Source organism: Culex pipiens, chromosome 3 (genome assembly GCF_016801865.2).
Source record: "Culex pipiens pallens isolate TS chromosome 3, TS_CPP_V2, whole genome shotgun sequence".
Taxonomy (NCBI): Eukaryota; Metazoa; Arthropoda; class Insecta; order Diptera; family Culicidae; genus Culex; species Culex pipiens.
Genome location: NC_068939.1, coordinates 2,506,126 through 2,778,185, shown reverse-complemented (window position 1 = coordinate 2,778,185; position 272,060 = coordinate 2,506,126). Strand labels below are relative to the sequence as shown.

General features: G+C 37.3%; 6 protein-coding genes across 11 annotated transcripts in view; 5 read left to right on the top strand and 1 right to left on the bottom strand.

Moving 5' to 3' along the window:
• Positions 1–7,222: 7,222 nt before the first annotated feature.
• Positions 7,223–8,729, bottom strand: LOC120422997 (60S ribosomal protein L8). Its single transcript, XM_039586616.2, has 3 exons — positions 8,580–8,729; positions 8,133–8,279; positions 7,223–8,006 (listed from the first exon to the last, which is right to left on the bottom strand). The coding sequence occupies exons 2-3, from the start codon at positions 8,268–8,270 to the stop codon at positions 7,359–7,361; spliced, it is 786 nt and encodes a 261-aa protein (XP_039442550.1). The 5' UTR covers positions 8,271–8,279; positions 8,580–8,729; the 3' UTR covers positions 7,223–7,358.
• A 4,374-nt stretch (positions 8,730–13,103) lies between these two features.
• LOC120422999 (NEDD4 family-interacting protein 1) lies at positions 13,104–15,349 on the top strand. 3 transcript variants are annotated; one of them, XM_039586617.2, is made up of 2 exons: positions 13,104–13,347; positions 14,290–15,349. In XM_039586617.2, the coding sequence occupies exon 2, from the start codon at positions 14,334–14,336 to the stop codon at positions 15,021–15,023; it is 690 nt and encodes a 229-aa protein (XP_039442551.1). In that variant the 5' UTR covers positions 13,104–13,347; positions 14,290–14,333; the 3' UTR covers positions 15,024–15,349. The 3 variants fall into 3 exon arrangements, with proteins under 3 accessions (XP_039442551.1, XP_039442552.1, XP_039442553.1); XM_039586618.2 differs by lacking the exon at positions 13,104–13,347 and adding an exon at positions 13,531–13,696; XM_039586619.2 differs by lacking the exon at positions 13,104–13,347 and adding an exon at positions 13,730–14,234.
• Positions 15,350–21,612: 6,263 nt separating this feature from the next.
• Positions 21,613–24,294, top strand: LOC120423003 (DNA replication licensing factor Mcm7). The gene is made up of 3 exons (XM_039586625.2): positions 21,613–21,792; positions 21,862–23,785; positions 23,850–24,294. The coding sequence occupies exons 1-3, from the start codon at positions 21,765–21,767 to the stop codon at positions 24,049–24,051; spliced, it is 2,154 nt and encodes a 717-aa protein (XP_039442559.1). The 5' UTR covers positions 21,613–21,764; the 3' UTR covers positions 24,052–24,294.
• A 31,966-nt stretch (positions 24,295–56,260) lies between these two features.
• On the top strand, positions 56,261–199,717 carry LOC120423004 (division abnormally delayed protein). 2 transcript variants are annotated; one of them, XM_039586627.2, is made up of 8 exons: positions 56,261–57,513; positions 160,090–160,233; positions 169,373–169,910; positions 169,971–170,157; positions 191,025–191,206; positions 195,669–195,888; positions 195,951–196,089; positions 196,154–199,717. In XM_039586627.2, the coding sequence occupies exons 1-8, from the start codon at positions 57,306–57,308 to the stop codon at positions 196,309–196,311; spliced, it is 1,776 nt and encodes a 591-aa protein (XP_039442561.1). In that variant the 5' UTR covers positions 56,261–57,305; the 3' UTR covers positions 196,312–199,717. The 2 variants fall into 2 exon arrangements, with proteins under 2 accessions (XP_039442561.1, XP_039442560.1); XM_039586626.2 differs by having other exon boundaries at positions 196,151–199,717.
• Positions 199,718–203,191: 3,474 nt separating this feature from the next.
• On the top strand, positions 203,192–204,597 carry LOC120423002 (transmembrane protein 43 homolog). The gene is made up of 3 exons (XM_039586624.2): positions 203,192–203,399; positions 203,460–204,059; positions 204,117–204,597. The coding sequence occupies exons 1-3, from the start codon at positions 203,304–203,306 to the stop codon at positions 204,549–204,551; spliced, it is 1,131 nt and encodes a 376-aa protein (XP_039442558.1). The 5' UTR covers positions 203,192–203,303; the 3' UTR covers positions 204,552–204,597.
• Positions 204,598–214,831: 10,234 nt separating this feature from the next.
• The window catches only part of LOC120423000 (protein ECT2), a 109,125-nt gene continuing 51,896 nt past the window's right edge, over positions 214,832–272,060 (top strand). The window contains exon 1 of one of the 3 annotated variants that reach the window (XM_039586621.2): positions 214,832–215,663. In XM_039586621.2, the coding sequence (XP_039442555.1) occupies positions 215,627–215,663 (37 nt within the window). In that variant the 5' untranslated portion in view covers positions 214,832–215,626. The remainder of the gene's footprint in view (positions 215,664–272,060) is intronic. The other 2 variants (XM_039586620.2, XM_039586622.2) reach the window with 2 other exon arrangements.

Below are 272,060 nucleotides of genomic sequence, written 5' to 3'. Positions count from 1 at the left end.
CTCTCCTTTGTTTGTAAAACCATTTCTTGGCTACTTTTCTTGTGAGGTGCGTATTGGCCCGTCACTAAGATTTGTTTTCTTTATTGATAATAAGGAAGTTTCAAAGAATTAATACTCAAAAACAATAACAAGATGTCGTATTTTTCCAAAATTCTCAAATATTCATAATTTGCAATATGGATATCAAGCGAAGCAAAACTTTGTATGCGTTTTCACTTATTTATTTTTTTATTTTTTTTTTTTTTTTTGTAAGGTATTGAAATTTCCAAAAAATATCGCAATTTGTACTAAATACCGTATTTTCTCAAAAATAGTCGAATCTAGAAAAAAAATTGTATAAATTTTTCACAAAATTCCGTGTTTAACCGAAAAATACTCACAATTTTATAAATCACAACAATGTGGGTTGCAAACGAATCGAAGGTGTGTACGCATCACGTTTTTAAAGTGTTTTATTAGTAAAATACTCAAAATTTCACAAAATACCATATTTTTTTTGAAAATGCTCAAATTTCGATGAATATGAACAAATGAACATTTTTAAGCATTTGCACTTCATCATTTTCTTATTTATTTTTTTTTAAATGCTAAAATTTTCATAAAATATCGTATTTATCGAAAGAACTCAACTTTTCATAACTTGCAAATTGGGTATCAAACGAATACCAAAATTTTAGCTAAATACCGTATTTTGGGGAACCGTGGGGAATTTTTGTATAAATGTTTACTTAATTAGAGGTTTGTTTGCAAAATACTAAAATATCCACTAAATTCTATATTTTTCGAAAATATTCAAATTATGATAATTTGCAATAGTGGTATCAAACATAGCAACATTTTTTAAGCATTTCTCGAGTTTTTTTTTTTTTTTTTGAAAAGGTCCAATAAACCAAATTTCCAGTTTTGCGTTTTGGGTGTTTTTGAAACCGCCTTGAGTCAGGGGTATTAAAAAACACCCAAAAAGCAAAAACTGAAAATTTGGTTTATTGGACCTTTTAAAAAAAAACTCCAGGTTCGCACTTTACCTTTTTTTGTAAAATACTATGTTTTTCTAAATTATCGTATTTTTGGAATGTAATCAGATTTTCATAATTTACTTAATACTTAATATTTTTACAAGATACCATATTTTCTTGAAAATACTCGAATCTAAAAAAAAATTATATGACTTTCATATCACTTTTATAGAGGTTTGTTGCTATAACTATAATTATGAATATTTAAGTTTTTCACAAAAATCTGTATTTATGAAAATTTTAGTATTTTATGAAAAAAAAAATCGCCTTTGATACCATATTGCAAAATTATTTTTTCAGTATTTTCGACAAATCACGCAATTTTGAGAAAATTTAAGTATTTAAAGCAGGCCTGCCCAATCTTTTGGCTCAATTTTCACATTTTTGACCGTCAAAATTACAATTGCCCATTTTTTCATGGTTTATTCAATGGGATTGGTTCTCAGATGACAGACAAGTGAACATAAAATTGACAAAAGTTTTTAAAAATATTTTTGCTAGTTTATTTCTGTAAGGTTTCAGTAAGAAATGGTAAGACCCGCGGGCCGGATTGAATTTTGACGTGAAATGCAGATAAAAACGATTTGTAAAAACATTTGTTTAACTTTTGGAAAAGTGATGTTCACTGGACCGATTCCATCAAATAAACCGTGAAAAAAATAACAATTGTAATTTTGACGATCAAAATTGTGAAAATTGAGCCAAAAAGGTTTGGCAGGCCTGATTTCAAGTTTGATGTCAATATTCGTAATAAAAAGTTAAAATGCATATTAAATTCCGCTTCGTTTATTTGTTTGGAGTTTTTTTTTTTTTTTTTTTGAAAATTGCAAATTCTATAAATTGGAGTATTTTTGAAAAAATACAACATTTTGTGAAAATAATCAGTATTTTAAAAAAAAATTATAAAGCGAAAATTCATAAGAAATTTCGTTTCGTTTGAAACCTGTGTTGCAAATTGTGAAAATTTGAATATTTTTGAAAAACGTTATTTGTGAAATTTTCAGTAATTCACAAAAACAATGCTCTAATAAAGTAAAAATACATACGAAATTCCGTAAGTTTGATACACATTTTTTTAATTACGAAATTGTTAATACTTTCCAAATACGGTTTTTTGTGATTTTTTTTTTGAGTGAATATTCATACTTTGAAACTTATTACATTATCAAAAAAAAAATCGTGAAAACGGTGATTTAACATGATATGGTTGGAGAGTCAATTTAAGAAGGATTTAAAAAAAAATGAGTTATTGTCCGTTATCATCGATAAAATTATCGCCGACGATAGTTTTATCGCTTAACAACCCTGCAAACAGTCCATTTTACCCCTGCCCCCAAAGGAAGTTTACGCGCAGCTGAGCACACTTTTTGCGACGCGCCAAAAATCGAATTTAATTTGTTACATTAAAATGCGGTGCTGAAAGACAGGATAGCAACTATCGCGTGCAATTGTATTAAAGTACTTATTTCGACTTATTTTACGCAATCACTCGCTTTAAAGAATTTTATCATTTTCCCTTACCCTTTTTTTATTGTTGCGAAATATCGTTACAGGCACTCGCAAGAAGCCGCCAATTATGAATAGCGAACTTACTCAAGTGAAATGAGTTTATAAATATTTCCTTAACGAAACAAAATACCTTTGAAAATCACCTAAATTCCTTTCAATTTATTATAGGAAACAGTAAACACACTCGGATCCGGATACATTTTCCCTGAAAGTATTTAAAATCATGTAATGGAAATCTAATAACTTAAAATTCAAAGCAAGCAAACCAAAAATTTAACAAAACATACATATTGTAACATCTGGATAAGGTACTTAACGACAGTTTGATACATTTTGAAGACAGACACACACCTACAAAAATGCAGATATAGAAGGATCGCATAACATTGTTTAAACTTTTGGGCAGCATTCAAGTCGAGAGAGGCACGCAATTTGGCGATTTGGAAAAAAAAAAACAAATATATTTCAAGTACCTACACTCTAAAGAATCGAATTTCAATCGAATATCACCTCCAGAGTTCTTATCATCTCTAAAGCGGACTTCAAATTTAAACTCTCAAACCTGAGTTCCAATGGGGGGTGTCGCTCCGAGCAGCGGCCACAGACGGGTTCTTTGCCAGAGGCCAGGTCCGGACAGCGGACGTCCTGGTGGCCAAAACGCCAGCAGCGTCGGCACTGAAGCGGTCGCATCCGGTAGGGTCTCGCTTACCGTCAATACCATCAGCCCGCTGTAACGGAACGGCTCACCGTCCTCGTTCCGGTCGCGTCTATTTCCTCCTACTACTCCGGCTGGCTTGGCCGCTGCAGGGTGGCGGTAGATCTCGCTCACACCCTGAGCGGCCAACTCGTGCAGGAGCACCTCGTCGCTGAGGTGGTCAACGTCCTGACAGCGTCATTCATTAAAAAAAAAATTACCGTGTATTCGTTTTTCAGTGTAGTCCTTATTCATACCTACAACTTTGCCGAAGACACCAATTCGATCAAAAAATTCCTTCCAAAGATACAGATTTTCGAATTTTCATTTATCATTTTTTTATGGACAGCTGCCAAATTTGTATGGAAGCTTATGGATCATTCCACCTGAAGTGTGCAAGAAAAAATGCAAATTTGAAAATTATCATCTCCGATTCTGCTCAAATTTGGCAGAGCTGTTCTGCCGCTCTAATCGTGTCCGTCCCATATGTAGAAAAACGCGTGTCAAAGTTGTCCCGCCCATAAGGCTACGTGTTAGAATTTTACGAAAAAGTGGATTTTCTCCGGCTTTCTAGAACAAAGTACTACATTTTATTGGTTTTTCTGATAGTTTACATGATTTTGAATCAAACTACATCGCTAACTAAAAATTGACGATATATGGGACGGACTAGCTTCGAGCGGCAGTGTTGAGACTATCATGGAAAACATTTATCATGAAAAACATGGAAAAATCCCGAATTTCATCCAAATCGGACCACCCCCTCCATTTTTGTACCCTCCCAAAAAATCGACTTTTTGGCGATTTTTGAGCGAAACCCCTATCTTCAAACGACGATAACTCAGGAACCACAAATCTTAGAAGGTCGGTCTTAGACTCAATTTTAAAGTAAATTAGACGTAGAATCGATATTGAATCGATAGACGTAGAATAAAATATTTTTTCTACCTGTATTGCGCAGTTGAAAACTTTAAATGACCGTATCTCAAAACAGCCCTATTTATTTTTTAAATTTGACCTCACCATCGTATTCCTCGACCAATTTTACATAAGAATCACTTATCGACAGAAAGGAATATGTTTCGTTCTAGAGATATCGAATTTTAAAATTTTAGGTATTTGAGATTACCTACATTAGCTACACTCGCCGCATCAGCTAGAAGCACTCTGTCGTGCTGAGGAATAAATGCTACCTGGTAATTTATTGAAATAAGTTTCCATCCCAAATAATCACTAACAAATTAGTCAAAAATTGAATGTACTGCTGTATAATCTTAAATTTAAAAAAGTTGTATTACAGTGAATTTGTGTGCTATCCCACAGGACAGAGCAAGAACGACACGCATTACAGGGCAGAATTAAATTCCCGCAGAGCTAGCAGGAAATTGCAATTGATCTTGTAACACGTAAGAAAAAGTTTACAATACATTATCGTGTTCAGAATTATGAATTAACACGAATAAAACATGTTGATAGATTGCATTCTCGTAAAGCATGATTAAGGAGGAGGATTTCTGGAAAGTATAAACTGAAAAATGTTAGAAAGTCACAAAGATTAATCTGCTTTATTATCTGTTTAAGATCAAATTCAGTTGTTTTGATTTCGACACCGTCCGAACAATAATTTTTTTTGTTTGTCAATCATTTCGAATTCTTGGAAGACGATACAGCTGCTGGCCACATGTATCTTTTGTTTTTGAAATTAAATGTACCAGAATTGAAAAAGAACATAAATTATTCAGATGAAACTGGTAAGGCAGTAAGGCAGATTTTGGGTTTTTTTCTGAAAGGCCCTATTTCGCTACCGCACATGGCAAAAGATCTAGAACCCATGAGAATTATTTAATCTACAACAGCCAGCTCTACATATGTTCTCGCTTCAATTAAAAGAAGGAATAAAAGAAATAACTTGATAAAGTGGGAAGAAATGAGGAATTTGAAAAATATAAAAACAATAGATGAATAATGATAAATTTTTTAAAATTGTATTGTAAAAACTCTATAGCATTTGTAAATAATTAGAAGTTCAAATTTTACTTAACATGGTTCAATGACACTGAGATCAGGAAAAATAATGCACTGGAAATTACCCAATAAATATTCCTTAAACAAAAAATAGATTGTTCAAGGTATTGTTTATCCCAAAATCGTATTAAATTATAAAAATAATTCATCTTACAGAACACCAGGTAGTAAATATTTATCAGCACGCCTGTGTGCTTCTAGCAGATGCGGCGAGTGTAGCTAATTTAGGTAATCTCAAATACTCAAAACTTTAAAAGTCGATATCTCTGGAACGAAACATATTCCTTTCTGTCGATAAGTGATTCTTATGTAAAATTGGCCGGGGAATACGATGGTGAGGTCAAATTTAAAAAAATAAATAGGGCTGTTTTGAGATACGGTCATTTAAAGTTTTCAATTGCGCAATATTGGTAGAAAAAATATTTTAAGCTAACTGTTGATCATGGAAATGGATTCTAGTCCAATTTACTTTAAAATTGAGTCTAAGACCGACCCTCTAAGATTTGTGGTTCCTGAGTTATCGTCGTTTGAAAATAGGGGTTTCGCTCAAAAATCGCCAAAAAGTCGATTTTTTGGGAGGGTACAAAAATGGAGGGGGTGGTCCGATTTGGATGAAATTCGGGATTTTTCCATGTTTTGATAATCTCAACAGCTCTGCCAAATTTGAGCAGAATCGGAGATGGTAATTTTCAAATGCTGTTCCGCTTCAGATGGAATGACCCTTATATGGACAAACTAAAGGTGCAAAATGGCTTCTTTGGGCATACCGAAGGCACCAAAAAAGTTTCAGTCGGATTAAAAATGCAAAAATAATCAAATGACCGATATCTCAGAGTTGCTCTGTCTATCTTGTGTCCAGACTCGATTATTTCACTCCGGATAATCGGTGATGAAAATTTAATACTGAGAAACTGCATTTGGTAATTTTAAAGACCATTTGACCAAAATTGACTAAAATGGGGTCGCATAATTTGATCTTGGTGTCTAAAGTAAGCAAATAAAAAAAAATGTTAAAACAACGAAAATCTAGGTTTTATAATTTTTGAATTTCAAAAGTTATTACTTGATTCCTGAATTGAAAATTTAAGAATTCATGAAAATATTGGGAAAAAATATGCATTTTTGAATTTATAAATTATCAAAATATTAAAATTTTGATTTCCTATTTTTTTTACATTTTCATATTCTGAAATGTTTAACTATTGGAATTTGTGACAGTTATTTTATAGTTTTTTTAATTCTGCATTTTAAGATTCTTAAATTTTATAATTTCCGAACTTAAAAATTTATAATTTTAAATATTTTTTCAGAAACTCTCGAAATCAATTTTTGTAGATTTCTTAATTTCTGATTTCCTGAATAAAAAAATATGAATTTAACAATTTTTTTTTGAATTTTTAAATTTTCTAGTTTCTAAATTTTAAAATCCTTATATTTTTAAAATGGTTATTTTTTTGGATCTTTTGTAATTTTACTTTTGAATTTTGATGCATGTTTCTTCAATCGAATAGAGAGGGATAGAGGCAATTCCAGAGTTTTTTTTTGAAAAGGTCCAATAAACTATTGTCTTTCATATGTTTATAGGACCTATTAAAAATAAACTCTAGAATTCATTATTTTTGTCTTCCGCACCTCACTGAGGAAAGGCTATAAAACACGCTATAAAATCACTCGAAAAATGAAATCCTTAGGTTGATATCCTAGACCAACCTTCACGTATACATATCGTCTTATCAGTTATCGAGCGCCAAGTTAAACAACACCCAGTTACCGAACAAGTAGGTACTTTAATTAATAAGTCAGTTAAAAGTGAGCAAGCAAGTTTTTGTAAGAAGTTTTGGAAAATATAACACACCAATCATTCGAGAATTTCCCCTAGCATCCACAAACACTGTATTTCAGGTCAAGAAATCAAAAACTCATTTTTGCAACTGTAAAGGAAACTTTCAAATTCTAAAAAAAAAAAGAACACAATCACTGTCTGTTGCTGTTTTTTTGGAATTTTCTTATTTATTTCCAACCATTCCGAAGGACACAGGAGTCCTTCCCGCGCAATCCGCAGAACGAACCGAATCTTCAAGCTTATCAGTACATAAAACGATACATCAGCAGGATTACTTCTTCTCCTTCTCCTTGAACTTCTCGTCTCCCTTTCCACCTCGGATACGACCGGTACGACGGGCAGCGATGAGACCGACCTTGCGACCTGGCGGCGTTCCTCGCTTGACGGTCGAGGCCTTACCGATGTGCTGATGGTTACCACCACCGTGGGGATGCTCGACGGGGTTCATGGCCACACCACGCACCTTCGGCCAGCAGTTACGCTTCACCTTGTACTTGTGGTACGCACGACCGGCCTTCAGGATGGGCTTGTCGATACGGCCACCACCGGCAACGATTCCGACCATGGCGCGGTTCGCCGACGGCAGAACCTTCTTGGCACCGGACGGCAGCTTGACACGGGTACGCTTGGTGTCCGGGTTGTGGGCGATGACGGACGCGTAGTTTCCGGAGGTACGGGCCAGCTTGCCACGGTCACCGGTCTTTTCCTCCAGATTGCACACAATCGTACCTTCCGGCATCAGACCAATCGGCAGAACGTTTCCGATCTGGAGCTGGGCGCGCTTTCCGCAGTACACGAACTGGCCGGTGTACATGCCCTCGGCGGCGATGAACAGCTGCTTGCGGAGCTTGAACTTGTACGGGTCACGGAAGTGCACGACCGCCAGCGGGGCACCACGGCCCGGATCGTGGATAATGTGCTACAAAAGGCGCAAAGAGAAATATGACACTTGTAAACAAAACAGTGACGTCACAGGCGCACATCTTCCGGAACAAAACAAACTCGATTCCCACAATTGCCCCGATTGTCCGCGGTCAACACTTACCTTCACGACTCCCTTCAGGTATCCGTGACGCTCGGCGTAGTCCATAGCGCGCAGCTTGGGCTCTCCCTTGCGCTTCTTGGTGTGGGCCGTAAACACGGACCCGGCACCTTTACGCTGTGCACGGATGACGCGCCCCATTGTTCAATCCTGCAAAAAGGGCAACAAACAAAACAGGTTCCATATTAGCACACCGCATCATCATTCCTCCGGACGGAACAGAACCGCGGAAACACTCGCACGGGGAACAAGGCAAATCCTCCACCGCGAATCGTCGTCCTTCACACGTAGTAAACACACGTCGACGGCCGATATGCGAAAGTCACACATTTCGGAACCGATTTTCGGCGAGTTCCCCGGGGAAACCCGTGTCCACAAACACCAACTCACGGAGGATTTGCCTTGGCGCACCGGTTTAAATCCGCCAGAACCACTTTGGAGCTCACTTACAGGGCTTAAAATGTATTTTTTATGATACACAAAAAGTGTGTTCACAACTGGACTCTGGTGCGAGCCGAAAAAGAAAGAGCGTTCAGCAGTTTGGCGGAAGTTGAAGTGTCACCGAGATTTGCAAGAAAATTTCAAGAAAGGCGCCATTCGTTAATAACGTCACGCCAAAGCTCATAAAAAAAACGCCGAAATGTAGACAACCTGCAGTGCGGGGTTGAAGCGAATATTCAACCCGGTCGGAAATAAATAAATATTTATTAAATATTTTAAAAAAATAGCGGTCGTCTCGATATGAGCCGTATATGCTTCTTATATTTTAAAACTAGAAATACCTAGAGAAATACTAAAATTTTAAAATTATTAAATTTGAAAAATTCGAAATTATGATGTAATGAAATTATGAAGTTATATTCTAATGAAATTATGCAGTAATGCTCGTTGTAATGAAATTATTAAATTATAAATTTAAAATATTATGAAATTAGAATATTAGACAATTATAAAATCAGGCTGGTAAAAATGTACTGAATTCTTAAATTCTTAAATTTTTAAATTCTTAAATTCTTAAATTCTTAAATTCTTAAATTCTTAAATTCTTAAATTCTTAAATTCTTAAATTCTTAAATTCTTAAATTCTTAAATTCTTAAATTCTTAAATTCTTAAATTCTTAAATTCTTAAATTCTTAAATTCTTAAATTCTTAAATTCTTAAATTCTTAAATTCTTAAATTCTTAAATTCTTAAATTCTTAAATTCTTAAATTCTTAAATTCTTAAATTCTTAAATTCTTAAATTCTTAAATTCTTAAATTCTAAAATTCTAAAATTCTACAATTCTTAAATTCTTAAATTCTTAAATTCTTAAATTCTTAAATTCTTAAATTCTTAAATTCTTAAATTCTTAAATTCTTAAATTCTTAAATTCTTAAATTCTTAAATTCTTAAATTCTTAAATTCTTAAATTCTTAAATTCTTAAATTCTTAAATTCTTAAATTCTTAAATTCTTAAAATCTTAAATTCTTAAATACTTAAATTCTTAAATTCTTAAATTCTTAAATTCTTAAATTCTTAAATTCTTAAATTCTTAAATTCTTAAATTCTTAAATTCTTAAATTCTTAAATTCTTAAATTCTTAAATTCTTAAATTCTTAAATTCTTAAATTCTTAAATTCTTTAATTCTTAAATTCTTAAATTCTTAAATTCTTAAATTCTTAAATTCTTAAATTCTTAAATTCTTAAATTCTTAAATTCTTAAATTCTTAAATTCTTAAATTCTTAAATTCTTAAATTCTTAAATTCTTAAATTCTTAAATTCTTAAATTCTTAAATTCTTAAATTCTGAAATTCTTAAATTCTTAAATTCTTAAATTCTTAAATTCTTAAATTCTTAAATTCTTAAATTCTTAAATTCTTAAATTCTTAAATTCTTAAATTCTTAAATTCTTAAATTCTTAAATTCTTAAATTCTTAAATTCTTAAATTCATAAATTCTTAAATTCTTAAATTCTTAAATTCTTAAATTCTTAAATTCTTAAATTCTTAAATTCTTAAATTCTTAAATTCATAAATTCTTAAATTCTTAAATTCTTAAATTCTTAATTTCTTAAATTCTTAAATTCTTAAATTCTTAAATTCTTAAATTCTTAAATTCTTAAATTCTTAAATTCTTAAATTCTTAAATTCTTAAATTCTTAAATTCTTTAATTCATAAATTCTTAAATGCTTAAATTCTTAAATTCTTAAATTCTTAAATTCTTAAATTCTTCAATTCTTAAATTCTTAAATTCTTAAATTCTTAAATTCTTAAATTCTTAAATTCTTAAATTCTTAAATTCTTAAATTCTTAAATTCTTAAATTCATAAATTCTTAAATTCTTAAATTCTTCAATTCTTAAATTCTTAAATTCTTAAATTCTTAAATTCTTAAATTCTTAAATTCTTAAATTCTTAAATTCTTAAATTCTTAAATTCTTAAATTCTTAAATTCTTAAATTCTTAAATTCTTAAATTCTTAAATTCTTAAATTCTTAAATTCTTAAATTCTTAAATTCTTAAATTCTTAAATTCTTAAATTCTTAAATTCTTAAATTCTTAAATTCTTAAATTCTTAAATTCTTAAATTCTTAAATTCTTAAATTCTTAAATTCTTAAATTCTTAAATTCTTAAATTCTTAAATTCTTAAATTCTTAAATTCTTAAATTCTTAAATTCTTAAATTCTTAAATTCTTAAATTCTTAAATTCTTAAATTCTTAAATTCTTAAATTCTTAAATTCTTAAATTCTTAAATTCTTAAATTCTTAAATTCTTAAATTCTTAAATTCTTAAATTCTTAAATTCTTAAATTCTTAAATTCTTAAATTCTTAAATTCTTAAATTCTTAAATTCTTAAATTCTTAAATTCTTAAATTCTTAAATTCTTAAATTCTTAAATTCTTAAATTCTTAAATTCTTAAATTCTTAAATTCTTAAATTCTTAAATTCTTAAATTCTTAAATTCTTAAATTCTTAAATTCTTAAATTCTTAAATTCTTAAATTCTTAAATTCTTAAATTCTTAAATTCTTAAATTCTTAAATTCTTAAATTCTTAAATTCTTAAATTCTTAAATTCTTAAATTCTTAAATTCTTAAATTCTTAAATTCTTAAATTCTTAAATTCTTAAATTCTTAAATTCTTAAATTCTTAAATTCTTAAATTCTTAAATTCTTAAATTCTTAAATTCTTAAATTCTTAAATTCTTAAATTCTTAAATTCTTAAATTCTTAAATTCTTAAATTCTTAAATTCTTAAATTCTTAAATTCTTAAATTCTTAAATTCTTAAATTCTTAAATTCTTAAATTCTTAAATTCTTAAATTCTTAAATTCTTAAATTCTTAAATTCTTAAATTCTTAAATTCTTAAATTCTTAAATTCTTAAATTCTTAAATTCTTAAATTCTTAAATTCTTAAATTCTTAAATTCTTAAATTCTTAAATTCTTAAATTCTTAAATTCTTAAATTCTTAAATTCTTAAATTCTTAAATTCTTAAATTCTTAAATTCTTAAATTCTTAAATTCTTAAATTCTTAAATTCTTAAATTCTTAAATTCTTAAATTCTTAAATTCTTAAATTCTTAAATTCTTAAATTCTTAAATTCTTAAATTCTTAAATTCTTAAATTCTTAAATTCTTAAATTCTTAAATTCTTAAATTCTTAAATTCTTAAATTCTTAAATTCTTAAATTCTTAAATTCTTAAATTCTTAAATTCTTAAATTCTTAAATTCTTAAATTCTTAAATTCTTAAATTCTTAAATTCTTAAATTCTTAAATTCTTAAATTCTTAAATTCTTAAATTCTTAAATTCTTAAATTCTTAAATTCTTAAATTCTTAAATTCTTAAATTCTTAAATTCTTAAATTCTTAAATTCTTAAATTCTTAAATTCTTAAATTCTTAAATTCTTAAATTCTTAAATTCTTAAATTCTTAAATTCTTAAATTCTTAAATTCTTAAATTCTTAAATTCTTAAATTCTTAAATTCTTAAATTCCTAAATTCTTAAATTCTTAAATTCTTAAATTCTTAAATTCTTAAATTCTTAAATTCTTAAATTTTATTTTTTTAATTTTCAATTTTTAAGTTTTTCAAATTATTAATGATTTACCTTGTTCATTTGATAATTCATAATTCTTAAATTAATAAATTCTTATTTTTTTAATTCTTAAATTCTTAATTTTTCATTCTAGATTTTTTTTTTGAATTTTGAAAAATAGAGTTTCTGAATTTTAGAATTTCGAAGTATTTCAGATTTTTGAAACTTTTGAAATATATACTTGTAATTTCTGAAATTTTCCAGATTTCGAAAATATTTGTTTTTAGCTATTGAATTCATAAATACTTTAATATTAAAATTATTATTCAATTATGAATATTTTTTATTTTGAATTTCTAAATTTCAGATAATAAAAATTGTTGATTTTTATTATAATTATTTTTTATTTTTTTTTGTTCTTTGAAATTTTCTTAAATATTCGGTTTTTCACATTTTCAAATTTTTATTTTCGAATTATTTGTATTGTTGAATATTAATAATAAATAATAATCTGATTATTATTGAATTTTCAGTAAAAAAATAGATATTTGTAGGATTATTGTCAAGTTTATTTTCACACTGGTTTACTCTAGGGTTTACTTCATTGCGGTCTCGCCAGCTCTTGGGCGTTTTTTATATGGAGTTTTGCGTTTTTTCCGACCTGCATATCAGCCTATAAACTTCAACGATACAAATCGATCCGATTAACCGGATTAACGGGATTAACCGATTTGGCTCCAGCCAGGGGGTATCTCTTGAGATTTTTCAAAATTTTCAATTTTTCTTGTCACCCTAGTTCCCAGTCACCACAGACTCTTGCTGTAATACAGAGTAAGTAACAGCAATATACAGATATTTCGTTGATCGACCTAACACGAAAAGTCAACCGACGTTTCTGCTTATTCCACCGTTCACAGGCGAATGTCGTATTAAAACAAACTTGATACCAATGAAAAACGCAGCAGCTCATCATCATCAGTTTGAGGCCCTCAGCTCAAAGTAAAGTCGAATCAGAGTGGAAAAAATCGATAAAAATACAATTTTAGTGGTTGTCCTTGCTTGTTTGGTGTATTTTCCCGTTAAAATTGTTGCTCTGTGCGTTTCTGGCGCACGTATTTTGGACCCTGGAGGTCAAGATTGGTGGAATTTTGTTCCAATATTTCTCTCCTGCGAAAAACGAGCCCGAAGTAAAAGGTGAGAGCCATTTCCTCAGCGCTTGCTACGTCGGTTCTCCTTTCTTCTTCGGCACGGCATCAAGTGTTTGGGGCCGCCTCAGCATCTTACATCACAACAAAACTCCGTTTCGTCATCGCAGAAAGACCCCCATCGCGCAGTAGGCACGACGGATTAGGATTAGATTAGGATAGGTGGAAATCTGCGTGGCGAATTTGTTTTGATCGATTCCCAGAAGCCAGCGAAGAAAATCGATACTTTTTTCCGGGAAAGAGGGGCGCGGTGTGCAACAGAGCGAGAGTGTGTGGGGGGGTTAGTGGCCACGGGGTCACAACACACTGCTCTGGCGGCGACACAGCTGAATTGCCAAGTAAGGGGGAACCGTTTGTGTTGTGAAATATGCAAATTGGATAAGCCAAAGTGCGAAGAAAGACGGGCGACAAAAACAACAACAACAACAAGGAAGGAATATTGAATTATTTTTTTCCTGATAAACCAATTCTCTGTGGTATAGTTTTAAATGAATCTAGCATAGTTGTGAATTTAGTGTATTTTCAAAATTGCGAATCAAACATTTTTAACATCAAGGTCACGTGCATTTTCAAGCTTTTGTCTGACAAAAAAATCGAAGGTCATTTGCTGATAACCGTACATGACTTGTTGCCCTTTGTTTGTTTTCATAAACAGAAAAGAACACTGAAACGAAAGACAAGAACTTTACCCCTCTGCGGAAAAGGAAAACAGAAGAAATTGGAGTACATATTTGAAACACCAAAAATCAACGGATACAGCAAAACTAATGCAAGGCGTCTGGCGACATAACATACTTTGCATAGACGCCCTTGTTCGCCATCAATACACAATATTATTGCAAGGATCGGCTGTGTGAAGTCCCCCTGCGGATAATAGTATTTACTGATGCGTCATTTTCCCCGAAATGATTCATTTCCTATTTTCTGGCAGGTTCTCCTACTCCACGTTGAACGTAAAGCTAAAACCAACCCACGATGCCACCGGCAAACAACAACAGCAACAACAACGATGATTTGCCCCCGCCCAAGGCGGACTTTAGCGCCCCTCCGCCGTACGAGGCGACGGACAACCTCAATCATCAGTACGCTCAACCCCAGGAGATGGCCGCCACGGTAAAGCTGCCGACGTACGAAGAAGTTCAGATGGAAAAAATGATCAACCACGAGTTGCCGATTCCGCCGGGTTCCACGGGACACATGCTGCCACCGCCACCACCCAGCATCACGGGCCTTCCCCTCGGCGGACGGGGCGGAGTTGGACCGAACGGAACCGGACCGGCCGTCACATTCATCGCCATCGACGCAGACGGAGAAAACATCAACGCCGACAACAGTCTGCTGGGAACGGACATTGTCTTCGTGACGGCTTTCCTGGTAGCGTTCCTGTTCAACTGGATCGGATTCCTGATGCTGACCTGCTTCTGTCACACCATCGCGGCCCGTTACGGTGCGCTCAGCGGATTCGGCCTCTCGCTGGCCAAGTGGACCCTGATCGTGAAGCACTCGACCGATTTCGCCTCGCACGAAAACTCGTGGCTTTGGTGGCTCATCATGGCCTTTGGATTCCTCATCTGCGTCCGGGCCCTCGTCCAATACATCAGCATCAAGCGAACCTGGCGACTGCTGTCGACTTCGGCCCAGGAACGGTTGCTGTTCTTTTACTGAGTCTCGTGTGTCGCTTAAGCAAAAGCGATCGGATTTTAGGACCATCTTTACCAAGCAGCTTACACAATCAACACACACACACACTCACGCAACAAGCAGCGTTTGGATTGAGTTTTGTGATACAACAACAAATAACCCCGCTCATCTCTGATTTCCTTGCAGTTTTAGTTAGTTTAGAAAAGGAGGCAGATGGAGAAAAAAAGGCAGTTGAATAACTCACGTTTTACACACACACACTCTCAAACATTCCCTTTGGTCCCGTATTTGCCACAAAAAACACACATATTGTTCACATCCGCGTGGAATAGTTTTGTGGTGAAAGCATGCAAACAAAACAAAAAACTAAAACAATAGAGACAATAGGTCTATTCCCGTACTGCAGAATTCTGCAATTCTGCACAAAAACGGCAGCAGAGCGTTCCCGTACTTTTCTGCAATAAAAGTAACTTTTCTCTCAGGCAGAACTTCTGCAGTGAGAGAGGTAGAAGTTGCAGCAAAACCGTTCCCGTACTTTTCTGCAAGCTCTCTCTTCTCTTTCTTGTTGAAAAGTTACTGCAATTTGGTGTGATGGATGATGACTACACGCTTACATAAAATCTGCAAGTTGGGTGAAATTAAGCATTTTATTATAAGTTGTAATAATAAATGATTTTGGGGTAGTTTTTTTATGTCTGGTTTTATTGAGAACGATTTTTTATTTTAAAGATTCCAGGCTTAGTTCATTTATGTAAATGATATAGCGATTTTTTTAGTGTTAATATTTCTACCTGTTAAAAAATGATAACTTAAGCCATAGTATTACAGCACGGCTAGTACCCCAACAAAAAAAATGTACTGGAAAAACATATTGTTTTTAAAAATTATTAAAAGACACATTTCTTTTGAGTTTAACAATTTCAAATAAATATTTGTTTAGGAATAATTTTTGATCTTCAATTGTTTTTGCATATACCTCGGAATATATTAAATATGTGTGTTAAATAACAGGTAAATTTAATTGGCAAATAATAAATTATACCTTTAACGGCACTACCAATTTGTATTCTTATATGAACCAAAAAAAAAATACTATTTTGTCGAAATTAAAATTCTTAAATTCTTAAATTCTTAAATTCTTAAATTCTTAAATTCTTAAATTCTTAAATTCCGTAGTAACAGTTCAATAGGGCGAATCTGCGTTTGTAAACAAGCAGCATATCCCTTTTGCTCAGGTGACAGTTCACGTAAAGTAAGAGGGGGATAGACTGCTTGTTTACAAACGCAGATTCGCCCTATTGAACTGTTACTACGGAATTCTTAAATTCTTAAATTCTTAAATTCTTAAATTCTTAAATTCTTAAATTTTTAAATTCTTAAATTCTTAAATTCTTAAATTCTTAAATTCTTAAATTCTTAAATTCTTAAATTCTTAAATTCTTAAATTCTTAAATTCTTAAATTCTTAAATTCTTAAATTCTTAAATTCTTAAATTCTTAAATTCTTAAATTCTTAAATTCTTAAATTCTTAAATTCTTAAATTCTTAAATTCTTAAATTCTTAAATTCTTAAATTCTTAAATTCTTAAATTCTTAAATTCTTAAATTCTTAAATTCTTAAATTCTTAAATTCTTAAATTCTTAAATTCTTAAATTCTTAAATTCTTAAATTCTTAAATTCTTAAATTCTTAAATTCTTAAATTCTTAAATTCTTAAATTCTTAAATTCTTAAATTCTTAAATTCTTAAATTCTTAAATTCTTAAATTCTTAAATTCTTAAATTCTTAAATTCTTAAATTCTTAAATTCTTAAATTCTTAAATTCTTAAATTCTTAAATTCTTAAATTCTTAAATTCTTAAATTCTTAAATTCTTAAATTCTTAAATTCTTAAATTCTTAAATTCTTATATTCTTATATTCTTATATTCTTATATTCTTATATTCTTAAATTCTCGAACTTTTAATTTCTACGCCATCTTGAATCATAATAAATACACATTTCTTGAAGTCATATTTTAGGTTAGAAACACACATTAAGAGGATTAAGAGATTGGAAATTTGGACTGTTCCTATTTTATTTATAATTGAGTTAAAAATTTTTTGATTTACAGAATTTTTAAATGTTACCTGTATTTGGAATTATAATTTCTGTAAGTATCTAGGGTAAATATACCCATTTTAATCACACTAAGCCGTTCGACCAATTCTCATCACTTTTGCCGTTTCTGCTATTAAATCAACATTTTCAGATGTTTCAACAATGGAGAGTTGCTTGCTCACTTTTATTTGAGCTATTTATTACTTTGGAACAGTCAAAAACACTTTATATAAGCTGTAATTCATGATCAAAATGCTGATAGGCCGATAATAGAAATAGGCTGAGAAAGGGTATAGTTCCCCTATCTTATTATTTTTATCTGTAGCTTTTGAATTTGTTGTGTTCTGAACTCATAAATATTAAAAAACTTTTGTCATTTTATTTCGATTTTTTTTTTCAACCTGTTTTTTATTTTGATTTTTTTAAATTAGATTTTTTTTAACTTTTATCATTTTGAAATATTTAGTTTTTAATCATTTGATTTTTTAAGCTTTGAATTTGTTATTTTTTTTCTGATATAATTATTTGCATTTTTAAATTTCTCAAATATCTGGTTTAATGTTTTTTTTTAAGTTTCTTGATGTTGAAATATTAGTTTTTTTTTATTTTTAATTATGGATTTCTTAATTTCCAGATTGCTTAATTTATGTGTATCAAAATTTTTGAGTTTGTGATCATTTTTTTTATTTGTCAATTTTACTGCGTCACCGTTGTTCTTTCATGTGACATCCAGTCATAATTTATTTATGTTATCCTGAATAATCTTTCAAACATTCTGCTATTAAACATGGATTTATGGTCCCTTCTATATAAAACCTTTGTTTGTATCATATTTATTAAGCGTACCTGCCACTCTCAAAATTTTTAAAGTTGTTTCTTATATATGATTTCTACCTAAGCATAATTAATTTATAGTTACTTAATAAACGATAATCCTTGATTTTTTGAATAAAATGTTGTGCTGCATAAAACAATAATGTCCCAGTTCTATAGGTAATCTTCTTTCAATTACTTTTTTTGTGAACCATTTTTTTTTTAAATATTTTGGAATAATTAAAAAAAATAATACCCAATTTGAGTAAATCCACTCAACTGTGTACAATGTTGCAGAAAAAGTACTGGAACGCGCTACCCAGGCAAATTTTTTTCCGCTTCTCTCCTTGCAGAACTTCTGCAAAAGAGAGAGATGAAGAGAGCGAGCTGAAAAGTACGGGAACGTGCTGCAAAAAAGTGACTTATGCTGGCTGCAGAATTCTGCAGAAGTTGCAGAAATTCTGCAATTCTGCAAGTACGGGAATAAACCAAAAGCAAAAACTTAACGGACGCTCACACCGGCAAAAATATGTGCAATCGTTGTGTTAGGATTCGCGCAATGTATTTATTCTCTTATTGTTTCGTTCACTGTTCTATTGCGTTTGGTGTCTTTAAAAAAAATGTTTCGTTTAATGCAGATCTAAGCCCAGCGTGGCAGGGATATTTTATTTTCTCTTTTGAGTAAAGTAGAACTACGCAAGATGCGAGAACGTGCGAGGAAGAAATACAACAACAAAAAATACAAGAATGAAACTAATCAGAGAAAGGAACATAAAATTCATTGCAGACATAGAGCATATTTTTGTACTTGTAAATAGGCTTTAGTGTGGAATAAAATACTAAAGAACAATATCTGCTAAATATCGTGAAAAACGTAAAATTTATCTGAATAAACTGTAAAAAACACATGCAATTGTTTTTTTTTATCATAGTACAGAAAAGAAAAGTCAAGTTGAAGAATTATAACACTTCTACCGTTTATTTTAATAGGTCCAATAAACATATGAAACACAATAGCTTATAGGACCTTTAAAAAACACTAGAAATAAATTAAATATTTTTTATACACAAAATATCAGATCAAAGTCTTTAAAAATTAAAAAGTTTCTGTCTATCGGCTTTAATCAAGGTTAAGGGGTGAGCAAAAAAAAAATACGAATTTTCAAGCATGATCTTCAGAAAAAAAAGAAATAGATGAAATGTATACCAAAATTCTAAAAAACATATTACAACTTTGCTAATATCAAAAATTTGCGAAAATATTTTTTTTTTGCTAAAACTTTTCGGTCAGTGGTGCCAAAATTCAAAATTTGATAAAATATTTAAATGATTTAAATTACTTTAGTAAGCATTATGCAAAATATTCTGAATACACTAAAACCCCGATAGTTTGATACCCTCTTAACACGGAGCTAACACACACTACAAAAGGATTAGTTTGATAGTAAGTGTGTGTATCAATTTTTAGTTTGACTTTGACCAACCAACGGGGTACAAACTAAAAAACTGTCAAACGAAAAAGTGACCAGCCACCGGGTGTTGAGTGTAGTTTTTTCAAAGAATATGTTAATTTCATAGTTTTTTTTTTTTCTCTCCTAACTTCTAGGGAAATTTGTAAGGGGGGACAACAAATTTTGCAACGTCCTTGAAGAATTAAAAAAAAAATCAAAAATTCAATTAAATGGGGTTTTTTTATAAATACATTTTGGTTTTAATTTTTTTCCAAATATGCATTTTTGTAGTTATCAGTTATTAAAATTTTAAAATTTTAATATTTTACTTTTACTGCTAAAACATGCATTTTTACATTCTTTTTTTTTAATTCATTGTATTTCTACAGACATGCTCTGTGGTATTTCAAAATATTTAAAGTATGAATTTTGAATTTAAATAAAACGTAAAAAACATTTTTGAACAGAAATGTATGATTTTTTGATTTTTGTTTTTAAATATTGTATGACATTTTTTGAACTTGGTACACTCTAAATTCTTTAAACATCAACTTTGCAACTCTCAAAAATTTGCTAAATTTTTTTTTCCAAAGCTTTTTCGTATGTGGTGCTTTGGCTAAATCTGCAAAAATATTAAAAAGTATTGCATTATGCAATATATTAATGCTCTCTTATGCTAACTAGATAGGAGGAATCTCAGCAAGCTTAGATTTTAATATTTTTTTCATTTTCTTGAAATGTAAATGTCAGTCAATACCTTTTTGCATTGCTTTTTAAGTAAAAAAAATGAAGAAGGGGACAAAAACTTGAAATATTTTTGATTTGCAATGGCCTCTAAGAATAAAAAAATCAAAAATTAAATAAAATGTTTTTTTTTTGTAGTTTTTAATTGGGTAGTAAAGCCTTTTGTCAATTTATATGTACAACGACAAAAAATACAATTAAAAACCATTTCTGATACTCTTTTTCATTTGACGCAAAAAAAAAATTGACAAGACAATATTTTTTCAATGGATCAACTATGGTCCCCTTGGAAGTGGCTGTCAAGTAGGACCTTTTCTGTCAAGAAGGGCTGCGATGTAATTTTTTCAAAATTGATTTAAAATTCCATTTAATTGTACTCGTCATTGTACTCAGAAAAATAAGCTTTATCGTTGTGAAAAATAATATCACAAATTCAAGCTTAACTTTAGGACCCGATTGTTGTAAACTTGCAGTTTTGTAATTATCAGTTTTTATATTTTCAAATTTTGGGATATCTTTTTAACTTGATTTTTTTTTCTTGTTTTGTTTTTTTTTTTAATTTATATATTTAAAAAATTTAAAGCATACATTTTTAAGTCGTGGCGTGCGGGCGTGTTTTTTTTTCGATCCGTCACGTTTTTTTTTCAAAAAAAATCTCTTTTTTTATTTATTTTTTATTCTGCTAAAATGCTTCAGAAGATTTATTTTTATTTTTTTTTTGTAATGCTATGGAACAAAAATGGCTTTAGCAGTGAAAGTTGTGTAAGTAATGTGTCATTCGGCAAATTCCTGACGCATTTATTTTCCTTATCGGCGCCAACCTAGCTATTGCGAGCTTTATGCTCGGCTAGAGTACGGTCAACCAAGCTAAGCTAAAAAATGTAATGCATACATTTTGAATTGTCAAATTAAAAGAAATTATCTTTGTTACAATCATCCGAAAAATTTCGAAAAACGTATGTAAATTTTGCAACTTTGTTTTGCTTGAAGATACTAAAATTACGTTACAAAAATCTTGTTTATGTGTACCTTTAAATGCAAAAAGATAAAAATCTATTGAAAATACAAACAACAATTTTCTGAGTACCTACGATGACGACAGTGAACTGTTTTAAAAATTAACTTCGCGACCCTTCTTGGCAAAAAGCATCCTACTTGACAGCTTGTTCCAACGAGACCATAGTTGATCTATCTGATGCATGTTGTCTTGTATTGTTTTTGCATTTGAATGAAAAAAAAAATAATCAGGAATTGTTTTAATTCGTTTTTAATCGTGTTTTACTGCTGAACAAAAAATGACAAAGGGCTTTAGAACCCTATTGAACTCACTTCGTGCTCCTGCTATCAAATTGCCTACATTTTGGCGCATTCTTTAACAAAATGCCACCTTTGCATACCCCTCGTTTAAGATTGACAAAACCAAAACGCTTTTTCCCCAGTGTAGTGACATCTGTCGCGCGCGTTTCTTCTTTCCCTCCTTTGTCGTGTTCGTTATGTTTTTTGGCGCGCGAACTGCCGAACGCCATCGCCATTCGTTGTCCACTGCTTCACCACCCAAGAAGCATAAATTTAACGCTTTGTTGGAATTAAACTGCTTGTTTCTGGTTGATTTTAAGTTTTGGTTTAAAATTTGTTTCTGCTACAATAAGTTTGACGAAAATGCAGCGAGATTACACCGCCGACAAGGGTGAGTTTTGAGTTGGTTGAAATCCGGATTTTGTTCCGATTGACCATGGTTTTGTGTTTCGCCTCGTAGAGACCATCAAGTCGTTCCTGTCCGAGTTCCACAAGGAGGACGATGGCGGCAAGAAGGTGTTTGTTTACGCCCGGCAGATGACCAACATTGCCCACCGGGAGCAGGTCGGATTGACGGTGGATCTGGATGATGTGGCCTCGTACAACGATCAGCTGGCGGAGGCGATCCAGAAGAACGCCCGGCGATACATCAAGCTATTTTCGGACACGGTGTTTGAGCTGTTGCCGTCGTACAAGGAACGGGAAGCGATCAACAAGGATCCGTTGGATATTTACATTGAGCATCGGCTGTTGATGCAGTCCCGGACGCGGAACCCGAACGAGCCGCACGATGCGCGGAACACGATTCCGGCCGAGCTGGTCAAGCGTTACGAGGTGTACTTCAAGGCCCCGAGCATGTCGAAGGCGGTTTCGATTCGGGAGGTTAAGGCGGAGAGCATCGGCAAGTTGGTCACGGTTCGAGGAATCGTCACCCGGTGCACCGAGGTGAAACCCATGATGACGGTGGCCACTTATACGTGTGACCGTTGTGGTGCTGAGACATACCAACCGGTGAGCTCGATGAGCTTCATGCCGACGATCGATTGTCCGTCGGAGGATTGCCGGGTCAACAAATCTGGCGGCCGTTTGTACCTGCAGACGCGTGGTTCCAAGTTCATGAAGTTCCAGGAGATTAAGATACAGGAGCACAGCGATCAGGTTCCGGTGGGACATATTCCGCGCTCGTTGACCGTGATGTGCCGCGGAGAAACGACTCGTATGGCTCAACCCGGAGATCACGTCGTTATCAGCGGAATCTTTTTGCCCATTCAGCGAAGTGGCTTCAAGGCCATGGTTTCGGGACTGCTGAGCGAGACATTCCTGGAAGCGCACCGGATCGTGTGTCTGAACAAGTCCGACGATGGTGAGACGAGCAACGAGCTGACTCCGGACGAGCTGTCGGAACTGGCCAAGGATGACTTTTATACGCGGATTGCGAGCAGTTTGGCGCCGGAGATTTACGGTCATTTGGACGTGAAGAAGGCGCTGCTGTTGCTGCTGGTTGGCGGAGTTGATCGCAGCCCGGACGGCATGAAGATTCGTGGCAACATCAACATCTGCCTGATGGGAGATCCCGGTGTGGCCAAGTCGCAGATGTTGGGCTACATCGATCGGTTGGCGGTTCGTAGTCAGTACACAACGGGTCGTGGTTCTTCAGGAGTTGGTTTGACTGCCGCCGTCATGAAGGATCCGCTGACCGGGGAGATGATGCTCGAAGGAGGTGCGCTGGTTCTGGCCGATCAGGGCGTTTGCTGCATCGACGAGTTTGACAAGATGGCCGATACCGACCGAGTTGCCATCCACGAGGTCATGGAACAGCAGACGATTTCCATCGCCAAAGCAGGCATCATGACCTGCCTGAATGCTCGCGTGTCGATTCTTGCCGCGGCCAATCCGGCGTACGGCCGTTACAACCCACGCCGCACCATCGAGCAGAACATCCAACTGCCGGCCGCTCTCCTCTCCCGTTTTGACCTTCTCTGGCTCATCCAAGACAAGCCGGACCGCGACAACGATCTTCGTCTGGCCAAGCACATCACCTTCGTCCACAGCCACGGAAAGCAGCCGCCATCGCGCATCAAGACTCTGGACATGTCGCTGATCCGCCGGTACATCGCACTGTGCAAGCGCAAAGTGCCGGTCATCACGCCGGAACTGTCCGAGTACATCGTCAACGCGTACGTCGAACTGCGCCGCGAGGCACGCAACAACCGCGACATGACCTTCACTTCGGCCCGAAACCTGCTGGGAATTTTGCGCCTCTCGACCGCCCTTGCCCGGCTCCGTCTGGCCGACGAGGTCGACAAAGACGACGTGCAGGAAGCGCTCCGCCTGCTGGAAATGTCCAAGGACTCGCTGAACCAAACCGAGCAGAAGACCACTCAGTAAGTTACCTTAAAATTGACTCAATTTACAACATGACTAACAAATAACTTTCTTTATTCACAGCGTCCAAAACACGTCGGACAAGATCTTCGCGCTGGTGCGGGAGTTGGCCGGGGCGAGCAAGACGGTCAAGATCTCGGACGTGATGGAGCGCTGCACGACCAAGGGCTACAAGCCGGACCAGGTGGACGCCTGCATCGAGGAGTACGAGGAGCTGAACGTGTGGCAGGTCAACCAGACGCGGACGAAAATTACCTTTATCTAAGCGAAGTTGTGTGCGCGTGTGTTTTTATACCTACTCTCATTTTTTCATCCTTTCTGTTAGCGATTAAATGCAGTTTTTTTTTGTATTCGCATATTTTGTCACCTGGATTGAATAATGAATCATTGAATGTCTTAATTCTTCTCTAGCTTTCTCATCCAGGTAGTTTACATGTTTGCCCTTAGTACAATGTTGTAAGAGACTAGAATTAAGTTTTATAAGCAATAAAACTTGACTTTGAATAAATTTTATTGTGTTTATGTGATTTTTTTTAATTGACATTGCATTAAACCGGAATTGGGATATATCTGTATAAAATTATTTTAAAATATGAAAAGCATTGAATTTTATTGTGCTTGCCTAAAAGTTAATTTAAATTGGTAAAATAAACAAAAATTTTTAAAAGTAAAAAAATCCTTTTCCGTAATATCAGTTTTTAAAGCGTTTACTACATATACTAACAGTCATGCCTCGGTTTAGCACCCCATATGGGGGATGCAAAACCCAGGCGTGCATAACTGAAGCACAGAGCTTATGGGATTTTGGCTATATGGGAGACATTGGCTATAATCGTATGAAAAATCATGCAAAAATAAAAAAATTGTATTTTGGAATCGGGATGATGGCAGCTATCCATAGCAATAATAATGACATGAAAATTTTCACAAAAATTCAAAAATACATCATTTCAGTTTTTTACAATATGGGTATCAAACGATTGGGATTTTTTCATACATTTCGAAAGTTATAACAATTTTTTTGAATATTAACAAAAAAAATCACAACCACGTATTTTCGAAAAAAATCACAGAAATCAGATGATCGAGATTTTTCATGCATTTCGAATGTTATATTTTTTTTAAATACTCAAAAATTTCACAAAACTACGTATTTTTGAAAAAAATACTCAAATTTAAGGTTTGTTACAATGTGAATAACAAACGTTCGGGATTTTTTCATACTTTATAATAAATTAAACAGTACTTACAGTTATAATATTTTTTTTGAAAATACTATTTTTTTTACAAAGCTACGTATTTTCCATAAAAATTTCAAAATTTACGTTTTTCACAATATCGGTATCAAATGATCGGATTTTTTTCAAACATTTAGAATGTAAGTTTGTTTTCTTCTGAATGATATCCCACAACTTTGCCGAAGACACTCAATCGATCAGAAAATCGCATTAAATTAGTTTTTAATGGAGTTCTATCTTTTCCCGACTATTTATCTTTTTATATAGGGGAAATACACCTATTTTAAGCCTAATATGTGGTTGTGTTTGAATGATGCAGGATAATCTGGAGTGTTCCTTGAAATTTACTGAAACCAAGTACACCAACGAGTAGAGCAACTTTTTGTGAACATTTCTGTTTATTTTCACTTTTACTAAAGTTTATTCTTTTCCTTTTACAAGCATTCAAAAAAATATTTCCCAAATGTTCCCAAATGAGACGAGAATGCATTGGGCCACGCCCATTTTTCTATTTTCAGCTTAGTTCTTTTTTCTTGCAGCGATCTTTTGGGTCTGCTTAGTGCTGTCAACTGCAATGAAAGTTTAAGCGAACACTCACGAAAAGTAGCATTTATAGAGAAAATTTCCTGACATCAATCACTGGCTCACTCCAACAGGAGCTGGATGGTGGTGTTGGTGGCCACCCTTTTTTCTTTAATTGCCTTCACTTGGTTTTCTTCCGCCTTCGATTGGAATGGGTCGTCACGTTAAAAGACTTGGCGTGTTTGTTTTTTTTTTTGATGGCGCTTGCTAATTATTTACATATTTTGGGATTATTTTACAAGTGAGTGAGTAACTAATGTGCATGTTGGAACCGGTTTTGGTTGAGGGTACCTGGTTGGTTGGGATGTGGGATGCTCCGGGCTCCGGGACTTCCGCGCGGTCACTCCTGTGGCAGGCGGTCCTTGGGGTTGATGGCCGGATCTGGGTTGGGATGGAGTGCTCCGGCGTTCGCTCCTTGGCACGTCTTCAGCGGCTAGTCGGACCACTGGGTAGGTCGCCGACTTCGGGTAACCGGATTTCTCAGGCGGTTCTATGGCCTATCGCCGAAAATCACTCGCACACACGGTTTAGGTTTAAGAACAACGACTTTATTTAACCACGAATATTTATTTAAACGAACTAATTTTACTTAATTTTATATATTTCTAAAGTAGAACACAACTTGTTATTTGTCGTCGAGAAAGGGTTTCGTGCGGGTCTTCGCGGAGTGAAGCGCTGAAGCGTACTGAACGCGTAACAACTCGATCGCAGGTCTAGCTCAAGCTCAGCAATCAGGATCGCGCTCAAATTCTCCTCTCTCGCGGGGTCGCGGCGAAATGGCGATCAGAGGGATCTGCCGTTCGCGGTTTAGAACTCTCGGTCCACACGGTCCTAGGGGTTAATAGAAACCAAACAGTGCAAAAGAACATGTTCCCGGTAGTTGGAAGAAATTTTATATCTTAAGCGCTTTGAAATCGTTAGCGCAAGTAAAAAAATACTGATGGCGACTTTCATTAAGCAGTTTACTGCTCATCTTGCGTGTGAATGTGTGTGCCACCAAAATGATGAGAAATGGTCTCGCATAATAGAAATTATGATCAAAAGTCCAGTTTTGGCCAGTAAATGGCATACATTTGCGTGCTTACTTGAGGCGGTGCTGTTGCTGGTAAGTTTATAGCCTAAATAGTATTTTTGGAGCTTTAATCGAGCATCAAACTCTCCATATGACGAAGATAGGTGTTTGATTAGAAAGGGTATATTTCCCCTATTTTCAAACCATGCAACCCTATTCCATTGAGCATTGAATTTATAGAATTTATTAGTTGAATTTGAAAAAAAATTACGTCATCCCCGATTGAACTGCAAAAGTCATAATCCTGGGACAGTTTACGATCCTGTATTAGACTAAACTTCTCAAACTTTAACCATCAATCAGCGGGTAACTCACCTTCGGTTCGGTATCGGATATCGGGTTCGCAACGATACGCCATAAAAGTATAATTTATGGCGCCGATTGGGGGGGATGCTCAAATTTCTGCGCGGCTACCTTCTTCTGAGTTGACCATTTGGGGTGTTTGATTGCTTTTAGATGAGTCTCGAGAGAAAGGATTCCGCCGCGCGACACGCGACCGCGGCGTACGACCAGTGAGCGGACATTAAATCATCAATGAATTTGTATTTTTAAGTTTTTTGGGGGTGACGATGCGATGCGTCATGTTTATTTTGGTTATTTTTGAATGATGTTCTAAGCTAAAGAACTTGAATTTAATTTTATGAGTTTTGAATTGAATCTTAGACTCAAATTTGTTTTCCAATGTTTCTTCAGAATAAACACGTGTCAAGGTTTTAAGCCTTCATTTGGTGTTCATACGGCTGACAATTTTTGCCCCAATGTTTGTCGTAGGCATGAGGAAATCGTTTAACCCATATCTCGCTCACAAATCAAACACCTCGACAACTCGATGTCATTCATCCCCGACTCGGAACGGGACTCGGCGTGATTCCTAATCCGCTTTTTGCTCCTTTCACAAAGCTCACCACCCCAAAACAGTGTGTTCATGTCGCACCACCTCGAGATGTGAACCTCGTGTGTGTCCTTTTTCAATCAATCACGGATCCTTGGAAGGGTGTGGGTGTCATGTCGTGTGTTTTTATTGCCGTATGTAGATTAAAAGAGTTTTCTTTGCCGGGGTTTTGATACCACCGAGCGCTAGGAGCATGGAGCATAAAGCACTGATATCGCGCTCGCATGGTAATCAGTCAGTCAGCCATGGCAGTGTGGTGTGTCCTTTCAGTGTTTGCCCACTCCTGGCGGCAAAAAAGGGATCAAATATTTGCATGGTTATTGATTTTGGCTCCGAGCTTTGGGGCATGAATTTGTCCTCCAGTGCAAGTAAAAATAAATATATCAGTTTTAGTGAGAGCTATATGGTACTTGACTCAAATAGAACGTTTGATTTTGTTTTCCAAACCACTATTTTTATAACTGGTGTTGGATGAACGGAGATTTTATTCAAATCAAATGTTCCAATGTACAAATTTAACAATGGTAGGTGTCCCTACTAGATAAAGACAGTACAGTCCAGACCAAGGTCCAGACTCGATTATCCGAAGCCTCGATTATCCGGAGTTCGATTATCCGAAAGTTTACATAGACCTTTACGTATTTTTAAATTTTCTTATTTTTAACATAAAAGTCGAGTTCTGCGACCCCATTTTAGTCAAATTTGAGTTGTTGATTGTCTATTAAAAACGTTACTTAATCCACCTTTAGGTGGTTGGCGCCTTCCTCATATTTAAAGGGTGCTATCCAAAGTGCGTAAATAACACTTAAGTGCTTATAACTTTTGATAGGGTTTTCAGATCTTCAATGTTTTGGACGCGTTGGAAAGATCTTTTGAATACCTATCCAATGATAGGTCGCATAAGAGATCTGGACAGCATTTTCATCAAAATATCTGAGATCCGGCCTCGAAAAAGTGCGTAAATAACACTTAAGTGCTTATAACTTTTGATAGGGTTGTCAGATCTTCAATGTTTTAGACGCATTGGAAAGCTCTTTTGAATACCTATCCAACAATAGGTCGCATGAGAGTTCCGGACAACGTTTTCATCAACATATCTGAGATCCGGCCTCCAAAAAGCGTATAAATAACACTTAAGTGCTTATAACTTTTGATAGGGTTGTCAGATTTTCAATGTCTTGGACGCGTTTAAAAGGTCTTTTAAATACCTTTTTAAAAATGTATAGCATGACGGGTTTTCTTACAAAAACCACCCTTTTTACAATCTTCCGGACTTTTGTTAAACTCGTTTTTTTAGCATAACTTTTGAAGTACTTAACTCAACTTTATCATTTTTAATAGCGACTTATGGGACCTCAAGACGGATCGAATGACGCCAAAACGGACAAAATCGGTTGAGCCAATGCAATGTCGAGATAATCGAGTGACAATTTTTTGATCAACATCCCACCACACACACAGACATTTGCTCAGAATTCGATTCTGAGTCGATAGGTATACATGAAGGTGGGTCTAGGAGGTCTAATTGAGAAATTCATTTTTCGAGTGATTTTATAGCCTTTCCTCAGTAACGTGAGGAAGGCAAAAATAAAATGCATTTTTGCCTTTCTTACTAAAGAAAGGTATAGGCACAGACAAACAGACGGGACACTCGAGTTCGGAACCATCGTCCTTCAATAACCGAGCCATAACGGTTATTTCAAATGCAATTTAGCTTCGGCATCCACTCACCCGGCGCTGATGGCGCTGCTGTCGTGACAGCTCGCCCGTCTTTCCTCAGTGTGCGAGGTGTAATGTGTTTTTGTTGTTGTAAAGTTGAGCGTGAGCACGTGGCAGCAAATGAAAACAAAAAAAAAATATGATAGAATTCAGGAATTCTAACGGTGATCCACAATCCAGGCTTTGCGGGACAAGATTGGGGCAGTTTCGACCAGGGTCAGATGAGCGGCTGACTAGCGAAGACATACCCTTTGCCCCACTATTAACCCGATAGGCCTGCCGCTGCCGAGGCTGCTGATGAGGCGTCCGCTACTGCGGAGGAAGCCAGATTGTGTGGTGAAGTCATCTCCTTCGAAGCAACCTTGGAGCAATTGCTGCTTAGATTGCTGCTGCTGGTCGTCCTTTTGGCGATGTTGCGTCGATCGTGAGCGCCACTCAATCTTCATCCACAGTTGTTCTGTTTCGATGTAAGAGTTTGCGGCAGCGTTTTTTGGAATCTGCGACTTTTTCATCTCATTCGTCACTTTTTGCTGTTTAACGCAACTTAACTACTCCGTGGACACGTTTCTCGCGGATGTTTCGAAACGCCCATCGTTGGGATAAATTCCTGTAGATTTGAATTGATTTTTTTTTCTATTTCGGCGGCCACTACTGGTGTTTTCGTGACTTATATCTTGTATCTTGTTGATCAGGTGTAATGGTTCGAGGTTTCGGGAGAGAAGTAATGTTGGACAGTTTTTGGGAGCAACGGGGAGGACCAGTGGTTGGTCTCTGTCGTTGCGGTTGTGATGCGTCGTTGCTGATGCTGCCGCATGGTTTGGCCGTCATCTTCGGCCGTCGGTGTTAATGTTTATTTTTATTTCATCGAGTACTGACGATAAGCAACAACAACATTATTTAAATCAGCTGTTGATGTTTACAATCGTTAAGGCTTGATTGTCTCACGCTTACACTGACAAGACACATGACATTAATGGGTTTGTATTGGTATGTTTGGGCTGCGCTTCGGCATAAGCTCACCAGGCAGCGCTGGCGTCGCCGTGATTTGGTGGTTTGATGAAGGACGATGATTTTCAAAAATTATTTGTATGGAGAGTCACGTCTGTTTGTCTGTGGTATAGGTTTTACTTTATGGCTGGACATACCATAAGAACAGAAATCCCTAAAAAAAATTAAAAGCCCACCTTCGCCTACAATTTTCTTTTCTAACCATGAGTGAGTGAGCATCTGAAACAATTTGACATCTACCGGCAATCCCGATCAAGTTTTAGAACGATTTACTGTTTGCCTTTCTAACTAAAGAAAGGTACAGGTTTTACTTTATGGCTGGACATCATTTTCATCTTCGTAAATAAGACGATTCAGCATGAATTCTAATCGGAATATTCTTTTGGTGAAAATTGCGTTTTCAATTTCATTTGAAAAACACATCATTTATAATACCTTGCTTTCATGATAAGATTTTTTGTATTATATCATTTTCTTTTGTGCTGACGTTATAAATAAACAAAGTCGATGTTATGAATTGAAAGAAGTCCTACCATTGTAATATTCTTTAGTAAGAAAAGCTCTATCTCACCCCAGGTGGGATTAAATCGGGTGTGTGTGTGTGTATGTGGTCCAATCCAATACCCGCTAACCGGTAGCGAAATTATGGGAAAGTATAGTTTGTATCAGACTTTGTATATGCCGAATGCTGATACAACGTATCTCAGTCCCGGGTATTAGGTGGTGATAGCCCTCGCGCTGCTTCCAACGACCCGTTTCAGAATGACAGAGCTCCTTGCGGTCCAATTCCGAGGTCGCTGGGCATTGTTCGGCCCCGCCTAAGCATAGAAGCAAGCATCTGAAGGAAACTCGATCTATATTTAGACTTCCAATCCCCTCAGGCAAATCAGGGGATCAGCGCGTATTTAATATGAGAAGATAGCATGTTCAACACTACGGATCAATTCACTACTAGAGTGTAAACCTTCTGATGGCCGACTGCTTAGCGTCCCAGACCACCAATCCAAAGGTGTGAGTTCGAATCCCACCTGATTCATTATTCGTTTTTGTTCATATTCAAAGTTCAAATTCATGATTCCAAATTTCATAGGTACCGACCGGGATTTGATCCCTGAACCTTCTGCCTGTGAGACAGAAGCCGTAACCATTAAGCCATGGAGCCGGTTCCCCAGGTGGGATTAAATCGGGTTATTCAATATTACATCACCGCCATTTTGGCCGCCATCTTTAAAAATTCAAAATCATTTTAGCTAAGTTTAGGGGTCATACCATACCATACCTGTTTAGTGTTTATATAGCGAGAATCAGCAAATTTGATGGAAAAAAACCTCTCTTATTCAACTTCAATTTTAAATTTTTAATCAAGCTTAAAAACTAATTAAAGAAACAAATCTAGCAAAACATAATGACTTATCAAGCTAATTTGAATCTTTTAAACTGCGCAAATAATAAGCCGTAGGCGTTAACCAGATAAATCGTTAGCGATTTAAATATTAATCAAACACACCATTTTTGCGCCACATTTCTTGCGCCCTCGCAAAGAGTTTGCACCTCGCGAGTGAGGCGCGACTTCTTCACGGCTTCACATCCCACTTAATCTCTTATATGCCAAACCTGCGCCTATGTCGAAGACTCAGCATGATGGTGTTTGCTCGACCGACGCTGATATGCTAATTGGGTTACTAATTATCACCGATTTGCCAGATTTGGTTTTGCCCGTGGCGCCTGAACTAGTTTTGGGAGATCAATTTCGAGACAACAGGTTTGCGTTTTTTTTCACCGTCGAAAATGTCATCGTTTCATGCAGTGCAGGACTTAAAATAGCATTTTATGATTATGAATACGTTAATTATCAAATTAAAAAGCAGGACCATCAAAAATTGAAATAAACTTAACCCACGTAACCCACAGAGAATAACGCACGAATTGGTTGAGAGTATTATTATTAAAGGTTCTCTCTCAAAAAATGTCACCCATAGATAAAGCATCTTTATCGAGAAATGCAAAGATGGATGAACTGTTTCAATGACCAAATGAACACATAATTTTCCAAATGTATAAAATTCAGTACTGAAAAGAACAAAACGATCCAAATAATCGGTTAAAATTACATAAACAAATTCAAAAAAATACCATCAAAATGATAGAAAATGAAAATTCAGTCCATCACAAGTTGACACGTGGGAGTCAAAAGACAATTTTCCCCCTTTCATGATGACAACCAATTTGTAGTTTGTCCATTGAATGGGGCAATCACTGCTGGTATGAAACTAGCGCTGGCGGTGCACTTACTCCGCCTTGCACACTTTTTGTTTGCTGTGATGTTGACAACCCGGAAAAAAGGACAAACTTTATTGAATCCCTCCTCTTTTCTTGGGATTTGCAAAAGGTCCGGCAAGAAGAGTAAAGGGCGAGTAGGATGTCGTACAAACCAATTTTCATTCAACGGGGTTTCAATTCTTTTTCTTCAAAGGACTGCGATGGACTCTTGGCGATTGCAATCACGATGAAAGGATAAGAATCGCAAGGACATTCAGCAACTTTGGGAAAAGTTGATGGATTGGTGAAAAATGGTAAAAGTGCCTTCCTTAAAAATAAAAAAAAATATTATTAAATAGTTTTTTGAAGTTTTATTATTATTTATTAAAAAACTAATATTTCCGGATAAGTGTCCCACAAATTTATTGAAAATGTTAATTGGCAAAGATCACCCAATGCCAAGACGGAGTTTTTTTTAATGAATTTTAATTTGGTTGAAAACTCATGAGTATTTCATCCATACAAATTTCCACACAATTATGGCAGTTGTTCTTACCAAACTGCTATCATAATTTTCCAAAAATTATCTTTGCCAAAAAAAAACATATTTGAGCTATAACATAATATATATATTTAAAACTCATACCATAATTTTAACATTAAATAAAAATACAATTATCTTTTAAACGGATTAAAGAAAATTTACTAAATGGAAAAAGGGTTAGACCGATGCAAATATTTAAAAAAGTTTTTGTCCCTCGGCCCTAGCCGAGGTCAAGGGGGGGGGGGGGCAAAAAAATAAAAAAAATATAAAAATTTAAATAACAAGCCATAGTCTTCACATTTAAATGAAAAAAGTGTTTTAGTTCACTTGTTTTGCAATCATTAGTTTTCAAAAAATCTAAGATCTGACAAAAACAGAAATTGTATCGAAAAAAAAGATTTTGCATCGAATATTTTCAAAAAATCTTAAGATTTTTTAATAAACCCAAACATGCTAAAAATGATTTTAAACGCAGGAGAATGTATTTTAATTTGATTTCAGCTGGTTGCACTTGAATTTTCATTGAAATTTTGAAGTTTATAGTAAAAATTTTTTTTTTTGCCCCCTGATTTTTCGGGCCAATTTTGAAGGGGGGGGGGGGGTGACAAAAACTTTTAAAAATATTTGTACCAGCCTTATTCAAATGTTTTGTAACAAACTTCTGGAAGGGAAGGGGTTGACGACTCTGTAATGGTCGTTGAATATTATCTGAAAATAGAGTTATCTAAGCCCAAGCTCACGCACACTAGCACCCCATTTGTTTTGCTGGCGGGTACAAAATTTAACCTCAATCTTTTTCGTGTACGTACACGCAATACATGCGCACGTAGATAACTCTATACTGTATTTTGTTTAAGCTAAATTTTAAACTGTCAGACCCGCTCCTTTCTTTTAAGACATTTTTTCGAGATTTTTTAATTTTCATTTTTAGATTTGGATGAAACTTTGTCCATGGATTCCCTATGACTATAGAAGCAATTTTGCATCAGAGAGCGTTCTTTAATTACGTTACGCTAAAAAAAGATTTTTTGATACCCTGTCCCTCCTTATCAATTTTGTATGGGAATTGAGGTGTCTAAAAAAGTTCCTACGTGACTAGGGAGCGTTCTTTTATAACGCAATGCAAAAAATGGATTTTTGGATTCCCTCCCTCTCCTCGTAACAAAATTTCCATATTTTTTTATTGTGTATGGAGCGTAACATAGCCTCCGAACCCCATCCCCCCCCCCCCCAACTGCGTTACGTAATAAAAGAACGCTCCCTAGCCTCGTAGACACTTTTTTAGGCATCTCAATTCCCATACATACATTTTTGAATTTTTGTACGACCCAATCTCACCCCAGTCACGCCTAATGACGGTATGTAAATGTATGAAATATTATATCTTGAGAAGGGATTTTCTCATAGATTTGGCGTCTTCGGCAAGTTCTTTTTTTTTCGTGAGAAAATAGCAACACAAAAAAAACTTTTTTTTCATTCAACAAAAAAACATCTTGTGCGTTACAGTGGTCGTATTTTTTTTAATTAAAAACCTCGACAATAAACTGCACCCCAGAAAAAATATTTTTGAAAAGCTGATTTCCTACAATTTTCTCTCTGGAAATTTGAAATTCGGGCAATTAGTTGCTGAGATGCAGCCTCGCAAATAATTCAAATCGATGAAAATGATTTTTTTCTTTTTTTTTCTAGCCTGTAATTTTCAACAAACGATATCTCGGAAACTATTGGTCCGATTTGAAAAATGTTAAAAATTAAAATTTTGCGAAATTTCTGTTCTTATTAAAAACAATATTTCAAATTTTTCATAATTTAGTGTGAACTATGAAATTTAGAAAATTATCTGTTCAAAGACTTTTGCCTTCCTCACTGAGGTAAGGCTATAATCCTGCTCTAAAAATGAACTTCGTATAAAAACGTCGTAGACCCACCTTCATGTATACATATCGACTCAGAATCGAAAACTGAACAAATGTCCGTGTGTATGTGTGTGTGTATGTGTGTGTGTATGTGTGTGTGTGTATGTATGTATGTGACCAACAAACTAGCTCATGTTTCTCGGCACTGGCTGAACCGATTTGACCCGAACTTGTTGCATTCGACTTGGTTTAGGGTCCCATAGATCGAGTTTTATACAGATTGAAGTTTCGATAAGTAGTTCAAAAGTTATGTATAAAAATGTGTTTTCACATATATTTGGATCTCACTTAACTGTATGTAAACTATGTCCGGGTCTATCATCCGACCCATCGTTGGTTAGGTTATCAAAAGACCTTTCCAACGAGTCCAAAACATTGAAGATCTGGCAACCCTGTCTCGAGATATGGCCCCTTAAGTGATATTGATGTACTTTTTTGAAGCCGGATCTCACTTAAATGTATGTAAACTATGTCCGGGTCCATCATCCGACCCATCGTTGGTTAGATTATCAAAAGACCTTTCCAACGAGTCTAAAACATTGAAGATCTGGCAACCCTGTCTCGAGATATGGCCCCTTAAGTGATATTGATGTACTTTTTTGAAGCCGGATCTCACTTAATTGTATGTAAACTATGTCCGGCTCCACTATCCGATCCAACGTTGGTTACGTTATCAAAATACCTTTCCAACGAGTCTAAAACATTGAAGATCTGGCAACCCTGTCTCGAGATATGGCCTCTTAAGTGATATTGATGTACTTTTTTGAAGCCGGATCTCACTTAAATGTATGTAAACTATGTCCGGGTCCATCATCCGACCCATCGTTGGTTAGATTATCAAAAGACCTTTCCAACGAGTCTAAAACATTGAAGATCTGGCAACCCTGTCTCGAGATATGGCCCCTTAAGTGATATTGATGTACTTTTTTGAAGCCGGATCTAAAAAATAGATGAAACTTGTGTACAGCCATTGTTGTGAGGAAGGCTCCAACCACATAGGTGGATTAAGTTAGTTTTTTAATGTGATTTTAAAATTTTTAAAATACATTGAAGAAATCAGAAAATTTCGCAAAGTATGGAGACTTTTACGGAAAAACTAAAGAACTCAAAGAATTGATCTTGATATTTATTTGCTCTTTTTCAATGCTTTTATTTTTTAGTAAACAAAAATGTTCATATCATTTAACAATTTTCAAAACTTCAGAAAATGCGGACACTATAATTTTTAATATTTTAAATGGTCAAGAAGATTGAAATAAATTTAAATAAAGTTATACTTTAATAAAATGCTCAGTTTTTTAAATTGTGCTACCAACAGTCCCTCTTCCTTTAGTTTGCCATCTACTGGACTAGAAAATGCACAAAAGAGTTGTGACCAAGGAGGACAAGTTTTCCTTCGTAGGAATCTCTCGGATTGAGGCAAAAGGGACGCATAGTTGCCGGAAGAAGATTACTTCCAGAGTGATGCAAACATACCGATCCATTGTCGGATATTGGTCGACAGTCTCCGGGTTGGAAAAAGGCGAAAGTTTTGCGGGGTCGGTCGTCTCTGTTGGAAATTTGCATGCTTCATCTTTGACCGCAATTTGCCGAAGATCTTCACATCGATGCAGTTGCAGTAAATAACCTTTCAAATCCGAGACAAGCCGGGGCTGCTGCTGGTACTCATCGACTCGTGCAAAAAGAATGAATCCATTATCGCTTAAACTGCCCCGTCAATCAGCTCGGGTGCAACATGAAACATACTGCTGCAAATTGATCGGCTTTTACCAGTTTTTTTGTATGCTTCATTAACACCGTGGCAAGCGGTTTTTAAGTACTTTTTATTTTGGTCCGACATCCCCATGACTTGTTTAAATCAACCGCACCACCGATATGCTGTCCCATATCGAACTCAATCATTTTGTTCACATTTTGCGGTTTTATTGGTTCGGTTGGTTTTGATTGAACGCAAGAGGGCATGCTGTCGGTTGCATTTTCTTCACTTGGCAATGCGGCCACACCCCGAGTCAGCAGTTAAGGTGAGGTGCAGGAATGTCGTACACTTAAGTCGAATTTGCAACATTGTCGGTACAAAAACTGGATTGGGTGTATGACATTAAAACAATATATTTTTGAAAATTTGATTCAGTCAGCTACCCCCCCATACCCACGTTGCTCAGTGGCTTAGTTACCCTGATGCGACTAACGATGACTAATCGGCGCTCTTCGCCGAACAAACGGCTAAGCAGACTAATATAAATATTTTGTCTTTTATTGTTATTACCTTGCCGGGCAGATCCACTTTATGCAGCGTGGTCAACCCGTTCTTCCCTGATGCAGCGCCCCCTTTCGCTCCACCCGCCCCAAAATCTCTGCTCCAAAGCCACGGACCATTCGAGAATCATATGAGCACGAATAAATTACCGCCATAAAATTCATTATGGAGATTAAAATTGCCACACACAACCACAAACCTCACGGAGGAGACAGGTAGATCGTGTTCCGCCAGACCGGGAGAATCCAGAATGAAGGTGGGCTGGCGTGCCGCAGCAGAAGCTGATATCAATCTCCTGCGAGGGTGACGAGATTTTCCGCCTTCTGAAGGGGGACTCCGTTCGCAGATCTGAAGGGGATATAATACAAGAGCAGCCGTTGTGCTTTGCCAAAAATCTTAATGGCACGATGACACCATTCCGCGTCATGTGAACCCGAGGGAGAGAGAGAGGTAATGTTGGCGAAAATGCCATAATAGGGCAATTTCAGGACTCACTGAGTTCGACATAATTTTAAAAAAAGTATATTTTTAGAAAAAAGAATAATGAATAATTTGATATTATATTAGCTTGTAAACAACAAGTTCTTGAAGAATAACCTTCAACTACCATTTATCTTAATCGTTCCTTTTTTGGATGCTAAGGATTTTTTTCGAACTGAATATCAAATTTGCCTTAATAAGCACGTTTTGCTCAAAAGAACATTTTGAATGCTAAATCAATTAAACATCTCGTATTTTTAATTTATTCAAATCTATTATGAAAACTTTCCAAAAAATCACAATTAAAAAAAACATTACAGTCATCCCTCATAATCGGAACAGTTTACAGATCTGCCAATCTTCAACAAATCATAGAAAATCGATAATTGGATGATTTGCTTTTTCCTTCATGTGAAAGCTTTTCTTGCGATCTTTCGATTTATGTATAGACTTGCTGTACATTTTTACGTTTTATATAATGTTTTTAAAGAAAAAACATTGACCCTTGAAATCCACAAATTCGGAACACTTTTTTCTTACGATGTAAACCAACTTTTTTTTCTCACCAGGAGTACATATTTTTTACAAAAAAATTACTTCACACTCTAAAACCAATAAAACTCAAGCTAAGTGATGTTTTAAACATAGTCTGATAACTTTTTTCGTGAAAATATCAATTAAATTCAGGTGTTCCACAATTGTGGGAGGCACAATAACATCCCGCAATTATGAAACAGGCAATTTGGAGGCAGTGTTTTGCTGCCCTGGATAAAATAGTCTTGAAATGAGGTTTTTTTTATTCAAAAAGTACTATGTTTACTAGTGCTAGAGAATGTCCAAATAACGGTACTAAATATAGCAGGGACGACAGAAAAGTTGCATTTTGCATCCTATTGACAAATTACCATAAAAGTGTTCCGAATTGGTGGGTGTTCCGAAAATGAGGGATGACTGTACTGAAACAGTCAAATACACATATCGATTAGAAAATTTATTTTGGACATACAGATTTTTGATAACTTTCTTTTTATGGCCAGCCCCCTAATTTTTTACGAAGACCTCTATGGAGCATCCAATGTTGCAAAATGGGTTATCTGGGGGCTTTCTTGATTATTAAGAAAGGCATTTTGTGTTCGCCCATACAATATGGAATGAATGATAAATTTTGTGTCTTCGGCAAAGTTGTAGGTATTGAAATAGATATCAGAATGAATAGGTATACACGGAAAAATACTGATTTTTAATTAACGTTTTTGACAAAAAATAATTTCCCAAAATCGCTAAATTTTGAATTTTTGAATTTTATTGATGTGTTTCAAGGGACACGAAGTACGGACAAAAATTTTGAAGCCGTTTAGCCGATTGCAAATTGTTTTTCAAGTGTTTGTCTCCCCCAATCCCTTCAAAATTTGCTCTAAAAATTAGGGGGCAAACAAAATTATTCACAAAAATTGAAAATTATGTGGAAAAAGCAGTAAAATTTAGAATAGAGTTTATGCTCGAGCAGGGGTAAATAATACGGGAATACCAAATTTTTGTATTACTTGGGCAAATAACAGGGACCAAAATGTGCTCTTGGTTGCCCAGTAATAGATGGTAAAATACCATGAAATCATACCAAAGTCTTGTATGTGGAAGGGCACAACAATACCAAACCATGTTATTCCAAAGGTAAAATAATACCACAAAATAAAACCATTTTAATATCAAGTTGAGGTCTTCTGGATTTTTGAACATTACTTGAATACCAAAACTTGGTATTGCCAAAGTTTTATTTTTAGGTATTCCCGCGCCCTTGGAAAATCAGATTTTGGTATTCCTGTGGCCTTCCACACACATGATTTTGGTATGATTTCATGGTATTTTACCATCTATTACTGGGCAACCAAGAGCACATTTTGGTCGCTGGTATTTGCACAAGAATTACCAAAATTTGGTATTTTCATACCATTGAAAAATAAGTGTTATTAAAATGAAACTGGATTGAAATTTACTAAAATTCAATAATCTGTCGATTAACTCGTTTTTCAGAGTATTTGGTTATCCCGACTTAGTAGTTCAAACATGCTAGATATGATTATAAACGCAGGAAAATGCATTTTAACTTGTTTTCGGTTGATGGAACTTTAGTTTTCATTAAAATTTTGAAGTTTTTTAAAAATAAAAAGGGGGGGGGGGATACATGTTTGGACACCAAAATTTTCGTAATTGAAAGACGCAACTTTTGGTACCCAGACATGTGTAGGTCATCGCTGAAATTTTCAAGTTATCGCAATTTTAGTGAAAAAAGTTTATTTTTACTCGTTTTCGTCATTTTCCCGTTTTTGCGCGCGGCGCGTCGAATAACCCAGTTTTTATGTTAAAAAAATCATATCTCGGAAACGTGTATGGATATGGATATTCGCATTTTTTTATATGTGATGTAAAATATTACAAGGAATCAGGAAAAAATATTTTCAGACATGAGCTCTTTGGTTCCAAGTCCTTGAAATCGGCAAATTAAATTTTCATAGGACCTTTTCAAATATTATGCATTTCCCTTGTTATTTACCCATGCTCGGGTAAAGATTGTTTTTTGCATTTTAAATCAAATAAAGATTTTTCAAAATATAAGCAAATTTTCAATTTTAGGATCACATATCGGCAAAAGACGAAACAGCATTTTTTGATGGTAGCATAACTTTAATGATTTATTAAGCATTTTGTGATACATTTTGTTTCAAAATATCGAAAATGTAGCCTGAAATTAGAAATTTAGTTTTTTGCCACCCCCTCGATCTTGAAAGAGTTAAAAGAAAAAAAAAAAATGGAAAACATTTCTGAAAATATGTTTTTTCACAGGTTCAGGCAATTTTCTTTAAACTTGGGTAAGAAACTTTGAATATAAGACCTCTGGGTGCTGAATCAGGAAACCCTCCTTCATTGACTAATGCCAATATGTCAAAAAATTAAAAATTATGTGAAATTATCTGATCTTTTCGAATAAAAATATTTCGAATATTCCCAGTCAATTCGAAAATTTCAATAAAATATGGAATATTTGGCCCTTTTCATATGCTACTCTTAAATTTGAAATTATCGAATTATATTTTTTCTACTTAATAGTTGTGAGTTTTCGTCCCTTAAAACATATTAAAATATAAACATTAAAGCAAAAGGGGAATTATTATTATCTCCGTGAATAGGAGTTTCTATTTGCAGCTGCTTTAATCTTATATAGTGTTTCTTTCTGAAAGTATTTGAACTCTACTTTGACATTTAGTCACTATTGTTTGGCCTGTTTATTATTTACATTTTTCAATTCACTTTATATTTTTTTGTGAATGTTTTAACTTGTTTTGCATTATTTTGAATAATTTAAACCCAAAATACTATTTGAATTAAATGTTTTTTCCAAAGTCATTTTTCCACGAACTATTTAAGGCTCAACATTAATTAAACTTGCCGCAGCAGTGACGTCTTTGAGTGAGTTTCCCTCTCCCCAAAAACATTTCGTTTCCCAACCCAAAGCTACTCGCCAAAAAAACTCCCAATACAAACTCAACCATTGAATCTTGGTTACCAAGCAATTGTCAGATAGAAAAAGTTCTAGCCCTAGCCACCACCACAAGAGAACGACCACGCGGTCGGAATCTGCTAAGCACTATACTACAGCACAAACGTTGTCGAAACTTTTGCGCTGGCTAGCTGCTGCTGCTGCTCTATCGGGGACAGCATGGCGCCAGTAAAAATCGATTTGACGAGAACTTGCGCCTCAAGATGAGTGGCTTCGTATCTCCTCCGTGCTGAAGGTCTGGAAAGGGGCGGGAAAAAATGTGTCACGTGGTCTTCCGCTCGACGACGGTGACTGTATCCGATGACAATCGGAGACGCGTTGACGACGACCAAAAGTTCACGGTTTTGTCGGGGAGGAAGAAACTGCACAAGCCCCAATAACGACTTCGTCTGCAGCGACCTGCCCGTGGCACCGTTTGCCATTCATCTCACGCGGGGGGATGCGAATGACACAGATATTGCACGTCGGGCCTGCAGGAAGAGTTCCTCCCACGTGGTTCTGTTGGGGGTGGAACGGAACGAAAACAATAGCTTGTCGATCGAGAGACTTGCAAACGAGCCAAAATAACAAAATTTATAATTATTATCGGAGTGTTCAGCATAAGTCGTGATTTATTTTTATGCTCCATAAATAAAATTAATGAAACGAAACAAAAGAGATCGAGCCAACGGCGGCTACGAGGAGGAAAATAGTGTCGAATGTTTAAAGCACTAGTAGTTTGATCGAGCGCGAGCGTTTCATAGTAAAATTATGCAAATTCTGTGCGCCACTTTTTTGCTGCCTCGAACTAATGGCGCGAGTTCTGTTAATATATTTTCAAACACTAACATGATCTGGTACACTTGAAAACAAAAAAAGCTTTGCAACAAATGAAAAATTGATTTTTAATTTGTAGAAAACCAAGCGTTTCCATTTAGAATAAAAATGATTGAATCATGTTTTATCATTTTTCTCAGTGCACCAACAAACGACGATGCCTGATTTTTGATTCAGCGTTGGCGTCGTCGACGTCGTAGAGCTTTACGGGTTTAATCCTAAACCAAGGCAGCCATCAACCGTCGTCATCCGTGATTGAAATCTATCACGATTTGGTGCCATGGCTGCCGCCACCTCCTCGTTTTTATTCAGCAACGTTTGCTCTATTAGGTGCTTTGTTTACGCTTTAAGGATACGTTATTAATTAATTCAACCAAGCAGCGAGAGCGAGAGATCTCGATCGAGCGACTGCCCACGCGATGATTGTTATGGAAAGCTGGATTTTAGCATATTATGGCGAAGTATTCGGTGGTAGTCGGACGGTGAAAAGCAATCGAAACTAAGCATGAAAGAATCTAATCTCGAACATGGAAACATTAAAACAATATCAATTTGAATAATAACCTTTTGTGGAATACATTGCCTTTTGATTTTGGTGGTTTTGCCTACCTCCGTTTTTGGCAACACCTATTTTTTGAATGAGTGACTTTGGGTTTGGAGGTGAGATTAGGTCATTCAAAAATGCAAAAATTTGTATGATCCAATCTCATCCCTCAGACCCAAAGTCACCTCTAATGAAGGTACATTTAGTTTGAAATTAGTTTTGAAAAAACGATTTATTTTAAAAGAACTAGGGATGTTACAAAAATGCGAACAATTGATTTTCTAAACCTGCAAATGTTTAAAAGAATATACAACTTATAGAATTTTGTTTCAAGGTAATTTAAAAGCCGAAAGATTTTTTTTAACGAGTTATTTTCTAGAAACTGATTATTTTGAAAACAATGTAAAAACTTTCACAAATGAATAAAATCACCATTTAATTTGTTCAAATAACTATTTGTGTTTTGAAAAATGCAAAAAACTACCGATTTTTTTTTGTTGAGAATCCAATTTATTTTCATGTTGAAAATACTGAGCAGTTCTCTACGAAATCAATCCTCTTTTTTGAATTTTAATTTTTGTATTTTTTAATCCGGTTAAAACTTTTTTGGTGCCTTCGGTATGCCCAAAGAAGCCATTTTGCATCATTAGTTTTTCCATATAATTTTCCACACAAATTTGGCAGCTGTCCATACAAAAATGATGTATGAAAATTCAAAAATATGTTTTGGGCAAAGTTGTAGGTATGGATATGGACTACACTGAAAAAACTTCTACACAGTAAAAAAAATTGGTGATTTTTTATTTAACTTTTTGTTACTAAAACTTGATTTGCAAAAAAACACTATTTTAATTTTTTTATTTTTTGATATGTTTTGGAGGACATCAAATGCCAACTTTTCAGAAATTTCCAGGTTGTGCAAAACATCTTTGAGCGAGTTATGATTTTTTGAATCAATACTGATTTTTTCAAAAAATCTAAAAATTGGTCGCAAAAATTTTTTAACTTCATTTTTCGATGTAAAATCAAATTTGCAATCAAAAAGTACTTTTTGAAATTTTGATAAAGCGCACCGTTTTCAAGTTAAATCCATTTTTAGGTGACTTTTTTGAAAATAGTCGCAATTTTTAAGTTTTTTAAAATAGTGCACATGTTTGCCCACTTTTGAAAAAAATATTTTTGAAAAGCCGAGATATTTTTTTTCTCTATATTTTGCTTTTTTGAACTTTGTTGATACGACCCTTAGTTGCTGAGATATTGTCATGCAATGGTTTAAAAACAGGTAAATTGATGTTTTCGAAGTCTCACCCAAACAACCCACCATTTTATAATGTCAATATCTCAGCAACTAATGGTCCGATTTAATGTTAAAATATGAAACATTCGTGAAATTTTGCACAACCTGGAAATTTCTGAAAAGTTGGCATTTGATGTCCTCTAAAACATCCCGCGCAGACGGAAATAACTTGGGAATAACATATTTAGATATTTGAAAATACTAGGCCAATAACATTTTATGTTAGTTATAACAAGATTTGTTATTCATCGTTATGATTTTTTTTGTTATTGGATCGATATTGCAATAACAGACAGATAAAATTTTTAGTTATTCTTCGAACAAATCTTTGTTAATATTTTTTGTTATTTCAACAACTAATCCGATCATCCCAATAACAGTTGGAGGTATTCTTCCATAACAAAACATGTTATTCCAAAGTTGTTTAGGCTTTCAAAAAATATCAGGCCAATAACAAATTGTGTTATGATAACATAAATTATTATTAAACCATTATGCTAAAAGTGATTTTTCAAGAAGAATTCATAACACTTTTTGTTATGTTAACAGTATTTGTTATTGAAATGGCATGAATTTTGTTATTACCGTCTGCCCGGAATATATATATATAAAAAACAAATAGTGTTTTTTTGCAAAATCAAGTTTCAGTGACAAAAAGTTAAATTAAAAATCATTTTTGTATGGCCAGCAGCCAAATTTATATGGGAGCAATTCCAGCCCAAAACAGGAATTTTTTAAGTGCTTTTTTCTTGACCCTCTCCGATTTCAATGAAACATTGTAGACATGTTATCATAACTTTATATAAGCCATTTTTGTGTATATGGGCCCAGTTACACTCGATAATGACATTTGAGAAGGGTGTTAGTGTTTTAAATATTTTTGTATTCCGTAATTTGAATATATCTCGAAGCCGTTGCATCGTACCAAAAAGTGGTCAAAGACAAACTTGTAGGAAATTTGACGGGCTTTCCGAAAAAAATACACTGAAAGAAAAAAACACTCCACTTTTATGAGATTTTTAGATTTTTAAGTTTAAAAGTCAAATTTGAGGGTGAGCCCACGATTTTTTTTCGTTCAAAATTTTTGTGAAAATAGCCTAAGAACTCAAAAAAAATACAAAAATCATTTACTGAAACTGTTTTTTTCATAAGTGCTCTAAACGTCAAAATTTTCAAAAGCCGAATACGGGAATCGATTCTCCAGACAATTTTACATAAAAGTCTCCATATTGACCATTGTTTTAAGTCCAATCCTTGTGAAGTTACAGCGGTTTTAAAAATAAAAATGTTGCAAAAATAGGTTTTTTGATGGTTTTTCGTAATTTCTATATGACAGACTTGATTTTTCAGTCTCGAAAATACTTTTACCGGAAAGCTCGTCCAATTTCCCATAAGTTTGCCTTTGACCACATTTCAATTGGATGTATGGGCTTAGATCAGAAGTGCGGTGCTTCGGTGGACGCGCAGTCCTGTTTTTTCGTGATAATTTTTGTCTCTTTTCTGTTGCTTTTTATGTGCATGGGGTGATTGGTTTTATGTGAGTAGGTTTTATGTGATTAGGTTTTATTTTTTATGTTATTTTCTTTCTCTCCATTTCCTCAGTTTGATTTGCGATGCCTTTCCGTCGGGTCGTGTTTTTTTTTTCGCGTTCGTAGTCGGTGTGTTTTTCGTTTTTTTTGCGTGCGTGTATGTGTGTAAAAGTGCGGCTGGTTCTGGTTGTCATCGATGACAATTGAGCCAGTCTTATTTGCGATGCCTTTCGGTCGGGTCGCAGGGTTTTTTCGCGTTCGTCGTCGGTGTGCAATAACAACAAAACCTTATCATACCATTTCAGCTCGATAAACATCGTAACTCGTCGTTCGCTTCGTTAATCAGTACCCCACTAAACATGAATCATGTAAAACTCGTAAAAACATCTCAATTAAAAAGTCAGACTGTTAAATTCTTCATCATTTAATTACAAATAATTTTGGTTCTATCTTTCCACAGCCGGCTGTCTAAGATAAATCCATTTCAATTAAAAGTTAACAGCCGATTAACGGGAAATGACTCATCCGCAGCATCCGATTGCTTGCCTTGAGATTAAAACATAATACCTTTCAACAAACACTATGATTTTGGGTCGCATCATCATCTTCTATGATGAATCCTGACCAAACACCCTATCCTACTAACAAGTTTTCAGGTTCCTGGCGCTTGTGGGGTGTAAGCACAGAGTAAATCAGCTGCCCTAGTAGCAACCTGCGCTAACTAACATTCCCGTCCCTTAAAATCGAGATCTACAAACTGACATGGCGGGCGCCGTTGGTGGCCAATGACTGTTACCTATTCGCAACTGATCTAGCTTTAGCAATCATGGTGTTTTATCTTTTCAGCGCATTCATACATGCTGTTGATAAGGGAAACACCACTAGATCGTCGAAGCATATAATCAGTAGTGCTGAAACGATATTACGGTTCTTTTCAGCAACGGAGGGGCAACCATGGGTGATCTCTCATGCTCATGCTCATTTCAATTGGATGTATGGGCTTACAGATATAAACTAATTTACTATCCAGGTTACTATACTACATTGAAAAAATATTATGTTTTCAGTTATGAGCAATGTAATTAGCTTATATCTGTAAGCCCATACATCCAATTGAAATGTGGTCAAAGGCAAACATATGGGAAATTGGACGAGCTCTCCGGTTAAAATATTTTCGGGACTGAAAAATCAAGTCAGTCATATAGAAATTACGAAAAACCATCAAAAAACCTATTTTTGCAACATTTTTATTTTTAAAGCCGCTGTAACTTCACAAGGATTGGACTTAAGACAATGGTCAATATGGAGACTTTTATGTAAAATTGTCTAGAGAATCGACTCTCGTGTTCGGATTTTGAAAATTTTGATGTTTAGAGCACTTTTGAAAAAAAAAACAGTTTCAGTAAATTATTTTTGTATTTTTTAAGTGAGTTGCTCCATCCTGCATTTTTCGTGAGTCTTTTCGTAACATCTTAGGCTATTTTCACAAAAATTTTGAACGAAAAAAAATCGTGGGCTCACCCTCAAATTTGACTTTTAAACTTAAAAATCAAAAATTCTCATTAAAGTGGAGTGTTTTTTTCTTTCAGTGTATTTTTTTCGGAAAGCCCGTCAAACTTCCTACAAGTTTGTCTTTGACCACTTTTTGGTACGATGCAACGGCTTCGAGATACAGCAATATTCAAATTACGGAATACAAAAATATTTAAAACACTTACGCCCTTCTCAAATGTCATTATCGAGTGTAACTGGGCCCATATACACAAAAATGGCTTATATATGCCTAGGATAACATGTCTACAAAGTTTCATTGAAATCGGAGAGGGTCGGGTACAACCGATTCCCTATTTGACATGGAATTGCTCATGGAAATTTATATGGACAAACTAATGATGCCAAATGGCTTCTTTGGACTTACCGAAGGCACCAAAAAAATTTCAGTCGGATTAAAAAAAAAATCGAATGACCGAAATCTGAGAGAACTGCCCAATGCAAAAACTCAAAGATATGAATAAAATTATTTTATAAATAGTCAAAAGAACTGATCATGTTTGAAAGAATATTTGATTTTGTTTTTGGAAAAGTAATTCATTTTCAAAGATCTAGTAATTTTGAAAAGAATGCAAAACACCCTGATATGTATAAAATTATCTTTTAAATTGTCCAAAGAGCAACATGAAAGAATTAAAAAACCTGAAATTGTTTTTTAATCCAATTCATTTTCACAAAACTGATCATGTCGATAAGAAATGCAAAAAATAACTCCAAGGAATAAATAATATATATAATAGTCCAAATAGCTGGTACAATACAGAAATAAATTGTTTTGGAAATTCAATTCATTTTCTTAGGTCATGTTTCAAAAGAATCAAGAAAATACATTTAAAAAAATCAAAGAAATTGTGTATTTAAAAAAATAATGCAAAAAATTGCCAGACATGAAAAAAATAATTTGGCTGCCTCGATTTAGGATTTTTTCAACTACTGATTTATGCTTCACAATTGGTTTTCCTTATTTTTTTATTCAGCGAAATGTTCATTCGGTGAAACGACTTTAGTATTTTTCGGTGAAATTAAACTCTTAAAATTAGGAGAAAGATATGAAAATGATAGGTGGATATGTCTTGGAATTAAATTAGGCCACAGAAAAAATAAACATGACAAAAGAAAAACGTTTATGTACCGCACTCATACAAAAACTATTAGAAAAGTTGTTTTCACAGGTTGTGACACTAATCCATTATCGCCGGGACACAACGCTGTCACTCAATGGTCAATTTTACGGGTTAGTCCAGGAATTCCGAACAACAGTGCGGCTTCTTCCACCGAATATTAAGCAAAAAAAAAAATGTTGCTGTGGGTACACCCCGACTTGATGGATTATCTCGCGTGCTGAGTCAACGCTCTTCCTGGCTCAAACAATTTTAAGACTCCCAACCATTACTGCAGGGATGCTCAAGTGCCGGAAGAACCTGTTTGCCATTTGCAACCGTCAGAACCTCAACCGGTTACCGATATTTCTGATCGTCGGGCTGGCTTTTGGGTGTGTGTGTGTTTGCATCTCTCAAGTAATCATTTTTAATCACTTTAGAATCTTCGGCTTTAATCGTTCACACCGTGCCAACTTATTGTGAGCCTTTTGAGACGTGATTAAGCAGAAAATATTCTTAAGAAAAATTCAAATTCATACCTTTATTTAAGTGTTTGGACATTGCACGATCTCGCAGTTATTTGAAGAATGTTGGTTGATGATGGCAAATTGTTTGCGAATCATTTATTTAGAGGTTTAATATCCATGAAAAAGGAGTAGGAGTTTAATAAGCAATCACAATTTGGCCCATTTCAGCTAACCGAGTTTAGAATGCAGACAGTGTTTACAACAAATTGTGGCTTTATGGCAATTTTATGTCCTATTTCTGTTTTGGAATGTATCTTCTCATCATAAACTTGGAGCCTAGTGTAAACAATTCGCAGAACGGCCAATGAATACGCAAAACGCTTGGTCGTACTACCCTGCGTGTGATAAATTCGTCACCTTAGGTTTTGTTTTATTCTTTTTTGCTGATTGGAATATAAATCTTGCATTCTAGCAAAGACGACTACACGCACAATTCTACGTCCACATTCCTATGAGGTTTTATTTGTCGTCCCTAAAACTACCCACGTTGCATCAAAGTAGGTCAGAATGCATTTTTGACCTATGCCCGGGGATTGCTTTGATCTATATGAGCACACTGGTCGAGGTTGCAAATCTGGCAAATGCATACTGGATCAACATTCCAAAACGTCCTATGACCACCGCTGCCAGGGCTGAAAATGTTTGTCCTCACCAAACACGTGCTCCGTTTTTAAACCAATAACACACCCCTTCCGGGGGAGCAAAAATCGAGAAAAAACAACGCCGTTGCTGCTCTCTTGTACGGCGGACATCCGGCTGTGATTTCTACGATCCTTGCCTGCATGGCCAAAGTGAGACCCGTCGAAAGCTTCCTTTCCTCGTCTGCCAAAATCCACTTCCACTGATCTGAGAGATGGAAGGGGAGCAACTTTTTCGCACATTCTGCTCAAACTGGAGCTGGGTGGCGTCTAGTTGTCTGGCTTCATATTGATTTATGTTTTTGTGCGAGCCCGGGCTAAAGTGTGTCCCTCTTTTTTTTTGGTTTCCCCTCTGAATCGACTCATCTTCGTTTCCGTGCGGTGTTTGGGGAGGGCATCCAAGGGCAGCAGTCAGTAGTTGGGAGAGGTTAGCAAAACCTCCCGCAAAGTTTGTCTGAATTCAATTTACGAGTGAAATGCACCATAACCTGCTCAACGAAGGATAGGCTCGTGAGGTTAGGTTTTGTTGATGCCATGAGTTCGATTACTTCGACATCAAGTCAGTTGTTATTTAATTATTTTTTATTTGATTTATTCTGTATGCTCATAAGTTTTTGTACCTTGACTTTGAAAAAATGAAAAATATTAATGAATTTATGAAAATTTATTTGTTGCCTAAAGTGTTGTGTCTTTATCAATTTGGGGTCCCGAAATTCAAAATTGGTGAAAAAAAAACATAAAAAGTATCAAAACATCAAAAGGGAAAGGAGAACTTTTAAAACGTACATCAAAAACTAGATATCAAATTTGCATTGGACTAAATGGCCTAACCTTGAAAAAAAAAAAAATACAAATCAAATATTTAATCTAATATTTAGGATAGTTCTTAAGTTACGCACGTTAAACAATCTAAACAATCAATAGTACAAGTGTTTTTTTTTAATGAAATTTATAATTTTTTAGAAACTTTTTTGTCCCCTGATTTTTTGGGAAAATTTTGAACATGAAACTTGAAATGAAATTTGCAGTGGCCTAATATTAATAATAATTTTAAACTAGATGAAAACTAATCTGAAACTGGATAAAAATAGGAATCATAGATAATAAAAATTTAGAAGTCAATGTTTAATATTTTTAGTATCCTTATTTTTGGGGTGATTTTTGAGGGGGAATTAACAAATAAACAAATTCGCAACGGCCTTACAGCTTTGAGATTAAAATACGAATTGAACCCGACATAAACTTGATAACAAATATTCATAAAGGCCAAAAAAGGATGTTCAAATCATTACATTCTTCTTCGAAAAAATCATCAAATCAAATCAAATTATTCGCTCTACAGCATTGCCTTGGCGTTCTCGATTGCGAGATTCCTACTCGAAACTAGGTGTTCGAAGGCTTGATTGTTGAGGCAATTGCAAACCTCTTTTTACACCTTAGCTTCCATCCACCCCGGGATTCGAACAGACGACCTTTGGATTGTTAGTCCAACTGCCTACCAGCGACTCCACCGAGGCAGGACCCAGGGAGACGACTCCTACACCTGGACTGAGCTAACGACCTAACCTTTTTTTTAGGTTAGTCCGGGACCAACATTTACTTCCCTTCCGACGGAAGGCGTGATCAGACAAATCTCGTCTCGAAAAATGCCACCGGGACCATCTGGGATCGAACCCAGGCCGACTGGGTGAGAGGCAATCACGCTTACCCCTACACCACGGTCCCGGCTCGAAAAAATCATATCTGATGGAAAACAACATCTGGCCGAAAAATCAGGGAGCACAACAGTTTTTTCAAAAAAAAATAAAAAAATATATAAATTTCAATAGAAATTTAAAAAAAAGGACATGAAATCGATATTTTTGCGTTACGTTATAAAATGACGGTCCTTAATAAAATGGCATTGGCATTCACCACAATATCTTTTGCTGTAATTACTACAAATACTGCATATCTGGAGTTTTTTTTTTTGAAAAGTTAATGTTTTAAGTTTTTGCTTTTTGGGTGTTTTTTAACACCCCTGACTCAAGGCGATTGCAAAAACACCCAACAAGTAAAAACTGGAAATTTGATTTATTGGACGTTTTTAAAAAAAAACTAACTTAATCCACCTATGTGGTTGGAGCCTTCCTCACAACAATGGCTGTACACAAGTTTCATCTATTTTTTAGATCCGGCTTCCAAAAAGTACATCGATATCACTTAAGTGGCCATATCTCGAGACAGGGTTGCCAGATCTTCAATGTTTTGCACTCGTTGGAAAGGTCTTTTGATAACCTAACCAACAATGGGTCGGATGGTGGATCCGGACATAGTTTACATACATTTAAGTGAGATCCGGCTTCAAAAAAGTACATCAATATCACTTAAGTGGCCATATCTCGAGACAGGGTTGCCAGATTTTCAATGTTTTAGACTCGTTGGAAAGGTATTTTGATAACCTAACCAACGATGGGTCGGATGATGGATCCGGACATAGTTTACATACATTTAAGTGAGATCCGGCTTCAAAAAAGTACATCAATATCACTTAAGTGGCCATATCTCGAGACAGGGTTGCCAGATCTTCAATGTTTTGCACTCGTTGGAAAGGTCTTTTGATAACCTAACCAACAATGAATCGGATGGTGGATCCGGACATAGTACACATACATTTAAGTGAGATCCGGCTTCAAAAAAGTACATCAATATCACTTAAGTGGCCATATCTCGAGACAGGGTTGCCAGATCTTCAATGTTTTGGACTCGTTGGAAAGGTCTTTTGATAACCTAACCAACGTTGGGTCGGATGATGGACCCGGACATAGTTTACATACATTTAAGTGAGATCCGGCTTCAAAAAAGTACATCAATATCACTTAAGTGGCCATATCTCGAGACAGGGTTGCCAGATCTTCAATGTTTTGGACTCGTTGGAAAGGTCTTTTGATAACCTAACCAACGATGGGTCGGATGATGGACCCGGACATAGTTTACATACAGTTAAGTGAGATCCAAATATATGTGAAAACACATTTTTATACATAACTTTTGAACTACTTATCGAAACTTCAATCTGTATAAAACTCGATCTATGGGACCCTAAACCAAGTCGAATGCAACAAGTTCGGGTCAAATCGGTTCAGCCAGTGCCGAGAAACATGAGCTAGTTTGTTGGTCACATACATACATACACACACACATACACACATACATACACACACACATACACACAGACATTTGTTCAGTTTTCGATTCTGAGTCGATATGTATACATGAAGGTGGGTCTACGACGTTTTTATACGAAGTTCATTTTTACCTCAGTGAGGAAGGCAAAAAAAAACTCCAGATATTTATTTAGACTCAAAACATAGGGGATGCTAGGCAAAATTCGCCCAAATATTCGCAAAAATGTATTTATTCAAAACGTTGGAAAAGTTACATAAAACAGGTATAAATCACAGAGTTACTCTGTGTATAAATAGTCTGCGCTGATTTGCTAAGAGCTGCAAAGTTTGCGTAAAGAATAAATGTTGTAAACTTGACTAATAGCTCTTGTAATTTATAAGTAACATGATTGTCGTGAAACAAATCCAATTTAATTCTTGTTAAAAGGCTTACATTTGAATAAGGTGCACATTGTTTCCATGGCGAAAAACACAAAGAATTTACGACAAGGAAGAAATTACATTATTGTCCCGCTTCCTCAATGCCATCACCACATTAAATCACAACTCACGCTGCATGGTAGCCATTTTCCATCTGCAATCTAAATTATACTGCGTACAATTGCTGCTGCCTCGGAGAACAGCAGAGATTTTCACCATTCATATTTTGGCGAAAATAAAAAAAGCACTTTAAAATTTATCGTCTCGTGTGACGATAAAAGCTGCGCTGAAAGTTGAAAGAAACAGCATTCCTATAATTGATGTCCCTAGCCGGGAGGCACAGAAAGAATGTGCAAGAATGCACACACACTCAGGCGTTCAAAGGCTCTCTGTAGTGTGAGAAAGAAAAAAAAAGTATAAATTCATACATACTTTTTATGTTTATTTCCCATTCCATCAACTATTTTTCCCCCCAGCAACAACGAGCCACAAAAACAACGGACAATTCGTTGTTGGTTCCCCGCCGTCGCCGTCGCCGAGATCCTTTCCACGTGGTGCAATTTTGTCACTGTTCTGGATTTTCCCACTTCGAAACTGGCTCATCTCTCATATCCGCTGCCGCCGCTGCCGGCACTCGGCCAACGGAACCACAAAGGCTAGATACGACGACGACGGCTAGGACGATTCAGAGTCGGCCATCAACCACGCCGGGACGGCCGTTGAGAAGATGAGAGTGCTCCATTTCTTGCAGGCATTTTTTATTTGACTGTAGCATTGGGGGTTGAAATTGTTATTTTGGTGGAATCATTTAGTTTGATGAAATGATTTTACAAAATTAATTACAAATTAGGCCACAAAAATCGAAAAAAGGCCTACCGTCGAAATAACATTCTCTTACCTCATGCAAACGCGTCCGGTCAGGGCCCTCTGGAGTGGTGGGGGGAAACTAGAGTGGAGAAGGTGTTATCCTATATTTCCACACTCTCAGCTCAGACCAAAGAGACAAACAGAAAGCACAACATCACGAACGGCAAACGAGAGTCACGTGAGCCTAACACAATCGTCATCGTCTCCGTAAACTTCGCTGCATAGAGGTTAGCAATAACTGCTCCAGTTTTTTTTCGAATAATGATAAAGTTTAAGCGACCAATCAATTTCACCAACTTTTTGAAAGTATAATATTCACTGACAGAATTCTTCAGAACCAAATTCAAAATCATGACTAATGGAATGACTGTCGATATACATGAAAGACTGAAATTTAAACAAGGCTAAACAGAAGTTTTACATTCCTCTAAATAAAATGAAATGTGAGTGAGATTTGCAATTGTGAAGGTGGGTCTAGAAAATCTATTGAAGAATTTTCTTTTTTCGGCTTGTGTCGCGACGCTCATGCAACCAAGCAAGCTGGTGGTGCTGCCAGAAGAGCATGGAGAAAAAGTTGGAGTCTTGAGGGGCGATGTTAATAAATTCTGTAATAATTTTCAGAGTGAACGAATCTCTTCGTAAACAATATTCTAGTTTTTCCATAATCTTTTCGAGCATAGTTGTTCCTTAGAACAAAAAAAAATAATTTTTTTTTAAATAATCTATAAATCGTACGCCATTGGTTAGGAGGGTGAAGAAAGCCCCAAGAAATCGTTCTCTGCTTTCCTGCGTTCTGCTGTTCTTCAAGCAATTTCTTGAGGTGAGCAACTCTCCCAGAAATAGTCCTTATTCTTTGGAATTATATTTTTTGTAAATTGGATTTACCTTAATCTTTGCACAGGGCCTTCTCGATGACTAGGCTTAGTGATTTTTCACGCTCAAAAATAGCAAATTTCACGGGACCTTAATTTCAGCACACCAAATTTCACGGACATTTCGTGGGACGTGATTTTATGTTAACATTACAGAAACTGATTTTTATGCTTTATCATATATTTATTTTCAGTAAAACTAATAATAAATCTTCCGGATGGGCTCTATTTAAATTTTGGAACCAAAATGTAGAGCATGGTACTGTCATTTATTAAACTGTTTTTTTTTATTGTTTGTTACTATTTTATCTTTTCACATTCAACATAAATTAAAATAACTTTTCTGTGATGTTTTCTCCACACAGAAAAAAAAATCATGGTAATATTACATCTGGGAAGGGGTACATCTTTTATGTCAGAAAAAAGGTGTAATTTTACCTCTGGAAATGTGTAATTTTACCACTTTTCTGGTATAATGTCACTTTTTCAGTCTAAATTGAGGTAAAATTACATCATAAAAGAGGTAATATTCAACCTTCCAAAATTACAGCTTCCAAATTTACATTATTTTTTTCTGTGCAGTAAAAATATGTTTTAAGATCTCATCTCACTTTTCAAAAACTAAATGAAAAATCATTAGGCCAAGATAATTTATTCTGCAACGAAATCTTCAAAGCTTTATTCAAAAACAGAACAATAATAAATAAAAATCTCGAGAACCAACCACCCACATAATCAAATTTCGTGAAAATTATACAGGACTCAGACAAAAAAATAAATATTCTTAAAAGGTCACTTTAAAGATAAAAAATACTTTTTATTTAATCTTGAATGAACTAAGCTTGACTCTTTTAATTTCTTTCAACATTATATCTTACAATCCCTTGCAATTTTAGTAAGTTTTTTTTTTATTTTTTTCTTACTCTTGGTGACACCTTTATTTACAAGCAATAATTGTTCCAAAATGGATTATGATTTAACACACAGCTGTAAGGAACTCCAAAACTCTGTTATGTACCTCAAAAGAACTTATTGTATCTTGATTATTCACCAATAAAACCGAATTGAATTGAATATATCTTACAATTAAATAATAGAAAATTGTTATGACAGCGAAAGAAAATGTTACTAAATTTATTAAGTCTCAAAAAAACTGATAAACTTTTATTAATAATCTAAATTGTAAATCTATTTTCTTAATATTTTTCTCTACTTTGATGGAATTCAACTTTTCAATCTATATTCTTGTTGTTTGCACCTTCGGTCAGCGTATTTAAAAAAATGGTAATTTAAACAAAAATTCCAAAAATTATGACTCGATCCAAAATTTCATTTTTTTTAGATTTATTTTGATGATGGTCGTTTCTATGTCTATAAAATTTAAAAAATCATAGAAAGTAAAATAATATTGTTTTTATTATCCTAACTTTAAATTGTCACCTGTTCGGGATATTGATTTCGAAGCGTTCATTCAGCAAATGAACCGCTAATGAATGAATTTCATTGAGTAAACCGATTCCTCTCTTCGCTCTTCGCTTGCTCTCTCTTCCGCTCCCTCTCTCTCAAACAGCCATTGACGGCCGTCTGTTTTGTGAATTTTGTGATGATGCAAAGTCGTGCGGTTCTTTAGTTTTTCTCGGACGCTTGTAATGGTTGGATGGGTTACCGTCGAAGTTCGGTGCTGCTGGCGATAGTGCTGGTGCCTTGGTTGGTGGTGGAGAATCCTTTCGCAGAACCTCAAAAGTAGTCGCCGTCGTCGTCGTGTCCAAGCATCGCGCGCCCGCCGGGATCGGAAGTGACCCTCCAAGGCCAGTTGATTTTAGTCGGTTCGTCGTGCCGTGGCCATTAGCGCAAAAGTTTAGAAAAAAGTTGATGTATTTTTTCGCGAATTTTTGACAGCTGCCACATTTCGCACAGCCCGAAAAGGTGAAGGAGGAAGAAAATACCGAATAAAAAAAACGCAGAACGATTCGCGAAAGGAGAGCAAAATAAAAAGAAGGCAGAGAAGAGAGATAGAGCGAGAGAGAGGGAGAGTAGACGAGTGAGTGAGTGGATGCGCGCGCGAGGGTGGAAAAGCAAGCATTGACGACGGGGGGGTTGCAAAAGTGTCCCAAACGCACACACACGCACGTGGTGAGAGGGCGCGCACAAAGAGGGAGAGGGTGGCGAAAAGAATACAGTTGCGCGCGGCTCAGTACAGAGATTTCTTCGCTGTGTGTGTTGTCAGTGGTTGACTGGCTGTGGTAAATCGCGCGATAAGAACCGCGTCAAGTGTCTGTTGTCCAGGTTTGTTTACAGTTTTTTTTTCTGCGCCGCCACTGCTGCTGAGCTGTTTTCGACTCGACTGGACGACGAGGTCGACGGTGTGAAGATCAACGCACACTCTCAAGTGGATTTAAGTCGCGGGGGTGTCGCGCGAAAATTGCTTTAATTTCGCGGAAAATTTGCTCGTTCCGAGTGCTTTGAAGAACGAATCCAATAAATTTAAACCCCCTTCGCCATTAATCTGTCACAAACAGAGCCGGTGTGTCTGCGTCCAACGATGAGAATTGTGTCAACCAGATCGTGAAAATCGTTTTCCATCGGAAAAAATTGCGTGAGTGCGTGAATTAATTCGTGAAAAGAAATCAACCGCAGCAGCCACTAACACACATACACACACACAAAAATGTACCCCAAACCACGTGGATTACAGTGCAAAATGTCCCAAGCCGTTCGGCTGTGGGTGTTCCTGGTGGCAGCAGTGGCGACACTGGGCCTGGTCGCGGCCAAAAGTGTTGACCAGCAGCAGCAGCACGAACTGCTCAGCTGCGAACACGTCAGTAACTTCTTCTCCTCGATCAATGTCACAATCAAGCCGACCAACAAAAATCAAGGTAAGTTCGGACCCTTATCAATTTACGCGATACGCCCGGGCCCCGAACGGGATGAACGGGCCAGAAATTGTGTCAACTCTTTGAATTTCTGTTCAACAATGTGGTGCTGCTCGCCCGAATGTGTGCACGAATACGAGCAATGTTGTTTGTTTGGAGAGGGCGCGCGAAACGATCTTTGATGTTTTCACGGGGAATGATTTATTGGATCGGTTGATGGGCGGGAAGGAACGCGGGCTATTCATAAATCACGTGAGCACCGAGGCGAATGGTATTTTGCATTGTCGAGGCTGTAATTGATGTGAGTGATACAGTAATTGAATTGACGTATATTCGGTTTGTATTTGCTGTTTTGTTGATAGGAATCTTGAAAAATATTCAATTATGCTTGGATTTAGTTTGACACCAAGCAGTTCCCGTTTGAATAACACATTTTTAGAATGGCATTTTATTAATTACAAGCTCTTCCCGGCAAACTTCGTCCTGCCCTTTTTGGTTTCCTGACGTTTCTTGCTTGTTTGCTAAATCAGCCTCCTGTGATCAAAATTTGATTTTATGCAGCTTTTCCCATACAATCTGCAGATTTTCCGGAATCGGTTCCAGAGTGGCCAAAGTTGTCACTTTTTGGCGTAAGAACCTTCCTTGGGCTTATACGAACCCAACGCACCAAAGTGCACCTCGATACGACGCTCCGTATTGAACTGATTCGCGTTCGAACAAAACCGTCGAAATTTGTTATATATATAGATTTTTTCTTTTTTTAATCAACAGTAAAGAATCGATATTTTCTGAGAATTCAGGCGTGAAAATTTAAACAGTCTGATTTAAAATTGAACACCACTTAATTTTTAATTTCATGATTAATTCTAATGTTCTTCAAACCAAAAGTATCACAAAATATTTGAAACATGAAAAAAATTATCTTGTTATCAAAAGATTTTATACATTTCAAAGGATTCACGATTTTAATGTAGGTGATTTACAAAATTAATTTTTAAAAACTAAATTTAAAGTTTATTGAATAAACTCAAATTTTAACTTTTAAATTGTCAAAGTTTTTGTTTTGCAAAAAATAACCCTCTTTTAAAACAGTGGTTAAAAATAAATCATAACTGAAATTCGTTTTGAAAAATTTACAATCGTTTAATTTTCGATGTTTAATCAAGTGAAACACTTTGAAGAATATAAAAAATAAATCATGTTATTTATAGATATTTTGGATTGTTTGTGTTTTTGTTTGTTTGTTGTATTGTTATCAAGTTATTTAAAATTAGGCTGGTTCAAAATTTTTATTTAAGTTTTTGGCCCTTAACTCTGAGGGAAGGGCAAAAAATTCAAATTTCATGCCTGATTTCAGAAGTTTCCAATCCAAAAGTATCACAAAGTGCTTTAAACATCATTACAGTTAAACTTCTATCAAAAGTTGACAAATTACCATTGAATTTTTGAAAGTTTTTTGTATCGTAAACTTTACATTTTGTACCGATCTGCGGGTTCAGAATTTGTAAATAGATTAAAATGTGTTAATTAGATTTGAAATGCATAAAAAAACGTTACACAATGTTTTCTAAATTATTTACACTTGATTTTACAAGTTTTTTCAATGAAAATTTAAATTTCAGAAAATAATTATTCTTTTGCCCCCTTATTGTCAGGGAAATTTCCTCAAAAAAAGTTAAAACAAGTTACCAACTAGTTAAAAAATAAAAACAATAAACATACATTTTTCCAGCCCCCTCTTTTTTGGGGAATTTTTTTTTTTAAACTATGGAATTAAATTTGCAATTGCGAAACTTTAGGTGAGCCAGTAATCTCAATTTTGCAAAAAAATGGAAAAGCCCAATGCAAGTTTTAGATCAAAGATCAAGGGGCAAAAAAATATTGCTGAAAATTAAAATTTTTAAAGATTTTTTTCTACAATTGTTTGTAGTATATTTGAAATACATTAAATAATGTTTATTTTTATGTATTTTTTTTTTATAAATAAATCACTTTTAGAATTTTGGAAAATTTTGTATTTTGGGACAACAGATTGGAAAAAGACATCCAACTTTAGGAAAAATTGCATTTTCATAAATTCATTGATATTGGCATAACTGTAATAATGTAGCATTTTGTGATATTTTTTGCTATAAAATTTAAAATGGTGGAATTCAAATTTGAAATTTACCTCTCTCGTCGACCTTGTCCAGAGCCGAGAGAAAAAAACCTAGAAAAAAAATTGTATCGGCTGCTTTGTACACGCTAATGCATTAAAAAAAAACTTTATTCCTTATTTAAATGAATGCCGCTATTATTTTTTTTTGCAATGCCGTCGTGAAATTACTTACTTTTCCTGTCATTCTTCATCGGCAGCCTACTTTTCTGTACCAAAAATAACAGAATCGAATAGTAACACTTTTCAAATAAAATGCTGAAAAGTAATACTTTTCAACATTTTTCTGATTTAAACGGTTAATTGACAAAATACATGACATACATACTTATAATTCCACTCAAAGAGTGTTTTTCGGAATTGCAAAAATATGTTGTATGGAATTCGTTGCAAAACTTGATTTTTCAGTACTCGTTTCATTAATTCAACTCGGTGTACCTCGTTTGATAAATATACGACTCGTGCTGAAAAAAATCTCTTTTGCAACTTGCTGCATAAACTACTATTGTTTATCTTCAGTTTTGAAAATTATAACTATAATTGAGAATATTAAAACGGTTATAACTGTGAAATCCAAGAAACCCAATCCCTACACTTTTGCCCCACGATTATGTTACTACAATGACGCTTTGAAATTGCCCACATTTATGACTTATTCAAGACCGGTAGCTGACAGCCTACAATTTCTTGCTTGGAGGATTTGGCCCTAACTTTCCCTTTCAACTATTGTGTACACCAAGCACACACACAGGATTTTGCATTTTTCCGGAAGCTAATTTAGTTCTTTTCCTGCAATTTTCGTTGCTCCAGTAAAAAAGGGGGAAACAAAGTCCTACTGGATGAGTCATAGGCGGTTAGCAAAATCCCCTTAAAGGGGAGTGGTCCTGTCAGCAAACACCATGCGAAAAGCGGCACACCGTTCTTTATTGGGTGTTTTTGAAAAACGTTTCCGAGAAAAAGGTATTCAATTTACCGGTACTTACTACCGCAAAAAATGGACACAACACATGCTGCTGGCAATGTTGGGCTTCCGGAACCAATGCGCTCCTGCCGCAAAAATTGAGCTGTCATAAAAAAATTAACCCAACAAAAAGCATCGGATTATCCGTCCAAATTTTCACACACGGGTCCGGTCCGGTCGGGTCGGGGTTCAGGCCCGAGGAGGCCAAAAGTGCGATAAGAAGCCCTGAAAACAAGTGTTTTTATATCGACTATTCCGGAATGACCGAGGTCGAGGAAACGCCGCCAACGTCGGTTCAGCAGGGCTTGAAAGTAACACCGGGGAGTGGAGAGAAAAAGCGAAGAGATTATTTAGCAAAATGTGCCTTTTTTCACAGAATGAACAACCAGGTAGGGAATGACTTTACAAAGTGGTCCACCCCGGGATTACAAGCTGGAGTGTGTTTTGGACGACATGGTCGATAGAAGGGCGAAAAAAAAAGACCAAAGGCCAGTGTAATCAAGTAAATAACTGTATCTGTTCTGGTCGTTAGCAGGCTTCTCGGGGTTGGCCCGGTTGATCCCTGCGTCCGTATCGGTTGATCCTTGTCATTTTATTAACTGTGGGGGAAGGAGTTTGATCCCGCTGAAAAAAAGTCGGTTTTCATTCCGATTTAAGATTCCGAAGCGCTTAAGCTGCTCCTCTGGCGCCTTCTTTATCTCAAAATCTCGCAAATCTTCAGTCAGTCGCCTTTTGTTTACGAGTTCGGTGGCGTTTGTTTTCCCTGGATATTAATCCCCCTTGGAGACGTTCAACGAGCTATCCGATGAGCTCGACTTGATAAAACTCATTATCATCGCCGGCGCTGCTGGTTGGCTAGCGAAGTGGATGACGACATTATCGCCTTCGGAGCTGACAGTTCAAAAGGGTTTTATTAAATTTATATATATACATACAAACACATGACACCTCATCTCGTGCAGCCGAGGTGTCAACCTCTTGAACCGCAAAGTTGCTCTTAATCACGTAGATAAGATTCTGTCGCTGACGCCCCTGCTCCTGCCGCCGTTGTTGTTTATCTTATCAATAATTAAAATGGCGTAATCGGGAGATCGTGCCACACTCGCTGACGTCGCGAGCTTCTGAAGTGGTGGCTGATGTTGATGTTGTTTTTGTTTGTGGTTTGAGCCAAAGTTTGCGAGTAACTGTGTCAAGGATGTTCTCGAACGGTGCCTGGCGATGATGGAAGGAAGCAATTAATATGAGCAAAGTTATGCTAGTATAGTTTTAGGCTTGTCGACCGAAGTAACGGCGCGTGAAAAGCCCTCGTCAGTTGTTGAGCATTTTGCTCTCGAATCAAGGGCGAAACAGTATCATGCTTGAAGCGTATTTAGAGCTGTGTGAAACGTTCTTGCGCTCTCTCTCTCTTTCTTGAACTTCAGCGAGTGAATACGTACACTGATACGAGAGTGGTAAAATCATGTACAAAACACACTAAAATTTCACTAAGATTCGAACCGAAGCTCTTTGGGTGAGAGTTCAACCCTTTACCACTGCATCAAGAATTTTTATTTTTGGCGGTGAGGCGAATTGTTACTCTCTGGGTCCAAAAGAGCTGTCAAAACAGGATTCCAAACGAGCGACAAGACCTTGCAAGATTAAGGTTGAATTCTTTCAAAAATATTATCAATGAAAAACGAGAATTTAAGCATGAAACATTTTGTGGAACTGTTGTTTACAGTAAGGGGAAAGTGGGGCAAGTGTAACAAGCTAAGGAAATGCTCGTTATAACCCGTTGGGGCAAGAGGAACAATGCATGAAACAACATGTTAATTTGCTAACAATTGAACTGTTATCACTTAGATATATCAGATTAGAATGTATTCATTTTAAGATTAAATAATAATATTTTACTAAAAAATTGATCGTTTTTACGAAAAAAAAAATTATTACTTGGATTATAAATAGTAAATTTTCATAATATCACTATATTTTGTATGGACATTTTTTTTTAACAATTGTTTATCAGTTTTCAAGTACTTTTATGTATTTATTTCCCAATAAAATATGTTTTTGTCGCAATTCGTATTTTTTTCCATACTAAAAATCCATATGGTACACTTGCCCCACCTGAACAAGAATTTTTGAAAGCTCTCAACAAAAATAACCAAAAGTTAAATCATACTTTATAATACTACTGACCTAGGCAAAATAGCATTTTGATAAAATGAGCCTTAAAACGAACCCTAAGCCTTATTTTGTATTTTCCGAATGCTATAAGAAACAAAAAGTAAATCTTTCCCTGTTCCTGAGGGGAACACCCGTGAAGAGTATCGGGGCCGGCATTTACAAAGCGGATTCAGTGACAGTTCATTAATCAACTTAATGTTAACATGTTAAGGTTAATGTTAACATTCCATAGGTTGTCTTCCTAAGGTGTCTTGATAAGGTCCAGTTTGTGACGATACACTACCTTCCCTTCACTAAGCAATCGATTCCAGAAGGGAAAAGATCACCAGTTGTGTTGGTCCGAGCCGGGATTTGAACCCCGATCTACCGCTTACGAGGCGGAAGCGTTACCACTGGGCTAAGTGGCTCGGTCATAAGAAACAAAGGTTTTGAAAAAAACGTCATTCAATCTTATGCCCCGTGGCGCTTACGTCGTTATGTGTTAGTAGAATCAGCTAATTGCATTGCTAGCAACAATCCCTCATACTGGAAATAATCAAAATTGTAAAAATTACGACCGTACGAACAATTGTTCCTATTGCCTCATATGGTCGTCTTGTCACACCTTCCCCACCTTCAATAAACAATGTGTTAGTAGAATCAGCTAATTGCATTGCTAGCAACAATCCCTCATACTGGAAATAATCAAAATTGTAAAAATTACGACCGTACGAACAATTGTTCCTATTGCCTCATATGGTCGTCTTGTCACACCTTCCCCACCTTCAATAAACAATAGTTTCACCAAATTTTTAATATTCCAAATCCCAATTTTCGATTAAAAATGTTTTAATCACATTCCCACCTTATACTTGCAAGGTCTTGTTGCTCGATTGAACCTTGTTTTGATAGCTCGATTGGAACTCAGAGTCCCAGAGAGTAACATTTCACCTAGGCTCTCCAGGCCGATGCGCTCTCTTTCTCTTTATCTCTCTGGTAAAGCTGGTGAGATGCTATTGACAACAAAGCTGACAACGAATGTCGGTAAAGCTGATCATCACTGAATGTCAGCAAAGTTTGGTTTGGGTGTAGAACAAGGTAGACGATAAAGTTCTAAACTGGTTAACTTTTTATCGATTTCACCCTAATAGATTCTTAACAGCGTTGCTTGTTCAAACTAATCGCTCGACCCGCGTAAACATTGATAACGTGTTCAAACTTGAGTGCTTAAACGCGGTGATGTCATGTTTACCAGAAGGTATATGCATAAATATAAACACATATTAGTCGCCTCGCAGTGCTTTGTGGTAGGTCATCATCGCCGGGGAGGGCCATTCTCACGCTCGCGATTATGACGTTCCGTATTCGCACACGAGTACGATGAATCATTTGTCAAGCTGCGCTGTCTGTCTGGGCCGATGCACCATATGTTGGCCGGGGAGCTGCATCAAGTCAAAGGTTGCCCACATTCTGGTGTAACGCCGCACTTGAATAGTTGCGGCAGTAAATAATGGTGGAAAGATATTTATATTACGGCCATAAAATCAACGAGCGAAAATAAAAACATAAAGGTAAAGTTTCGTTTTAAGCCACTTCTGAGCTCGAAGTTGAGAGAGAGAGAAGCTTGAAGAAGTAAACCGAAGGAAGAATGGAGTAATATTGAACCATAACATCCGAGGCAAACCGTATTGAGAGAGAGAGAGAGACTCCTCATCATAATCGGCCAAAACCGTGGGGTCCTAAGCAGTTTTGGGGGGTAGGGGGAGTGGGAAGTGCGCAACAAAATTCTTCAATGACTTTTATTATGTGCTTCGGCTTCTCTATTTTTTCGTGCTTTTTCTCACATTTTTCTTCCACGGGGCATAAATATGTGTGTATAAATATATGCTATACCTACACGCCACGCCAGAACTCTCCGGTGGTGAGGTGCCCCTTTCTTCGGAGCGCACTGGTTTTGGGTTCGACCGGTCCCAAAAGCCCGGGCTGAAGGAGGAAGCCCGCGGGCGAGAACCCAATACAGTCAGTGTGCCGGGTGCGCTAGATGCACGGAAAAAGATCGATTTCGTATTGTCACCTGAAATTTATTACGATTTTTGCTCGGATATTGAGAGGGAGGCAATTCAACTAGCTGGGAGCATTTTGCTCTCAAATGTTTGAAATACTCTCGTTTGTTTCTCCAGCTTCTTTTGCTCTGAGTAACTCTCTCCAGTCTAAACTACTCTCGTACTACTACTCATTCAATTGTCATATAGAGCTATCTAAGCCTGCTTCCACGCACACTAGCACACCATTTGTTTTGCTGGCGGGTACAAAATTCAACCTCATCCTTTTTCGTGTACGTACACGCAATACATGTGCACGTAGATAACTCTATAGTCTCCTTTTGTTGCTTTTGCGCATCTGGATCTGTTTTTGCTCTAGTTATGAGAGGACAGCGTTTTAATAAGTTGAGAGCATTTTGCTCTCAATTGATTGTCTTACGTTCGTTCGGTTGGAATTATCTAGTTTCTTAAGATATGAGACATCGAGTCTAGAACTAATTTCCTGCTTGTTGAAAAAGTTTTGCCAATCATATTGTCAGTTTTTTTGTTCTTGTACTTCTGAGAGAGATTTGCTCGGATATTAAGAGGAAAGCGATTAAACCAGGGGTGCTCAAAGTTTTTGGAGGCCGGGCCAAATTTGAAGCTTAAATGAGCTTGCGGGCCAAATAAGATATTTAAAAAAATAAATTATGTTATTTACATTTAAAAGGCTAGAAAATACATCTATCAGACGATGTTTTAATTTTATTTGTATTTTTTCAAAGTTTTCGTTGATTAAAAATAATAGAAAACATAATTTGGCTGTTTTCTATAGGTATTGTTGATTTTATTGTTTTAGGTACTTGAAAAAAATGTTTTGATCTGAATTTACTTGTGTTCTCAACACAATTTTAATTTTTTTTTAAATTTCGAAAATGACGACATGTAGTCTGCCTAATTTATGTAACGGCGTAATTTTATCATTAAATTTAGTGTGACTAATAAAAAATCGATTGAAAACCAGAATTTCAACAATTCAATGAAAATTTTTTTAGAAAATGTTTTAAACACCGGTAAGTTGAATTGCAATCATTATTTTCAAAAAGAAGATTCGAAAAAACACATTTCAGCGAAAAAACATTTATTTATCGAAAATTCACTAAATCCTTTTTATTTGTATATCAAGATCAACAAGATAGAAATGATTCTAAATGCAGAGGAATGCATTATTAATTGATTTCAGCTGATTGCACTCAAATTTTTAGGGATATTTTGAAATTTTTTGAAAAAAATATTTTTGCCCTTGATTTTTCGAGTCAATTTTTAATAATGTCGAAAAAAGCTTTGTAAAACACTTGCAACAGCTATATTCCTTCCGATTTCATAATTTAGTCTGCCTAAATACTGAAAGCCTGAATTTCCAAATCTTGTCCGAGCCACGTAGCCCAGTGGTAACGCTTCCGCCTCGTAAGCGGTAGATCGGGGTTCAAATCCCGGCTCGGACCAACACAACTGGTGATCTTTTCCCTTCTGGAATCGATTGCTTAGTAAAGGGAAGGTAGTGTATCGTCACAAACTGGACCTTATCACGACACCTTAGGGAGGCGACCTATGGAATGTTAACATTAACCTTAACATGTTAACATTAAATTGAGAATGAAACTGCCACTGAATCCGCCTTGTAAATGCCGGCCCCGATACTCTTCAAGGGTGTTCCCCTCAGGAACTGGGAAAGATTTACTTTACTTTTTACTGAATTTCCAAAAAATGTTTGACGAATATTTACAAGTTTCACTTTTATCACACATTATCAACAAAAAGTAAAAAAGATTAGCAAAAGTTTAATATACCTTAATTTTGAAGAAGTATAAAATCACTTTGCAAGTGATCAGCGGGCCATTTTATATGATTATTCAAAATGGTTCCGGGGGCCACAAAAAATCACCTCGCGGGCCACGTTTGGCCCGCGGGCCATACTTTGGTAACCCCTGGATTAAACTATAATTGGGAGTATTTTGCTCTCGATTTCGTAAACTACTCTCGTTTGGATGAACTCATCTAGTCTCCTGTGCTCTGAGTTACTCACTGAACTTCAAGTGTTTGGAATTTTTTCTCTCCGTGTATCCGCTTGAACCATGTATATATGGCCAAGTGAATCTCCCGATCGGATCGGCCGGAGCGCATCGCATGTTGTTGAACCAGTTCTCCACATCGCCAGCTCCGTCGCACACACAGGTAAATGTGGATGAAGGTTAAGTTGAAAATAAAAACCCGCTGTGTCGGTGTAAGAGGTACGCTCAGCTGAGAGCCCGGCCAGACGCCGAGGGGTCTGCAGAATGTGATTTATGATTCGTTGGCGTTGCAGCGCGTTGGACCCGCAGTGTGGCCCCTTGGCAACGTTTTTTCTTTTCTTACTTTGAGAGGGTGCTTTGCGTGTGCGATCTAAATGATGAACTATCCGTAAGGTGTGTTCCGTTTAGGTTGGTCGTCTTGGCATGGTCGGGTATGCTAAAAAGATGCTCCCGGAGACCGGACCGAGCGGGGGTTCCAGGAATGCTATAACCGTCGTCGTCCCAAGCAAGAGTAAACAGAGACCCACGCGGGAGTGGATATAAAAAGCTGCACAATAAATCTAGATAAAAGTGTATGCATACATATTGACAATGATACAATGGCGAAAAACAATCGAAGAGGACCTAGGGTTTGGAGTGATAAATTATGAGGTCGTTCGGACTGGGTTGCGTTTAGCAATGCAAATTGTGGAATTTTCGCATTCTTGCTTTCTTTATGTTCCGAACGTGACAATGCCGGGCTCACTAGAAATTCCGCATCATAAATTGAATTTATGCTTTGAACAATCGGTTGTTTAATTTATGAAATTACTCTGGATAGACTTTGGAGTTCAGAAATATAGTACAAACATTTTTCCTAGAGATTTAATCTATTTTCCTTCGCGTCATTCCAAAGAGAGAACAAATACAGCTCAGGATGTCACTCCAGAAGACAGCTTCCGAGTATCAAAATTCCTTCCCCGACCTGACAAAACAAGCAACTTGACGTTATGATAATTGCTGGGACAGGTCGTCAGCAACAGCAGCATAGTCATTGCTATCCCCAACCCTTTTGCACTCCAAACTGTCCAAACCCAGGTCAGCATCTCTAGGGCCCCCCGACAGATCATCACCATCATCTGCACTGAACACAACAACTGCACCAGGAATGCACCAACCATGAGGCCGCCACCCACAAGCCCAGCTTGGGGAGATTGCTTATTCATTCTCGGACTCGTGGTCCTCCTTGGTGGAACAAGAACGTGCAGCGTCGTGCTTGTTTCATCCTGTTGTGTCTCGTCGTCGAGTGTTTCGTAGATATTGCGGAACAAAAACAGATGAGAGAGGTCGGTCAGGTAAAATTCTTCGATCTTCTGGCAGACGACGACTTGGACTTGGTCGTCCCCAGGATCGCACCTCCTCGTGCGAGCATTCTTCTTCTACTCCTCTCTAGACCGTGGTGACTCTCCCGGGAGGATTCTGGAATGGAATTCTGCTCGAGCCCCGGGTTCGGAGCGTTCTCCTTTCATTCTTTTCTGCGCGCTGCGGTCTTTTCTGTTTCGAAAATTGACAGGTTATTTATTATTTATTTTCATTCTACTTTTCACAACACATTTGTTCGGGACGCAAAGTGAACGAGATGCTCATCAGCAGCAGCGGTTGCGTGGTGGTGTGAGGGTGGACGGCGGGAGGACCTTGATTCTGAAATTCCATTGAAATCACACAAAAGGCCCCGAACGCCGCTGGCACTGACTTTCTGGTCTCCGCGCGGACCGGAGTCTGGACGAGTTGTTAATCTTAATTGGAAAATATTTTTATTTAAACAGGACTACCCAAATATCGAACGAAGCGCACCCCGAAACTACCTGTATTTATGGCCATTTTCCGGACCTCGGAATGATGCACTCTCCCGCAGCTTCAGCAGCACAATGTTGCAACAGCCCGTTCGTCCGTCCAGCAAATAGAGCAATAAAAGTGAACTTTACGACTTTCACGAGTATCGGACTTTTGTTTTGATTGACTTGGGACTGGAATGATGTTTGCTTTCGCTGCTTCCTAGGTGGTAGACGGGAGAGGGTTTTTGGTTGCACAAAAAAAATGTGTGCGTCAGCAAAAAAAAAACGTTACTTAATCCACCTTTAGGTGGTTGGTGCCTTCCTCATATTCATAAAGTCAATACATTCAGTAAAAATAGCAACATTCCCCTTAACATGTTTAACAAATCAACTTTATTACTCATTTCTTTTGATATGGTTCGCAGACCTTTAAAAATTTCTGGCTCATCGGCAAGGTCTGATAAAAAAACCTATCCAACGATAGTTCGCATGGAAGATTCAGACAATATCTGAAATCCGACCTCTTAAAAGTGTATAAATAACACTTAAGTGCCAATAACTTTTAATAGGGTTGTCAGATCCTTGATGTTTTAGGCTCATTTGAAAGGTCTTTCGATTATCTATCTAACGATGGGTCGCATGATGGACCCGGACATCATTTTTAATGAAATATCTGAGATCCGGCCTCCAAAAAGTGTATAAATAACACTTAAGTGCCAATAACTTTTGATAGGGTTGTCAGATCTTCAATGATTTGGGCTCATTTGAATGGTCTTTCGATTATCTAACTAACGATGGGTAGCATGATGGACCCGGACATCATTTTCATTGAAATATCTGAGATCCGGCCTCCAAAAAGTGTATAAATATAACTTAAGTGCCAATAACTTTTGATAGGGTTGTCAGATCTTCAATGTTTTGGGCTCATTGGAAAGGTCTTTTAAATACCTTTCTAAAAATGTATAACATGATAGGGTTTCTTGCAAAAACCACCCTTTTTACAATCTTCCGGACATACGCCAAAATCGTTTTTTAGCATAACTTTTGAAGTACTTAACTAAACTTGCTGATTTTAAATAGAGACCTATGGGACCCCAAGATGGATCGAATGAGACTAATACGGTCAATTTTTTTGTCCACCCACCTACACACATCCACACAGACATTTGCTCAGAACATGATTCTGAGTCGATAGGTATATGTGAAGGTGGGTCTACGAGGTCGAATTAAGAAGTTCATTTTTCAAGTGATTTTATAGCCTTTCCTCAGTAAGGTGAGGAAGGCAAAAAGCTCATCTATTGAGCTGGATATTGATGGACGTCGCCCCTACGGAGAAGGTCGAGAATCCGTAAAAATGTTTAAGGCGACGCCGTCGGAAAATCGTTTGTGTCATCCGAGATTTTGCCTACGCAACTTTGAAGTGGCCTCGATTGGGACGTTTTGTTATCTTGGACATGGCAGGTATCCTTTAATGTTCAATCTTTGAATTCTTCAAGACATTATACCTTTCTGAAAACCATCAAACTCCAAGCGAAACTTATTTAGGGATACCGTGGAGATTTTCCCTTATCCCGATTATCAATTTCTAGGCAACTTGGGCTTAGACAATCATCACTTTACATCCCGGGCAGACGGTAATAACAAAATCCATGTCATTTCAATAACAAATATTGTTAAAATAACAGAAAGTGTTATGGAATCTTCTTGCAAAATCCATTTTTGCATAAGAGTTTAATAACAGTTTATGTTATCATAACAAAATTTGTTATTGGTCTGATATTGGTTGAAAGCAAAAACAACTTTGGAATAACATTTTTTGTTATGGAAGAATACCTCCAACTGTTATTGGGATGATCGGATTAGTTGTTAAAATAACAAAGATTTGTTCGAAGAATAACTAAAAATGTTATTAGTCTGTTATTACAATAACAATCCAATAACAAAAAAAAAATAGCAACGAATAACAAATCTTGTTATTAATAACATAAAATGTTATTGGCCTAGTTTTTTCATATATCAAAAAATGTTATTCCCAAGTTATTTCCGTCTGCTCGGGATGGCGAAATCCAGTCTGCAATCCTATTTATGAAGCTTGAAAGCAAAAAACTTGAATCTTAGTTGACTTTCCATAGAAGAAGCTAGTTTAACTATGACTAGTGGTCCCATTTTCGACATCGAACCAAAAGTTTCCAAATTGTGCTCAAACAACTCATCGTTGGCCACTTGACCCAAAACTTTGCCTGAGAATAGCGAAAAGGTTCAGGGAACGCTGCCTCAATATCTCTGGGCAGCAAATCAAAGGCCAATCAATACGGTAGAAGAAGCGTGAAGATCTTCCGTACAGAACCGAGCGCGCTGGAATGCACTAATGATAGGTCTCATCCCCCCGATCCCTTCATTCAATCGTTCATTCATTCTTCCATCAAAAGCTCTTTTGAGCGGTTCCTGTGTGCGTTATTCAGAGTGTGTGTGTGTGCGAAAGGAGGAAAAATGTTGTTTCACTTTGTGTATATTGATAACATTGCCGAGGGAGGCAAAAAAAGATTGGAAATCGATGGCGGACCGTTTCTTCGTGTTTGGGGTTTCCTAGCTAGCAACGAGTAGGAGAGTATATTTTGGGCATGAATCTAGCGATATTTGCCTGCGCGGTAGTAGGAAGGAAGTACACACGGGATGATAGTAGAGAAGGTGCTGGGCCCTGTTGCCAGTTCTCTCGGAAATTTTTCCCATTAATAATAACGATAATGGCAAAATGTGATTCCACGTAACTCGGATGACTTCCCGAAATTTAATTCCAAGACCTTCAAGTGCCGGTTCTGGGCGGGAAGATATTGATCCGGAGAAGATGAGCGAAATTTTTGCCCTCGTCTAAATTTGGCGTCTCGGTGAAATCGGTCAATCTCAATTACTCCGGCACGCGGAACTGCAAAAGTGTTGTGTGTGTTATGGGTGGTTAAATATAGAAGCGCTCTAGCGCGGGAACACTACACGTCTGTAAGAACATATAAATCAACGAAATCAAGAAGAAGCGCATGATGGTTGAAATATGAAACGCAAATTGATTGAGCTTCTTTGAAGAAGTGGAAGAACTTCCAGATACTCGATGTTCTGCCAAACACCGGATCTGCAGAGTTTGAGTACGAGACAGAGACAAGCAGATTTGAATAATGCAATCTTGGGACTATGTGATATCTACATTTTAATACCAATAAATCGCTGTGATTCGTATGAGAACACAAAAAAATATTCAAAAAAGACGTTAATTTCCAACGAGTCACACCTCCATTTGTCTGTGGCATGCGTTTGAAAGAGGGAAACCATCCTGATTGGACCGTATCATTACTTTTAGATTGATATTACGTAATGGATACATCTAGACTCCACGTACGAACCGGGGCGCTGGTAACCCTGAACTATAAGATGTGAGAAGCGATTCATAAATGGAATTTGCGCCCGAGTTGGGCTGGTGGTGCCGATGATGATGCTGATGTGTGTGGAGTCCAGACTTACCGGGTACACGTTCCTTTTATGATCTGTTTTGCCATAAAGAAAAGATAAAATGACCAGTCCAGGGTTCTGGGCGCGCGAGATTCATTCAAATTTGGGAGTGTGGGAACGAAATGTGGTACCGGAGTGCGAACGAAAGAAAAGTTTAGCAGAAATGGAAAAATTGGTCCATTACATAAATGTTGGAAGATAAATGGCTATCGCTGTTGTTTTGTTGTTCTTTTTTTTCGGGGTGCAATGGAAATGGCTTGCGATAGAATATCTTGTTTATTGATAACGGCTCTCACGTCATTGATTTCCAATGAACTCTGATTCGTATTGTTTTCTTCAGGTTTCGACTCTTTCAAAAATTGTGATCTCCCACAGATCACTAACTATCAACAGTTTATTCGAGACCGCCAAATCCCAGCGGGGATCGGTCGAATAAGTGTGAATCTTTGTCACATTTGCGCATCCCACAAAGCTTACGCTCACGACTATGTTCGGAAATTAAAAGCTGTGGCGGTCTCTTTGGTCGGTCCCCTGTCAGGGATGGGATGACATATTACCTCATACACAGCATCAACTTCAGCAGCTTGTGCAAGTTCGCCGACCGACGGGCAAATTTGGCTACGGCGTGGGCGTCCAGTTTGTGTTGGGTTGATGTTTGTTTCGATAAGTCTCTGTTGCTGTGTGTGGGGGTCACTGGAGGCATTCGATTTTAAGTTCAAGTCGTTGCTGATTTTGCTGATCGTTTTTACAAATTTTCATCACTTTATGTATCCTCTAGCACAGGTGTCATTTCTTGACCCCTTTTCCGAAAAGGCCATCAGCAGTAAATCTAACGCTTTCCCAAAACAGCCATCAATCTGCAGATGTGCAACGAACAAGGGAAAGTTATGTGAAAATTGTCAGAACCGTGCCGAATCAATTCATTTAAATTTGTTTGACAAGGCCGCGTATACGCCATCAACATCAACCGCCCGACAGAGTCGTGACAGTAGCCGAATAGGGCACTGAGCTCTCAGGAAGAAGAAAAGTTTTCAAAAACACACACACACACACAAACTCGCTCTTGAACAGGCATTTCGTTTATTTTTAACATTCATCATTCGTTACAACTTTTCGAGCGCCTTCCATCTTCCTGCTTCGCCCTAAGAGTTTTTTTTGCTCCGGCTCGTTCAAATTTCACTTAGGAAATGTTTTATATTAACTTTTTTATTACATTTCTTTCAAATTAATATCGCGTATTTTATTTCTCTCTCTTTTTTTGCGAGCGCCCCCCGCTCCGTGTGTACACATTAGATAAGATTAAAAATTTCATCCTGTGTGTGTGTGTTTTTTTTTTTCGCGGAAAACCCCAACTTTCATGCTCTCAAACGAAAAGACAAGAATTTTCACCATCTCACATCACACATCACGAGTCTCGCGAGAGTTTGGCTTGTGTGTGCTTGTATGTTTACTTTCGGGCTATCGGGTCTAGCGTGTCGAGTTTGTAAAAGGATTGATTTATTTATTTTCAAATTAGTGAAAAAACGAAAACCGATTAAACAGATGTGGCGAAATGTGAACGGCTCGAGGACGGTGTGAGAGATGAGCAGGGATTGTTGGGAATGCTTCACTGAAACTGTGAGTCAAGGCTTGTGAAGAAAGGGTACGTTATTATTTCAAAATGCTTATTTTTTGTGGTACTTGTACCATTTTATCAACTTTAAAATTGATGTTCAAACTCACAAATGTAGATGAACTAAATGACTCGTTGATTGTTACTACTTGAATTTTGAAGTTATTTCGGATAAAAGAATAACAAAAATTACGTTTTAAAATTTTTGGATAATTAAAAAAAACGATATTCTTGGATCTCTCTGAAAATTTCCGGTAATCAAGAAATGCGGCAAATATGACGATAAATTCGGTTAATTTGGTTCACTGAACTCGAAATGAACAAAAAATTAAAAAGACATAAGGTCGAAAGGATAGTAGATCGAAAAAGGACAACTTTAGTGTAATATTTTGTAAGTTTTTTCTTCTATTTTGTAGAACAAGAGCAGTTCTTTGAATAGCTATATAACAAAAAGTCTGACCTCAAGCATATTTTTTGTAAATTTTCTTTTATTTTACATGAAATTTCTATTTGCTGGTTATATTTGTGTGAGTTTTGTCATTCTTTCAAACATGAGTAGTTCTTTATAAAGTTTTATTGGAAATAGTCTAAATTCTATTTTTTTAAAATAATTTTATAATCTTTAAAAAAAAATTATTTCTGCAACAATTTTAGAAATAAATAATTGGACATAAAACATACTTTTGAGTATTTTTTCATTTTTTAACTTTTTTTTAGAAATTGTGGGATTTCAAATATATTTTGATGATTTTGATTTTGATCAGAAAAATTGAAAATAATTTTTTTAAACAAACATTGTTTGTAATAATTTTGAAAGTTTTTTAATCTCTGAAATTTTAGCAATTCGTTAAATAGCTTTATGACAAAATCTCTACAAATCGCATGATTGACGACCGCCCCTCCGTCACGAGATATCAAAAAACGTTACCCCTTAGGGCAAAGTTTCACGCAAATCGGAGAGGGGTCGGGGCAACTTTTTCCGATTTCGTGTGAGTTGGTAGAGAGTTACTCAGGCATATTGGGGGGTCATACATAACATAACCCTTGTTAAAATCTCAGCAAAATCGATGCAGATTTTGCGATTTTGTTGAATTTTTTGTTTTAGGATAAAATTACTATTTTTATTTTAAAAAAATTAGTTGAATACCGGATTTTTTTTACTGGTTTACATGTATGGTCCAAAAATAAAAAAAAACCCTAGGATTTGGCTCTATTTTTGACCATCGACCTATTTTGAAACATGTGGTTTGTTCCAAAAATAAACTGAAATTGTGGGATTTCAAATATATTTTGATGATTTTGATTTTGATCAGAAAAATTGAAAATAATTTTTTTAAACAAACATTGTTTGTAATAATTTTGAAAGTTTTTTAATCTCTGAAATTTTAGCAATTCGTTAAATAGCTTTATGACAAAATCTCTACAAATCGCATGATTGACGACCGCCCCTCCGTCACGAGATATCAAAAAACGTTACCCCTTAGGGCAAAGTTTCACGCAAATCGGAGAGGGGTCGGGGCAACTTTTTCCGATTTCGTGTGAGTTGGTAAAGAGTTACTCAGGCACATTGGGGGGTCATACATAACATAACCCTTGTTAAAATCTCAGCAAAATCGATGCAGATTTTGCGATTTTGTTGAATTTTTTGTTTTAGGATAAAATTACTATTTTTATTTTAAAAAAATTAGTTGAATACCGGATTTTTTTTACTGGTTTACATGTATGGTCCAAAAATAAAAAAAAAACCCTAGGATTTGGCTCTATTTTTGACCATCGACCTATTTTGAAACATGTGGTTTGTTCCAAAAATAAACTGAAATTGTGGGATTTCAAATATATTTTGATGATTTTGATTTTGATCAGAAAAATTGAAAATAATTTTTTTAAACAAACATTGTTTGTAATAAATTTGAAAGTTTTTTAATCTCTGAAATTTTAGCAATTCGTTAAATAGCTTTATGACAAAATCTCTACAAATCGCATGATTTCAATTATATATTTTTAATTTTTCTTTTAATTCAAACAAATTTATTCTTTAACTTTTTACATTTTCGAGTGTTTTATTATTCTCAAAAACATGAAACATTAGGGTGATCCATTTTGCAAAAAGTTCGGAATATATTGTGGTCGATTATTTTTGCAAAAATTGGTCAACAACCGAAATTTCAGCCAAATCTTTAAGCCTAGGGGTTTTAAGTGTTGGAGTCTATGAAAATCGATCAACCAAAATTCCCAATTGTTCCAGAATTTTTTACAGTGGAGTAACGGAAAATGGGAGAATTTTTTAATTTTATTTAGTGCTTTTTCGATGAAAAATACGTTTTTTTGGAAATTCTGAGCACGCCATCAAATCGGGCGTCTAATTTTACATAAAAGTCCCTTTGACACCAAATTTTTATCTCATCACCGTTTCAGGCTGCAAATTATTGAAAAACACCTCTTTTTTCGCATGTTCAAAAATGGAAGGGGACGACCACCCCTCCGTCACGAGATATCAAAAAACGTTACCCCTTAGGACAAAGTTTCACGCAAATAGGTCTGGGCAACTTTTCCCGATTTCGTGTGAGTTGGTTGAGAGTTACTCAGGCATATTGGGGGGTCATACATAACATAACCCTGGTTAAAATCTCAGCAAAATCGATGCAGATTTTGCGATTTTGTTGAATTTTTTGTTTTAGGATAAAATTACTATTTTTATTTAAAAAAATTAGTTGGATACCTGATTTTTTTTTTACTGGTTTTCATGTATGGTCCAAAAATAAAATAAAACCCTAGAATTTGGCTCTATTTTCGACCATCGACCTATTTTGAAACATGTGGTTTGTTCCAAAAATAAACTGAATGTTCAATGTTTTTGAAAACAAACTCTTAAAAATCAATTCTTGAAAAATAACTTAAGTTTCTTGACTCCTTAAATTAGTAAATAGCAAATTACAATATTATTTTTTAAAACAGTTTCAATAAGCATTAGATTTCAACCTGAAGTATTATTATTCAGTCTATAAAAATATCAATTTTTTAATTTTCATCACAAAGAACAATTTATTCATAAAATTTCTTAAGGTGATTTTATTTGAAACGAAAAATACTCTAAATTATTCCAAAGACATCCTTTGATAAAGGCCATAAAATTACCCAATTAAAAAACAATTTGTCTGGTCGTTCAATACCTTTGTGTCCCACCCAATTTTCTGAATAACTTTTATTTAAAAATTAAAATTCCGGTTGAAAAAGAAACCAAATGTATCGATTGATATTCATTTTGTGACTCCAGTTAGAACTCCACCCAAAAACCCAGCCTTTATGCCTCAAAAGGGCTAAAACTTTGCACCTTCAAATTCTAATAAAATTGTCATAAAAAGGTATCACTTTAAATTCTGTTTGCAACTTCGCTCAATTAACCAGTACTACTCATGGCGATTTCCTCATATGTTCAGAACCCCCTCCCAAATCCATCATAAAAATAGTGCTAATTTGGAATCTTCGAATTCCAATAAAACTGCTCATAAAAAAATGTATCAATTGAAATTCTGGTTGCAATTTGACTCAACTTAAAATTCCACCCATCCGCAGCACCCCGTTCATCCGGGTTCAAGAGGCGTCGTCGTCGTCTTCGTCGCGTCGCGCCGCCGGTCGTAACTTTTTGGCAATAGATGAATCATGACGGAATACCAAACCTTCTCCCCCCTCCCCCCCCCCCCAAAAAAAAAAAACGAGCATGACGACTAGTGCTATCAATTAAATTTAGTGGCTGCAGGTAAGACTGGTCTGACATTTATGACTGCTGCCGCCACTTGCAGGAAAACTCGGTGGCATTTTTCGCCGATTTTCATTTTCGGCGGCTGAAAAATCGCCCGGTAAGCTGTCAGTCATTCGTCAAGAGCGAGAGTCAAGAGTTCTGCTCTGTTGATGGGGTACCGATTTTACAGTCAGCGTCGTTCGCCGAAATGGCCTGTTCGGTATGTATAGTGGCCATTAGTGAGTAGTAGGTAGAAGTAGTCGATGGGGATGAAATGGTGTTTTTTGAGGGGTTATTTTTAGACGAACACTTTTTTTTTTCTCGCCAACTTCACTTTTAACTGCGTGCGTGATCCTTGAGGTGCGGAATGTTGATTAGTTTTTCGACCTGCAAGGGAAAACTCGGGGAGCAGCGAATAATTGGACGTTCGTTCAACTTTGAAGCAGTGGGTGAAACAATACGAAACATTGTATTCGACAAGTTCGTTGAAATCATTATTTCACGCAAACGGAGCGGAACTGTCTGCGAATTTTGGTGAATTTTCGGAGCATATTGTTTTTGATCAATAGCACAACTCGATATTTTTGGAATTGATGTCGGTAAACGCTTCAGTTTCGTAAAGGTATGATAGATTTGGGCTCCCTGAGCACGCTCCAATCGACAGGATTATATTTTAGTGAATTTCCTTCCAAAAAATAAAATTATAAATTTCGGGTTTAAATGAATAAAATCATGTTAAGCAACCATGCGTACCCCCTTATTTTTGCTACCCCTACAGATACATGTGGGTACAAATTGAGCATCACAAAGAACAAAACCTTTTTGAGCTGAAGGTTATTCAGAACATCCTGCATGGAATTTATCACGACAATTATAACTCAGATCCGGCATCCGTAATCGACGTCCCTCAAAGCCAAATTCAATGAAAGATTACAGGAAGGTACCAACACGTCAACACCTTTCAATCATTTTATAACAATCAATTGTTCTCAAATGTCGCCCCCGCCGAAATCCGCATTGTGATTTCAAATTTTACGATCTAGACTCCCGGTCCCGGATCATTCTCGAGCGCTTGCTCATTAAAATAATGGAGCTCGAGCTTGATGCATCAATCATCGCAGATTCGCGCAGTTCGCGATATGCCACTCTCGGTATCATGCGCCTGCAGCTCTGGGCACTGATCCATGCCAGGCAGTGACTCATCTGCCCCCGCGACCCCTCCTCCCGCGAGTGCGTTGATAGCGAATGACATCAGTGGTTCATGTTCAGTCCGCCCACGAAGGCCTGATGAATATTTAACAGAGTGTCATTATTTCGCCCACATGTGCCAGGAGGTTTTGCAGCCTCAGCAGCGTGTCAACGGGACGGATTCTCGGCCAAGACTTTGAATCTTGTTTTTTTTTTGCGTACTATTCCGATCGACCATTGTAATCATTTGCTTCTTGCAATTCTCATCAGCGTTTGAGGCCCCAGCACTCCCTGTGCGAAGAAGGGTACATGGTATTGTGGATAATCCACGGACCAGGATCTTGGCGATGCCCATGATGGTTACCCGTAACGATAATGATGATGACGTTGACGACGATGGCTGTGTGCGGGATTGGAGCGTATTGAATTACATCGAAAAACCGCACCCCTTTTTTGCGGATTTTAAACCTCGAGCGTCCTCTCCCAAGATGAAGATGATGGCACTTCAACGTCTTGACGTAGAGCTGCCTTTGTCTTCTAATGATTTTGCTAATTAGCAGAGCAAGCTTAGTGCATTTTTTTGTGAGAATGTTCATTTCAAACTTAGACTCAATGGAAACAAGGGCGTCTATGCGAAGTGTCCCTTTTTCCGTTACAAACCTGATACAATATTCATTTATCAGATGCCTCAAAATATCTAATGCTCTTAGTGTTCAATCGCTCTAAAACAAAATTCGTTCAACGCAAAAAAAAAACGTAATCCTCGAGGGACTGCCATGCTTCAAGACAAAAACAAAAGCTTCTTTTTGCACCAGGACACACTGGCGGGCGTTTGTTCGATATCATTTTTCACCTGAGCTCGGGGGGAAGCCGTCTTGGGACAGAACCCGGTGCGGCGCGGGACAGTTCAAAAGGCAGGCCGTGTAAACACCTTCATAAATTCGTTTGACGCACAGGAAGCTCTCGGCTTACGGTGGAAAGGTTGATTTTTGGCGGCACAGGAAGCGTGGTGGATTGGGGAGAGAAAGAAGGCACAAAAGCGGAAGTACCTCGGTGTGGGTGTGAGTGTGATTGTCGGAGAAACGTGCGGGAAATGGGGAGCAAAAATGTCGGCTCGGTTTTTGTTGCAACGTTGGGAATGATAATCGCGCACGGATGGCGTGAACGTTTTGTGTCTTTTTGACGAGTTCGAGGGGGAGTAGGTGGGAGTTATTCCTGGAGATGGACAGTGGGTGTGAAATATTCTTATATGATATCAATACATAGAATACAATACAACTGACGGTCGAGAGATTAATGTTATCAACTTTTACTGAGAGAATAATGCTCTTCACGAGAGATTTATTCTCTCAAGTGTTCATTATTGTTCATTGAGACAGTTCATCCCAGTGAGTGGCTTATACTGGCAAATGACCATCTATTTTTCTTGAAATCATTTTAGCCGATACTGAAATGGAACAGATCGATATGTCAAAGATCTAGGGATCGATTGCTGATTGCATTTTTCTCTCGTATGGTTTCTGAGTCCAATTTCCCGAAGTTACAAAATTTCCGTAAAACGGGAAATTTTTACCGATTTTCCTGGGAAATCCCGGGAAACTTGAAATTTATCGAAAATTGTTCTAATCCTGGTTTTGATTAATATTATTATTATTTGGAAATAAAATTATATAGAATAGCAACATAAATGGTAAAAATAAGCGTGTGGATAAATTAATGCCTTGACTGCTTGAAAAAAAGCATACAACTTCAAGAGAATCTATAATTTGCTTAGCTTTTATTGGTAAGCTGTTTTTCAATTCGTGAGTAAAATAAATCCATGCTCAAAAATCATAAAATTGATTTTTAATTTATCTCTTTGGCCAGTTTGAGAGAATATGACAAATATGAAAATTTAGCTGACACAAGAAGAAAAAAATGCAGCATAAAAATTCAATCCAATTCAAATCAATTCAATGATATAATAAAAAGTAGTTTTTTAATGATTTTTTAATGATTCAGCTTAATAAATGACTTCGGTCGAAAGAACTTTCGTAATTTTTGTTGTCCAACAAATAACCAAACTCTATTCCCAGTTGTGGATGGCTGAAAAAATAATATCATCTGGAATAAACCTTGACATGAAATTTTTAGACGGTCTGACGAAGTTCAATAAGAACAGTAAATTGAATTGAATAAAATAAAATTGAATTCCTTCATTTTTTTTTTAAAGTTAAGAATTTCGGGAATTCCCGGGAAATTTACAAATTTCCCGGGACAAGGGGAAATTTTTTTTTCCACGGGACGGGAAATTGGACGCTCTAGTTGTGGGTCTTAAATTAAAAAATAACGCATTTTCAACTGATATTGTCCCACTGTGCCGAAGGATTCGCGCGCAGGAAGCCACTAATGATGGCACCTTGGGAAAACCCGGGGCCGGGAAATGGAAAATGGAAGTCAATTTCCTCAAGCGATATTCCGCTGTTGTTGTTGCAGCTGTGGCATATTGACGGCTGTCTGACAAGAACAGGCCCGAGATTGGCTGGTGGTACTGCCGACTGACGTCGATCGAACTTGGAGCCATTTTGTTGTTTCGAAATGTTGCTGTTTTCCATAAGAAAGCCCCCTCCCCCAAATTAGCCTTTGTGTGTGTGTTGGCCAGTAGCGAAAATAGGAACAAGGCATTAAACGCCTAGAGATGTCCGATATAATTATGCTAATGGTCAGACACAGAGGCCCATTAATTCAATCTACAACCGAGAAGTGCCTCCAGCTGGTCTGCCTCCGGGGAGTCTCGGTCTGCCGATATCAAGATTTTTGCCGGGGCATAAAAATTTGTCGTCACATTGTCTCGTACGAGCCGTTTGACTTGATTTTAATGCCGACAGTGTCGCCCCGCACTCTGGGCCGGGGCCAACATAAAACATATAGACGTAGCGTAGCGTATACTCTCAACTCGCACGCCGAGATATATCTGTGCTTGTACTACAAGTTACGCCTTGGTGGCAAAAAGTACGCCAAACGGGTAAAAAATAACAAGAACTGGTACATCGAGCCCCAGCAATGTCGTAGTATAGAGTCGCATGTGCTTCTCTCATAAAACAAGAAGCTAAATGTGGTGTACTGTCAGTTTTATAGCAGCTGGTGGTATGAGTGCCGGGGAAAATTGTGCGTGAACCATGTAGTCTTGACCCTTTGGGTTCCGGAATTATTCTTTTACAAATACTTGATCACATAAAAACGCCTAAAATCTAAAATTTCTAAAAACTCACTGCAAATTCAATATTCTCAACTTCAATACAACCGGCCTTTACAGGGCCAATCGCGTTGTTTTTTCGGCTTACAAGCCAGCGACAAATCGCAATTATTTTAACTGTGCTGTAACACGGACCAACCCAGCGCGTAGCTCTGCCGCGAACTGCATTCTGCAAGCAATGAAGCAATTCTTCCTTAAATGGATCCAAATTGTATGCCGCGTCCCCAATAAGGCTAAAACGGAGACTCCGTGCATTCGGTATGCTCGATGATCGGCGCAGATTGCGTAATCTGGTAGTTCGCGGTAGTTCTGCGTTCTCGGTTTGCCACACCTTCACAGCAGCTAAATTACCAATTCTAATGGCGGTCTACGCGGGTCCGCCGTCCTTGCCGATCCACGCACCTGATCTACGCCGCAAGTCTTGAAAATTCTAGCTTCGGCGGCGACGGTAGCAATACGTTATCGACTTAGTGTCGAGTCCAATTTATTTATTAGGTTGTCACAAACAGTTACCGAAAGCGTCTAACTTGTTTTTATTTTCTCCACACTTTTTTCTTTCCAGGTAAAGCCGCGTCACTCAATCTCCCAGCTGTGGAAGTTCCGGGGGGAAACCGCATTCATCAATTATTCCTTTTTCAATCAGCACCAAAGCGAGCGCCACATTAGTGACCTTCTCAGCTTGGTGACGCAATTTTCTTGGAACTCGTTCCGAAGGACACCCCACCGAGGGGGGGGGGGGAAACCCAGGACCCGACGTCAGTCTGTCTGGTCCGGACTCCGGGGGTTGTTGTAGTAGTAGCACTTTCGAGAGAAACGAGATGAATAATTAATTTTGAAAACTGCTGGTGCCCAGCACACTGCGTCTCCACTCTGGACTAGATTAAAACTTGTTCCAGGCCGGCCCGGGACGGGTGGTCAGCTCTCCAGCGCGTTGAGTTGTTTCGGACAGATTTTCCCCTCCCCATCACCGTGCACTCTGTAAGCTCGGTGTCAGCTGTGTCCGGCAAACTGGAGCAGCAGCAGCAGCAGCAGAGGAACCCTGCCGAGAGAATGTTTGTATAAATTAATAATCCTAATGTACTTAGTGAGCTCCAGCTAACTCTCGCCTTTGTGGTTTGCTGTGGACCACGAGCGAGTGTGCTTTGCAACGTATTTACATTGCAGTGCTGGTCTTGTTGTGGTTGCGGATTACGGAAGGTCGACCGTGGGAAGATCTGTCGATCATCGGAACGTTGAGCTTGGTAAGGACAATACAAATTCAACTTAAAAGCCAATTTTATAATTTGACTAAATTTAAGACTAAAATTGTATGCTCACTAACGGACATACACTGGCACTACTTTCAGTAGTCAACGAACAACGAACCCCAAAAAGTTCGCCCTTGAGCAGTCACCTAATCCGTCCAGCCAAAAATAGAAACGCCCACCAAACACCGTCTGATTCGTTATCGATCACGACTTTATTTGCGTATTTGAGTTCGCAGCAGAGTGCGTGCTACTTTTTCGTCAGATCGATCTATTCCGCAAGAGCGTTTAAATATACGCCAAATTCGGACCGGTGTGACTGTAAATATCTCGATTTACATAAAATCAATCACATTTCCCGCCTGGTTTGGCAAAACAAGCGACGTTTGGCCGAGTCTAGACTACCCCAAATAGACCCAAATTAAGTGTGCTGCGCGGGGAGGTTCGATTTACTTTTATGATTTAATTCACTGCATCCGAGGGGGCAGCCAATTGGAAAATCGTTCTCGTTTGATGGGGATCACGACCGACCGATCATCGATGGTGTTGTTTTCATTCGCTGGTCACCGCTGGAACCGGTTGGAACGAACTTGGGTCATGGAGCAGAAGAAAAAACCGAGGAGATTCCTCCTCTGTTTGCGGTTTGGTGGTATTGACGACGACCAGCATCGAAGGCACGCGAAAGAACGAACTCTGGAACCGGTTTGCTGGGCTCTGACTTCTGCGCGGGTCCTTTCCCAGGTTCTCGCGGGCTCGAGTCGCGACCTGACTTGTTGCCTGTTTGTCTGAGCAGGAACCCGCCGATCAGTCACTGCGGCGGATACTTCAGGTGTCTGTCACTGTGTATGATCATCAGCGGGTTGATCGATTTGCTAGTGCTGCGAAGTAAATTACTTTGTTCGGCAAAGCCCAGGATTAGCAGCCACTTTGACTGTGCTCTAAATTCCACCAGGGGGCGCTGTCAAAATCTACTTACGGTAGCCGCGCCATAGAGCTGTCACTGGCTTGCCATGTAAACCACATTCTGTCAACTTCAATATCGACATCTCGCCAGTTGGTGACCAGCTGAGCTCTCGAAGAACCAGTTGAAACTGCAACTGGTCCTCTCAACGGCCCAGGGGCGGCTAGTTTTTCAATTTATCGCTACGAGCGCGGCCTTTAGAAGGTCCACAACACGCCGCCATGTGTTTGAGCAAATGTTGCACATACCACTGGCTGCCGCTTCGTTTTCGCCAACATATTTAAACATAAATAGCATAATCATAATAATTACCGCGCGCAGGAATTGCCACCATTCTTCACGAAGTGGCAGCCCCAACGACGTCGGACTCCCCGACCATGTGCGGAGCATGTCAAAGTGCTATTACGAATCGTAACCAGTTTTGAACGTTTTCATTTTTTTGCTGCCCGCGTGAGCCTTTGTTTTTGGCGGCAGGCCGCGAACCCTTAACCAGAGCTGTCAGGCCACCCTGAACTCCCCGCAACGCAACGTTCTGCTAAAGATTATCCACAAATCATAAATTTCCTGCCCCACACACACGCGCAGTCTCTCCTTGGGAACTCTACCGGGCCGGGGAATGCCGGCTCGAAGTCGATGTAAAACTGGGCAACGAAATCGATACCAAAGGAGCGATGGAGAAAAGTGCGCAGCGCTTCAGGGCACTGACTGACTGACGGACTTCACTCGGTCGGTTCATCTTTCGTCGATCAGCAGCGGAGAAGATGGAGCAGGTGATGGGCCGCGCACCGACCGACCGACATAACGGTTCCAGAACTGGAGCGCGTTTTGGAAATTGGTTTCCGAGAAGAAGGAAATGGCCAATAATAAGCTGTTTTGGGTGGTGCGAGGGAACGGGGAGTTCAAGGTGCAACCCTGGGTGTTTGGGAGCGCGCTCGCACACTGCAGGGCAAATTTAAGTGTTTTTTTGCGGATCGAAAGGTGGTAGCTTCTGCGGGAAGTGTTGCGCACAAGCGAGCTTGGGGTCACTTCATTTGCTGTTTTTGCACTAGCATTCCAGGGAGATCTTTGAGCTGACTAGGCATGCGCCGGTAATGACCCGTACTACATTTCCGATGGATAATAACGTTAAGTGTTAGCAACAGTGCTTAAAAAGTTCGCCGCCATTGACACAGGTTTTTCAACTCCAGTCACCGAATAAGAATGTCGTGACATAAACAAACCCAAAGCTGTCGTGAGTCTCTTTGCTTCCACTACTCGCAGATGGCGACATATCGTCGTGATCGTGCTACCTTGTCGTAGGTCGATTCTGGGCTAAATTGAGTAAAGGACGCCACAAATCTCCAAAATCCAATTTAAATCCTCTTCATATGGAAGAAGTTTTGATCTAATCGTGCTATCATGACATACCCTGAAAATTGTTGTAAGTGCGACAACTGCTCAAAGGGATTATAGTCAGAACGCGTTTGACACACGTACGTGCCCGACTCATGTACATTTTGTTTTTGATAACTCGGAATTGCGGCTAGCAAATTCAACCAACCTTAGGGACAACGCATAGAATTGTCAGTCAAACAAATGTGTTTGTTATTGTTTACATTTCGTGCTATAATTTTGTTTACTCCAGGATGAACATTCAAACGCGTTTTTCTCGGAACGTCAAAAATCGACGTGCGTTTGACGTTTGACATAGATGTTAAGCTGGTTGTGAACTGACATTTTTGGTTGTGTCATGTGTACGCTTTGTCGTGATTTTTTGGCAGGCCTGGTCAGCGTGATGATTTAAAAAACAATCCAGATTTGGTTTAAAAGCAGTTTAAATGCAAAAACAATGCTCCAAAGTAGAATAGATTATACAAAAAAGCCATCTCGCAGTGTAAAATTGGATTATTCCACTTTCACAGCCAAGCCGGAAGTCCCTTCGCGCCCCCAGCTGCAGCGGCTTTCGTGTGTGTGCTGAACCGAAACGAATCTCGAAAATTTGCATTTGCATTTCATTCAAGAGTCCGTTTTCCAATAGTCAAGATATGCGCCTCAATTCTTTGCTCCGTCGCGGCTCGAGCGGCGGCGCCATCTTGCTCCAGTGCGGACTCTTTGTCACCCCTGGAGCCGACCCGCGCTGGGTCCGATTTGCATACGATTAAAATTGAGTCGTATATGTTTTTCATTCACATTAGCATAACACTGATGCTGGAGAGCGAAAGAAACCAAAAGATCCCCCTCCCGCGAGAGTTTCCGGACCCCGGTTCCAGATATGACAAATGAAAACGTAAATAGTTAATATGCTCTTGTGAAAACAAACTCGAACCTTCAGGGCTGCTCGGAACTGATGACTGGACAAAAGTCGACCGTCGACTCTATTGTTTGTTTGTTTATGTTGTTGCCCCGGGGTCGGACAGCAGCCCGATCCGAGTCAATTCGAGGACTGTTTATGCTTGGACTTTGTTATGATACAGCTTCATTCAGTGACGGACTGTCGCCGCGGCACAGTGAGAAGTGTCGTAGCAGTGGAATTGCGAGAGGTCCTGGGTTTGAATCCAACTCGCGTCAACGTTTTTTCACTGTGACCATGCCCATGAGTATGAGTAATGCGCCATGTGTGTTATGATTATTTATCACGTTTGACCGTAATTCTTGCTTGCATGGCATTTTCCGGGTCAGTTTTGTGTAAATATAGCAGCACTTCCAGATGTTGCAGAAACGCGCGCGCTGCAAGCTATGAAGTCATCAGCGACGTCGTCGTGCGCGGTCCGATTTTAATTAGCCTAATCTGGGCCGCGGGTTCAAATTCGCCGGATCAGCAAAATCCATTAGTGCGAGAACGCCGCCGCGATCACGGCGCGCTTCCTGACCTGTGCCAACCTGTAATCAACGAGTTATGGGCAGACGGCTATCAATTAGTGTGCTTTACGGTTTTAGATGCAAAATCTGAGCCCAAACGAGAGTAACACGAGATCGGTTTTCCTATTATCATAAAACACATCCGCACGTTTTGACGACTCTGCCGCAAAAGTCAGTCGAGGCAAAAAGAGCCCGTGAAATTTGCATAATTTTAATGGTGGTGTCTTTTTGGGGTTCTTTGCAGATATCGCGCCGATATTAGCATAAATTTCGCTTTCGCTCCCAGACCGGGAGTTCATAAATCAGGGTGAGAGAATTAAGCCAGCGAAAAAAAGATAAATTAGCACCAAATCGAAGGAAATTAACGAAACCAGATAATCGCAGAATTTTCCCGGGCTTTTCGACGGATTAGAGTGCCGCAGCCTGCCGATTGGATTGGGCCGGATTGACTAATGCCTTGTTTGATAGTGGGACGACCATCGCTGAGAGTTGCACAAAAAATGGCATTTTGAATGGCTGTCCAAATCAACGTTATTATCAGCCTGACAATATAGTCACGTGGTCCCCGTTGTTGTAGTGCTGCGGTGGGTTCGGTCAGGACACCGCTAAAAAGCGATTAAAATTATTAATGGTGTCTGCATCGATCGAATCGGTCAGCAATTTATTTTGCTCCCGCCGCCGCCGTCATGAATGAGCTATTTTAATTTAACTTTTTTTTTGCGTAATTGCTGTCCCGCCCCTCTTTCCGCCATATATGGAACTCTCGCAGGACACACACTGCAGAGGAGGACGTTGCAGCGCTGGAGTCATGGTCGAACACCCGGTATAATGGGCCAAGTGACGCAATTCCCGGCGAAATTAAATTGTTGATCAATTTCCATGCGGACGAAATAAATCGTGAATTGGCGCGCTGTGAACTTTCGCCTCGTGGGGACCACTACTCCATGGAATCCTGGCCGGGGCCAGCGCTCGACAAGATTGATGATGTTCAATTATTTTGCCAGGAAATAACCTACAAAAAACAAAGCTGAGCGCGCGCAAACTTTCCCAACCATGTGAGCTATATGGCTTCGGACAGCCAGCAACCGTCATCGACTAATTTACGACTTTATTTTCGGTAGTCTCTCGAACGGACGCCCGTTACCGTCCGGTTTTGATTTATGTCATCACTGTTAACGATTGATCGTGAAATTTCATCGAACCAATTCGAGCCATCAATTTGCATAATGGTGCGGATTAGTACGGAGCCGGGGGGAGACGAAATCGATTAGATTGACTGGAAGTGATGGATATACACACGGCGTGATGGGTTCTTAAATTCGGGGTGTTTTGGAAGTAAGTTCAACTGCGAGTGGTAAATTTTCCATTTGAACTGCGTCCGTTTTCGGGTCGAGGGAGAGAAAATTAAGTTCTAGTCGAGAAACGGGTCACCTCGGAAAAGACAATCCAATCTCAATCCTCCGATTTTATTGGACTTGAGTTGGCTAAGTTGGCAATAGGGTGGACTCTTTTTTTTCATACCACAACTCGACAATTTTGAAGTTCATATCAATAAACGCTTCAGTTTCGTTAAGGTATGATAGATTAGTGCTTCCTGAATACAATTGTAAATTTCTCGTATAAATGGTGATGTCGGTAAACGCTACAGTTTCATCAAGGTATGATAAATTTGGTCTCTCTGAACACACTACAATCGACAGAATTGAATTTTGGTGAATTCCCTGCTAATAAATAAAATTGTAAAATTTTAGTATAAATCCTATGGAATCATCTTAAGCAACCATGCGCACCCTCTTATTTTAACAACCTCCCACAGATAAACGTGGGTGCGCGTGGTTTCTTATTAGAGGGTACTCATGGTTGTTTAATATGATTCCATAGCATTTATACCCAAATTTAGAAATTTATTTTTTGAAAGGGAATTCACTAAAATTCAATTCTGTCGATTGCAACATGTTCAGAGAGACCAAATCTGAACTGAATCTTTTACTGACATCAACATCAAAATTGTCGAGTTGTGATAATTCATGATTTCTTCTGCTTTCAAAAAAAGAAGATATTTTTCACTTTTTGCTGAAAACAAAAACAATTGGTGCCACCCTAAACAGGCTGTGAGCTTTTCCAAACTGTACGAAAGCCCTACGAGCCTTACGATTGGCCGTATTTTCAAAGTTTTCCTTGCTCTCATCGTGCTGGGGGGACGACACCGATCGGCCAGAGGGGAGAGACCCTTTATGGTCACATAAATGTGTCTGTGGAGAGTTTTATGGAATTATCTTTTCGGAATGTAGGATGACCTTTCCACATTGGCAAAGTTTGGGAATTTCACCAGTACTGTGTACGGCAGAGTGCTAGCTATTCCCTGGTCCAATGAATATTTGATGTGAGTCTGTGTCAAGGTGACTTGTTTTCGCTAGTTTTTTTTTCTCTCCCTCCAGATTCATTCGCCATGATGATGTTTTCGAATTACAATTTTGTTTGTTCCGAAATAGTCAATCCCAAATGTTATTCCACATTCCGCTTTCCATGAATTGTAGATTTTCCTACCCTGCAAAAAGGGATATCAGCACTTTTCAGTCGAAATTGAACCTGGAAAAGGCTTCTCAATTAGATTGAAAGCACTTCCCCGGTCCTTCCGGACATATTCCGGCCGCGCGCGCGTGCATGTACCGTGATCTGACCCACATTCTTGCCGCTTCCCATCGGGCGGAAGTGAAAATCCCCCCCCCCCCGCTCCCTCCCGAAATTGCCTTTCGACGACGACACATTTGACGCTAACGAGACAGGTGGGGGTGGCTTGAAAAATCTGCATTTTCTCACAACTCACTTCCCCGTCGTGGAGGGAAATTCATTTTTCCACTTTTGCTCATTTCCAGCGACGATTTCGACAAGGAAGGCACATTTTCCCCGGCACCGCATGTGTTCTGGGACGACGACACTGGCTGGCAATTTTTCACCGTGGGTTTGTGATGTGCGCCTTGTATATCAGCGAAATGATGGAGAATTTTTCGGAGGGGTCGGGGGAAATTTATGCTAAACATGATTACCTAATTTTTCGGCAACAGATTTTCGTCATTTCGGAACCATCCTGAGCCAGTGGTCATGTTTTGGTATAGTGGAAGCGTAGAGTTGGCGGACTTTTAACAACATCAAACAACTGCCTTTCCAAGCTAGCCCTGGCCCAGTTGTACGGATCCGGTCTACGGCGATGTTCCGCGGAAAACTACGCTTGTTATTCGATTCTGTGAGTAAATATTTGCTAGAGGACACGCCGCGCTGGTTAGTCATCCATTCAAGCGATGACTAACTGCCGGTGGCAGCTACACGGTCGTTCTACAAAGTACAAAGTGACGAAATCTAACCAATTGGTGTGTTTTCTTCTAGGAATTTACAGCATTTTGACTAGGAGCACGATCCTGGCGTGGTGGAATCTTCGAATTCGATATGACGTAATTGACTTTGAAGAATTTGAATTGATGAAGTGGGTTCAATGCCGAATTTCTACTTGATTTCTTAGCAGAACACTTGAAATTAGTTCAAAGAAGCAGAAGCTTTAATTTCGATAAATAACAGAACGAAATATTTACATTATAATTTATCTGAGCTACGATAACGAATTTCAAAGCCGTAGTAACTTCAATCAAACGGTACTCTCACAACGAGAATCATTCATAGCCCTACCTGTGACTACAATCTGGCTACAAATTACTCACCAGATTGAGACGAGTCGCCATCATCTAAGGGTTTGCGGGTAAATTAATCTCGTTTGTAGCGTCCCTTTGATCTCGTGCTGCTCTCATAAACATGAAATATTAGTGCAACATTCTCGTTCTATCTGATGTCCCTACACACTAGTCGCCGCTGCCGTCCAATCCGTACGTCCGTCCGTCCAACCGAGTGACAAGTGATCCCTTCTGATGTCCCCAGAGTGCGTCGCCGTCGTCGTCACCGGCAACGACTGTCAGCACTAGCGAGTGGTCACTCTAGATTAACTCACTACGCGGGTAGATTCACCTCCAAACCGGCATAGGTGTCACGGTGTTTGCCAAAAATAGAACCCCCTCCCGAAATTAGCTACCGTAAGGTGGGGGTGATTTGAAACAGTGGAGAGATCTCTAAAACTGAGGGATGTGGTTCATTTTCCATAAAATCATGAAAAAATGTGTTTTTTGTGGGAGTCAATCCTGAGACATGTGAAGGAAAAATTTAAAAAATATATGTCAATGCGGATGAATCGAAAATTTCCCTCACAATGACATAAAAGAGACAGATGGTAGGAAGAGAAAAAAAAGAACATAAAATCAGGAATAAGAAACAGTCAATGTGGATGAAGAGCAAATTGGGCTCAGTTTCTCACAAAGACTGGTAGAAGAAGCGCTGAAAATCATAAATGGGAGAAAGTCAATGCGGATGTACAGCAAATTGGACTCCCTAGAGAATATTCGAATGAATGTTTCAAGATGAGCTCATTTTTCATCAGTTTTCAAAATTATTTTCAAGTTCCTCAATTTAAATGACTTCATTTCTCCAATCAACCCCTTCCGACGGTACAACGGATGTTTGCATATAGTGCCGTGTTATTGTTGGTGTTGTTATTGTTTTGGTCCGCGGATGCACGGTACCCCTACTACGCGTCAACCCGAAAGGTACATGACACATTGCATAATCGTTTCACACATTCAAAACACACACACACCTCGGCACATACTTAGAGTGAGAAACAAACAAGCCACCTTTTCACTGACATTTCTCTGGTGCGCACTGAGCGCATTCCGCGCGGTCCAAGCGAGATTCTGCCACATTTTTTTTCTTTTCTTTTCTCGCTCTCTGTCGGACAAGTTGGACGCCAACGACGGATGGACCATTTTTATTTTTAAATCGCGCGTGATATTCCTCCTACTAACAGTGGGGCTGCTACTTGCTTGAATCGGCTCCAAAATATGCGTCTCAAAATTTCGCTAATGAATTGGTGGGCAGGGATCGATGAATGACCGATGACCGGGCGGTTTTGTCGTTTGCTGGTGCAAAATTTGTTTATTTTTGAATGTCGAAAAATCACTTGCTCGATTTGCTGAGCTGCCTAGGGGTAAAGTATATCGGTAGATGTGAAACAAGAATGCATTCTTGGTATTTGTTAAATATGTTGGGAAGAGGTTCATTAAAAATTGGTGAAATAATCTCTGCATAATAGTTGCTGCTTGACCTCAATTCTATGCTATGTACAATTTTATGATAAGGATGTTGATATAAATCGATAATTTTATAAACAAAACTAGTTTTAATTAATTTCAGGCGAAATTTCGACTTAGTAACAATTTTACCTAAAATTTGTATGTATTTTATTAAAACGGTTATAAACTTAGTTAACTAAATATAATCATTGTTTTTTTTCTTAAACATTATGTCAGCTACTTCAGTGATGGTACATTTCAAGTACAAATAAAGTTTGAACATCTTAAATATGATTTTAACAAGAAAAACTATTGCTATCAAAGTCACCCCGGAATTGAATTTAAACTAAGAATTTTTAACGTAACTATTTTTCTAAACACTATTGAAAAAACTTTTTTTTTCCAAAATAGTGCATGGCAAAATAAATTCAAACGTATCTATGAATCAAAGGAACCAAAAAACAAATGAAAAACTTGTTTAGCTATTTGAAAATAAAAAAAACATGCTAAAAAAGATTCTTGTCGATTTTAAATCTAGGCAAACAAGTTAAAAGATTTAGTTTGTTAAGAAAATTGCATTGATTTAGAGGTAAAGTTAATTTTTGACTGGATTTTTCATTGAAATAAAATTGAAAACATTAAAATACTGACAAATTAAAAAATCAATTTTAATTTTAAGCGTAACTTGGTAAACATATTTTTTTTAAAAGAACTCTTTAGAAATTTCCTTTCTTCCGCAGACGTTTAAAAAAATATGATGAAATATGAAAAAAAATGGAATTAATTTATTTTTAACTTTTTCCCATTTTCTTTTCTTTTCCTATTGAAACCAAGGACCAAAAACTAAATTTTGAGTAATGTTTGAAATAAATCATGAAATGTTTGAAATAAATCATGAAATGTTTGAAATAAATCATGAAATCCTATGTATTTTTAGTTTTTTTTTAATTTTTGATTATGGGTTCTTTCTAGTACTTTTTTTTAAATAAATTTGTTGTCAGGTTTCTCTTATGACAAAAGTAAAATTTCACAATATTTATCAGAATAGTTTTTTTGGTTATCTGTTTCTGTAATACAGTACTTGTTCGGTCATTGGGCGTTCGATAACTGGACATTAGCCCACATTGTAAGCAGACAAACGTCATAAAACAAAATCAAACCAAATAGCCCAAGGGGTCTATGGATGCAAAAATTAAGTGTTATAAATAAAAAAAAGTTAGGTTTTTGTGAGATTTATAGTCACAAAGTAAAGCTTTGGACACAAATTTAAGTTACTTTTTTATATTTTATTAAGAAAATATAATGCTTCGGAGGTCCCCTCGGCATTTTTGGTTCAGCCCAGTTAGCAAGCAGCATTCGGTAACTGGGCTACGTTCTCAGTACAGTTATCGAAAATGTACTTAAAATGATTTTAAATATTAAATTAATATAAAATCAGTAAAATCATAAATGGTGACAAATAAGATAAAAAAAAAAAAATTATGTGATGTTAAAAAAATCAAATTTGGAAGACTTAAAACAAGATTTTGAGTACAAAAAAATTGGGGGCCTTTATCTGCTTTATGAGGAAAAATGCTCAAGGGAAAAAAACAGTTTTTGGTCGCAATTACCGTGCCATCAATTGCCTCATAGATCACCGCGGTTACACACCAATAGCTCAGTAGCATTTATGTTCATGTTCAGAAACAAAAAAAAATCGGTTGAGATAGTGTTCAATTAAAATTTTACTGCCATGTTTCGTTGTTTATGACTTCGCACACCGTCTCGTCCCCCCAGACTAAAAATCGTCCATCGAGCCGAGCAGATCGTTGAGCATAAATTATAAAAATAGTGCCGGGCTAGACGCAGCAGAACTTCCTGCTTTCGTAGCCGGTGCCAAAATCCGACTGCGACTACGACATCGCCGCTGGTGTTCTCCCTTGGTCACGGGATTTATGGCCTGCGGGAATGTCACCCGCAAAATGTTTCGGACCTACTTGTCCACGACGACACTTCCTTTCGCGCAGAGATCGCAACTCGACCACATGCTCCTCAAAACGGGACAAGACACTTCCATCACTCGTCACACTCGTCATTTTCGGCGTGGACTTTACCGACACACAAAACGCGGCTGATTATGGGGTGTTCTCCCGCGAAGCCAGCAAGAAGCACACACATTTTTTCGGTCTGCTGCCCGGGCGTCTTGTTTGGAGAGATGGTGGTAGATTTTGGTCAGATCGTCCAAGAGCCATTAATTTGCGTGTTGTTTGGGCCACCACAACACACACACAGTCCAAAGAACTGCCATCGCGCAGCGCACATGCAGTTGAGGAGAAGAGAGGGCGCGCGCAGAAATTATGGGCGTAAAATAATGAGCCTTTTGAAAAAGCGAGTCGGGCGCGCAAATCTGATGTGCAAAATAGCACATTCATGCGGTTCCCCCGTTGCTCGAGGGGGGAAAGCATTCCCCGGGGGAGGAACGCCGAAGCCGCGAATGGTTCACACCTAAGCAAAAATGAGCGTGTTTATTTGTTTGAGATTTTCGTGCGAGATTGAGCCGAGGGGTCGTTTATGATGGGCGACCTGTTCTGGACTTTGGTGGTGGGATCCGGGCGGCGGAAGCTTGCGGCCAGCCACGGTGTTCCGTGCGCGGTGTAATTGCCGGTGATGCGTTTTGTAATGGACATCAGATATGGCTGTTGGTGCTTTGGAGAGGTTTGTGGGATTTGAAGAGCTTCACTGAAGTCAATTTAACTTGTTTTAAAATAAATTAAGTTATTCTGGTTAAAAACAGAGTACACAAAATTTGTAAGTCCCAGGTCCTATGACCAATTTGGTCACGCTCATTTCTACGACGACCAAATTTGACGATTTTCAATCAACCGAAAACGCCCCAACAGTTCAAGCCCCATCTCAAGTCTGTTTTAATTTTCTCTCGTTGCGGCGCTATATCATTACCACGTTCAACCCGCGATCATTCATGTCCAAGTCCATTCAACCAGCTCGCTACAAGTACAACGCGTGTCTTAATTTGACACTCGTGACCTCATCCGTCACCACCAGGGTACGCAAACACTCGAGCCAAACCCTCCTCTCGCGAGTAAGGCAAACCCGCCACAATAAACCACTTACAACAATCGATTGACCTTTTCACCCTAGCGCCGCCATGGCTCCAAAGTCTGGGTCTGGTCTGTCTCAAACTCAACACTCGACACTCGTTCAAATTCAACGAACTATTATTATTGTTATTCGCCAAGTCGCGTCCCGTCTATATTCGCTGAACTGCACCAGCAGCAGCAACAGCAAAAACATTGACGCCCCCATTCGACGTCTCTATATATCTTCTTCGAAGAGTTCTGTTTTCACTTCTTTTTTCCACCGCTTTTCAAGCTGTTATCTGCGCGTGGTTCAACCCGCTTTGCGGATTGACGTATAGCCGGGAGTCGAAATATCTGCATGTAACTACCCGTAACAACCTCAAGCTATAGAACAGCACAGCGCTTTGCTGTAATACGCTTGTGGTTCGTGGACGCCGACGACGACGACGAGGACGCCGGCTTGCGGTAGAAGTTTACACATATCACAAGTTCGTGACCTGTGTGGGGCTTCCACCGGGGCCAATTGAGCTGCCGTCACCCGAAACGAGCTTGTAGTGTAAGGGTTGCACCCGATGAAATCGGAACAACTTTCTTTTTCATGATCATTACAAATAGTGAGTTGATCAGTATGACATTTGAGATGAAATGGGCTCAGGACATTTCACCCTAACAACCCCACATCCACCAGGTCCATGCTTTACAGCTCCGGCCATATCAGACAAACAACAACACACTATTCTATATAGTGGGATTAGTGCTAGCATAAACGTGCGGTCTGGCACGAGGCTAGAGGTTATGGTTGTTTGTTGTTGGTGATGATGTTGAATCTGTTTGGTCTAGAGGGCAAGCTCCGGACGCGTGCCGCGGTGCTTCTGACGTGATTCACATTCTCTACCCAAACTGCGATGGGACATGCTCATGGCAGCTCGTTTGTTGGATATTTTACTGTGTTGAATAATTAATTCAAAATATTAGCGCTTTTTGCCATCGTCGAGCTCGTCACGATATCGAAACCCATGGGGAAAGGGGGAAAGGATAATAAAACTTTTAAACTGTGCATAAAATAACCACCGTGAATCATACGTGGTTTGCGTATTCGCTCCGATAATTACGATTGCATCCAGTCTAACAATGTAACGTTACATTCGACAGCCACTTCCGGGGCATCCGGCCACCCTCCAACCTTCCCCATGTCATGCCGAGGTCACCACGTCGTAGATAACGATAATGAACTCTTTATTAGCAGGCAGCAAACATTCCCCCCTCTGTGTTCTACCACAGTGATGTTCCGCTTCCCCCTTTTTTCGAATTCCATTCATTTAGCGCGCGCAGCAAGTGGAATTTGCAATGTCGAAAAACATTTTCATCAAAATGTGAACCCCTTCACGCGGGAGACCACCAGGTCGTCCAGGCGATTCGGCTTGACCGTTTATTATTATTTAAATGCTCGTATGGGTGAGTGTACGTGTTTATGTCCACAATGTACCCCAGTCCCCAATCCCACAGTCCGCCCGCCGAGCTTCTCGTATAATATACCCCTACCTTCTTTTGTGTGAGAATTGTGTACGCGGCGTGTACGTACCTGTAATTATGAATAATATTTCATGGAATAATTATTCATCAAGGCTAAGGCGTCCTTCGTTCAGCAGCAGCTACTGCTGGAAGGAAGCAGGCCCCCAGACCGGGTAGTGTGTTTCACGTCTCACTCTCTCGAAAACTGTCAAGCCACGCACCCAGGTGGAGCTTCCCGCACAGGTTCCCACTGGAAAGTAGGGAATGTTTGTTGAATTTAAATTATTTTTCGAATGTACGAAAAGCATATCAGTTTTTGTGTCAATATTATCCCAATTTAAATTATCGAATTTGATAAAAATATTATTGCTTTGTTTTTTTTTTTTCAAAAATTTTAAAGTTTTCATTGCAAACCTGAAATTAAACAAAAGTGCAGAATTACACATATATATTTTTGTTTGGTATGATGGAATTTGTTTGAAAAAAGTTTTCTTTTGTAATGTTTACTTTTCCGGTTGAACTTAAACTAACACTGCATTTTAAAACCTTTTTTTGCTTAAAATTTTCATATTTATAGGGGGATTGTCCAAGGTCGTCCATACCAAAACACGTTTTATTTATATGGAAAATTCTTAACAATAAGGAAAGACAGGGTTTGGGATAAAACAAAAAGTGTTTACGTAGTTTGAGCCTTTACAGATTTTTGGCATGAAAATGAATTCTCGGGCCTATTATTCGTTATTTATATTTTAACATTGAAAATCGGACCATTAGTTGCTGAGATATCGACATTAAAAAATTGTGGGTTGTTTAAGTAAGACTTAGAAAACATCAATTTTCCTGTTTTTAAACCTTTGCATTGCAATACCTCAGCAACTAAGGGTCGTATCAACAAAGTTCAAAAGTGCGAAATATAGAGAATTTTCTTAGTTTTTCAAAAAAAAATTTTTTTAAAGGTGGGCAAACATGTGCATTAATTTAAAAAAAAAGGAAAAACTGCGACTATTTTCTTAAATGTCACCTAAATATGGATTTAACTTGAAAACGGTGCAGTTTATCAAAATTTCACTAGAGTACTTTTTGATTGCAAATTTGATTTTGCATCGAAAAATGAAGTTGAAAAATTTTTGAGACCGATATTTCGATTTTTTGAAAAAATCAGTACTGATTCAAAAATTCATACCTCGTTCAAAGATTTTTTGCACAACCTGGAAATTTCTGGAAAGTGATAAAAAGTTAATTTAAAAATCACCAAAATTTTTTTTACCGTGTATCATTGCTTTCCAAAGTAGTCCGTATCCATACCGACAACTTTGCCGAATACACCAAATCGAACAAAAAATCCTTCAAAAGATACAGATTTTTGAATTTTCACATATCATTTTTGTATGGACAGCTGCCAAATTTGTATGGAAAATTATATGGACAAACAAATGATGCAAAATGGCTTCTTTGGTCATACCGAAGGCACCAAAAAAGTTTCAGCCAGATTAAAAAATACAAAAATTAAAATTGAAGAAAAAATACCGGTTTCGTAGAGAATTGCTCACTTTTTATGTACGGAAACATGCAAGGACGAACAAATGACACAAAATAGCTTATTTGGGCATAGGGATGTTACTATATGTTGTTGAGCTGTTAACTCTGTGAGAAACTCAAATGTCGTTATATGATGATGTGAATATGAAATTAGCAAAAAAATGCTTCCTGAAAAAGAATCCAAAAGCGAGTTGATATGTTTTTGATTAGAAAGTTGTTCAAATATGAGGACGGCAACACCAGATTTATTATATCACGTTTTCATAAAAAAAAACATTTCCATTCATAAAAAATCTCCCAACTTTTATTTCAGTTCCAATTGATTCCAAACAGTAACATGAAAATCAATTCGGCGATAGATTCGAATGGGTTAATATTCGCCATTCGGTCAATTATTTCGCCATAAAGTAGCGAATGCCAGTGCATCGTAAATCTTTTCGCTTTTTTTCGATTGCCAAAAGAAACCAAGAAAAAAACCCAATACCAGAAATATCCGAAAAGACACTGACTGGGCTACAGACGATTTCCTGCCCCCACCCTCCCGTCACCCCCTCGAGGTTCAACATGTTTGGCACGTACGGACTGCGAGCGCGGCGCGAGAGTCGAATGAAATATGGATATGATGTGGGAAAGATTTATGAAACTAAATTACTTTATAAATATGGCGCAAAAACGACGACGCTGAAAAGACCGAGAGACAAGTACACAGAGGCGATGACGGGTGCAGTACCGAAAAAGAGGATCTTCTAACCACTGACTGCCGCCGCCTCGTTGGAGTGTCATCTTCTCTGGAACAAAGTCCCGAAAAAAAAACAACAGCCAGCAACGTCGTTTTTTGGGCTTGTGGCTTGCCGAGAAGTGACAACCAGAACATACACGGCGAAAGCGATGCCAACGGAATAATAATATCTGCCTGGCCGTACCGTAGCATGGAATTAAAAGCTCGTTAATCTTACCGTCCTATGAATGCAAAATTTAATTTATATTTTCATTCAAGCCCGAAGAGTCCTCTTCCCCCCATCCTTGGGTCCCCCATGCCGATGACCTCTGAACGAGTGGCATACCGTACTGGTTGCAATTTCGGGGTGGTAAACGTCCAAGATGTGTTTTCTGCCAAGCTAAGCCCGGGTTGACATCTTTATGTTGCTGATGAATTAATTTCCTTATTCATTCTTGGGGTAATGAAGTGCAAAATGAAATATGTCAAGAATTTTAGCGTGTGCATTTTATTAGTTATCAGCGAGCGTAACTTTGCGCAGCTCAAACAAGCAAAATTTAAAATATGCAAAACAGCAACATTTTTTTTCCAAACACGCAAATATTGCATTCACGGCAGGTATTCCATTATTTGCATAAACATTTTGCCTCATTGACCGGAAACACTCCTTCCCATACAAAGACCTTACTGTTCGGCTCAGTTCCCCCGTGACTTATGTCATGGGTCTCTCGCTCGGTAACGATCCCAAAAATAACGCCTTTGACAGTGACATTCGTCGGAAATCACCATCGAACGAGATGCGTTTTCGCATTAGGCGGGAAACGCGTGAAATCTCCATCATTTTCATGTCAGAACCTTCAAAGTTTTTTTTTGCTTGCTTGGTGCCAAATTTGAACCGTGTCGAAAAGCGCTGCAACGCTTTGTTTATTGCGCATTTTGCACTTCTCTAGAGTCCTGCGCAATTATTTTCATCACAGTATCTTTTGATCACAGTGATTTTTCATCACACTTCCAACCGTAACCATGGAAAAGTTGTTTTTGTTTGTAGCTGATTTGTTTTTCAAAGTCAGAAAAGTTTTATTCCATTCAGATATTTTGGACGGATATTCTAGATAAAAGGGACCTGTTTCATCGGTTTGGCAGTCTTGCAGAGAGATGATCTCAATGTGACTAATTTTGAATTTCTTTTTAGTTTCGTGAAGTCCTATTTAAGGGTGATGACACAAATTTCACCAAACACTGCTCAGATTACACAGTTCCATTGAAAAATGAAACTGGATTTTCCCCATGTGTGTTAAGATCGAGCACCTCTGCTAAACATTATGCTACGGTTAATGCGAGAATGTTCACAGTTCTTAGCAGATTTGTGTAGTTTATTGTATAAATAATAAAACAATGTCCCTCCAGTTTAGAATTTATTGACCGTTGGGATTATGCACGTCGTCATGATGAAGAAATTTGTCCAAATTTTAGTTGAAGAGATCTAGGTGTAAGAAGACAATTACGACTACTTGTTCCGGCTATGGAATTCTGGTCTTCGGTGCCGGGAAGTAGCTATGTTCGTGCCGGCATCTTGGCTTACGGCGGTTCCTCGTCAGCTTGCCGGACGGATGATGAAAAACGGATGAGATGGACTGATGCTCGGAATTTCGTCGTTGAAGAGGGCGATTGGTTACCCCTTTCGTTACCCTGCAGCTTTTCCAATCTTCCAATGCCATTTAGGGCTGTAAACTTTTGTAATAATGTAATAATGATAAATATACAGATTTCTTTCGTCCACAATTTATGGTTTTTTTCCACAATATTGTTGAATTTATAGCCAATTCCACGTAAATTTAATAAACCATCACCCAAAATTCGGCAGCAATCGTCCGAGAAAATCATGGCCTCCAGTCGTGAGAATAATGGTACCGTTTACGGACTCATCGAACACAGCTCGAAGTGGCCGATAGAATTATGCCCTCGAGCTCATTAGAAAAAAAATAACCCGTCAAAAAAACTCAAAAGTTCCAACTACGAGAATCGAACCAGGAACCTTTAACCGACCATTTCAATGACTTAACTGCCTCGGCTACCACAGCTTGGTGAATAGATTGTGGTCAGAAGTCGATGCATTACAGTTGTTTTGTGTTGATGGTGTGATGGAAAATCAATTTGCCAACTGTGATGAAAATTATTCCGCAGCACTCTAGCGCGGTGCAAAGTGCGCAAAGTTGACAGTTCTCAGTCCTGCAAAGCAGTGTGATGAAAAAATCTAGGCCTAGCACGATTGACACAAAACTCTAGGAATTGCTGCAAGGCGCAATATTTTAATAAATTACTTTTGGCGCAATGCGCGCGTGGGTTGGCACGGGGAGACGTCTTTTCGTGCTTTTATTTTCGCTCTGTTGTTTTATCTCTGGCGTTTTTTTTTCGCATGACAACGTTTCGTGTTTTGAAGAAGATGAAACCGCGCATACCAATGTTTGCATTCTTATTTTTATTTGCACTGTTGAAAGGACCCGCAGTACGGCGAGGGATTTGAGTTATTAGCAAACGTAATTGATTTTTAATCTACAGAAACGTTCGTAAACTTTTAAAGTGTTTGTTTTCATTACTTTTTATTTTAAAAAGTTTCTACAAGCGACTTTTTTCTTACTTCTTTTAAACGTCCAATTCCATATACCCAACAGCGGGTCACATGATTGTACCGGTCATCAATTCATCAAAAAACTAAAATTTACCTTCAAATATGCATTATTATTGCCCTGAAGTGGCTCTATCATTAGATAGGGTTGCAAGATTTTCAAATTGTATTACTTATTGAAACATTCGTTCATACAAACAAACAAGCTTGGATTGTACCTTTAGTGATTTTTTTAAATATATTTTATGGACAAATATAAATTTAACTCGAAATTTTACTTCAGGTTTTTTATGTAATATCAAATTTGCGATCGATTTTTTGAAAAAGTGCACGTTTTCAAAATAAAGCCAATTAAAGTTAATTTTAACTAAAAAAAAAACAGTTTTTAGATTTTTTGAATAGTGTCCATGAAAATTTCCAATAAAATTGCCTGAGAGACATTGAAGACTGTACCTTTGAAAGCTTAAACACAGCGAATAAAAGTAAATTGAAGTTTGTTACGTCTCATCTAAACAGCCTTTTATTTTATAGTACAAATATCTCAGAAACTAATGATCTTATTTTCAATGTTTAAAAATGAAACATATGTAACATTTTCTGACCTTTTTGAAAAAAAGTATTTTGGATTATTTTTGAATCTACTTGATCATTTTGAGAGAGCGTAATAACGTCACGATTCGAAATCCGGACACTTAGTAGCATATTATTTTTGTTATTGCTGACAAAAAATCATGTAATAAGTTGGAAATAAAGAAATATCATCAGGATGTAGTATTAACAGTCAGTTTTAAGAGAATGCATGCAAAATATGTCTTTTCTAACAATTTTTCATCAGGATTTGAAAATTTATATGACTTGTTGTGCTTCGAATCCCGGACACTAATAAAAGCTGATTCGAAATCCGGACACTTTTGCTTCGAATCCCAGACACTCGTTTTTGCTTATGAATCGCACACATTTGGACTGAAATGTTAGTGAATGGCTTTCTTTAGGTCTCAAGAAACTGTTAACATCAAAACAATCGATATTTTATATAAAAATTTGATTGAATTTAAGGAAATCAAAACCATAAATTTCTGCTTTGTCTTCCTGGTGCTTCGGTCACCTTTGAAATATTTCACGTGAAATGTTTCGCATTTTTGGTAATCTTATAATTTTATTTTATTTTTAATTGTTTTGACATTAACTACAGCGTTCAAACAAACTTTAAATGAAATTTGCTGTTAGAATTCATCAAATAACCCATTTTTGACAGTTATAATGCGAACTTATATCCAAATAATTGATTAAACAAGATGAGGTGTCCGGGTTTCGAAGCGTCCGGGAATTCGAATCATGACGTTACTGAATATTTATCTTTTTAAAATGCTAGTTGAGAACGGATTGAGTAATTTGCTGTCTACGACGATGTTGTAAATATTGCTTAGGGATTCTCAGAAAAAAAAATGTTTCACACTAAAATATAATTACCGTTTTCGCTCTGAAATAAAATTACCGTTTTTCACTTGATCTTTCACAGAAAAAATGTATTCCCTAAAATAACCATAAATAAAAATTCTCATTTTCGGTGTCAAAAAATTACGTCTTTTAACGGTACACATCAACCATAGCTTTTGCAGCTAGATTTCTGTTACAGACATTTTAGTATCTTCAATACTACGGGAACTATCGATATAATTTTATATTCATTCCCTAAATTACTGTCTTCCTAGTTATTTACAACAAAGTTTGACTATTTTTGCAATCAGATTCTTGCAGGATTAGATCCGTAAGCTTGACAATTTTGGAATAAGAAGACAACAACTTCCTTGGTTGCTGTGCACCCTTAAGCTATGGCACAAGTGGGTCAAAATTTATACGACAGTCATTGTTTTTAAAAGAAAGTATAAAAAAGGAGATTTTTTAAAGATTTGCAATCAAAAAGTAATTTACATAGAGTTAGATATCGTGCGCCGCTTTTAATTTATAGCCACATAAATTTTATATTCTGTTAAAAACGTGACTATTTTACCTGTAGAAAAGCGATGCAAAATCTCTGCTTGGGTCATGGAAAAGGTACACAATAAAATAAAATAAAATTACAAAAAAACGCTGTCCGAAGTGCCATAGTATTGCTCTTAAATGGCTTAATTTGAAGACAGTTAGATATTCAATTATTTTGAGCTTTTGAATTGAGGCAGGGTTGCCAAATCTTTTATGAAAATAAAATCGACTATGGAGAACCAAACCAGATCTAAACAGCACAAAATCTATGAAACCATTGCTAGGCAAGATTTGGGACGCGCTGTCTTGTTTTTGCATGCTCATTTTCATTTCTTTTATGTCGCTGTTTGTGTGCTTGGGTGAGTGGTTATTATAATCAAATAATGGCATCATTAGTGCGCTGACCACGCGGACGCGCTGTCTTGTTTTTGCATGCTCATTTTCATTTCTTTTATGTCGCTGTTTGTGTGCATGGGGTGATTGGTTATTATAACTTATTGGACATCATAAGTGCAGTGCTTCAGGGGACGCGCAGTCCTGTTCTTTTCGCGATAATTTTCATCGTAAATGATCGTAAAAATTTATTCCAACTGGCATCGATCGATTTTACGAAGAGTAAAGCGTCATTTATTTACTATTTTTGAAATTTGCTCGCGTTATCTAAATTGTAAAAATATACTGACAAGTCCAGCCTATAGCACTACTGCTCGGCTGGCACGCGTTCGATAAAAAAAATCTTTTTAAATGATCAATTATCTATCTTTCCGCAGCCGGCTGCCTAAGATTTAAAATTTTCAACCGATAAACAAAATGCTCATGGTCACATCACTGCCACTCGTGAATCCTGACCTCATACCCATCTACTAGCCCCCTCAAAACTCATGTGATACTTTGTCAGAGATGCAGTCGATTGGGCGGTCTCTATCACTCAAGTATCGGACTAACATTCCCATCCACTTCCCCGTGACCCTACCACTGGTCGTGGCCGGCGCCGGTATTGATCAGCATGATAGGGGCCTTTGAGAAGTTGCGAAGCGAGGAAAGATAGCTCCCACTTATCTTCCACGGCTCGTGGATGTAACTTCTGGAGGTCCTGGTCAATAACGGAGTAGCAACTGCGGGTGGGCACCTATGCTTATGCTTATGCTTAACCATTGCTAGGCAAGATTTTTAAATTAATTACTCATCAACATAGGCAGTTGTTTTTTTTTATTTCAAATTGAGATAAAAATACTCGGCTATGACATGATCATTAAAAATTGATTTAATGAGGATTATGATGATTACGCATTCCTGCAATGAAGAAACCAAAAAAAAAACAAACGCGATTGATTTTTTAAATCTTCTGAAATTAAAGAATTGCAAAGTTCCTCCGAATCCCCCAAATTAAGAAATCGGAAGATCTCGTTACGACCTCATCCGAGCAAAACACGCAGAAATATCTCACTTCCAGCATGTCTGCAACTCGTCAAGGGATTCGCCCCGACCGCTACTGCTCGGGCAGGTTTCGCGATGCATCCGCGCTTGAAATATTTACTTTCATTAAGATATTTACCCAGACATCTTCCATCTTGTTCTCACCTCGTAGCGCAATCTCAAACCCCTTCAACCAATTCCTCATATCCACCGCTGCTGCCTGCAAGTCATTATTCTACAACACACCTTTTTGAAGCTGGTGCCAACAACAACCACACTCTGCAAGCGAGTATTGGCCAAAGAATCTTTGGGTGGTTCGGGAAAAAGCTAAAATTAAATTTTCACACACACACGGTCCCATGTTCGGAGGAACTCACTCGATGTCTGGCTTGGCTAGCGACATCGTCTACAATACTGTCGTTACGTTGAGATTGTTGTTTTTTCTTCTAACTGTTGGTGGAATCTGCGCGAACACATGAGCGAAATTCGTTGGCGGTCGTTATGCATCATGTTTTCGCCGGGGGACCGTCAGCTGGGGTTGCTTTGGGTTTGTTAGTAGATATAGTTTGGTTTGTTTCAAAGTCTCGCCGTTGATTGGTTGCGCCGATGACGTGACTTGATCCCCGATTAGAACTGACGGAAGAAGTGGTGCAGCACATGCTTTGGACGGCGATCCGGTTTCGGATAGACTACAGGGAATCCCGAGTTGGTGAGGCCAAGGATTAACTGGCTATTTCTGGGGTTCTAGGAATGCACCAGACAGTGTATTACGTAAGGAATCTCAATTATCAGCACTTGGAATTCCTGGTCAAAGCTTCGCGGGATGATGGGTCCGGTCCAGAACAATGCAACAAAAGAAGGGGTTTCTTGAAGAGATCCCCTCGAGAAGCTAACCAAAAATAAAAGCTGCTCGCGAGAAGCAGCAATGATGGAAGTGAATTATGCTCTTCTTCGTTTCCACAGCACTTTGAATAATTGATCCACTCAGCATGAATAATGACTGTAGATTAAAAGGCGATTTCTCAAGCAGCAGTGAGCAAACTCTTTTTTTTCTGTTGTTGGCCGGGGTGGATTCTTCAGTCCGGAATGGCGCGGCGCTTCTGCTGCTGGTGGGAACGAAGCTTTCGGGAAGGCGCACAACACCGAGAGAGGGAACAGCTTCCTTTTATTTGTTCGCCTTCGATGGCAAACCTCTTAATTTTCTAACGCGTTTTCGGAACGCGAGATGTTGTTGGCTGGGACGCGTGGGCGATGCTATCGCGATTGACGCCAAAATATGCAATCTGCATCAGCATCTCTCCCTCGCTGGAATGTCGCCGAAAAGGCTGATCCTTCTCGATGGGCACCAAAAAAGGATTCGCAGAGAATTATTCGGGGTCAACAGCTTCCCATCATCCCGGCTGATCGTTCGAGTGGCCCTGAAACGTGATCGCTTCGGCGGTGTACAAGGCTAGCCACCACCACCCCAACGATAAGCTCGAAAATTTGACAAAGACCTGAACGAAAAGTATAAAATTGAACGGCGGCACCGCAAGTGAGAGTGAGCCAGAATTGCTGGATTGGGGCTGAGGGTACAACAACAGCAAAAAAAAATCGATTTGCATATTTTGCCCTGACCCAGTGTGGGTACCCCCACATGAACGGATGGACCAACGCTGGTGGATGCTGTGCTGCTCTTGTGCGGTCAGCGAGTTTGGCGATCACATCGTCGTTATATTGGGACCGGCGGTGCCCTCTTTCATGCCTCTCTTGGACAGGACGCTCGGTTTAGTGGGAGCGGTGGGTTTTAAATTAAATTAAAATGCAATATTTCGAAATGTCATTTTTAAATCTGATCCTTTTAAGTTCACAAAAAACCTTATTTTTGTTGAATATTTTCAAAAAAAAATTGTCAACAAACCCCACCATGTCCCATTTTTTTTCGCCTCGCGGAAGATATGAAAGAGCCCGAGTTTACGAAGATTAAAAATAATAACAATAATCCTATCGGGATGGCTTATAACGATATTTTCGCTGCCGTTCTGGACCCGGCCAAACCACTTCTCGTGGGGGTCTCGTTATATTGTCGCGTGGACCTTGCGGTGGGGGCAGGACGCGCGCGGATCGAAAAGTCCGTGTCGGAGAATTCGCCGGCACTTGGTTGCACTTTCATTTTTTGCTGCTGCTGGCCGGTTCTTCGATGTACCGAAGATTTTTTCGTTAATCAGATACCGAACCGTGGGATAAAAATGCGTTACTTTTTACTCTCTGGACCTCTTTCCTTGTAAGGAATTCTGAAAACGGGTTCGATTGCGATTTTTTTTCGGGAATAAATTTGTACGCAAATTAACCGTGCATAATCAACGCTTTTGGGTTCCTTATTTCAACGTATCTAATCATTTCCCTCTTGAAAGGGAACTAATCCTAGCAGATAGGACAAACGTCCAGTAATTATCAGCCAGTTGTGAACTAATGCCAATCTCTCTGCTCTTTGTCCCCATGAATGAATCTTGCCGAACAAAGCTTCTTCTTCTTATCTCGCCCCCTAAATCACCCCTTTTTGAGCCTGCTTCGATTGACATTGCTCGTCCTATCGCGAATGACCTATCGGACCTTCGGTTACGTTCCATTTCTCTTCAATTTCAAGTTTTCGGCGTGTTTGAATTTTGTGTAAAGAAAATCTCTTTTGAAGAAATCAGGTAATATGGGCATTTTCCTAAACAATCTCACCAAGATTCGGCAGTTTAGATTTGGAGAAGGGACAAAAAATTGCCCCATCAAACTAAATAATGGGCGCGAAAAGGACCATTTTGGGCACGCAATTCTCCCATCGACCTCGACAAAGCTTCGCCAAAAGTTTATGAACTGTTATTAATTAAATTTACTGCGTCCACAAAGTAAACCAATACTTTCGACGCTTCCGGAAAAAACACAAATTGCAAAAATTAATCAATACCCCACCATAAATTATTCAGACCACTTCTCCGTGTCCAGAGCCAATAACGCACGCCCGAAATCGACTACACCAATCCCCAGAATGAATCATATTTCTTCCATCGGCCAAACTCCAAACGGTCCAACTTTCTTCCGCACAAACATATACAGAATTGGATGATAGAAACAACACTCCGTCGTCGTCGTCCACCCACGCCACCCTTAATCGAAAGTTTTGTTGTTTTTTTATGTGCCCAGCATACAGAACTTCGAGCTTCAATCAACTGTATTTTCTTTTCGCACTACCCTGCGGGCATCTGTTCGATATTGGCCCATTGGAAGATGATCGGTTTCCTCCCCCACCCAACTCCTCCCGCTGAATAAATAAAATCTCACCCCCACCAAGATCACTTTCTCCGCATATCGAGTTTGTTTGATTTCTCATTTCATTACATTTTTCCACCCTCCTGTCTTTTTCTACGTTTACAGGTAAGCGAGAAGGTTCAACTCGATGTCTCGTGGATTTGCTGGAACTCTGACGACTCTCAGGAAATCACGAGCACGAAATCCAGCAGTGCAAGCATTTGCGCGCGCGATAAAAGCAAAAACGAACGAAACGTGCTACGGGTGCTACGGGAAACGGAAACGGGTATGAGCTCAATTGAGGAATGTACGAACCGTCCGGGTAAGCAATAAAAAGTTTGCTGAATTCTTCGATTCCGTGCGCCATTCTTGAATGGCGCGTCGGGCAACACCCCGTCAGTCAGGATCCCAGGTCCATTGATTAAAACACGGTGAACGGGAAAGAAAATCGTGTGTACTGTGAGTGGAATTATTAATATTTTTTGTCAGCTACTTTTGCTCTGATTCAACGCTTACAGACAATGTGATGCAATTGAAACGTTTCATGAATGGTAGCTAGGGTGGCCAGTTTCTCGGGCAACGTGAAGTAAAATGCTTAATTTGGATTTTGTTTTTGCAGCAAATTTGGAAAAGATAGATGTTGTCGTTGAATGTTCTAAAGTTTGTAAGAATTTTAATGCAAAAAAACGAGTTGGTTTGCAATAGATATCAGATCCTCCAGATATTATTTGCAATATGTTTAATCTAAACTAAATTTTCATTATTTTTAATTTAAGATCGTTTGAAGGATGTTCAGATCAATGATTAACAGCATTAAACAAAAAATGATTTTCCTTGAACAGTTGCAAAGAAATTTAATTAAACTTCAATTTAAAATTTAGTTTGAAAAAATTAGATGAGCATTTTACTGCTGATTTTTAACAATGTAAACTAAAAGTGTACTATAAATTGTCTCAAGTTGATTTTTTGTAACATTTTTCGGTGTATTTTAGTTTCCAAAAAGAAACATACGTTCATACGGAATAGAAATTGCAAAAAACCTTTGCTAACCAAAGTTTCAATTTATTTATGTTTTTGTGCCTTAAATTTTGTAAGGCCTTCTCTATGAGCAAAGAAGCCATTTTGCGTCATTGATTCGCCCATACAATTTTCCATGCAAATTTGACAGCTGTTCATTCAGAAATGGTATCTTAATATTTTAGAAGATGTAACTATCCTGAGAGCGAAATTTCTGATGAATTAAATGTCTTCGGTAGAGTTGTTGGTCAACTTAAAAAAATGGGTATACTATAAAAAAACCCAATTTTTTTGTTTCACACTGTAAAAAACAAAATCGATAAATTAAAATTTATTTACGTAAATATTCCAGAGGAAATTTTTTTTTGAACTCATATTTTTCGGTAAACTTTGAAAACACGGTCGAAAAAAAAACATTTTATTTTAGATGCAAAATTTAAGTCGAAATCAAAAAGTTCAAATTTTGTTTTGATAAACCCGAGCAGACGGTAATACTTCCGTCGAAATTTGTCTAAAAAGCTTTGAATATTTTACCTCATATTGCTGAAATACAGCCACAAAAGAAAAATATGTAGGATAAATGTTTTATTTTTTTCAACCAAACAGCACTCAATAACAAATGCCGATATCTCAATAACTATTGATCCGATTTTCAATGCATACAAAAATAAGCAAACGTGAAATTTTTTAATCCATTCGATAACAAATATTATCAGAATTTTAAATTCAATACTGACATTGAAAAAAAAGATAAAAAAGATGTGTTCTTTGGTCATAGGGAAGGCCCCACAAAGTTTTTATCGAATCAAAAAATACAAAAAATAAATTCCAGATAATGTTTACATGTTTTTATAGAAAATGGGAACTTTATTAAATTAGCGTTAAAAAAACGGGATATTTGGAACCCTCCCCCCTCACCCCAACTGCGTTACGTAAAAAAAGAACGCTCCCTAATCAATGACATTTTCTTAGGCCACAACAAAATTCCCCTTGAAATCCCTCAAATAATCAAGGGGCAATTCTGATTATTGCTTTTAAAAAATAATGCTAATTGACGTTTATTTCAGCCTTTATCAAAAAAGGGGTTTTGAAACTTTTAACAAATTTTGAATTTGGGGAAAAGCTTTAAATCATTAAGAAACAAATATTGCCATGTATTCATTGATATTTTGCCAGTAGCATGATTGTATAAAACAATTTGTGTAATGTATAAAGTGAATTGTTTGTGATACTTTTTGTTTCAAAATTTTCAAAACAATGCTTCCAAATCCAAAGATAGACATACTAGAGAAATTTTAAAGATGTGAGAATATAATTGTCTTTTTTTTTGTTTATGAAAATGTAACATAAATATTCGATTAATACTTTAGGAAAAAACATTGCTTGACAAAACTATGACTGAACCACACGAAAAAAGTCAATTCTGGAAATCGTGAGTTGTGTTTATGAATTTAAGAACCAATAATAAATTCTATCGTGGTTCTCAAATTCATGAACACAATTCAGGATTACGCAAAATGATTTTTATATTTGCATGCAAAATCAACAACTGAGTTATGGTTACTTAAAGTTTTCATTAATTTTATGTGTAGTATCATTCATTTGGTGATTCCACCTAAAAGTTTCTCATTGGCCTCCTGAAATAACCAAACTTTTAAAACACCTCACCCACTTCACCCGATCCCCTCCCGGCTAGCGGCGGCGGCGCTTGATTCGGGATTGGATACGGCCATTTGTATTAATTACGACAGCTTAAAAGTTCGACAGTTCACGGTTCCCGGGGTGGGTGGCCTGGCCCCCACCGCCGAAAAAGGGGGCTCCACTTTCTTCGTTTTATCTTAATTCTCCCGCGCGAGCATCATCCGCACGAGCGAGCTTTTCGAGCTTTACGGCTCTATATATGTGTTTAACCTGCCCCACCAAAATGGTGTTTTCCTGGCTATACACAGAAGTAGTTTCGTACCTATTCGGAAACTTTGAAAGATTTAAAACTTTTTCGGTAGGATCAGCAGCGGCAACTTGTTTCGGCTTCGGGCTGGGAGCTGCTGCTACACAAAAAACGGCCTGCGATGATAAATTGGGACCTGTCTCATTTCATATTCCGGTTCGGCTGCCGGTTTGGCTTCAAACGTCTTGCTTTCGTATACGGGCTGCGCGACTAATATACGGAACGAGTTGGGAAATTGAGCATTTCGTGGCAGGATTGGGTGAGGTGAAAGAATTAAAATTAGACGGTTCTGGTTATTGGGGATTTGGGGGCTTCTCATAACTGTGTGATTCTAAGAGATGAATAGAGTCGTTAGGGGTCGTTGGAATCACCTGTTATTGAACTAGATTAGCACCTCGAATGTTCACAGAGTTTCGTTGAAGTTCTTCGTTATCTGTTGACGCTCAAATCAAATAAATCTCGCCCCACTTGAGACAATGAATCTTCCTCAAACGAGGTGATAATCTGTCCAAATCCTTCCAAACATTTACGATCTCCCCCGCGGGTAAAAAAGACGGAATGCCATAGCCAAATATTTGAGATACCACCCAGCAAAACATATGTACATTAACAATGCTCGACAGCAGGCCCTGTTGGATTGCTGGATGCTGTGTACGCATAGAAGTTCATTCAACCTTTCACCGACAAGCCACTGCTGCTGCTGGTTTCGTTCCCAAATTATTCTTTCAACACCTTGTTCTCTGCTATACGAGGAGGTACACTAACCGCATCGCATCAGCTGTGTGCTCATAAAAGTGGCATTCTAGCTGGGCTCTCGCCCAATCTCTCTGTTTGTTGTTGTCGATGAGCTCTCCTCGAGCGTAAACATTCGAGTGTGTAATAAACTGTACTGATGATGAAGCTGCTTCTGCCGCGCTAGACCACGAGACTGAGTGTCGATGCTTCGCTCTCGAAAGGGTGGTCGTCTCCGATTACGGGCGTGGAATGTCTGTTATCTCGTCCACGTGGAAGAAAGGTGCCCTTCGGAGTGATTCATCCTGTTGGTGGAGACCGAAAAAGGGCATTTCGAAAGGTTGTGTGTTTGTGCGACGAGAGGATGTTTAAATAGAAATGGAAACAAACCGCACCGATTAGATATGTATCTCTTATCAGATAAAACACAACAGCGCGTATGTGTGTACTCTTTTCAGTTCATTGACTGGCGGAACGAAGCATCCGAAGACCGGTTGGAAACAAATTTGTCGAACGGCAAATAATACAATTTTGACCGAGACCGGGGAGCGCTTGCGATTGGTGCGGAAAATTGAAACGTAATCACCGAATGACAACGATAACAATGACGTTAATGACGGTGGCAATTTGCCACATGATTGATGTTTCTGTTTGTATTTCTGCCGTGATCGGTGCATACGAACTGCCGCGCGACCAAAGTGTGTTACTGTGGCAGCAGACTGCGAGGCATATGGTGAACTAATACGACGATTTAGTTCGACCACGATCACATGAGCTGAACACAACAATCACTGCAACAATCTTGCTGCGCCCCAGACACGTTTTAAAATAAAAACTACTCCGCACGTCCAACTCGTCGGCTAATAGATGTCGTTAAGGTGGTTGAGTTGCTCGCGCGCTGTGCGCAATTTTATTGTAATGTTTAGTGAGTGGTGTGATGTAACGAGCGACACTAGAATTAACAATACTTTAACTACCATAATTGTCTAATATATAGTCTTGTTTGCCTGTCTTTCGTTTCGGTTGTAGTTCATCTTCGTGTTGATGCCAGACGACCACGCTGCACATGCAGCAGCCACGAAGCCTAACCACATTGTTTAGTGTAAACACGGCCCATATTATAAATAATATCGATAATTGAAACGATAAAACATATAAATTATGCCGCATCTATCGCACCCACCAAGCGCGTTCTTTTGCGTTCCGTTCGAACCTAGTTTCGTCGGAGTCACACGGTTCCCTCTCTCGTTCCTTCTAATGGTGTCTCTGTTGTCTTATTCCGATTGTGCGGAACGAATCGATGTGAGCGCATAGGGTTCGTTCAAAAATTACGTCCATGAATAGGGGGAGGGGGGGGGTCTGAGGTTTGTGACAGCCCATGTTAAAGGTATAGGAAAAGTGCGTGACAGGGGGGAGGGGGGGGGTCTGAAATCCCTAAAATCTCTGGACGTAATATTTGAACAAACCCATACGAGTGAGGAGAAGCTATGCTAGGATGATTGAGAGAATGGTCAGGTCGGAACACAAAAGTTTATCTCATTCTTAACGATCTACAATATTTAGATACCTTTGTGCTCTCTTGTACTAAGCTAGCTGGAATTTGTATCTAGTTAGTACAAGAGAGCACAGAAGCATCGATTTAAAAAAAAAGTTAACTCTCTACTGCCATTGAACAAAAAAACTGTTTTTTGTGATGATCTGTAAATCATTTTGAACATATTTGGTTATTTTTTTCAAGATTTTATTCTTAAATGTTTTATGTGATGTGATGATTGTCTAAGTCTAAGTTGCCTAGAAATCGTATTTATCCTATGAGTTGGATGAGCTACTATTTTCTATCATCGAATCAAGAAAAAAATGTGTTTTTCTAACAATGCCCTTGACTGACCAATTTTTTAAAAAGATATCGAAATGAACTATAAATCTTATAAGAAATATTGAAAATTGGTCTTCTTGTCTCTAAGATACAGCCCAATAAAAGATAAAAAATCTGAAAAAAGTGTTTTTCTATTTCAAAAACTAATGATCCGATTTCGATTGTTTCAAAATTCCAAATTCTTGAAATTCTATGATATTTTCGAAAGAATGTTCGGATGATTTCAAAATTACTAGTAAAATTCGAAAACGAGCACAACTTTGAAATTTTGCCTTTTAACTGATTTGTACAGTATTTCCAGGTCACAAAAATCAAACAGGTCTTGAAATATCTACACTACACGGAGAGTCTGTCCAAGGCAAATCCAACAATCGAAAGATACATTTTCTTCCTGACTAAAATGTTTGTTTAGTTTGCCTAAAAGATAAGTTTGATAAATTTGTGGATTATTTAAAATGTTTTTAATTTTGTTGTGTTATTTGAAATTAGTTGAATCAAATAAATGAAATATTCCTAACAAATAATAGCCTATTTTTCTGTACCAAAAATACCAGAATCGAATAGTAACAATTTTCAAATAAAAAATGCTGAAAAGTTCTAATTTTCAACTCTGAAACGATTCTGATAAGTTGAACTTTTCAGCACTTGTTCCGAAATTCGGAATTGCAAAAAAAAACATTATTTTATAAATATAAAGCATATAATTAAGAAAGGAAATTGATTGAACTTATAAGTGTTAGTATTTAAGAAATCTGTTTGAAATTTTAAAAATATGACGCGTTTTAATGGTTCTACATGATTTAGAAATTTATTTTTTAGTTAATTTATAAGAGTTCTTTTTCCAGAACTTAAAAAAAATGAATTGGTTTTTGACAACTAGAAGTGAGGTTAAGGTTGTTTCAGCTTAATCAACACATGACTTCAAGACAATAATTTCTCTTACAGCAAATAAAACTGCAAATTTCGTGGGGAGTCCAGAACAAACTATTTCGACATTTATCCAAATGAAAAGTGCGATGCCGAGCCTTTTAAAGACATCTTATTTCCTCCGTTCGTTATTAGATGAAGCCATTTGTGGAGCATCATCTCCGTTTCGAGATGCTGGGCACGCGCGTTGCATCAGATAACAAAAGGGAATTACACGCTGTACCACGTGTGTGTAGACATGTTCACGTGTGTGTTAGTCAAGAAGAACGAAATAGACACATAACATCGTACAAGATAATACCCCCACAACAACAACAGCAACCTCGTGGACCCTCCGGCTGTTTATAGTTTGCTCCGGAATAAATTGCTTCCGAGTGCAAGGGACAACGTCTGATACAGAAGGAGTCTGTAAAGAAATGATTTTCTCTACCAAGTGACAGCGAAGGATATTACCACGTCGAGCTGACCTCAATTCCGCTACCAACTTTAAACAAGACAATTTAAAGTTACTTTCCACGAATTACGGTTTCCACTCGCAATCTTTGGAATGACACTCCTGGGATTCAAATCAGCGGTTTACCACCTGGAGAAATAAATCTCGCTCCCAAGAAATCCAATATAAACTTCATTCCTACAACTTGTTCCACTGTCAATCGCGCGCGATGAAGTTCGCTGTCGATGATAATTACACTCCGGGGGGGAACAACTACTATCGCTGGTAGAACACGACTTTGTGTCAACACTCTAACGGTGTGCCGGCAGCGATGAGTATAGCTAGTACCTAGTTCGTGCAAAACGATAGCCTGAGTCTGTCGCCAAGCTTCCGTTCTGATTGATGTCGAATATTGATGACAACTTTGTTGAAACCGCTCGCGCGGTGGCGGTTTCCATTCGCGATAGGTCGTCGATTTACATTTCATTAGCATGACGGAATAAGAGTTATTGCCCAGATTGGATGCACTTTTAATTATCGGAGCAATCTCGCGGCCCGCGCGATATCGCGGCTTACAAATTGCAGCAACTCGGGTGGAATTGATTACGCTTTGAAATTGAAATTTTTACCGGTTTGGGAATGGCATAAAACTGGTTGAACTGATTCGAAAATAATTTCTTTCGGTTGATTTAAATTAAACAATTCCAGTTGAATATTTATTAGTTATTGCACATCCTCATCCTTCACATGTTCACATTTTAACGTATTACTGGCACTACTAGCAATGACCATTTCGCACAGTTTCCTAAGGACAGACAGTTGATACTTTTCGGCGGCGTACAGCATTCCTCTAACGTTGCAGTTTTTGATATTCGGTGACCCGTAGTAAATGAACCTAAGCATTTCAAGAAATATCTTTGGCTTGATGTCCTTCACTTTTATCGATCCAGCTGGGTTGAGCGACTCTTCAAACATGCGACTGAACACTTCACTAGCCTTGATCAGCGGGTATCGGTTGGCATGAATCACTCTCCTTTCGCGCCCTACGATGAATCGAGCATCCGAAAAGCGAGGATTGTTGAGCAGATATCCCGTTCGAAGATTCAAACTTGTTCGCACGTTATATTTCTTCTTTTTTGAAAAGCTAGACATGATTGCTGCAATGATACACTTGTTTGACTGAGCTTTAAAATTTATGTTTTAAAATGTTTGATTTTCGTATCGGTAGCAGAATTCCAATAGGTATGAATATTTCACAAAAAATACCCTAAACATTCACTCCTCTCGACGATGGCATCTTCTGACAAATACCAGTGTAACATTCCACAAACAAAAAAATCGTAATCACCCAGCTTGACGTGACCGATAACGTGGCATAATTGAGCAGCTTTTTCACCCCTTACCGGCTTCCGTGAGTGGTTCTGGCGTGCTCGCCATAAATAACTTTTATCGCCCAAATCCGATCATTTTGAGCTGCCGATTATTGTCCCGGGGTAAGCCGCAAAAAAACGTAAACAAACGGCAGTTCTAAAACTATTAGCCACCGCACATCGTTCTGAACAGTTCTGAACTGTGTGGCCTATCAAGTGACATATATCTTGTTGACTCGTTCGGGGTTCGGTTTTGTTCCCCTCTGTCGAACCGCGGAAAGTTGAGCAATTTGAACATAACCCCTCTTCGGCTCCTCCCGAACTTCAGTACCGAGTACGGCGAGTTACAGCGGGCGAAGAAGCGGTGTGCGTGAAACGCCTGGCGAGTGACAGTTTGATTTACTAACTCCGAAACGCCTCTGGAAGCGATCATTTATCACCGGATAATTTATTACATCTCTGTCCTGTGGCCGGCGAGCGGTTGTCGATTTTGTGTGTGTGTTGTATGGAGAAAAAATTGTAAACCTTAATTTTATTCGAATGTAAACAGGTAAACACGGGCGCTTCTCTCTCGGCTTATAATTTTTATTTACCTTACAAAACGCTTTTCGATCACCGGTGGACAGCCCACTTCCAAGTCGCGTCTTACATGACTAGTTTATCGATGAGCTGGGCGAGCTTGAACGATCGAGCGTTATCGCGACGATCGGATCGGTAGCCGGTGATCAAAGAGGTGTCACTTTGACGCAGGAAGAAGGTGATATATGGTTCTGGAATTAAAACTTTGGATGTTTGTTTCCAATTTCCACCACTCACGATTTTACTTTCGACTATCGAATCTTCAGAGAGTCGAACCACTTTGTGTCAAGGGTCCTGATTTTCGTTTCAAAAATCACAAATCACTAGCTCATCGCCGAACGAATCCTTGCCGACCGGCAAGACCATTCGTGAGCGAACACGACACGCTAGTCACAATTGAATATGTCCAGAGAGGAGAGAATCAAACGAAATACCAGCGAGGCACTCAGTTGGCCTGCACTATCACAGTTTGCCGTCAATTTATATTCTGCATGGTGGAAATTGCTGACAAATGTGTCTTTGATGTTGTGTTATCAACAAAATTGCAAAACATTCTTGATAACATTGAATGAATGACCAAAACATAGCCGTTTGCAGACTCAGCATTGAGCAAGATAGCGCAATCAGCCTCTCTGAGCCATTCACTGTACTGCTCGATTGGAGTGAGAGGGAGAGCACAGAGAGAGTATTCGGTAACGATGGTAGTGACAAACGGAAGAAAACGGTCAGAGCTGTTTTTCGTCGCCTTAGATTTGTATTCGTGAGAGATTGAGTCTTTATGGAGCAATCAGATCCCTTTTTTTGTGGAGCTGATCAAAGATGACTTCAACAAATCTCCAAAGCGATTCGACATTTTTTAACATTTTTTTAACGCTTCAGTTTCATCAAGGTATGATAGATTTGAGCTCACTGAACATGCTCCAATTGATAGACCTGAATTTTAGTGAATTTCGTGTATATAAATAAAATTTTAAGTTTTGGGTATTAATGGTATGGAATCATATTTAGCAACCTAAGTATCCACGTTTTTCTATGAAAGTAGCAAAAATAAGGGGATGCGCATGAAGGCTTGTAAGAGGGTGCGCATAGTTGTTTAAGATAATCCCATACACCCGAAATTTGCAATTTTATTTATTGACAGGAAATGCACTCAAATTCAATTCTATCAATTTAAGCATGTTCAAGGAGATCAAATCTATTATACCTTGACAAAACTGAAATGTTCACTGACATCGACTTTCAAAATGTCGAGTTGTGTAATACAAGATGTGGGACAGAAATCGAATTTGAACTCAAAAATAATTCAATTTTCAATTCAATTTGGTTTTATTGGTGAATAATCAAGATACAATGAGTTATTTTGAAGTGCATAACAGAGTTTTGGAGTTCCTTACAGCTGTGTGTTGCATCATAATCCATTTAGGAACAATTATTTCTTTAACTAAGGCACTAGCTGGCACTAGCAAGAGTAAGAAAAAACTATAAAAAAAACTTACAGAAATTGCAAAGGAAAGGGGATAGAGGAAGAGTAAGCTTATATATAGATCACAGGTAATTTATCCTTTGTAGATGTGTTTGATCATCAGTTCCCCAAGGGCCAGGAATTGTTCTGCCTTGTTCCGGCAGCTCCGAAACCGCGTCATCATCTCCCCCGCGAGAGCAAAGAACTCCGGCAGGGTGAAGAGATCTTCTCCGGTGACTTCTTGCTGGGCCGTACTGCCGCTACCGGCAGCGACCACGCTGGCGAACGAACGCCCCCAACCAGGAGGGAACGCTGAGTTTTCCGCTGGAACCGTACGCTGTCCAGCTGCAGGAACGGCTGCGCTCGTACTTCGCTGAGGAGGGTGGGACGCTTTCTTCTTCCTCTTTTCCTGCTCCTCGAGGTAAGCCTTGCGCGCGACGCATCCGCGGTAATTGCCGGTATGGTTGCCGTCACAGTTCGCGCACTTTACGCGCGGCTTGGTTTGTTCTGCCTTGTCCCCCAAGTCCGCCTTTCGTGGCAGTGCGCACGCCTCCGAGAGGTGTGACTCACCGCACTTCACGCAGCGGGGCCGGAGGTTGCAGTTCCGCGAGCCGTGTCCGAATTTCAGGCAACGGTGGCATTGCGCTACGTCCGTCGGGTTCTTGGTGTAAAACCGCCAGTTTACCCAAAAACCGTCCAACGTTTTAGTCCGCCGCAGGTCTTGGATCTTGACGGTGCCGCGGTCGAAGTACAACAGGTACAGTGTGTGTGTACCTGTTACCGTTGCCTTGCGCGAGAGCACTTTAATCTCCCGCGGTTTTATTCCGGCGTCCGAAAGGTGACCCTTCAGGTCGGAGATCGGACGGTCTTGATAACCCTGCAAGACGACCTTAACAGGGGGCTTCTCGGGGTTGAATGTGTAGAAGTTGAAGTTGCTACGCTTCAATTCTTCAAACACCAGGTCGAAATTCTTTTTGGTCAGTGTGATCACTTGCACTGCCGACTTACCGATTTTCAGACAATATCCGAGGCCTTCCAGCAACTCGTCAACATCGTCCGCTAACGTGTCCAAAACAAAAATTGGAGGTGGTCTACGCACTGGAGAGTTGTTCTTTTTTGACGTCGGCACTTTTTTCCGTGCACGACCATCATCGTCGTCGTCGTCGTCGGTAGTGCTGCTACCGTCAGAGTTGTTATTTTCTTCGTCGTCGCTCAGCATCTGGAACTCGTTCCTGATGGGGATGTTGGCGGATGTTGATGTGCCACTGGTCGTGGCACCGGAAGTACCGGAACGGGTTCGCACTGGTGATCTTGGGACATATCCGGGATGTAGTAACTTTTTGTCGATGCCTTCAGCGCTGACGCTCCCCTGCGCGATGGCAGTCGACATGGCGTTCGTTTGTTTACCTTTTTGCACACGGCCGGTAGACGAACTTCGCGGGTTTTTCGAGGCCGCACTCGAACTGCCACGGCCACGGCCGGCCTTTGGCGTGCTGGAGAAGCAAACTCGCGGGTAACCACAATCAATTACGGCGAAAAAATCGAAAAAAACGATGGAGCACTGAGCACTAGCTGCATGCTCTCGTGCGTACACGGAGGGAGCTGCTCTCAAAAATAAGAAAATGAAAATAACTTCAAATAATTGATAACCAAGTATGGACAGTATGCCCAGAAATGTCACATTGGCGGCAATACAAGCTGACAATAATATTTAATCAGTTGTTTGAATAATCAACTTCCAACCATAAATAATTCATCTTCGTTGTGATGCTTTAATATTCCAGCTCAAAACTGCTAAATGATGTTGATTTTAGAGGGTGAGCTTTCCCGAGCTTTTGCCACCGGTATCGTTACCTTGTCAACTCTCCACAAATCCCCAGGCCTATCATTTACATAGCCTTTATTGGATCACCTGTCAATAGCAGGTTGATTTTTTATGTCATAATTATGCAAATTTTATTAGCCATCCCCTTGCGAGTTTCGCCGTAAACTTGTTTATCAAACCGATTCGCACGGAGGATGTCTATCGCATTTACCATTTAGACAGAATACCGGCCGTGTTCTGCGTAGTGCCAGCCACCCGCCGCGGCCAGGTCGTCCAAAAGAAAGCGGCTCAATTTCCATAAACAGCACGTTTCCCAAATGAGTTCATAATTTTTCGACCGAAGCTCATGTTGTCCCATTTTGGGGGTGATATTTCGAAATATTTAAAATGTCCTCAAAATGCTGCTGCTTTCCGGGTCGAATTCAATTGAACTGGGTCGAGTTCCGTTATTTTCACCCAATTAACAAACCGCCATCACCTGGAGAAACGGCGCTTTTTGCGGACCATATCAAGGAACAACGCCACCAATAACAGGGGAATAGTCGTTTTATGCATTCGATAAAGATAGTAGTTTACGATTATGGGCCACCTCGCAGTTAGTGGCCGGTGGCCGGTCCTGGGCCTGTCCTGAGACACCACCCCGCCAATCAGTGAGTAGGAGGAAATTTCTTGCCAAGCAGTTGTCTCGATGCCCTGAAGTCGAACGGTAGTCGCTACCGAACTTTCCAATTGCAGAGACGCCACCGCAAACCGATCGATAAACATGGCGACAAATTGAATTCGAAAGCCACCTGATGCACGGAATGGGTTGTTTTGGTTTTTGCAATATCCAATTCCGGCGACGCCACCACACCTGTGGAAATGGCTGCCCGATTTAAATAATTTACAGTTTGAAAACATTTATTGCATGCAATCTCGTTTTATTGGGCTATTCACCTGAACTGCTCAAAATTACGGTGACCTTCGAAAAACAATTTTATCATTCTAGTTCAGCCCGGGAGCAATTACTCCTGAAATGACCTCATCTCTCGCTCCTCGCTGACTCTAACGTAATCGAAGTTTTATTTCCAATAAAATTGAGATTTCGCTAAAGTGGTCGTTGGTCGCGGCGCGTCCGCTACTAGAATTTTACGACTCAATTTTGAACGGGGTTCAATAAAACTTTGTGCGCGAGAACCGATGATGCCCTGCCCGACTGTCCTCTGTGATGAGTGACACTACACGGTGCTGTTTTTGGTACAAGAGCCAAAACGAGCACGACTCAATCAGCTTCGCCTATTGACTATAATAATTTTTAATTGATCGCCACTTAGACCCGTCTCGTTGAGCTCGAAGGAGTGTGGAATGTGTGAAATTGCGAAAAAATAGGGTTATGTGCACTGAAAGGACGGAACATTATTTATAAACATTGTTTTTTTATTACATTTTTGGTATTCTGGATTGGTTAACAAACCACATCTAACTGATTAGGATGAGTTTGATACGTTATGTCCACGCATCCTTCCTTGATTTTGTGAAACGTGATCAGTTAACAGAATCTGTCTCTGCGGTTAATACAACGCAGTAGGCCTGGCCTGTTTTTTTGTTATACATTTTCGGGGTTACTAAGATGTACTACAATCATGTTCTTTCAGGATCAGGTTACTTTAAACTAAGTCACCATCGAACCGATCTTTCCGTGCATCTCCCACACCATAGTTATTATGATGCTATCGCCTCATCGCGCCCGCCCGCGGTACCGTACAAAACGGCCTTATGACAAACGGATTATCGGAATGGAGGCGTTAAAACGGTGATACATAAATGAATGGGATATAAAAGGCTTTTTTTTCTTCGCGCTTCGCGCGGCTTGTGAAATTAGTCGTGCCGACCTTCCCCGAAAATGGTGATCGTAAATTTCGGCTAATCTTCACAGCTTCAGCGGCGCAGGATGACAGCCGGCCAAGGCGGCCTCGTAAGGCCATGTTTGGGGACATTCTAGTGCGCGTTTCGCCACACGCCACGCAGTTATCTCCGGATTTCGAAGGGGGGTAGAGAGGTGGGGGTACGTAGCATAAATTAAAACTGATGGGTCATACAAGTATGTAGAACGCGCGCGTGTACTGTTGCGTGATCCGGCTGAACTGCTGGTGTACGCACAGAGTGTGGTGTGGACCTGTTCACGCCTCGCGGATGTCGTCTGCGCGGTTGGATGACCGTGTCGACCACACAGGCCCTGCGTTGACGAAGACCTGGAATGCGTACAAGTGGGAGTCGTCGTCGTCGTCGTGACTCGGTGGCCCGCAGCCAGAGTGCAGAGAGTGCAAACTCATAAAACAAGATAAAGTAATATTAATCAACGGAATTGTTCGACACCACTGCTAAAAAGTCTGTTCCTCTCCAGAGCGTTTTTGCTTCTGTCTCGGCACTTGTCTGGTCTGGTGGTGCCGCGTGGCCACAACAACAACGGTTCAGGTCGTTGCGTGTCGTCGTCGAACCGCGCGCGTTGGTCGAATTGATTTATATCGCGTTTTGCAAGTTGTTCACGAGACACACAGAAAAAAAGGTTAAAGCCCCACTCTCTTTCTAGGCGGTAGCCAGACGCGGTAGCACTCTGTAAGAACACAAATATCGGCAACACTTTTCGAGTTCGCTGCACGCCAAAGCCGATTAGTATCGGACGCATCACGCGTGTTTAATTAATTAATCATTTTAACACCACACGACGACTACGACCACGCGACAGCTGCTACTGCTGCTGCTGTGCCGGGGCTAGAGAGATGTTAGATTCCAGGGGTCCAGCGTATTGCTCGAAACGGAAGCATTTTGTTGCACTTGGAAGCACGCGAGGTGTCACTCGTAGTGATTGGATCTGCTCGTTGCAGATTAGCTGTTGTAAACACGTGAGAACATTTTCAACTGTTTATTAAGTTGTTTTGCTTCTGGCACGCACACGAGATCGTTTTTGGGCAATCGACTCTTTTGTAACGCAACTCTGAACATGCACCATTCGACAGGATGACAATTAAGATCTTCACACTTAGATTTTTATACCAAAAACGGTTAAATTTACTCGATTTTTCAACTTCTGAACGATCGATAAACTGAAAACTACCGAATCCGGTAAATTTTTAAGATTTAGGTATCATTTAAAGAATTCGTTTTAATTACCGAAATTCGTTGGTAGAGTTCAGTATTGTTTATTTCGTTTCATCATTATTGTTGTTTTTTTACCGAATTCGGTAAAGTTTACCGGATTTTGAACTGCTGACTGTTCAGCAAACTGAAAATTATCGAATTCACTAAAAACATACCAAAATTCGGTAAAATTTTGTTCATTTTGAAAGATGGTTTACCAATCTAAACTTAATCGATTTTTCAACTACCGAATTTGGTAAAAGCACACACTAATGTGTAACTCTATAGGATTCAGCAATTTTTTTGCAAGTTTTTTTTTGTTTTTTCTTTATACTTTGCGTATGCACTTCCTATGCAAAAGAAGCCATTTTGCATCATTAGTTTATCCATACCATTTTGCCGGCTGGTCATACAAAATGGGTATGTTAAAATCAAATTGATGTCTTCGGAAGAGTTGTAGGTTTTGATTCGAACGATTCTTCAATTTGACTTTTGTTCAGTAAAAGTTGAACTTCCAATACACGTATTTTTATAAAAGTCGTCTTATCTGGGGACCATCCATAAACCACGTGGACACTATTTTGAGAATCTGCAACCAACCGATTTTACAAATCTTCTAAAAAAAAACTTTTTTCATTCTTTAGCAATGATCAAAAATAAGTGAAGTAAATTGACCTCCCAGTTACCCCTCCCCTTTAAAAATGGCTAGTCCTCCTTCAACTTACTCCTTCAAGCAAAAAATAGTGAAACATAAAAAATTTAACGATATTTTTTATAAAAAAAAAGTAAACTTTGTGTTCCAATTGAAAAATTAATTTAGTCTTCCAATTCTTCCCCCTCCAGGTTGTTATTATTTAGTTGACTTTCTTATCATCCAAATGATCGCTAAATTGTCAGTTTTAATGATTGAAGGGATAATTTGGAGGGGGACTAGTAATCCTTTAAATCTGGAGATGTAACTGGAGGGTAATTCTTCACCACTTCTGAAATAAAGTTATGTCAATTATTACGTGTTCAGGAAGCCTTATTTCAGGATACATGACTTAATCACCATCAATTCAAAGGATCGATTTTAAATCTTAATTTAGACTGTCCCTTGCCAAATACGCTGTTCAAATTGATCCATTCTGACCCTGATTTCGAACAGCTATTGACATTTATATCAGACACCACCGGCGGACTCCCATAACCGGGTCCGTAAGCTATTAGACCTAATAGTTTATTATTTAGCACCCCGTCCATGAATACGGTCCAGCTCATTTGTCTGCCCCACCGGACGAACGGCTCGTCGTTAAACGAAACGCTCTTGTTCACGTCTCGGACTCCTTGTTTGGACATTACTTAATGGTGCCAATTCACCAAACGATCGAGCTTGACCGTGCCAGTCTTAAAGTGTCATGTTCCCGTTTATTTTTTTCGAACCCAACGACGCAAGTTTTGCCCCGCTGGCGCCTGGTAGATTCCATAAAAATCCGATATTTACACGCGCGCTCAAGAGCTCCCAGCTCAGGATCGCGCATTTGCGAATCATAACTTCCTACGAGCTTGAGCGTCGTTTTACGGCCAGCGGAGAAATGCGACACTTATGGACAAGTCCCGCGTTATGACTGAGGCGCGCAACTCCGCGCGACGATGGACTGAACTGTGTGTTTGTAAACAGTTCGATTCCGCGACGAGATCCAATTAATGATTCGACGATTTGTGCTAAATTTGGCCTCCATCCATCGCGCGCTCGTTAATACACACCCAGACCAAACATAATAAATCAAATTTATCTGCAGACGGGAAAGTATGCTCTTCTACAACCGGCGGCGGCAGCGGCCGGACTCGTCGTAATAGATTCTCGGGTTGCGCGGAAGGGGGAGGGCGCTAGATTGCAACCGGGCGATAAGGATCCGACGCGATTTCCGTGGTATTTGGAAGAAGTCGTCGCGCGGCTCGTGGGCTAATATTTCAAAGCGATATATTTTTTTCTCTGCTGTGTCGATCGCTAATAAAAATGATAATCCATATTAGAAACAACCAGCTCAGCAGCAGCAGCTATGGTCCCGGGTCGGGTGGTTGTTGCCTGTCAGGCTAATGTTGTTAAGGTCCAAGTCCAGAGTCCGGGTGAAGTGCGCAGTCAGTGCGAAACTGGTTTTCCATTTAGACTTGGAACATGATCATTTGCACACCCGCCGATTGGACACGGATCGTTTCAAGACTGTGAGCGACAAGTCGGATAGATGGATGAGGGGGATGTTCCTACGTCCCAGCTTCAGGGTGGAGTGCATTGAACTTGAGCGCTGATGACTGATCGTTGGCTGACCGGGCGGCAATTAGTTTGGCGAACAATGTCACGCGGAAATGGGATGTTTTGATTGATCGCTGGGGATCGTGATTTAGAATCTGTTTTTGTTCTGCGAGATTTTTAAGATTCCTGAAGGTTGACTCTAATTTTTGTGAAAAGCTACAAAGAGTCTTCAACTTCAAAGGTCTGTCAAAATCAGCTAATGCGTTATGTATGGATTTCTGAAAACTGCCCCATAAAAGCGTCCAATTAATGTTCTTGTTTCCTAGCGTGTCGACCAGAGGGCGACAAAACGGTTCCAACTCGGCTCTCTCCACTGATTTATGGCCCGGCTTTGTGCGAACGGCACTTTAGTGCACAACATGGCCAATACACATGACTAAACCGTTGTTGTAGGTGGCCCCTTCCCCCGAACCATGTGACCGCGCGGAGCTTAAAACGATACGGTTGATTAGAAGCCTCTCTCTCTGCGATTGTTGTTCGTTACCATTTTGTCGGCCGTAACTCTTGTGGATTATGTTCAACCAGCGTAGAGTTTCACATCGATGCAGAGAGGATTAGGCGGCTCCATTTTCACACAATGAGCGCGCCGCCGCCCCGTGGAGGAAGTCGTAGAACCTGATCCGTGTGGCGCTCCGTGGAATTCCAACAGGGAGGACTTGATTTACCACGCTGAAATCCGTGCACAAAACTTTGACCACTGCAGCGGAACACTGAATTCAAATCGTCGTCGTACACAGCCCAGAAGTGCAGATGCAGGTCAACCAAGACTAATGGAAAATCAATTTATGAGCTCGCGCCGGACCGATATCGGTGCACATTCCGGGACGACGACGACGGAGCGCAGTGGTCCAGTTAGATGATAAGTTGAAAATAGATTCCATCAAATTCCCATTTCAGACCGGGTGTGCGATGCATTTTCAACGCCTCGTCAGCGCAGCGCAAAAACCTGCCCACAACCGTTCAGGCATGCGTAAAGTCATAAATAATCGAATTGACACCTTTTTAGAGTGCAGTGGTGCTTCCAGATGAGCGCTGAAACAAGCATATTAATCATCTACCATTTCCAACTCCTAATGAAATGCATTTCATTTTCGATTTGTCGCGCAAATTTCAATTACAATTGCGCCACTCTGAACATTTCCTAGAACGCTCCGGAAAGCGCAGATTGCAATTAGCAGCAATATCCGAGCATTACATTTCCAATAAAGCTGTAGCTGTATATTTGTACCAACTGGTTCATCCGGGGAAAATGTCCGTTTAGCACCTCCCCCAAACCAGCTGACGCGCAACTGAAACGCATTGAAGCCAGAAAACGGCGAAACTGCAAAAATAATTTTAAACTTGCGGTAGTTTGCACAAATTATAATTTTAATTGTTTTATGTTGTTTTTTTTTGCGCGCGGTTTGCGAAAATTGACACGGCAATTGCCGGTTCGGGATGTCGTTGGTGTCGACCAAGGTTTGTTAATCGATAATCTTATCGGCGATAAACATGTCGTCTGACGATAACGATAATTTATTGTTATCATTAACAAAATACGATTATTCTGTCAGCGATTACCTAATCGACGACAATCGACGCTAACTTATGAAAATAGGGGAAGATGAGGCAAGACGACCATATGGGGCAAGAGGAACAATCGCTCATAACGGCAGTAATTTATAAAATTTTGATTATTATCCGTATGAGGAATTGTTGCTAGCAATGCAATCAGCTGATTCTACTACCACATAATAGCCAAAACGAAGTAACGCCACTGGGCATAAGATTGAACGAAGTTTTTTTCAAATCCTTTGTTTTCTTACAATATTTGGAAAGTACAAAATAAGGCTTAGGGTTCGTTTTAAGGCTCATTTTATCAAAATGTTATTTTTTTCTAGATCAGTAGTGTCCCTACCAATGACTTGCACCTATTATAAAGTATGATTTAACTTTTGGTTATTTTTGTTGAGAGCTTTTAAAAAATCATCAGGTGGGGCGAGTGTACCATATGGATTTTTAGTATGGAAAAAAATACGAATTGCTGCAACAACATATTTTATTGAGAAATAAATTCATAAAAGAACTTTAAAAATAATGAACAATGGTTGAAAAACATTGTCCATACAAAATATAGTGATATCATGAAAATTTTCTATTTATTATCTAAGTAATATTTTTTTCGTAAAAACGATATTTTTTTAGTAAAATATTATGCTTTAGTTAAAAATTGAAAGAAACGTATCAAATACATTCTAATCTCATGTATATAAGTGATAACAGTTCAATTGTTATCAACACAGAAAAAATTAATGTAAATTTGGAAGCTGTAATTTTGGAAGATTGAATATTACCTCTTTTATGATGTAATTTTACCTCAATTTAGACTGAAAAGTGACATTACACCAGAATAGTGGTTAAATTACACATTTCTAGAGGTAAAATTACACCTTTTTTCTGACATAAAAGATGTACCCCTTCCCAGATGTAATATTACCATGATTTTTTTTTCTGTGAAATTAACATGTTGTTTCATGCATTGTTCCTCTTGCCCTTACGGGTTGTTCGTCTGTCCCCACTAGTTAAGTATAACGTACGGAAAAAAAAAATTAAATCAATTGTTTACATTTAAAAAGGGATTTTTTTTTAAACTTGTTCTATCAAAGTCTCAGTTAAGACCTGGAATAAGATGATTAAAAAAATCCGACAGATTTTTTTACGTTTTTATTGGGTTGTAACGAGCATTTCCTTAGCTTGTTACATTTGCCCCACTTCCCCCTATCTAGCTAAAATTAAATTTTAAATTTTCTTGGTAATGTAGTAAATTTCAAAGTACCAGTAATAAATTATTTTCGCCTAATGTCGTATTTTGGAAAATACTGTAATTTTCAAAATTTGCATTATGCATTATTTGCATTTGTGAAAATGTTTGAGTACTGTAATAATATTTTACCCCGGTTATTAATAGCCGAAAAAATGTATAAGAAAAAAACACGTACGAAATGGTATGGCATCATTCTCACCGTGGTAGAGAAGTGTCCAAAGTACGTCAAGAAGAAGAAGAATTTCAAAAAGTTGTAAAAAGTTAGTTAACTGTTATAACGAAATTGTATTAAATTAATTGAAATTAATAGTATTATTTTAATATTCGCAAAGTGTCATGCTTTCCTAATAAAAATAAATTCAAATCAGAAAACATAAAGTATTTTCGGATTATTTAGAAAGTTTTCACCAGGAAAAGATTAAATAAGATTCTAGATAAAAAACCTGACAAAATATTCGATTTTTTTGGCATTTTTAGTAGAAAATATTTCATGTAAAATGTAAATTCTTTGGTTCGTGGGTTGTATTCAGTTCAAAATGCATTTTTTATTAAAAAAAAACAAAACTAGTCATAAAGAATATTAGGCAAAGTTCTAACTCTAATTTTACCGTAAATTTTAATCTATTTTGTAAAACTGGCTTATCAATTCAGTTCTGGGTAATTCCAAACTTTTCCAAACAAACACAAATAATTTAATAACAGTTAAGTCGTCACCACAATCGACGACGAGGCATTCCCAAAACGGCCACTCATTTCACACAACACATCGCACCCCTCAGCCCTCGTGGGAAAAAGGGACGAACCAGCGTGATTGTTTTCAAATGGGTTGGAAAATTGCGCACCACTGCTGCCGTGGGTGGGGGGAGAGCTGGTATTTAGAGGTGGCGCTCCCAAATGTTCCAATCCTTTCGCGTAATATTTAATGGATCGAATTAAACCCCGTTAAATTGTTTCGAAATTTCGCGTTGTTACATAAATTAAGGGTTTTGTTTTTCGGGCACTAATTTAGTCATCAAAAGGAACGTGGTGAATTTCACCCAAAATGGCACAATTCGCGATAAAAGTTTGGGGGCAGCACAAAAAAGGTGAGCTCAGGTTGATCCTTTTCAAAACGAGGGAAAAACTTTGAAATACCCCATGTCGCTAAACCGAGTGAATAATTTATATGCGCTGAACGGTGGTGGTGAAATGTGCAACGACGAATGTGGGAAACTCGGAATTGGACGAATTTTCCGGGCAAAGATGACACCGCCGCCGACGACGCGCTGTCATCCGGCATCAGTTGGTGCATAAATTTTGAACTAGTTCGTGTGGAAAATTGTTTTCCTTGGGTGGGTTTTCCTTTGGCTGCGATTACCAGTCTCTGGTTTGCGTTTGCTGCAATTTCAAAAATGTCGGGCAACTGCAATGAGGTCGAAGGGAAGGGGGAAAGGACGATATGCTCTTCAATAAAATGGTTTTAGTTTAGTTCTTTATCTGAACAAATCATACTTTCAAGCCAAAACGTAAAAATCGGCTATAGCAGACAACATAGAGAGAGAATAGTGGCAATTGTGAGAGGATAATGATCTTGTGTGTTCATTCGTTCAATGAAACAGTTCATCTATACCAGAGCGAGGTAATTAACCTCAGGTAAACTCTGCTTCTGAAAATGAATCCAAGAGTTTTTTTTCAACACAACAAGCAATCCTGCAACAATGTTACAAAGCAAGTGTTGCCCGACCTGACCCAAATTACGCATGCATCGTTTCGATTTGTTCGCAGTCCTGTTTCAAAACTCCCCGGTTCCGGGCCCCATGAATGACAAAGTATGATTTATTTCGACGCCCTCGGCCGTTTCCGATAAACAAAAAGTCCCATATTGTTTACAAATAACGCGTTTCACACTGCTTCTTTCGGCTGTGACCGCAACGCGCGCACTGTTTTGTTTTATTTTACTGCGACCCTAAAATGGTTTATTTTATTAGTCAAATAAACAGCCGCGTGGTATTTCGTTCCGTGGTGAGCGCGACCTGCCCGTTCAGTTCCCCTTTTGCCAACCAACCAACGAAGTTATGCGCCCATATCTCGACAACCGCGCGGTCCGGAGAGGCGGACAACCCGTCAGCGCATTCAGGCCATTTACCTGTTGTTGTTGTCCACCCACGATGGTGACATTTCGCAGGGAAGCAGAAACTGCACGCGGACAACCTGTCCGGCGATTTTATTTATCGTGCAATTCGATTGCTGCGGACATTGACATGCGCCTCGGTCGGGTGTAAATGGTTCTTCAAGGACTTCTGGACACGGAAGGTGACCCGCGACCGTAAATGGTCGCATTGGTGTTGATTGCTTGCTGTTTCGGCACCGGGGGAAAGTTTGTCGGACATGATTGGTTGGCGAAATTTGCCGTTACACCGTATACCAAAGGTCAACGCTGGACCTCCACAACATCTACAATGCGAGGTCCTTTTATGGGTTTGCCACGGTATGGCGGAGTTTTGCCAGCTGGCCGCATGTTTTGTCTGCTCGATCGATGTGGTTGAGTCTAGCATTAACAATTCAAATTAATCTCGAGAAAGGCGACTTGGCGGCGACCAGCTTGTGGTGGCCCCGGGGGCTGTACTGTACTGTCGGTAATTAATTATGTTTAGAACTTAATGGGCTCGCGATGGAGCAAGTACGTCGTATGGGGAAAGGTCCAGGCGAATTTGAAACGCTGACCTTGGGTTATTCAACAAGGAGTGAAACGTAACACATTGATTAAGTGGTTGGTTTAACCCAGTGTTTCTCAACCGGTGAGGAATTCCATTCCAAATTATCGAATTAAAAGTTCTTTGAAAATAAATTAAACTGAAAATTCTGGTGGTTATTATATCGTATATTACCAAGTAGATTTTTTCAATGTTTGTGATTTGTTTCATCCTTATCTTTTCATTTTTTTTTAAATTTTGTCGATGTTTTGCATTGATTTAAACACGAGAACCTTGGATTGAAAAAGGAGCAGTGGTTGTAATCAAATTGTTTTGATTTAAACAATCAAAATATTTTTATAACTTGAACAGTAAAACTTTTTAACGTATTTTTGAATGAGTTAAGGGTTAATTCCAGTACAATTTTGACAAATTTAGAATGGAATATTTATGAATAAAAAAATATCGAGTTTCATTTAGTAAAACCAACATTAATACAAACAGGAACTATTCATTTAATTTCATTGTTCAGTTTATTTCATGATCTGATTTTTTTTTCTTTTTAATGATAACTTCAATCTTATTGTAAAACCATCTCCATGCGAATGCGAATGCGAATGCGAATAACTTCAATCTTATTGTAAACATTGAAATTAAGATTATGTCTAAGATTATTTTTCAAAATTCAATGGGAAGGGGGGGGGGGTGGAATGAAGGTCTTGAAAATTAGTGAAGGGGGGAAATGGAAAATCTGTATCATGAGAAGAGGTTTTCTGATCAATTGGTGTCTTCGGCAAAGTTGTAAATTATGACCCGCAAAAAAATTTTAATCGAAGAAGACTTAACATTTTTTTTATAAATAGCACTATTTTAGAGTTCCATGTATTTTAGGATAAAAAATTTGGGAAAAAAATCAGTTTATTGCGATACTCTAATTTTCGTATCAAATATTTTTTTTTTTGCGTTGCTGGAGTGACTGTTTTGTCAAAGTTTAAGAACATTTCAGAAAAAGGTTTTAAAGTCATTGTGAAGAATTGCGCCATTTTTTTCCGATTTATAATTTTGTATTTTTGGAATATTCGAACATCTGTATCATAATAAGTAGTTTTCTAATCAATTTAGAACCGTAAATGCGATTTTAATTTGATAAAGTAAAGTAAATGATGTTCTTTATATTGTTTAAAAAATATTTTAAGAAGTCAAATTAGATTTTTCAAACGAAATTGACTTTATAAAGGACACTATTTTAGATTTACGTGTATTTTAGGATAAAAAAATCAGTTTATGGCGAAACTCCAATTTTCGTATCAAATTGAGTCATATTTTACCACGATTGATAAACTCAGTTAATGTATTCAAATTTATTTGGATTTTCAGTAGAACAAGTTTCTTAAAAATTAAATTTATATTGTTTTCATTAATGCTGCAAAATTGGTTCTTTAGGCCACAAAAATATATTTTCATAAATAACTATTTCTAGCAATTTTTTGGAAAATTTTAAAACCCTTAAAAAGAAAACTGCAAATGTATATACATTTTTTTTAAACTAAGCTAAACAAAAACTAAATTGTGATTATTTTTTTCAAGCGAAACATTAGTGACATTACTTATGGTCAGTTAGACGTATTTGTTAACAATTTTTACACTTCAAGGCTGACATTTGTAGGAAACACAGCGACTTTCAAAGTCACCTAGATTTTCAAAATAAAATTTTGAAAATTTAAAGAAATTTAAAATTAAAATTACTTGTTGTGCTTTGAATCCCGGACACTGATAAAAGCTGATTCGAAATCCGGACACTTTTGTTTCGAATTCTGGACACTCGATTTTGCTTATAAACCGCACAAATTAAGACGAAAATGTTAGTGAATGGCATTCTTCAGGTCTCAAATAAGCTGTTAACATCAAAACAATCGAAATCGGAAATCAAAACCATAAATTTCTGCTTTTCCTTCCCGGTGCATCGGACGCCTATGAAATATTTCAGTGGAATGTTTCACGTTTTTGGTAAACTTATAATTTTACTTTATTTAGTTGTTTTGGTATAAACTACAGCGTTCAAACAAACTTCAAAAAAAGTTGATGTTAGATTTCATCAAATAACACGTCGTGAAATTACTTACTTTTCCTGTCATTCTTGAACGACGAAATAGCCTACTTTTCTGTACCAAAAATAACTTTTCAAAATAAATGCTGAAAAGTTCTACTTTTCAGCACTGAAATGGGTGCTGAAAAGTTGAACTTTTCAGCAATTGTTTCGAAAAGCAACACTTTTCAACATTTTTTTGATTCAAACGATTTATTGACAAAATACATGAAAATTCGACTTTAAATTTCACTCAATGGGTGTTTTTTGGAATTGCAAAAAATGTTGTATGGAACTCGTTGCAAAACTTGATTTTTTCAGCACTCTTCGTATTTATCCAACTCGGTGAACCTCGTTGGATAAATGTACGACTTGTGCTGAAAAAATCATTTTTTGCAACTTGTTGCATAAACTACTATTTTGACATTCATAATGCGTACATATATCCAAATAATTGATAAAACAAGATAAAGTATCCGGGTTTCGAAGCCTCCGGGAATTCGAATCATGACGTTACTTATTTTGACTTGAACTGTGAGTAAGATTTTTGTAGGTTGTTTCCATTTTAAAGAAGAAATGATTAAAAAAAAGCCATATGGGTAGTTTCCCATTCAACAACTTTTGTTTATCTTTAAAAGTGTCATGGGTTTTCCGCTTTTTGGCCATTATTGAACATTCCCTCTCAAAGCCCCCAGCTTATTATCTTAAAATATTTATTAACCTAATTTTCAAAATCAAATTCAAGCGCTAAAAATGCATATTTACGAAAGCAAAAAATGAAGACAAAAAAACGAATTTTGGGAAAAATATCAAACCAAACTTTAAAGCACAAACTCACTTCAACCCCCGATTAGGTTGTAATTGTTCTGCCAATTTCATCCCTATACCTGCGTTCGCCCACTTAACCATCCAACCGTTCGTTCGCTCCAACCGACATGCCAAACATTCTCCGACCACCAATTAGCTAGTTTTATCAAAGCTTTTACCCCGACTCCATCATCGATTTCCGACCACCTTCGGTGTGGTCCGCCCTCCTGCACACCCAGGCAGAGTTGGTCTGCCTGCCACAAAGTGGTTCTATCGATTTCGGTGGAAAAACACACGCAGCTTTTGCGTAATCGAAACACCCGCGAATTCACTGAATATTATTCACACCAGAGCGATTTGGTTGGGGGGAGGGGAATCGGGGGGGAATTTGTGGCGCTAAATCAGCCACCAACGGTGGCCTATGCCTCACGCGCTCACTCGCTGGTTGTCTGATTTAAATATTTACACAAAGTCACACCGGTAGGCCGGAATCTATCAGAAGAGGCGCTTCTTATCGCACCCGAGACTCGTTAGAGTTCGCACCATGTCTTCAGTGCTACTGTCGGCAGACTAGCTAGCTAGCTGGGACTGACTGAGGTAGTATAAACAACACTCGAAACTCCTCGAATCTCTCTCCTCCCCGGGGGCAGATGATTGACGCGAAGTCGTCGCCGGCGTAGCGAAAATGTCATTCCGAATTTGTTGAAACTTTTACGGCCCATTACAAATAATTAATTATTCAGATTAACTAGAGTGAGGCCCCGGCGGAGCGCTTATCAGGTTGGAACCTTTTTTTTGGGTTATTTTTGGACGGCTAGCTTTTGAGAGGTTTGTCGAACTTTGCCATTCAATGCGGTATTTATAGCATACCCTTTGTCAATTAGACTCTGAATTAACTTTGCACTTAGATGCTTACGTAAGAGATCTCGAATTGTCGAATTTTCCATGTTTGGAAGAGGGTTTTCTTAGAAATTCACACTCTCTACTGAAGGTTTTGCGAACGATAACGAGTGATAAATTTCCCATCGTTGCCCCAGGCTCATTAATGCTATCAATGGTTTGTTTTTGCGCAAATATTCTCTTCCTGGAAAATAAAATCTCGAGCGCCAGACTGTTTTATTGCTGCTGAATTGGATGAGCAAACAGAAAACAGCAAACGCCGGCACCTGATAAAGAAGCCACATGACGATGATGATGTTTGTGTTCTGGTTAATGCATTGAAAATGAGCCTGCTCCAGCTCCACTTTCCGCGCCCTCAGGGTTGATGCGCCTGACCTGCGTAATGAATTCAGTGTTTATACTGCAATAACAATGTTTACACAGATCTTTAATTCAAGGCTTGTCCAAACATCAGCCGGTTTGTTTATATATATTTTTATTTTTGCAATATACCTTCTCCCGCGGCAATTGCGGCCGCATCCTTTTTCTATCGAAAAACATCCAGTTCTAATGAAATTCTTCTTCACTCGTTTCAGGTATGCACGAAATTTGCCCACGCAGCAGCAAAGGCAACTCGTAAGTAGTGATATCCAAAGCCAGCTGATCCGCAGGCCGTATTGTGTTACATCACGGAACATCACCATCCCATCCTTCGGGGCGGCTGGATGTCGTTCCAACCCAAACCTCTTGTCGCCGAAAGTTGTCCTCATTTTGGAGCCGGAAATTCCTCTTTTGCTGGTTGTAATGATAATGAAAATAATTAAATTTCACTCGGCTTTTTGGAGGCATAGTGGGTAAAATTTGAGAAAATTGCATTTATTCATTAGTTTTTACCAATTTTTAAATAACGTATTGTTAGAAAAGATCATTTTCTTTAATTCAATTCATAAACTTTACAAATTATAAATTTCTTTATGTCACAATTATACGTCATTTTATTGTTACTTTTAACCCTCTGTTTTATTACTTTACAAAAAAATTCTGTTAAAAATGTACATTTACACAAAAATGTATATAAATTTACCAATTCCTGAGGGAAAACTCACAAGTTTTCATTTAACAGTGTTCCTATTATTTGTAGATGAAATAAAGTAAAGTTACAATAAAAAAAAGCTGTTTGTTTACTGTGAACCGGTATAGATTGCAAGCACGACAAAAACCTGCGACAGACTGAAGGGAGGAGCTCGCGCGAGAGAGATCGAAAGTGGCAAAGTCGTGCGACTGCAAAGTTTTATCATTAAACTTTTCGTGTATTAACAAATTATTTCTACCCGCCAACGCTTGGCGCTATTTATTTTAACTAGTTTTGTAATAGTTCCCCGCTCTTTTTCCTCCGCGAAACTTTTGCTGAACCTGCCACACCCACCGAAAAGACATCGGAAAGTTCACGGAGACGCTTTTAACTGGAGCGGGTTTTTTTTTTCGAGCGATGTAAAAACTGTGTAATTTATATAGATAACGAAAGTTGCAGCAAATTTGCAGTCAACGTCGAATTCTGCTGGGTGAAATTTCTGGAGGGAGAAGGGGGGTTGACCGGGTGGCATTTTCGGTAATTTTCCCAAGAGTGCACACGGTGAAACTCATTACTCCGGAAGGTTGTAACGGCATGCAATGTTTGTTGACGGGGGGAGGTGGCGAGGGGGTAAACAGCGTGCCACGTGGAAAAGTTTTACCTTTCGTATTTGCGTGCAAGCTGAGAAGTTGCAAACGGTGGTGCATTTGGCCTTGGGCGTAGAAATTCGGGAAGGGAAATATGATTTTTGCTGTTGTAATCAAGCTAAAAACGAGGCAGCCGTAATTTCCCAGTGGAGATTTTTACAAAAACAAATATGGAAACTGCTGAAAATGCATTTCCCCGAAGGGAAAGCTTGTTTGCGCTCACATTGAAAATTCCATTTTCACCCCCGAAAAAAAGAAGAAGCGGAGAGTGCTGCTGGGCGGGAAAAATAAAAATCAATCAGCGCTCTCCAAATCTGCGCCATTCCCCGTCAATGTTTGATGCTAATGGTATAGTCGCAATTGAAAGAGCCTGCAACGGCGGTACGATGGTAGTGCTCTCTCTCCGTCAGGGCCATTCTGTGTTGAAAGCAAAATGTTTGTTTTCCACTTTTCAGCGATCCTCTCGAGTGATGGAAAGCGCCGCGGCATCGGATAACGACTTTTCCGCAAGCACATGGACTGACTGGTTGGGAAAAATTTGCCACGCGTGGGAGGAATTTAGAATTTGGCGAATTAGACGGTTGTAAAAAAAATCCTTCCTATATCATTGCTGATTGAAAGGCACGCTGACGGGTAGGCTTGTTATGTCACTTGATTGATTATTGATCTACATTGTATTCGGCGTTATGAGCGTTTTTGAGGGAATTTGACCTTAAAGAATCCTACAAAGTTTTCTTTCTTTCCAATTTCTCGACTTTTTATGTCTTCAAAACATTCCAACAATTTAAAAATGTTGTATTTTATAAATAGATTTGTTCATTTGTAATTGAAGGAATATGATCAAATAAATTCTTTTTTATAAGAGACTAAACTGTAAAAAATTTTCAATTAAATAAACTCATTGAGGCAGAGTAAAAAAATAACTTCTTTTAAAGCACTTAAGTCTTATCAATCCTACATGCTTCTCTATTCAAGCTTGAATTTTTGGAAGGCTTCTCTGTGATAATATAAGCCGTTTTATATCATTGATTCGTCCAAATTACGTTTTTTTTTCAACTTTTCGAGTTATTAGGAGATAAAAAAATCTTTGGAGTCATGGAGTAAGTCGTTCAAAAATGGAGCGTTGAGTTATAAATTCTTGTAAAATATATTAAATTACGTTTTAATGTCATCAATCAATTTTCTTCTGAAAAATCAAAATTCAATTTAGTAATACTGTGCCCATTTCATGAAATAGTCACTTGAAGTTTGATATTCAAAGTAAAACTGTTTTTAAACATTGTCTATGATCATTTCTTAAATACTAGTTTTCAAAATTATTCAACTTTAAATAAACTATTATTTTGCGTTAAAAACGTTTAGGAAATTAGATTTAATTGCCTAAAGAGCATTGAATATTGGTTCCTCTTTAATCTCGGTTAAATTGGTTAATTTTAATCTCGATATATATAAAATAAAATAAAACTAAACAAGATTTTCAGAATGTCAAATAAATTCATAGAAAAAAAAATTCTTAATGAAAAACTGTTTTAAAAAACAGTCATAAGCTCATTTTTTTAAATTAAAAAAATGATTTTATGTCTCAAAACATTAATTATTGTTTAAAATTAACATAAAATAAAAATGATATTTTTTTTTTCGGGAAACATTTTTTCCATAAAATCTTTTTTTTTTTTCTCGAAAATCAGTAAGACGCCACCAATCTATTTGTGCGTACTTCTTTATAACTCAAAAATTATATTTTTATTTCCTAAAATATATCAAAATATTCCAAAAATCTTGAATTGCAGGTATTCAGAATTCCACTTTCAGTGTTAAATCTTTTAAAGACATCAATTATTTTTTTAAAGTTTATGTCCCTCGACGGCCAATGCCCACACCATGTATCCATAAGAAAGTATTAAAAAATTACGACCTATTGTTTTATTTTAACATTTGTATGAAAAACGTCTTTTGAAATACATTATACACCTTTTCAGTTGTTTTGCAAACATTGATTTTCAAAATAGCCATGTATTGACGATTTTTTCAAAGTTTTTTTGAGTGCATCGGAATTTCATAAAACTTCAAATAATTTCTAAATTTATAATAAAATAAATATGCTAAATATGTTGATCAATGCAGCAAAATGCTTTTTAAAGAATATTTTCAGCTGATTAGACTTTTATTTTCATCAGTATTTTTTTTTAAGTTCGGAAAATATTTGCAATGGCCTTATTTTAAAATTATGCAATAAACTTTTTAATTTAAAATATTTAGTTGTTGTAGTTTGGAAATGTTTTTGAATATAAGCTAAATTGTATGTACATTGTACAGTGCCCTTTGAAGTTTTATTTTTCTTTACAAAATGCATATTTTTACTCTTTTTTCGCAAGGCTGTAATGTAGTTGAATAAAAAGTTATGCAATTTATCTTCTAAAAATTTGAATTAAAAATATGAGGCAGTTCCAAATTTGTTTACACCATTTTTAATTATGGAAAAAATACATTTTGCTTATCTTCTAGTCTTCTAAAAAATTTCGACGGTTTTGTTCGAACGCGAATCAGTTCAATACGGAGCGTCGAAGCGAGGTGCTCTTTGTTGCGTTGTGTTCGTATAAGCCCAGGGATGGTTTATACGCTAATGAATTGGCACTTTGGCCACTCTAGAACCGATTTCGGAAAATCTGCAGATTGTATGGGAAAAGTTACGTAAAATCAAATTTTGATCACAGGAGGTAATTCAGCCAAACAAGCAAGAAACGTCAGGAAACCAAAAAAGGGCAGGACAAAGTTTGCCGGAAAGAGCTTGTTTTCTATAATTAAAAAAAGTAAATTGCTAGAAATCATAAAAAACGATACCAAGAATTTGATTTAATAAAAATTAAGCAATATTGGTCGTCTGGAGTGGTCAGGGATTTTTTCAAAAGACACTTCCATAGCATTGCTGCTTGGAAGGCACCATGATGGGAAAAAATATGAAGCATAAATTCTCGCCGTAGCTTTTGCAGGTCAAGATAGGGAAACTATTTGTTTATTTATATAAATCGTTCCGTGTATTTTGTGAATGATTCGTCTTTCAATACTAATAGGATTGATAAATCTTTAAGGAATGTCACATTTTGCCTTCTTCAATAATTCTGCAACTTTATTACATTTCTATTCTGCGTAATTGTCCAGAGGGGGATTATTTGATGTTGTTGCGCAATCGATTGCTATCCATCGACAAAAGGGGAAGGACGTATAGACCAAACCCCCTTCGCTGGGTAAGCAAACTTTGTTTGTACTCCCGGAGGGTATCATGGCGGGTTCCGGTTGTTAAAAGGGCTTTTTTATATTCGTTGTATCAAAAGCGAAAAACCTCACCAGCAGCCTCGCCCGGGTGTAACGACGACCAGTGCTCTCGACAACGGTTGGTTGTCGGATACCGTGAACAAAATGTTGAATGGCTCGTTGGCTTGGCAGCTCCAGTGACCCAGATCTGGTGCTTCTGCGGCGGCGGTCGATGGTAGCCGGGACTCTTGTCAAGTGGAAAAGCAAATATACACGTTTCGGAAGCAGGATTCGCAGTGACGCGAAAATCAATTCCGGGTTGATATCGTGCGATGCAGTGCTGGACAAGATAAACCAGAAGTTTCCACTTACTCGAGAATAGTTCTTCAAACAAATTGCATTCCATTATATTCCCACACTACTTTGGCTTCTAAGTGTTACCGCGTGTAATAGATACTAATCACGCCAGGTAAATTGGCTACGCGGGGATTACAATTTATTTACACAGAAATTTCATCCGCTTATCGTGTGCCCATACAAGTTTACAACACATGCAATCCTCCGTGTCTACTCGCTGGGACACACTGACTGAACGCAACTTACACTTTACAGCAAGGAACGGATTATCACACCGACCGCAACAGTAACGTGGTCACCACACACACTCTCGAGGGCACGCAAAAACACGCCTAGTCCGGGTTATTAATTTTACGACCACTGGTCAGGAGATTACGATAAGCTCAATATAAATTCAGCATTAAGACACGGTCGATTCACGGCGTGGATTTCGGCGACCACAACCCGGCTTTTCCTCGTGGGCAACTGCCGCCACAACAAGCACACTTGGGGCTTCATTTAATTGACATTTGTTCATGTTCTTATCGATTGGATTCGCCAAACTGTTTCTGCGGTAACGGTGCTGGCGGTGGAGGCTCAACTGTCATCTGTGTGTGACACCAGGCCAAGTTGGGCATCGTCGTGGGTTGATTCCGCGGTAGACAGCCGACATGAAATTCGCATTAGCAAATAGCGTCCGCCGATCGATCTGTTGGCTCGTCCCCCTCCCGTCATCACAAGAAAGATGCACTCTGGGCCGAGTCACGTCGACAGGTTCTGCGAGTACTTGGAAGGGATGGTTGGGATTCGGAGAAGCACTTATCTAAATTAGCATAAAAATGACATAGAATGACAGTTTTCGCAATTTTGAAGTGACTGTCACCCTAAATATCAGATAGCCTAGTTTAGGTATTTGAAGAGATCAAACGCTTAGCACATATTTCAACAACAATTCCACATTGTTGCATGCTGTCTGCAATACACCAGCCTTCCTGAGTTGGAAACCCTTCCAGGAATGTCGTACGTGAATTTGTTAAGGAGGTGGATAATGTGGCTAAATTTCTTCATCGAGTTCAAGCAAATTGCCCTTCGTTCACTATCGAAGCTCGAGTCTGGCAGACGGGCTGGCTAAAGAAAGTTAATCATAATAACAGTCCTGGAATTCATCCGCAACAATGGGCCGAGAGGGTGTGGTTTGGCCGTGCCGAAAGGGAAGACAATGTCAGCATGGCTCAACAAAACCCAGACTTGTAGAATGCTGAAAGGATGGAGGAGCGCACAGCATCCAGAAGCTATGAAACCAGAGAGCATGTACTTGTCTTAGGTTAAGAGGAAGCCTTCCTGGGACTCTTGTGTCCTGGCAAGTGGTGCTGTGTGCAGCAGCAGCAAGGGCAATTTCCGAACAATAGAAGCTGAATAAAGGATGTTCTTTATTGTTGTGGCAATACTACGAAAAGTAGTACTACAACTACTAGTGAGGCTTCCAAGGCTTCAACTCTACCTTATCAGCTCAGTCTGCCTCATTCACACAGGATGGGCTGAAGCGGTTCAAAATCCAGCACATGTTTTGAATAAAACATTGCGATAATAGTCAACAGCTGGGCTGGGCATAGACGACCACGCTGCCCAGAATGCAGTGAATCGCATCAAATTACGTGCGATTTCGAGAGAGGGTTGCATTCCCCAAAGGTTCAAAATTATAATTTCAATTCGCACTTGGCGAAACAAACCATGCCCGACAGCATGGACCGGAGAGGGCAAGAACCCAAACCGAAATCGCAAATTCACCAAAATTCATTCAGCGGAGCTGGCAGCTCTTCAGTGCAAAAATGCAACGGCAGAGACGAAATATAATATGCAGTGCACTGCATATTATAGAGCAGCATAAACCGTGAAGTAGCGCAGCAGCAAAAAAAACTGCTTCGCTAAAGCTCACTTCATAAAACAATAAAAATAATGACCCTCGAAACCGAGCAAAATCGAGCTGAGCTCATAAAATTTTTAACCACCGGCGACAAACTGTTTATTGTTGAACTGTAGAACGCGGTCGGTGTGTGTATTAGGATGTAACAAAAATGCCATTGAACTTTAAAATTGGATCATTCGTTTTTCCATACAAGCCTCCATACAATTTTGTGGGTTGGTCATGCAGAATGGGTAATTTTTTTAATTTTCGTTTTTTTTAAATGTGTTTTCAAGTACTGTAAAATACATCTCTTGAGCCACAGTGCTTGATGTGTAAAATCGTATTTATGGGAGCGTTCTTTTATTACGTAACGCGAAAATCGGACTTTTAGACCCCCCCCTCGTAACAAAATTTCCATACAAATTTTAAAAATTTTGTATGAAGCGTAACACGGCCTCCGACCCCCCCTCCCCCCTACTGCGTTACGTAATAAAAGAACGCTTCCTTATGAGGTACGATTTTTTGAAATAATTGCGTTTTTTTAATATCGAAAATCTGTAGAACATTATTACTAAAAATCATTTTTAAAGCAAAATCGATTTGTACCCCCCCCCCCCCTCCGTCTTCCTTCCTCTCCCATAGTGGACAATTTCCATACAATTAAAATCTTTTTTGTATGGAGCGTTTACAATTGTCAGTCTCAGATTTAGTGACCATATAGTTTACATAAAAATTGCAATACAAAGTTTGAAATACAAGCCAGATTACACATGTTGCCGCTAAAATTGGGATGAAAATGAGTACTCATTTAGTGCTATTTAGTGCCTTATTGCTCAGATTTAGTGCCCTTATATTTTCCATACAAATCGCCAAACAAAATTTAAAAGTCAAATTACACATGTCACCGTTTAGTTTTTTTTCAGCCTGAAAATGAGTGCTCATTTAGTGCTATTTAGTGCCCAATTGCTCCGATTTAGTGCCCTTAAAGTTTCCATACAAATTGCCTTACTATGTTCAAAAATCAGATTACACATGTCGCCATTTTGATTTTTTTTCTAGCTAAAATTTAGTGCTCATTTAGTGCTATTTTGTACCCTATTACTCAGAATTAGTGCATTGGAAAAAAGCTCAAAGGAGAACCTATCGAATTGATATAGACAGAAATTGAATGGAAATTTTCAAAACTGGACCAATAACATCTTCAGTTATTTGTATTGTGCTTTAGATGCTATTGTTTAAAATTTAAATTTGTTTTAACATATTTTCAATCTGGAAATTTATATTTCTTCAGTTTTATTTTTGGGAATTTAACTTTAAGTCATAAAAAGTAAAATGAAAAAAAATTGATTATTTTTACGTGCACGTAATTTCTAAATTTCTGAAAGCCTTTATCGAAGAGAACATGTCGATCTGAATTCCCTTCGTAAAATACAAAATTTCATCCCGCAAACAGTGACAAGTGATGTTGAAAATATACGCATTGGTGGGAAAGGGCCTTTAAAAAATATAATTTGGAAAAAAATAATTTTACGAGTTAGATCCCATTTATAATGCAAGGGCGGAGTGCCAGCTCTTTTCACGTCCAATCAAGCTCATATTTGCCAAAAGTCATTTTAGTTACATCCTACTGTGTACGTGTGTACGTGTGCGTCTGGGTGACGTTTTATGGTTCAAATGTGAGTGATTCAGCAGCAAAAAATTAATTACCCCCGCGGCCATCGGCAAGAATTGAGCTGAAATTAAACACGTTCTGCGCGCGGGTCGCAAAAATTGCTAAACCACATGTTTTATTTGTCAACTGGCGCAAACAAGCGTGTTTTTCTGTTAGTTTCGTTCCGATTCTAACTGTTGCAACAAAACTGCAGCAGCCAACGTGCAGTTTCAGCTGATTATCGCGGATTAAAAAACGCTTTCGCGCAAACGGGTTGATTGTTGTAGCAAAATAACGCGCCCATTATTGCCACTTTCGTGACACCACTATCGAAACAAAAGGTATACGCGAAATTCACGACGACGAGATTCGCGTCGAAAGGGTTATCCCTCCCTCGAGGTTTGGCACAATATTTCTTTGTAATTAAAAGCAAACAAATTGTCGCCGTTGTTGATAGAATGGGCTCCGGGTGTAAACACCATTCATCCCACACGTATATGGGAGAGTTTCGTTGAAAGGGTTGGCTGCTTACAGAACCGTCTCATGTGTGAGATGTGACGACTACAACGGAAGGTACGTGGCCTTTCTACGCTTTCTCGTGGAATGTTAGGGTGATCCATCAGAAAATAAAAATATAAACCTACTTGATCATAAACCAAGTTCTAAACCATAAATTCGGTTGAGTTTAAAAACTGTTTCTACCGAGAATCACCCTAACCCCCCTTGAACCAGAGCTTTTCTCCAAACAACGACACATCTCCGCGTTTGCGCGTCAAAACACACTGAAATTTATGTTCCCTCTTTTGAAGTGCAATTTTTCTTCGCGCTTCTTTTATTTTCCACACTCAACGCAGACACAGACTCCCGCCCTCTGCTGCTCATTACCTCCGCGACTTGAACGCGACGGTCCCCGCGCAAAATCCCAAAAACCTCGCGAAACCGTCGGCAAGACAGCAGCAGCAGCAGATGGCATGGCTTGGCAGTGGGTAATCGAACAAAAATTTTCCAATTAAGCCTCCCCAGGTGTTTCGATGCAGTCGCGTTCTATCGCGAATTTGCGCGGAATTCGCGCCCCAAGTGCGTCGTATGCATACGCCACGCAGTAATTTATGGCCCCGCCGAGGTCCCGGACGGAAGGCACACCTAGGGACGCTGAAAATCGATTTGAAAAGAACATTTGTTCATCACACAGCCGAGCCGTCTTGGGCTGGTCGTCGTCGTCGTCATTTCGGCGAAACTTGAACCGGCGGTGGGTTTCAGGTTTCGGTTACTTCTTCATATGTCAGTTGTTGTTGTTGTTGTTCGAACATTACCAGCCAACCTTACTTGCAGGCTTGCCTGCATGCATATCGCTCGGTTTAATGGAGGCGAAATATGAATGCGAAATGTATGCGACCGGGGGTCCCTCACTGGCCGTCACTCTCATGGTTGAGGCCTGTCCTTCTGTGGGCAAGCGTGGTAAAAGGAGTGGAATTCCAAAATTTCATACCGCAGCATTTTTTTGGCATTTTTTCAGTTTTTTTTATTGTGAATGTTCCGTTAACGTTAAATTGCATTTGCAATAAAATTAAGTTAGTTTTTAATTGACGATATCCAGGAAACTTCTAATCCAATTTTCAATGTTTAGAATGAATATATAGTATTATGATTTTTCATATTTTGGAATAAATGTTTTGAGAATTTCAAAACGATGCCTACACGTATAGAAATACTTTAAGCAAATCCGGCAACGCCATGTTCTTGAATTCGTAAACACTGTTGTATTTTTCCGAAATCATCAACATTTCTTACGATTTTGCAAACATTGCACAGTGGTCCAGATCGCAAAATTAAGTGAAAAATGGATTTCTGGAAAATTGTGAAGTTTTGTAGCTTTGGTGTCTTGAGAAGAGTTGTTGCAAATGGAAAGGGGCAACTTTTGGTTTGGTTGAAAATTAGGGTGGTTCACTATTAGGGTGATTTTGAAAATCTAACTTTACAGGAATATTTTTGGGACTTTTTTGGCTTCTAGAAAGTTGTTGGGCTCGAAGACACCAAAATTTTATCTCGTGTTCTACGCCTTCTACGACCAAATTTGAAAGCATCTGAGCAAACCTTCAAAAATCAGTTTGTTGAACGTGGCAATTCAGGGTTAAGTTTTAAAGAAAAGTGGTATTAAGAGCACTTTTAGAGCTTGAAAAAATGAACATTTTTGGACTGAATTTGGACTTAAGGGTCAATAGTTACAGCTATTTGAAGGTAAAAAAGATGCAAATTTAAAACATAAATTTCTCGAAAAGGTGCAAGCCAAATTTTATGCACCAGGTTGCTTTTGAACGAGGAGATCTAGCACTACAAACGCTGAATAAATCTCAGAGGTGTTTTTCTTTAAACTCGAGATATCTTTATTTGAAAAAGTCTAATTTTCAAGAGAAAACCATATGGGACCACCCTAACAAAATTCGAAAATTGTCCAAATATATGTTTTTCCGTGTAATCTTTCCCGCTGAATCTGAATCAGCCTTCAGAATTGAGCCAAAGTATCGAAAAATCGTCGTTTTTGGTCATTTTTGGGTTTCCATGTAAAATTATCATTTATTATAAAATTATGACCAAAAATCGATTTTACGATACTTTGGCTCAATTCTGAGGGCTGATTCAGATTCAGCGGGAAAAATTACACGGAAAAACATATATTTGGACAATTTTCAAATTCCGTTAGGGTGGTCGATGCTATTTTTGGCGATGAAAAGTAGACCATTTCGTCATTCGAGAATGTCAAAAAAATTAAGTAGATTCATAACGAAATTGCAAAAAAAAAGAATTTTTAAGTATTTTCTTGGTAAAATTTTCGATATATTCTAAAAAGCTGTACTTATCCAGAAAATGTATTTAAAAAAATTAAAAGTTATTTTTTTTTCTTAAAAAAAAACAACATTTCAAGGGAATTAGAAGTCTTAATCAACAATAAAAACAATTTTAAATGCGTTCTTGATGCATTAATGAAGATGTTTTGCATGTTTGGGTTCGCTTATTTGTTCAATTCATGTTTTTCAATTATTGTGATATTTCGATGTACCACATGGTGTGTCCATCCCCGGACCAAATTCTGCTGAATAATGAAAAATGTTGAAAATTTAGAGAGTTGCGAAAAATGCCATAGTTCTCTAATTATTATTTTCTAATTTTGTATATTCTTGAAAGATTTGGTATTATATCATGTATATATATTTTTTTGCAGAATGTTTTGATATTTGTGAATGATTTTGGTTGAAACAGTAAGGCCATTGCAAATATTTATGCCGCAAAGCCCCCCTTCAAATTTAGTCCGGAAAATCAGGGGGCAAAAAAATGTTTTAAACATTTTCATGAAAATAGAAATTTTATCTGACAACAACCTAAATTGAAATTTTCTATTTTGACAATCATTTTTAGCATGTTTGAGTTCGTTTTAAAAGCATATTGAATTTTGATGAAATTCCAATGAAAAATGTTTTTCGTCAATATTTAAAAGATATTTTGGAAACTAATCATTGCAGAACAACTGGACAGTTGTTTTACGCATTTTAAAACACCTTTTTGATTGAAATGTTCAAAACAATAACTCGTCATTTAATTTTTTATACTTTTTTATTTCAATTATTTTTGCTTTGGGTCACAGTCGAGGAACATAAATTTCAAAAAAATATTTGCAACTACATAACACAAAAAAGTACTGCAATTTCCAAATTAAATGCTGTCCTTTATTAGACTATAGTTCCAATTTGCTGCTGCAATAGTGACTTAAATGTTGTTAAAATATAATTTGAAAAATATTATTTTTGTGAAATGTAAGAAAAAGAAAATAAATGTATTTATTAAAAATTTATTTAATCAAAATCACATTTGAATCATAATTGTGGTTTATTTCAACACGGAGCAAAACAAAGTACATAAGTTTTAAATTTTAAAAGCTATTTACTGCCGCTGATCGCATAAATGTCCCAATTTTAACGCGATTGTGTTAAAGTGAAAAAGGGGCTTTACAACGAAAAGTTTATTCTGACATAAAAAATGTACTCATTCCGAGATCTAATATTACCATGATTTTTTAACTATTTAGAGTTGTATTGAAGTTGTGTATCGAACTTATAAGAATTATGTTGATAGTTTGTTTCAAAACTTTTTTTTTACTTTTTCAAACAATAAAGATCCAATACATTTGCATCCACAAGCTTATCATTTTGGCTAGGAAAGGAACAAACAATGTTTGCACACTATCAGCACAATTGCACGCCTGATCAAATCAGAATATTGCACTATCAGCGTGTCGGTTGCAAAACTATACGGACAAATCATCGTCAATCAACGAGGGGGTTGATACGGTAAACATGCTGGTTATTTGATTACAGCGGAATCATTCGCTTGATTTGCATTTCATCGGGACTCTGCGCTCGTCGAATGCAGAGTGCTGTATGCCTGCCGGGTTATTTGGCGAGAACGCACGTGGATGCTCTGCACATCAAACAAATCGAACCAGCACCAGATGGTATGGCTCAATTGGGTAAACACAAAATCGGATGCGGTCTGCTCTGCTGACGCTTTTATATCAATTAATTAAAAGCCATGTCAACAAATTGTATGCTTATGAGTGCGTCGAACGTGGGAGTGCTCTCTCTACGATACAGTGATAATAGACTTCGCCCATATAGACTCTCCACGTGGGGCTTCCAGCGCAGAAGACAAGAGAACCGGGTTCGGGTTCTGATGGCGATGATGCATATATGCATAGAGGTGCACTATTGATTGCAATTTTCACAGAATCACTTTGTTGGGGTCGTCGTCATTGTATGCGGCTTTCTCTTCTGCCAGATTCGAAGAAACGAACGCCTGGCGAAGAAGGTCTGCCTGCATTCGGAACACCAGGAGAAGAGCCTTTCATAGACTGCAGCAGCACTTTGCTTTCATGATGCAATCTTGATGAAGAGGCAATTTATCCGTATATTTTATTAATATGTGAGTTTATGAAAGGCTTTTAGCGCAACCTGTGCTTCCAGAAAAGCTCGACTGCATGACTTCGAAGAAGGTTTGCCCCCGCTCCGGACTTTGGTGAGTGTGGGCAGCATCCTACCTACCTACACCTCCTAGGGGTACTTGTTACCATCATGCGAAAGTACATTAACGCCTCCTTTCCTGGCGCTGAAGATGACGGCGATGCCGTGCTTGGGGCAAATCAGTTCTTCGCCGGGTCGCTCATTAGCGTTTGCTCTCGGAAAGTTGCGCTCCTTGATTAATCCTAACTTCAGGCAACAGCCCCGCCGCCCCTTAACTAGTGGCAGACGAGCTGGGAATAAATCATCCTCCTAATTTGGACTAATATGCAGCGACTTGGCGGGACGTGCCCGGTGTGGAGCCAGCGTAGGAGAGCTAGAATCTCCCACAGACTATAAATCTGTCACGATCCTCGCTCTGCAGGCTTCTTCGACTTCTGCAGCAGCAGCAGTAGCAGCGAGGTGTTAAGGTTGGAAGTCTTAGAAAGTTAAAAAAGACACTTGGAGTAGGTGTGAGAGATGAAAAAAGTCCATTGAAGAAGTTACAGTTACAGACAGTCTTTTCAGCAAGTTGCAACATCGTGCTTGTACCGAGCTGTACCAATATTTGTCAAACTGTGAAACAAGACCCGTTCAAGCAGACCATATTTGCTGACCTATTTTGATAGAAACCCGTTGAATGCTTCTGGAAAGATCGGCTCTAAACCGCTCGGATTTGCTGATGACAGCAATTAGCATGCAGATGACTTCCAAACTAATTAGCACCGTTGCGTCGTTGTCATCGCATCGCTCGTAATCGACAATTGAAAATCCCAATCCCTCGCCGACTTTGGCCGGATGCATCAACGAGGTCCAGCATTTTAGCTGTCTTCATTATCGCAAACACTCGACTACTCGGGACCGCCAGGGCAGCGCGCGACAACAACGCAATAATCACTCCCCGCTTTTCACGACAGTAAAAACCGTTTCACATTTGGCTTAATTGAGTGCAGCAGCGGTTGTACCTGTCCAAGCGCTGAAGTCCGTCGTCCGTTCGCGCATCACTGCCTCATTTCACTTGCATCATCATCGGGGGATGAATTTATGTGTGCCGACCGGCCAACTCGTAAAACTTCAAAAAGCGAACGCCGAAGGTAATCAGTCGAAAAATGCGTGTGTCGCTGACCTTTGGTCCTGCTGGAGCCACCCACCTTCGCCCCGTGCACATCCTTTTATGCAGCGAACACATCACACACCTGAACAGGGTTGCCAGGACAACGTTTCACAAAACTCAACATTTAAAAGTTTTTATCTTTCAATTTTCAAGTTGATAACAGTAAACGGTTCAGTTTCGTCAAGGTATGATTGATTTGGGCTCCCTGTACCCGCTCCAATAAATAAAATTGTAAATTTCGGGTACAAGTGCTTTCCATTAAATCTCTTCTTCTTTGAATCAAGCCATGGAGACGCCTGGCTTCTTAGATTCGAATCATAGTATTTATACCCGAAATTTGTTAGGTTTCGTACTGCTTCGAAGTGATTTTTTTTCCCATTGGAACGTGTTCAAAGCCATTTTTTCTTCAGAACTAAATTTCACGAAATTTGCAATTTTTCAAAAATAAAATATTTTGAATCTGAATCAAAAAAAAACGAATGTACCAGAAGTTACTAATTAATTTGGCAACCCTGCTCCTCCGGGGGTCACTGAACAGCGCAGAATGGTGAATCGGTTGGTGATAAATGAATCGAGCGCGAGTAGAGACTGATTTCACGAACCCCGTTTTGTTCGGGCTGAATGCAGCGAAAAAATGGCCGGTAATTGGTTTGTTAAATGGGATTCTGTTAATCATGTTATAACGAGCTCTGGTGGTGAAAAAATGGGATTGTTTTTATGCTGAATTTTTGTTCAACTTTTGCGTGGTAATCGAATTATTAATTGGTGATTTTACTCAACGTTGAATAAACAAATTTGGATTCACTGATTGGTGATTTTATTTGGAAATGGAAATTTGATCGTTTATTATGAGTATCAATTGTCGGTAAAAATCGTTAGATATTTTTCAATTTAAATTAAATGCAATACAATGGTTTACAGAAATGAAGATTAATGTAATTATGTGATGATCACAACATCCAGTTATTATCCCTTCCTAGTATGGTGTGCATATAATAAATGATGAATTCGAACCTTTTTGCTGCCATGCAAAACAGATTCCCACCAGCTTTTCACTCTTTTGATGTGCTTTGCCACTTCCAGCCCCGGAATAGAAAAGAGCGCGCTCAGTCCTGCTAATCCTCTTAGTTTTCATGGAGTGTAAGGGTAGGGAGTCACGCGCCAACTCCAGAACACCATCTTGTTTAGTCTGACATTCCCAAGTTTCCACCACCACCACAGTTTTATCGCCTCGAAGCAAGTCGACTCAAGCGGCAAGGCTGCCAGTAATTAATATCAGCACATCTGTTTGCTAATTAGTATGATTAATTTCTGTTTTTCCGCTCTGTCCCCTGTCATATCGGAAGAGGACGAGACAAAATGATGACGCCACCATGACTTGGCTGCTGCAATACAAAGCTGAACATCCGAGTGTGATACCCGTAAACAGGATGCTTGCGATTTAGTGAGGAAAATTAATAATCCCGCTCAAGAGTGTAGTCTTTTTCTTGGTGAAAAACACTCGAAAGAAGATTTTCCGACCAAAAGTGCAGCACAGCTCGGTGCACGGGAATAATTTCCACGTCTCATAAAGCTTTCAGCAAAGGCTTGTTTCCTCCAAGTTTTATCGCGTCCCGCCCAGCGTGCAATCGGAACTGTGTCCTGTGGGGACCACCAACGAAGACACACAGAAGAAGCACGTTATAAATTTTCACCAGCTCGGCAGACCATTGCAACCATTTGTCCCGGGGACGGTTTTTGGCCGGTTTCATTCCGGGGGCTTGTTGAAAGCAGAAGATCTACGAGTGTCAAAAAATGGGCCAGCGAAAAAAAAGAAGCTTTGGCAACAAAAGTAACTACCCTTTGCAGCAAAACCAGAATAGACCACTTGTCTACAATCTTTTTTGTGGTGGTGGTGGTTAAAATGTTCACATTGTAAAAACTTCCCTTTTATGGTCATCATCCTTTGTTTCAACACGAGAAATTACAAGCTTGTGCAGAACTGTAAATTTCATTTGAGAAAATTACAACTATGGAGGCGCTGCATACTTTATTCAAAATAAACTTTGTTTACCGTACCAGATTCAACAACCGAAACAAAAAAAAAACGGAAAACTGAAAACCAACAAAGGCAGCAAATTTTCCCATCGCATATCTCGTTATGCCCGGCTGAGTTTAGTCCCCATCATCGATATACGACGAGCAGGATAGTATAATTCAACCCATTTTTGTGTGCTCCCCCGGGGAACCACCGGGACCAGGTCGAGCAGTAATTTTACGGCGCACCTTTTTGCCCCCGATTTTTTTTCTTGTTTGGTTTCCACAAGCCCCATGAATTTTCATCCCGCTCAGGACTATACGGGGAAATCGTACAACGTGATTTTCCTCTGGTTTGGAAAGCTTGGCTGAAAAAACACACAGAACGTGGAAATAGATAGCTTCAAATTAAAAGTGAGCTCGCGAGTGCCTGGACTGGGGGGTCGTTAGTGGAACTTGGAATTTACAGCAATTTAGAGTTATGAAAAATTCCGGTGGAGTTAAATTTCATTTTAATGGTGGATGCTGAGCAGTGCTTGCTTGTGAGGAATTAACGATGTGGAGCAACTTTTTTTTGACTGCAAAACTAAACATTTTTTAAGCTGAGGTCTGTTAACTCTTTAGTTTCGTCAAGGTATGATAGATTTGGACTTTTTGAACACGCTTCAATCAACATAATTGCATTTGAGTGAATTCCCGGCCAATAAATAAAATTGTATATTTCGAGTAGACATGTTATGGAATCATCTGAAGCACCATGTGGGTGCGCATGGTTGCTTAAGATGATTCCATAGAATTTATTTTCAAATTTACAATTTTATTTATTGACAGGGAATTCACTAAAATTCAATTCTGCCAACTGTAGCGTGTTCAAAGTGGCCAAATCTATCATACCTTGATGAAATGGAAGCGTTTACGACACCAACTTCAAGAAAAACTCCAACCCAGCTGACAGTTAATATCGCAACTGTCACCAGAGGGGACGCGATCCATCACGCAGGACGTTTAAGAATTAAATCGGAATGTCCTCTTCCGGTTGAAAACTTTTCTGCCACTGACAGACAGAAGTCGCGCGCGTGTACCATTTAGCAATGAGATTGAGAGAGAGAAGCGAAAAAAAAGCTCCAAGTGGAATTGATTTTTTGTTGCTCGAAAAGCTTTTTTCCTGGCCCTTTTTTCGTGCACGCTAGCTTTAGATAAGCTTCTCGTAAAGTAGGGAGGGAAAAAGGCGAAAGATCGAAAGCACACTACACACCGATGGGCCTCCTCGAGAGCTGGGGTGAGTAATTGGGAAAATAATTTCACTAATGGTCCTCTAGTCATGCGGAAATTGAATGTCATCTTTTCTTCGGCATTCGAAGCTGGTGGCTGTAAATTTAGCTTTTGTAATATCAGCCAGACTGGCTTCACAGTAAGAAAGTGATTATCTTTTTTCGATTCAACTTTATCTGAATTTGTGTGTGAAAGAGGGATAACATGCAAATTTTAACAAAACAAAATTAGATGTAATATTACCATGATTTTTTTTACTGTATGTAAGCCAAGGAAAAGGTTTGCATTTGCCTTACTTTTAAGCTCGGTGGCAAGCCTGGAGCTTGTTATTTTTTCCTCCGATTCCGAGTAGTGCTGTACAGCGTCGTACACTTCAGATGGAGTGATTCGGTTTGTGTGTGTGTTTGTCAGGAAACTCGAGAGATTGCACGTGCGTCGTCGTGGCGAACAAAAACGGTTGCCATTGTTGGGCGAAAAACAACTATGAGAGGAGGTTGAGAGTGAGGGGGTAGCAGCCCTTTAAAGCTCTCCAGCCAGAAGCAGAAAGAAATTCAAATGGTTTAGGGGAAAAGTGCTACTTGACAAAATTGTTTCAGTTTTTTTAAAATGCATATTGATTGAATGAAACGTTTTTGGGGACATTTTTGCCAATTTTTATGCACAATACCTTTGAGGTTCTCTTGCTAACCAGAATCCTTTGTGTAACATACAGCTGACGTTGATAGAAGAAACGATTCTTCCCAGACGAGCTGCTCAGGTATATCGTTGCAGAGAAAATAAAAGTTTCGACTGAGAAGTTCTCCACCTGTGTGTTACAATAACTTTGCAAACGAGTCTAGTGCCTCAAATTGTGTTTCTTACATTTATCTGATTGCCCGAATCGTACCACATTGGCAAAGTAACTGATGGTCCAATCGATCATCCAACGTATATCTTCGTTAAATTGCCTTCGTGCTGGTAGCAATCGAATCCCAGTTTCAACAAATGGGATTCATTAGGGTAAACGACTCAATACTCCGATACGTCGGGGTACAAAGCACATGAAAATTTATAACATGTAATTTCTGGTGCATCTGGCATATCTACCGATTAGACTAATAAATACATAAACCAGACAGCTCTCCTCGCTCCTCCCCGTAATCAAGGGTTGGTCGGACTTGCAGAAAACTGGACTCGCCGGGATCGAACCAGCATTTATCATGCAAGGTCGGAACGTGGGAGGGTCCTGCGCTGCAGGTGAGAGCATTTCTCTAATGAAACAGTCGTAAATTACAATATGGGACATATTTTTGCAACGAACAGCAAAGGTAGCAGCAGCCATCCAAAAGGGTAGAAGAACGTGCTCTGAAAGATTAATTCTACGAAATGGGGGTACATCTCAATAATTTGCCTCCTCACAACTCACAACTTCCCTTCTCCCCGCCACTGTAATTCAAGGGAATGCATTCTACTATAAACGCTAATTTTTACCGGGGTTGGAGCGGATTTAGTCGGATTTATACCAGCGTTGAAAAGCTTTCCCCCAACCCCCACAAGATAGCGCGCTGGCGAAGCGAAATTGAGATAGTGCTTCTTTCCACAAGTCTAACCAACACTCGACGACTACCACTGCTGCTAGCTGTCTGGATCTGTGTAAGATCTGGCCTAGACCTCGAGCACACCGAGAGATATAAACTTCTTGTCTTTTTGCACCACCGTAGCTCGTGCAATTTGTAGAAAGGCGAGCAGATTTTCCTCTCCCTTTTTTGCGGAATTCAGCTCGCTAATCAAGTATAATGCAACTAGAAGTAATTTGGCCTGGCTGGCTGGAAGTGAAGTTTAGTGCACTCTCCTCCCGAGCACTCGCTGATAAGTAATGGTTGAGCTGACCGTTTGCTGGAAGTGGAAGTCATAACCATTGAGATCGTTATCCTGGTGCAGTTTTAATCAAATCTTTTTTCAGATTATGATTTTCAAATTCATCTTTATTTATGGAAGTTTGTGACGTTGTTTCAACATGACTTTAATTAGTCTCCGTACTAAGCATCGAGCAACCCCTAATGAATACCGCTTGCAAGATTTAATTTATATCACCTTCATCATGTGTTCAGCGGCACCATCATTACCGGGCTGCACAACTACCTGATGCTCTGTGTATGTCCTCATTTTCTCACTTCACCTCCGGTGAGTATATACGTGTGTGTATGTTGACATTATCAGCTCGACAAGCCACCATCATACCACACTGTGCACACCGTAGCGCCCAAAGGGTTGAACCCCAGGATGCACCTCCAGAACTGGGCCATTCCCGACCTGGCAGACTTCAGCCCCGGTGGTGGTGGCAGACACCGCACACTAGTCTATATGCTAAGTGGCTGCATTAATTTCACCACACCTCACTCAAAAAGAGATAGAGAGGGGAGGTTGATTGCATTCATTGGCCCGTTCAGGCCCGAGCCGCCACCGCAGACGCTTTTCATTGGCATCTGCTGTGGTGCTGATGGAGATGAAGTCTGAAGTGCAGCAGCCAGCATTCGGAAGTACGGAAGCTAAGCCGGAGGCTTACCGCAGCAGCTGCACCCCCAAAGCACTTAAATTATTTCCACCCCCGCCGCATTCATTCATTCATTCTTATGCTGCAATCTTGAAATCTGTGGGAAAAAAAGTCTCGCACACACACACACACCTCTCAGAATCGCAACGGGGAGAAAAAAAAGAAGTGATGAATGGGTGAATGGGGCTGAAGTATCCACCCATTGAAAGTTCCGGTGAAAGCGCCTAAAGAGGGGGCAATTGAAAAAAGTTGCCATTCTTGGTGCTATTTTGGGGTAGAATGGAAAAAGAGTCCTTTGCGAGGCGGGAAATGAAGAAGTGTTTCAACTGGTTACCACGCGGTGGCAGCGTGGTGGACTGTTTCCACGTGAGGTTGGAACTTTTACTTTTTATTGGAATGAAGACTATCGTGCTATCGATATTTCACGCAAGAAAGGAAGCAAACTTAATTTTCATACTTTTAATGGAATTTGTCTGTGTTTATTTTTTTATTATGCAAGAAATTTAAAAAACACATGTTGGGTAAATTCTCTGTCTACTCATCTTAAAATGTCCCAATAGATTAATACAAATTATTGTAAATTTATTAGATAGATTACCTTGACAAAAACTAAACCCAGGTATTAAAATTTCAGTAGGGCCACACTTGCCCTTTGAACTTCATAAGCAAAATTTAATATTTGCACCAAATCTAACTTTGAAAAAAAAAACAAAATTTTCATACGAATTGCCAATAGCTTTTCAGAGGAAACTTGGATCTTTTTGCGTTCTATGACAAAGTAATTGGACATAAAATTTCACTAAGACCCTCATTCTTTAAAATATTTTTCCTATTTTGTCTTGGTACCAGTGATGAAATAATTTAAACATTTGTTTCTTCTCTAGGGTTTTTTTCACCGACTGAAGTGAGCCGTTATTAAACACGATGGAAAAACTCTGTAATGATTTCTCAAAGAACTTCAATGAGAAAGAAAGCAAACCTAGTTTCTGTAGAATTTCTCTTTTCGTAAAACTTTTTTGATAAATATTCTTCCTTTGCTGTTTGTCATTTTTTTTAAGTTTTTAGCCTTTCCAGATAAATTTTCTCTGTGTTTGAAATCAAATACATGATCAAATTTAAAGTTGACTTTAAGGGAAACATGCCTGTTTTAAGCACATTGGCCTATATAGGTATTGCTTAGAACTTTTCAGAAAAAAAAGTTACACTTTAGAGCAATTCCAGCTCAAATCAGGATTTTTTCTGGTACTTTTGAACCCGAAAATGACATTTGAGAAGGGCGTATGTTATTTAAATATTTTTGTGTCTCGTAATTTAAAAATTACTGTATCTCGAGGCCATTGCTTCGTATCAGAAAGTGGTCAAAGATAAACTTGTAGGAAATTGGACGGGCTTTCTGAAAAAATACCCTGGAAGAAAAATACACGCAACTTCTATAAAATTGTTCGATTTTTTAATTTAAAAGTTTAATTTTAGGGTGATGTCACGATTTTTTTTTCGTTCAAAATTTTTGAGGAAATAGCCTAAGATGTGAAATGAATCTTCTAAAAAAAAATACAAAAATAATTTACTAAACCTGTATTTTTTAAGAGATCTCAACTGAGCAATTCCATCTCAAATCAGGAATTTTTCTGGAACTTTTGTACCCGACCCTCTCCGATTTCAATGAAACTTTGTAGACATGTTATCCTAGGCCAGGGGTGACCAAAGTAAGGCCCGCGGGCCAAACGTGGCCCGCGAGGTCATTTTTTGTGGCCCTTGGACCCATTTTGGATGATCATGTAAAATGGCCCTTTGACGCATCTTTAAGGTGAAGCCGTTGATCATTTTCAAAGAAAATTGATCATCACTCTAAAATGCTCTGTATTGAATTCAATTTTACGAATTTCTGCACCAAAATGAATCAGCATGTGCCGGTTGTTGCCTTCTTGAAGCCACTGAAGGAACTTTTGATCTAAATCAAATGTGTTTCAAAATTTATATAATGTTGTGCTACAATCACTGACGTTCTAGTTGGCAATCATTGATTAATGACGATTTCCATAACTTTGCAAGGATAATCGTTACCAAAAGGAATCAGCATGTGTAGGACACTATTCTAAACAACTTGTACAAGGAATTTTGTCAAAATATTGATAGGGACGCAAAATTTATATCTTTGAACGAAAAATCATGGCAATGATGGAATTGAAGACTTCACTTAAGCGATTTTATAATTCCTGGAAATTAAGGTTAAGTTTATGTCTATTTTAACACGTTTCGTAACAGGTTTAAATGTGGTTCAAAAGAGTAAATTATGTCAAAATTTTCATCAAATATTTGTTGAAATTTTAATTAAATTGGAGGAATAATTTTCGAAAAATCCTTTAGCAAATATTTATAATTCAGATTGCACAAAATTTAAAAAAATAAATTGCACATTTTTACAAAGTTTGTGTAACCCCTTCTAATAAAATATATTTAAAAATTAAATAAAAAAATGAATTTAAATTCAACAATCGTAATTTCACAAATATAATGAAAGTTGCAATAAAAATCAGATGAATAATGTTTATGTTGGTTTTTTTTTTTTTGGTAATTTTGTAAAGTAAATCTTTCCCAGTTCCTGAGGGGAACACCCTTGAAGAGTATCGGGGCCGGTATTTACAAAGCGGATTCAGTGGCAGTTTTTCACTCAACTAATGTCAACATGTTAAGGTTAATGTTAACATTCCATAGGTCGCCTTCCTAAGGTGTCGTGATAAATTCCAGTTTGTGACGATACACTACCTTCCCTTTACTAAGCAATCGAATCCAGAAGAGAAACGATCACCAGTTGTGTTGGTCCGAGCCGGGATTTAAACCCCGACTACCGCTTACGAGGCGGAAGCGTTACCACTAAGCTACGTGGCTCGGTCTTTGGTTATTTTGCGCGATTTGGTTTTGTGTTTTTCCAATTTGAAAAATATGTAAAGTTTATTGGAGTGAAACCATTTTTTTCTGAAAGTTTTTAAGCAATACCTAAAACTTTGCCGAAGACATCAAATCGATCAGAAAATGACATCTTAGAATTAGTCGCACAGCTTAGGATTCCGAAAAAGATTTAAAGTTTGCTTAAATTGTTTTGTAGAAGTTTTTGGAAATCTGCACATTATTTCTACTTTGAGGATGAAATCGAGATTCTGTTCAAGATAATTGACGATCCAAAATGACCCGTGCGAATATTATGCCACCAAATGAAAACACTTCAAAATCGCCATCAGAAAAGATTGATTGTTCGATAGAATGACCTTCCCAATTACGGGGGACGAACATCGCCGGTCTTCCGCTTGAGAAGAAGTCTAAACCGCGGCTATTTATCATCATCCCCCCGCACTCCCTAAAGTGCTTCCTGATCCCCAATATCTCTGCTATCGACAGCGCCCTAATACGCACTCGAGATGCTGTGAAATGAAGCGAACAACTTTTATCCTCAGCTATCTTTCTAATAAACTGCGGGAGAAAAAGTAGCATGGTTGGTTGGCGTAAGCCGCTGGGATGAATCTTAAGCAAACTTTATCCGTCAAGTACCCGAAATTTTCGAGTGGAGCCGTTCGGAAAAAAAGGAAAGTTGAAGATTAGCACGTCATCTGACACGGGAGTTATCTTCATCAGGAGGAGATAAAAATAATCCTTCGGACTGATGGTCTCGGTGAGAGCTTTGGCCAACAAAATCATACAGCTCGGTGGAGTTATAACTTGGTGTTGTGTTGTTCTGTGCTTGTTTGGGAATGAAATAAAATATGAATTCATTAAGGGCGCACTTGTAATTAAAATCTCACACTCCAATTATCTCTCGCTCATCAGTGGGATTACACTTTACGCTAAAAATACAACCAACAATGCTCCGAAATCTGTGTGAAAAGCAGGCAACTGTCGGGGGAGAGGGAAATCGTCCCGAGCACTAATGAGCTTTCATGCTTCCTTAGTCCCGCTTTTGTCACAATTATCCTTCTTCCCTCGAGTCAGACGAACTGAGGGAGTTGCACCGTTTGTCATCAAATGGAGTCTCAAAACCGTCTCGGGATTAGTGATGAATTAATTTTGCAATCTTATTAATTTCAATTTTCTCTTTTTTTTCTTTCAGGCAACGTTTGTGGCGGTCCCTGCTGTGATAATCAGGTGGAGAGCCAGCTGGAGGTGAAAGCCACCAAGAACTTTGAACGACTAGTCAAACACCACACGCGCAGCCAACGGGGGCACTGGGAGCAGACGGCCAACCTGTACCGGGGTGAGTATCGAATCTCGACTGAGTAAAGCTGAATTTACTCCCCCGATAAGCTAGTAGAATTAATCCAGCGAGTTTCGAAAAAAAAAAAATAAAGCTTCCCGAGCGAGTGCATTATTCCTCTAACATTAAGCTCCACCTTCGCCAACGCTCGGTGCTATGTACTATGCAAATTTTGAACTTTTCCTAGCAATTTTATTGCATATTGCTTCTTGGAATTCCCGGCACAACACGGGGCACAAAATCACCGTGCCACCACCACCATCACACTGCTGCACAAGTCGTCGTCGTCGTCTGCAGGGACTACATTTTGCTCTAAAGTTCGTTAGTTTCGTTGGCAAGTTTCGTCCCTTGCTGACTTTGAGCTTATTGGAGGGGGTGGTGTGCTATTTTTGAATTGATTTACATTTTGAAAATTATTTCATCAATTTTGATTTTACTAAATAACACAACTCGATTTTTTATAATTTTATGTCAATAAACGGTTCAAGTTCGTCAAGGCATGATAGATTTGTAGATTTGCGTACCCACGTTCTTCTAAAGGTGTAGCAAAAATAAGGGTGTGCGCATGGTTGGTTAAGATGATTTCATAGCATTTAGACCCAAATTTACAATTTTATTTATTGGCAAGGAATCCACTAGAATTCAATTCTATCGATTGGAGCGTGTTCAGGGAGTCCAAATCTATCATACCTTGACGAAACTGAAGCGTTTACTGACGTCAACTTCAAAATTGTCGAGTTCTGCTATGATTTTTAATATTTTGAAGGTCATTCAGTAAAAATAGGCCACTTTACCCTACCCCACTCGAGAACGTTTCACCCCTCCCAACCCGAGCAGACGGAAATAACTTGGGAATAACATTTTTTGATATTTGAAAATACTAGGCCAATAACATTTTATGTTATTTATAACAAGATTTGTTATTCGTCGTTATGATTTTTTTGTTATTGGATTGTTATTGTAATAACAGACTAATAACATTTTCAATTATTCTTCGAACAAATCTTTGTTATTATTTTTTGTTATTTTAACAACTAATCCGATCATCCCAATAACAGTTGGAGTTATTCTTCCATAACAAAAAATGTTATTCCAAAGTTGTTTTAGCTTTCAACCAATATCAGACCAATAACAAATTTTGTTATGATAACATAAACTGTTATTAAACCCTTATGCAAAAATGGACTTTTCAGGAATATTCCATAACAATTTCTGTTATTTTAACAGAATTTGTTATTGAAATGGCATGAATTTTGTTATTACCGTCTGCCCGGGAATCGAGCAGCAGCGCGGCGGGAAAACAGTAAAAGTGCATTTGCAATTAAATTATGCATGCGGTGAAAAATGCATACACTTCCGAGTTCCGAGATGGCAAGAAGGAACGGCGATCAAACATCCCCGGCCGACACATTCGCGTATATGAACAAAAAAAAAGCTGACTGCGCGAATAATGCCATTTTTTTCGGGGGATACATTTTGAATAATAAAATATAATTCAGTCGCATTAGTCGAATGTATGCAGTCCTGCAATCGCGGCTGCAGCACCATATAATGTGCACTCTGCAAATCCCAGATGATGATGGTAATTGAGTATCGACTGCGACGCTGAAAGCCGAAAATCGTGAGCCAAGAATTAGGAATCAGGAGCTGAGCGCAGTTCGGTGGTGATTAAACACGATTATGATACTGGCTCTGACTGTGAAGAGCGTAATCTCTTTAACTCTTTAGCAAAAGTGAGCGGAGCAAACATAACAGGATTAAGATTTATAGCGCTCAGCTTTAAAGGCTTGGTCCAAATTGACCTAATTGGGGCTTGAGCTACCTTAACTGTGAGTTATGGGTCTTGGCACGCGACCGTCTCTGTCATCGCCAAAAAGGATTAGGTTTATCAAACTACAAAATACAGCATATTCTGTCAACGATGCATAATTCATAGCCCTAATCATACCTGCCCTGCAGACTGTTTTAATTCTTCGTAAAGTTACAGTCACACGGTGCTGTCGTCTGGGATAATTTCCCCGCAAATGGGTTCACAGCCAGAAGCGCTACCTGACGGGCTAAAATGAACGAATTAATCCATAATTACCGAGTGCTTATACCATCATCGATCCAATGCAAATAACGACCTACTAGTGTTTTTCTTTCATTTGCCCTCTCTCCATCATCAAGACCGGTCTCCGTCTGGCTGACCGACTGTCGTCGTGCTCCACAGACATATAGACACTACCACAAACCCCCCAACTCTTGTCCCATGCATGTCCAACACGGCGTGCATAACTGTCATGCATAATTATCACATTAATTGAACTATAATTGCAACGCATTAATCACCGTTCGCTGATGCGCGTGTTTGAACTTGAAGAGCCCATCTCCGGGGGGAATATTAGTAAATTACCCTACTTGTGCATGTGTGGCGACGAACCGCCCCCTCCGGCAAGGCTAATGATTTGCGCGTATAGCGGTACAATTTACCCCGCTTGGCCCCGCCGCAGAACAAGGCAGGTAGACGGTATTCATTACCTGCCACTAATGATTGCACTTTCAAACTGGAAATAAATTATATCTAAAACCAACACACCACCACCGTCAGCCACCAAATAATTGATCACATTAATCAGCGGGTGTGTGTGTGTTCTTGTTTGCTTGGGTGGAGCAGCAGCAGCATCCCAGAACCTCCGCCGACAAATACCGCGGATATCTCTCCGGGCGGACCACATACGGGCTGTTCGGAGCTGTTTGCCACCAGTGTGTCACCTCAAAGACCGCGTGCAATATTAGTTGTCAACGGTTGCGGTTGTCTGTGGTACGGGATGGCAGTGTTGTAATTTACAGTTTAAACAATAAAAATTCTGAAAAAATCAAGCTTTTTCAAAATTGGACCAAAAGTACAAATAATAATAATAACTGGAACTTATATTGAAATGATTAAAAACAAACAAATGGCATCAAAAGAAAAACTTTTGCAAAGCGATTTTTTGCAGATATTTTTAAAAGGAAAACAGTAATATTATGTGAAAAAACTTTTCAACTCTTTTCTTAAATTTTTTAATTGAAAATAAATCGACTTTGCGAGATATCGCCTAAAAAAATTAAATAATAAATAATTTTTAATTTTTAAAGAATTTCAAAGTTCAAGATGCAATTTGTAGAAAATGCTGTTCTTTCAAGAAACATTTTTTTTTTTCATTTTTTAAATGTCAAGGGGCTTGCTTAAAAAATGTACACTATAAAAAATTGTGGAGTCCTTTTCAATTGCAAATATAAGAATAAAACATGGACCTATCTAGGATTAAAATGCTTCCACAAAAAAAACCATGATGTATCATATAAATTATGTTTTACTTTCGCACACATTTAAGTGCCATGTTAAAGCTGAAAATCACGTACATATTATTGGGACATCAATATTATTTAGCCTGAATGTAATTGTCTAAATCATAACGTTGAATCTTAAATTTTATATCATTCAAGTTTATAAGTTACACAATGAAAAAATAGTTGAATTTTAAATGGTTGAGTATTACACCTTTTTTGTTTAACCAGTAAAATGTGAAATGATGAAAGTTTACCACTTCTTGTTGTAAAATTAGACATATTTTTTAAATTTTAACACACAGTATGTTTCATGAAAGACAATTATTTTCGGAAATTCAATTTTAAAGTACGATACAAAACATTATTTTTTCAGAGTGTATTTTTTTCTTAATTGGTCCTGTTCAATACATTAACTTCTTTATTTTTCATAAGAAGGTTATTTTCAATAAAAAAACAAATTTTCCATTTAACTTTGTTACATTTAATCCGGAAAAGTCGCGCAAGGAGACTTTTTCTATTTTTTGGCAAAATTTATACATTTATTAGCTATGTATAAAATCAATTAATGAAAATTCAAATTATCAAAAAATGCGAAAACCTTGTGGGAATAGTGCTTTTTACAACAGGTTGCTAAATGAAGATTAGCTGAAAAACAGAGTTATGAAACGAGTTTCATACAACCTTTTTTGCAATTCTAAAAATAATAGTTGAAAGAGTTTTTCAAATATAAAGTACATGAGAATGTCTAAGCTTTTCTGACTAGACTTTCCCGATTTTCGATAACTTGATTTTTTTAATTTGATTTTCAACAAATCATATGAATTCATTTTTTGTCATAAAATAGAAAAAAGTCTCCTTGCTATTTTGTGGGATGTCAAAAAGTTAAATAAGAATACAACGCATACACATTTGTTTCTTTTTTAAATGTGATGGAACAAATTCTGGAGTTTTGTTTGAAAAGAAAACATTTTTTTCTACATTTTGAATGATTTCAAAAACGCTTTAAAAAAAATTTAAATAACAAAACAATAAATAACTTTTTGTTAACTGGAAAATTAAAAATTCCAGACCTTGTTCCGTCATATTTTTTTCCAAATGCAGTCCGGAACCTTCTCAAAGCTACGTTATTTGTGGATGGCGCTATATCTGTAATGTGATCCAATCAAAAAGGCTAAAGCTGTCACGTATTAAACTTGGAACAATAACAAAGGGTATCGATACAGTTTAATTTTAAAAGTTATATAAAAATAAGAAATTACGGAAACCATCAAGATTTGAAATAACTGAACCAAGTTTTAACAACAGTTGAATAGAGTCATTATTTTATTAGCGCTTTATTTACTTCGAGCAATTGTCAGGTAAATACGCTAATTAACGATACTGCACCTTCTGTGCCTAGGACTCGATTACAAGATTACCCGCCATTACAACCTCGTTCCACCAACAAGCTTCCAAGGATTAGCCCCGGTTCTTCGTTCGAACCAGGTCAAAAACTGCACAATTACCACCAATTAAAAGAAGCCCGTTCAGCAGAACTTGGCAATCGTTTAAGACGGCCAACAAGTGCTTCCATGAAGCAAATCAGCAACGGTAATTTTCCCCCGAACCAAACTCGATGGTTCCTCTTGAGAGGTGGGGCTAAAATTCCAGTGTTGGTACAGTATATCTCGCTGGCGCATCGACTGTTGACACACCGGCCGCCGTGTCATCGACCAAGTGCTTCCTCGAAGAGCCTAGGTGCTTCCGTTGAATCAGGTGTGTGTGTGATTGCTCTGGTTCAACAATCATCCAAGTTGCAAAGTTCTTTGTAAATATCAGCTGTGTCTGCGCGACGACGGACGGAACACTTTAATCCGCAATCATCGTCGTTGAGTCGAGCAGAGAGAGAAAAAACACAGCTATAATAATAATTCCATATTTGCACTGCTGGATCAATAGACCGCGCTCGCGTATCGTTTAGAGATCTGGTCGGGGGGCAAACAAACATCAGAGGGAAAACACGCCCTCCCCCGTAACACAAGAACAACCGCAAACACCCACGACTGGATTGTTGGCGGCGGCATCAGTGCAGAATTATGCGCCGGGTTAAACTAACCGCAAATCAGAGTTTATAGTGCCTCATCGCTGTATGATCCTCAACGACTCGTCGACGCAATATATGATGCGATGTGCTGTGAACGGGAACGGATGGCCGTTGAAATTGATCCCATAATGTGAGGGGCTACAAAAATCTTGGCTTACAGACCCTCTCTCTCTCTCGCTCGGGTTAAGCAGGCAAACGATGTGGTTTTAGGTGGATTGAGGTTAGTTCCATGTGGAGTTACGAAAATCGATTCCCAGATCGTCATAATGTTTTGTGCAGAGATTCTACTCATTTTGCATGGATTCATTCACCAGATTGAAAGATGATCCAGGTATCAGCGGTGAACGATGATGTTGTACGTTATTAGATCTGCTCGGATGGACACATCCAAACTTTTGTGGCTTCAGATCGTGCCAGATAGAAATTTGAAACAAGCAACAAAAAAGGCCATCCCAATAAGCCGATATGGGAACTTTGAACCCCTGGGCATGCCGATAAACCCCATAAAGGATTATTAAATTGTTTGCCAAACACCCCCGCCCAGGACCTCCCAACCCAAGCAAAAAAAAACCCGGATGACACTGACAAACGACAGAACTTTCCGACTCGCGGACATGACGATGGTCAAAGAGAAACTTTTATTTGATCCGGTAATGGAAAAGTTTCGCACACTGTGTGTACACAGGCCGAGACAAACAACGGCAACAACATCGTCGTCAAGCCAAAAGGCTCCACAAAGGATCGTGCACCCAACTACTAAAAACTGGCGAGCTCTATATATAAAGACATACTTTTGTGTAACTTTGCAACTTTGTAATTTGAAATATCCCGCGCGCGTTGATCGAAAAGTCGACCCTTTTGAAGTCGTTTGATAGCGCAAGCCTTCAGGACGACGTGCAAACGGCCAATCCGGACCAGGACCGGCTCGTCGAGGACACAGGGGCGGGGACAAATTGAGAAAATTACTGGTCACGAGACACGGTGAATTGCATGTTAAATACCTATTACCAACGATGCCGTTATTGCGTACGTGAGGGTGCTTGAAGAATTTGCTGGCCACACTGGTCAAGTGGAAGGGGGGAGGTCGATGGAGATTTACTAGAATGCAATATTGCTACGGGTTCGATAAGACTGGCCTTTGTGTGGGGCACGTGTCCTGTAGGAACAGTGGGACAATGTATTTTAACTTGATTCTAAAATTAATTTCTTGACCAAAAATACAACAATACAACCATACAACAATACAACAATACAACAATACAACAATACAACAATACAACAATACAACAATACAACAATACAACAATACAACAATACAACAATACAACAATACAACAATACAACAATACTACAATACAACAATGACAAAAATGACAAAAATGACAAAAATGACAAAAATGACAAAAATGACAAAAATGACAAAAATGACAAAAATGACAAAAATGACAAAAATGACAAAAATGACAAAAATGACAAAAATGACAAAAATGACAAAAATGACAAAAATGACAAAAATGACAAAAATGACAAAAATGACAAAAATGACAAAAATGACAAAAATGACAAAAATGACAAAAATGACAAAAATGACAAAAATGACAAAAATGACAAAAATGACAAAAATGACAAAAATGACAAAAATGACAAAAATGACAAAAATGACAAAAATGACAAAAATGACAAAAATGACAAAAATGACAAAAATGACAAAAATGACAAAAATGACAAAAATGACAAAAATGACAAAAATGACAAAAATGACAAAAATGACAAAAATGACAAAAATGACAAAAATGACAAAAATGACAAAAATGACAAAAATGACAAAAATGACAAAAATGACAAAAATGACAAAAATGACAAAAATGACAAAAATGACAAAAATGACAAAAATGACAAAAATGACAAAAATGACAAAAATGACAAAAATGACAAAAATGACAAAAATGACAAAAATGACAAAAATGACAAAAATGACAAAAATGGCAAAAATGACAAAAATGACAAAAATGACAAAAATGACAAAAATGACAAAAATGACAAAAAATGACAAAAATGACAAAAATGACAAAAATGACAAAAATGACAAAAATGACAAAAATGACAAAAATGACAAAAATGACAAAAATGACAAAAATGACAAAAATGACAAAAATGACAAAAATGACAAAAATGACAAAAATGACAAAAATGACAAAAATGACAAAAATGACAAAAATGACAAAAATGACAAAAATGACAAAAATGACAAAAATGACAAAAATGACAAAAATGACAAAAATGACAAAAATGACAAAAATGACAAAAATGACAAAAATGACAAAAATGACAAAAATGTCAAAAATTACAAAAATGACAAAAATGACAAAAATGTCAAAAATGTCAAAAATTACAAAAATTACAAAAATTACAAAAATTACAAAAATTACAAAAATTACAAAAATGACAAAAATGACAAAAATGACAAAAATGACAAAAATGACAAAAATGACAAAAATGACAAAAATTACAAAAATGACAAAAATTACAAAAATGACAAAAATTACACAAATTACAAAAATTACAAAAATTACAAAAATTACAAAAATGACAAACTACTCACATTCCACCAGTTTTATCCCACAAGGACCTACAAACCCCCATTGTCACCAGGCCTCTCTTCCCAGGACCCCACGACAGATATTCACACCGGAACAAAAACTTTGGTCGGAAACAAGACACGTGGTCGGAATAAACAATGCACACGCTGCTGCAGCTGGACCAACTGGCCAGCAATAAAAGCGCTCGTGACCCCGAGGGTTTAGTCGTGAACAACGGGTCGGGACATGTAGTTCGGTTGACCAAAGTGCAGTGGGGGTAAAATTTGCTGATAGACAGTCCTGCTGGCCGGAACCCCCGCCCACCAACAGGAATGTGTGACAAAAGTCGAAGGAAGCAATTTTATTCTCGCGCGTGAAACAGACAGCGCGTGCCTGCGTTGTGAACGTGGTCGGAATGATCGAATTTGGGTGGAGGAATTGATGGCTGTTTGAACCTCTGTCAGGAGCGGTCTTGTTTGCTAATGAGTTATCAAATTCAATTTAATATTGTATAGACTAAGTAAAATCTTAAGCGAAAACTAATATCAAAACTGACCAGATGACGTCATCTCAAAAGAATGTTGGGATGACTCGTCCAATCGCCCAGAACGACGTAATCGAAAGCTTACACATTGGTTTTTCGACGTTCTTCCTTCGCCAGAAGAAAAATGTTCAGTTTTCCTGTTCTGCCCCACCGCATGTGTTCCATACCTCTGGACCCCAAAACCAAGCAGTGTACGTTAAATTCAAATGCGCGAGACCCTCGCTTGCTTTGGCGAGGAAGATGTGCTTTTCGAAAGATGAATTTGAGATTTATTCTTCGGGGTTTGCTTTTGACTCGTTGATTCTGGGCGAGCGAGGCTCCCGGACAAACTCTCCGCTTCCCCCCCAGGGCAGTTAGTGGTGCATAACCAGCCGTGCCCAGATATTGAATTACTTGTTAAGCTTATTACACAAAAGCATTCACGTCCGAGAGTTCTTTCTTTCCAACGTGTGTGTGGTGCTGGCCTGCTTGGATGCTTACCTTTCGACTCAATGGAATGCGCGATTTCGCTGCGTGAGAACTTTCGTTGCCCATACATTTATGAGTGAGACGTTATCTGGCCGACCGAATCTCGTGGATTAATCCGTTTCTTCTTCCCTCTCTCCCTCCATCCCCCAGATTATCTGCTGCAGCTTTCGCGCCAGTCCGAGAACAAAACGCTGAATCTGTTCTCGACGGTGTATCGCAAGATGTCACCGCTGTCCCGGGAACCGATCCTGGAGCTGTACGAAACGATCCGGAACCACCTGACGGCGGCGTCCTTCACCGACGATCTCGGTCTAGTCACGGACAAGTTTTTCCGGAATCTGTTCCCCGTGGCGTACCACCACGCGGTTGTCCACGCCGACAAGGACGTCGACTTCCACAGCGACTACAAGAACTGTCTGATCCACACGTACGACGAGCTGAAACCGTTCGGCGAGATTCCCCAGCAGCTGTCGAGTTCGCTGGTGGCCAGTGTGAGTGCGGCCAGCGTTCTTCTCCGAGTACTCCGGGAAGGTGCCGAAGTGCTCAACAAACTGGACGAACTCGGCACCGAGAACCTGCAGGGATCCTGCAAATCCGCCCTGCTCAAGATGAGCTACTGTGCCAGCTGCAAGCGACACAACCATAACCACGCGAAACCGTGCGCCGGACTGTGCAAGAATGTGATGAGGTAAGCCCTCCCCCCAACAACAATTGCAATGAATTCGGGACTAACCTTCAAATTCCACAGGGGCTGTCTGATGCAGTACGTCGGCATCCTGAACCAGGACTGGTTCACGTTCACGGACGCCATCGTGCCGCTGATAAATGCGGTCCGGTCGAACGACGGAATCGAGGCCGAAATCAAGGGCCTGGACGGGAAGCTGTCCAGCGCCATCATGCACGCGATGGAGAACGGGCCCCAGCTGGAGGTTAAGGTGAGTGTGTGGGGGGAAAGATCTGGTGGGGTTTTATTTGAGCTTCCTTGCATATTTTTTTTATCTTCATCACATTATATAGGTACGAAATGTGGACGGATTGATTTAATAATATATTATAAAATTAAAGAAAATTCCTTTTTTGGGTTATTTTGAGGACCTCTGCCATCAATGAGTAAATGTTGACCGATTTTGCTGCCGTCTGACCCAGAATCCTTAAAAAAAGCTCAAGAAACAATATTTAGCTTGTGGAGCGAAGTTTTGAAAAAAGTCCCATTTTCTGGGCCATTCACTTTTTGCAGCTTTCCATACACAGTAAAAAATTTAATGTGTTTTTAATGTGTACAAAAATGGTACGTAAATATTCGAATATTTCCGATTGATTTTGTGTCTTCGGCAAATTGTAGGCAATGATAAAGACTGTTAAAAAAAAAATGGTACACGGAAAAAAATGCCGATTTTTGAATATACTCACAAAAAATCATTTTTTCAAAATCTGTATTTTTTTAAATTTATGTTTAATATATGTTTTACGGGACAGAAGCCTGCAACTTTCAAACTATAGTACGGGAAATTTTGGCGCTGATTTGTGCTTAAAAAGAATGTGTTTTTTTTTTTAAATAGTGATCTTACTAAATAATATGTTACTATTTTTTTATGTAAATCAAATTTGCAATCGAAAAGTACTTTATAATTTTTTTGATAAGGTGCACCGTTTTCGAGATATGGCCACTTAAAATGAGATTTTCCCTAAAATTTTGCAGTTTTTTGATTTTCCAAAATAGTGCTCATGACTGAACATTTCAGATTTTTTTTATTTTTTGGATAGTTCAGATTTTTTTAAAGAATCATTGAAGATTGGACTTTTGGTTACTGAGATACAGAGGAAAAAAGAAAAAAAACAGGAAAATTTAAGTTTTCAATGTATCTTTTGAAGGAATCTTCTGACCGGTTCGATGTCTTCGGCATAGTTGTAAGTGTTGATGAGGACCATTCAGAAAAAAGTTTATACGGAATAGAATCATATTTTGACTTTTTTACACAAAAAAACGATTTCCCAAATTTGTATTTTTTAAAAATTTTGATTTGTTTTACGAGACATACAACGCAACTTTTGAGCCATAAAAAGCATGGGCAAAAATAAAAAAAATGGAAAAAAAATGTTTTTTTTTTAATTTATATTTCATTCAATAAATTTTTTTGGACTTCAGTTTTTAATGAAAATACAAATTTGCAATCGAAAAGTACTTGACAGATTTTATAATAAATTGCAACATTTTCAAGATATAGCAACTTAAATTTTAATTCTAACTAATTTTTGAAAATTCCAGGTGTTCGATTTTTTAAAGGTATTGTCCATTTCTGATAAATAATCCGAAAGGTTGAGAAAATTTTCAATGAAATTTCCCAAGAAACATTGAAGACTGAACCTGTGGTCGCTAAAATAAGCGAATCAAAGAAAAATTATAAAGAATATTTATTTTTTTATGCCTCAGTCAAACAGCCTCAACTATTTTCAATGTTGGTAGATTGAACATTTGTAAAAATATGTGATCTTTTTCATATTTTTTTTTTTAAAGTCAAATTTTCAATATTACGCCCATTTGAAATGTGAATTTGTGTGTGGGTGAGCAATTCGGGCGCAATTTTTTTTTTTAATCATGGGAGCATTTTTTTTTCGCAATTTTGTTAGTAAATTTTTAGATTAAATTTTCAAAACAACCTATCCCTCATGGGTTTCCTATGCAGATAGGGCCTTTTGAAAATTTAATCGGGATTTCATGTTTGAAATGAATGTTGACAATAAAAAAAGTTTAAACAAATCAACAAATACTGTATAAAATAAAAATAATTCATTGAAAAAGATACTCAAATTTTTCCCGCGTATGAGGCTACGGTTTGCTAGAATAAAGTACTTAATTTTATTGGGTTTTTTTTTCTGATGATTCACATGATTTTGTACCAAACTGTTTCATTACCTCAAAATTGTCGAAATATGAATGACAGCTCAAATGAAAATATATTGATTTTCTTGGAAACCTTTCTTTGAAAACTGTCCATTTCTAGTGTTGGTTTTTGCCGGAAACCGGAATTTTAAAAGTAATTATTTTCCAACAAAAGGCTAACGCAACCGGGTGCGGGACATTTCGCCGAATGTCGTTTCGCCGACGGTCATTTCGCCGAAGGTCATTTCGCCGAATGCCGTTTCGCCGCATGGGACGTTTCGCCGAATGGGACGTTTCGCCGAATTGACAAATAATCGTAAAATAAATATATAAAACAAGCCTTACCCGACAAACTTCGTTCTGCCTTTTTTTTCGTTTGTTGACGTTTTTTGATTTTTTGCTTATTCAGCCTCCTGTGATCAAAATTTGATTTTACGTAACTTTTTCCATACAATTTGCCGATGCTCCGGAATCGGTTCCAAAGTGGCCAAGGTTGTAACTTTTTGGCGTAAGAACCTTCCTTGGACTTATATAAGTTTATGCATTATAACATGCATAAACAATCGCTTAAAAAATAATCTAGATGAAAAAAATTGTGCGAGTTTTTGCATTCTTTCAAATATAAGTAGTTATTTAATTACAGCAAACAATTTTATATCATTTCTGTGAGTTTTTGCATTAATTTCTGTTAGTTTTTTGCATTCTTGTTTTAATATATCATTTGAATTATTTCTGTGAGTTTATGCGTTCTGTTAACCATGAGCAGTTCTTTTAATTTTCTGCTTATAATTTTGATAAATTTCTGTTAGTTTTTGCATTCTTTGTTTTTTAAGCATATTATTTGTATAATTTCTGTAAGTTTTTGTATTCTTTCCAACATGAGGAGTTCTTTTGATTTTCAGCAAAACATTTTGGAAAAATGCCGGTAGTTTTTGCATTTTTTACTGAGAATATTTTTTAAATTATTTCTGAGAGTTTTTGCATTTTTTCAAACATGAACAGTTTTTTTTTATTTTCTGCTTATAATTTTGATTATTTTTGTTTGTTTTTGCAATCTTTGTTTTTTATGCAAATTATTTGTATAATTTTTGTGAGTTTTTGCATTCTTTCAAACATGAGCAGTTCTTTTGATTTTTAGCATAACATTTTGGAAATTTTTTTGTTGGTTTTTGCATTCTTTGTATTTAGGCATATTTTTTTTTTATTATTTCTGTGAGTTTTTTCATTCTTTCAAACATAAGCAGTTCTTTTAATTGGCTGCTTATTATTTAAATTATTTCTGTTTGTTTTTGCATTCTTTGTTTTTCAAGCAATTTTTTTGTATAATTTTTGGGAGTTTTTGCATTCTTTCAAACATGAGCAGTTCTTTTGGTTTTCAGCACAACATTTTGCAAAATTGCTGTTAGTTTTTGCATTCTATATTTTTGGCATACTTTTCAAATATTTCGATGAGTTTATGCATTATTAGTTTTTTTAAGCATATTATTTCTATAATTTTTGGTAGGTTTTGCATTCTTTCAAACATGAGCAGTTCTTTTGATTTTTAGCATAACATTTTGAAAAATTTCTGATAGTTTTTGCATTCTTCAATTTTTAAGCAAATTATTTGTATTATTTATGTGAGTTTTTGCATTCTTTGAAACATGAGACGTTCTTTACTTTTTAAATTATTATATTATTATCTTGCCACTCCTTCTCAAGTTTGCATGAGTGAATTACAAGATGGCACTGCAGCTAACAAATAGCATAAATTGTACAAAAAAGTTAATTTTTATTCAATTCGGCGAAACGTCCTTTCGGCGAAATGACTTTCGGCGAAACGTACCATTCGGCGAAACGACATTCAGCGAAATGCCCGTCGGCGAAACGACATTCGGCGAAACGCACCAGATCCAGCGCAACCCCATCCCATGCAAGCACAATTTAGCAACCACTCTGCCTGCGTTCAGCTTGTTATTGTCGCAAACATGATTCGCTAGAACAATAACCGCACAAATTGAGTGCATTGTCCAAAGTGATTGCAAATTACGCATGTGACAGGCCGAAACCAAAACTGAAACAGAACACACACACAAAAAACAGCAACATCAAACTCAATTCAGCCAACATCAGCAGATTTCGAATCGTTCGTTGTCCAGGCTGCGCGCGATATTCATCAGCACAATTTGAACTGTTCGAATTTGCGGTGACGTTCGTTCGCTCGCACACACACATTTTCACAAACATTATTATAATAGCAACTCTCTGGCGGATTTTTTTTCTGTCCAGTGCAAAATTATTTTTTCCGCTGCGTCATCTCAAAAATCGCGCGGAGCCCAATGACAGCGCTGCCGTCGGCGGCGGCGGCGTGTATGAGCTTAATTTTTGCGCTGGATAAGCAGAATCGACTTGACACGCCGGCCGATGGCCGATTTGGCGGTCGGTGGCATTAAAATGTTCCCCGACGATGGTCGATGAAGTCGCACTTTTTGGGAGAACTTTTCCGTTGTGTTGTCTATTTCTGGGTGGGGTGAGGTGGTAGGACAACTTTTTGATGATTATAGTCGTTGAAGTTGATTTTCCCAATTATTCACACTCTGGTTAACAGGAGGGCTGGAAGAGATGCCATCAACACTTGACTAAATGTCATCACGCGATAATTTCGATGTGTCGAACTAATAGTCGTTTATCCGCAGAACACGCAATCACAGCTCTGCTTAGCCCTCCCCGTCAGAAACGCGATAATTGAAGACTAATCTGTGAGGAACGTCGAAAAACACAACCATAAAATATCAATTAACAGGCTGTTAAAAAACGTTTAATTTTAAAATATATATTTTTTCGAAGGACAATTAGTCACGCAACACTTTTAAAAAACCCTCCAATTGTGTCTCGCCAGTTGTTTTTTCTCAAATTTGTGCTCACCTCTGCTTTGTTTTGCCCCCTTAATCGCCTTGTCGAGGAGGCGACAGTGACTGGGATGTTTTTCCTGCGCCATCCCACTTAAGATTAACGATCAAACAACCACCAGCACCAATAGTGCCTCAACCTTGACCGGTAGACAAAGGACTCTTCGAGTACACCGAGAAACGTAATTTGAATAATTAGAGTAGGTACTGCTTTTTTCAAAACCCAAACTTCTCAGCTCAGAAAATCGAGCCACTTCCCGGCGGGGAAGAATTTCCAAGGTTTCCAAGACATGACCTTGCATTTTCGATCCATCTCTTCCCACAAGGGGGTGTTTTCGTGTCTATTTTTCTGCCTTTTTGTTTGAAGTAAGCAGATATGGCTTATATTACCTTTCAGAGCTAAGCCAGCGCGAGAGAGGTGTCTATGCGGGTAGGATACATCTCAATGCTTTCAAATCGCTATGATTACATCAAGAGGAGAGCCCACGGGGAAGAATTTGCTTTATCATTATTTTTAAATTCCCATCAACCCGAGGCCCCTCTCTGTCCGGGGCCAAGCCCAACAAGACCCCGGTGCTAAAAGGTGCCAGAAAGATCCAATCTTCAAAAAAAATAGAAAAACTAGGAACTTAGATGAAACCGCGCAAATCTGACAGTGCGCGCGGTGCAGATTGGTGCCGGCTGATAAGGAGTCTCCTCGAATGCGAAAGGTGCTCCGTTTTTCTCACTTTAAAAGCTCTAAATACTTCCCATTGAGAACAAAGTACCAGTCAACAAAAAGCTAAAGGAAGAAAAAGAAAAAAATGTGAATGAATTAACTCTCACACACACGCAACGCCAACGTCGGGGAAGAAGGACGAGGAAGACTGGCTGTGTGTTCGAACAATGAATCAATTTCCATTCCATTAGCGCGCTAATAACATTATCGAGCAAGATCAATTAGACGCAAAAGCTAGGCATTACAAAAAGTTTACATTATTTTAAGTTCACTTGCTTCCCACAAAGGAAGAGCGTCGTTCGGCGTATCCGCAGAGTTTTCAACTGAAAAGTTGGTTTGCTTAATCGTTTCATGTTTTCTACCAATTTTCAATATATGTTTTTTTTAAATTGTTTTCAAACATAAAAGTTTATTCAATTCAAAATCCGTAAGGTCTAAGGTGATCCATAACCTCAAAAAATTATGAAAAAGTAGTATATCAGTTTTTTTTGTTAATGAAAAGGAGAATGTTGTTATGAGATTACCTCAATAAAAAGGATATTTGTAAATTTTTAGGCAGCTATGCTCAAATTTTCAATATGTAATATGAAATGTAACAATGTCAAGCCTTGCTTTTCACAAGTAATTTCACCTATGTTAGCTCTTCTGAAATGTCATTTTTGATTTTTAAAATTTTGCTTGAATATTTGTAACAGAAAGATAAAAATATTTTACGAATGTTTTGGTTTTTGATTTGGTCAAAAACTTTCTAAGAAAAAATATTCCCCGGCCCCCCTCCCCCTTCTCGACATCGGCCCTAGCCGAGGGACAAAAACTTTGAAAAATATTAGCATCGGTCTTAGAAAACATTGTATAATCTTTATTTGTGCATTTTTAATCAAAAAAGGCTTTTAAGTATGTTCACAAATTTTTCACTTTGAACCACAGATCTGAAAAAGTGGTTTCACATCAGAATTTTTTCCCGTAAATTCCATAAATTTATTGTTATTTTGCTTGTTTTTGGCAGTAGCATATTTGTAAAAGTATAGAAGGCATTTTGTGATACTTTTTGCTTACCAATTTTGAAAATTGGGTTTAAAACTGAAATTAAGTTCTTGAAAATTGGGTTTAAAACTGAAATTATTATTTTTTGTCCCCTTGTAACAGCAGTTAACCAAAACAGTTTATGTCGATTTAATGATTTTCTGTAATTTTTTGACATTGCATAAACTTTTTTCTGTTTTGAATTTGAGGCATGTATATTTTTTGTGCTCTTTTATTATTTCACGAAGTATACAGAAAAATAGAGAAAATCTGATCATTTCGTATTTAACCTGAATTTTTTTTTTTTAAGGGATTAATATTTTTCGATTAGCCTGAATATAAGAAAATCATTAATGCCATTTAAAAGTTTAAAACTTTCCTAAAAAATCGGAAATCATACAAAAATGCTTAAAAAATTTTTTTGTTGAGAAACTATTAAAATCTTCATTTCATTTAAATTCATCATGCAGACGTTTATATTTAGACATTTTTTTTTTACTTTTCCAAACTGCTGGTTGCTGCTTAAATTTGGAGAAAATGAGTTTTTCTCAGTGTCACCCAATAAGCCTTCATTATTTAACTTGCGATATCTCGAAAAACATTGGTTCAATTTCCAATGTTTAAAATTAAAATTTTATTTTTTTTTATTAAAAATGACGAAATTTTCAAATATGCCCAATACTTGAAAATGTAAAAAATAAGTCATTTTCAATTGCAAATTTTATTTTACAACTTAAAAATAATTTTTGAAATTTTGTTGAAAATATTTAAGATTTTTTGCCAAAAATCACAATTTTTACAGATTTTGCACCATCCTGAAGCGCAAACCACATAAAAAATTCTAAAATAAAAAAAACGTATTTTGGGAGTTTAACTTACAGTAAGGCCGTAGCAAATATTTTTTAAAGTTTATGTCGCCCGAAAAATCAGGGCAAAAATTTTTTTTCAGGAAGCATCAAAATTTCAATGGAAATATAAGTATAATCAACTGAGAGCAATCTAAAATGCCCTTTTCTGCATTGATAATCATATTTAGTATAATTGGGCTCGCTTAAAAATAATTTGAAATTTTATGAAATTACAATGTACAGCACGCAAAAAAATCGTTTATATTTAGAAATTTTAGATATTAATGATTGCAAAACAACTGGACAGGTGTATAATGCATTTCAAAGTACTTTTTTCATTCAAATGTTGATACCGTGGCCATTTTTTTAATTTTTTTATTTTTTTGACGACTCTCCCCCCCCCCCTCCCCCTCCTCTCGACTTTGTTCAGAGTCGGGGGACATAAACTGCAAAAAATATTTGCAACGGCCTAATAAAAAGTAAAATAAAAAATCATGATTCTTTGCACCTATATTTTAAATGGTCCCAATCACAACCTTTAACTTCGCCGAAGACACCAAATCGATCAGAAAATCCTTTCTCAAGATTCAGGTTTTCGATTACTCACATGTCAATTGTGTAACCAGCCCGCAAATTTGTTTGAAGTCTAGTATGGGTCAACTAATGATGTAAATGGCCAAAGTATCATTCGAATTTAAAAATAAAAAAATTCGAATAGATTGGGAAATTTTAGAGAATTACTCCACTTTATGTTTTAATATTTGGAAAATTAGACTTGAACTAGTCCTTCTTTTTGTGGTACATACATTTATTTTTTTCTACGTTTTTATTGACATTATCCCAATTATTCCGAAAAATTAAAACAACTTAGGAAAATTAATTTCAAAAGGTACACTGTATTCCATTTGAAGAAATAAAAATAAAAAGCAATCATTTCGCCCCTCGATTTTGAGGGAAGGTGACTTAACTAAGAACACAACTGCCTCAATTTGTGCTATAGTTAAAAAATGTACCAATATCTTAGGTCTAAAAGGTTTGCAAAGGGATAGATACACAATATTCTAACCAATCATATTATTAGATCACCTCTAGACGGGAAGTAAGTCATTTGATCCGATCGTGTTAAAATCACCAACAAAAAAAAGCAAATCATTTTGGCACGACCTTGTCGCACTAATTCGCCATTAACCTGCGATGATCTCTCTTCATCGCAATTACCAAATTGCTTCATCAGCACACTCCAATTTTCATTTACTAATTGCGTGCAGCTCGGAGTTTTGTTCCAATATTGTTGCCACCAGAGTCAGAGTCCAAAACACACAAGAAAACATTCTATTTCCGCGCCACCATTTAGAACCATTTAACAGAGAGAGCTGCACTCGGCCAGAAGCGCCTGCCGGGTCTGGTCAATTACTCGTGACTTGTTAACAAATTATTGTCGTGTCCCATCGCGGCCATCTTCAAAATAACCGTCAAAGAAATTGACGCATGACTTTTCGCCTCAAAAATACAAACCAGACTGAAACATCGATCGACATCGAGGTCCTTCGCAGCGAGTTAGAGCACGCTATTCTCTCCTTACTCGCTCACGAGTCATCATTCAATCCGAAAGCTCATCCTGCTGTCTCGTTTACTCCAACTAAGCCAGAACGAGCTTTCAAGAGAATCACGCCGATTTGCTCATCGAGCGCCGCGCGCTCGTTCTCTTTTGTTTTGCCTCTCCTGCGTTTTCTTCTAAAATCGCTCACTGCATATCCGGCAAGTTTCGGCTTCTGTCAAATCGCGAGACCGAATTTGCGTTTCTCTTAACATGCGTTTTAGCTACACTACTATCCTGTATGAGTCAAATGTGAACTAAATCTTGCATACAAATTACCCGTGTGTATTAAATTTACGTAATGCTTCGTTTGTGTCATACATTTGATTTAAAATACTTAAATTTCATAAATCATTGTATCACCTCGTCTTATATCCCACAATATTCCCCTCCTGTACTCTTTTCATGTATGCATCTTTAATTCTAGACTTTTTTTTTATCAGGTCCTATAAACATATGAAAGACAATAGCTTTAAAAAAACTCTTAAATTATTCTCTCATAGAAATTGGTGCCATATACACTATTCATTATTCGTTTTAAACATTTTTTTATGTCCAACTAGCTTAGTTCTCTTCTCCTTCCATTATAAACATTTTAATGAAATTAACTCGCCGTTTGAAACTGTCTTTTCTTTTTTTTTCTTTTAATTTTAGCATTTTTTTACTTTTCCATTTTGTTTAAGGTAATCCTACATTAAATTTGCCACTCACTTTTACCTGTGGTTTTTCTTTTGGCTTTACTTCAACTTTACTTCAAAATTTTCCTTCTTGGTTTTATGTTTCTTTACTTCAACTTTTTTTATATTAATTATTCACTTTACTTGCTCACTCTTATTTATGTTTTAAATATTTATTGACTTTAGAGTAGCAGATTAAGTTTTTTTTTAATGTTTGCAGTCGACTCTCTTGTTGTAGTCTCTTCAAATAGCATGCTTTGCTTTTCGTTCAATAGTTTGATACCTCCCACTCTCGATGGTCTCTTTAAATCGATACATAGAGAGTCCAATGTATTTCTTGATTTTATTTAATTTCACATTCCGCTAATCTCATGTTGTGTATTTATTTACGAATTGTGCCATCTCTGTACATTATTCATAATTTAATGCCATATCTATTCGTTTATTTATTTATTTTTACATCTTATCGTATCTTGATGTATTTTTATTTTCTTAAATTCTTATCACTATCTTTAGAACTGTTATCCAAAGTCCGTTATTTATAATCTTTACTTTTCTGTATGCTTCCTTTTTTTTTTTTTTTACTTTTCAGTATTGCATTTGTAATAACTCATTTACAGCAATTTATTGCTTCTTTTCTCAAATTACTTAATTCTCATCTTGATCACTTCCACTTATTTTTCTTAGGATTTTGTTTTTAAATCTTCGCAGGTACTGATTTCTAGATCTATTTTATGTTTTTATTATAATTAATAGTTAATAGTTAATCTTTTCCGCATGTTTTTTCTTCATTCATGACTCAATGACTATCTGACTATTACTATTAATGTAGTTTAAATTCTCATTTCTTATTTATTAATATTTTCCATCTGAATCTAAAATTATTACATCTCTTCCTCAGTATCAGCCCTTACTTAAATTCTTACTCAAAATTGATTGAAATTTATTGAAATCATCTGATCAATCTACTTCCTTGACGAACATTCTGTAATTCAGCCCAAGACATTCAATTGAAGCTCAAACACAAGTCGGGTAGGTTTCCAGACTACCCTTTTCAAATTCTCACTCAAACTGATTGAAATTTATTGAAATTTCTTGAAACTATCAGATCAATTTACTTCCTTGACAAAACATTCTGTAACTCAGCCTATGACAATCAATCGAAGCTCAAACATAAGTCGGATAGGTTTCCAGACTACCGTTTTTACATTCTCACTCAAAACTGATTAAAATTTCCTGAAATCATCAGATCAATCTACTTCTTTGACAAAACATTCTGTAACTCAGCCCAAGACATTCAATCGAAGCTCAAACATAAGTCGGGTAGGTTTCCAGACTACCCTTGTAAAATTCTCACAATGATTGAAATTCATTGAAATTTCTTGAAACTATCAGATCAATTTACTTCCTTGACAAAACATTCTGTAACTCTGCCTACGACAATCAATCGAAGCTCAAACATAAGTCGGGTAGGTTTCCAGACTACCCTTCTTACATTCTCACTCAAAACTGATTGAAATTTCCTGAAATCATCAGATCAATCTACTTCTTTGACAAAACATTCTGTAACTCAGCCCAAGACATTCAATCGAAGCATAAGTCACAACATAAGTCGGGTAGGTTTCTAGACTACCTTTTTAAAAATCTCACACAAAACTGATTGAAATTTACTTAAATTTTTTTTTAAAACTATCAGATCAATTTACTTCTTTGACAAACATTCTGTAACTCAGCCCAAGACATTTAATCGAAGCTCAAACATAAGTCGGGTAGGTTTCCAAACTACCCTTTTAAAATTCTCACACAAAGCTGATTGAAATTTATTGGAATTTCTTGAAACTATCAGTTTAATTTACTGCCTTGACAAAACATTCTGTAACTCAGCCTACGACATTCAATCGAAGCTCAAACATAAGTCGCATGGAAAATGCTTTCCATTCTGGCATATTCAGTTTTTTTTAAGTTTTCTTAAAACTGCTTTCAAAACACGAGTCGGAGAATACATATTATCGCGATTACAAACTCTTGATCAATTCAATTATATTTCTAAACTCGACAGTTTGCTTGCTATCGTCCTTTTCTCGTCTGGAACAACAGAATACTCAATCGTCTCGAGTCTGATTCCACGACGGACCTTCTCAAAATCAAACTATCCACTTAAACGACCCCTAGGTATTTTGTGGTCTCTATTGCAAGTTTCTGCTCGAACCTAGAAGTCCGAAAGCTTGAATGGGGAGAGCACCTAAACCTCTTTCTACTCCAAGAAACCTTCCACCCCAGGGTTCGAACTGACGACCTTGGTGAGTCCAACCGTCGCCAGTGATTTTACAGGAGCAGGCTTGGTTTGGTGTGTTGTTTGTACTTATACCAGGGGAACGACTCCCACACCTGGAATGACTTAACGGCCTAACAACAACTAAGACCAGGGCCAACGTTTTACTTTCCCATCCGATGGAAGATTAAAGCAGATGGGAATCGAACCCATGATCATCCGCTTACAAAGCTGACAGCGTAATCATTCGACCGTTGCTGCGGACCTTCCCGTATCCACTGGATACTATGGCTTTTCATTCTTTTTTGCCATTTTTGCTAAGGCTTTTCAATCTTTTTTGCCTTTGTCAATTTGCTGACTAAACTTATCTGCCATTTCCTCTATGGCTTTCATTCTCTTCTCCTTCTTTTGCGCTGGCCAGTCTTTTTTGCCAGTTTTCTCTAGGAAATGTCTTTTTTTTCCTTTGATTAGTGTTGGCCAGTCTTGTTTTGTCTTTTTATAAATTTCCTCTTTGGTTTCGTTACCGAGCAGTTGTTATTATAACTCACTTTTACCTGACCACGCTAAATTTTAAAAACACCTTTTCACCAGACTGCTGGAAGAAACAACCGTAATTCTTTCCCACGTGTAATACGTACCATCGGCCGGTGAGAACGCAGTATTCCTCCATACAATGAAACACTAAATTGTCCACTACCGCCGAAACACACAAAAAGGGAGCTAAGCCACGCCATTGTCGTGTCCCATCGCGGCCATCTTCAAAATAACCGTCAAAGAAATTGACGCATGACTTTTCGCCTCAAAAATACAAACCAGACTGAAACATCGATCGACATCGAGGTCCTTCGCAGCGAGTTAGAGCACGCTATTCTCTCCTTACTCGCTCACGAGTCATCATTCAATCCGAAAGCTCATCCTGCTGTCTCGTTTACTCCAACTAAGCCAGAACGAGCTTTCAAGAGAATCACGCCGATTTGCTCATCGAGCGCCGCGCGCTCGTTCTCTTTTGTTTTGCCTCTCCTGCGTTTTCTTCTAAAATCGCTCACTGCATATCCGGCAAGTTTCGGCTTCTGTCAAATCGCGAGACCGAATTTGCGTTTCTCTTAACATGCGTTTTAGCTACACTACTATCCTGTATGAGTCAAATGTGAACTAAATCTTGCATACAAATTACCCGTGTGTATTAAATTTACGTAATGCTTCGTTTGTGTCATACATTTGATTTAAAATACTTAAATTTCATAAATCATTGTATCACCTCGTCTTATATCCCACAATTATGACCATCAAGGGAGGCTGCGCGAGAAATGTTTCTCTTTTTTTCGGCTACGACTTGTTTAGTCATAGAAGGAGGACCACCAGACGACCACGACGACAACGTTGGCGATCGTTATCAGTGGTGAGGCCAATGGCGAACATCGTGTCCCGGCAGATACTCGCGGGGAAAAGTTAAGTGTTTAAGGTCAATCATTTTGTTTCTCCTAATGCGTTCTTAATAGAGAGGAATAACTATCTGAATTGTTTTATTGAGAGATTCATCGCACCGAGCAAGCTCAGCCAGGAGTTCAGTTTTCGTTTCGTTTCTCTCTGCAAAGCTTCTTCCATCCAACAGTCCAACAGCCTTCTCCATGAACTCGAAGAATAACCGTGAACCGGCCCGACCAAGAGCCACGGCGAACGTCAGGAATTTACATAGAATAGCATTCCAGAGCGAGGGCTGTTGGACGCTGCACCGTCGCTCTGGGTCTTGGCTTTATTTCTTTCCCACACAAAACTGCTCCAGGGCACCACCGACCGACCGACCGAGGCTCAGCCGAGAATGCTTTATGCCTCACACCTTGAATCCGTCCTCCGTCTTCGCAGAGTCCGTCAGCAGACCCAGACCCAGAAGAAGGATCGCTTCTCGGTCTCGTTGTGGGGAGTTGTTGCTGGAGAGAGAAGCGCGTCTGATTGTCTCTCGATCTTTCACATGTGCGGCGCGCGAGAACTCGGTGAACTTCATCATCATCGCGCGCGCGAGCTCCAACCAGCAGTGGACCTCTTTTTTTTCCTCGTTTCGTTGAGAATGGTTCTTTTTTGGCTTTTTGTTTTTGCACTTGTAACCTTGAAGTAGTCAGGGGATTTCTTGAGAAATTGATGTCAAAAAAAAAAATACTTTTATAAGTCACAAGTGGCGATATTTTATAGAACCATTTTTTTAAACAAAAATCTAATTGCTAATCAAAGTAATGATAAATGAAAATTAGATTAACCCTTTAAGCTCACAGTAATTTGGAAACCCGCGTTGAACTTGAAGCCCTGTACGATCGGGGTTCCAAATGAATTTGGTCTTAATGCCCTTTCTAAGACTCCAGATGACTAAAGTTGACTCTTAAAAAGTTAAACAAATTCTTTTTCAAAAAAAGTTTAACATGTTCTTTTTCATAGATTTTTAATAATTTGTCGAAAAATTTATTTTTGGGAAATTTTTCGATTGCAGTTCGCTTAAAGGTGAAGTTTGGTTGTTGTTGGCTAATTGTTCACAGGCGATTTCACAATTTCCTAATCTTAAGTAATTACCACGCTTGAAAAAATCTCAGGAACCCAACCCAACAAATCGCATATCGGAAATGGTCTCTGTTTTTTTTATTATTTACATGAAACTTTGTCGTTCATAGTTAAATACTCGAAAATGTGAGAGGTGATTTTCTGAGAAATTTTGTTTTTTTAAATTTAATTCAGAAAAAAAGTTACAATCATAAAAAATTATATGGACTAACAAGCCATACCCGACAAACTTCGTCTTGTCTTTTTTTCGTTTCTTGACGTTTTTAGCTTGTTTGCTAATTCAGCCTCCTGTGATCAAAATTTGATTTTACGTTACTTTTCCCATACAATCTGCAGATTTTCCGGAATCGGTTCCAGAGTGGCCAAAGTTGTAACTTTTTGGCGTAAGAACCTTCTTTGGACTTATACGAACCCAACGCAACAAAGAGCACCTCGATTCGGCGTTCCGTGTTGAATTGATTCGCGTTCGAACAAAACCATCGAAATTTTTTATATATATAGACCAAACGTTGAAATTCCCATCATCCCTATTTTTACATACTTATGTTTTGAGTAGACATAAAAAGACAACTTCCCTAACTCGGAGAAAGGCATGACATTTATAATTAGAGCAATTGTCTACAGAATCGGCCGATTTGGAGAATTTTTGTATCAAATTTACATTTTTTTTATTCTTTTTTTTTACAATCGAATCAGTCATAACAATCAAAAAGCACTTTAAATTTTTTTCTCATAAAAACATAATTTGCAAATTTTTTCAATTTTAAGCCAAGTTTACGATACAGAGGAATGCATTTTTTTTTTTTGTAAATTTGTCCATTTCTGAAGCATTTTTTTTTTCAAATAGCTACAAAAAATCTCTATAATTTTCGTTTTCGGACTTACAGAAACCTTGCAAAGAATAAAAATTGATAAAATAAGGTTTTTCTAAGTGTCATCTAATTAGTCACTATTTTTTAAAAGACGAAAGCTCGACAACCATCCGTCAGATTTTTAATGTTTGAAAAAAAAACAAAACATTTGTAAAATTTGTCGATGTTTCTGAGACAAATATTTCAAAAACTTAAAATCTAGCCTAACATTTGAAAATATTAAACAATTCATATTTTATTTAGGGACTTTTCTAACATTGGCTAGATTTTTAAACCTTTAAAAATAAAGTGTAATTGGATAACACTAACCTACCCTTAACTTAATTGTAACTTTTTTTTTATTCTTTGCAAGTCTGTATCTCAGCAACTTATTGTCCGATTTGAAAGTCCAAAAACACAAAAATAAAGGAAATGTAAGAAAAAAATATGTTCATAGATGGACCAAGATGGACACTATTTAGAAAATATCAAATATCACATTTTCTTGCCCATCCAGTATAAAAACTCTCAATTTTTCACAAAACATCTTAAATTTTGAAAATACGTAAATTTTCTTAATTTGCAATGTGGTTTTCAAACATGCTAATGCTAATGCTTATGGTTTTCAAACTATGCGAAATTTTGTATGCATTTTCACTTTATTAGAGTATTATTTCACAAATTACCGTAATTACAAATAAGACTATATTTTTTGCAGTTATATGTATTTTTACTTTACCTGATTTTTATTGTTAGATACTCTAATTTTCACAAAATATCGTATTTTTTACGAAAATTTCATAATTTGTAATACGTTCCCGTAAATGTAGTGAAATTTCTTATTGAATTTTCACTCTGCTAAATATTTTATTGCAAAATTCTCAAATTTTCATTTAATACAGATTTTTTGCGGAAATTTTCAAATTTACATGATTCGCAATAGGGGGTATCAAACGAATCGAAATTTGAATGCATTCTCACTTAATTTCAAAAAAAATATTTTTTTTTCTCTGAAATACAGTCCAAACTTGATTATCAAACGTCCTTGGCAAAATTTTACTTCGGAAAACCGAATCACAAAAAAAATATTTTTTTCGCGGTCTTTTTTATATTGGTGAGCTTAAACATGACCCCTTAACTACTCTAAAGTGATTTAGAATGTTTTAATCTAAGTTGGCGGTGATGAAACTGATGAAACTTCAAAATTTCCATGCAAATAGAAGTCTAATCAACTAAAAACAATCTAAAATGCATTTTTCTGTACTGATAATCATATTTAGCATGTTTGGGCTTGTTTAAAAATGTTTTGAATTTTTATGAAATTCCAATGTACAGCACCGCAAAAAAAATATTTATCGCAAAAAAAAAATTTCGTCAATATTTAGAAACTTTTGAAACAAATGATGGCAAAACAACTGGACAGGTGTATAATGCATTTTAAAACATTTTGCTCATTAAAATGTTGAAACCATGGCTCGTAATTTCAATTTTCATACTTTTTTTTTATTTTTTTGGGATTTTTGGGTGAGACTTAGAAAACATCAATTTTCCTGTTTTTAAACCTTTGCCGTGCAATATCTCAGCAACTAAGTGTCGTATCAACAAAGTTCAAAAAAGCAAAATATAGTGAATTTTCTCAGCTTTTTAAAAAAATGAATAACTGCGATTATTTTGAAAAAAGTTACCTGAAAATTGCTATAACTTGAAAACGGTGCACTTTATCAAAATTTCACTAAAGTTTTAAATTTTTGCGACCATTATTTCGATATTTCGAAAAAAAATCATAACTCGGTTTTTTGCTCATTCTGCAAATTTTTGAAATGTTGGCATCAAGTCATCACATCAAGTCCTCTAAAACATATCAGAAAAGTCAAAGTAGTTATGTCACAGACATAACCGGAATGGCGTAGACTACGTAAAGTTTTGATATGTGGACAGAGTTTTCCATTTCTTAATTTTGATGAATTAGCTAGACACTTGAAATACATTAACGGAATAAGATTGTGAATGCGAGATGGACCCCCCGACACCTAGTACATTCAATTGGACCGTGTACGTACCGGTTGTTGAAACGGAATTTTTATACGATTCGAATTGAATTCCGATAAAGTTGACTATTACTAGAAAGAGATGGCAAATCTAATGCGAACAAAACCGCAGCTACCATGTAAACATACTTTGAATGTGTTGATAAATCTTTGACTAGACAACATCGAATTAAGGAAGGAAAGAGAAGAACGAAAAACGATTTTTTCGCGAACCGAATGAATGTTTGGTAGCAGAATGAGGGGGAGGGAGAGGGGTTGGGGGCGAGAGCAGCCTCAGAAAGCTGTGCATTCCGTCGCCCCCGAAGACCAAAATTTGTTCCTGAAATTTAAATTCAAATTAGTTCGCTGCCTCGTCCCTGGTGGGACGAGGGCAACTCTTTCAACGCTTTAGAATTGGATGAGACGTAAATCTTTCAGAAGCGCTCGCCGCGAATGCGACGAGCTAGTTGGATGTCCTGATTGTTTCACAACCAAGGCTTGACCCACGAGAGGCTTTTCGGCGGAAGGCAGCAGGCGCGCGCCTCATCTTGTTGATGCCTCGTCCCGGATGAGACGACGGATGGGGATTGAGGCACCTCCGAACCACAGCAACCACGAAAGATCCAAACGGTCCGGCCATCGAGAGGCAACTGGCTGAAGGTGACGACGAGAAGGCGATGCGCACTTCTTTTCCAGTTCTGGTCCCTCTCTCCTGCTGCTGCTGCTCTGGTCTCTCTCCTGCTGCTGCTGCTCTGGGCCGAGCTTTCCTGCTGCTGCTGCTACTGCTGCCGGTCCGACGTCTGAGACGTGAATGATGGAATGGGCTCTGGCGCGCGTTCTTATGTATGATTTAGGCCCGCTACTTCCCCTCCTTTTTCGCGACCGACACTCGGTCGCGTTGCTCGGATGATTTTCCCCTCAAAATAGGTACTTAACATTCCCGTCCGTGAGTGGGAAGCGCTCATTTTGCTTGCAAAATCTCTGCATTTTGAAAACATTTTAAAACATTCAATTGTTTCAATAGTTAAACTATTTTGCCAACAATGAAAGTTTTATAGCAAATTGCTGAATAATTTTCGAATCGAATGGCACATACATCGTGTCGATTCGATTAGAGGGAAGGAAGATATAAGGTTTTGACGGATGACGCAGTAATCCAGGGCCTTCGGCCCGGGTTTTTTGGAATGACACCCCAGTACCTTCGACAAAGACGTAAGTCTACGTCAAAATAAAAAAATAATAAAAAATAGTGTTTTTTTGCAAATCAAGTTTTAGTGACGAAAAGTGAAATAAAAAATTACCAAAAAAATTTGTACGAAAAATTATATTACGAACTAATGATGCAAAATGGCTTCTTTGGGCATACCAAAGGCACCAAAAAAGTTTCAGCCGGATTAAAAAATACAAAAAAAAATCGAATGACCAAAATCTCACAGAATTGCTCTATGGTTTTTTTTTTTTTGTTGCAGGAATCACTTTTAAAAAACAAGCAAAAATATTCTAAAATGCACGCTTTGCACGTACCACTCAAAGGTTAAGTGCATTTCACGGTGTTCACTTTCCCTAACACCGCCCTTTTCCTCCCTCCACAAGTTGCATCATCCTCCTCCCTCCCTTCAACACACACACACAGACTAACTCGTACGGGGCGCGTTCAGAACAGAGATTCAATTTCCTCGTTAAGTGCTGTTGGTCCGAGTAATAAAACACACATAAAACTGGTTTTACTGGATTTTTTGAATCAGAAATACATTCCTTTTTGTTGCAGTTTTTTGCTTCTTTCTTTCTCAATTTTGCTCTTCTTTCGCGCGATTCTTCTTCTTCTTTGTTTCGCGCCAACTTTTTCGGCCTTATATAATTTATTGTCTTCCTCGCTTATCTCGCGCTTCCTCGCGCGCCTCCTCGTTGGTGTGTGTGTGTGTGCATCTTTTCTGTCCTACCTCCTCTTATCCTTAGGAAGGCCGCAAAAACCGAGAGATGCTGCTGATTTTCGGTATTCCGCGCGAGGCTCCCTTCTCCTCTCCTTCAAAATGCAATCGCGATCGAATTCCTCCCAAAACGAGCCACTTCTTCCAGCAGCAGCGAATTTAACGAGCTTATTGACTTGGGCTTCTCTGGCCAACCTCGGCCAATGCCGCCGCCGCCGCAGCAGGATTAAGTGATACACTCTCCTTATTTCGGCGCTTTTGGGCTCCTCGCGCGCGGTCTGATTTTGAACACCGAGGTGACATTCGGAGCCGGAGCTGAAACTCGTTTGATTTTTATGGCCACGCGAGTTCTAATGACATTGTCATATATAAAACCGGATCGCGGCCAAACTATCTGGACGATTTCAGCTTCGGGGTTGGGTTGGCGATTAATATAGATTAGTTTGCGATCGAACCAGAGAGAGACACTCAAAATGAAATATGTGGTCGATTTTTGATCTATGCACGCCCGCTGGTCTTGTTCAAACTTGAACTATGAAACAGATCGGCATTTCGAACGTGAAGGAGATTATATCAACATAATTGATGCATGACTACCGAAACCGACCGAAGACTGACTGATTGATTGCCCAGAAGCTCGACTGGTTGAGAGTGACAAAGATTAGCTGTGATTTGAGCATTTCAGAGGTGGGGACAATTGAAAGTGAAGTCCAAAATCTCAAGGATGGTTTTGAATATTTTTTTTTTATTTTTAAGTCCCAGATTGAGCTGAAACAATTTCAATTTATTGCTATAAATAATCATATTCCCGGAAACCAAATTTCAACTGCCAAATTGGTTCGCGTAGGCAACCTGAATTCTAATTCGCCAATTTAATTAAAATGCATAAAATGCAACACTCTGCCCGAAATTCGATTCAGATGTTATAATTCAAATCCTCGTCCTCGCTCCCCATCGACCTGGTTCAATTTCATCGAAAACGGCCACCAGGCCCGGTCGGTCGCAATTTCTAATAAATCTCACCTACAACAGATTTGCTACCCCCGGACCATTAATCTCAATTCTGGCGTAGTGTGGCTCAGCTCCATGAACCCAATCACGGAGCAGCTAGCGCGCGCGTGAGTGTCGTGTCGCATCTGCAGGAGGCCAAAATTAAGCGATTCCTCGTCGTTTGCTGCAGCAGCAATCGTAATTTTGCTGATGCCGTTCTCTATGGAAATCAGACCTAGACTGCAACCAACCTTTTCGCGTCCAGCGATTTTATTTTTATAAATATTTATGCTCTTTCCAAACGAGCTAAATCGACCGTTAAATCATCTTGACCGTCCTGCTGCAACAGCTGAGCTGTTCGGACGCGTTTCTCAGAAATTGTCCAATTTAGGCTGTCACTCCTAATTCACTCCAGCGGTAACCTTGAAACCCCAAGCTGGACTATTTTTGGCACAACAAAACAACAACCGCATCATCTTCATAAACCATGATTTATGAGTGGACACTTTCCACTAATGGTCTCAAACCCATTTTCTCACTCTCTCTCTAACACAGGTCAAGAAAGCGTGCGGAACGCCCTCGCTGATGCAGAACGACAACCTGGCCGGGGCGTACGAGCAGTCGGCGGCACCGACCCTCCACAGCAACAAGTGGATCCTGGCGCCCATCAACGAGATGCTCCAGTTCGAGATGACCATCGACAAGAACAAGGACCTGTTTCTGCAACTGTCGTCAACGTGAGTGTTGTTTCTTTTTTTTAATTTGAGAGCTTTTTTGGTATTTATTTTTTTTATAATATTAAAGCTAATTAAATCACACAACTTTTGTGGACAAAGGAATCAATTTTGAAAGACAGTTTGCCAAACTACATAATTTCAATATTTCGATTTTGATGCATAAAAAAACACGCTTTTTTGTTTCTATCTTTTGCTTCACGTATTTCGAAGGTTTTTGGAGTTATTCCTTACATCATAGTGAATTACACATAGTTAAAACGAACTCCAAAATTCAATAAAATTCTGGAATTATATAAATACGATAATAGATTATTTACTGATAAGCCTGAAGAGAATTTAATCGATTAATTTTCTGAGCATTCTGACTTTGGAAATTAATTTTAATTACAAGCGCAAAATTAAGGCAAGATGGTCAGGTCTTACATATTTGCCTCTTGTTACAAACTACTGACAAAAAAAAAGTATTTTTTAAACGCAGACATTTGCTTAGTTTGTCACCAAGTCGATATTTGGTTTTTTAAAGACTAAAACTGGACTTTGATCATATTTGCAAAAATTGGACCCATTTCCAAAATGTCTGAACAAAAAGTATCACAATGTCATAATGCTTAATATTACAATTCTTCTTCGGCTAAAAGTTTGCATAAAATCAATAAATTCTATTCAAAAACTGAACAATTGACAGATTTTACTGAGAATGAGAAAAGAATCTTATAATAGTAGTTTATGCAACAAGTTGCAAAAAAAAAAGATTTTTTTTGGCACGAGTCGTACATTTATCTCGTTTGATAAATGTACGGTTTACGATGAGTGCTGAAAAAATCAAGTTTTGCAACGAGTTACTTACAACATTTTTAGCAATTCCGAAAAAAGCTTCTTTAAATGGAATTTTATGTCAAACATCCATGGGTTAACTAAACTCACCTTTCAAACAAAAAAAAATGAAAAATGTTACTGAAATAGTTCAACTTTTCAGCACTGGTATTGAAGTGTGTTAATTTTCCATTCTGTTATTATTGGTAGATAAAAGAAGTCCAATTTGTCATTGTAGAATGACAGGAAAAATAAGTTGTTTCAAGCGGACTTGAAAAAAATAATTATATATCAATCTACAAACAGAACAATTCTTTATTACTTCGGTAAATTAGGAATATTCGTGTTTTTTAGGCTCAAATATGCTCCTTGAGTTCATGAAAATATAGGTATGAATTTTGATTTTTTTTCTTTCTTTAGGCTCTACAAATTTTATTTAAAGTTGTTATTTGGAAACCAAATGTATTGCAAAACGCTTCATATGTACACAATACTACGCTTCTATCAAAGATTTACGAATTATTAATAAAATTTTGAAAAAAAAAAAATCTTATCTTTTACGTCTTTCACCAAACTGTGGTCCCAACATTCAAAATTTATGAAAAAGTTTAAAAGCCTTTATTTCAATGAATTTGCATAAATAAGCTTTAAATTATGTACTCTAAAAAGTTTACATCCGATTGTACAAGTTTTTTTTTCAACAAAATTTTAATTTTAGCTAATCATTATTGTTTTGTCCCCAGATTTTTCAAAAGAAATTTTGAAGGAGAGGGAGCTTTAAAATGTAATCTAAAGAGACACAAAGGTGCTTTTAGATAGAAACCTATGTCGCATAGATTTTCTTGGAAAATTCCTCTAGAATTAAAAAGTATAAATTTATCGAACTACCTAAAAGTTTCAAACGACTTAAAATAATAATGCTGATACAAATTGTATTTTAATTTTAAAGTCCCTCGACTCTTGTTGCTTGCTGTCAACATTAAGGAACAAAAAATATCCCAATATGCTTTATACATCATTGCAGTAATAGTTCTATAAAAAAAAGCAAAATATTAATGTTTTAATTTTCTTGCGTTTTCAATCCATCTGTGTCTTTAAATTCAAAATTTGTTTTTTTTTTATTATTAAAAAGTCTTTATTTGATTAAAAATGCATAAATAAGCGTTCTACAGTGTATTCTAAACAGTTCAAAATCGGGGAAATTTTGAGGGGAGGAGAGACCAAAAACTTGAAATAAAATTTGCAACAGCCTAATTAATTATTTTTTTTTTATATGACATGTTATGTAAATGTTATTTGTGGATTTGCAACATTAACCTTTTCCTAAGTTGTTTTTAAATATATTATTTTATGTAGGTATTATATCATCAATCTATTTTATGTTGGCATGAAATATTAAATATTCGATATTAAATTCCGAAATTTTTATTAACCACTATGCTCCTCCATCAAACCTACATTGCAACACGGAGGTGCATCATCTGCACCAATAATCTGGTGCGATCATCTAACCTTGAACTTTCCAATCAAACGCCACCACCACCACCCGCATACTCTATTTGATGAGTGCAAAATTGCAACGGCAGAACAAAAAAAAAAGAAAAAAAAAGAGCAGCCCTCGTCGAGATGTCTGATGTCTAATTAAAATTCTCTTTCAATTAATCAATCGCGCTAATGGTTTGAAAATAGCGCGCATTCAATCGTCGAACGACCGAACAAAACGGCGATGGCGCGCGAATGCAGACTGAATGAACCTCGTTCTCTTTGATGGGTGGTGTCATAATGGTGCACTAATACACACACTTATAACAATTATTATCGCGCATGCAAATAGATAGATAGATAGAACGTCGGTCGTTCGAAAGGAGTCAGGCAGAGTATCTCACGTCGTCGTCGCGACCTCTGCGCGGGACTTCGGTGCGATGATGGCCGGTAGACGACGTGTTGAACGCCGGTCACACGTACGCACATGCACACATACACACGCCTGATAGGGATCAGTTCGCGGCAATGCTACAGCAGTGGTGATACGGAAAACAATCATTTGATTAAGAAGCAGAACGCGTTGAGCTACATCACACTTCTTGTTCGACGCCGAGGGGTCGCACGATGGTCAAATTTATTCGTTTTGAAAAACGATTGTGATAGATTTGAGTAATAATTTCAAAATTAAAAAAAAATGTAATGACAATCCCCAATCGGGGATCCCTCAACAACCCGCATTTTTTCTACCGGAACAGAACCAATCCCTTTGTGCACCGGCATTAAACGGGTAATTATAAGGGAAAAAAAACGCACAAGAGATTGTGTGGCGGCGGCTCGGTTCTGTTTCAATTGAAGGAATTTTAATTTTTCAAATTATGAATAAAGCGTCAACCAGCAATGTGTGCGTTTTCAAGCACCGCGGAAGGGAAGAATTGTTTGTATGTGTAATGAAAGGCTCAGCCAAACAATGAAGGTGCATTGTTTGATCTCATTTTATTTCAGATGATATTACGCGGCACGCCCGCCAGAATGGTTGATTCGTGATGCAATTATTACACATGTGATTAAGTTTTTGACACGTGGAGGGACGTAATGAGATCATCTGTTTGGAGAAGTGATGAATTGCACTGCGCAGTTATTACGTAATAGAAGAAAAGTCAGTTTCTGCCAACATCATATTAAATTAAACCATCTACCACTTTTCAATTACCTAATTACCAACATAATTTAAATAGACATCGTGAAAATTTATATTATACTGAGCCTTTTTTTAGGAGACCCGACTGTGTCTCCAGTTATTAGGTTCTTTTTTATTGTTTTTCTGCAAAATTTTATGAAAAATCAAAATCCTATAGGAAAAAGCAAATTTAGGAGTTCTTCACGTTTTTGCAAATCAGCTTTTCTTTGTATTTTTGATTAATAGAATCTTGGTTCTTCCGTTTGTACAGTTACTTCGACGACTTCGTCGTCGGTTACTTATTTTTGCCTAAGAAATTGAGGAAGAAGGTATTCCTGATGTCGATTTTTATTATATTTTTTTTTATTGTCAACCTATTTGACAGCCTCTTTACTCAGAGATCACACACACTACCATACTTTTATTTTGGTAGTGTGATTGAGCTCCGTATACAAAATTACAATTCCTAAAAGGGTTATTTTTTTAAATTCAAGCAAAACAATGTAAATGGGCCAAACCCGAAGTGTAAACAAACAGTCTGTCCTGCTTACGTCAGTGGATGTTTACGTTAGAAACGAGCAGGACAGACTCTTTGTTTACACTTCGGCTTTGGCCCATTTACATTGTTTTGCTTGGATTGTGCAAAAAATATTTTCGCACTGAGATATTTACAATCTTTGAAAGAAAAATTTTATGAAAAAATAAATTTTCCCAGCCTTCAAAAACTATTGGTTCGATTTTCAATGTGTTTTGTGAAATTTTCTGCAAACGAATTCAACATTTTAAAGTCATGTCCAATTTGTTAAACTTTTCCGAATTCGGTAAAAAAAAGATCTAAATTTGTTTTCTATCTTTAAGTTACCTCTCCTTTAAGATAGAAAGTTGTAAACTAACAAGCTCTCATCGCAAATAAACAATTAATTACAATTTAATATTCTAAATTCTAAATTTCAAACAAAATATCAATTTTCGCTTTCTTCGTTACAGCCTCTGCGACGACGAGGACTACCACAGCAGCGACGATGACTGCTGGACCGGGTCGCACTACGGTGACTACACGCACGAGGTCGCCTCGACCACGGCCCAGAAGTACAACCCCGAGGTGCCATACAGCAGCGCGACCGAGAGCCGCGAGTTCCCGCGGGACAGCCGGCTGCAGGTGCTGATCGACAAGCTGATCAACCTGAAGAACGCGGCCACCAAGGCGGTACGAAGATCTTTATTCGATTTAAGGATTGTTTGTTGAAATTATGATGGTTCTCTTTTTAGGTCTCGAGCAACGCGTTCCGCAGCGACTCCGACAAGATGCTGTCCGATATGGCGGAAGGTTCGGGCCACACCTACCCGGAGGAGTACGACTCGAACGAGGACGACGAGTACAGCGAGAACGGTTCGGGATCGGGTGAAGGTAAGCACAGCACAGATCTTCCCCCTTCGCAGTTACTACAACACACTTCTCTCCACCCAAGCAGGTCCAGGCCGGCGGGGTCCAGGCGTGGAGATCACCGACGAGGTGCAGAGCAACTTTACGCCGTCGGTCAACCCGAGCCACGCGTACCGAATCTCCGCTGCGAGCTCGTCCCTGGTGCTGGCCACGTGTGTGGCACTTTTGCTAGCCAGCAGGCACTAAGTTGCTTCCGTTATCGTCGTGTGTCGTGTCTCAAACTGCAACAAACCCCCTCTTCATTCAGGAACAATCCCCCGGCGGCGGCGCGGACGCCACTCGAGAAGCCCCGCGCACGAAAGTCAAAACCCCCCGTAGAGCTGTAAAATCATTAGTAGTACTAGGAAATAACAAATCTATTCGTAGCAGAGCCGGTGTAAATCAATTGTGTACCATTGTGAGAGCTGAAAGGTGTGTGTGCGCGAAATCCCCCGAAACAACACGAAAAAAAGCTTAAGCTTGGGCAAGCATCGATCGTGTCCGGAAGCCATGAATTTTCAACTGATTTCATTGATTAGATTAACGAAGGGGGAAGGTGGGGGGAAAAGTGCGCAACAACGCAACAAACTAATAAGCTCAAGCAATAAGTTGATATTCGTTGTGTTTGTACTCAAGAAGCAACCAACATTCATGAAACAATGTGTATACAACAGAAGGTAACTGAGCAATTTCTTTGAAAACTATTATTTTTGAATTTGACCGAGATTTTGTGGGTACTTTGTCTATGTACAAAGAAGCAATTTTGCATCATTGGTTCATCGATACAAATGTTTATCTGGAACACATAAAAATTCCACTAAATAAAAATATCTTTGAAAACTTTATTTTGGATATGTTTTAGAACTTCGATTCTCAACATTCTCCTAGGTTGGTTCCCCCTGCCACTGTGAAGTCGCAACCGGGACTCCATGAGACACGACATTCCGGACGCAGCTGCTTTCGTCGTGTCCTGATCTGGATTCCGCCAACCGCTTCCAGCACAACTCAATCACACTCACACTTAATTCAAGTCGGTCGGTTGAGAAACCTTGATCCAGATGTAATATTTTGACTTCCGAAAAGACGTATTTTTTAATAAATACTAATTAAAATCATTCAAGAGAAAAGTAAACGAAAACGTCTGCAATGTTTACGCGTTCCACGAGGCGAGTGAAAATTTCTGACAGCGCACGCTTTGTTTTGATTTTTTTTCCGTTTAATCGCCGTCAGGTTGGCAGCTATGCGTATGGGCTGCACGCTGAACTGCGTCTACGCAAAGTTGGGTACAATTTAGCTAAGTTAAGTAATTATTTGAAACCAATTTTGGAATATTTTGATAACAGTTTCGCATGAAAAACTTTTCAAAACTGTGTGATTTTTTTATGCGAGCTGATAATGCAAAATTCTTGGTAAAATTACTTATTTTGACATAGAGTAAGTATCACAAAGCTTCAGTCAAATAAAAAAATGCAACAAAAAATCGTTCAAAGTTACAGAGAATTGCTCAACCAGCCCTTTTTCAAAATGTTCTGCTTTCGTTAATTTCTGGCAGTTTGGGAGCAGTTCTAAAAAAAATGCAAAGTGTACAAATTTTACCAAGCAAACAAAAGCAAATCTCATTTACCGTTCTGAGGGAAACAAAGGCAACAAACTTTGTTATTATTTTTTTCTTTTCTCTAAATGCATTATTTTATCGTCAACACTTTTTTGTAGTTTTAAAACACGTACAAGTATCGCATCCAGAAGTCCGAGTCGCCATATTTAATTAAAGAAACACAAGAACAACAAGCAAAAATACAATACTTATTTAGGTACGTACTCAGAGAATCCGATAAAACTTGTGTGTAATGGATAAAAACAAACAAAAAAATCGCTTGTCGCCGTCGTACGTGTGTGTGTTGGAGGAAAAGAATGTTTAATTTACTAACACCCCACACGCGGTCAAACCAATCATGCTCCCCAATTTTCCTCAAAACGGAAGAAAAGTAAAGTTAAAACAAATGATTAATGGTACTGTAGTTAGAAGTTTTAAATTAAAGAGGATTAACGTTTAGTTTTCAATGCTAGTGGAACAACTGTAAATAATATTAATAATGCTAATATATTCTATAGGCGTACGCAGAGAGAGAGAGAGGAAAACAAGAGATACTGTGCAGTTATTGGAAACGATTCAATGCTAGTTAACACAAAAAAAAGTAAATCTTTCGGAACTACCAAAAAAAAGGCAGCGCAGCAAAACGAAACGCTATTGTCGACGTGAACAAGTATTAGAACCTTCTTCCATTCTAGCAACAAGTCGAAAAGAAAATAAACCTTTCTATTGTTTCGCGACTACTTCTACTTATTAAACAGCATAGAATTTTGTAAATAAAAAAATCCGTTTTCTCAAGCAAATTAAACAAACAAAAAATTTACCGTCTGCACACCACGTGACAATACCCGCAAATTAAACTCTGCAGCAAATCTTCCGAGGACAATTTTTACAAGCCAATACTCAAATCTACAATCGGTGGTGTTCACACTGTTCACTCACAGCAGGATCGTCAACTCTAGGAGAAGGTGCAGAACAATGACGATGGTTACCAAATCAAATGACGCTCCTAGACTGACGACGACGACGCGCTGGGCAAATATTCTCACCACACAATCAGAACAAGTGTTTAAAGAAACAATAGAAACAAGTAATAATTGGTCTAATTGAAGCAGATAAAACTAAAAACTAAACGCAAACAAAAAAGAATCATTAAATGTAGCGCTCCTTCAAGATATATAAAGTTCTGTTTTTTCTCCCAACAACAACAAGTGTGTATAAATTGGATAGAGAAGTAGTGTGTTTGGCAGCAACAAAACAAAAAACAAACTAAAATGGTCTAATTATTTTCTTGGCAGCGGATTGAGAGATGAACTGAGTGTGAGCTAAAGTTTGAAGCAAACGTTGGAAGGACGAGAGAGAGAGCGCGAGAATTAGTTGATTGTGTTTGAACTATCTGTGATTGAGCTAAGAAAAAGAGAGAAAAATAAAACCAAGTAAATAAGAAAGAATGGCGAAAGGAAAAAGAAAGAAAGAAAAAAACTCTAATAATTTATTGTTATAAAATTGTTGTTTAAAAAGAGTTCAATGAATCATTTTGTCAACAAATGCAAAAATAAAAATGCGAAGGAATTTAATCATTTCAAAGGAACAGCGTTGCGCAGAAAAAGAAGGTGCGGTGGGGTCGCTTCCAAATCGAAACGAATTGCCAAGCCAGGTCGTGGGTCAATCTGCCCCACATTCGGCTTCCAGTGATACTACTTAGGTTTAGGTGTTGATTTTCAAAATTTCAGTCAAAATTTGACCCACGACTGCTCGGTTGGTGATCGAGGAAGTGACCGACCACCCCCTTCGAGATTGGAAGGAGAATAAAATGTACGTGTAATTACAAAACAGAAAATAAAGAAAGTGCGGTGCGCACGCACGTGCAAAGTTGAATTGTTTTACCCGCGGCATCTGGCAGAGGTAATCGTAGTTGGAAATTTTGTATTTATAAAATAAATACAGCATAAAAACAGGAAGCAAAATATATTTAAAATAATGTACCGGAGATAACAAATAAACAAAACAAAAAAAACACAACAGCGAATGTCACTAACTAATAGGACGTTGTATTATAGAAATTAGGAAAAAGTAAAAAAAAAAATCATTTCAGTAAAACAAATTGAAAAAAAGAGTTATTTTGCTTGTGTTGAAGCAAAACAAATATAGGTAGATTTGAATGAACCTATGTGAAAAATGTGAGCATCGAGGAGAATTAATAAACATATAATTCAAAAATAAATCAACTGTTTTTTTTATTGCGGGCTGACGAGAAAACTCATATGGTTATCCGAATTCAATGATCAGAAGCCAGTGGCGAACAGCGACCGTTGGATCTTTTCCCGCAATATGCAGAAGATCACTACCGTACATTGAGCACACGCTAATGCCTGACGCCAGAAAATATGGCGCAAAACAAAAAAAAAGGCTGATTCCCACCCCGATCGGTAATTCCTCAAACTCAAACTGAACCAAAACAAACCAGTTGTCAAATTATTTCTGATCAAAGTGACCGTCCAAAAGCCATTTTGAACATACTTTTTGTCATGACCGTATGGAAAATTGAAATTACGTTTATATCACTTATTCCGCTTATAACTAAGTCAGTTTGAATCAAATCAATCTACAATGTTCTACAAAGTTGTTCCAAATATAAAAATCTATGCATGTGCAGCACAGAAATTTTATTTGGTTGAATTTTGAACTGTTGGGCCAACAAAAGATGAAAATTGTTGTTTTCCCCATACACTTGGGTTCGAATTTCAATACAAATTTCAAATCGATTGGGCACCTCGAATTCTTAACCAAATTGGCTGAAACTTTCAGGATAGCTTCTGTGGATGCCAAACTATGGTTTTTTGCCCGCCTATCCGGAATAGCTCAACTTTTGTCATTTTGGCGCACCCTAGTGTAATATGAAAATCGATTTTCCAGCACAGCACGTTTTAAGTTCCTTTTGGGGTCCGAAACAACTCCTCAAAGTTTGGGAACGATTGGTTTAGTCCTTACTTAAAGCAAAAACACGTTTTAGACAAGTTTTGAGCACGCTGTATCTTTTTTCAGGGGCAAGCTAGCCACATACTCTCTTCGGGAAGTTTGTAGAGTAGGGGTGCCCAACCTTTTGGCCCTGCGGGCCATATCAGATTTTTCTGAAGCAGTGGCGGGCCTGAACTAATATTTGAAAAAGTTGAAAAAAGTATATCTTGATTTTAAGAATAAAACACAAAGATAACTTTCAAAAATGTGTTTATCTGACATATTTTAATTTTTGTTTGCTCAAAATTTTATAGTTATTGTTTTTGACGATTGCAATCAAATACCTCGATATAATTTAAAAAAGTACATTCAAATTTCAATGGTCGTTGCAATTTTCTCAACACTACAATATAAAAAAATTAATGAGACATGATACAATTTATTCAAACGAAATTTGGATTCGAATATCTTTTACAAAAAAAACTTGTTGTACACCTTTTTTCAAATATTTTGAAAAAACATTTTAAAATCATTTTAAATACAGAAAATTGAAAAGTGTAGAAAATATATATTAAAACATTTTCAATTCGTTATGTGTGTGTGTGTGTGTGCAACCAACCAAACGGGACCACGCGGTCACTTCTTACAAATTGAGTTGTTTCCATGTATTTTTTAGATCTACATTCTATACATGCAAATAACTCGCATAGGCATTTGGAAGGTGTTAGCTCTGCCGAGCTTCGGTGACCCATTTCTACGCTGGCTAGCCGAGCGCGAGGTACTTCAGCTTTATCGACAAGCCCCGCCCTGAAGAACGTTTGCACCAATCGGGTTCAAACGTTATTTAGAACTTCCGAGCCCTTGTCAAATGGACAAGGACCCAGCGCGTATATAGTTGTTGATAGTAACAGTATTCCTAATTCCATTCATAGCTCACCAAGCCGTGATGGCCTAGTGGTTAGCATTTTTGCTTACCAATCCAAAGGACGGAGGATCGAACCCCGACTCGAGCGAGTTTGATTTTTCGTTCATGTTCAGAGTTTCAAGATTTATAATTCCTATACTTTCTCGTTGGGAGCAGATGGGAATCGAACCCAGGACCATTCGCTTACAAAGCGAACACCGTGACCAGTCAGCCACGGCCGCTCCCTAAAACAATTTACAATTCGTTATTCTTCGAAATTCGAATTTTATGGAAAAATATATTTTTGCTCTCTTATTTCTCGACTCATTTTGAGACATTTTATAATATTTTTAAAATATTTGCAGCGATCAGTACGAATAATTCGCTTTTTTAAGCTTTTTTTTAAAAAAAAAAAACTTTATCACAGAAAAATACATTAGTCTTTGCTTAGTTATTTAAAAAAATCAAAATAAAAAAAAAACTTCAATGTGAACTAAAAGAAATTTAAATTTAGAGTCATTTTGTACATTTTTAGGCAACAATCCAAGTTTTTTTCATAAATTTCACAATATCAACATAGAAATTACAAGAATTAAATTCAAACATAAAGAATGTTGTTATAATAGGTTAAAGTTTGATCTCAAGCTAATTTTTTTTCAATTCAGACAATCAATTTATGAATTAAATATTTCATGAACAGCCTTAAGGGCCGGTCATAGAACTATTGGGACCATCCATAAACCACGTGGACACATTTTTGGGAATCTCGACCCCCCCCCCCCCTTCGTGGACAATTGTCCATACAAAAAAAAATCTTTTTTGTATGGAGCGTGGACAATCGCCATACCCCCCCCCCCCCCTTAAGTGTCCACGTGGTTTATGGATGGTCCCATTTTGAAAAGCCGTCGCGGGCCGGATGAAATGGCTTCATGGGCCGGACGTTGGGCAGGCCTATTGTAGAGCACATTTCAGAGCATCTGAATATGAATCCGGTTTTAGTACAACGTGAAACGTGAATTTTATAAAATTTAATATAAAAAAATGTTTTTCCCATTCAAATTCCTATAGAAAATTGAATTGCTTTGCGCAATGTAAGGACTAAACCAATCGTTCCCGAACTTTGGGGAGTTGTTTAGGACCCCATCAGAACTGAAAAAATGCTGTGCACACTAAATTTGAACAGCTTTATTTTTTTCTAACAATCATATTACACCCTAATGGCACATGTTGAAGTCACAGATTAATTACTCTGTGTTGAAGTGCTTTAAAAGACCGTGCAAATGAAATAAAGAAAATTAGATGACATCACTTTTTAACAAAATGCGAGCAATTTTGAGATTTTTCATCCAAATTGGAGCATCTCGAAATGAAATGTGACAAATTTTAGAAAGAATCGCATTTTAAAGATTGCGTTGTGGAGGATTATGTATAATTAACCCAAATCTTGGTTAATTTCAGCAAACGTGTGAGTTGCATGCAAGTTCGCTTGCAACATTTTGCACTTGATCTCAACACTAAACAATTATGGAAAGAACCCGATAAGCGTGTGAAGCTATCGAGTTTAAAAGCTCTGGTTTGTGTCCTAGCTAGATGCAGCTTTTATGATGTGCCAAAAACAGCTGATATTCCAAACATTTTTCCATCAGTTTGTTTTGGGCGTCGCTCGTCTGCAAATATTTACTGGAAATTTTAAATGAAAACAGTTGATAAAATTCGTGAACAAGTGCAAATCAATTAACGCAGGTGATGAATTGTATGGAAACGCTAAAATCGTGCTGGCTGAAGACGTTGATTGGGCTAATTTTGCTGATTGCCGGTTCGTGCGTGCTTTTCTACAATGAGGTAAGAGATTTATTTTTGTACATGAAAGAATTTGTTCCTTTAAGTCGAAAATCATTATAGGCTCGTGCGATTTCGACTGCCGTTTCCTTGGAGGAGGCCTTCGGTGAGGCAGTCACCGTCAGTGCGGACAATCCGTACGACAGGCGTTTCGAGGGATCGCTGATTCATCTGAAGGGGTCAATTGTTACGGGGGAACCACTGACGGAACCGGATTACAACATTCAGGTGCAGGCGGTCAAGCTGAAACGACGCGTCCAAATGTACCAATGGATCGAGGAAACCGTGGAGAATCGTTACGGCGATACGGTTTCGTCGGTGCACACGGCCGAGGACCGCACCTATTACTACACCATGGACTGGCGGGACGACCTGGTTGATTCGCGTAGCTTCTACATCCGAAATGGACACCACAATCCGACCACTTTTCCACTCGATTCTAAAGTGTACGTTTCGGAACGGGTCTACCTTGGCCAGTACGAGTTGAGTGACGAGCTCAAGCGGAAATTCAACACATTTGTAGAAGTCACTTCGGATACTCGTCCGGAAGATCCGTCGGTGAAGCTGCACACCGGAATCTATTACCACTGTAACGACATTTGGAATCCGGAGATTGGAGACATCAGAATTCAATTTTACTATGCTGGGCTTGAAGGATCTCTGGCAAGTTCAACTTGATTCCTTATCACAAACCTGCGTGTAATTTTAAATTTCTTTCAGTACACCGTGGTCGGCAAGCTGGAAAACGGAAAAATCGTCCCGTACGAAGCGACCAACGCTCGCAAAGTCCTGCTAATAACGAAAGGGGAACTATCGCTGCACGACACCTTTAAGCAGGAACACAACTCTAAACGGATAATGACCTGGGGCTGGCGCTTCGTCGGTTGGATTATGCTCTTCATCTCGGCCAGCTGCTCGGCGTCGATTCTGAAGAACATTACGGCGCAAAGCCGGCTGCTGCGTCAGTTTGTGCCCGACGCCAGCTTTCCGGTGTCGACGAATTTGGCCATGGCATTCTCGCTGGCGCTGGTGGTCATTTCGATCGTGTGGATTATTCACCGGCCGATCCTTGGCAGCGGGATGTTTCTGGCGGCTGTGTCGCCGTTTCTCTACCGCGCCTGGGGCTTTTACAATAGTTATCATCGAATTGATTAGTAGTAATACTCCACATGATTAATGTTAGGTTAACTGACAGTTTAATGTATCTTAATTTATTAAAATTTACTGTTTCTTTTTTAATAAAAAATATATGAAAATCAAAATTATACTTTTTTTGTAGTTTTTATTTCGATTTAGATTTTTTGCATACATTTGGGAGAAAATAATAATGGGCTTTTTGCATTGCATCCAGGTGGCGACACCATCAGCGCTTTAATTGAAAAAGCTCACTTTAAGGTTTGTGTCTCAGATTTCGTCGAGTTCCATGGCTTTAGAGTTACCAGGTATGCTTGATTCCTAGCAAGCTCAAAAAATCTAGAAGTTCAGAGTTTTTTTTTTTTTGAAAATGATCTATAAGCTATTGTGTTTCATATGTTTATTGGACCTATTACAAAAAAAAAAAACACTAGAAGTATAAATCTAGAGTTTCGGAATGTAGTAATTTAAAATTCTATTAATATTTTTTCAGTTATTTTGTCAGTTTATTTTCTAATATTTGATTAGTGTTTGATTATCTGTTTTGTGGACAAAAATGTCAACATTTGATGTAATAGAGGAACAGCATCTGATTCCAGCGTGCCTCTAATGTTGGCAGGTCAGAACTTTGACATTAAATTAAAGCTAATTAAAAGCGATTTCAACTGAAATCGAGTGATAAATAGCTCAATAAGAAGTGAGCAAGCAAGTTTCTATCCAAAGTTTTGCAAAATTAGTTGTTTAAATAGTGAAAATCAGCAAATTGGATGGAGTTAGGAGCGAGTGCTTAACCTGCCAAACATACGAGAATTTCCCCTATATGACGAATTTGGGATCATATTTATTCTATCGCTAGGTTCTCCCACTAGGATATAACAAAAATGACTATTTGACGGGCATTAAGGGGCTTGTTCTGGTGGGCGTATTGAGCTGAAATCCAAAAAAAATAAAAAATGATTGGACATACCAGTATTTTGCGCATTGCAATATGAATTTAACATTAAATTTTACCCGTATTGCACCAAATTCTCCACCCTTGCAAATAATATCTGCACACCAAATATTTGCACATTTGAAATCCTACCCCTTCTCCCCCCCCCTCTCGCCTAGAATGGTGCGCTTCTCGACTGAGCTTTGTTGCTTTCGATCACTTAAGAACAGTTTCAAACTAGGGTGTGTGCCTTGGATAGTTTTTTTCTGCTGTAGTTTGAGGTGTGCACTTTGTTGGAGAGCTTTCCACAAATTGCACGATTGCCTAAAAATCTCTGAAATCCGCATAAAAGATTTTTTTTTTCAAAATGACGATTATTGAGGCCAAAAATGCGTTTTATTTCATCATTACTGGCGTGTAGGCCAGATCCTTGCTCAAGTTTTGAAATATTATTATTTTAATGCACTGAAAAACGAAACTATTGATGTAATGACAACCTCTCACAAAAAATCGACGCCAACATTTCAAAAAGCATCATGTACAAACCATGCGTTTTGAGAAAAACGCATTTGAATGTTGAGCATCCATTTTCAATTCCCATTTTAATATAAAAGCAAAATAAGATGTGAGTAATTCTCGCTGAAAGTGGACCACTATTTACACAAGGTGCTCAAAAATCAAAAGCAATATACTTTTCCAATAGCCCCCACCAAGTTATGAAAGAAACCATGTTTGGTTGGGTAAATTTGTCCTCACCTCGGCGCCACGAAGCTAAAACATTTTTTCAAAGTGGTAATTTTGTGCCTCAGGCGCGTCTACAAAATTGCTAATAACTTTGCAAAACTTCAACGAACCCTTGATGTTTAGGGGTGTTTTGGAAAGGAAATGAGCAGAGCTTTCGAATGCACTTGTCAGAAAAATACCGTTCCATACATTTTTTAGCCACAAAACACCAATGTATTTTTAAAAGTCATTTTTGAAGGCCGGCGCCCCGCTTTATCGAAAAACTGACAAATCCATTCGAAAGCTGAGACGATTTCACATAAAGGACCAATATATCTAAGGTGTATATTCCTCCTATCTTTTTTAATCCAATTTTGAATCTGCGAGCGCAGCGCTCCGTTCGCTTTTCAGGCACCCAAAATGTTGCAATTTGCTTACCCCATTTTAAGGTTTTGTCAAAAAATATAGGTGCTCACTTTTTAAACGATAGTTTATTGTCCAAGGATCAAAATGCACTTTCGATAATTGACCAATATTTTTGATTTTGGGTTCTTCCAGGTAATTTAATGTCGAAAACTTGTTTTTTTTTTACTTTTTTTGTTGTAAAATGCTCACTTACAATTGGGTGGACATTTTTTCAGTAAAACGAATGAATGTAGCATGTAGGAAATTTCACCACGAACATTTTTCTCTAAAAGAAATCGTAATTTTGATACTCCAGTGCCAAGATATTTTAATTTTAGTGAGAAAAATAGTGCAAACTTTACAAATTTCTCAGAATTAACAAGCACGGCCTATTATTTACATGCGGCATATATTTTGGAGGCCAGAGTATGGTTTTTATAGTTATTTTGGTCGCTGAATTCGGACCTGGATTAAAATTTCAGATAAACAGTGAACAGTGATATTTTAGCCACGCTCAAATGTTATTTGCGTGTAGTGAAAATGGTTGGGAGCGATTTTCCTATTCCTTGCAAAGTTATGGACAAGGGGTTTCCAGCATCAAGGATTACTGACCAGTCTAAATGGAATTACCAGGATTACTGGCAATATGTCATGAATTACTTTGATTTCCCAGAATTACTTGAGATTTCCAGAAACCACGCAGAATTGCTCAAATTTATAAAAAAAATAACTTGGAATTACTGCCTAGCTTCCAGCATATTGAGAAAAGTCTTTGGAATTGGATCGAATGACAGCTGTCAAACGCACAAAACCACGTGCTTGGTAATAGTGCGTCCATTCCGGGAATTCCCGGCACAAAATTCCCGGGATTTTATATGTTGTACGAGGAATTCCCGGAATTAAACAAAAATCTTAATTTGGCCTGGAAATAACATTAGTATTACAATTAATATGTTAAAACTTTTTTTTTTGAAGCCAATTTTTGCGCTTTTTTAGTCATGTTATATAGACATAAATAAAAAATAAATATTTATAAGATACTTATTTAATTTGAATTAGAAATGTGGTGCATATAAAATTCAAAGCACAACAGAGAACAGCAAAAAATTGTTTAAGCTATCTAAAAACTGCTATCCTTGTTTATATTGATATTAATAGTATTGAGCTAATTCTATAAATTTAAAGCTTGAAAAACATAACAAATATAAAGAAAACATAGATTTTATGACTTTTTCAAAAACTTCCCGGGAATAAATAAATATTTTTCCCGTTTTCCGGCAAACTCAAAACCTGGGAAAATTGGACGTCCTGCTTGGAAATCATCGAACAATTGGGTAAATATCAACATCAGTTTGACAACTGATTTTGGCGATTGAGTGCATTGAAAATTCAAAGCACAACAAAGAACAAAAAAAAATCTTTAAAACTATCTAAAAGTGCTATCCTTGTTTAGATTGATATTAATAGTATTGAGCTAATAATATGATTTTAAAAACATAACAAATATAAAGAAAACATAGATTTTATGACGTTTTCAAAAATTTCTCGGGTATAAAAAATATATTTTTTCCGATTTCCGGGAAACACAAAACCCGGGAAAATTGGACGCCCTACTTGGAAATCGTTGAATAATGGGGTAAATATCAACATCAGTTTGACAACTGATTTTAACGTTTGAGTTGTTTTTCATACGAATACATTTGAATTAGAGAGCATCCAAATTTGCGAACATTCCGAATCCGCTCTGTACTTCTTAAGGCATCAAGGAAAAGCAAAATACATTCTGCCGATTTACCTTTAAAGAATTACTAGCAGGGGAACTATACCCTTTTTCAACCTATTCGGCCTATCAGCACTTTGATCATGAATTACGGCTTTCAAAAAGGGTTTTTGACTGTTCCAAAGTAATAAATAACTCAAATAAAAGTGAGCAAGCAACTCTCCATTGTTGATACATCTGACAATGTTGATTTGAAAGCGGAAAACGGCAAAAGTGATGAGAATTGGTCGAACAGCTTAGAGTGATTAAAATGGGTATATTTCCCCTAGTTATTATATTTCCCCAGTTATTTTTTATAATTTTATTATTTTCTGAAGTATGTTTTCACAAACAAGAATCATGGAATTACCAGGATTACTGGGATTATTAGGAATTACCAGGATTACTCTGGAATTACTCAGTAAATCCGGAATTACAGAATTACTTGCTCAAATTCCAAGTAATTCCGGATTAGTGACCAGTCTGACACGATGCTGGAAACCCCTTGGTTATGGAAATCATCGTTAATCAATCATTAATCAACTTAGACGTAAACAATCGTACCACAAAATCATTTTTTTTTTATCCTAAAAAATCAAAAGTTTTTATTTATTTTTAAATTAACATTGAAACCAGCCAAATTACAAAACGAGGTTTTCTGACATTCTCAAAACAATCAGAAGTTAAACAAAACATTCTGCATTAAAAATTCCGTGAGTAAAATATCAATTAAAGGCGAGCGAAAGATGAAATATGTCCGAATTCACTAGCGAATAAAATTGCAGCCTATTTCCGCAAACACTTTTGGGCGTGGCTCCAAATTTAACTGTTTATCTGTAATTTGATTCCAGATCCGAATTCAGCGACCAAAATAACTATAAAAACCATACTCTGGCCTCCAAAATATATGCCGCATGTAAATAATAGGCCGTGCTTGTTAATTCTGAGAAATTTGTAAAGTTTGCACTATTTTTCTCACTAAAATTAAAATATCTTGGCACTGGAGTATCAAAATTACGATATCTTTTAGAGAAAAATGTTCGTGGTGAAATTTCCTACATGCTACATTTATTCGTTTTACTGAAAAAATGTCAACCCAATTGTAAGTGAGCATTTTACAACAAAAAAAGTAAAAAAAAAACAAGTTTTCGACATTAAATTACCTGGAAGAACCCAAAATCAAAAATATTGGTCAATTATCGAAAGTGCATTTTGATCCTTGGACAATAAACTATCGTTTAAAAAGTGAGCACCTATATTTTTTGACAAAACCTTAAAATGGGGTAAGCAAATTGCAACATTTTGGGTGCCTGAAAAGCGAACGGAGCGCTGCGCTCGCAGATTCAAAATTGGATTAAAAAAGATAGGAGGAATATACACCTTAGATATATTGGTCTTTTATGTGAAATCGTCTCAGCTTTCGAATGGATTTGTCAGTTTTTCGATAAAGCGGGGCGCCGGCCTTCAAAAATGACTTTTAAAAATACATTGGTGTGTTGTGGCTAAAAAATGTATGGAACGGTATTTTTCTGACAAGTGCATTCGAAAGCTCTGCTCATTTCCTTTCCAAAACACCCCTAAACATCAAGGGTTCGTTGAAGTTTTGCAAAGTTATTAGCAATTTTGTAGACGCGCCTGAGGCACAAAATTACCACTTTGAAAAAATGTTTTAGCTTCGTGGCGCCGAGGTGAGGACAAATTTACCCAACCAAACATGGTTTCTTTCATAACTTGGTGGGGGCTATTGGAAAAGTATATTGCTTTTGATTTTTGAGCACCTTGTGTAAATAGTGGTCCACTTTCAGCGAGAATTACTCATATGCAATAACTCAGAAAGTGCCAAAATGTACATGATGCCTTTTGAAATGTTACCGTCGATTTCTCTAAATCCATAGTTTTTTTTTGAAAAGGACCAATAAACTATTGTCTTTCATATGTTTATAGGACCTAATAAAAAAAACTCTAGAAATGACGGATTACCTTTCTAGGTTAATGTCACGTTAATAAAATAAACAACAACACTAGCAACAACATATTTTTCTGAGCGATAGGTTGATCTGGTTTATTCTGAACTCTACAAATTATAAAAAATATCTCTGGAGTTTCTAAAAGTTCCAATTGGGTCCAAAAATTAAGCTTAATCTGAGGACAATGACCCTTTGTACGACCGCAAAGGATTTAAAATGGATTTTTAAATCAATTAAAAAAAAAACGTTACCTAATCCACTTTTAGGTGGTTAGTGCCTTCCTCTCATTTATAGTGATTCCAACCCCCCTAAAGTGTCGACATGTTTATGGATCTCCCTTAACGTTCGCAGCACCTAAGAGGTCCTCATAAAAATAAGTGATGAGAAAAAAACAAACTACCTACAGCGAGACCTACAGACTTTTTGACAAGGTTATACAGACACGGCCTTTGAGGAAAATGGCATCCCTCTACACTGCTTTTTCGTGGCGATCAGACCAGACCAGTTGAGGTTATGTGAATTCAGACCATTTTTTAAACTGCTTGTAATTTAAGATAGGTAAGTCAGTTCTTGAAATTCTTACTCCACCTAAAAGGTCTTCTCATATGCTTTCTAAAAATATATAACATGTGAGGGTTTTATGAAAAAACCACCCTTTTTACCATCATTTTAATTTAATATGAAACAGTTTTTTAACATAACTTTTTAAATACATGATAAAACTTCATGAATTTAAATAGCAACTTAGGGGACATTAAGACGGATCGATTAAAACCATTCCGGCCAAAATCGGTTAAGCCTGTGACGAGATATTCCAGTGACATTGATTTGGTACCTCGTTTGGTACACATGTCTACATACAGCCAAACACACAGACATTTGCTCAGCTGGTGATTCTGAGTCGATATCAAGGTCGATATGTACAAATGAAGGTAGGTCTAGGAGGTCTTATTAAAAAGTTCATTTTTCGAGTGATTTTATAGCCTTTCCTTAGTAAGGTGAGGAAGGCAAAAATAACTACGCGGCCCTTCTTGACAGAAAAGGTCCCACTTGGCAGCTCGTTGCAAGGGAACCATATACACGGAAATTAAAATCAAGATTGAGATTATATGCGAACTGCATATAAACGAACTTTAAATTTGCATTATAAAATCCATAACACAGCTTCATGAACCTCATTTGGCAACATATGTTTATTAAAAAATATCTCAATACATTTTATATGCGTATCGCTTATAACCATGCTTTTCTTCTGCCTGATAAAAATCATTATGCTTGCAAGTACACTTTGTGAGCATTGCATATAAACTGTATGTGCGCGATGCTATAGATTTTTGCAGTATGCTTTCACATATAAAACTTATATGCAATGCTCACAACATTTATGGGTGCACGCTCAAATGTGTGCATAACTGTACATCATAAAACAAGATGGCGAAAAATGGAAAAACATAGTTTTGTCGACGACGTTTTGATCTCAATTTTGCAAGGCTTGAAAAAAGATTTATTTAAACTTTTATGTGTATTTAAGCTGTAAAAAAAGTAAATTCTGGCGTATTAACCCTAATTAAAATTGAATCCTTAACGGCATAGTTTTCTTCCAGCTAAATCGACCAGTTTTCGGAAACACCGCTCGCGGTCTCGTGAAATCATGGACCTGGACCGAGACCGATTATTGATTCGTGACCTGGACGTGATCCTACGGCGACACCGGAGTCCTCCGCCGTCGAAGGGAGTTTGCGGGGACTGCGGCCAAGACGTGGGCAGGATGCGCTCAAGGTCGAGGAACGTAAGCGGGACGATAAGAGAAGAGAGGCCTCAAGCCTGAGGTGGATCCGGAAGATGAAAAGGCAGGTAGGAGCAACGGGTGGTGGAAGCCTGAAGAAAGCGGCCGCGCAAGGCCAGCTACGCGACAATCATCCTTCGTTCCGTCCCACTCGCTCGCTTCCGGCTCGGTGCGTCGGGTAATATGATCACTCTCAACATCAAAGCTCCTACGGCCGCCACCGTCAATAGCAGCAACGTTTTGACCGCCAACCCTATCAAAACACCCACGCGCGAAGATCCTCGCAACGCACGACGACCGTGAAAGATCTGATCTAATCGCGTTCCGGCTCGCCTTTGGTCTGCAGCCCCGACAAATTGGGCGAACTGGAAGAATTTAACCCACGGACCGCGGACGAACCTGCTGCTGCCGCTGCCGGAGTTATGATACTTTGATACAGCATGCTGCAGGCGAATAAACCAGCTGTCGGTGGGATGACTTAACAGCCTTTGGGTTCGTTCCGGAGAGGAGTTGGACGCGATTCGAAGGGGATTGGATGGGTTCCTGGCAGGGTTACCAGGTCTGAAGAGTAAAAAATCTGGCAAAAAATCTGGGAAAAATCTGGCAAGCCACTTTTCTCAAAGTAATGAGCAATTTTTTGTTCAAAAACTGTGTATTTTCACTTTTTATACATTATAGCTTCACAAAATAAACAAAATACGTCAATAAAACAATGTGAGGAAGAAATAGAAAATTATTTTTTTCTAATTGGCGTTCAAAAAATCTGGCAATGCCAGATTTATCTGGCAACCTGGCACCCCTGGTTCCTGGAGTGCTTGCCGAGACCGACGTCCCACCCCTTCAACAACGACGTAACGAGGCTGCCAAAATCCGCCCATGTACCAACAGAAACCAAAAGAAATTGGTTGTGATATTATTTTCGATGTAAATTTATTGGTACAAATAAAAATCATAATTAGTAGTATCATAAAAAGTTTGAAATAACAATTAAAGAAATTTAATGCAGAATATTGACATAAGTAATACCAAATAGAAATAAAATGCAATACTATTAAAACCCAAAAGCAAAATATAACAAAAATTATGAATTTTGCACATACATGTGATATGTGGGAACATATTGAAACCTGTGAGCATTACATATACCGTTCATGTGCCGTGCACATACTTTGTAAATGCATTAGCACATTTCTAACTCGTATCCATGTATATGCTGTGCACATACAGTTTATATGCAATGCTCACGCCATTTATGTACACAAGCATTCTGCAAAAATCTATATGCAAAACTAATAGCAACAATCATGATATTTATTTCAGTGTAGTTGATCCATCGAAAAAATGTTGTCTTGTCAATTTATGTTTTAAGCGTTTTTTTACCGTTGTACATAAAATTTGACATTGGGCTTTAGGACCCTATAGACCATTTTTTTTAGTTTTTTGCTTTTTGAGTATCCCTTACAAAATGCTAAAAAATAACCCAAACAGTAAAAATTGTGAATTTTTATTGTTATTATTTGCCCCAGAAATCGAGCATACCCGACATTTCTACAACCTTGGCAGAGGTCGAAAGCTTTCGCGCCTGTTCAAGGTGCGTTGAATGTTCAGGTGACAAGTTTTTAAAAATCGATTAAACTTAGCGAATACATTTTGTTAATTCGAGCCAAACATTTCATTAGGGCACAAAACCAAAACGTAAACATTCGGGATTATTCCACTATTCCACTCATTAGTACACTCCCTACATGCCCTCCAAGAATCAGATTGATAGCAAACAATTTACCGTTGAAAAAATCAAAAACACAAAAGGGCACATAACAATTTTCACTCCAAACCCAAAATAAAAGTTCAAATGTGCCCTTTTGTTTTTCGTTAGTTTTTCGTAGTTATGGAACTTTTTGTGTTATAAACTGAACTTTTCATACATTCTTAACACTAATTCACTTCAAAGCAAAGTTTGTTTTACTTTTCACCAAGCATTTCTGCAGAAAAAAAAACTTCATCGAAATACACTATTTAATACGGTCCCGCGGATGCTGTTCAGTACACTTTTGTAGAATTTTTATGTTTTACATACCTTATCTACACCATGCAATCACAAAACTTCACCAATTATCAAAATTTCTACTGAATTCCTCATTATTTCTAACTAAACAAAAGGGCCCATAAACATCATTCAAAACAACAATCCGGTGACAGCGCTTTAGTGCCCTTTTAGTTCTCTTCGAAATTGCATTTAGAAAGGGCCCATTATGAACAGCAGTTGGAAAGCTAAAAGGGCCTAATAACGAGATTTTTTTAAATTATGAGTTTTATTGCGAAAATCAACATAAATTAAGAAGCAGTAAAGCAAAGTTGAGGATAATGATGTGTTTTATCGAATCATCAGTAAAAATACCATCAGTCAAGCTTATTTTTTAAATAGGAATTGAAACAAGTTGTCCATTTTTTGCAAGCGATTTTCTCGAATCGCGGTTTTTGCTTTTGTGCCCTAATGAAATGTTTGGCTCGAATTATCTCGATTTATTTGGACCACTAATCAGAAAATATTAAAAAAAAATATTCTCCAAAATTAAGCTTCTTTCACACCGGAATGTCTCTTCTTCAAAAATCCATGAAAACATCGAGAGATTGTGACGTCAACTACCACTGCAAGCACCGACCTACTCAACCTCCCTTGTTCAACCATCTTGCCCCGAACCATTCAAAAATGTCAGTTGTGTTCGTTGAAAGTTCTCTCTCCTCCTCCTTCTGCTCTTTGCGTGTGTAAACACTTTAATCCGAATGGCCGTTTTAAGTGCGTCGCGTTTCATCTTGCTCGTGTTGTCCGCTGGGTTGCGCGGTTTGGTTTAAGTACTATTCGCGTTAGTTTTCGCGGTTTGCTTCGCGGGAAATGTCGTGGCGGGTGCGCAACTCGCGGTTTCGCTCAACGGCCTAGCAGAAGGAAGCCCCACGGAAGCCGGCCACCAACAAAAAAAAACGAATTCGGTGGTGAGTCAGTGAAGAAATTCGTTACCTGCCGTCGTCGTTCCAGAGGATTCATTCCGGCGTGGTGTTGTCGGGAAGGATACGAAGAAGAAGAGGGTCCTAACCTCGATTCCTCCGTGTTGCCTGTTCGGCGGCGAGGGCTCTTTTTTTTCGCTGGTTTGTGTGTTTGCGAATGCGGCTTATTTGTGTTAGTGTTACAGAGCCCGGTTGCTTCTTCTTCCCCGCCGGCCGGAGTCGGTGATTCAAAAAAGGCAAACGGCTCAATGAGTTCGGTTGGAATGTTAAAATATTCCCAATAAAAAAAATAATCATTAATTTGATAAGAATGGCGTGATGTACGAAACAAGTGAATTGGAAGGGGGTTTATAAATAGTGTATTTTGTGGGTGAAAAAAAAGGTAAAAGGAACCAGTGTCTAATTTATATAAAAAAAGAAGAGTGAGAGTGCAGTAAGAAGAACCGCTCCAGATTCCAGTCAACAAAAACAACAGTGACTTACTAGTAATCAATCACATTAAGGATTAGTCGCAGCTACAAAATGGATCACTCAGTCAACGATAAAAGCAGATGTGAAGGTATGTATAATTCAGGGTCTTCAAATTTGTTTATCGATATCTGATTTTAAAATTTTCGAACATAAACAAAATTGTAATAAATCGTCTTGGATTCCGTTTAAATTTCTAGTGAAAGTTATAAAAATACACTGTAAATAATTGCAAATTGACTTATTCGTGCAACAGTTATAAGTCTATTCAATGGATAAATTTAAAAAAAAAGACATTCTACAGAAAAATTAATCCAATTTCATAAAAATGCTATGAGCAAAAATTTGTTTATAGTACGAATTTGAAAACACGTGAATCGTTAAAAAAAAATCGCAATATCAACTGCGACTCCGGTGCTTTTTTCTCTATGGTCTCAAACTTAGATTTTTTAACTGCTGAACAGAAAACTACCGAATTTGGTAAAATGTTACTGAAATTCGGTAATGAAGTTGATTATTGTTCATAAGAATCCACTTTAAAGATGATTTCTAATTACTCCACAAAGTTTCATTAAGATTTTTCATGATTTAGTGAGAAACAAACGATTTAAGCTTGGAATTTTGCCATGCGCAAAGCGAACTGTCAAACTTTCTGAGCGTTTTTCTCGAAACGCCTAGTTGATTTACGGGGTGATAACTAGGCTTAGTGATTTTTCACGCTCGAAAATATGAAATGATAACAGAAAATGTAGTTTTTTTTACTTTGACGGGAATCATTCATCCAAATAATCAAAAGAAAAAAATCTGAAATGTTTTTAGAAGGTGACTTCAAAGACAAAAAATACAAAACAAAAAAGTTGTTCATGTTTTTATTCCTATTTGAGTTTGATAAATTATTTTTAAGAAAAATCGTTACAGTTTCACACAAACATAAAATTTCACGGGATTTCGCGGAAAAATTTCGCGGGTTTCACGCTGTCCGCGAAATTGTGAAATTTCACTAACCCTAGTGATAACTCTCAAGATATATCCCGTGTGTATGACGAATTTATATGAAAAATAGAAAAAATAATTTTATTTTTATTTCAAACACTCTTTTTGGAAATCTACCTTTGTGATGCACACAGGACCAGTTTAATGAGTCTTCACCAAAATATTGAGCCTTTTGAGCCAATTGATCAAAGCAGTAACAAAGCATATCGTGGCACCCGTTTTTTAAAACTGCTAATTTCAAATAGCTATATTTCGGCAATGATACAACCAAATGTCTTCAAATTAATTTTGTCAATAGTTGAAAACGTATATTCTAATGTCCTGAATCAGATTTGAAAAAAAGTTTTAGTGTGTGCTCATACCAACCCCAGACATTTTTGCCAATTTACATGTATGTAACCCCTTAAGCAACCTTAACAAAAAGTTCTTTAAAAATAAGATTTTTTGTTTTCTTAAATTTTGAGTATCCTAATTATTGTTTTTTTTTTTATATATTTCAAACAAATCAAAGAAAATTTATTTTAATTTTGCATTTTGAATCAAATTGGGCACACAAAAAATGAATTTTGAGAAAAAGATCCAGCACATTAAAAATGTTCATGAATTCATTGTTCATGTAGTAGCTTAAATGTATGAAGCACTTTGTAATTCGCCTTGCTATTTTAAAAAATAACTTTAAAAATTTAAATTGTGTTTTTACCATTCCTCTTGACCTCTACCAGAGCCAATCGACAATGATGAACATTGATTAGAATTTGTAATAACATTCTGAAATTACGTCGTGAAACAACTTACTTTTGCTGTTATTCTCAAACAACGAAACGGCCTACTTTTTTTCTTCCAAAAATAACAGAATCAAAAAGTAATACTTTTCAATACAAGGGTTAAAAAGTTATACTTTCCAGCACTGAAAAGTTGAAATTTTCAGTACTTGTGTCGAAAAGTAATACTTTTCAATATTGTTTTGATTTGAACGGTAAATTGACTAAACACATGGACATTTGACTTTAAATTCCAGTTCAAGGGCGTTTTTCGGAATTGCAAAAAAAAATTTATAGTTATTTATTTTAACAGAACAGCAATTTTCAATTCTTTTTTTACCAACTCTCCAAAATAAAGGAGAAAAGGGGGGCTGTAATTGAATTTAAAAGTGCTGATATGCCAACATAAGGTGCACGATGGAATTGCATGCTGTCTCTTTAGTCTTAGTAAACAATGTCTAATGAGTTGCATATTTCTGTAAAAAGTTTGTGTAAATCTTTGTCGAGACAAAATGATGTATTCAGCAACATAATTTATACAGACTTTTTCCAGAAGAGACGCAGACACTGCTTAAGCAATGTGGCAACCGGGCGATTCGCATGCAAGGGGGTGTGGCTGCCAATCCCCCGCGTGGTCAGACCAAAATCCCTACGCATGCTGCGCGACTCTCGCGCGTAAGCAAATAGACCCGGCCTTTGAGGTTATGCAAAAATCACCCTTTTTTGTAGCTACAAAAAAACTTTTTCTTGGCATAACTTTAAAAGTACTTCACTAAACAGAATAAAATTAAATAGGGCCTTAGGGGACCCCAAAACGAACAGAATAAAGCGGATCCGGTCAAAATCGGTTCAGCCAGTTCTGAGATAATCGTGTGAAAAAAAATCATGTCTACACACATCCCCACAGACATTTGTTCAGAATTTGATTCTGAGTCGATAGGTATACGTGAAGGTATATCTAGGAGTCATATTTAAGAAGTTCATTTTTCGAGTGATTTTATAGCCTTGCCTCAGTGAGGTGAGGAAGGCAAAAATCATTTTTTTATTTTTCACGAATACATTTTTAAAATTTAACATTTTATGTAATATTACCATGATTTTGTTTTATTGTATTTATTTGAACAATTTATTGCAAAAACGCCTAAAATCAGGTTAAAAAAGACATAGTTACTTATTCTAAATCCACCCCCTGCAAAATCGTCCCGAAAAATTAGAGGGAAAAAAATATTTTTTTAGAAAACTTCAAATTTTTTTTTAAGAAAATAGAAGCATGCAACATGTTTGGGATCGATTAAAAATATTTGGATTTTTTGTGAATTTCTGATGTACAGTACCGCTAAAAGTTTTATTTTCTGCCAAAAAAATAATTTCGTCATTATTTAGATACTTTGAAAACATTCAAAACAACTGGCAGGAGTAAAATGCATTTTAAAACACTGTTTTTATTCAAGTATTAATTCCATGGCTTGTTATTTCAATTTTTATATTTTTTATGTTTTTCTCCCCTTTAACTTTGGCCAGAGTCGAGGGACATAAACTTCCAAAAATATTTGCAACGGCCTTACATAGTTACATAAAAAAAACATGTAGATCGGTAAAACTTTTAAGTGTTGGTGTGAGCTCGAATTTGATTTTTTTTTCAAACTCTTTAAAATACTTTTTTTTAAACTGATGTATGTGATGTATCCCTTAAATTTTTTGAATCGTCTCTCATCTGGATTACTTTTTTCATAATTTTAAACTAAACTAAATACTTGTTCCTCTTTTGGAACTTGTTTTTAAAACTAATACCAATTGAATTTAAATCACCTTCTGATAAATTTGTCTAGGCCACCTTCAATTGCACTCAAATAAAAGCCATTTTTCAGCTAACGTTGCCAAACACTAGTTGCAACCGCACCGAGTTTGTACCTGAGCGTCTGTTGTTCAGTCAGGTAAATCCCAAACGACAAACCGGCAATCACTTTGCGCACAAGTTCTTAATACTCTACAATTCACTGCTCAGTGATTTACGCGTTTCATGTGGTAGCAGTGCGTGTGTGTGTTGGTGTTCTGGCTGACGTTGTTGTTGTTGTTGTAGGGGTGATCTTGGCCGTTCTTTACTGTTTGTTTGGTTATTCATTCCCGAAGCTGACTTCAGAGCAAGCCAAAAATCCTTATATCCAGTCAGCAAGCAAGCAAGTCCGCGTGACTGCATTCACACAAATACACACACACAAAGTTAAGCCTGACCGAAAAAAAATACAGTTGAAACTTTTTGTTGTGCTCCCAAAAGCTGGCTCCACTCACGAAAGGAATGTTCGTCCGTTTGTCCATCCATTCGTTTTACTGATGAAGCGGAGAATGACCAAAAATGCTGAGAATAGCTTTGTTGGCAGCAGCAGCAAAAAAAAAGAAGCAAATTGTATCTTTTCCCAACGGTCGTCGTTGCCCGTCGCCATGAATCATCAAGGATTGTTGGGTTCAACGTTACTTGATCGATCCGATTAACGTTAAAATGCGTCAAAGCGCTCGACGCCGAAGAGCTTCTTCTGAGAGTACAATCCGGCCGTCGAGAGAAGCTCATGTTTCTGTTGTTTGAAATGAGCTTCTTTCAGTGTTTTCGAAGTCTTTTCCGAATAAAAACAGTTCAAGTGAAAATTATACAATATCCCAAGTCGCATTCACTTGTAAAAATGTAAGAAACCAGATAAGATCATTTCGACGAATAAAGTCGCATCGATTCTTGCTTTCACAGAATGTGTAACAATTTCAAAATCCATCGATGCTGAATAAATTTGCCTAACTTTGCATACAATTATCATTGTAGGCCCAACACCAACTCTGAAAAACTTCAAGTTATTTTTTCCCATGGGTCATACACCGGTGTGGAGTTCACCTGTCGCTCTCAAATGATGGCCTTGCACCGCACACAAACACACACAAACTAATAATTTATTCTCCCTCACGTGTTCCACTCGACGTGGCACGGAGGGAACGGAGATCCTCTGACGAGCAAAAAAAAGCTTCCCTGGTTTCGAATAATGTTATTAAGGGAGCATTTAGTATCTACCTGTGTCTGTGTGTTGGTGTTTGTTGTCTGCGCGTTTTTCCTTTCGTTTGAATTTCGGTGTGTCATAAAACGGAGAGGAAAGCGAAGGATACAAGCGAAGCAAAACACGTGAAGAAAAATAGAATTTCGCTAAACTTTTGGGTCGTACATGCCCCATGCCTTGTTTAACTGTAGCGGTAGCAGCTAGCTAGCTAGCAGGCAAAGCAGGGTGGTGAAAAAAAATGTGCCCAAAGCCGAAGCTTTTTTTTGTGTTCGTCTTCTTCTGGCCAAACTTTCGTTAGATGCAATTTTATTGCACCGGTGTGCAATTCCACGAGAAATGGCGAAAAACTAATTAACCGATAACTTTTAATAAATTAGAAGTACTGTCTAGTTACCAGACTTTAGGGTATACAGTCGAGAAGTTATCCGAAGTTTCGATTATCAGATGTCCGATCATCCCAAGGTTTGTATGGGACTTCAGATAATCAAATCAATCGAGTTGAATTCGACTAACTCATTCAATTTTTAAAAAATATGTTCATAATATATTGAAATTATGTTACATATTTATTTTGGTTCCTTAAAACCCTATAAGAAATTGAAGAAGTCTGGAAATCCATTTCTTTAAAAAAAAAATCGCATTTCTGTTAATTATCTCAAAATGTTTGGGGTACAAAACAAACTAAGAATGCATTAGAAAAATATGTTGATTTTGTATGTATAAATTTGAAAAATAAACAATCCCTGGGCCTTGTAAAGTCAAGGGGCATGATTTGATCCTAGTGCATTAGTTAAAATTTGGGTATACATTCTTTTTTATAAGCACTATGGACATCACTTCATGCTACGAGAACTCGCTTTGTCGCAGCCCCAGGGCTTAAGCGTTGACCGATAAGCTGTCTTCGTGAACTAGGTAGTTCTCCGATAGTGAAAATATCACAATTGCACAAGACACCGCTGCTTCTGTGACTTTTTCACTATCACAATGTGGGATTTAGGTTGGGACTTCAGGATAGTAAAATTGATTTGTTGCTTAGCATTAGCATTTAAAATAAATCTGTATGCTTTCCAAATCTATTTGATGATAAATTTAGTTGCAATTGTTAAGGTAGAGTAATGCTCCCTGGGCCTTGTAAAGTCAAGGGGCATGATTTGATCCTAGTGCATTAGTTAAAATTTGGGTATACATTATTTTTTATAAGCACTATGGACACCACTTCATGCTACGAGAACTCGCTTTGGCGCAGCCCCAGGGCTTAAGCGTTGACCGATAAGCTGTCTTCGTGAACCAGGTAGTTCTCCGATAGTGAAAATATCACAATTGCACAAGACACCGCTGCTTCTGTGACTTTTTCACTATCACAATGTGGGATTTAGGTGGGACTTCAGGATAGTACAATTGATTTGTTGCTTAGCATTAGCATTTAATATAAATCTATATCCTTTCCAAATCTATTTGATGTTAAAGTTAGCTGCAATTGTTAAGTTAGAGTAATGCTGTCAATAAACTTTGATTGATGTAGAATACTAGGCATTCTTTTATGTCAAATTGTCCATAGAGTCTCGATCAATCAATAATGTAATGATATCGGACAAAATTCGTTGATCTGTTGAACTAACGGTTTTCGGATTATGGTTGTATCGACCATTGTTGCGAATCGAGGAACTACGGATCTTTTGACGTAAATGGTCATTTCTTTTTCAAATCGCGATTTCTATCCTATTTGTATATCAGTTCACAAATTTTTATTGTTTTTTGATAGAAGTAGTACTACAACAGTTAAAGGAATGTTTAGTTTTGAACATTAAGTTTAGAGGATTTTAGATTAAAGTTTAGATTTTCAATCCAAAGTAGTTAGCAAATGAATATTTGGACTTAAATGAATAATTGAATAAGTTGGACTTATGATAACACACAACTGTGCATTTATTCTAGAGTCAAATCCATACAGCGTCAGTGTTTATTTGGTCGAAGTGTATTAATTCATTGGCAGATCTGATTCTAGTTGTAATGTACGACAAGACTACTGACGGACGTGACAGGACGAGGGCCCAGTTTAGAGGTTTCAACATCAACGATGTGCGGCTGGATCACCCTCCCAAAAAAAAAAAAAAAAAAAAAAAAAAAAAAAAAAAAAAAAAAAAAAAAAAAAAAAATTGTTAAGTAAGAGTAATGCTGTCATTAAACTTTGATTGATGTAGAATACTAGGCATTCGTTTATGTCAAATTGTTCATAGAGTCTCGATCAATCAATAATGTAATAATATCGGACAAAATTCGTTGATCTGTTGAACTAACGGTTTTCGGATTATGGTTGTATCGACCATTGTTGCGAATCGAGGAACTACGGATCTTTTGACGTAAATGGTCATTTCTTTTTCAAATCGCGATTTCTATCCTATTTGTATATCAGTTCACAATTTTTATTGTTTTTTGATAGAAGTAGTATTGCAACAGTTAAAGGAACGTTTAGTTTTGAACATTAAGTTTAGAGGATTTTAGATTAAAATTTATATTTTCAATCCAAAGTAGTTAGCAAATGAATATTTGGACTTAAATGAATAATTGAATAAGTTGGACTTATGAATAACACACAACTGTACATTTATTCTAGAGTCAGATCCATACAGCGTCAGTGTTTATTTGGTCGAAGTGTACTAATTCATTGGCAGATTTGATTCTAGTTGTAATGTACGACAAGACTACTGACGGACGTGACAGGACGAGGGCCCAGTTTAGAGGTTTCAACATCAACGATGTGCGGCTGGACCACCCTCCCAAAAAAAAAAAAAAAAAATTAAATTTGAAAAATAAACAATAATTAATGCTTTTTGTTCGGTTTACGATTGAATCGCTTGAACAAAATTTTCCAATTGAAAAAGGCCGTTGGTTGCAAATATTTCAATTAGTTTGTGTCGCCCAGGACGAACACAAAAATAATTTTCAAAAGACTTTATTTAACAAAAACAGGATTATAATCATCCGAAAACAGTTCAAAATACATTTTCTTGCCTTTATTTTCATTTTGAATAAAATTTGGTTTACGTTAAGTTTTTTTTAAACTATGTTTTTTTTTTGGAAACTAATGATTGCAAATCATTTCGAGCCAAACACAAATAAAATATTAACATTCGGTACTATCCCAAGTGATCATTTCATGCATTCTGAACACTAATTCACTTCAAACCCTAGTTTGGTTTACTTCACCAAAGACTTCGTCGAACTCCACAATTTTATTTGCTCTCGCGGCTACTGCTCAGTACATTATCGAGGTGCGATAATGATCTTTATTATCGGGAATTTTGGTTCTTTTAATACCCATATTGCAGTTTATAACTTTTTTAGTGTTTTTCGAAAAGTACAGTAATTTGTGAAAAATGCATGTTTTACAAAAATACGAAATTAAATTGAAAATGCATTTAACAATCCGCTTCATTTGATACCCATATTGCGAATACGGTATTTTGCGACAATTTTGGTATTTTACAAACAAAACTCTAGTTAAGTGAAAATGCATATCGTAAAACGTGGTGACTTGAATAGGTTTGAGATTTTTCTGTAAAATGAAGAGTACAAATTAAATACGTACGGTTTGGTATGGAATCATACTGACCGTGGTAGAGAAGTGTTCAAAGTACGTCTAAAAGCAGTTTTTTTTTTCTAAAATTTAAAAAATTAAAATGTTAGTTTAATATAATTAGGAAAATGTTGATTAATAGCATTATTTTAAAATTCTCAAAGTGTCATGATTTACTCAATGAATATGATTGCCATTCGGAAAACGGAATGTATTTTCAGATTCTCTGGACAATTTTCCACCAGAAGAAGGTAAAATTAGTTTGTAAATAATAAATAATATGTGTTTTTGAAACATTTAAAAAAATCTTCAAATTTATAGACATTTTCAGTAGTACAAATTTCATATAAAATGTGATTTTTTTTGATTTATGCTTCGAATTCAGTTACAAATGAAATATAAATCGATAATAATATAAACAAAACTAGTTTCAACGAATTTAAAGCAAAATTTTTACTTTTAAAAATATTAGCTTAAATTTATATGTATTCCGTTAAAAAGCTTATAAACTTAGTTAACTAAACATAAAAATTGATTTTTTTTTCTTAAAAAATATATCAGCAACTTTAGTGATGGTACATTTGACGTAAACATAAAAATTGAACACATTAAATTTGATTTTAACAAGAAAAACTATGACTTTCAAAGTCACCCCGGAATTCAAAATAAGAATTTTAAAGATAACTATTTTTTAAACACTCTGAAAATAGTTTGTTTTTTCAAAAATAGTGCATGGGCATTTTGTGGCCTATCCCATTACATGTTTAAAAAATAATAATCATGAGAAAAAACCTTAACAGTTGGAAAATATTCCAAAAATAAATTTAAATCCTATCAATGTCACCCCGGTTTACGGTACACAATTTTGCATGATTCGTGATTGATATCCATATCCATCCATAATTCACAAAATATCGTACATTTTGTAAATATTAAAATTCTCATAATTTGCAATATGGGTATCTATATTATTACAAATAATGAAATTTTCATTTTTTTTAAATACAGTCCAGACTCGATTATACGCCTCAAAAAAAACTTCAATAACATTTTGTTTTGTTTTGTTTTTGATTGTTGAGCTTGCATAAGACCCCAAACATGCTCTAAAGTGATTTTGAATTTTTAATTTCAAGATGGCGGCCAAAATGGCGGTGTTGAAATACTGAGAAAATGTATTTGGTAGGCTTAAATGCAATCAACGACTCAAATTTGACCAAAATGTGGTCGCAAAAAAAATTAATGTCGAAAGTAAGGAAATTATATGGTATTTCTATTTTGAGTATTTATACTTTGAAACTTACAACATTATCATAAAAATATATTCTTAGTGAAAGCATTGACAATTTAAAATAATTTGATTGGATTAAGTCACTTTTAGAAAGATAAAAAAAAGTAATCGTCCGTTATCGTATAACATTACCGTCTCAGAAACTAATTGTCCGAATTACCGGTACCAGAGAGTAACCTTTCTAAAATATTTGTTTTTTAGACGTGCTTTTCTTTCAAGAAGTATTTCAAAAATGCAAAAAAAAAATTAAAGGAAATCGAACATTTATAAAAAAATTCCAGGTTTCCGATATTTTCCTTAAAACCTGATATTTTCCTTTCCGATTTTTTTCAACTCTCACTCACTATGGCTCAGGAGATCTTAAACTAAAACATATTACAATTCAAAAATACGTATTTTGGAAATTAAACTTTTAGTGATAAAAAGTTAAATTAAAGAAATGATTTTTTTCCGTTTACATATTTTTTTCCGGAAAGTCTCAATCTACAATTTTGCCGAAGATACCAAATCGATCTAAAAACTATTCTCAAGATACAGAATTTCATTCATTTACCTACCCATTTTGTATGACCAGCACCCCAACATTATATGGAGACTTGTAGGAAACACTAATGATGCAAAATGACTTCTTTTGACATAGAAAATGCATGGAAAAAGTTTCATCCAAATCATAAAAATACAAAGAAAAGTCGATTTGCGAAATCGAAGAAAATTACTCTTTTATACATTTCTTGTATATTTTTTTCGAGTCTATATTTTTTAATTCTTAAGATTATTTAACTTTGAGTAGATATACCAAAATCTGATTTTTCAATTGAAGGCCAAATTCAATAGGTTTCCATTTCGCGTGGAACAGTTTCGCTGAATATCCTTTTTTTGTTCGCCACCATCGTTACCAAAGCTTTCCTCTATCGCTGGAATTAATGCAAATGAGGGGATCTCCCCCCGTGGGACCGCTTTGGAGAAATGGCGTCGTTTTTTTTGCTGCTGCTGCTGCTCCCTACTTTTGGCGTGGCGCAATTGCAGGGTTGTTGCACGCTGGGTACGTGAGAAGAAACAAGCCCTAAAGCAACTTTATCTTTGACAAACGCTTCGTCACTACTAATTTTGAGCGCCGGGGCATTCTTTTCCTCGTGGTGTTGGCACCATCTTGCGGGTTAAAAAAAAGTTTCTGCAAAACCGCGCTTCCCCCCCGGTTCTCCTTTCAACCTCGGAACCTGTGGAAAATGGCCCGAGGGCAAAGTTTTCTCGTTGACGCAAAAATTTCCGCTTCCCAATTTTGGTTTGCATTCAACGCGCTCTCGACACTCGGCGAAGAAAGCTGCTTCGGCTGCACATTGCTTAATGCCAAAGTCAGAGGTTTTCCTCGAAAGAATGAGGGGACGAGGGAAGCTTCCGTACAGAAACGGGAATCGAGTTTACCAGTGGCAACCTCCGCCCTTCTTCTGGAATTGGCACCAAAGTTTCCGCACATCCTTGGCGTAGTATGGTGTGTCAGTGGGTGTTTTCCGCCGGCGTTTTCTCAATGCTGTTTTAATAGATTAATTACGTTATCGTTTGCAATTACAAAGTTTAATTTTCCAGAGAACTAATTCTCAACTTTTGCACATTCACACAAAACCCCGGAAAACGGAAAACGGAGAGCAACCGCACAGCACCAGAAGAAGCAATGGTGTTTCCCCTTTGTGGGAATAATAATGGGCGGTGGGCTCGGATTGATAACCTGGATTCCAGAGAATAAGCTTTGCTAGTGCTACCCGGGCCCCACCCAGAGGGAGATGATTGATCTGGGAAAGAAATGCAACTTTGCAGAACAATGTTACTTGGCAAAAGTTAACCAGATAGATAGTGTCAGTTGGAAGTGCAAAGTTGTAAAGTTTCAAAGTTACTTGGGCAAACGTGTTCTGCGGGGGAGAAACTAGATCGATCTATTTTCTAATAGTGTGGATTAAGGGCAAAGGGCAAAATTTTCAGATGGTTATCATTTCCATTGGTTTGAATTTCAAACTTTTTTTTTTTTACTTTTTTAAAGATACTGTTAAAATTAAGTCAGATTCTCACTGTCTAGTCATATTGATTTCATGCAAAACTGCAAATCTCGAAATGGCAGCATATTTATTTGCTCAAATCGCGTCTGTTCTTTTTATCGCCTCAACAATCGTCAAACAATTTTACGATGACTTCATACTTGTTCGTCGTCTGGCTGGTGGTCTTGGTTTATGATCGAACCGCGTGTTTAAACAGTGTGCTTTTTTTGCGACACAGATCCGTTTCAGTACCTCTTCTAAACTCACAACTCATCAATCGTTTGTTGTTGTTTTTTGGTGCGTCCCAAAAACTTTGGTTATCTCTCGCCTTTTTGAAATAATCTTTTCTAGAAGTTTTACTGTTGCTGCCGTCAGATTCGATTTGAACTTGAACTTTGACTTCGAAATCAATCAACGAGGCAATCTGTCCGACCAAATCGATAAATGCAAATCGCTTCTCAACATTTTGGAAACATTCGATCGTTGTTTTGTTTCATATTTTGCCAACACACAACAGAGAGAAAGAGACACTTTCCAAACTTGTCCACCGAAATGACAAATGGCATCAGTCTCGCAAAGACGTAATTGCTCAGCAGAGCAGCAGTTTTGGCTATATTCTGGTTTGAGGAAAGGTAGCAAGTAGAGAGAAGAAAAAAAAACTCCACTAAAAATAACGACCATTGAGCTGGCCAGTTCAATTGAACTGCCACCACCACCACTAGCAATACCGAAAAATACTGACAGATATGAGAGCGGGGTGAGTCTGGTTGACGAAAAGTCGACGCCGCCGACGACGACGACGACGATGATGATGTATGCAGACTGACAGCATCCGTCCGCGTACGGCCAAAACTCGGAATGTGGCGGACCAGTTTGTCGCAGAATCAGCGGCAGCGGCGAATATGTCGCGGGGAGTTCTCGATAAGTGGATCAGTGGATGTGGGCTATCGGAATCTGGTGCGATTTTGAATTGCATGTGTCTGATTCGCAGGAAAAGTGATTTAGGGGAAATTTATTCCATCTGAGATTACATAACTGCCCTGTTTTGAATAACGCATATTGCAGACTTGGACGAGCACCTGACCTTGAACCAAATTTACAATTTTGTCAATCTTGGGCAGTTATTATTTGAAGGCAATATTTAAAGGTCTCCAAAAATATGCAAAAATAAAAAAAATACCAGAAATTCAAAATATTAGACAAATACAGACAAATACAGACAAATTCAGACAAATTCATACAAATTCATACAAATTCAGACAAATTCAGACAAATTCAGACAAATTCAGACAAATTCAGACAAATTCCGCCAAATTCAGTCAAATTCAGACAAATTATGAAAATTCTAAAAATCCAAAATTTAAACAAATCAAAATATTTAGAAAATACAGAAAATAGAAAAAAAATGAAAATTCTGAAAATTTTGAAAATTCTGAAAATTCTGAAAATTCTGAAAATTCTGAAAATTCTGAAAATTTTGAAAATTCTGAAAATTCTGAAAATTTTGAAAATTCTGAAAATTCTGAAAATTCTGAAAATTCTGAAAATTCTGAAAATTCTGAAAATTCTAAAAATTCTGAAAATTCTGAAAATTTTGAAAATTCTGAAAATTCTAAAAATTCTGAAAATTCTAAAAATTCTGAAAATTCTGAAAATTCTGAAAATTCTGAAAATTCTGAAAATTCTGAAAATTCAGCAGATTCAAAAAATTTAGAAAATTCAGAAAATTTTGAAAATTCAAAAATTTTTGAAAATTCAGAAAATTCAAAAAATTCAGAAAATTCAGAAAATTCAAAAAAATCAGAAAATTCAGAAAATTCAGAAAATTCAGAAAATTCAGAAAATTCAGAAAATTCAGAAAATTCAGAAAATTCAGAAAATTCAGAAAATTCAGAAAATTTAGAAAATTCAAAAAATTCAGAAAATTCAGAAAATTTTGAAAATTCAGAAAATTTAGAAAATTCAGAAAATTCAGAAAATTCAGAAAATTCAGAAAATTCAGAAAATTCAGAAAATTCAGAAAATTCAGAAAATTCAGAAAATTCAGAAAATTCAGAAAATTCAGAAAATTCAGAAAATTCAGAAAATTCAGAAAATTCAGAAAATTCAGAAAATTCAGAAAATTTAGAAAATTCAGAAAATTCAGAAAATTCAGAAAATTCAGAAAATTCAGAAAATTCAGAAAATTCAGAAAATTCAGAAAATTCAGAAAATTCAGAAAATTCAGAAAATTCAGAAAATTCAGAAAATTCAGAAAATTCAGAAAATTCAGAAAATTCAGAAAACTCAGAAAATTCAGAAAATTCAGAAAATTCAGAAAATTCAGAAAATTCAGAAAATTCAGAAAATTCAGAAATTTTAGAAAATTCTGAAAATTCTGAAAATTCTGAAAATTCTGAAAATTTTGAAAATTCAGAAAATTCAGAAAACTCAGAAAATTCAGAAAATTCAGAAAATTCAGAAAATTCAGAAAATTCAGAAAATTCAGAAAATTCAGAAAATTCAGAAAATTCATAAAATTTAAAAAATTCAGAAAATTCAGAAAATTCAGAAAATTCAGAAAATTCAGAAAATTCAGAAAATTCAGAATTTTCAGAAAATTCTGAAAATTCTGAAAATTCTGAAAATTCAGAAAATTCAGAATTTTCAGAAAATTCTGAAAATTCTGAAAATTCTGAAAATTCTGAAAATTCAGAAAATTCAGAAAATTCAGAAAATTCTGAAAATTCAGAAAATTCAGAAAATTCAGAAAATTCAGAAAATTCAGAAAATTCAGAAAATTCAGAAAATTCAGAAAATTCAGAAAATTCAGAAAACTCAGAAAATTCAGAAAATTCAGAAAATTCAGAAAATTCAGAAAATTCAGAAATTTTAGAAAATTCAGAAAATTCAGAAAATTCAGAAAATTCAGAAAATTCAGAAAATTCAGAAAATTCAGAAAATTCAGAAAATTCAGAAAATTCAGAAAATTCAGAAAATTCAGAAAATTCTGAAAATTCAGAAAATTCAGAAAATTCAGAAAATTCTGAAAATTCTGAAAATTCTGAAAATTCTGAAAATTCTGAAAATTCTGAAAATTCTGAAAATTCTGAAAATTTTGAAAATTCAGAAAATTCAGAAAACCAGAAAATTTAAAAATTTTAGAAATTAAAAAAAAAATGGAAATTCAGAAATTTTACAAAATTCAGAAAATTTAGTAAATCTCTAAAATTTAACAAAAAATCAAAAAAAATAAAATCAGAAAATTTAGAAAATTCAGAAAATTTTGAAAATTTAGAAAATTTAGAATATTCATAAAATTCAGAAAATTCAGAAAAATTAGAAAATTCTGAAAGTTCAAAAAGTTAAGAAAATTCATAAAATTGAGAAATTCAATAAATCCAAAAACTGCAGAAAATTTAGAAAATTCAGAAAATTTAGAAAATAAAGAATACAAAAATTAAAAATGATTGGAATTTCGGATGATCGAAACTTGGTATAAATATTCGAGTCTGATACAGAGTAGTTAATAAGTCTATTCCAGTTCCAGAGTTAGATCTTGGAGTTCTCTTCATAACGTACATTTTTTTTTCAATTTTTAAATTTTTTCAATCCGAAAGGCGAAAATAAAAGCTCCTGTTTCACAGACGATCGCACTTTTAAAATTTCAAACTTGTTAGTATCGCTGAAGCAGCAGCAGCAGCACTGGTGGTGCAGCAGTTACGATTGATACGTTTGCTGCAAAACATTCCCGAAAACGGTCAGTATTACTGCAGCAGCACCCCACTATCCTGTGTTCTGTGCGGTTCGTCGTGTTCAAATACTGCACCATTGCAGGCATCAGTCCCTCGCTAGTAGTGCAAAATAACAACATCTCTGGATGCGGTCCGCCAGGAACAACCTTCAAATTCCAACGTGTAGGGGGTCAAGTGTAACCCAAAACGATTCTGGAATATTTCGTGCGAGGATTCCGTCGAAGTTTATCTCGGGGCCAGCTGCTGTTGTGATTTTTACGGTACTCATCAGAATCTAGTTTCAACTTTCGCTTCACATTTCACCCCTCCGTTTATGCATGCAGTGAGTGGGGCTGGGATACCGAAGGGTCCTCTTTGCGGTGGAATTCCGTCGAAAGTTTATCGCTTGGATGTGGTTTCCAATCTGGGACTGGCCAAAACAACTCCCCCCCTCTAGCTTTGATCCTAATGGGCTCTGGACTAGATTTGCGCCAAAACAACATGGACCATGTATGCGATGTGTGTGTAATAAAGTTTTATTGACTTGTTGAATAATCACTTCTTTATGTCTGCTGGGGATAGCACCGTTCGGAACGAGTTCTTCGAACCTGATTTCCCCAACGGCGCCAGGATCGGTGCAAATAAAATTTGCACACACATATTAATAAAATTGTAAGCACCCTCCTTAATGGTCCCGGCGGGACCTACACAACACTACCGTCCATGAATGGACGGAAGGACCGTAAAGCAATTTTAGAACCATCCGAATCACTCTCGAATGGCCGTTCATTAAAACTTCCTCAATAAAGCTCGCATGGGAAGTGAAAAAAAGCAAGCATGGACGATGATGATGGAGCCATTTATCAGCCCATTGCTGAGTCAGTTGTGGACCATTTTGGACGTCATAACCGCCACCAGCAGGAATAATCTAGGAGAAGCTACTTAAAGCGGAGTAGATTTAAATCGGACCCATAATTCATGCCAGAGACCAGACCTCGGTGCGTACAGAGACCATATACCTGTCAGGACGAGCGGCCACAAAATGGACCACGGCTCGCGGTGACCGTCCCGTTCCCGGTACTCCGCGGTTAAACAACATGCTGGACCCCTGTTAGATGCACTCGTGTTGTTCGTTGTTGGGGGGACATTTTAAAACAAACAGATCCCGCGGGACCAACTCTTTCGGGAGCGGCCAGAAAAAGTGTCATTTATTTTGGACCTGACCGCAGCATCACACCTTACACCGCCACTGGCGGTGTGCGTGTCCACCGGGAACCACAACCTCTCGTGGGAACCGCCGCTGGTGGTGGCATGTCGGCCCAAATTATGGCGCGATTCGCCGGGCTTAATGTGGATAGACTGTTTTTAAAAGGCCCCCGCGTGGTCATTAAAGACAGAGGAGCGGGATGAAAAATGTTGGCGCGGAAGTATTTAACTCGTCCAAATCCGCGACCAGCATTATGTTCCGGTTCGGTTGTCCAAAAATGTGTGCAAATATTTGTGTTCCTGGGTAAACACCACTGGGAACCCCAACTCTGCTAATGCACTGTACTTACATGTTGGGACATCTCTGACAGGATGCCGCTCCGTTGCTGCTGGTTCTGGGTAACCAAAAGGAACCGGATTCATCAGCCGAGACAAGCGGATTAAAATCCGTCATGATGCCACTCGGTGTGTCGGTCCGCGAAGTGGGACACTGAAGTTGCTTGCTCCAAAATGTGCCGGTTCAACGGAAGGGGATTATGCACTTGTACCTCGTGTCGTCATGGTGAGATAATTGTGAAGGAATTTGTGCACGGCTCCCTGGCATTACGCTCGCGTTAAACGAAAGCAGTGCAACATCCGTTTGCGCTGACGAGAGGGATGCGGCGAGGGAGAGCATGACAGCAAGGACACTGTACTACTGTAGCGTGTGCAAAGTGTGCGAAAATGTACGACGGTGTGGTGGCCAGGTCAGATTGGGGGCGTTTGACGGGATCAAAAGTGGTCAAAATGTGAACTTTAAGCAGCTGAAATAAGCCAATTTATTTTCGACTTTTGGCTTTCATAACGAAGGAGTGCGATTCCCTCAATATTTTTCTTGTAAATTTAATGTATGTTTTACTGGGTTTACTGCATTTACAAAACTATGAGAGTTTGAGCAATATAGGTGTCGAAATTAAAGATTTTTCTACTGGGTTATGAAATTTGACATTTTGAAAGAATCGGTCACAATTCAGTCATTTAACATTTGCTAAAACGATTTTTTGTATGTTTATTACCTCACAATATTCGTTGTTATATTGGTCATGTCTGTAACATAATCATCTTTTTAATGTAGATTATTCAGTTTTGACATTTATTTTGTTATTATCAACCACTTTGCTCTTGATTTTCAAAATTATTTATGTTTGCTTAAATAATCCTTTAAATCTGCCATTTTTGGCTTAAGAACAAATCAGCTCTTTAAAAAAATACATATTTTTCTACTTTTTTATATCATAAAAAGCAAATTGCTCAAAAACTCCAGCTTTTTTTTTAGATTTTTTTAGAGTGGTTTTGATTTGTTTGCCCAAGATTAACTTATAATAAAAAAATCAAATTTAAAATCACGTCCGGAAAAAAATACTTCATTTTTGGAATGTTGAATTTTAAAGTGCACCGATTTTAAGTTCAACTCACTTTCAACTCACAGCAAAGATTTAGGAAATTTTCACGAAATTTTCTTTCAGGAAGCCTTCTTGAAAAAGTTTAATTTAACTATTTCCAATTATCTAAATTTTCCACTATTCTTGTAAATATTTTTTCCACAAAGATCAGAAATTTTTCTGAAATTTTGCTTCAACGACATTAACGAATGGACCAAAATTTGCTGAGATAAAGCCTCTGGTTATAAAGAAATAGGAGAAACTAGATTTTCTGACTAATTAAGATCAAATATTCATATGCTGATATCTCAGCAACTAATGGTCCTATTTTTCGGAACTGGCTGAAGAGATTTCATTCGGAATGGTTTGGGATCCAATTGGTCCAACTTTTATTGGAAATTATTAAATTAGCTAAAGTGCTACAAAAATTATGAACAAAAAATAAATGGCTTATGTCGTAAATCATAATCTGGTCTTTCGACCACGTGCGGAAATATATGGACTAACATTTCCAAAGGGTCGAATATTCAATATTACGCACATAGAGTTGGTTCAAAAATTAAAAAAATATTTTTTTCGTTAATATCAGAAAATTTTACAAATGTTTTATTTTTTATCATTGAAAATTAGATCATTAGTTTATGAGATATTGTTGCGAAAATATAAATGCTGTTTGATAGAGATTTAAAAAACTTCAATTTTCTTATTTTTTTCTTTTATTCGCTGTATACAGCAAAGAGGTCCAATCCTTAAAGTCGTAGAAGGAGTCTTTCATTTTTGGGGCAATGACTTCAATGATGGTTCTGAATTCAGGGTCCAGAAATAGTAAATTGAATAAAAACATATTCACTATATGTAAAACGATTCTACAAACAACACAACAACAACAATTATTAGGTTGCTGGATTTACGACCGACTGTTAAGTAAAATATTAAAAATAAGCTTACCTAACCAAAAAAACCATTTTTTTTTTTCATGGAATCATAACAAGACGGCAAAATTCCATATTTTTTATGAGTCTTAAGTTGCGGTTATTTGTCTTTTTAATCTGGAGCAACATTTGAATAGGGCGTATAAGCTTTTTGACAGCTGGAACTATTTTGCAATTCCGATACAACAGGTCACTATTTAACAAAACACGCAGTTCACTTTTATTTTGTGAAAATGTTTCGATCATCCATACTTCGATTATCCGAAGGTTTGTATGGGACTTCGGATAATCGAGTCACGAAAGAAAAAAATCGTTTTATTTTTTTTCTTGTTTTAAACATTAAATTCGAGTTCTGCGATCCCATTTTAAATAATGAAATGCATTTTTCCAATATTTCGTCATCGCCATATTGGCCGCCACTTGGCCGCGGACTTGGTAATCTGAATATGACTCTCGCCGGATTGATGTTATTTTTGGGGTAAGCAGACCTGATTTTTTTCTTCGGTACATGCTTTTTGTGTACACGTTTTCTCATACAATATTACATGCTTTTTCTCACAAAAGTGATGTGCATGCTTTTGCATGCGATTTTACACAGAAATTTTTGAAAATTAATAGTTAAAAAAACTAAAATTTTCTGTTCTGTTGCTTCTTTTGTCCTGTCTGGAGTGACGAAAAGGCCAAATATAACAGTACTGACATGTCCTTTTTGCAATTAATATTTTTCAGCAATATTTTTCGATACAAGGACTGAAAATTTCTACTTTTGTGCACGGGATTCTGCACTCGGATCGAAAAGTACTACTTTTTAAATATTATTTTGATTGGAACGATGAATTTGAATAAACTACTATTTCAGGATCAACATGGGTTCTGATAAATTCAAGTTTTCAGCACGACATGTTTTGGAGTTTGACACTTACGGCACTTGACGGCAAATAACATTCAAGCGGAGAAACAACATCGACTGAAAAAAAATCAAGTCGAAAAAGTTGTGTTAAACTCGTTGCAAAACTTGATTTCTTCAGTAAATAAATATTGAAATATAATTGTAATGACCTTATATTTGATTATTTGATTTATTAAAAGTGTGGTAAAAAAAAACCTCATACAAATATTTCAAAATAATACTTAAATCTCTGGTGTGGAGGTTCTCATAATGTGTAGTAACAATCTTTAAGTTTTGGTTTATATTTTTTCGTTTTATGATATGATTGATTCATCGTTTTTTATCGATTTTTTTTATTCTATCAGTGAAATTTGGGTTTTCGCCCTTTTCTGGGATTTGAGCATGGAGTCATTTTATTTAATCTGTGAGCTGTAAAAACTAACTGAAGATACAAAATAGCTTTATTTCCAGCTTTCGGTCAGAAAAATTGTTACATTACACAAAATTACGCCCTTACTGATCCACTGTGATGCAAGTTCCGGTCGTGGCCTAGTTCTTCTCCATCAGCTGGTAAACATTTCATAATCCGCGGGGAAAAAAAGTGGTTGCAAGAGGGTGCTGCACCGCGGCAACTGGTTCCGCAAGGTGTGTAGTAGTACAGTCAGCAGCAGACAACTCGACGGTGCGGAAGTGAACCGTTTCCGGTTGTCACGCGCTGTGACACAAAAGAGAACAAGCCACACCACCCCGAAAGCTCCCGCACTGTGAAAAGAAGTACAACGATGTCATGTTTTTTTGGGGGAGGGTAGAAGAAAAACATGCCAGAGCTGCTCTCGAGGTAGTAATTATCATACCCGGGGATCGCGGGGTGCCGGGTTGTGGCCACTCTCTGGAACACTAATGGTTATCGCGAAATGAGCAATGTTCTGCAAAATGCGCAATTGTAGGTGGGGGAAAAACACGCGCCAAGAATCTGCGGTGGCCACCTCGCGGCCTGCAGCAGGAAGTGCCTTCCTGAGGTGGTGCAACATAAAAAACCAACGCGGACAAGATTCCGGCGTTTGGACGCTGAAACGGCAGAGTCTTGGGGGGGAAACTTTTCAGCCAAGATTATTCCCATTGCGCGCGGTGTCATAGCGATAAACTTTTAAAGTAGACGGTGTGTTGAGGATTGAGGAAATTAAAAAAAATCATTTGTCCAAGAATATGAAAGCAAAAATAATAACAACTTTTACTTTACTTACTTACTTAAATATAATAAATTTGAAAAATTATTAATAGAACCACCCTACCGTGGAAGCTTAAACTCGAGACAAGAAAGTTTACATTTCCCTGGAATCCTGCTTTTCCTCGAGTTAACAACAGTCTTAAAGGTATTTAGACGAGCTTGCTGGAACAAAAAAGACGATGACGCAGACGGGTACCGCCGTTGAGGGGAAAAGTTTTAATTTCCATGTCACATTTTGCAATTTGCTCGTGAAGTGATGGCCGTGGCGCTCTCTCTCTCTCTCTCGGTGAATGGAATCGTTTTCAGGAAGATGTCTTCGACTCGCGAACTGTCGTTTATTTGGCTGAGAGGCTTGGGGAGGAGACGTCCCCCTCCCCTCCTTTCTCCACCTTAAATTCCGAAAGTTGTTTGGAAATAAATTGAATATGGCAGAACGAAGTAGAAAACGTGCCCTCGCGGATTGTCGCACCTTATTTTATGGGTAATTGAATTTACAAGAAATGTTTACATGCCTCTACAGAACCTAGGGTGGTGCGGAGATGGTGGTGGCAGGCCAGTATCGAGTTCTTGAAATGCAATCTGTCAAACTCATTTCACTTTCCACGAGCGCGCCGCGGAAAGTGAACGAAAATTTTCACGCGAAGCTCAATTAAATAAAAATAGATTTGTATTGGCGGTCGCGGAAAAGTGACGAAGTAGGGGAAAAAAAGAGTCGTCGTGAGTCGAAAGTGATCGATGAGTAATATCATGTAAAAGTGGCAACAACTCAGCGAGAGTGTGGTGTAGTGCTTCTCTTGCCCTGACCGGACTAATGACCGGATTGGCGGCGACGGAGGTCGTGGATGTTTAGTGGCCACTATCGCTCTAGTTTTACTCTAGTTAGGGAAATTTAGACAAAGCAATGGCTTTTAACAAACAATTAAACAAAAAAATACAGAAAACAGCTTGAATCATTTAACCCTCTACTGCCCAAATTTTTTTTTCGAAAATATTTATTTTTCCCGTGTTCAGGAGGTCATTTTGAGCAACTTTTGTTCTACGAAAAACTTTACTTTTCTTGTTTTATGTTTTTATTGTTTTATTTTTAGTATTTTAATTTGCATTTATCTTGTTTAGTTTATGTTTGTTTTTGGTAGTATTTGGCCTACTCTACCAACTAATATAATTACATTTCTTTACATTTTTGCATGTTTTTCACATTTTCTGCTATAGAATCGCACCATCATCATTTAAATTGCAAAAAATGCGTAGAGGCATAGTCTGGGACACTACAAAAATTACTGCATACTTCTTTTTACTGAAAATATAGGAAATGTTAGTAAAAAACACAGCCTAAATTGACCCCTAAAAAAATGACATTTTCAAAAACATTGGCAAAGTTACATAAAACAAGTTTAACTTCCAACCCTGAAATTTTCTAAAATTTTAAGAGTTCTTCTTTCTAATGCTTTTTAAAGATCAAAAATCGGTTGGAAAATTGATTTTTGGCGATTTTTTAGATCGAAGCCCGTCTAGAGGCGGGGTTAGGTTGTAGAGGGTTAATGTTGTATCCTAGACCAAACGTACAAGTATGCATCGACTATGAATCAATAAATTTATCATCTGTATTATATTCTGAAAGATTTTTCAAAATCCTTTCGATTATTGAACATTTGGAAATGCTGCGTTAGTTTTGATCACAACAATTATTATTTTTCATTAAAACTGATTTTTTATAATGTAGTTAAAAAAGATTTTCAACCAACATTTTTTACATCAAAAATCCTACAGTAAACATAGCAGAAATATAATAATTTATGTTTCAAAGCGATAAAATAAAAAAAGAAACAAATGTGAAATGTTAAGCGTATTTGAACATCTCATCACAATTTTTTTTTCTAGATTTTGAGTCTTTCCTTTCAAATACCTAAACCAACAAATAATTTATCCAAAAGATAATTGAATATGATATGATGCTGTAAGTATGTAGACACATGCACAGAAAAAAATGGATTTTGGAAGGTTGAACATTTTGTTGGTAGAAACTTTTTTGAGTAATTTTACATGAAAAATGTGTAAAAATGTAGACCTGACGAAAATTTATCATTAACTGATGAAAATGTATCTGTTCCTGATGTAATATTCCACTTTTTTTTTACAGAAAATCTGTCATCATTCCCTTATGAATATTTCTTATATTTTTTTGTCTCTGTGGTAAATCCGGAAGAAAGTTAATCTATACATTTGAAAAAAAAAACCAGAAAAAAGAAATAATTTTTAGATTTTTAAAAATTTGTATTTTTCTGTATTTTAAATTGCACAGCAAAAAATCCGACGGCAGAATCGCATGCACATCACCTTCGTGGAAAAAGACACTTAAAATTACATACTACATGTACATGTTTTTACAAACACAAAAAATAAGTTGCAACCGACGGGATTCAAACCCAGTACCAACAGTATGGACTTGCGCCTTAGCCCGATCGGCCATCAGACCGATTTAGAATTGCATATATAAGCTTGACATTTTAGTCAAGTAGGTTTTCTTATGCAGATGGGCTACATATTTCAGGGTTTATTATTACATAAAAATTCATAAAATAATGCAAAATTTATATTACATCCGAAGCTATACGCAACTGGATTACTCATTTGTTGATGTGTAGGTTTTTTTGAACTTAAATGCTACAATAAATATCTAAATACATTCGAAAGAACACTTCAAAATGGATTATTTTTAAATATTCAATTCAATTCAATTCATTTTATTTACCGAAATAACAATTTTACAACTTGTGTGAATGGCTGGTTCATAGAGATTTGGTGTTCCTTGCAACTATTTCCTTTTCATTAACCGCTTGGTAACAGAAGGTTCTTCAAATGCAATTAAACAAAAACGGGGGAAAATTTGGCCAAAAAACCTAGTGAGATCGAAAATATTTTTAAATATGAAATCTTTAATATTGTTAGTCTTCAATTTGACATTTTTATTAATATTGTTTTCATCTGAAAAACTATAAAAAATCACATCAATCAATCAAAATTTCACCAATGAAATGGGAAAAAATGTAATGAAAAAAAATCATAAAACTACTTTTTTTGACAAAATAAATCTTTTGGTCGATAATCACAAATGTAGTGAAAAATTCCTTTGATAAAGTTTTCTTTTTCCAAAATTTGTTACTTAATGTTATACAGTTTTTTTTTTAACAATTTCATATTTTATAAAATATTAACATATATTTCAAACAAATCTTTGAAATAAAAAAAAAAAATATATTTCCGCGGGCAAAAAAAATAAATAAAAAAAATATCAAAATATAATTTGTTTTTAACAGAAACAAAACTTTTGGTGGATATGTCACAAAACTATGTGCACCTTTTAAACATTTTGTAATTATTTTTCTACCTATTTTTGCGATGTTTTTAAAATATTGTTTTAAAAAACAGCAACAACATAAAATAAACTTTGTCATTGTGAAAAATCAAAAATCGGTCATTCCACCTGAAGTGTGCAAGAAAAAGTGCAAATTTGATAATTACCATCTCCGATTCTTTCGATTACATTTTTCAGTTTTATACTTTCCAGAAATCCTCCTCCTTCATCATGCTTCACGAGAGTTTTGTTCATGTTGATTCATAATTTTTAACACGATAATGTATCGTACACTTTTTCTTAAGTGTTACTTACAAGATCAATTGCAATTTCCTGCTAGCTCTGCGGGAATTCCATTCTGCCCTGTATTGCGTGTCGGTCTTGCTCTGTCCTGTGGGTTAATTTGCTAATGGCGAGTAAAGCTAATTTAGGTAATCTCAAATACTTAAAACTTAAAAATTCGATATCTCGGGAACGAAACATATTCCTTCCTGTCGATAAGTGATTCTTTTGTAAAATTGGCCGGGGAATACGATGGTGAGGTCAAATAAAAAAAATAGGGCTGTTTTGAGATACGGCCATTTAAAGTTTTCAATTGCGCAATACAGGTAGAAAACATATTTTAATCTTAATTTTGATCACGGAAATGGATTCTACGTCAAATTTCCTTAAAAATTGAGTCTAATACCGACCCTCTAAGATTTGTGGTTCCTGAGTTATCGTTGTTTGAAGATAGGGGTTTTGCTCAAAAATCGCCAAAAAGTCGATTTTTTTGGGAGGGTACAAAAATGGAGGGGGTGGTCCGATTTGGATGATATTCGGGATTTTCGCATGTTTTGATAGTCTCAACAGCTCTGCCAAATTTGAGCAGAATCGGAGATGGTAATTTTCAAATGCTGTTCCGCTTCAGATGGAATGACCCAACTGTAAAAAAAAAAATGCAAATTCAGAATTATCCATTTAAGTCAGATTATGTTGAAATTTCATGATATTAGGTTGGAATCGAACTGTGTTATGAATACAGTTTGAGTAATTTACGAATGTTATATAGTTTTTACCAACTCTTTTGAATGATTTTAGTTAATTTTCTTATTTTCACTGACAATTTGCCAGGATTTGGTAATGAAGTTCATCAGATTTTTGGTTTTATCAAAAATGTAATGTTTTCAAATTTTACCCCTTTTCAACCAGTAAACAAATCGTCCCTCTTCGAAGAGTATCAAATGTTCGCCCGCAGAGCAGAGAAGTGAAAATTCTGCCACTCGGTATTCGTCAAATTCGACACATTCTAAAGCGCGGGTGGAGCTGATGGCAGTCATTGCGGCCGATTCGACTGATGCTGGCGGTTTTGCACAAAATTTCAAACACACTGTCTGCCCCGAGAGTTGCAACTGATGTGCATTGTCGAATGTGCTGTCGTCGACGTTATCGAGGCCACCGCCGTCGTTGCCGAATCAGCCGGATTATGCAACTCAATGGGCGGCGATGAAGACGAAGAAATGTGCGAGGTGTGCATCCTAGATGTAGCCGCGGATTGTCTGCTGCTGCTGCTGCGCGACACTCGACAAGTCCACATTCCGCACTATCGTAGCACGACGAAACGTGCATGGCGCCCTAATTACTTGCATTCCAATGTTGCCAGCAGTGCAATTCGTGATTCGACTGCATCTTGCTGCAAAAATGCACCTGAAAATTTTACCTTAGTCGGCATTGTGGGCATTGTGGCTTATTGGAAATTATTAAATTAGCTAAAGTGCTACAAAAATTATGAACAAAAAATAAATGGCTTATGTCGTAAATCATAATCTGGTCTTTCGACCACGTGCGGAAATATATGGACTAACATTTCCAAAGGGTCGAATATTCAATATTACGCACATAGAGTTGGTTCAAAAATTAAAAAAATATTTTTTTCGTTAATATCAGAAAATTTTACAAATGTTTTATTTTTTATCATTGAAAATTAGATCATTAGTTTATGAGATATTGTTGCGAAAATATAAATGCTGTTTGATAGAGATTTAAAAAACTTCAATTTTCTTATTTTTTTCTTTTATTCGCTGTATACAGCAAAGAGGTCCAATCCTTAAAGTCGTAGAAGGAGTCTTTCATTTTTGGGGCAATGACTTCAATGATGGTTCTGAATTCAGGGTCCAGAAATAGTAAATTGAATAAAAACATATTCACTATATGTAAAACGATTCTACAAACAACACAACAACAACAATTATTAGGTTGCTGGATTTACGACCGACTGTTAAGTAAAATATTAAAAATAAGCTTACCTAACCAAAAAAACCATTTTTTTTTTTCATGGAATCATAACAAGACGGCAAAATTCCATATTTTTTATGAGTCTTAAGTTGCGGTTATTTGTCTTTTTAATCTGGAGCAACATTTGAATAGGGCGTATAAGCTTTTTGACAGCTGGAACTATTTTGCAATTCCGATACAACAGGTCACTATTTAACAAAACACGCAGTTCACTTTTATTTTGTGAAAATGTTTCGATCATCCATACTTCGATTATCCGAAGGTTTGTATGGGACTTCGGATAATCGAGTCACGAAAGAAAAAAATCGTTTTATTTTTTTTCTTGTTTTAAACATTAAATTCGAGTTCTGCGATCCCATTTTAAATAATGAAATGCATTTTTCCAATATTTCGTCATCGCCATATTGGCCGCCACTTGGCCGCGGACTTGGTAATCTGAATATGACTCTCGCCGGATTGATGTTATTTTTGGGGTAAGCAGACCTGATTTTTTTCTTCGGTACATGCTTTTTGTGTACACGTTTTCTCATACAATATTACATGCTTTTTCTCACAAAAGTGATGTGCATGCTTTTGCATGCGATTTTACACAGAAATTTTTGAAAATTAATAGTTAAAAAAACTAAAATTTTCTGTTCTGTTGCTTCTTTTGTCCTGTCTGGAGTGACGAAAAGGCCAAATATAACAGTACTGACATGTCCTTTTTGCAATTAATATTTTTCAGCAATATTTTTCGATACAAGGACTGAAAATTTCTACTTTTGTGCACGGGATTCTGCACTCGGATCGAAAAGTACTACTTTTTAAATATTATTTTGATTGGAACGATGAATTTGAATAAACTACTATTTCAGGATCAACATGGGTTCTGATAAATTCAAGTTTTCAGCACGACATGTTTTGGAGTTTGACACTTACGGCACTTGACGGCAAATAACATTCAAGCGGAGAAACAACATCGACTGAAAAAAAATCAAGTCGAAAAAGTTGTGTTAAACTCGTTGCAAAACTTGATTTCTTCAGTAAATAAATATTGAAATATAATTGTAATGACCTTATATTTGATTATTTGATTTATTAAAAGTGTGGTAAAAAAAAACCTCATACAAATATTTCAAAATAATACTTAAATCTCTGGTGTGGAGGTTCTCATAATGTGTAGTAACAATCTTTAAGTTTTGGTTTATATTTTTTCGTTTTATGATATGATTGATTCATCGTTTTTTATCGATTTTTTTTATTCTATCAGTGAAATTTGGGTTTTCGCCCTTTTCTGGGATTTGAGCATGGAGTCATTTTATTTAATCTGTGAGCTGTAAAAACTAACTGAAGATACAAAATAGCTTTATTTCCAGCTTTCGGTCAGAAAAATTGTTACATTACACAAAATTACGCCCTTACTGATCCACTGTGATGCAAGTTCCGGTCGTGGCCTAGTTCTTCTCCATCAGCTGGTAAACATTTCATAATCCGCGGGAAAAAAGTGGTTGCAAGAGGGTGCTGCACCGCGTCGGCAACTGGTTCCGCAAGGTGTGTAGTAGTACAGTCAGCAGCAGACAACTTGACGGTGCGGAAGTGAACCGTTTCCGGTTGTCACGCGCTGTGACACAAAAGAGAACAAGCCACACCACCCCGAAAGCTCTCGCACTGTGAAAAGAAGTACAACGATGTCATGTTTTTTTTTGGGGAGGGTAGAAGAAAAACATGCCAGAGCTGCTCTCGAGGTAGTAATTATCATACCCGGGGATCGCGGGGTGCCGGGTTGTGGCCACTCTCTGGAACACTAATGGTTATCGCGAAATGAGCAATGTTCTGCAAAATGCGCAATTGTGGGGTGGGGGAAAAACACGCGCCAAGAATCTGCGGTGGCCACCTCGCGGCCTGCAGCAGGAAGTGCCTTTCTGAGGTGGTGCAACATAAAAAACCAACGCCGACAAGATTCCGGCTTTGGACGCTGAAACAGCAGGGTCTTGGGGGGAAACTTTTCAGCCAAGATTATTCCCATAGCGCGCGGTGTCATTGCGATAAACTTTTAAAGTAGACGGTGTGTTGAGGATTGAGGAAATTAAAAAAAATCATTTGTCCAAGAATATGAAAGCAAAAATAATAACAACTTTTACTTTACTTACTTACTTAAATACAATAATTTTGAAAAATTATTAATAGAACCACCCTACCGTGGAAGCTTAAACTCGAGACAAGAAAGTTTACATTTCCCTGGAATCCTGCTTTTCTTCGAGTTTACAACAGTCTTAAAGGTATTTAGACGAGCTTGCTGGAACAAAAAAGGAACCGTCGACGAAGACGATGACGCAGACGGGCGCCGCCGTTGAGGGGAAAAGTTTTAATTTCCATGTCACATTTTGCAATTTGCTCGCGAAGTGATGGCCGTGGCGCTCTCTCTCTCTCTCTCGGTGAATGGAATCGTTTTCAGGAAGATGTCTTCGACTCGCGAAATGTCGTTTATTTGGCTGAGAGGCTTGGGGAGGCGATGCCCCCCCCCCTTTCTCCACCTTAAATTCCGAAAGTTGTTTGGAAATAAATTGAATATGGCAGAACGAAGTCGAAAACGTGCCCTCGCGGATTGTCGCACCTTATTTTATGGGTAATTGAATTTACAAGAAATGTTTACATGCCTCTGCAGAACCTAGGGTGGTGCGGTGATGGTGGTGGTGGTGGTGACAGGCCAATATCGAGTTCTTGAAATGCAATCTGTCAAACTCATTTCACTTTCCACGAGCGCGCCGCGGAAAGTGAACGAAAAATTTCACGCGAAGCTCAATTAAATAAAAATAGATTTGTATTGGCGGTCGCGGAAAAGTGACGAAGTAGGGGAAAAAAAGAGTCGTCGTGAGTCGAAAGTGATCGATGAGTAATATCATGTAAAAGTGGCAACAACTCAGCGAGAGTGTGGTGTAGTGCTTCTCTTGCCCTGACCGGACTAATGACCGGATTGGCGGCGACGGAGGTCGTGGATGTTTAGTGGCCACTATCGCTCTAGTTTTACTCTAGTTAGGGAAATTTAGACAAAGCAATGGCTTTTAACAAACAATTAAACAAAAAAATACAGAAAACAGCTTGAATCATTTAACCCTCTACTGCCCAAATTTTTTTTTCGAAAATATTTATTTTTCCCGTGTTCAGGAGGTCATTTTGAGCAACTTTTGTTCTACGAAAAACTTTACTTTTCTTGTTTTATGTTTTTATTGTTTTATTTTTAGTATTTTAATTTGCATTTATCTTGTTTAGTTTATGTTTGTTTTTGGTAGTATTTGGCCTACTCTACCAACTAATATAATTACATTTCTTTACATTTTTGCATGTTTTTCACATTTTCTGCTATAGAATCGCACCATCATCATTTAAATTGCAAAAAATGCGTAGAGGCATAGTCTGGGACACTACAAAAATTACTGCATACTTCTTTTTACTGAAAATATAGGAAATGTTAGTAAAAAACACAGCCAAAATTGACCCCTGAAAAAATGAAATTTTCAAAAACATTGGCAAAGTTACATGAAACAAGTTTAACTTCCAACCCTGAAATTTTCTAAAATTTTAAGAGTTCTTCTTTCTAATGCTTTTTAAAGATCAAAAATCGGTTGGAAAATTGATTTTTGGCGATTTTTTAGATCGAAGCCCGTCTAGAGGCGGGGTTAGGTTGTAGAGGGTTAATGTTGTATCCTAGACCAAACGTACAAGTATGCATCGACTATGAATCAATAAATTTATCATCTGTATTATATTCTGAAAGATTTTTCAAAATCCTTTCGATTATTGAACATTTGGAAATGCTGCGTTAGTTTTGATCACAACAATTATTATTTTTCATTAAAACTGATTTTTTATAATGTAGTTAAAAAAGATTTTCAACCAACATTTTTTACATCAAAAATCCTACAGTAAACATAGCAGAAATATAATAATTTATGTTTCAAAGCGATAAAATAAAAAAAGAAACAAATGTGAAATGTTAAGCGTATTTGAACATCTCATCACAATTTTTTTTTCTAGATTTTGAGTCTTTCCTTTCAAATACCTAAACCAACAAATAATTTATCCAAAAGATAATTGAATATGATATGATGCTGTAAGTATGTAGACACATGCACAGAAAAAAATGGATTTTGGAAGGTTGAACATTTTGTTGGTAGAAACTTTTTTGAGTAATTTTACATGAAAAATGTGTAAAAATGTAGACCTGACGAAAATTTATCATTAACTGATGAAAATGTATCTGTTCCTGATGTAATATTCCACTTTTTTTTTACAGAAAATCTGTCATCATTCCCTTATGAATATTTCTTATATTTTTTTGTCTCTGTGGTAAATCCGGAAGAAAGTTAATCTATACATTTGAAAAAAAAAACCAGAAAAAAGAAATAATTTTTAGATTTTTAAAAATTTGTATTTTTCTGTATTTTAAATTGCACAGCAAAAAATCCGACGGCAGAATCGCATGCACATCACCTTCGTGGAAAAAGACACTTAAAATTACATACTACATGTACATGTTTTTACAAACACAAAAAATAAGTTGCAACCGACGGGATTCAAACCCAGCACCAACAGTATGGACTTGCGCCTTAGCCCGATCGGCCATCAGACCGATTTAGAATTGCATATATAAGCTTGACATTTTAGTCAAGTAGGTTTTCTTATGCAGATGGGCTACATATTTCAGGGTTTATTATTACATAAAAATTCATAAAATAATGCAAAATTTATATTACATCCGAAGCTATACGCAACTGGATTACTCATTTGTTGATGTGTAGGTTTTTTTGAACTTAAATGCTACAATAAATATCTAAATACATTCGAAAGAACACTTCAAAATGGATTATTTTTAAATATTCAATTCAATTCAATTCATTTTATTTACCGAAATAACAATTTTACAACTTGTGTGAATGGCTGGTTCATAGAGATTTGGTGTTCCTTGCAACTATTTCCTTTTCATTAACCGCTTGGTAACAGAAGGTTCTTCAAATGCAATTAAACAAAAACGGGGGAAAATTTGGCCAAAAAACCTAGTGAGATCGAAAATATTTTTAAATATGAAATCTTTAATATTGTTAGTCTTCAATTTGACATTTTTATTAATATTGTTTTCATCTGAAAAACTATAAAAAATCACATCAATCAATCAAAATTTCACCAATGAAATGGGAAAAAATGTAATGAAAAAAAATCATAAAACTACTTTTTTTGACAAAATAAATCTTTTGGTCGATAATCACAAATGTAGTGAAAAATTCCTTTGATAAAGTTTTCTTTTTCCAAAATTTGTTACTTAATGTTATACAGTTTTTTTTTTAACAATTTCATATTTTATAAAATATTAACATATATTTCAAACAAATCTTTGAAATAAAAAAAAAAAATATATTTCCGCGGGCAAAAAAAATAAATAAAAAAAATATCAAAATATAATTTGTTTTTAACAGAAACAAAACTTTTGGTGGATATGTCACAAAACTATGTGCACCTTTTAAACATTTTGTAATTATTTTTCTACCTATTTTTGCGATGTTTTTAAAATATTGTTTTAAAAAACAGCAACAACATAAAATAAACTTTGTCATTGTGAAAAATCAAAAATCGGTCATTCCACCTGAAGTGTGCAAGAAAAAGTGCAAATTTGATAATTACCATCTCCGATTCTTTCGATTACATTTTTCAGTTTTATACTTTCCAGAAATCCTCCTCCTTCATCATGCTTCACGAGAGTTTTGTTCATGTTGATTCATAATTTTTAACACGATAATGTATCGTACACTTTTTCTTAAGTGTTACTTACAAGATCAATTGCAATTTCCTGCTAGCTCTGCGGGAATTCCATTCTGCCCTGTATTGCGTGTCGGTCTTGCTCTGTCCTGTGGGTTAATTTGCTAATGGCGAGTAAAGCTAATTTAGGTAATCTCAAATACTTAAAACTTAAAAATTCGATATCTCGGGAACGAAACATATTCCTTCCTGTCGATAAGTGATTCTTTTGTAAAATTGGCCGGGGAATACGATGGTGAGGTCAAATAAAAAAAATAGGGCTGTTTTGAGATACGGCCATTTAAAGTTTTCAATTGCGCAATACAGGTAGAAAACATATTTTAATCTTAATTTTGATCACGGAAATGGATTCTACGTCAAATTTCCTTAAAAATTGAGTCTAATACCGACCCTCTAAGATTTGTGGTTCCTGAGTTATCGTTGTTTGAAGATAGGGGTTTTGCTCAAAAATCGCCAAAAAGTCGATTTTTTTGGGAGGGTACAAAAATGGAGGGGGTGGTCCGATTTGGATGATATTCGGGATTTTCGCATGTTTTGATAGTCTCAACAGCTCTGCCAAATTTGAGCAGAATCGGAGATGGTAATTTTCAAATGCTGTTCCGCTTCAGATGGAATGACCCAACTGTAAAAAAAAAAATGCAAATTCAGAATTATCCATTTAAGTCAGATTATGTTGAAATTTCATGATATTAGGTTGGAATCGAACTGTGTTATGAATACAGTTTGAGTAATTTACGAATGTTATATAGTTTTTACCAACTCTTTTGAATGATTTTAGTTAATTTTCTTATTTTCACTGACAATTTGCCAGGATTTGGTAATGAAGTTCATCAGATTTTTGGTTTTATCAAAAATGTAATGTTTTCAAATTTTACCCCTTTTCAACCAGTAAACAAATCGTCCCTCTTCGAAGAGTATCAAATGTTCGCCCGCAGAGCAGAGAAGTGAAAATTCTGCCACTCGGTATTCGTCAAATTCGACACATTCTAAAGCGCGGGTGGAGCTGATGGCAGTCATTGCGGCCGATTCGACTGATGCTGGTGGTTTGGCACAAAATTTCAAACACACTCTCTGCCCCAAGAGTTGCAACTGATGTGCATTGTCGAATGTGTTGTCGTCGTGTTATCGAGGCCACCGCCGTCGTCGCCGAATCAGCCGGATTATGCAACTCAATGGGCGGCGATGAAGACGAAGAAATGTGCGAGGTGTGCATCCTAGATGTAGCCGCGGATTGTCTGCTGCTGCTGCTGCGCGACACTCGACAAGTCCACATTCCGCACTATCGTAGCACGACGAAACGTGCATGGCGCCCTAATTACTTGCATTCCAATGTTGCCAGCAGTGCGATTCGTGATTCGACTGCATCTTGCTGCAAAAATGCACCTGGAAATTTTACCTTATTCGGCATTGGGTGGGCTGCATTACAAGCAGGACTAATTTCGGGGGAAATTCCTGCACGCTGCATTCAGAGAGAGAGAATTCAATAGAGTTCTTGGAACTGAGCTAATGAACGCATATGGCTTCAAGGATTAGTCAAAGTTTTCAGCACGTTTTCCCCCGAAGACGACCAAAGGACCTTTTGAAGTTGCAACTGTTGAATTAATAAACTTTGCTCAATTAGGACTTAAATGTAATAACAGCTTTGAAAAATCTCGACCGCTCCAAGCCAGCGTCCATTCCCCGAGGGAGGACGACGACAAGCTGGTTCGACGTACAAACAAAACGAAAACCCTTTTGCTCATTATCTTTCCTTTGACAAAAAACGACTGGGCAAACAATTTTCACAACAATTTGTACGCTTTCCATCCTCCTCAAAGAGCAGACATTTGGGGGGGAACGATGATGACGATGAAGTTGTCATGGCCCCCACGTCAGCTTCCTTTTCTTTTGACTGGCGGTCGTACCTTGTGTGTGTGTGTGTGTTTGTACTGTGTATAGACAGTTTTAGATTTTCAGCACTTCCGGAAGTCGTTCGACCGTTTTTGGCCGGAAGTGCATGCAGTGCATTATTTTTAATGACTTTACAGCTTCACACTTTTTTGTGTTTGCCACGGAGAAGATGTTTTTCCCTGGGTTTTGCATGGATGTGAAATTTGGAAAGCGAGTTCTTCTAGTTTATTTTATGTACTCACGATGACGATACGGTTTTGGGGTGTGTTTATTTGCCCAGAAGTGACCATCTGGAATTGATGGTGCTCTCTGGGTTTGCTCATATCTGTTTACAAATTCAGTTCAGTTTATTCAGTTTTCTCGGCAATGGCTGTATTCGACTCGATTAAAGGTTCCATATATCGCTATTGAATTGTTTCAATTTTCAGGGTTTCGCGCTGCAATGCATTTTTTGTAATTTCTAATTGTTAGTAAAGTGACGAAACATAAATTTTTCGCTTTTTTCAGTAAGTTTTGTTAAATATAATTCAACTAAAATATTCCAGAATTTTAACAAAAATAATCGGTTAAGTTGATGGAAAATAAATTAAATACTGATTTTTTTGTTTCCAATTTTATTCAAATTGTTTCCATTTTTCAAGAACAAAAATCCCCAAAAACGTTATAATTTTTCACAAATGGGAATGGGAAGGGGCAACTTTTGGCTCGGTAGAAAAATAGGGTGGTTCACGATTAGGTTAGGTTTTCAAAAATCTAACTTTTCAGGAATATTTTGGAAGTTTTTTTGTCCTCTGGAAAGTTGTTGGGCTTGCCAATCCAAGCAATTTTTTCGAAGACACCAACATTTCATCTCGCAATCTGTCTCTTGTACGACCAAATTTAGAGAAAGAATCTGAGCAAACCTTCAATATCAATTTTTAAAGTAGCATTTCAGGGGTAAGTTTTCGTATTTTTTATTTTCTTACTGTTAACATCAAGACATCTGCGACAACATTTTAGTCAAATCCGAATAGTTGAATGCCTTTCAAATTAAAAAAAAACTTATTTTGCTTTATGTTCAATCGCCGCCATTTTGACCGCCATCTTGAATTTGAAAATTCTAAATCATTTTAGCGTTGTTTAGGAGTCATGCTTAAGCTCAAACAAAAATTAGGCAACAAAAAAACTTTTCTTTTGTGAGTCGATTATCCGAAGTGAAATTCTTGGCCTTCGGATAATCGAGTCTGTACTATATGTTTTCCATGTATTTTTGCCCGCTGATTCGGATTTCAGAATGGAGCCAAACTGTCAGATTTTCAATTTTTGGACATATTTTGGGTTTCTTCGTGAAGTTATTATTAAGCCCAAAATATGACCAAAATAGATATTTTAACAGTTTCGCTTATTTATGATGGCAGATTAATATTCAGCGGGCAAAATTACATGGAAAACTATGTAATTAGAAAATTTTCGAATTTTGTTAGGGTGGTCCCATACACTTTTCCCTTAACCCTTTCAGGCGTGAATTTTCAAAAAAATATTTTTTATCGAATCATGGGAGAAATTATTTTGAGGACCATACGAAAATTATAAGGTAGTTTTCAAAATTTAGATTTTAGGGTCATATATGACCCATCAAGCCTGAAATGGTTTAACATAAATAAATAATTAGGAAATGCAGGAATGCATCTTAAAATCGATGTCATGTGATTGCACTCAAACTTCCATTGAAATTTAAAAGTTTCTTGAAATTTTGTTTTGCTCTCTGATTCTTCCAGATTTTGTCCTTCATTAGACAGTTATTTTTTCTAAGAAGAATGTCATGATTTGAACATCCTTTTTGGCCTTTACGATTTTTTTTTGTCAAGTTTATGTCGGGTTTTTTGTTAATCCCCACTCAAGAATTACCCGCATAATAAGTATACAAAAAAGATTAAAAATTTACTTCTAAGTTTAAATTATCTATGAAGTAAACTTGAAAACATTTTTTATGTAGTTTCAAATTAGTTTTCATCTAGTTTAACATTATTGTGAATGTTAGGCCAATGCAAATTTTATTTCAATTTTTTTATTTAATTTTCATGTACCACTTTCATAAAAGTTTTTGAATATGTCATGAGCAAATATTTACAACGATTTATTTATAATACAATTAATAAATTAAAACTATTTATCATTATCGTTCAACAAACGTTAAGGCACTCACTTCTTCAATCTCTTGAAAAGCTAGTATTGGAGCAAAGAGTTAACGGTTTTGTCTTTCACAAATCTAGCCCCATACAATCAAGATGAAATATTGCAAATTTTTAATCCTATTAATTCAGGCCAAAACCACCGAACGGCACAAGCCAAGAATTTACAATTGCGTTCCCATTTTTTCTCCTGTTCCATTTCTTTTTCTCTCTTGTGGAATGAAAGCCGCTAATCCCCCAATTAGAATTCCACGCAGCCAAAGCCACCACCCAGCACCGATGACAGCATTAATTTTACTCTTTTCATATTTGTCTCCTTTTCTTGCGGTGAAATTATTATTTTCCGCGCTTCTTCTTCAACGCCAATTTGTGATTTGAAAAAGTGGTTCACTTTTTTTTTGCTTCTCCAAGCTCGCTCACCCACCGAACATGCTTTAATTCTATGTTTTATGATGGGATTTTAATGGTACGATGTCTCTCTCTTCCTTTCTATCTTTTCAGGTAAGCGGAATTTTCGCCAACATTAGTTTTTATCAGCGAGAAAAACTGGAACGACGCCGCGGAGCGATTGTCGTCGTCGTCGTCGCAGGGCATGGCGTAATCCACTTTTGGTAAAAAAAGATCTACACGATTTTGAATTACAATCATCGTACAGCTTGAGCTTTTGGTTCTCACGGAATCTGGAATGTTGACCCGGATCGGGTGGTTTTTGCTGCAATCTGGAATGACATCGTCCCGGGATCGGGAAGCAGATGGGGGGCAAAAAGCAATTCCTTTGAAGAGCAGCACATTTTTCTACATCTTGCCCCCTCCGTAGACGTAGGAGTTGAACGAGCGAAACCGATGCTACCGCGCGCGCATTACCAATGGTTCGGCGATGAATAATTCATTGCTTGGCGGGGGATAAAATGGTACTCTCGTAAAGATGAGGTGTGCTTTCTCTGCTGTTACAGCAATCAATGTGCCCCGAACGGTATGGCGCCAAAACACAGTAATACACAATCAGGCTTATTAGAACAGGCAATCGAATCAGTTGCCCTAATTAATGCCATAAACAATCGTATTTGAACCACATCGTCGTCGTCGAGCAAGTCAGTTGATTTCATTTCCTTCGGGAGAACGAGTTCTATTCAGCAAAGTGTGTGGCACATGTGTGGCTTAGATTTGGCAATCTATTACATATTGTAGCTCAGATGAAGAGGTAACAAGATTGCGGTTTTGAATACCAGCTTTTGCCAGTATCGATCGCTGCCCTTGCCCCCGTCCTGCCCACCACGGGGCGTGTGTCGAGTCGAGTCGTGTGCTCGAGGATGAATGTCTACACGACAGCATACTAGAATCGTGTTGATTGATACCGGCTAAAACCAATTTGGTCTTGTTACCTCTCGGCTCCATCCCGATTTGCTCCCCGCCTTCGATACTAGAGTGTGTGCTACACACGCCTTCATCATCACCTTTACAATTACAATGTACATGGTAGTGCTATACAACTGTAACATCGTAGTCTACAACTAATAAGAAACGCAATACTGCAGCTTCCCCATACACATGCTAAGTGAGCGTATGAAATTAAAAGCATATCAATTTTCATCACTCGATATTTCAAAATATTACCAGACTTGACTGGTATAAGTGAGCAATTCTCGCCGGCGGTGCATGTGCATTAGGGGGACCAGAGAAGTAAATTCAATGGAGAAAAAAAGGATTTTATTTTTTTTATGCTCATCGCATCACTCAATTATTATCAAGCACTCAAGCATTATTTTTTGTTTATAGGTATTTTTACTTTTGGATATTTAAAGTTATGCAACTTTTTTTTCACAATCTTCTTGGTATCAGATGGAGCACCTGTCAATAAATTTTTCAGTCCCTTCGAAAGCATCCTTTGATTTTCTCGTTCTATAATTTGATATCAATGTCGACACAGAGAGAGTCCACTGTAACTTGTTTCAACACTTTTAAAATACAAAAAATTCACGGACTTTGAAAGCTACCAATATGTTCTAGACTTTTGCTACACAAGCTAAAATTCTTATTTTCGAAAAAAAAAAAAAACTTTAAAGTATAGAATATATTTTTCGTAATTTCTCTGTTATCGTTTCCGTAATGTTCACATAAGACACATTTAAAAATCCGATGGAAGAATTGGGGAGCCGGCGAACTTTTTTGAAATCGATCGTGCTTTTCTATACAAATAATTTAACTTTTTTTTTTATTAAATCCTGCCATTTTAAAAGATAGAGATTACTTAGGACTTCTCAGAAATAAAAAAAAGTTACCTACAACATAGTAAAAAAAAATACCCGCTTATAAACTCGGCTTTTCACACAAAACATTAAATTGCGCAAAATGATCATTTTTGAAAAAATCTCATTTTTGGAATCGTTTTAGCTATGGCAGCATTTGACAGCGTTGCCAATTTTTCATTAAAAAATTAATAATTAGTCGAGCTAACGACTTGTAAGCGGAAGGTGATGGGTTCGATTCCTGTCTGGCTCGGCAAAGTCAGATCCCTTCAAAGAGTAATTCTACTCACTGAAAATATTGGAGAGGGGTTTCGACTAGCGGCGTGCTGGATTTTCAATCCAGATGTCGTGAGTTCGATTCTCGTACCGGGATGATGAAGTTTAAAAAAATGAAAAATGTTAAAAAAAGTCATTTTTATTTTAATTTTAATTTTTAAATTCAACTTAATTTTAAGATGTTTAATAACATTTGCAATCAAAATGTACTTTTTGCAATTCTATCGTTCTACTTACTTTTCCCGTCATTCTCGAGTGGAACTTTATAGCAATACTTTTCAATTTCATCATTGGATAAATGTACGACTCGTTCTGAAAAAATATTGTTTTTGAAACTTAATGCATAAACTTCTATTACATAAAAATTATCTAGCGAAAAAAACTATTTAAAAATAAAAACAAATTTAAATTAATAACAAAAAAAAAATAAAATTAAAAAAAATAAAGGACAAGAAAATTTGTTTTAAATAGGTATATTGTAGATTAGTATTAGTATAAGTAGCTGGGATACATATCATAAAAAAATATCAATCATAAAATTTTCCGTTCGTTAAAAAAATATAAAATTTTCAGAGCAAACCCAAGGCCCTTAAACAGTTATATTAGATATCATATCCAAATATTCATCCAAATAATCATCCAATCATATCAAATATTTTTTTCAAAAATAAGCTATTTTGCGCAATCTATGTTTTTTTTGTTGATACTATTTTTATCTGAAGGGTCCTAAGCAATATCTAGAACTCTGCCGAAAACATCAAGTTGATCAAAAGTCGGTTCTCAAGATACCGATTTTTGAATACTTAAATAACCACTTTGTATAAACAGCTTAACAAATTAAATGGAGGTCATAGCAAAGGTACACACAAAGCTTCGTCCAACTCAAAAATTACAAATAAAAATAATCGCAACCAACATCATTTTTGCAGGGATTTCTCCTACACAGAAAAAAAATTCATGGTAATATTACATCTGGGAAGGAGTACATCTTTTATGTCAGAAAAAAGGTGTAATTTTACCTCTGGAAATGTGTAATTTTACCACTTTTCTGGTGTAATGTCACTTTTTCAGTCTAAATTGAGGTAAATTTACATCAGAAAAGAGGTAATATTCAACTTTCCAAAATTACAGCTTCCAAATTTACATTATTTTTTGCTGTGTAGCAAAATTTTATTTAAATGCCAATATCAATTTCAATTATTTTCCAAAAATCGTGAATTTTATCAAAAAAACATGGCTTCAGTACCAGATTTTGGACCATCCTAAACTCAAATCCCTTTTAAGGGTGAAACCAAAAAAGTTGTTGTCTTCTTATTCCAAAATTCCGTCAAGCTTACGGACTAAATCCTGCAAAAATAATTGTAATTTATTTTGTAGACAGTATTTTAGGGTATGAATTTAAAATTATATCGATAGTTCCCGTAGTTTTGAAGATAACAAAATATGTGTATCAAAAATTTGGATGCAAAAGCTCTGGTTGATGTGCACCGTTAAAGACAAAGATTTTGTGGGGTCATGTATGAGTAAATTAATTATCTATACTGGCATAATTAATTTATTCTCCATGGAATTATTCTAAGAAAAGCCGATTCAATGGTGGCGCTATAGATTTTGTTGTTGTTGTTAAAAGTTGAATAATTGATTGCTAAATATTTAAAATACACTGTAAAACATTTATTTGAAAAATGACACTTTTAGACTTTTTGCAAATATTGGGACCACAGATCGGAAAAAGATTCTTTAGGAAAAGAAACATATATTCGTTTTGTGTGGCAAGGTTTTGAGTCACCCTAAAGTGCATGCAAGAATCGAATATGGAGTGAGGGAACCAATTTGGTCCGTTAAAGTGAACGATCAGCAAGATACCCCTGGTCCCGCTTGGAGGCGGCAGGGAGCTTTGCCGGAACACTACTCGTCGTACACAAGTGACTATAATAACATTTTCGATACACACACACAATGCACTTTCCGGCGTCGTGGTCCGGTCGATGCATCGAGGGAGAGAGCAATCTTATTATCCCCACCCCAACCTAGGTACCTCCCGTCGTCCCTTCAGCTTTCCACGGAAAAGGTCGTCCAGGCATTTGAAGTGGTGCGCCCTTTTTGCAGTGCAGTGAAGTACTTTTTAGCAGGCAGAACATTCCGTTGCATATCTGCTGCAACACACATGGTCCCGTTGTAGTGCTCACACGTGTAATGGCGCGCGCACACACACACTCGAAACAGATTTCGGAAGCTCGTCGTCATCTCTGTAGTGGCCACTTGTAGTGTCTAGTTGTTCATACCGTGATGGCCGGGAAGTACTTTTTGGCTCGTGTTCCTCCAGGATATTGTTGGGCGATGGGGTAGGGTGAATTGCACGTGTACAATTATTTTCTGCCCCATTTCAAGTGGGTTTTAAATCTTGGGGAAATGTACATGGTACATGGAAAATAATTATGGTTTGAGATTGATTTAAAATGTCAACCTGTGGCGCATCGAGTTGTTACGGATTATCCAGCTAAGAGTTGGTGATTCTAACCACAAATTCGATCGGCTCTCGTGAAAGTCGAAGCTCTCTTATCTGTAACTTTTGGGGTGTTCTTCATTGTAAACAGCTCGTCACTCAGCTAGATAACAATCCAACTGACATTAATTAAGTGTTGCTGAGGGTCACCCCAAGCTCACCGAAGCAATAACCCGGCTTTTAAATCTCGGTCAATAATCCACAAAATCCTTGGTCCACTCGGTCGGGTCATGCCCTGGCCAAAGACAAGCCTCTGCCGTTGCGGCAGAGGTTACATTGTACTGCGTAGCATATGGCAGCTGCCGGCGGAAAACTCATCGAAGCTGAAGAGATAGCGACAAGTCACCTAAAAGCCACAGCAACAGCACAAATCCGTACACAAACACCACTCAAAGCCGGTGCACTTTCCCCCAGCCTCCCCCGGAACAACTTTGACCGCCGGAGAGTGTAATTTACAAGCTTTGACTCTCACACCGAGCTGGGACGACCCTATAGTCCGGTCCCAGGCCATGCCGGTTGGCGCTTAATCCGCCGCTATCTGGCGTAGTACTATACGTGCCCAAATCGAACCCGAACCTCCAACCTGACCGCTAATGTCTATAGGTTGGCTGCCGGAGAAGCTGCCGGACCGGGAAACGCATTCGATGTAAATCCTTAATTAAACATATGGATCGCTTGTTTATTGACCGCTCCTGCTACCACCTTCAAGCCTTTGTTTCCCACAAACCCGACGATATTGCTTGGGCAACCGGAATGTGTGACTTGGTTGGTCCCCCAGCACATCCGCGCACTGAGTAGTGGTCTATTCTCGGCCAAACTCCTTCTGGTTCTGTGGTTTGTGGTGGCGGTGGTCACCGGAGGCGGGAAACATATTGATTTCCAGCGGAACGCGCGCGCCCGCCCGGTCCCGAACTATACCTACTCCGGGAATTGTTGCTCGCCCCGTAACGAGTAATTCTGCGCGTGCTAATCTACGTGTTTGGACCAGATTTGCGGTGGCATCCGAATGGCCCGCCGCTGTACGCAGTGCGCCGGTGAAGCCGCCAAATGGCATAATTTCGGAACGGAAGATCATAACTGAGAGAGCGCACAGAATGTGCAGGATGCCGAATGTGTTGCTGTGTTCTGGGGCTTTGGGCAAATGAATTGAATTAACGGTCGGCGAAAGTCATTTGGCATAATTGAAATATTAGTGGGAAATTGATTTTTGATACCGCGTCCAAGAAGGGTTGCGAATTCGAATATTTATTTTTTCTGAAACGTGTCCTTTTAATGAAGAGAACCGTACTGAACCACTTATAGCTGTTTTGGATTTCCTTACACTTATTTGGCATTTTCATCTGAAATTTATTGGATCAACAGAAAGGACTATCAAACTTTTCTATCGAAAAAATTGGCCTTTGGATGTTTCTTACACCACACTATATATTTTTTTTTAGAAATGTTGACAGATAATAATTTTTTGAATGATAAAATATGTATCAAATATCCAACGTTGTAACAAGTCAATATATCTTTCGAAAGTGTAACTAACGTCATGCTTCCAATTCCCGGACGCTTCGAGACCCGGACATCTCATCTTGTTTTATCAATTAATTGGATATAAGTTTGCATAATAAATGTCAAAACTGTGTAATTTGATGAATTCTAACATCAACTTTCAGTTTAAATTTGTTTGGACGCTGTAGTCTATACCAAAAAAAAAAATATATATGAGAATACCAAAAATGTGAAACATTTCACTGAAATATTTCATCGGCGCCCGAAGCACCGGGAAGGCAAAGCAAAATTAATATGGTTTTGATTTCCTTAAATTCTAGCAATTTTCTACGATATTCTAGCAATTTATCGATTGTTTTGATGTTAACAGCTTATTTGGACCTAAAGACTAACATTTCAGCTCAAATTTGTGCAATTCATAAGCAAAACCGAGTGTCCGGATTTCGAATCAGCTTTTATCAGTGTCCGGAATTCGAAGCACAACAAGTCATTTTAATTTTAAAATTCTGATGAAAAGTGGTTAAGACATATTTTGCATTCTCTTAAAATTTACTGTTTATGACTGTTCCTGATGAAATTTCTACATTTCCAACTTAAAACATGATTTTTTGCCAGCTATAACAAAAAAGATATGCTACTAAGTGTACGGATTTCGAATCCTGGCGTTAGTTCAGCAAGTTGACGTTAATTCAAGCTCCGATTTGGCTTAAATTTGGCATGGGAGTTCCTTGGTCAAAATAATAAAACCCGTATTTTTTGTTTGGCTATTAGGGTGCTCCTATCCGAAATAGGGTGGTCCAAAAAATGACGTTTGTCGCCGATTTTCGCACAAACACATTTTTCAAACATGCCCAGAACGACTGAACCATTTTTAAGAGTGTCACATTTCACAAGAAAGCTTATTAGTTGGGCTTTTAAGAAAGAATATATTGAGGTCCGGAAAAAAAACTAGCTGAATATTTGTAAAGTACAAAAATTGGAAAAATGCATTAACAGGATTCGGAAATATCATTTTTGAACATAACGAAATGAGGAATTTTTTTTTTTAAACTAAAATGCGATAACTTAAATAATTTAGGCAAATTTATTTATTTGTTTATTATTAACTCTTTTTCAGTATAGTTGGGCTTTTAGAGAAAAATAATTTAATGTTCCAAAAACCCAGCCTGGTAAAAGGTCTATGTTTTAGGACTAAAAATTGTAACAACACACCGCAACAGAAGAAATTGCAACAGATAAACATGATCCAGGACTAGGAAAGATTTCCGGAGACAATACCCAGTAAATAACTGTTAGATTTTTAATGCAAATTATAAATAATACATTTTCGCTTAAATAAATGTTGATAGGCACACTATAAATCAGGCCTGCCCAACCTTTTCGGCTCAATTTTCACATTTTTGATCGTCAAAATTACAATTGTTGATGAACATAACATTACCAAAAATTTGAAAAAATATTTATACAATTCGTTTTTATCTACATTTTACGTCAAAAATCAATCCGGCCCGCGGGCCGGACCAATTTTTCACTTAAAACTTACATAAAAACGACCTGCAAAAATATTTTTCCAAACTTTTATCAAAGTTATGTTCACTGGACATCTGAGAACCGATTCCATCAAAGAAACCATGAAAAAATCAACAATTGTAATTTTGACGATCAAAAATGTGAAAATTGAGCCGAAAAGGTTGGGCAGGCCTGCTATAAATGGTTAGGCGCTTATACTTTCATCAAACCCTACACAATGTACCACCTCCGGAACGAGTTCAAATGTGTGTAACCGGAGTGCGAATGCCTGGCACGAACACTCAACCCGAGCAGACGGAAATAACTTGGGAATAACATTTTTTGATATTTGGAAATACTAGGCCAATAACATTTTATGTTATTTATAACATGATTTGTTATTCATCGTTATGAATTTTTTATTATTGGATTGTTATTGTAATAACAGACTAATAACATTTTTAGTTATTCTTCGAACAAATCTTTGTTATTATTTTTTGTTATTTTAACAACTAATCCGATCATCCCAATAACATTTGGAGGTATTCTTCCATAATAAAAAATGTTACTGCAAAGTTGTTTTGGCTTTCAAACAATATCAGACCAATAACAAATTTTGTTATGACAACATAAACTGTTATTAAACTCTTATGCAAAAATGGATTTTTCATGAAGATTCCATAACACTTTCTGTTATTTTAACAGTATTTGTTATTGAAATGGCATGATCCTAGCCTGATAAAAGGTCTATTTTTTAGCCTATATTTAAAAATATTTTTATCAGATCACTCGGGAAATTTTTACTCGGGAAATGAAAACGTAAAAAAACAGCCCTTTTAAAAAGTTATTCTTGATTATAAAATGTCAAAATTATTTTTTTTTGAAAACATACAAAAAAATTAAAAAAGAACCTCATTTTTTAATTTTATAACTGCTATTTTAGCACCCTCCCCACCTCAAATGGTCGAATCGAGGGACAAAAATCAAATTCAATTTAAGTGGAAATTATTTTCAAATTCAGCTTTTTAGAAACGTGAAGCATACGAAGATCAAAAATCTATTTCTTTGTCCGAAAAAAAAAATGAAGAAAACGCAAATTGGTAGAATATATTCTTAAACATTCAGGAAAATTCAAAATTCCACAATTTAAAATGAAACTCCAAATCTCGACATAAAATTGGAATAACTGCCGAAAATTCCCAGACCCTATTTGCTAAACAAAGATAACTCTTCCAAATTAACAGTAAACAAGCCCCAATTTCGCTTCAAAAGCTTCGCGCTAAAGTGACTCAATTTTACACTCTGCTGCAAACTGATTCCTGGTTTTGTGAAAATTGCGCTGTGCAGGGTAAGTTTTCCACTCGGATACCCCTCGTTTCAGCAGCCGCCACCGCCGTTTCGTCAGTGTTTCTAATTGTTTCGCAAATTTGCAGACTCGTTCGTAGCTCCACTCGGCAAAGCAAATCGACTGACCGTAAAACGTGGATATTATTGTCATCTCTAACTGCTGGGTGCTTTTGTTTGGGTAGCAAATTAGAAAATGAGCCATATATCCGTTTGAATGACGACACCCGAGTTTTGCCAACAAATAGATATGTGTGTGTATAAACAAATAGAATTATACCATGAAGACGACGCGTGTGTCTGCAGGTTCTTGATATGTGGGATCGCACACACACCACACGACATTGTTGTTGGCCGGCTTATTTTATCAAATTGATGATTTATTTTCACAACCTCGTTGTGTCTCGCTTTCGAGCAGATACACGTCCAATCAGCAGTTGCGTGCGTTCGTGTCGTTTCCTTAATGGGACTTCTTGGGTCATCAGCAACGAAACGCCTTTCACTGAGCTCGTCCTCGTTGTGATTTGATGAGGGTGGGTGGTTGGTTGCATCAAAGCACACATCCGAGCTGAGGAGACCATCATTGAGAGAATCTGAAGAAGGGGTTGATGCTGCTGCTGCTGCTGTTGGCAATGATAAACGATACTGCGATAGCCCGACAGATATTGTCGAGAAGCGCGTTCATCCTCGCACAGTAATGGAAAACCCATTTGCCAGGAGGCGAATCTAAAGTGCACTGTTGGTGGTGGTTTTAAGGACACTGCGTGGTGCTCATTGCAGCAGAGTCGTTGGTTTGATTGACTGATGCCCACGATGCACTGATCCGGTGGTAATCGAACCAATCCCTGCGGGATATCATTAAATTATACTTGAGATTGCTTCTAGGGATGTCCTAATAGATACTGGATTACGTTGATGTCCTTTCGATTGGTGCGTGATCCCAATCATAATAACCGTAAAATAGTTTTATGAAAGTGACTTCCGAACCACCTCTGCCTCACTTGTTTAGAAGAAATGGACTGTCCCGAGTTGGGTTCTATCGGTCGACGTCGGCAAGAATCATTTTAATTAGCCTAATCAACAGCTCAGTATGTATAAACATTGTCCCTATACCACTCTGTGGTGTACTCTCGGAACGACCACAACATGAGATGATGATGACGACCCACACACACACGCAGTCTCGACGGGTCACCAGCGCCGTACGACGATACTATCGAAGGGAGGAAGTAGCACTCTGTTGATGCCGCACCGAGACGTTCTTCCGATGCTGGTGGTCCTGCGTTGATAGGATTTGCCGTGTGCGCCAGGTGAATACGCCGCCGAGAGTATACCTTGACCGGCAGTGTCCACCACATCGCCGGGGACATAAAAGAGACGACTCGCTACAACTGCTACTGCTCTGATTGAGCCTACGAGATGAAACTAGAGCACAACAATTATTTGATCCATTCTGCACGGTCGTCCTCCGGTAGGGAAGTGATCCGGAAGAAGCTACCGACACAGACTGTGTTCAGCCAAGTTCAGCAATCTCGTAGTCGACGTCGCTTCTCCGTGCGTTAATTGCTCGTTAGGCTAATTTGCTGTTTGATTACCGGGTAACACACTCTCTCTCCCTCCTTTCGTATCTCTAAACTGGTAGCAGAGGAGGAGGTAGCTCTTTCTCCGACCGCATTTCGACGGAACTTGCAGCGTTGAGTGATGCGGAACGATACCGACGCTGCTGCTGCTGACAGGTAGCATACAGAAGCCGCAGTGTTGATGTGCACTCTCGCGGTATTGTTGGTTTGGAGTAATCTTCGTCGGGCGGAGATAACGCACGATCGCCTTTGGATGCTGCTGAAATCTGGACCGCCACCGCCATGAATAATAACTGCTCACCAGACCAGAGTTATGATGCAGCAGCATACGGTTGGACGGCCCGGAGTGTCACACAAAATTTATTAACCTGTACGCCAGATGTTGCGTTTTGTCGCTTGTTGGCTTCTGGCCCCGGTCCTAACCTACATCTCATACATGTGCGGTGACCCTGGGTGTCCTTGTCGTCTTCCTTCCCCATCTTCTTCTCCTCGACCAACCTAAGCAGCTTGCCAGGTTTCATCGGATAGAATCGAACAAAACGAACGGACGACACAGTGCGACGAGTTGGTGCTTCACCGGAAAGAGTATTACTTTATAAAATCAATATCTTGCACGAGCAGCGTTGGCAGCAGCCAACGAAAGACCCTTTGATCCTGACCTGAATCCTTCTTGCCAGAAGAAGAAGCTGAAGCGATACGATGGGAGGTGGTGGCTTTAATCTTCTTTCCACTCAGGCCAACGACTCCATATTTCTCCAATTTATCCTGCCAGAGGGGTTGGGGTGGTAATGGTACACGACGCGCCACTTGCTAACGACATTTGTGTGTGTGTGTGTGATAAAAGGGGTTGTTTGGTGGGTGGTGGAAAAGCGTTTTCCATTAGTTGGAGATTTTCCGTGCCGGTTTCGGAATTCGTTATTATTTGTTTCAACAGTCGGCACTCGTTTATCCGTGTTACAAAATTTCGGACCGGGCAGCGACGCGCGGCGAGGGGGTCTCCATAAAGCAGAGAATTATTTGATTGTTTATTATAATTCTGAACAGCTCGTCCGGCTCGCTTTTTCGACAGTAAGGAGGAGGGGTTCATTATTTTAAACAACACTTTTGCACGTTTTTGGACTTTGGGCCGGGGTGCCAAAAATCGTCAATTTTCTCATTCCGGTAAGTGGGCGACAAACGAGAGCTTTTATTAAAATGACCTCGGGCTCGGGGCAATCCGCCGTTGGTCATCATAAATTTGTCCGTTTGCGAACGACGCGAGATGGTTTGATTTTGCGCTCGGTTCGATCCACTTGGGTGCGTGTTGATTGGTTGGTTTCTTCGGTTCGATTATTTTACGGCTCCGTGAGCTGGGGGTGCGTGCACTATCTCGACGGTCAAAGTGCAGTTGCGTCCTCGTGAGATGGATTCGATTGACAAATATGACGGATTCGGGGTTAAAAATTGCAGGGATGGGAATGATAACAGAAAAGAATCTTAAGGATTAAATTAGAAGGAATAACAGCTTCTACGTAACAAGAATTTTAAAATACATTTTAGTAAGTAATCAAGAATAAAGTTTTTTTTTAGTTCCAATAATTTTTTTTGTGACTCAATACGGTTTGACTCATGACGCTTTCAAATATACCCAGAAATCTTCAAAAAAGCTTGGTTTATTGGACCTTTAAAAAAAACTCAAGTAGTCATTGTAAAAGGGCGAATAGTTCAACTGCCGAAGATTGGTTTGACCATTTAATTTTTTAAATATTTTTTTAGAACAGAACAGAGAAAATCTTCAAATTCTGAAAAAAGAACATTAAAAAACGAAAAGTGTCAAGTACGGGACCATCCATAAACCACGTGGACACTTTTTTGGGAATCTCTACCCCCCCCCCCCTTCGTGGACAATTGTCCATACAAAAAAAATCTTTTTTGTATGGAGCGTGGACAATCGCTTACCCCCCCCCCCCCCCCTAAAGTGTCCACGTGGTTTATGGATGGTCCCTACCGTAAACCGGGGAAAGTCAATGTGTATATTTAGTTAACTAAGATTTTAAGCTTTTATACAAAATACATACAATTTTTTGATAAAATTGTTAAAAAGTAAGAATTTTGCCTGAAATTTGTTGAAACCAGTTTTCTTTATAAAATTATCGTTTCATATTGCATTTTAAACTGAATTCGAAGCACGAGTCAATAGTTTTTAAACCCGACAAACTTCGTCTTGTCTTTTTTTCGTTTCTTGACGTTTTAAGCTTGTTTGCTTATTCAGCCTCATGTGATCAAAATTTGATTTTACGCAACATTTCCATACAATCTGCAGATTTTCCGGAATCGGTTCCAGAGTGGCCAAAGTTGTCACTTTTTGGCGTAAGAACCTTCCTTTGACTTATACGAACCCAACGCAACAAAGAGCACCTCGATCCGACGCTCCGTATTGAATTAATTCGCGTTCGAACAAAACCGGTGAAATTTTCTCTATATATAGAAGATAGATTTGTTCTACTGAAAATGCCTATACATTTGAAGATTTTTTTTTTAATTATGTTTTATAAACAAATAATATTAATTATTTTCAAATTAATATAACCATCTTCAAAAAGGAAAATTGTCCAAAGAATCCGAAAATTCATTGAGTTTTCCGTTTGAATTCATGTTCACCCGAGCAGACAGAAATAACTTGGGAATAACATTTTTTGATATTTGAAAAAACAAGGCCAATAACATTTTATGTTATTTATAACAAGATTTGTTATTCGTCGTTATGATTTTTTTGTTATTGGATTGTTATTGTAATAACAGACTAATAACTTCGAACAAATCTTTGTTATTATTTTTTGTTATTTTAACAACTAATCCGATCATCCCAATAACAGTTGAAGGTATTCTTCCACAACAAAAAAAAAATATTCCAAAACTGTTTTGGCTATCAATCAATATCAGACCAATAACAAATGTTGTTAAGATAACATAAACTGTTATTAAACCCTTAAACAAAAATGGATTTTTCAAGCAGATTCCATAACATTTTCTGTTACCGTAAACCGGGGTGACTTTGACAGGTTTTAAATTTGTTTTTTGGAATATTTCCAACGGGTAAGGTTTTTCTCAAGATTATTATTTTTAAAACATGTACTGCGGTAGGCAACCCAAAGTCCATGCACTATTTTGGAAATAAAAGTTTTTTCAATAGTGTTTAGAAAAAATAGTTACGTTAAAAATTCTTAGTTTTAATTCCGGGGTGACTTTGATAGTCATAGTTTTTCTTGTTAAAATCATATTTAAGATGTTCAAACTTTATTTTTACGTTAAATGTACCATCACTAAGTAGCTGCTATAGTTTTAAAGAAAAAAAAATCAATGATTATATTTAGTTACTAAGTTTATTACCATTTAGACAAAATACATATAAATTTAAGGTAAAATTGTTATAAATTCGGAATTTTGCCTGAAATTTGTTAAAACTAGTTTTGTTTATAAAATTATCGATTTATATTGCATTTTATGCTGAATTCGAAGCACGAATCACAGGTTTTCACTTTTTACATAAAATGTTCAACTGAAATTGCTTAGAAATCTGGAGATTTTTTTTAATTGTGTTTCAAAAGCACATATTAATTATTATTTACAAACTTATTTAACCTTCTCCTAGTGGAAAATTGTCCAAAGAATCCCAAAATGCATTCCGTTTTCCGATTCAGAATCATGTTCATTGAGAAAATCATGACACTTTGAAAAGTTTTAAATAATGACATTCATCAACATTTTCTAAACTATAGTTAACTAACTTTTTAAACTTTTCAAAATTTTATGAAAAGTTCTTCTTGAGGTACTTTGAACACTTCTCTACCATTGTCAGTATGATTCTAAACCATTCGTTACGTTTTTTAATTGTACTCTTAATTTTGCGGAAAAATCGCAAACCTATCAAAGTCACCCCGGCTATCAAAGTCACCCCGTTTTACGGTATTTAACAATATTTGTTATTGAAATAGCATGAATTTTGTTATTGCCGTCTGCCCGGGCATGGAGAAAAGAATGACACTTTGAAAATATTAAAATAATACTATTCATCAACATTTTTTGAAATTTTAATAACAAACTTTTAAACTCTTCCATTTTTATGATTTTTTTACAAGTACTTTGAACACTTCTCTACCAGGGTCAGTATGAGTCAGTTAAGTAATATGAAAATTAAAAATCCAATATGGCGCTCATAAAGTATATTGAGGAATAGACATTTTTCAACTCAAATTGGACTAAATGGGTCGCAAACCTCGAATTGGCGATTAAAAGTGAAAACATAAAAAAATCTTTTTTTCCTTGATTCGATTAAAACAAAATTTGTGTATTTTTAAACTAATAGGGCACTTTGAGAGTTTTCGCAAATTTAGATTTTTTGTATCTCAGATCGGGATAGAAAACTTTAGGTAAACCATGATTTTCATAAATTTATTGATATTTGACCAATTTTCGGTAGTAGCCGGTTGTAATTTATAAAGCATTTTGTGATAATTTTTGCTTCAAAATATTGAAAGTTTGTCATGTAATTAGAATTTTGTTTTTTTTTTATTCCCCTTTCGAATAATCGGACTTCAAACAATCGGATAATTAAGGCTTCAGTTAATCTAGTCTGGACTGTATACTGTTTTATACTGTGTTTTACATAAGTTTACAATTCTTAGATGAAAAAATCAAACAGGCTTCATGTTTGAGCGTTTCTTAAAAAAAAAATTAAATTCAGGTTTTGTGTTTTCAATTTGCCTTTCCTATTTCTTTTTTTTTAAACAAATACAATTTTTTTTTATGTTTGCCAAATTTTGAAAGGAACCGTCAAATGTTATGGTTTTTGATTAGTTTTAAAGTTGATGATGATTCGATCAATGTTGTAAGTGCGTCCAAGCTTAAGTTCTTTTTTTTAAATAAAAATAAGTAAAAATTTAAAAAATACTAGATTCTAGATTCCAAACTTGAAAAAAAAAATCAGAAATTTGTTCAAGGGGTTTATGGGTAGCCAATGAATATAATATAATGTTTATCGTTTGTTAAGAATAATTCAAATTATAAATAAATGCAGTTTTAATTTATAACCTTCAATAATCATGACTTTTCCACTTCTGATTATCCCCACGCTGATGCTCGAACTGTTCAGTTCTGCGGTGAGATGCTCTCTTTGCGCGAATGATTGATTTCACCTTCAGCGAGGCTGGCATTAGGTTCGTCACTCGTCGTGGTGCATTTGTGCTGCAGCGCAACTCGAGAGACCGGGACCACCATGTCGTATTGCCTAAATCCAGGCGAGAGTCATATTTCAAGTCAAGTGCAGCGATCCCCCCAACCTCCCCTTTGGCTGCTGCTGCCTGGTGTCTATAAATTATCATATCGAGACGCATCAATGCGCAGCACAGTGGCTTCGGTCGACCAAATCCACTGGGAGCGGCTCTGCAGTGAGATTCGAGATTCTGCCGGGACCGGTTGATTGACAAACAGTCACTCAGTCAAGATGACACAATTGATATAGTGGAAAATCTTGTTCGGGCGCGCGCGCGCCGACTCACACGAGCCCTCGGTTCTGACTGGTATTGGGTTTCATGAACTTGGGTTAAGTTCAGATTTCCACACGGCTGTCGATTGCAGTTGTGCAGTTGTGAAATTGTGTTGGATTGATTGTTTGAAATTTTCGATACTTGTTTTCTAATAACCCATATTGTAGCTGTTGTTCCTAGTAATGTCCTACAAATCCCATGTCCTATTATCATGGACTCCGTTCCAGGATTCCAGAAAATGCAATCGATACGCTCTATAACATGTATAAATTGGCATGACAGGCAATTTTGCACCCAATCCAATCATCAGAATCTGTGTTTCATCGAATGCTCATCGGTGCTGGAATCCAACGGAGGGAGTCATTCAGAATTGGAAGCTCATCCCAATCTCCGTCCGATCGTTGTTTAATCTTATTGTCTAGCTTTCACAAATGCCATAAAATTGCCAGCTTAGCCGGAATCCTGACCTGCTGCAACACAAGCTGGAAAATCAACAAATACACATCGCTGCACACCAAGCTGGAGAATCCACTCTGGGGAGTTGCACACAAAGGTACATGCTTCATTTAAAATCGAACACCCAACGATTATGCCTTTTGGGGTTGTTTGTGTGTGTGTGAGTGTGCTTTCAATTAATTTGATTTCGATCTAAATCGGATTACATCGCTGTTCGGGCGTTGATGGTGGGAAAATAGCTTCCGGTGCATTGACCCTTCCCTTGCGGCGGCAGGGAATTTGTGGTGATTGCTGTAAATTAATCGTTTTTAACTCCGGAAGCGGCTTAACTAAATCGATGTTTGACATGCTACCGGGATTTTTGACATACTTTTGTTGTGGTAGAGTTAGTGGAAGTTAAATTTCAAATTGAAGGTCAATTGTTTTACTTATTTGGAAATTGAGATTCAAATGCTTGATTGAAAGAAAAATCAGCAAACAGCAAAGACACGAATACTTACAAAGTCTCAAATATAATTCAATTCAATTCAATTTTTATTTTTCGAGATAGCATGTTACAATTTTGTTTCTTTTGTGCTTGTATGCTGATTTGGATTTTCCTTACAACTATGAATGTTTCAGATACTGACTTGGTAGCATAGAAATTGTTTGTTTCAAATCTTCAAATATAGGAAAAGGGTGGTAAAAACCCTAGGTCTCAAATATAAAGGTACAGTCCAGAATCAATTATCCAAAAACTTCCCATAAATTTCACTTCGGAGAATCGAAACAGGAAAAAATATTGTTTTCGTTTTCTTTTTTTAAGGCTCTATAACGAATCTAATAGTAGTTTATGCAACAAGTTGCAAAAAGATGATTTTTTCAGCACGAGTCGTACATTTATCCAACGAGGTTCACCGAGTTGGATAAATACGACGAGTGCTGAAAAAATCAAGTTTTGCAACGAGTTCCATACAACATTTTTTGAAATTTCGAAAAAACACCCATTGAGTGAAATTTTAAGTCAAATTTTCAAGTATTTTGTCAATAAATCGTTTAAATCAAACAAAATGTTGAAAAGTGTTACTTTTCGAAACAAGTGCTGAAAAGTTCAACTTTTCAGCACCCATTTCAGTGCTGAAAAGTAGAACTTTTCAGCATTTATTTTGAAAAGTGTTGCTATTCGATTCTGTTATTTTTGGTACAGAAAAGTAGGCTATTTCGTCGTCCCTGGGCCTTGTAAAGTCAAGGGGCATGATTTGATCCTAGTGCATTAGTTAAAATTTGGGTATACATTATTTTTTTATAAGCACTATGGACACCACTTCATGCTACGAGAACTCGCTTTGGCGCAGCCCCAGGGCTTAAGCGTTGACCGATAAGCTGTCTTCGTGAACTAGGTAGTTCTCCGATAGTGAAAATATCACAATTGCACAAGACACCGCTGCTTCTGTGACTTTTTCACTATCACAATGTGGGATTTAGGTGGGACTTCAGGATAGTACAATTGATTTGTTGCTTAGCATTAGCATTTAAAATAAATCTGTATCCTTTCCAAATCTATTTGATGATAAATTTAGTTGCAATTGTTAAGTTAGAGTAATGCTGTCAATAAACTTTGATTGATGTAGAATACTAGGCATTCTTTTATGTCAAATTGTCCATAGAGTCTCGATCAATCAATAATGTAATGATATCGGACAAAATTCGTTGATCTGTTGAACTAACGGTTTTCGGATTATGGTTGTATCGACCATTGTTGCGAATCGAGGAACTACGGATCTTTTGACGTAAATGGTAATTTCTTTTTCAAATCGCGATTTCTATCCTATTTGTATATCAGTTCATTATTTTTTATTGTTTTTTTTTATAGAAGTACAACAGTTAAAGGAACGTTTAGTTTTGAACATTAAGTTTAGAGGATTTTAGATTAAAATTTAGATTTTCGATCCAAAGTAGTTAGCAAATGAATATTTGGACATAAATGAATAATTGAATAAGTTGGACTTATGAATAACACACAACTGTGCATTTATTCTAGAGTCAGATCCATACAGCGTCAGTGTTTATTTGGTCGAAGTGTACTAATTCATTGGCAGATCTGATTCTAGTTGTAATGTACGACAAGACTACTGACGGACGTGACAGGACGAGGGCCCAGTTTAGAGGTTTCAACATCAACGATGTGCGGCTGGACCACCCTCCCAAAAAAAAAAAAAAAAGAAAAGTAGGCTATTTCGTCGTTCTAGAATGACAGGAAAAGTAAGTAGTTTCACGACGGAATTGCAAAAATTAATTTTAAAATATGTAATCCAAGATGGCGTCGAATAGGGTAGCGATTGACTATTGAGAATATTCATTTGGTCATAAAACGCTCAATTAACTACTCAAATTCGACTAGTTTGAAGTTGCTGAACTCGAATTTGAGAACTTCTCTACGAAATCGGCTGATTCAGCGCATTTTTTTTTTGTATTTTTTTTAACCCTCTACTGCCCATTTTTTTTTCGAAATTTTTTATTTTTCCCGTGTTCAGGAGGTCATTTTGAACAACTTTTGTTCTACGAAAAACTTTACTTCTCTTGTTTTATGTTTTTCTTGTTTCATTTTTAAGTATTTTAATTTGCATTTATCTTGTTTAGTTTATGTTTGTTTTTGGTAGTATTTGGCCTATTCTACCACCTCCTATCATTACATTTTGCCTATCTAATTTTTTCATGTTTTTACAGTCACTTTTTCAATTTTTTGCTTGTTTTTCACATTTTCTGCTATAGAATGGCACCATTATCATTTAAATTGTAAAAAAATGCTTAGAGGCATAGTCTGGGACACTAGAAAAATTACTGCATACTTCTTTTTACTTAAAATATAGGAAATGTTAGTAAAAAACACAGCCAAAGTTGACCCCTAAAAAAATGACATTTTTAAAAACATTGGCAAAGTCACATAAAACAAGTAAAACTTCCAACCCATAAATTTTCTAAAATTTTAAGAGTTCTTCTTTCCAATGCTTTTTAAA

Coding starts and splice junctions, on each gene's coding strand:
- LOC120422997 (XM_039586616.2), bottom strand. CDS start 8,270: ATGGGGCGCGTCATCCGTGCACAGCGTAAAGGTGCCGGGTCCGTGTTT. Junction 8,007..8,132: donor ACCTGAAGGGAGTCGTGAAG/GTAAGTGTTGAC, acceptor CGCCTTTTGTAG/CACATTATCCACGATCCGGG.
- LOC120422999 (XM_039586617.2), top strand. CDS start 14,334: ATGCCACCGGCAAACAACAACAGCAACAACAACGATGATTTGCCCCCG.
- LOC120423003 (XM_039586625.2), top strand. CDS start 21,765: ATGCAGCGAGATTACACCGCCGACAAGG. Junction 21,793..21,861: donor AGATTACACCGCCGACAAGG/GTGAGTTTTGAG, acceptor TTCGCCTCGTAG/AGACCATCAAGTCGTTCCTG. Junction 23,786..23,849: donor ACCGAGCAGAAGACCACTCA/GTAAGTTACCTT, acceptor CTTTATTCACAG/CGTCCAAAACACGTCGGACA.
- LOC120423004 (XM_039586626.2), top strand. CDS start 57,306: ATGTACCCCAAACCACGTGGATTACAGTGCAAAATGTCCCAAGCCGTT. Junction 160,234..169,372: donor GACGGCCAACCTGTACCGGG/GTGAGTATCGAA, acceptor TCCATCCCCCAG/ATTATCTGCTGCAGCTTTCG. Junction 191,207..195,668: donor TTTCTGCAACTGTCGTCAAC/GTGAGTGTTGTT, acceptor TCTTCGTTACAG/CCTCTGCGACGACGAGGACT.
- LOC120423002 (XM_039586624.2), top strand. CDS start 203,304: ATGAATTGTATGGAAACGCTAAAATCGTGCTGGCTGAAGACGTTGATT. Junction 203,400..203,459: donor GCGTGCTTTTCTACAATGAG/GTAAGAGATTTA, acceptor AAATCATTATAG/GCTCGTGCGATTTCGACTGC. Junction 204,060..204,116: donor CTGGGCTTGAAGGATCTCTG/GCAAGTTCAACT, acceptor AATTTCTTTCAG/TACACCGTGGTCGGCAAGCT.